This window comes from Patella vulgata, chromosome 1, assembly GCF_932274485.2.
Source record: "Patella vulgata chromosome 1, xgPatVulg1.2, whole genome shotgun sequence".
Taxonomy (NCBI): Eukaryota; Metazoa; Mollusca; class Gastropoda; family Patellidae; genus Patella; species Patella vulgata.
Window position 1 is genome coordinate 14,084,824 of NC_065879.2, and position 255,767 is coordinate 14,340,590.

At 36.9% G+C, this 255,767-nt stretch overlaps 2 protein-coding genes and 1 long non-coding RNA gene across 5 annotated transcripts; 1 reads left to right on the plus strand and 2 right to left on the minus strand.

The window, feature by feature from the left end:
- Window positions 1-100,799: 100,799 nt before the first annotated feature.
- LOC126823570 (uncharacterized) lies at window positions 100,800-110,648 on the minus strand. Its single transcript, XR_007681226.2, has 4 exons — window positions 110,498-110,648; window positions 102,583-102,820; window positions 101,491-101,590; window positions 100,800-100,844 (listed from the first exon to the last, which is right to left on the minus strand). It is a non-coding gene; the product is annotated as an uncharacterized LOC126823570 (long non-coding RNA).
- Window positions 110,649-114,250: 3,602 nt separating this feature from the next.
- LOC126819254 (myosin-VIIa) lies at window positions 114,251-146,493 on the plus strand. Its single transcript, XM_050547233.2, has 28 exons — window positions 114,251-114,598; window positions 115,115-115,297; window positions 128,205-128,417; window positions 128,892-129,125; window positions 129,660-129,746; window positions 129,934-130,029; window positions 130,379-130,497; window positions 131,050-131,167; window positions 131,850-131,978; window positions 132,606-132,779; window positions 133,543-133,770; window positions 134,340-134,749; window positions 135,723-135,874; window positions 136,326-136,504; window positions 137,226-137,493; window positions 137,870-137,964; window positions 138,518-138,579; window positions 138,859-139,011; window positions 139,146-139,251; window positions 140,000-140,114; window positions 140,310-140,396; window positions 140,842-140,942; window positions 141,303-141,421; window positions 141,528-141,594; window positions 142,039-142,155; window positions 142,976-143,059; window positions 143,824-143,943; window positions 144,249-146,493. Exons 2-28 carry the CDS (start codon window positions 115,280-115,282, stop codon window positions 144,354-144,356), a joined length of 3,759 nt encoding a protein of 1,252 aa, XP_050403190.1. The 5' UTR covers window positions 114,251-114,598; window positions 115,115-115,279; the 3' UTR covers window positions 144,357-146,493.
- Window positions 146,494-148,331: 1,838 nt separating this feature from the next.
- LOC126820111 (nuclear receptor subfamily 5 group A member 2) lies at window positions 148,332-235,024 on the minus strand. Of its 3 annotated transcripts, XM_050548091.2 has the most exons (8): window positions 234,889-235,024; window positions 225,331-225,441; window positions 183,954-184,082; window positions 172,782-172,922; window positions 161,535-162,229; window positions 160,039-160,143; window positions 159,690-159,843; window positions 148,332-158,727 (listed from the first exon to the last, which is right to left on the minus strand). In XM_050548091.2, the coding sequence occupies exons 1-8, from the start codon at window positions 234,926-234,928 to the stop codon at window positions 158,480-158,482; spliced, it is 1,623 nt and encodes a 540-aa protein (XP_050404048.1). In that variant the 5' UTR covers window positions 234,929-235,024; the 3' UTR covers window positions 148,332-158,479. The 3 variants fall into 3 exon arrangements, with proteins under 3 accessions (XP_050404048.1, XP_050404022.1, XP_050404104.1); XM_050548065.2 differs by lacking the exons at window positions 225,331-225,441; window positions 234,889-235,024 and adding an exon at window positions 203,931-204,329; XM_050548147.2 differs by lacking the exons at window positions 225,331-225,441; window positions 234,889-235,024 and adding an exon at window positions 187,566-187,801.
- Between the last annotated feature and the right edge of the window lie 20,743 nt (window positions 235,025-255,767).

A 255,767-nucleotide genomic window follows, 5' to 3' on the forward strand; every position in this document is an offset into this window, starting at 1 on the left:
GACATTTTGTAGGGACAAAATAGAAATACTTTCAGCCAGTTACAAAACTAGAAACATTATACAAATCTTATAAGTTTTAATACATTTATGTAACTCAGTCGCCAACGCAAACAGTTATATACCTTTGGTTTTGAATTTAGGATGCCATTCTTGTGTACTGTGCATTAGGTATGCCTTTCTTGTGTATTGTGCATTAAGAATGCCATTCCTGTAGACAGTACATTTGGGATGCCATTCTCGTGTACTGTACATTTAGGATGCAATGGTTGTGTGCATTTAGAATGCCATTCGTGTGTACTGTACATTTAGGATGCCATTCTTGTGTACTGTACATGTACATATATGATGCCCTGGTTGAGCACATTTAGAATGTCATTCTTGTGTACTGTACATTTAGGATGCCATTCTTGTCTACTGTACATCTAGTATACCATCCTTGTGTAATGTACATCTAGTATACCATCCTTGTGTAATGTACATATAGGATGCCCTGGTTCTGCACATTTAAAATGTCATTCTTGTGTACTGTACATTTAGGATGCCATTCTTATGTACTGTACAGTAAGGATGCCATCCTTGTGTACTGTACATATATGATGCTATTCTCGTGCACTGTACATATATGATGCCATTCTTGTGTACTTTACATTTAGGATGCCATTCCTGTGTACTGTACATTAAGGATGCCCTGTTTGTGTACTGTACATATAGGATGCCATTCTTGTATACTGTACATATAGGATGCCATTCTTGTGTACTTTACATTTAGGATGCCATTCCTGTGTACTGTACATTTTGGATGCCCTGTTTGTGTACTATACATAGGATGCCATTCTTGTGTACTTTATATATAGGATGCCATTCTTGTGTACATTTAGAGTGCTCGTTCTGGCCTTGTGTCAGGATGTCCTTACTACTTCCTTTTATTTACAATCAGATTATGAATGGGGAAGAACCGTTGAGATTTATCGAATAGGTTTTTAAGTCCCCCCACCACACACACCCTAAAACCCTTTAAACTTTGTTTAATGATGTTTGTGACACCAAAATCGAAGTATGATGTACATGTATATAGGTTACGAACGACCAATCCTGTGAGACGTTAAATCTCACACATTTTATTCCATCTATAAAACAAACAACCGATGGTACGTGTGTAGAATTTCAAGGTTTTTTGTCCTGAAACCACAACAAAAGGAGATATCTAGTTTACGATGCCACACGGTCATTAATTTATATCAAATCTTAACTTTTATCTTTAAAGTGAAACTAATTAGCTCAACTCGACAAAGTTTATAACAGAATCCCCCGTATTAATTATTCCACTCGATAACACACATATCACATATCTGTCTTTATAAATAAAACTCGTTAAAGAACCAACTGACTTACAAATATCAAACATTCTATTTCGTTTGTGTGTCCTTTCGTTATAGTTATGGGCGAAATTGCGTTTAGCATCCACTTAAACATACATTATGCAAGAGCTAAATCTGCCTATTGCAAGTCTTTATGTAGGCTTCAGATATTATAGAAATTATTAATTAGAGCTTTATTTACACAAGCTCAAAATCAACGCTGTAGACCCACGGATGGCTTGGATACAGTTTTGATTTAAACAGTCGTCCATTTAAAATTAATTCAAGAAATGGCAGATCAAGCTAACGTTTACCGTTAATCACTGATGTCACTACCAGAAACTGGCGATGAAAGGCCTGCCAAGCGAGGTTACCATAGCCATTGAGCATGTTACTTGATAATCGAGAATATTTTGGTGGAGTTATCGTCTGTCAATCAAACGATCGCCAATTCTTATAGACGGTGCAGACACAATTGATGCCCATTTCCAACAGTGACAATTCCGTTCAGAACAAAGTAATTTGACAGAAATTTTCAACATTTTCTTTTTTTATCATCTATTTTTGAATTATTATAGCAAGAATGCCCAACTCTTTATAAAACTCTTAACTAATGTATCTTTAATATAAACTAGGTCACTTCGGGATTAACAATGGAGTAGCGTGAGCAACAACCGACCCCCGGATATGGTAAGTTATTCCATAAAAGAGTAGGCCGTAACGCCACTATCCGGGCAAAATGTCCCTCATAGCACAATGCGTATATATATATGCCAGTCACGATTAGTCCCATTTGGTGCTGAAACGTGCACGTTAAACCCCCACTTTAAGTTATTGATTTCATGTTTAGAAGATAATTTTAACTGCTGAATATTCTGACTATACGCTACAATGGACACATTTACTATATCTAAGATACTTTTTATTACTAGTAATTATAATGATCACTAATTAACCAAAACCATCAAACAATGACTAATTAATAAAGAAAACAGACATTCCAATAGTATCTTGTAATGTATATTTATGGTACATGATGTTTTTTTTCCATTATATTTTAAAAGGGTTATGTATTATTCTAAGTCTTATGATTTGTAGGAGGGTTGGGTGGCCGAATGGTTTAACGGATGCGCTTTAAATCATAAGGTCTGTCATTGAGTCAAATGGCGTGGTTTTGATTACCAGATTGTGCGTGACAAGAAGTAAGGTCGCCTGGATTTTCTTTTGGTCCTCCGGTTTCCCCTCGCTGCTAAAGACCCCTGTGCGCAAGTGAATTATAGAAGTAAGAGTGAACCATGTGTTAGTCCCGAAATGACCTATGACTTAAGGAGTGCCACACCACTAACGAATTTGATCTAGACTGACGATCACAACTAATAAGGTTATGCTATCGTGTACATCAACTGTCCTTGCGAGTTCAAGCTAACTATAATCCCAACCCTCCTTAAGATATCTATAATATTTGGAACGATTAATGACGTATATGTCCGTAATATTTCCTTCTAGTTCAAGCTAACCATTATCCAACCCAGATATTTCCCAACCTTGCTCAGATTCTCAGGATTTTCCCAATCTGATTGAAACCCAGATCCTATTTCGTTTCGTTTTTGTAGTGCAAAGTTTCGTTTTACTTGTTTTTACTACACTAGGATCTGGAAGAGTTGTTATCATTGACGTGTTCTGTCTGATGTGAGGGATTGGCCAATGAAACGGTCTGTTACTGCGAGCTTTTGGCCTTTTGGTGCACGGAACTGTGGGTAAACCACTAGAAACGTCAATGCCGATTGATTAATTAATGTCTGACGTCATAGGGTCAAAAGCAGCTCGTTTGATCCATGGCGTGAACTCCCACTATAACTTGTCAGATCTTCATGTAGTTTAGGCCATCAAAAATCTAACAAAACGAAACGAAATATAGATCTGTATTGTAATCAGATTGGAATTTTCCAGTCTGTGCCGGACGGAGACAAGGGTGTTTATACATTCGGATTGGCCTAAAAACCGAGGACCTGTCACCTTACTCTAAACCTAATCCCAACTTACCTCACTTTCTCGGGATTTACCGACGGAGGACTGAGAAAAAGGTGTTTAGTCATTCGGATTGGACGGAAAAAACGTGGTCATTGGCAATATGTTAATAATACCCCGACAATTGACAAAAAACAGAAATGAGGATTGGCCGTAGGACTGCTGCAAGGTCAACAGTCCCCCAAAGTACAGTACCAGAAAAAGGATGCTAAACCCTATATCAGTTGATTTGTTGTGGTATACTATTCAAAAAAAGTAGGGGATATTTGATTTTTAAGTGTTATTAAAGTCACCTAATGAAACTGACGAAGAAACAAATGACAAAATGAAATGAAGTTCACATTCATCGATTTATTCCAAATGATCGTTAGACTAAGTAAGGCACAGACTGACCATTATAAGGGTAAAATGATACCCGGGGTCAAACAGCAAAGTTACCACAGCATCACAACCAAGTCAGTAACGGGTAAATCCTCCTCTGTTTGCCAAACAAGCATTGATCCGACGTGGCATACTCCTAATGAGACGTCTAAGGTCATTTTGGTCCAGATTGTCCCATTCCTGTTGCAACGCAGCAGCAAGTTCTTGGACATTGGCAGGACGTTGTTGACGTTGACGTAACCTCTGTCCAAGCATGTCCCAGACATGCTCGATGGGGGAGAGGTCGGGACTCAGTGCTGGCCAAGGTAATGTGGTGATGTTCTGTTGTTGGAGGTAACCTGTAACGATCCTGGCCCTGTGACATCTTGCGTTGTCATCCTGGAAGATGAAACGACGGCCATGACGTCGTGCGAACGGCACAACATGGACTGCCAAGATGTTGTCCCGGTAGTACTGGCCTGTAACACGCCCTGCAACAACATGTAAAGCCGTTCTTCCAGCAACAGTGATGCCTCCCCACACCATAACAGAACCACCCCCAAATCGATCATGTCTGATGACGTTAACGTCTTGGAAGCGCTCGTTTCGACGACGCCACACCCTCCTACGTCTGTCCAAAAAATCAACAGTGAACCTTGACTCATCTGAAAACGTCACATTGCTCCAGCGTCGATTATCCCAGTGTTGACGATCCCTACACCAACGACGTCTTGCCTGAATGTGATGATCTCTCAAACAAGGGATCACGCGAGGACGTCGGGCGCGAAGGTGACCCCTATGCAGTCGATTCCGAATCGTCTGGCCACTCACTCTCACACCAGTGTCTGTTTGAAGACGAGCGCTGATCTGATTTGCTGTGATGACACGATTTCTCAAGGCCAAGGTACGGATAAATCGATCCTGGGCTTGAGTTGTCGCCCTTGATCGACCTGAGCGTGGTCTGTCCTGTACAGATTGTGTATCACGGTATCTGGACCATAGCCTGCTTATGACAGACTGAGAAACATTCATCGTCCGCGCCAAAACCGCCTGTGTTGTGCCGATCTGTAGCATGCCAAGGGCACGTAACCTTTCATTTTGGGTAAGCCGACGCATATCAAAATTTGTTTTCTGGTCACTAAAACAATTAAACTGATGTTTCCACCCTGGAATTCAATGCCACAATGACTGTAACATTCAAAGTCAGAGTCGTGCAAATCTTGGGTTGGACCCCCATGATGATCCCAAGCATCACCTGCATTCCATGCGGTAGCTATTGGTGCGTTTGGGCGTCACATGTAACTGGAAATGTTTCGTCTGTTAGGTTCTATAGTGACTTTTTTCGTAGTCATTTGCATATTTTAGTATTATGCCCCCAAAATCAAATATCCCCTACTTTTTTTGAATAGTATATATGCACCTAGAACACTATGTTTATAATGATTGTAAAGAAAGAGAAAGAAATGGGGTTTAACGTCCACTAGACACAAACGATGTCATTTCGGGACTAACACATGGTTCAATTTTATTTCAATAAAACGCTTGCGCTTGGGGGTCTTTAGCAGTGGGAGGAAACCGGAGGACCCGGAGAAAATCCACGAGGTTGGACAGGCGATCCTACTCCTTGTCACGTACAACTGGGGAATGGAAACCACGCCAGTTGATTCAATGACAGACCTTATGATACAGCGCGCACGTGCTAAGGATTTTGCTATCCAACCCCACTATACTGATTGTAAAAGTGTGTCTTTCTTTGTAAGTACATAAGAACCAAGATGTACTCCGACAAGTCGAATTAATGAGCTTGTACGACCTAGATGTAATTATATACTGACAGTCAAATAAATGATCGCATGTGTCTCCCGTGCTAAAACAAATGACCAAGCAGTGATAGGGGTTATCGTATGGTTTAGTTATTAGTGTTCTTGGTTTTGAATACGGAGCCATGGTGACGCAGTGAGTAAACCGCTGGCTTTCCAACCAGGAGCTTTCGGGTTCGAACACTAGTGTTGGCCAAGACAGTTTACCATTTCCCTTTGTCAGCGGTGCAGTACGTTCGGATTGGACGAAAAACCGAGGTCTCGTATGTATGCACCTAAGAGTTCCCATGACTGCTGGCAAATCCCAAGGAATAACTCAGTCAACAATTGGTTGGTATGAGCTAGCACCATAGTCATCCCGGCAACGTACCTGCCAATTTCGCATCCATACTTCTGGTTTTGGGTTTAAGGCGAGAGAGAGAGAGGAAGAGAGAGAGAGGGTGATGGGGTGTTAACGTCCATTCGACACAAACTAGATCATTTCATGTGGTTCAATTTTTGTTTTCAAAAGTTCTCTTGCGCGTAGGGGTCTTTTGCAGTGGGAGAAAACCGGAGAAACCGGAGAAAACCCACGAGGTTGGAGGGACGACCCTAGTCCTTGTCACTTACAACCGGGGAATCGAAACCACGCCAGCTGACTCAATGGTAGACCGTATGATACAGCGTGCACGTGCTAACCATTCGACGACCCCCATCCCCTCCCTAGTTTTAAGCAAATACCACGTATATATTATACGTATATTATACCTCGTGGCATTCAGATACAACCAAGAAGTGGTTATCTGAATACAGTCCAGTCATCGAGTTCAAATTTTGTAGACATATTAAAATACAACAGATAAAAAAACAAAGATTTATAAAGAATGGTAAAAGGGAGATTACTCGGTTAGTAGATCAAAAGTGTATCTCACAGAGATTCTTTGTCCAGCACTTGAAACTATAAAGTTTAATAATCTCAACACCGACTTAAAGGAGCTAAACCTCCAACTCACTTTATATATTTATATTACATTTAAAATATGTGCTTTATGGCCGATTATCAACTATTTAAGGTTCCACAGAATAGAGTCATACGCCCTTTAATATATAGACGCAAAGTGGGGCTTATGTCGACTTCGCAACTCGGAGCCACTGCTTTCGACCAGTTGTCAGTAATGCAGGACGGAGGGCCTGACAAGGACAGCTGTTTAGTCGTTCGGATGGGAAGAAAAACCGAGGTCCCGTGTACACATTGGCGTGCATGTAAAAAATCCCTTGACAGTTAGAATTCGATATAAGAGTAGGCCATAGTGCCCTCATAGCACACTGTATGGCGTATGCCCGTCTTCATTAGCCCAGTTCGGAGCAGAACAGCTGGACGTTAAACCCCATTTTATTTCATTTCATTTTGCTTTCGACCATGCTTATGTCGATCAAAGCATCAATTAAGAGCAACTGAATTCGGAGCGATACCAATTAACACGTGACTGTTGACTTAGTTATCAAGTGATCAACAAAATGGCAAATACATTAGAAGATGCTCCTCAGAGGCATGTTCGATCTTGCCACAAATGTATTACTATTTCATTGTCGACTTCCTCGAGATTTGAAAAGTGGATGCCTTCGTTCGCTTCCATTTTGCCTGTTTATAAAGTCACATGACACGTGATGTTATATCCATGGAAACGAGTTGACGCCATTTGTAAAAGCACTGGCTTCAACTCACTAGAAATAGTTACTTTGAGTTGTAAGAGGCACTCAGGTCGACCCTTTTCAGTTTCATTCAGCTGAAGCCAGTTGCTCCCAGTTGTAAGGTCGACATAGCCCCGCTTAACGTATTCAAGGACCAGAGATTATCGCCCCAAATCAACATATACAATTCAATGAAATGGAAACTTTTATTTCAAACTATTTCTTGAGTATTCGTTAATTCAATTAATAGAATTCGTATGTTTTGTTTTCCTGTAAGAGTCCTGTATTATCCTATACCAGCCCCTGTATTATTCTATACAAGTCCTGTATTATCCTTTACCAGTCCGTTATAATCCTATTGGAGTATTAGTAACTTGGGAATATTAACACACTTTTTATGGAATAAATTTATATAATTTATAACACTACGACGTTTCAACAAGATTTCACAAATCGTTATCAAGCTAATACACAGATATGCTTGATAACGACTTATGAAATCTTTTTGAAAGGTCGCAGTGAAATAACCATCGTAATTATTATTCCATAAAAAGTGTGTTATTTGATTTTATCACCCAATAATACATTCTACAGTAGATATCGCTTGTGTGATAAATTTCATAATCTACTGCGATATCTCCTTATATCTCTTTACATGAATTTGATTGGTCAGTTGAAAGGAACTATTTTTTGTATTCTTAAAGAACATTCATTTTTCATTAAAAGTAACTTCTTTTTTATATTTTATATTAATTGACCTTGGTGGAAACACTGGGTCAATATAAAGAACTTTGCAATGGTTGAATTGCTGTAATGTTATCAGGTTCAGTAAAAGTGAAATCTGTAGCAAAGAATTATATTTATTTATTTGAGCATGTAAGAAAGGATTGGATGATAAATAAAATCTTCTACTCGTCTTTTTTTGATATAAAAAATATCAACACTCGTCGATAAAGTAAAAAAAAAAAACTCGGCAGAGCCTAATGTTTTTTTTTCTTTTATCGACTTGTGTTGATATTTTTTGATAACAAAAGACTCGTAGGAGATTCTCTATATATGCCAATTACTAAACTATTTGTGTGTACCATGGCAGCAGCAATTACGATGAATAAATCGTTTCAGCACCAAGAAAGGGTAGTAAAAAGCGATCGGATACAGCAAGGAAAATAAATGAAATGATATGGGGTTTAGAGTCCTACTTTTATGCACCAACTGGGCTAATCATCCACCAGACAGTAACTTATAACACTGCGCCAAATTGGGCTTAACGTCCACTCAACGCAAACTAGGTCATTACGGAACTAACATAATATTGTTCCATCTGAATTCAATAATTCGGTTACACGTTGGGGTCTTTGTCATTGGGAGGAAGTCGGAGGATAGGCGACCATACTTCTTGTCACGTACAAGCTGGGAATCGAAATCCCGCCACTTGACGCAATAACATGTGACTTAAAGCGCGTGTGTTAGAACATCCGGCCTCTCCCACCACCACCCCTTACTCAGAGAACTATACTGAATCCAGCAAAGATCTTCCAACGGACAACAATAGTTCATTTACAAATCATTTCACCTATTTGACCGAGCGACAATAATGCCAAGAATTAAGCTAGCTTGTTACATTCTTATAAAATGATTTCCCCTGGTTAATCAAACCCTCATTTCTGGCTAGTAAATTAATTCACGATCTACCATAAATCAGGAATACTATCTTTAATCCAGCCTTTTAATGCAGAGATAAGCGTAATATTACACAGAAGCTCCTTTATACATGAATCAAATAGAATTTGACCGGCATGCAACATGGTCATTCATCACGCTTGAGTTGGGAGGTTCATTAAAACTATCAAAGCTGCCTTAATTAGCAGTTTGAAATGTATATAATTCGATCAGGCTCATAATTCATATGCTTTGAGACTAAAGGGGTAGATATCGGCCGATATTCAATAGACGTCGTGCCATATAAATACATATATTTTACGAGAGTACACGCTATTAAAATCGTTAACAAGTTTCATAAACCCAGAGCTGAGAAGGAAAGATCAATTCTCCTGTTAAAAAAAGGACATGAACAATATCTTGAGCGAAAAATATACTGATATCTGTCAGTATGATAGCCGTATTTTAGCTGCTTTAACCAGCGCTCAATTTATCGAAGTTTTTTTTTTGGTTATAAAGAGAAGGTGATCGATGATGGATGGTGTTGAATATGGTGTTATTCTCCAGTGGCGGCTGTTCTCTTACAGATTTCCTACATATTATTTATGGAATAGAAATAAAATGAAATAGGGTTCAACATCCTACTTTTATGCGTCCAACCATGCACACGAAGACGTGCATATATCATGCAGTGCGCTACGGGGGATATTTCTATTTATTTATAACTGTTATGGGTGTTCGTTCAGGATCTCGAACTGCCCTGTCAGATCCCCCGTCCAGCACCACTGACTAGGGGAAAGTACTATTCTAATTAAAATACAGACCTATATTTCGTTTCGTTTTTTATACTTTCGATGTAGTAAAGACAAGTAAAACGAAATTTTGAACTATAAAAACGAAACGAAATAGGATCTGTGTTTTAATCAGAATGGGGAAAGCACGTTTCAAAAATCCTTATGAACTATCTCGACACCTCATTATATACTGGGGGTTGGATGGCCGAATGGTTACCACGTGCGTGCTGTATCATACGGCCTGTCATTGAGTCAACTGGCTAGGTTTCGAATCCCCGGTTGTACGTGACAAGGAGTAGAGTCGCCTGTCCAATATCGTGGGTTATCTCCGGGTCCTCCAGTTTCCTCCCATTGCTAAAGACCCTTACGCGCAAGCGAATTACTGAAATAAAATTAAACCATATGTTAGTCCCGAAATGACCTAGTTTGTGTCGAGTGAACATTAAAACCCATTTCTCTCTCTCTCTCTCTCTCTCTCTCTCTCTCTCTCTCTCTCTCATTATTTACAGTGCCACCGTGACTCCATTGATTGTATATAATGAGCTAGGGCCACCTACACCGCTGTCTTAAAGATAAACATTCTGCACACAGAGATCCATCTACTTCATACTTCGAGAATAGATCTCTGCTCTAAATGGCCGCCATATCCAAAAATTAGTACACTGTTGGTTTTTTTTCAAAATTATTTGTATTCAGTAAAACAGAATTTGGATTGGGGAACAGGCTATGCCTGGGAGTAATCCCTCTCACTGTTTTGTAACGCGGTCCTACCCTTTTTCACATCTGTCATACACACAAAAACTATTTACACTTTTTCAATTTTATAAAATGGAAGCAGAATAACTACTTAACAAAATTCTTAACGTATACTTAGTGTTTTCGACTAAAATCGTTGATTTAGGACTTGAAATGTCAGTCAACTAGCTTAGTGTCTGTTCTCAAACGGAGCTAACTGTAGACAGACAGCCTAAATTTAGTATGACAGATTAACTATATATTATTTATGGAAATGAAACAAAATGAAATAGAGCTTAACGTCCTACTCTTTATATACCCAAATGGGTTCGGGATAATAAAGACGGGATACACCATGCAGTGGGCTATGGGCGATATCTTGTCCATACAGTGGTACCACGGCCCACTCTTAGTAACACACAGAGGAACTATGCCAAGGCAGCGAAAGCAGAAAAGTAAAACTCGGTATTATTGCTACAAGGATTACGCGAAGCTCAGAGAGAGGGAGGGAGCGAGAGAGAGAGAGAGAGAGAGAGAGATGGGGTTTAACGACTACTCGACACAAACAAGGGTTTTCGGTACTAACGTACGGTTCAATTCCTATTTCAATAATTGGTTTGCGCGTAGGGGTCTTTAGCAATGGGAGGACACCGGAGGACCCGGAGAAAACCCACGAGGTTGGACAGGCGACCCTACTCCTTGGTTTGTATATAATCACTATTTGTATAACACTTCAATGTTTCAACAAGATTTCACAAGTCGTTTTCAAGCAAAATCCTAATGTTGCAGTGTAAACAAAATAGAGAGAGACTATTCATATCAAGTATATGGACGAATAGCCTGCTTCAGACACTTTACCCGCCACTACTAGCTAACTAGATCTATATACTCACCATCGGAGTGAAGTGGTATTGGTATAAATACTCTGCTTCACACACGACACCCGTCATAGACAGCTAACTAGATCTATATTATCACGATCGGAGTGTCAACTCGACACAAACTAGGTCATTTCGGGACTAAAATATGGTTTTAATTATAATTCAATAATTTACTTGCGCGTAGGGGTCTTTAGCAGTGAGAGGAAACCGGAGGACCCGGAGAAAACCCATGAAGTTGGACAGGCGACCCTACTAACGAGTAAATAGGGTCGCCTGTCCAACCTCGTGGGTTTTCTCCGGGTCGTCTGGTTTCCTCCCAATGCTAAAGACCCCTACGCGCAAGCTAATTGTTGAAATAAAATTGAACCATGTGTTAGTTTCGAAATGACCTAGTTTGTGTCGAGTGGACATTAAACCCCCAATTTCTTTCTCTCGTTTTACAATCATTACAAAAAAAATAGTGTGCTCGGTGCATATACCACAACCGGGGATTCGAACCCACGCCAGTTGACTCAATGACAGGCCTTATGATACAGCGCGCGCGTGCTAACCATTCGGCCACCCAACCCCCCTCGATCGGAGTGGAGTGGTATCGGTACGAAACTCTGCTTCACGCACGACGCCCGTTACTGCTAGCTAATTAGATCTATATAATCACGATTGGAGTGTAGCGGTATTGGTACGAAAATTCTGCTTGAGACAACACAACACCCGTCGTAGCTAGCTAACTAGATCTATAAAAATCTTTACGAAGTGGTACTAGATTACGTTGTTTTAGGAGTCGTGCATGAAGTGAGGTATACTTAGGACACCCGAAACGATTTCTTATCCTGACAAGGGCAGCATCTAGTTGTTAGGATGGGACGAAAAATTGAGGTACCTTGTACACGTTGACGTACATGTAAAAGAAACTTTGATAGTTGGAATTCAATTGCAGTAGGGGCAAATAATTTCATCCCATAGCACACGTATGTCTAGATTATAACGGGCGGTGCAGAAAAGTAGGACGTTAAACCCCATTACATTCATTCATTCCACGTCTTATGGCTATACTTCTATATTTGGATGAAAACACATTCCTCTCTTTTGTAAAGCTTTAAAGAAAAAAAAAATAATGAAGGAACCGTTTATCTCTAATTGTACTGTGGTTTTATCCCTCATTCACGCTTAATTTACCAATCGCCAGAACTTTGTTTATTCTTCAACAACTAAATGTCAAACGGTGGCAATTTTTCATTTTTCTACGATAAATTCAGTAAAATGTCAATATCTCCATTCATGGAGAAGATAATGGCGGTGTTATATAAAGTAACTTCTTGTAATGCACTCAACAGAAAATAATGGCAAGACTGAGTACATCCACCGTATTTATAAACTAACATCAGGGTCTGTCCCTGTGTCATGGTGGCTCAGTAAGTAGGACACTATCCCACTAATAATGACATCGCGGGTTCGATCCTGGCGTCGCCTGGGAAAATTACTCGGGATATTCCAGCATGGTTCCCCTCGATCAGTTGTGCACGTAAAGGAACCACAGTTGGTTGAAACACCACTACCGGGATCAAAATACCAAAAGTGGGACGGTATATAATTAAACCACATTTCGTTTCATTTCTGTCCCTAAAGACCACCTATATACAACAAACAGGGGGTCGGTGTCGGGGCGGGTGGGGTCCATCAAACAGGCACCAAAACAAACCCAACTTTGCGTAGAATACGATGCCCTGTGGTAATCAGTCCGCCGTTGGGGAGTTTTTGAGATATTCGGGGTCAAAGGTGAAATTAGGTCATTTACACTGAAAGTGAATGCGCCGCCATTCTTGTATCATGAAAACATGCTGAATATGATCGAAAGTAATCATCCTTTCAATAAAAATGTAAACTTGCTAGAGGGAGAGAGAGAGAGATTTAAAAATATTGTCGCTGTAAAAGCCATCTGTTTAAAATCTGGTTTTGTATTCGTTCCGGTTAAGTTTAGTTGGCCTTACTACATAAAGATCTAACAACATCGTTTTCCTTTCTGTGCTGTCTTCTTTAAATATCAATTGATGTCATTTCCGGTTTATAGTTTTTTGTTTTGAAAATGAATGATTGAAATATGTATTCATTGATTTCTATTCATTTTTATAATATGGTCTATGTATGTAATCAAGGTAATGAGAGCGGGGTACTCAACTAAATCAATTCGCTGTGTTATTTTGATTGTATGAACCGTTGTTGCTTTACCTAAATACACACATTAGTAGGGATTTTAATTTCTTAATTCTAAGGCTTAAAAATCTTTAGTAAATATTAATATACCGGAAATAAAATACTATTTTTATTTTAACAATTACCCCAAAAAGAACCTATAGCTGTGGATTCAAATTGCTATGGCTCAATGCTCAATATAGCAAGGGATCTTTGGGGTTTATGCCCGGTGGGTGTGTGTTTGAGGGGAGTACGTGGGTGTGTGTGGGCGGGGCGGTGTAGTACCCATTGGAAGGCGTTTAAAACTTACAACTTTCAATAGTTCCTAAATGCAAGTACTAGCTTACTTTTAAAAGGCCACTGAAAGTTAAGTAATGTTGGGTGTTGCTACTGTGGTCAAGATATATAAGTATCGCGATTCAGGTGCTATTCGTATCACGATTGATAATCAGGTCAATAATTGATATTTTCAGCCAATTGTCAAAGAAATAAAACTGTTTATATCACGATATTGGATCAAAATAAGGATCAAAGCAATTTAAGAGTGTTTGTGTACACGTGGATAAAATATGACGTGGATAATTAAGAGTGAAAGGTTATTTATTGAAGCTACAAAAAGACATAAAAAATAAGAATCGCGATAAATCGATGCAACGTCTCGCGATACATCAATGCAACGTTTCGCGATGCATCAATGCAACGTTTTGCGATTCAATACTCGAATCGTGAGAAGGTAAATCGCGATACATCGATTCAAATATATATATCGTGTTAGCACAAGTCGTCCTGACACAATATTATAAGAAAAGTTACGGTGAAACGGATAGGTGTTATTTTTACGGTTTGGGGGCTCTTAAACAAGTTTATTCAATAACATTATTTAATTATCGAGATTAGGCGCAATAATTAATTTATAATCATTCCGTTACAGATGTAAGCGTTTGGAGGATCATGCGGTAACGTTAACGTAATCAACTTGTTTTTGGTCCAAATCCTAATTTATCATTGATTATGGAAGATAACACCCCTGCTTCCGAATTCCCCACCCATGCCGTAACGAGATTTTCATTTAGGCAAAAGCCTGTCAGAATTTGCAGGGCATTTAAGAACTGGTAGCTCTTCGAACAAGAAACAGATTTTTGTGGTTTTAACAGGGAAAATGGTAATCAATTTAAAAGAATTCCATTTGTTTGTGAATTATTTGGTCGATTGTGTCAAGCCCACCTCGTAGCTCAGTTACACAAAAGACGCAGGGTCGTTAGACAGGAGGTGACGGGTTCGATCCAAATCTTGGCCGAGAAATTTCCACACGATTTTACAGCGTGGTTTGCCCTTTGCTAGTGATTTAGCAAGGAGGGCAAGACATTTAACACCCCAAGAGGGTTTACACGTAATCGAACTTATGACGAGTGGAACTCAACTAAACATTGGCAGAAACGCCGCTGTCCTGGCTAATTACCTTCATATCAGACTTTATGACGCATTTGAAAGAGCTAAAATATATATCTTTCAATCTTGCTCCAAATTTGCTATATTATTTTGATTACTCAAAGGCTCTGTGTGTCATTTGCATTTTTCGGAAAATATCAATTTGTCCACGACTTGATCTATGCTAAATGCACTCAAATTACACCTCAAAGTTGATTATTTAACATTTAATTAAGAAAATAAAAATCAACAATAAATAATCCCCACAGCTTGCATCCAAAGTTTTCAGCAATTTCAGGTGGCACTGGAATGGGGGGAGGGGGTGGTATAGTTAGTGCTTTAACGCGTGTGTGTGTGTGAAACCATAAGGTCTGTCATCGAGTCAAGAGGCATGGTTTCGATTCCCCGCTTGTACGTGACGACATGGAGTAGGGTCGCCTGTCCCACCTCGTGGGTTTTTTCCGGTTTCCTCCCACTGCTAAAGATCCCTACGCGCATACGAATTATTGAAATAAAATTGAACGATGTGTTAGTCCCAAAAAAAATCAAGTTCGTGTCGAGTGGACGTTAAACCCTCTCTCTCTCTCTCTCTCTCTCCTCTCTCTCTCTCATGTGGCACTGACCACATCTTAAACGTGTGTAAATACTGAACGGAATTGGACCATATTGTGACTTACTGTAAGAAATTAACAATCCCCACAATTGACGTTCAAAGACTTTAAATAAACTACGACTTAAGATAAAAAAGAGACGGAGATATATTGCGTATATTGCATTTCGTTTGTCAGCTGGGACCTGTACTACATTTATTGTAACGGCAAAGCGTGCTCTCAAAGGGGGAAAAGCAAAACAGTGTGAAAAGTTTGTTTTTCATTTGCTAAGAGATCTCTTGATACCCTACAATACGTTGACATAGTAGTTAACCAATATGGCCGATCAATTTGTCCGTCTTATAGCCAACAATTCAATTGTCTCTCACTGATATCAGTCAATTTGTGCTAAATTTCTGGTTTACACCAGGGAAAGAAAGCGAATAAATTTCACGCATAGAGGCACTGATATTGGCGCCATTTACAGTAACTGGTTCACGTGTTCATTGTAAGCAGATACTCTAAAATTTAAAGGTGTTAAACGGTGTTTGTGAAACTGGGCCTTTATTCACGAAAACTTAAACTAAGTTACAACCGAAATTTTAAGAAATACTGCAACTTCATTGGATATATGCAAATTGTTTTACTGGTCAGCCAATCGAATTGCAGTATTTCTTAAAATTTCGATTGTATCTTAGTTTAAGTTTTCGTGAATAAGGACCCAGATCTGTAACGACAGAAGACAGATGAGAAATTTTAAGATTTATACTTATCAACAATTTCCTGATGACGACGATAGAAGTTTTAAAATGCAACTTTTAGCTGGTGTCAGTAGTTTAATTGCCTGGTGTTCTCTTACATCCTGTCTTTTACGTCCAGTACCAATAGCTAACGTGTGGACCAATCAGTCGTGTGGCATGATTTGGGTCACAACGTCATGATCAGTATGAACGAATTTACGTGAAATTTATGAAATCATTAGAATGTTTGATATGCATATCTAGAACATATATTTTCTTGTTGGTCACCTTTTGCAATACTTTTGACGATTTCGACAAATTTGCTGAATTGTTACTGGTGAAATGTCCCCTTAATAAAAGAGTTGTACAATGTCACACTGGAGCGCCTCACTGGTGAAATGTTCCTTTAATAAAAGAGTTGTACAATGACTCACAGGAACGTCTCTTTGAAATATTTGCCGAACTGCTACTGGTGAAATGTCCCTTTAATAAAAGAATTGCACAATGACTCACTGGAACGTCTCTTTGTAAAAGTAGCATAATGGTCACTGGTGAAATGTCAATTCAATAAAAGAGTTGTATAATGATTGACTGGAACGTCCCTTTATAAAAGTAACATAATTCAATTGTCATTGGTGAAATGCCCTTTTAATAAAAGAGTTATATAATAACTCACTGGAACGTCTCTTTGTAAAAGGTCGTCGTTATTAGCCTAGTCGGAGCAGAACAGTATGCTATCAAACCCCATTTCATTTCATTTATTTGTAAAAGTAGCGGTCACTGGTGAAATAGCTCTTTAATAAAAGAGTTGTACAATGACTCACTGGAAGAACTCTTTATAAAAGTAGCGGAATTGTTACTGGTGGGTTGTCCCTTTAATAAAAGTTGTAGAACAGTCTGTGTATAGTTGTTATGGTTGTACTATAGTAAGAGAACAGATTGACGGATTGTGTGACACGGTCATGCAAATCAAAGCACGTTATTAAGATGTCTACCCTAATGTCTAGATAACCTTCCCTTTCACAAAATTTTCTAATATACCCGATCATATATCACCTCTAAAACTAATACTGTCCTCACACATGACATAAAGTCGAAGAAAAAGAATTTATTGACACAGAAAATGGCATCAAAAACCAAAACTGAAAGCCGCAAAAATCGATGGCTGTCAGGCGATGACGAAAAGAATTCAACATCTCAATGTTTTTGTTTCAGCCACAGGTTAACACGGAAATGTACAACTGTGATGTCTGACTTCAGATGTTTCTGGAATTATATTCCAGTCAATTTCCTTGTAGGAGACAAGTCTGTCCATAACATAAATATATTTGCCTTTAGCCTATAAACGTCGTGGTATCCTGAAGTAGTGCGAATGCGTTGCTTTGGGTACCAATAAAGTGTTGATTGCGATAATAAGTTTGCTGCATTAGCATAAAGGGTCATCTTCTATACGATTAGATTTTTAGATGTGTGTCTATTCATTATATGAGGTAATAAGTGATATAATTATCGTTGTGTCATAATTCATAGATTAAACGCAATGTAGAAACTATAGTTTAATGAAGTGTAGAAAGTCATAACGCAATGTAAAAGGTCATAGTAGTGAAAAAGTCATAACGCAGTGTCATAAGTAAAAGAATAAACGCTGGGTAGAAAACTATAGTTTAACAACGCACTGTCATAAGTCATAAAATAAACGTCATAACGCAGTGTCATAAGCAACAGAATATCCACAGGGTAGAAACCTATAGTTAAACGCAGTGTCATAAAATAAACGCAGGGTAGAAACATTTAGTTTAACGCAGTAAAAAAGGTCATAATGCAGTGTAAAAGTTACAGCGCAGTGTCATAAGTTACAGAATAAACGCATAGTAGAAACTAATAGTTTAGCTCAGTGTAAAAAGGTCATAGATTAAGCGCAGTATAGAAAAGTGGAAAAGTCATAACGCAGTGTCATAAGTAAAAGAATAAACGCTGGGTAGAAACCTATAGTTAAACGCAGTGGAAAATGTCATAACGCAGTGCGGTAAGTCATAAAATAAACCCAGGGTAGAAACATATAGTTTAACGCAGTCTAAAAGGTCATAACGCAGTGTCATACGTAAAGTAATAAATCCTGGGTAGAAACTAATAGTCATAACGCAGTGTAAAATGTCATAGATCAAACTCAGTGTAGAAACGTATAGTTTAACGCAGCGACAAAAAGTCATAACGCAGTGTCATAAGTAAAATAATAAACGCTAGGTAGAAACCTATAAACGTAGGGTAGAAACTTATGGTTTAACGCAGTCTAAAAGGTCATAACCCAGTGTAAAGGTCACAGCGCAGTGTCATAAGTTATAGTTTAACGCAGTGAAAAGGTCATAACACAGTGTCATAAGTAAAAGAATAAACGCAGGGTAGAAACTAATAGTTATAACACAGTGTTAAAGGTCATAGATTAAACGCAGGGTAGAAACTAATAGTTGAGCTCAGCGTAAAAAGTCACAATGCAGTGCCATTAATACAGTAAACGAAGTGGGAGTAACTTATAAAAGTTATAGAATTAACGCTGTGTAAAAGGTTACAGAAGAAACGCAGTGTCATACGTTATAGAGTAAAACGCAGTGTAATGAATGAGTTAAAGAATAAATGCAGGGAAACTAGTTAAGGAATAAACGCAGGGTAACACGTTCATTACTGTCTGGTGGAAGATGTGAAGAGTCTTTGTAGTCTCCGTCTAACTACATTTATTACCACGCGCTGTTTATTACCGATCATTGATGCCGAAACGATTTATTCATCGCAAATGACGCTGCCATGGTGCAGAAACCTAGCCGTAAACTTGTAAGCCGATACTGGATGAATAAAATATGACCCACAAAAATAGACCAACTAACAATTTAAAACTCACAACCGTTTCAATTTATTTCCTACGTTATCTAACATCATGAATATCTAATTGCTGCCTGCCAGGCAATAGGTTGACTAACGTATTTTCTCACCGACATTGCAAGCCGTTAAAGAAATAATTTGTGTGATAAAGACGTGCTTGCTGTGTCCGTCTCCCAGCTACACTCGAGTTACAAGTCTCCGGGAAATACGCTATACAGACAACCACCGAATAGGGCAAACAGCGGGAATCGATAAACAAATTGATTGCTCCAAATACCCAGGAGGGCAAATTGCTAAGAGAGCATTCCTTTTCTCCCCCTTTTGGCGAACGCTGTTCATCTATTCTTCAAGGAGGATGTCAGCAAATGGTCTACATTTCAATTCAATCGACGAATAATGCGGACACTGCCCCGAGCCTGTATCAACCATGGTATGGACCGGAAAGATTGATGCTTGCCTGACTTGTGTTTGAATCAACAGGGAGTCGGTTAACGAGACTTTTTGTCTTCTAACTTGGACTTTTTATTTCAAGGAAGTAATTAACCATCGCTCCTAAAATACAGGATATACAAGCACTAAAATATATATTTCCGTTTTATAATCAACAAGAACATTTAAGATGAGTGATATTATTAAGGACGAATCAGATTATAATCTATGGCTAAAATCACGCAGGCTAAAAACGTAAAAACAATGAAACAAACCGATATTTATAATTTGATTGTTTTTCTCAATGGGAGTTGGTTAAAAAAGGGTCTGAATTCCATTTCTGTTATTGATTTCTCAAATGTCCAGAATTCCTTTTTATTGTTGATTTTAACATATTCCGCATTTCAGTTTGTTATTTATTTCATAATATTCAGAATTCCAGTTTGTTATATATTTCAAAATATTCAAAATTCTGTTTTTGTTACCGATGCAAAATATTCAGAATTTTCCATTTGTTATTTTCACTTATAGCAATTAACTCTTGTCTGCGATATGGCCCCAGGTGGAAGCGAACGTAAAAACCTCCACGAAAGAAGAAAAGAGGAAGAAGCAATTAACGAGAAATACCGAATATAGACCCACGGGTATAATTAATATCTTCACTAATTGTAAGAGCAGAAGGATCGCACCAAACCCGGAAGAACAACATTTAAACAAGAAACAAGCACAAACATTATACGCCCCAAAAGCTCTATCCAATCAGGTCGTAAGCGTCTACTGCTCTTTCAATTAATTAGTAAGATAAAAAAAAAAACCGAAATGAATGTTCCCCCAATTTTGAGCATTTACAAGTACTTATTAACAAATGCAACGGAAGGAAAAATCTAGGTCCTGTATATGCCATTGGCACCATGTTAAAGATTTCCTTACATTTGGAAGAGAATATTAAAGCAGATTGTAGGACCATTGACATGCTAAATTTCCTCACAACACACGGTATTGCGTATACCCGTCGTCATTAGCCCACTCGGTGCAGAAAACTAAGACGTTAAACCCCATTTCATGTCTAGAACGGATGATAACACTTCTAGTTAGCTTATAAATATTAACCCTTTTAAAATATTAATTTAGAAATTATTGTTTAAATCTTATTTTAGTATTGCACTTAGGTGAAAGAGAGTGCAAGAAACCAAAAATAATCCTAAGAAGCCAACAACAATACCAAGTAACCAATATTAAAATACAGATGTGACGTCACCCTTTGATGTTGGCGTACCATTATTTCAAATAATCGTACGGGCAACTTGCCAATAGTACTTTATTCATACCAGTGAGATATTGGACTAGTGTGACGTAAAAGCTCGTGCGGAGTGTCAGTATTTTAAGATGTTTAATGGTCTCGAGCTTACGACATTGCGTAATATATTGTAAAAACATTCGGGCCTACGGCCCTCATGTTGTTACAATATATTACTTAATGTCTCGCTCTCGACCATTAAACAATACATAATACCCAATAACAAATAATAATACCATAACCAATAATAATAATACCGACAAACCAATAATGATACCATGAAACCAATAATACCAAGAAACAAATAATAATACCAAATAACGAATAATAATAGCAAGAAGCCAATGATAATACCAGGTAGCCGATACCCAGTAACCAATAATAAAAACACGTAACCAATAATAATAGCATGAAGACAATGATAATACCAGGTAGCCGATACCCAGTAACCAATAATAAAAACACGTAACCAATAACAATACCAAGAAGCCAATGATGATACCAGGTAGTCAATAACAATACCAAGAAAACAATTGCTTGTAAATGATAATACCGAGTAACAAATAATAATACCAAGTAAACACGACAAAAAAAATACAAGTTAATTTGAGTTAATAATATTATGGAGAGATGCTTCATTAGCTTCTGTCGTCCATCAAATGGAATGAAAAGATGTGAAACGTGTAGACCAACGACAATTCTTCCCCGGGCTAATCTCGACAAAGTGGTTCAGCAATTAGGGAAATGGACTCGATGACGTCATTAGGACTTGGAATAACAGGCGATAAACATTATTCCTAACCAAGTTCCCAAGACCAATTTGTGTCAAGACTTAAAGGCGATGGCAGAAATTTGACTTGATTACAGACAAACATTCGACAAATGAACAATAGTAATTTGTTGTTTGGACACCTAACAATTGACACGGTGAACCTAAAGGTCTGAGTGGCATCGACAACTTCCTGGTTCTGATTTTAGTTGAATGAATGGAAGACTTTTATTTGATTAGGACCTCAGTGCAAAACTCTTAAAGATTATTTATCTTTTTGTTTCGGCATTTCTGTCTTCTCTGTCTGTTATACATTTGTCAATTGTATTAATTGCTGTTTCCTCGATCGATTATACCATTACGTTTATCCACTGAATATTATATTTCTTGTCTTCTGGGTTTGTCTATTTTACTCTTGTCCATTGAATATCACATTTCTTGTCTGTCTTTTCGATCTGTGTGTTCTATTTTTGTCCATTAAATATCACATTTCTTGTCTTGTCTTCTCGATCTGGGCCCTTATTCACGAAAACTTAAACTAAGATACAATCGAAATTTTAAGAAATACTGCAATTCGATTGGCTGACCAGTAAAATCAATTTGCACCAATGAAGTTGCAGTATTTCTTAAAATTTCGGTTGTAACTTAGTTTAAGTTTTCGTGAATAAGGGCTCAGTGTGTTATATTTTTGTCCATTTAATATCACATTTCTTGTCTTTTCGGCCTGTGTGTTATATTTTCGTCTATTTAATATCACATTCCTGTCTTTTCGGCCTGTGTGTTATATTTTTGTCTATTGAATATCACATTTCCTGTCTTTTTGGACTGTGTGTTATATTTTTGTCTATTGAATATCAATGTCTGATCGGGTTGTTCATTATAGTTTCAGTCTGTTTCTCGATCAATTATAATTTTGTCCACTGGATATTACATTTGCATTTCTGGGGTTTTATTCTGCAGGTCCATTATACTATAGTCCACTGAATATCAAATTGGAGTCTTCTGGGCTTGAATATTATATGTTTGTCCAACAGAAAATCACATTTCTGGGTTGGTTTTTTTTCCAGTCTTCCATTTTATATTTCCTCTTAATATTACATATTTTGTTGTCTCGCTCTGTTTATTATAAAATTATTTCTGTCCACTGAATATTGCATAGTGTGTCTATTATATTTTTGTGCACTGAATATTACAAGTCTTCTCGGATATGGGGATCACGGTGGCTAAGTGGGTAAGGCGCTGGCTCGCTAGCCTGGAGGTCGGGTGTTCGATCCCTGCATTGGCCGAGAAAGTTCATCCAGATTTTCCGGCGTGGTTCCCCCTTGTCAGTGATGCAGGACGGAGGGCCTGACAAGGACAGCTGTCTAGTCATTCGGATGACACGAAAAACCGAGGTCCTGTGTACACATTGGCGTGCACTTTAAAGATCCCTTGACAGTTGGAATTCGATATAAGAGTAGTGCGTATGCCCGTCTTCATTAGCCCAGTTCGGAGCAAAACAGTAGGACGTTAAACCCCATTTCATTTCATTTTCTTCTCGGATATATTTCTGCCCAGTGTTCATTGTGATACTGGTTGATATCAACCAACCATAAAATTTAACCACCAAATGATTCTCGACATCAATCGAGAAATAAAAGAACAGTTGCCACTAACGGGCTCTTGAAAACTGTGTCAATTACATATCACATACTTGATTTGTTCGGATTGACCCTTAAATAGATCGTATAACTGACAATTTAACGCCTTTGTCAACACTCCATATTTACAAAGAAATATTTACTAGAACGATATTGATGAACTACGCGAGACGATTTTAGAATTGGACCATTCTTCGTTTGTCTATTCTGGTTCGCAGACCTTCAGGAATACAAACACACCTTCCAAATACGTCCATCAAACATAATTCACAGAGACGAAAGATCAGATACATTTTATTTTCGTATTTAGACATATTTGTCAAGACGTAAATAGATGTATTATCTAATATAATAGAACAGTTTGAAATGATAGTCATCTTCTACAAGACACCTCGATTAGCAGCCATTCAAGGGAGGAATGGTCTTCAATAGCAAGTTTGTTGACACTTGTGTATTAATCTAAGAAAAATATTTATAAAGAAGAGCAAGTACATTGACGCGATGGGTGTTCGGGCTAGTTATAATATCCATGCATTAAAAAAGATATAAGGTTGATTTTCTTCTAAAAGTGTTAGTTCAATGTCTATAACCAAATAGATAATAATAATAAAACCCCAAACCTTAAAATGTTGTTAGTTCGGTGTAAGCAAACCAATAATAAAAAAAACGCTGTAAAAGTTGTTAATTCAATGTTAATGAACAAATAAATAATTTAATAAACAAAAAATTACAAATCTGTTTAATTTAATTGTTAGTTCAATTTCAATTATTAAAATATTAGAAACTAATAAGGCTAATTATCTAATAACATTGTTAGTTCTATTTCAATTATTAAAATATTAGAAAATAATAAGGCTAATTATCTAACAAAATTGTTAATGCTATGTTAATAATCAATGAATAATAATTTTTAAAAAACACAAACCTTTAAAATTGGTTAATTCGATGTTAATAAACAAATATAATAATATAAATCATTACAAATGAAATGAAATGGGGGTTTAACGTCCTACTGTTCTGCTTAAATCATTGCAAGTTGTCAATTCAATATTGATAACCAAATAAATAAAATTAAAACCCTGCCTTTATTATTTGTTAATTCAATAGTAGTAACCAAATAAATAAAATTTATAATTACAAACCTTTAAAATTAGTCTAAATACTTTCATGTTGTTTCGATATTTTATTTATAGATTTATAGTATCACGAAAATGATGGTGTTAATGATAGGAACTAGTTGACGGGGGGGTGGGGAGATTATGAAATAACAATTAAAACTCTAACCCTTACAAATTGGTCTTGATACTTTCATTTAGTTTAGATATTTTAAAGATTTATAGAGACATACATATGATCATCTTAAAGATACATTATGTAAAATTTAGATAAAGAACTGACGGTCCTCGCTATAATACTTGACAAATAGATAATGAAAAGGGAACATGTTGAAAATATCAGTCAAATTATTGCTGTTAGAAGAACAGTGTTGTCTCGATTGTCATTGATACCGTTGTTACGATAATAAAGTCTCGATTATACACTTTTAAATTAAATCATTAACGAGTAGTCGTGTTTAAATCCATTGAAAATTAAAAGCACACAATGGTCTAGAACGTTGATTATGGGCTTGCCATGTGAATAAATGTCTAATGATTTATATAACATTTGAGGCCAAACGAAAGATCTGCAATAGGCAGATTTAGCTCTTACATAATGAATCTTTAATGACTAGTTTATGGACGTATAATTCATAATATTTAACCATTATAATATTCAATTACATTTTAAATGTGAAAAAATGTTAATTCAAGTTAACCATTAACTAAACAAACAAACAAAACACAAGTCTAAGAAGTTGTTCTAAAGGGGTTTTTTTTAGGGTTTTTGTTTTAGTTCATAGACTTCAAAGATTTATAGATCAAGGCTTGTTTCAAGTAATGTTGGTTATTTTATCAGTAAGTTGTAATTAGTGTACAGTAAATCATTACACGCTATACCCTTCAGTTGTAAAGAAACCTATTGTTTGCAGCTTGACGTCTGTTAACAACACATCAGAATAGGTTATGGGGGAAAATTCGATTGTCGTGAAAAATGATTTCAATGGTTGATCGATGTTTTGAGTCAGAAGAAAGATCCACGACGCGTCAAAGATTGATTTCAAAGAATATTAGCAAAATTTTCAGCCGTACTTATTCTGTATTTTTCAAGCAAGCTTCTTTTGAAGTCATTTATTTGATTACTGACGTCAATAAATGAATTATTATAGCATATGTTTCGATTTCTAGCTGGCTCCCTGTCGTGGAGAACACTTTGAATCCATTCACAGCGAATTATTATCGAATAAAGCGCATTCTCAACATTTATGTATTAACCCTTCCTAGTGTACCAAAATTGGTTTTCACGGATCTTAAGCCCGACTACCAACTATTTACGACATATTAACTACGTTCGATGAACAATCGGCTGGAAGGCATAAGAATATGTAGTCCAATTCGCAGGCTAGTTTGTATGATAATTTCATTTGCACAACCGCTGAATGACTTTTGGTAGAGGTCAAGCTTAGTTAATGAAATCTGTGGAGGTCATACGTTAATTGGTATGCAATGTCAGATTGTTCTTGTCTGTGTATCAGTCGTGTCATAAACAATGCAACTAAGGAAACATACTCAACGGAACATAGATAGGGTAAACAGTACGTGAATACAATAAAGATCGCACACATTAAAATTGAGAACAATATTGCCCCGGAATTGGGTCCCGGGGACAAATTCGAGTAAACATAAAAGAATAGGCCGTATCGCTGCTGTCCGATCAAAATTCCCCTCATAGCACAATTTTAACCAATGCCGGATTAAGGCCCTGCTTGCCCTCAGGCACATTTTGATAGGTGGCCTGAGAATACAGATATATTGGGGTCACCGATAAAAGAAAGAAAGTTTAATTTAACAACAGAAAATTTATTACAAAAAAAAAAATCAGAACCATTTTTTTTAACAGTACTGTAATTACTATAAGATTACAGTAGCTAGATTACAACTTATTTTATTTTTTTTTTTTTTTGTGGCCTGGAATTTTGGCTGGCCCATTACTAAGACGCGTGCCTTATTTGCCTAATGGTTAACCCGCCTTTATAAATGGACATGTTATTATTATTATTATCATTTAAAACATTCTTATTAATTAAACAGGCATTATGCAAGAGCTAAATCTGCTTATTGTAGGTATGTCTTTACGCATTAAATGTTGTATAAATTATTAATTAGTCATTTATTAACTTACCAAGACCATAATCTACTCTCGATTCTATCGGATAATCTAGATTTTCAATAGATTTAAATACGATTTGCGGGTGATGATTTAACGTAAAAATGGATAATCGAGAATTTTATACTTTATAATGAGACGATGTTTGTAAGCTGTTATAACTTTTATCTAATCCTTCTGTATTTTACAATATATTACCGATGCAATAAATAAGTTTAAGCTATCGCATTCACAGTGAACCCAAATCTGTTAGTTATGGTAACAATATTCTTTTAAGTCATGGTAAAGTGCCACCATCTTGTTATAGCGTATAGACACGCACACGGGTAAGCATATTAATGTGTCTCCAGCATAGAGTCAAAGTTAACACTAACTTTCGCCATTTGCTTGTCAGGGGAGTTGAGTGGTTCAGTGGTTTAATGCGTGCTCGTGATATCACAAGGTCTGCCATTGAGTCAAGTGGCGTGGTTTGGATTATTCTTATTTTGCGTGATGTAAGCGTTCGGATTCCTTGATACCAGCCTACTTTTTTTTGTTTTCAAGCTTGAAAACTTTATCTTCTGACTATTCGTAGCTTTAAAGTCAATTTTAAACTGCCAACGTTAACTGGAATACAATAATGATATCCAAGGTTTTCATATACATCTTTGCACCACACATACATATAGTTATACCGTTTCGCATTTAAAGCGGAATTATGTTAGATTTAGATAAAGAGCTGGTCGTGTTCGCTAAAATATTTCAAAAATATATAATACAAAATGAATATATTGAAAATTTCATTCAAATTACTGTATTTGGACTGAAGTTATCAGTGGCTGTAGTATTGACAAGATGTGTGCATTGATCTTAACTACCATACTGGTCATTCGAGTCTCAGCCTCGCTTCTCCATTTTTAAATAAATTCATTAAATGGACGATCCGTTCTAATCTTCTTAAATTCGAAGCCACCCGAAGGCATCGAGGATTGATTATGATCTTGGCATATTAATAAATGTCTAATTAATAATATATATAACATTTAAAGCCCAAAGAAAGAACTGCAATAGGCAGATTTAGCCCTTGGCTCTTACATAATGCCTGTTTAAGCATTTCACCTTTTCTTTATATAAACATAACACATTTCTTTCTTGGAATGCGCTGCTAGACCTTACACCTATATTAAAGGACAATATTGGTGCCAGTCATTATCACATATGTGATAGAGCTGGTTAAACACATTCCAAATATAATTTTATCTCAGAGATCATTGCTACGATAGCTGAGTAATACAGTTTTTCTGAATTGGAAGTGACGAACGCCAAAGGTAAACACGAGTCGCCTCTCTATATAACTGACTGATGTGACGAGTGATAACGGATATACGGGCGAATTTCTGCTCACTAATAATTCCTTTGAAGACCAAAAGTTGTTGTGTGAGACTGTGAGAGGATATCTGACAATTCATAAAAATAATTGACTGTCACTAGATAAGTGAACACGAAAGAAAAACAGAAAAAGTATAGGTATAGAATGAATATAAACAAGGGAATGTACGGACTATTTCTATTTTTCTCGTGTTCTCTTATCTAATGACATTCAATTACTCTATTGAATTGTCAGGTATCCTCTTACAGTCCCATATAACAACTTTTGGTCTCCGAAGGAATTATTAGTGAGCAGAAATTCGCCCGTATATCCGTTATCACTCGTCACATCAGTCAGTTATATAGAGAGGCGACTCGTGTTTTCCTTTGGCGTTCGTCACTTCCGATTCAGAAAAACTGTATTACTCAGCTATCGTAGCAATGATCTCTGAGATAAAATTATATTTGGAATGTGTTTAACCAGCTCTATCACATATGTGGGATCACGTGGCTAAGTGGGTAAGACGCTAGCTCGCTAGCCTGGAGGTCGGATGTTCGATCCCTGCATTGGCCAAGAAAGTTCATCCAGATTTTCCGGCGTGGTTCTCCCTTGTCAGTGATGCAGGATGGAGGGGCTGACAAGGAAAGCTGTCTAGTCGTTCGGATGGGACGAAAAACCGAGGTCCCGTGTACACATTGGCGTGCACGTAAAAGATCCCTTGGCAGTTGGAATTCGATATAAGAGTAGGCCGTAGTGCCGCTGCCCGGGCAAAATTTCCCTCATAGCACACTGTATGACGTATGCCCGTCTTCATTAGCCCAGGTTAGGAGCAGAACAGTAGGACGTTAAACCCCATTTCATTTCATTTCATTTCTATCACATATGTGATAATGACTGGCAGTCCTGGCACCAATATTGTCCTTTAATGAGCAAAGTATTATCTTGAGTGTACGTTTCTCTTAAATTCATCTAAAACAACTGCGGAATTTGATTAATTAATATCACAATCCACATAAAGTGTCTTTTAGATATTTCCGTTATAGTTAAAACTACACTATTCACGAAGTTATTGATATAGGCTCCACTTCCTGTAAATCGGTAAAACGACATAGAAATGCAAATAACGATGCAATATTTACTTTTTACCGGTAGATCAGGTGACATTTTTTAATATTAAAGGCCATTGACCTGCATTTGCAATAGCCGTCGCGTCTTTTAGCAGATAAATTATGCATATGGAGCTTATGAAAAAATCGATGAAAACAGAAATGTGAAAATGGAAAACCACGATGTTTACATTTGTAAATTGTTGCTCAATTTAATCGAAATGCTTGTTTTAAAGATTTTGTAAGGAATTGAAATGATATGGGGTTTTACGTCTGACTTTTGACTAGTATACACCATACAGTGTAAATGAAATGAAATGGGGTCTAACGTCCTATTGTTCTGGTTCGAATTTGTCACACAGTTTGCTATGGGGGAAATTTGGTCGGGTTAGCGGGGCTACGGCCTACTCTTATATCGAATTCCAACAAGGGATCATTTATGTGTACGCCAATGTGTAAAAGGGAACTCGGTTTTTCATCCCATCCGAACGACTATACATCGGTCCTGCACCCCTGACAAGGAGAAACCACACCGGAAAATCTCGATGAACTTTCTCGGCCAACGCAATTATCGAACCCGCGACCTCCAGGCTAGCGAGCCAGCGTCCTACTCACTTAGCCACGGTGGTTCTGTTATTTACGTATATTTCAGGGTACATAGTCCTCTACAGTCCCAATAAATAAAATATAATAACAACTACAAGGTAATTTCGTTCCGGTTATTTGTCATTTGATTTTGTAACCAACGTTTCATGTACAGTACATCCAAAAACTATAGATTTAGTCTGTTGACCTTTTCTATAACTCTGAAATTAAAGAAGGTTTTGAGCGAGTAGGAATGAATAGTATTTACTATCTTAAGAGCGATGGGGCTTAAACGGAAGAAAGGAAAGACCCCAATTGGGAACTGTTTGTACGACTCTGCGATGTCAACTGAAATCAATTTATTCGACTCACGTTATACGGAAATGCAAGTGACCACTGTATAACCATGGTACTGATTTTCTCCGCTTCTTGAATTCGTTGTTTTGACAATCATGTTAGTTGTATATCCAGCCAATTAAATTTTCAGTATGTTTTTGAAATTATAAAATGTGCGGTGTAGTTTCTGTACAATCTCAATCATCATCTCAATATTTACAATTGACATATTTTACTGTTGAAATTTAATCGATATTCGGGAAATATTCAATCTGATTAAAGCACAGGTCCTATTTCGTTTCGTTTTTATAGTTCAAAATTTCGTTTTATTTTTCTGTACTACACTTGGATCTGGAAGCGCTCTGGATAGCGTGAGGTATTAGCCAATGAAACCATTTGTTACAGAGACTTCTTGGCGTCAGATGCACGGAACTGTGGGTAAACCACTAGAAACGTCATTGTTGATTGATTAATCAATGTCTGACGTTATAGGTCAAAAGCCCCTCGTAAGAACCCTGACGTGGCCCCCCAGTACAATTGGTCAGATCTCCATGTAGACCTTCGAAAGTATACTCTTCAAAGAAATTCGAGGATATTCAGAAACAATACAAAACTGCGGAAATGCACTGCTGTTTTTACTAGAGGTAACCAGTGTATGTTAATAACAGGCCAATTGCCTACACATGAACATAAACAGTTCATGTGGGCGACTTATCTGACGGCCCAATTTCACTCGCAAAGAGATACACCGTCAAAAGTGAAAATTGCTCCACCAATCCTCAGGCATTCAGCAAGTCGTCGCGGCATGCTCCTATTCACTGAGTTACCGGCCCTTGCCGTAAGAGCACGTGTCCCAACTGTTACTTTGTCTGAAACACTTGAGTAGTCAAGTCAAGTTCGCGCACAAGTTCACGATCTGTTGAAATGTCGCAAACAGCGTTGAACGGGAAAGTAAACCCTTTGCAAATAAATTTCTGAAGGCGTTAGGAGGAAATGGTTCACCCAGAAGATATTGACCAATATTTTACCTGGTGTAAATATCGAAACTTTCAATGCAATACATATAGATCGAAAAAGGTTTGCGACTGACATAAACTTTGATAATGAACGGGCCAGAGAAAATCTTGGCTATTAAAGTGTTCGACATGAATGAATCTGAATCTAGAAGGTATAGTAATAGCATATTATATGTATATCAGTATTTGAAGAAAAACGTTGATATGGGTCACGCACGTGCATGCGCCACGCGTGACGTATTAGAGAAGGATAGTGTAATTTAAATTGCATAAAGAAATACCAACACGAACAAATCTTCATAAAAATTCGCTTTTAACGTTATCCATCATCCCGGAAGTTCGTTTGACTCTTCATTTCCTTAGACTATTGCTGTCTCTATTAAGGGAAGAGTCGTTTCCTAATTGGACGGTAAACAGATACAGGCCTAATCCTTTAAAATGTGGATAGATTTACTAATTGGCAATTAATGCTTCCCGCAACCGATAGAACAGAAATGACTCCATATCCGACAACACTTAGCACTAAGCCATTTGCATTAGTGGGGACTTAAGATAATGGTGAAGTTCATTTCAATTAAGCCAGTTGACTGTAAGAAAGATTTACTGCGCGTCTGTTTTGTCTTGTGTTTAGGAGAGAGAGGGAGGGTCTTTTCGGGACTTACATATGGTTCAATTTTATTACAATAAGGTTGGACAGGTGACCCTACTCCTTGTCACGTACAAGTGGGGAATCGAAACCACACCACTTGACTCAATGACCGACCTTACGATCTAACATGCACGCGTTAAACCATTTGGTCATCCAACCAACCGAAAGGTCATGTAATAACAATATTTGAATTGGGGAGGGGAGGTTGTGTAGTATAATAGAAAACAGGATTTACTGCGCGTATGTTTTTCTCGTGCCTGAAAAAACAACAGCAACATTTACTATATACACGAGTTGCAAATAGGCAAGGTAATGAAATCAAAATTTGAAAAGAGGGGTTGGACATAAAATCAAAATGTGAATTCGTCTTATGAGGCGGTTGTGGATGCTCGGGGATCTAAATATAAAACCCCAACACGATTCCGTATGCTACTCAAGTAAATTAATTTGTTACAAACATGGAGCATGGGCCAAGGTCTTTGGCCATATGTTACATACAGGTACAGCAAGTAAGCCTTATAACGTCCAAATTCAGTTTGAAGAACGTGGGGCATGGCCCAATGGCTTCCAGCAATCATCCAGTACCACTTAGTATATCACTTATAGCTACTAAATGTGTCCCTTTAAGCCTTATAACGTCAGAATTCAGTTTGATTTCTAAAATATGTACCCCATGCCCTTTATTCGGCGCTTTAGACAGTACAACACACACACACGTTGTGCGCTTATAGTCCCAGTCTACTCTCTTGAATGTCAAATAACTTGACAAGATCACGTATAGCCTATAAGCGTTGCAATAGTTTTCTCCCATACATGTAGGTCATTATCAACCCAGGACGTCTTCCATAATTATAAAGTGTCCATGTTGCTCTTTTACGCATGAATTTTACGTTCAATACTGTTTTGCCAAGAAAAATTACACACAATTTCATGAACCGTATTAAAATGGCGTGTTTAACGTATTGGCAAGCGCCCTATCTGTGGATTACAGATATAATTGCTTATTCAACCCCGTAGAGTCTTTGCGTGTTGGGAAACAACCGCCATATACTTGCCACAGTAAGTGAGCCTATTTACCAGAAAACCACCAATCGGCGCAAAAATGACATCTATTTCGTTACTTTAAAATTGAGGCGGCACGCGATTTGATGAGTCGCACAGTCCGTACTATGACACTCTAAATGATACACATTTAAAGCCAAACAATCTGGGATGTTAGTTATGTATTCATGAACATTCTCCCGCCAAGATAAATTAAGTCGTCTGCGCTCGATAGGGCAGTTAATCCTACTTACTATAAATGGCTGTAGGTCTTGATAATAATCTTGCCATTCATTTTGTATCACTAGACAGAAACGTCACGGATCGCGCATAAAACAACAAGCGGCCATAGTGGCTCAATTACCAGGAGATCCCGGGTTCGATCCCGATGTTGGCCGAAACAGGGATTTTCAGCGTTAATTCCCCTTGTGCACGACGAGGGGTTAGCGTCGTTCTGATGGGAGGAAACCCGAGGACTCATATGCAGGTTTACATGCAAGTAAACGAACCCTTATTAGTTGGAACTTGACAAAGGTACAGAGGCATAGAACATCGCATGTCGTATGCCCGTCTTCATTGGGAGGTTTGGTGGAGATCACGAAGACGTTAAACCCCATATCATTTCCTTCATATAAATTGTGCTCGTACAAAGACATTTATAGCAACTGTATAGAACTCTGTTACGAACATAAAATATATAAGAACTAAGTGGACATGAGTGGACTTCGGTTTCTGTACCATTCTTTTCCATGCTACCACAGACAGATTTATGAAAAGTCCCGATGGTTCTTCTCGGACTACGCTGGGAGGTCGTAGTCCAAAGGCCAATGTCATAACCCCTCGACTTGATCAAGCCGGTAAACACAGCAAAACGTCAGATAACATGATACAAATCACAATACTTCACCATTCATTTGGTGGTTCTGGTGACTAAGCTACCAGCACAGGCTCATACCACCTGTCAATAGAAGAGTTTCGGTAAAAGATAGGGTATCGCATTCCTTCCGTCTCAGACATGAGTCAAATCGGATATGCTTAACTCTCTGGGGTTCGCTATTGGTTACTATGGTCACAAGCTTAATGTAACCATGACCCACAGAAAGGTTATGTGGTGACCCTATCACTGCGACCCCCTTGCACTGATATGGTTAAAGATTCAATGTGTTGTTCAGATTTCAGCAGAAGCAGGGTTACCCACAGTACTGTCTGTCGCCGTCAGTCGAAGCCAACCATGGCGAACCCAACGGCAAAGCAAAAACTCAAAACATTTCTTTCGGTTTACTATATTTATATTGCTAATCGTGTTCTTATGCCTTAAAAATCTTGTTCGGGTAAATACCGGTGAGGTTAGCGTTTAACCAGCGTTTTGTCTCCGTTTATGCCCAACTCCATCTCTTTCGATAAGATAGACACTGGTTTCTCTATTCACGCAGCCCTGTACACAATTCTATGGATACAGTCGCTGCTTATTGTTGAGAGACGTTTCGACTAGGCAACTCTAGTCTTTACCATGATGTAGCCTTACATCCATAGATAAGATTGCTTGAGGAATACATCCATGCTGAACTAACAGTTTATCAGACTTCTGTTTGTTCTTTAATTACATCATCAGCAAACAGACATGGCGACTGTTGTCCATGAAACATTTTCGAGATTAGCTACACATAAATTAATCATTTTAATGTCTTGTTTCTGTTTAGTAACATTTAAAATATTGACAGATCCGCACCAGAAACTAATAAAAATGAAAAATGATTAAGACAGCACAAGGCGATGAAAAACCATATATCGATTAGGAATGTTTTGAGATTTCTTATTGAAACATATGTTTGGTTTGCAGAATAATTGGAAGAAAATAAGATACTAATGACAACCTTGTCTACATAGAAACCAATCTTTCTCCATTAAAGGTAGTCACTATTGACAGCATGTGTCAGCATTATCAATATCAGCAAACAAACGATTGCTGGGTATAATGATTAGAGTTCTAAATTAAACGAGATGTAGTATCAGGTGTTTTTGCTAGAATCAAAGCATGCATTGTGCATGACACCCATCATTTCTTATTAATAATATCCATTATTAATCGTACGTTTACAATAATCATTAAACATACATTATGCAAGAGCTGAATCTACCTATTGCAGGTCTTTCTTTAGGCCTGAAATGTTTTCTAAATTATTAATAAGACATTAATTAACTTATCCAGGCCATAATCAACTCTAGATGGCATCGGATTTCTCTGATATTAAATAGATTAAAACAGTTCAGCCATATTTTGATTTAAGCTAAAGATGGAGGAGCGAGACCTGGCTTCGAACAACCAGTACGATGGTTGAAATTATTGAACACGTCTTGTCAAACCTTCAAAGCTAATATCTTCGATTGCAATAGAGTAATTTGAATGAAATTTTCAAATTATTCATTTTACATTATCTATTTTTGAACTATTATAGTAAGAATGATTAGCTCTCTGTCTAAATCTTACATAATGTATCTTTAAATACGTGAAGTTTTAGAAAGAATAAACTAATTCCATCCTAGCTAGCAGTTAATAATGAGATCAACAATACTTCCATGACGTCATGGCGTTCTCATGAATACATACATGAGCATGACAATAATGATATTAAATATAAATATTTTAGAACATCAAATCATATAAAATTATACAGCATTTAGTTTCGGATGATATTGCCCTTTTTTATTTTCTAGCAAATTAAGGGGAATACCCAAAATTTTCCCGTTCCACTTGTATCCAAATGTTCGCTAAGTGTAATCATTCTATTTGTGTGATTGGAAATGTGGAATCTATATAGGGTCATCCTAATGTGATTCAGTTTTGCCTATATAACTTTCAATGCAACCTAGACATATTATCAAATATATAACATTTTACTTTTACATATTATCAATTGATTTACTTGAAAATTTCAATTGATTTTTATTGTTTTCCATTCAATAATGTTGTCCCAAGTTTTACATCTATTGTCCGCACACTTTTGGACACTCGGTTCTGTGACTTTAGTATGGCGGAGGACATCAAGAAATTTTAACCCGACAATACGACGACATTTTCATACAATACAACACTTTCACCCTACACCACGGCATTAAAAATGTCGTTATCGGCCAAATTCCTCTTAATTCTACTATTATGTACACTGATCGTGGTGTTCATCAAGACAGTTCCCCGGGATTTTGTCGGTAGTGCAGGACAAAGGGCCTTTCAAAGAACGATGTCTAGTTGTGTAGATGGGACAAAGTAAAGGCTTCTGTGTACACAATGGCGTGCATATAAAATAATCCTTCACAGTTGAAATTCGATAAAGAAATGCCACGCTCAATTGAAAATTTCCGTCATAGCACTCTGTATAGCGTATGCCTATCTTACTAGTTCGATTGAATGACATCACGACATGCAAGCAATCAGCGGCCATACTTCAGAATCAAATTTGGAAGGAGTAAGTGACAGCTTTGTGACATCACACCTACTTAATGACAACTGCCTGATTACTAAAACTTTTAGGCGGTTGGATGGTCGAGTGGTTAGCGCGTGCGCGCTGTATCATAAGGTTTGTCATTGAGTCAACTGGCGTGGTTTCGATATCTCCATTGTTTGTGACAAGGGGTAGGGTCGCCTGTCCAATATCGTGGGTTTTCTCCGGGTCCTCCGGTTTCCTCCCACTGCTAAAGACCCCTACGCACAAGCGAATATGTTAGTCCCGAAATGAGCCAGGTTCTGTCGAGTGGACGGTTAACTCTCTCTCTCCCTATCTTTCTGTCTCTCTCTCTCTTGAAATTGTAACTAACAAATAAACAATTGTAACTAACAAATAAACAATTGTAACTAACAAATAAACATCATGTACATAAAATGACGACTTTGATCTGTACTTTCATTTATAAAAGTTATTTGTTGCTTAGTCATCTATATCAACTTTACAATGGTGTGGAATTGGGTTTAACGTCCACTCGACATATAGGCCATTTTGGGATTAGCCCGGTATAGGAGCAGAACAGTAGGACGTTAAACCTCATTGCGCGTAATTGACTTTAGCTGTGAGGGAAATTAGAGAACCCGACGAAAACCCACCAGGTTGGACAGATGACCCTACTCCCTGTAACCTACAAGCGGGGAAACGAAAACACGTCACTTGATTTAATGACAGATCTCGTCATTAGTAGATATTATACTCTACCTCGTGCATATCAGCCGCATCACTCTTTACCGCTAAATATAACCAAAACCGCCATTAGAACAATATTCCACACTTCACATTTCAAATCTCAGAATATTAAATAAAATCATCTTATGTTAGTCTCAAAATAACCATCATGGCCCCGGTAAATTATTCGAATGTTTGTAGCATTACATATGTATATTACACATACCAATGATGTAGCTAAGAAGTATGAATGTGACTGTTAATTGTGTTAAAATTAATCCATCGTGGTTGTATTTTATACAACACATTAAACAGGACCTGTATCGATTCGTGTTGATTAAACAATCTTTGAACAAATTAGACACTTAAATAATTCATGGAAGAAAAATTCAATTCTTAGTAACGATATTGCATGTGATAAAACGGGAACTTGCCATCGTATTCGCGACCTATGGAAACATAAAATGGTCAATATTAAAATAAATCTACTTTTGATCTATGTGACTATCCCAAGAATAGAACAAAAGCTTCATGTTATATGTAAGACATGTATGAGGACCATACTAGAAAAACCTGTGAAAAAGTCAAACTACACAGACATAGCAGGCAATAAACAAAAAATCTATACTAATATTTGTGGCTGTCGTTTGCCTGTTCAAGGTTGGCGGCTACAAGGTGACGTTGGCCTACCGCTTTCGGTTTCAGAGTTACGGGCAAAACCCGATAGTATAAAAAAGTGAATGGATCCGGAAGCCGTACGTTGTATACACCCATCTCACATTACAGTGGTGAGTACTTTAGGTTAGGATAGAGCTTCCATTGCAGTAAAATGTAATGAATGGGGTTTAACTGCGTGTAGATAACCCACATGAAGGATCTATTTCATTAGCTCCAAGACAGCAGGTAGAGACACAAAAACCACGAGTTGGTACAGCAGTGTATTCATATACATGTACTAAACTTAGGTTGTCTGTCTACAGTTAGCTCCGTTTGAGAACAGACACTAAGCTAGTTGACCTTCCTAAATCGACGATTTTAGTCGAAAACACTAAAAAATTTTTAGAGAATTTTGTTAAGTAGTTATTCTGCTTCCATTTAATAAATTTGAAAAAGTTCATTTAGTCTTTGTGTGAAACGGAGTAGAACGGTATTAGAAAACAATTTACTAATTTTGGGATATGGCGCCATTTAAGGCAGATATCTATTGTACTAGAATGAAGCATATGGATCTCCGTGTGCAGAATGCAGTGTACTATGTAGATTGATTAAACGAAAGACTGAATTACGACAATTATATCCTCATTTTTAGGATTACGTACAATTACCGAGCTAGAATAAAATGAAATGAAGACGGTTTTTGAATAAAATCAAGCGTCCACATTTTTTGGCTATATTGAAACATATAAGGCTTGTTGATTTCAATAAGTCCAGGTCGATCGATCCGAATCGAAAGACGATACCTACGAGACCTTACAAACAGTGTCAGACGTAAATGTATATTTTGCTATTTTGACCCCTCCAGCCTTCCATATTTTTGCAGCCATGTTACCTGTTTCAGCTATCGATAAAGGAAGAAGATTGTTTAATTATTCTGTTTACCTATAATGATGATGATAATGTCTTTACAAGATGTTAGAAGTTTATTTGGGGCACTGACCGCGTTTTGGTTCTCACGCTCATAATTACGTCTACTTTACCAACAATGAACTAGAATGGGGTTTAAGTCCTACGTTGTTTCAAAAACCAGGCTAATGAGAGAGAGAGAGAGAGAGAGGGGGGGGGGTAACCTCCACTCGACACAAACTAGGTCATTTCGGGTGTAACATATGGTTCAATTTTATTTTAATAATTCGCTTGTGCATAGAGGTCTTTAGCAGTGGGAGGAAACCAAAGGACCCGGAGAAACCCCACGTAGATGGACAAGCGACGTACAAGTGCCAATCGAAACCACGCCACCTGTATCAATGCCCGACCTAATCATACAACGCGCACGGGTTAACCATCCGGCCATCCAACCCCCCTCAGGCTAATGAAGACAGACATGCAATGCACTGGACAATGAGGGTCAAGCGGTGTTTCCTCCAGTTCATCATCGAATTCATAATGCCAAGGGTTCCTTGTGTGCACATTAACGTGTCTAAGCGTCGACCTCGGTTTTTCGTTCCACCCGAACAACTAGACACGGTTTTACATTGCCAGGCCCGTCACCACCTGCCTCTCCAACAAGTGGGTTGGTTGACCACGTTATCAATTAGGGATATTGTAGACACTAGAAGCAATGGAGTGATTCTAAAATCTATACACAAAATGTAATACTGAACGGCTAAAGCTAACCCTAAATCTAACCCTCGTATGTTGTAGTATATAATACGGGTAATGTCAGCGGCGGGCTGATAATGATATCACAGCATACAGCCCTATTTTCTCAGCAAGATTTACTTCGAAATGATATATGGGTATTTGTAGATAACTCGCACCTCAAGTGTTATTTGGTCTTGTGTATAGACAATTCATTTATCAAATTCAACCTGTAGTGAAGTTCTAATTCATTTAATCCAATTGTTTTTTTCTGTCCCATTTTTGAACAGTAAGCGGTCGGTAATACCGACAAGGATGTTTGTCTAGACGTTTGACGAACTGATTCTTACCCGGTCCTTACAGTATGTCAATAACAATCAGGCGATAATCTGCATGTGGATATTCATTGTGGAATCATTTTTACGGTTAAAAATAAAGTGATTGTTGAGATATAAAGGATTCCAAGTTCTACTGTCGACGAAGTTACTATCAAGTCACCTTTCACGTTGCTTAAGAACAAAGGTACAATAATTAATAGTGGAGAATACAAAACAAATGTATTCGCTATTGTCAAGTCTGCCTTCAAGTTGTTTGAAGGAGCTGTATTATAAACTGATTTACATTTAAACGTTCCTGTTTTACTGGAATTTATATTAATCAGTTATGTTTGGAGAAATACGCGAAGAGTTTTTGGCGTCTGCTTGATCGAGTCTACTCTGGTAGTATTCTCCTGTGGGGTATGATTAGCCTCGTTCATCGAGTCGCTTTATTACAAATGACACCCGAAAGCATTCTGACACGCGATTCGTTTGCCAATTTAAAAAATTTCAATTCGTCTTAAAAAATTTATATCAGAAGCCAATTTTATCACAGTAAGATGGGAGGTTGGAATGGTTAGTACGTGCGCGCTGTGTCATAAAGCCTGTCATTGAGTCAACTGGCGTGGTTTCGAAACCCCGGTTGTGCGTGACAAGGAGTAGGGTCGCCTGACCAATCTCGTGGGTTTTCTCCGGGTCCCCTGGTTTCCTCCCACTGCTAAAGACCCCTACGCGCAAGCGAATTATTGAAATAAAATTAAACCATATGTTAGTCCCGAAATGACCTAGTTTGTGTCGAGTGGACGTTAAACCCCATTTCTCTCTCTCTATCACAGTAAGATAACAACAACGATATTGATTTAAATTGACTAATAAGTCGTGTTTGCAGTGTCGAAGACTGTGAATGATATGGACTTGCCTGCTTTAAGAACAAAGGTATAACCATTATCAGTCGTGTACAAATGGGAAGTGTTATCGGGTGTTCTAGAAAATGCACATATCCTGCCTCGTGTTCGGGATTCGTCACTAAATGAACCAATGGATGGGCTGGGATGACATGGCAAGACATTGCCAATGTGTGGATTAGTGGGACTTTGGATAAACGGCAGCCGGTGGGGTTACATGCAAAAAAGTCAAAATCAAAACAAATTCATTAGGTTTAAAGCTGTAAAGGAAAGGGGCATCCTCGAAACTACATCATAATTTAGTTTAAATCAATTAGGTATCTGCTTCTATCAAATATTGACCTTGTATCGATGATCCGACAACTTAAATTTCTCTCTGTTTCCGTTGTTTATTCTGTGTGCTATTTTACCAGTCCACAGCCTTATGAAGAAGTTCAGCAGGCTTTTGTGATTCACAATCAAACGAAAACACCGTGTGTATTATATGCCCGCAAGCTTTTAGGGGTGATTTCAAATGTCAAATCAATTAATTGTATTACCTTTATGGATTTCCGATACCTTAATATTCTCGTAAGAACAACCACAATTTTCCTCTAGGGGTTTAAATTCCACCTATATGTCTTTAAGGAGAGCAGTATTGAGATATTTGTTAATTTTCTTTGATACGTGTAGCGATAAAACAACGACATTATGCTTCGGCTATAATCATAAATCTACTGAGTTAAAAGTTGGGAGGAGGGTAATGGAGGTTGGCAGGCGTGACCAAATGGTCCAACGCATGTGTTTTAGATCATACTATTTTTGTTATTGTTTCTTAAGTGGCGTGATTTCCACCCTAAACGTGTATATTAGGCTGGTAGGAGAACTTCCAATTCACATGAGCTGGGAAAGAATCCGAAACAAATGATTATTGCTTTTTATGAAAAGTCTATTGGAGCACAACGTCAACAACGAAATCCACCAAAATCGGTATTGGGCAATAAAAGTTGCAGGCGTTCTGGTTTTCTCTAACGTTTCTCGGCATGCTGAGAATATATTTGTGCACCACAAATGCTTTTCTGCTATTAAAACAAAGACAAAATCAGTAAATTCACACGTTGGAAAATTCTAATTGTCAAGACGCCCATAATTGCCCCACCCCCAAGAACTAAGCTAGATCAGCGAGCGCATTTACTAACCTCATGAAATTTGTTGCATAGTGTTCAGCATCTTCACGTGCATCAACAGTGACCACTGCCAGATATTTTCTGTGGTGGGGTAAACTCGTCAGGCGTCCCTAATTGTCCAAACTCACCCACTGGCTCATTTACTAACCGCACGAAACGCGTTGCAAAAGGTTTAGCAAATTCACATGTATCAGGAATAACCATCGCTTGGCATTTTCAGTGGTTGGGTATATCAGCAATATTATCCCAATGAACCATGAATGGTCACTCTGACGCATTTTCAGTGATGGAGCACCCCTGCCACGCGGGACGTACAAACTGTAAATCGAACCATTCCCACCAATAATTATCTTACCTGGCTCACTGTAACTCTATTATATCTTTATCTCCAGAACGCACGTATCTCTTGATGATCTTAATGATTCTGGTCATGAACCCTTGACAGAAGAACCCAATTCTGATCCAGAAGAGGGCGTATACTAGTCTTTTTATCTCCTCACTGACTCTTGAATTATTTATACACAACATTTCAGCCATGTCACATAACACAATCAAGATGTTTATTTCTAGCGAAGTTTCGTTCGATGCGGATTCTCTTGTCCTTATTAAGGAAGGAAAAATAGTTTATGGTTCAAATTATCTGAAGTTCAGCATCACCAGCTCGCCGCCGCATTGTCCCTTGATACATATAACATTCTTTGCAACAGATGGAAGCCAATATCAAACTATACATCCTTGTTAAATGACACCAAACCAATACGATCAACCAAATAAAACTCAACAACCAAGCACCTGCTAAAAACATCTCCGAATGAATATAGATTACCAAAACTTAGCCAACGTACCCTCCTCACAGGTGACCCGACCCAAAACGAAACCTAAGAACCATGATGATTATTTCGCCAGTATTGAGACGATACTACGTTTGACAGCATCAGAAGGTATAGTCGACTATATACAACACCTAATCTGCAATATCATCTCCCAATCCCTAACCCAACAACCATACCAACCGAGAACAAGAAGCCATCTTCACAGTATCTAACGACAAAGAGACGGCAGTTGTAATAATGGACACACCTGACTACGTCAGCACTGTCGACACTTTTCAACCTACGTACGGATACCAAACCAAACACATCTGCCAACATCAATACACACCCAAAGCAAGGCTACATGGTTGCTCCCGGGACTGTGTCAACTACAAAACTGCCCAATATCATGGTGGATCTAATAGTTGCGCTAATAATATTATTATGTATTAAATATATTAAAAATCATGCCCCCCCCCCTCTCTCTCTCTCTCAACATAAATACCAACAAATAATACATACACAACTTGAGACTTGATGGCAAATGAGTTGACCTATCTCTATTAAGGATAAGGACTCTTGATCTTCGGCTTCAATTGTCGGTCACTGTTAACCTGTCTACCATTAAGTGTCGCGTAAACCCCAGTCCATGTTACCTTGACTATCAATGGATGTCATATCACAGTGTCATAAGAACCTCAAGTCAGGATGCAAGCGACTGTTGTATGGCGGGTAGTCATGAGATGATATCCGCCAGAGGAAGTAGTGGTATGCTGATGTGAGGTCATTGGGCAGTGAAGCGTTATTCGCCAGCACGTGTCACAGATGTCAGAGGTCACGTCGGCAGCTGAGGTTGAGTTGACATCATCTAGAGCCATGCGGATTTCAATGTTATGTTGTCAACCAGCAGGCAACTCTACCTTTGGACTTAGTGAGAACATCTGAATTCGAAAAGATATATTAGTAGCTTTGTTCCAGATATATGTTTATAGTTTATTACACAATATCATGTTACTAAAATATTACGCTGGTTTTGTGGAGTGGAGGAGGGGTATTGTTTTAGTCACTGCTTAAGAGATAAATGCAGGAATCTGTCATTGATTACTTTACAAAATATTGCAATATGAAGTAACGAGCGGTTAACCGGAACTAGTAAAACTATGGTAGTGGTAGTGCAACGCCACCAGGCCCTACATTTCAGGCTTGCCAACCCTAACCCAACCCTAATCCTGAACCGGAAGTAGTGTAATACCGAAACAGGAAGTGGCTTATGTCTAGGGTAGACGCCAACCCCGAACAAACATGCAATCAACAGTCACAATTATTTATACGTGTAAATAAGTGAAGCCAACTAGTTAAGCGTCGCTTTCTAGAATATTATTATGGAATTTCCCTTTTGTTTCAACCTTGGATTATATAATTAAGAAGGAAAAATGGCATTAGTTTCAATGCGCAGGTTAACATGATCGACTACATCCGCTGTTTATTAAACAATACACACTACATAATTTTATTCATTTTAAATAATTTCAAACATCATTAAAATCTGTGGCAATTTTATCATGATTATATTATTACTCATTAAGCCGATGGAAGTAAAAAAAAATAGTCCTTAATTAGCTAATTATTAGCTGATGTTTCTTGACTGTCTCTACCCATCTGCTCACGGTGTACTATTGATTGAGTCAACAATGAGACGATGTTGACATACCTATAGACTTGATATGTGGCAATTCATCTTTCCTCTCACAACTAATCAAACAAGGAAATTACACAAATCGACTACATTTGGATGCAAACTAACAATTTAACAAAAGGGGGAAATATTAAAGTAGCTATATAACTCAATGTCATACAAAGTCTTCGAGAATGAAAGCACGAATTATTTTTCAATTTAAATGAACACTGATGTTGTGATCTTACCGAGAAAAGCTGAGCAACTGATGTCCAATATTTAAAGCAAAATAAACATTTTACCATTGGTACACGAATCGTCTACCATAATGCGTTTGGGCACTATTCGTGACAAAGGGGCTCAAAGAACGAGGCTAAACCAATTCCACGGTCTTGTCTGGGGAGCATGCGCAATAAATACAATCGGAGTAAACTGAAATAACCAGGCACTAGAGATTACCATTCGTTTGAGACTTCTGGGGCATTTCGCCGAACATAACTGATTTGAAATTAGAGTAAACACGTAATCGATTGAATGAAAATCAGTTTATATAAATTCATATTACATTATTATATGCGTTGCGACCCATATGTGTCAATTTCTAGGTCCCAAATATTAGCGACCATTTGTGTCAATTACTAGGACCCAGATATTAGCGATTTAGCATCTTAAAGTCGCTGAACACTATTTTTAATCCCCCGGAAGTTGAATCTCTTATCTCTAAAATATGCAACCTAACAAAATGAAATGAAATGGGATTTAACGTCCTACTGTTCTGCTATGAGGAAGATTTTACCCGGACAGCGGCGCTACGACCTACTCTTATATCGAATTCCAACTGCCAAGGGTTATCTCACATGCACGCCAATATGTACGCCTCTACATTGTCTTCTGCCAGGCCTAGCGTCCTGTACCACTGACAAGGGGAATCGCGCCGGAAACGACATTAAACACACTTTTAATACCATATCATGCTAAAAACAACCTCCAAATTTAAAAACCATATCATATTGAAAATAACCTCCTAAAGTGAGGTTTACACTGTACATTTTTCATCAGGAAGTTAGATAACTCATTCAACTCTCGAATTTATCTTTGAAAAAGTTAGTGAAGTGTGATACTTGTTTTTATAATTAAGTGTCGATGGATCCATCTTCAACTATTAGACTATCGATTTTTAGTCACCAAATCAGACAAGCTCAAAATCGTAATAATTTACTGACAATGATTCGTCTTGAAACACAACTACATATTAAACTTAGATCTAGAACAACCAGACGACATCATTTGATTTCAAATGCAATGGGATGTATAACCCACTGCGAGTGGTATAAACAAGGGTTTTGTTGTCATGCACTTGAATCGGAAGTAGTTTAAGCCCGGAACAGGAAGTAGCTTATAGGGTTGACGCCAACCTCGAACAAACTGACAATCAGCAGTCATAAATACATGTATATATACGTGTAAATAATGAAACCGACTGGTTAAGCGCCCCTTTCTAGAATATTATTATGCAATTTTACTCGGGATTATTATAGGATATGTGATGCACTGCCAATGGTATAAACACGGCCAATCTAATCTGGAAAATACAGTGAAAGTTTTCGACCACCCAACTCGGGACTCCGTGGTTAGTGGGAAAGCAACATACCATACTCACCGAAGCATTCCGATGAATTCGACTAATGTAGAATTACAATTATAACGAAATGAGAGTAGTATTTTAAAATTAAACGATTATTAAAGTATTTGAATAAATTTTACACGGGTTTAAGTCAACATTTGGACTCTCGCATAGTAATCACGTGATGACACGTATGATATGGTGACCGTGGTATGATGGCGTTCATCTAAGACCATCAGCTTCTGTGAGCCGTATGGCCGCATCATCCATCTACTCAAAGTTTAATGTGATATTTTTTTGTATTTTGACGCTGTCCATCTGCTACTTTGAGCTGCATGGCCACATCATCCATTTGTATTTTGACCCTGTCCATCTTCCACGATGACCCATGTGACAACATGTGACCATTGTTGTCTTTGATAATAATTTATATTGTAATGGCTGTCCATCTGCCACTGTGGGTATGAACCGTGCGACATCATCAAGCCAATCATTGTTGTGTTTGATAATAATGTGTATTGTGACCCTGTCCATCTGACCATATCACTGAGTCACTCGTAGTTGTCCTTGATAATAATAATTTGTATTTTTACTACTGGATAGGATCGATGGAGTTATATACACCTGAACAGTTTGAAATCGATAGACGCCATTAAATAAAATAGGTGATATCTTCATTATAAACTGCTAAATAATTCAGACAATACACTTTAAAAAGAAAGAAATGATTAACGTCCTACTTGTCTTCACCGACTAAGCTAATGCAATTAAATGAAATGAAATGGGGTTTAACGTCCTACTCTTCTGCACCTAACCTGGGCTAATTGAAGACGGGCATACGCCATACAGTGTGCTATGAGGGAAATTTTGCCCGGGCAGCGGCGCTACGGCCTACTCTTATATCGAATTCCAACTGCCAAGGGATCTTTTACGTGCACGCCAATGTGTACACGGGACCTCGGTTTTTCGTCCCATCCGAACGACTAGGCAGCTGTCCTTGTCAGGCCCTCCGTTCTGCATCACTGACAAGAGGAAACCACGCCGGAAAATCGAGATGAACTTTCTCGGCCAATGCAGGGATCGAACACCCGACCTCCAGGCTAGCGAGCCAGCGCCTTACCCACTTAGCCACGTGATCCCCTCTAAGCTAATGCAAATAGGATATAAAGAAGGGAATCACAATACCTATGTATTTAAGTTCTTTCTGGGCTAATTTATGAGAGAGAGACATAGAGATGGAGAGATGTATGCTGGAGAATTCTCCATGGACAACCGGGTTCACGTAATTATCAGTGGCTATTGGTAAACCCCGCTAACTCCACCCCATAACAAATGAAGGACGGGATTCAAAGCCGCAACATTCCAGTCGAGCGTCCAACTGCGTTCGACTGTCTCAGAGCTAGGGACGTTTGTTGCTGTACCGTTGAAAAAGACACATAAATTCTTCTATGTGCCAGAGATAGAGACCGAGATTTGATTTAAACATTTAAGTTTACAGAGTTTGAAAAGGTCAGACGTGTCAAATTTAGTGAGATTAATTTAGCATGTTGATACGTTACGATGCTCCTTGGGGGCATTGTCCCAATGACATTTAGCTCAATAAGCAGGTTCGTGATTGGATGTCGGCCTCGCTCCACTTCTTCTACGTTAGGTAGCATTTTCAGTTTCCGGTCGTCTTAGCAATATGGTATCTTCGCACGAATATTCCAGCCATGTTTTCGTAGCCATCAGCAAAATCGAAGTTTTTGTTCTGGAATTATCCTCCAAACCAAATAAACTATCAAAACAGTTGTGTTATGATCCACGGCTAGTGTTTTCAGTGGGAAAGAAAGAAGGTAACTTATTGCGTGTTGAAGTATGCTGTCTCAAGATTGCGGAAATCAGACTAAATTGAGTTGGAACTGGAATGACAGTTTGCTCTTGCATATGAAGAAATCTTGCGAGCGATCATTAACTTGCAGATTGCAAAATACTTTCGTTTCTTTTCCCATTAGAAAAACATTTGCTAAAGAGATTGCACCCATTGATATTTGTTTCGTATTCTCAAATTCTTTCTTGTTCGTCGTAGATTACTAGATGGGAATAAATCAAGAGAGAGAAATGGGTTTAACGTCAACACAACACAAACTATGTTATTTCGGGACTAACATTTCAATAATTCGCTTGCGCGTTGGCGTTTTTAGCAGTGGGAAGACCTGGTGAAAACCCACGAGGTTGGACAGGCGATCCTTGTCACGTACAACCGGGAATTCGAAACCACGCCAGTTGACTCAATGAGAGACCTAATCATGCAGCGCGCACGTGCTAACCATTCAGCCATGCATCCCGCGAAATAAATCAAGGGGTATGGGTTATTTGCAGTAATAATAAGTAGTTTTTAATCAATACTAGTTAGCAGTAAATGAAATGAAATGAAATGGGGTTTAACGACCTACTGTTCTACTCCAACTGGGTTAAAGAAGACGGGCATACGCTATAAGGAGAATTTTGCCCGGACAGTGGCGCTACGGGAACTCGGTTTTTTGTCCCATCCAAACGACTAGGCAGCTGTCCTTGCACCACTGACAGTAGGAAACCCGATGATCTTTCTCGGCCATCAGCGGGAGCTAACTCGCGACCTCCAGGCTAGCGAGTCCACGTCTTACCCACTTAACCACCGTAGCTCCAGTTGTTAATAGTAAATTAGTAGTAGTAGTAGTGGTATTGGTAGCAGTGGTAGTGGTAGATAAGCACTTGAGTTGAAGTGAACAAAACACTCAATAAGCGCTGGGTTGAAGTGAGCAATACACTCGATAAGCACTGAGTTGAAGTGAGAAAAACACCCGATAAGCACTGAGTTGAAGTGAGAATAACACCCGATAACCACTTGGTTGAAGTGAACACTTCGTTGAAGCCTAATTTGCATATTTGGCATGGCTTCTTCCTCACTTTAACATCATTTCTGCCTTCTTTATTTCATTGAAAATTTGAAGTGTTGTTACGGAAATGTGGTAGAAATGAACACTTCAGATATCAAATTTTTCACTTCGAGCACGTCTCGGTTTAGTGTCACCTACACTTCATATGGGTGGCGTCATCACTTCATTTGCGTGTAACAATAGTTATGTACCGTAGTAGTAGCCGTAGCCATAGTCGTCTTTGTGGTAGTAGTAGTAACAAGTAGTAACCATAGCAGTACAAATAACAGTAGTAGTATTGGTAGCATTGGTAGTAATTGTAGCAGCAGTAACTGTGTAACAACAGTAGTAGTAGTAGTAGTAGTAGTAGTAGTAGTAGTAGCAGCAGTAACAGTAGTAGTGCTAAGTCGTATTAGATACATCAACACAATATAAAGAACATTGAACCTAGACGTATAAATGGTAATCAGACATCTAATTAGTTGATGAGACGTATGGACAGTATTGATGGAATTGATGATATGTATATAGACATAGATATAGTCTCGACTTCTTACAATCACGTTTATTACCAATGTTTTATGTATCTTTATATCTTTAATATATCTTCCTAATCTTATAAATATAAAATCAACGTACGGTCCTACAAGAAATAAACTGAAATGGTATTTAATATTCTACTCCAACCGAGTAATAATAATGACGGTTTGCAATTGCCCGGTCAAAAATTCACTCATAGCATATGGTCACCTTCAGTGGCACAGTTGGTGCACATAATTAAGACATAAAGCCCATTTCATTTCATTCTATTAGTACCATTAAGAATCGGTAGTTTGTTCTGTTAAGTGTTATATAGATAAATATCGTCAGATATCTTAACATCAGTGGAACCCATGGTGGCTGCTCAGCGAAGTTGGACTCCAAACTTCATTTTACATGCATGCGGTACAATCAGCACCTGCCAGGGACCGCAATATTAAAGAGATCCCAAAATAAGTTCTAATCCTGTTTTTTTTTACCCTAAACAAGTATTTCATATTTACCGTGGAGTTTAACAATGGGGAGGGGGAAATGCCCCAGTTTCACTGTTGATGCAAAGGGCTCCAGTGACATTTTCAGCAAGTTTGACCCGGCCCAGCGTACACTAACCACAACGGATATCCAATGTGACACTTTTCAAAGCCATAGCCATCTCTATAAACGTATCCCTTATAGTGCGACAGACAGGTTTCTACCTTCTATTTTTAAACTCAATTCTAACTTTGACTGAGAAGCTGAAATAATGTCTATATTAAGTGTAATCAGTCGGAAATCGTTTTAGCTTTTTCCCTATGATTGTCATCTGAGCATTAAGCACGCGATATTTGAAAATGACAACATCAGAGACTCTTTTGTGCAATCAAACCGAGATATTTAAAAAGAGGTAGTTCGGCTTACAGGGGAAAAGGCTTCTCGATTTACGGACGATAACCTATTGTATGTCGTCTGCTCGGAAACTACTGGGTTTTGATCAGGATTGCAATATGCAATATGTTAGATCATGTTAAATTTCCGGTCTAACAATCAAAAACTAGCTCGTTGTCACCAGCAGACGTGGCTTGACTGTTCGGCATAAAATGAAAACTATCTCCCTAAAAATGGAAAGGAGTGGTCAACACAATACGTCGGTCATTTTGATACTGACTTATAGTAAATATCATTTCTATGTTTATGTGTGTGCTATGCAAGCACAGACAACGCCTCCCCCCCTCCCAGTCGTCTTCGAGGATTCTTTGACGACGACGCCATCAAGAACACCACCCGCTCCAATATTATTACTATCTAGAAGGGGATAATAATAACGAAATAAATCGGACTTTAAGAAGGTAAACGGCAACCCGTTTTTACCGTTCGGTATATTTATGACATCCATTATATGTACATAAAGTCCTATTGTCCAGAATATGCGTGTCTTATGGTATGATGCTTATGTTTTATGCTTGGTTATCCATAATATCTTGAAATATTTATTTATTTTTGTGGAGTGATCTCGACTGTGCCTGGATTTAAAGCTTCCGCGTGCGTGGTGGACCTATGTTTCGTTAGGGTTAAGGTCTTGTAAACATATTGGCCTTTATGTCCCCGTATTAAATCGGGTGAATACACAGGGAAATTTTGATGTCTCGTCTTTCCTGGACGTCTAGATCCATTTCCTTGCGCAAAACTGCATCTCAAAGTTGAAACTGAACAGACATACTAAAGCACAAAAATAACAAATCAAAACAATAATTTCTTCAGAGCACCCAGCATGACGATTTCCCGTCTGGTGTAGACTAGGAAGTTGAACCACATTTCATTTTTATTTCATTTCTCTCCAAACATCTCATAAATCAACACATTCCATTAGTTACAAGAAATGAAACCAACAAGAATCTTTTTAATCGTATCTTAAAGGTGAAGGCAGGGTACATAAATCTTAAAGCTGGGTTACAATATGGCGTGGAAGCCAAGATGACTCAGTGATTAAGGTGCTGGTCTATTGGCCAAAGTGTCCCGAGTCCAATCCTGGAGTTGACCGAGAAAGTTCTTTGGGTTATTGCAGCGTGGTTTGCCGTTGCCAGTGGTACAGGCCAAAGGTCCTGGGGCAAAAAGTGTCCAGTCAATCAACCCAAATGTTGTGTACGTAAAGGAACCCGATATCAATCAATCAATCTATCAATACAGAATTTGTATAGCGCAAACAATACTTCGATAAAGTTTCTAATGTGCTTTAAGGTTTATGTGGATTTTTTTAGTGTTTATTTTAGTCAAATAGATGTTGTTTGTGGTGTTTGTATATTGTGTCTTGTCCAGCGAGAGAGAGAGAGGTGAGGTTTAACGACCACTCGACACAATCTAGGTCATTTCAGGACTAACACATGGTTCAATTTTATTTCAATAATTCGCTTGCGCGTAGGGGTCTCTAGTATTGGGGGGGACTCTACTCTTTGCCACGTACAACAGGGAAATCGAAACCACGCCAGTTGACAAAATGACAGACGTTATGATACATCGCGCACGCGCTAACCATTCGGCCATCCAACCCCACTGTCCATAGGATTGCCTTGTGTAATTATTTGTGTGTGGAAACGGCACTGTCCCGAGAACATTTCGTCGCGGAAACATGGTTATATATTTAAACAACGACGACAATTAACCAAGAACGTCCGATTCGTGACATCATCGCTACTGTCTCGGAATTGTGACATCAACAAAATTCCACCCATCGATGCGGAATTGTCCAGAGAACACACATGCCAATTAAGAGTTTTACCCCAAAAACTAAAACACAACAAGAATGTCAAGTGTATAACAGTAGGACGTTAAACCCTATTTCATTTCATTACTTCATGGATGTAGATCCTGGTTTATAAAATGACCATGCTGTATTTTAATTCATCCAAGTTTAAAATTAAGTACGTCAAACCAAAACATTAGAAACATCTGAAAGAGAACGATCTTTATATGAGTCTGTCTCTTACCATTATCCCGTAAATCAATGATTCCCCTTGTTATTAAACATCACAGTCCAATAAATATGAACTAATGATAGTGTTTCTAAGATTTCACATTAAAACAGTCGGTTCTGGCACACATAAATGACATTAATCTCTTTATATATCGCCCAGATAAAGCAAATACAGCCTAGGTCAATTTTATTTTAAATTTTCTTTTACGCAGGACACAAAACAATCAGTAAGAGAATATTATTTTAAGCCTAAATTGTTTTCTTTTTTGATCATCTGAACAAATAAAGATGTCCTATTCTAATATAGTCACTGATGTTTAAAATATAACATTTTTTTTAAATGATTAAATCCTAGCTCACATCCCAGCCGCAAGAAACCGGTGACAATTTTGTATCTGCAGGACCCAAAGTCTCTACTGCCAGTCTGCGATCTTCTACGGTGAAGAAAACACGCACTCGTTTACTAAAAATTCAATCCATAGATTGCTCGTAGAAGGACGTACGGCGGATTGTGGGCTAGGCGTTAGGCAGGTTGTGTGGCTCAACGAGTTAATCGCTGACTTACTACCCATGAGTTCCTTGGTTTCAATCCTGGTGTTTGCCGAGAAAGTAAGTTCCTTGGGATAAGGTTCTCTGCAGGACGGAGAACCGGGTAAGTCGTAGCAATCGTGTTGATCGTATCGAAACGTATCCGAACGTATCTGCAGTACGTACCTGATCGTTGACTCAATAGGGCCACTACGATTACTTCACGATTAAAACCACGATTTCAATCATAGCAAGAATCGTGATAGCAGAAACCTAGCATTAGCTTGACGATGTACTTTATTGGATATTTAAATTAATGATGTTTTTTTTGACAGATCGTGCTTTTTTAAATAAATGTTATCTTTCACATTCTACTCATTACTGAACAAGACGACCATAGTTAATGTGTTCTATGATGTGTAATCTGACAGTCTTATAAAATATATTCTAAAAATCAACATTTTTTATGATATAGCCTTGTGAAGTCAAAATAAAATATGGCCGGTATATTCTTAAAGATAATATAATTTATTTCTGAAACTAGTTTTGTGAACAACAAAACACATGTACTTCTCAAAAAAGAAACGCATTGCCCATTTTTCATCATTTGTTTATTTGAACGGGATCAAGAGTGACCACACCTTCCGAGGATCGTCACATCCGGCTACGTCATTTGTGAGAACGGTTCACAACAACGACCTCTACTGCAGCAAAAATTCCTGGACGGCGTAGGATCTCAGATTAGCCAGTCCGTAACCGCCTACGCGAAGCCGGATTACGAGACAGACGTCCCGTAAGAGCTGTTGTTTTGAAATACCCCGACACTGTCAAATCCGACTGTAATGAGTTCAGACACATAGGGTATGGCCACAGCAACACTGGATAACAGTTTGTTTCAGCAACGAGCCACGGTTCCTACTGCAACGAAGCTATGGTTTTGCGACGGTATACAGGCGACAAAAGGTCACTTGTGTTTCATTTTTTTAAAGAGTATTCTTATGGAAAACAGCCACTGGTGTATTTGAGGCAACGTTTCGGAGAGTACACTGTCAACATTAAATACACCAGCAACTGTTTTCCATAAGTATATGTTTCGTTGATACTTTATCCAGTAACTATATAAATGCCATTCAAAGATTAGTTTTGTGAAGTATATCAACCGGTTTCAAATCAAATGAAATAGGGTTTAACATCCTACTTGTCTGCACCAACCGGGCTAATGAAGAAGCCCTGCTCCCCGGATCACCAACCGGTCAAATGTTTACATTGTATAGCTCGTGTGTTCTCAAACAATAATTCGCTTGTGAGTAGATGGGACAGTCGATCCTACTCCTTGTCACGACAATTGTCTCAGTGACAGACCTTATGATCTAAAGCGCACGCGTTCGACCCCGCCCACCGATCATAGACTCGATCGGAACAGTCAGTCAATGTTGCGAAGGTAGTCAGACGTTGGGCGGGATAGTAAACGAAGCGCGAATATGGAAATCATCAGTTGGTACTGCAATTAAATTCCACAAGAGTCGATGGTATATATTTATGTGATTATGACCAATTAATTTCTGTTTTAATGGATGATAGAAAAATTCATTTATTTAATTCTCAGTATGGAATCTGTTTGTATTCCCTCTTCATAAAGCCAATATACACGTATGTTTAACTCTGATCGACGGATGTTGAACACCAACTAAATAAATCATTTCCAGGAACTCCAAGAAATGAAAAATCCTGTCTCGTTTATTTTGTTTAACGATAAGCTTGAACACCGATCTATCAATCTTCTACTAAATTTTAACTACTAACAAGAAAATTTATAAACACGCTTTCATCGTTTAGCAACAGAAATAAATCATCATATGATTATGTGTGAAGATTATGTCTGATCCCGGGGGCTTTTGGTAGTATTTTTACACTAATAAACACGTATTAGCAAAATGCTACGAGTACTAACAAGAAAAATTTATAAACACGCTTTCTTTGTTCAGCAACATTGATAAATCATCATTTTTTTTTTCAATAATAATAATCATTCTATGATTTTGTGTGAAGATAGTTCGTCTAATTCCGGGGGCTTGTAGGGCTATTTTACACTAATAAACATTTATTTGCAAATTATTGAGGGGGTGGGGCAGCTAAAAACAAAACGTAGACTCCGCGGTTCCAACGGCCCTGTGCAGCCACTCGTCTCAATGCAAGTTATTTATGACAGAATAATTGAGTATTACATGTATTAAAAGATTACTAGGATGGGGGACAGGATTGACAAATTTACCTTAATTTAACTGGTATTATTTTGGTCGAGTTATAAGAGGCAGGTCTCTAACTCAATACCATTCACAGTCGTCAAGATTGCAAACACGACTGATTGGTAAGTTTAAATCAACATTGAATGTGTTATCTTACCGTGAAAAGACGGGCTTCTGATATCCAATATTTAGGACACAGTAAACAGTTTAAAATTGGCACACGAATCGCGTGCTAGAATGCTTTCAAGCGTCATTTGTAATGAATCGACCCGATGAACGAGGCTAAATATATCCCACGGGGGAATACTACCAATGTAGACTGGAATAACCAGACGCCAAAGACTGCCATTCAATTTGGACGCTTCGTGTATTTCGCCGAGCATAACTGATTAGAAATTACAGTAAAAACAGAAACAATTGAATGTAAATCAGTTTATAAACATCCATATAACATTATGATATACGTCACGACCCACGTGTGTCCATTTCTATGTGCCAAACAATAGCGATCTGGTATTATGTTGGTCAATTATAAGATGTATCTGGTATCAAAATAAATTTTCAGTTCAACATAAAATCTTTGTACTGAACGGAATTAAAACATTTTTAGACTGATTTTCCATTTAGAGATTCACTTCATAGGGAATACTCAATCCCTTAAATGGAATTGAACGGAACGGAATTGAAACATTCTTAGACTGATTTTCCATTTAGAGATTCACGTCATAGAGAATACTCAATCCCTTAAATGGAAATCAGAGACTTGAACAGTTGGAAAACTAATCGCACACTACTACACTACACTTTACAAGACTTAATTGACCTAAGATGTGTACTCTCTCTACCCCCCCCCCTCTCTCTCTCTCTCTGTGTGTGTTATGGCCAATTAATACAAGTCCAATTAAAACCATGTATCTAATTCATTTTAAATCTAATTGAGATGACTAATATTATCAAGGCTTGAAAAACAGACCAGTTTACTAACTGTATAAAACACACAAAACTGAAATATTAATTAATTTTTCTGAAATTATAAAAAGACTCCGAAGTAAATATTATCGATTTAATTCAAAGTTCTTGTCTAAATCAGAGAAGATTTTAATTGGAAATTGTTTGAACGGGGGACTTTTACAGGGTTAATCAGATGAATAAATACAAATGAATATTGCTAAGAGACACAATGTTGGACTAACAGTAGTATATAGAGTTTAAACAGCAAAATATTGAGCTTAACGTCCTACGGTTCAGAAAGTGGGGTACGTCATGCTGTGTGATTTGAGGGAATTTCCCCGTCCAGCGGCGTTTCCACCAGCCATTAATGGTATTTCTATTGTCAAGGTTTCGTTTTACGTGCACCAGAGTTAAGGGCTTTAACTATAATTTTTTTTATGTTACTCCAAATGTTAGTAGAGATGAAAACAATGTAGTAAGAAGCATATAATTATATTTTATATTCAACTGACCATTTGGCCTCCCGGACAAATACAAGTTCATCGTATTAAACATCATCTGAATTTGTAATTAAACCTAACTCGTTGTTCTGTTCGCGTCAAGCATTCTCGTCCAATAGTCTGTTTTGCCTTTTATGCGAAAAGGCAAAAATGTGACAGATCGTTCTTCCCCTGTACTCTTCAAATGCTCTGAGAAAATATGCCTGCTCATTCAGGTACATACATGTACATGATTAGACAACGTTTCATGCGTTTGTTTGTTCGGCGTTATTTCGAATTTGACTTCTAATGTCCAAAAAGCGTTTAGGAGTATAGCACGACATGCAATTATTGCAAGAATTTCTACGAAAACCGTGTCCGAAATTTCGGTTGCCTATAGTTGCTATAGTGATTCCACGTCACCATCTGTAATTGCAGTCTGAGTTTGCATATATAGTAATAACTCTTAACGTAAAAATTAGATATAGAGTTGACTGTTCTTGCTATAATAGTTCAAAAATAGATAATGAAAAAATGAATGTATAGAAAATTTCAGACAAATTACTTTATTCTGAGCGAAGTTATTTGTGTTGGAAGGTTTGACAAGATTTAGCGTAGATTGTTCATTATCCTAGCAACGGTACTTGATAATCGAGTACTAGTCTCCATTTTATTGTTCAATTTTAAAATCTATTGGCTAATCCATTTGAATCTCGGCCACCCGATGTTCTAGAGAGTTGATTATAGGCTTGGCATGTGAATAAATGTCTACATAATAGGTTATATAACATTTGAAGCCAAAATAAAGACCTTTATTTTATGATCAGTAGTGGAATACCTAAAATGATTGTAAAATCATAAAATAAATAGAACATTTGTCGTTTTGTCGTGAATAACATATTTTATTTCATCTCTAAGCAAGAAAACGTTTATATTTTCACTCATGCTACGCATTCGTGAAAATATAAGTTTTCATGCTTCTCGATGAAATAAAATATGTTATTCACTCTAAAACGACAAATATCCTCTATGTAATAGGAAGATTTAGCTCTTACATAATGCATCGTTAAATACTATAGTCTGCTGGAATACTATTCTTGGAGATTCTTGTTTGAATTTGTAATGTTCAAAAAGTGTTCAGTGGTATAAATAGAACCTATGTAAACGCCTAGCCTGAATTTTCGGTTGCCTGTAGTTTTTATTGATTTCACGTCACCATTTGTAATTGTCTGAGTTTGCATATATAATAATAACTCTTAAAACGGTTTTCATACATATTTCTGTTACATGATCTTGTTAATACAACATATGGCCGTCGTCGTTAGCCCAGTCGGAGGAGAACAGTAGGACGCTAAACCCATTTCATTTTATTTCATTTACGACTTATAGATTTTCAAAATATAATACGTTGTATTTTTCCCGGTAAGTTGAACAAAACAACCCCAATGCGAAACGATAAGGTACAACTTCAAAATATAATGCACTTGCTATGTTTCCCAGTCAGTGGAAAAACGATAAGGTTCAACTTCGAAATACAATGCACTGTATTGTTTTCCTAGTATGTCACAAAAACAAAACAACAGCAATGTGAAACGGTACAACTTCGAAATACAATGCACTGTATTGTTTTCCCAGTATGTCACAAAATCAAAACAACAGCAATGTGGAACGGTACAACTTTAAAATATAATACATTGCTATGTCTTCCAGTACGTGGAAAAAATACCATCAATAATACAATAGCGTATCACCTTAAAATAATACCAATGTTCTCCAAGCCCAAATCAAATATTTACTGAATTAAAATGAACAAACAGCAACGCCGATTTGAAACTTCATGCCAACTCTGTGTCTGAAATTGTTCAAAATATATTGCACTGGTATGCTTTGCAAGCAAGTTGAAATAAAATAAAACCAAGTACGAACAATCCAAACCATTAGACGAAATTCGAAGTCCTAAAACAACGGTATAGGCAAAATAGTGTAATAAGGCAAAATAGTGTAATCAGCATATGGACTGTTCACCTTGTACAAAATACACAACAAACAGTGGTAACAGGTGTCCGGAAGAGTAAGCTTACCCTGCCTGGCGCCACACCCGCCATCGCTGCATCCAAACTATTAGGCGAAATCTCGGTAAAATAGCGTGAAAGCTTTAATGTGAAACGATAAGGGACAACTTCAAAATATAATGAACTGCTGCACAAAAGCACCGCCAATATACCACATCAAAACAATACCAATGCATATCCTGTTGCCCAATCCAAATTGTTTATATAAAAAAACACCAATGTAAAGCGAAAGTATTAAAGTAACAAACCAAATGCAAATAAAACGTGGTGATTGATTTCTAACATTCCAGGTTATAAAATATTAACTCAGAAAATTATGATAAAATCACAAAGATTACTAGGACACAAAAACAATGAAATCTTGTTGAGAATACGTCGGAATACATATACGCTGGAATAGATGATGGTGGGGTGGGGTGAATGCTAAAACCAATATTTGTATTTAATGCGCAAAATAGAATCAACACTTAAAACAGAAAGATACAAAAATTGATAACAAAAAACACCCCAAAACATGACAAATTCCAATTTTGAAATGCCATTAATAAAAAATAAAGAAGAAATTTAAAAGAAAAAGTTCATGAAGTCTTACCTGTTGGTGATTCCTTTCTGATATAAATTCCGTTCTGGAGAATGGTGGGATCAATGTCGATGTTTCCCTGTCCGAGTATTTACATCAGAGAGACGGAGTGATATCCTTCCACTGTGGTCGTGATGAAAGAATACAACAATGCGATACTTTTATCAAGAACTTTTTAAAACGCGGCTTATTAAGACTGTGAGTTTGAATATGGCTCTCATGGGGTCCAAATACCGTAAAAAGTTTCTCACGACGAGCTCGCATTCTTACATCTTGTATTAGGTTACCGTTTTTCGGTGTCCAAAATCCCAAATGGTTCCCTAGTTCTAATTGGTTAGTGCCCAAGGCGCGTGTCTTTCGTGCAGTTTTCCGCGCCAAATGGCACGCGCAGCTCACCTAGTGGAGATTGTGATTAATAGATCTCTTCCGACCGTTTCATTGCTCTACAACTTACCATTTAGTATGTAGTGATGGCTGCCGGCGCGAACGTCACCCGATTGAATTAGGGTTTGGTCACAACGAAGGAATACCGTATTTACTAGAATTGATCCACGTGCGCGCACATCGATTGATACTGGGAAATTTCGGGATCATTAAGACATACGTTTTACTATTAATCATCGATTCAGGAAGACAGCAGCAATAAATAGTCCCGCGGTCACGTTTGATTTTACCGTTGAATCCAAATATTTCTCGTCAAAGTGGCCTCGTTTAGTCGCAGGCAACGAGGACACGGAGCAGTTGATGCCGACACAATACATTAACGGGTTTCTGTTCGACAAACGAATCGAGGTTTTTATTACTGTTTCGCTTCTGCTCATCTTGATTCATCGGCTATTCGATTTCAACTGTTGAACTTATGAAGAGGGTGAAATTCACCTGTTGGTTATATTTAGATAAAAGTATAATTGTCTGGTTGTTGGAAATGAATTGAAATGAAATGGGGTTTAAAGTCCTATTGTTCTGCTCATATACTGGGCTAATGAAGACGGGCATACGTCATACAATGTGCTATGAGGGAAATTTTGTCCGGGCAGCGGCACTATGGCCTGCTTTTACGTGCACGCCAATAAATACACGGGACCTCGGTTTTTCGTCACATCTGAACGACTAGACAGCTCTTCTTGTCACGCCCTCCGTCCTGCACCACTGACAAGTTGAAACCATGTCGGAAAATCCCTATGAACTTTCTCGGCCAATGCAGGGATCAAACACGGCCTGGTTGTTGGAGGTCATAGATTTACTTACAGTTTACTACACTATAATAATTGTAAAGCATCACGTATTGTTAAAGAAATTCTGTTTTTAATATTTTGTTTTTTTTCCCCAGATAAATAAAATGGCGCTTATATTACAAAGTGGGGCCATAGCGGATTTACAGGTTCCGGCCCAGAAAGTCCCTCGGAATTTTCAAGCAAATTTCCCTCATTTCTTCATTTGCCCGGTTGATATCTAAACGTAAAACATAAAATGACTGATTTCCTCCTGTCTGTGATGCATGAGGAGGGTGTGATACATTGAATGTACAGGGTGGCCCCAAAAACAGAACTCATAAAATTTGTATTAAATTTGCTGGACTTAAACTTCCATCTGTGTACGATCATTCCCCAAAGTGTTAGTTTTCTATTTTCGCTTTGCATAAAAGTTATGTTCTTTCCAAAATATGATCCAAATGGTCTCCACGGCGTTGGAGGCAAACTTGTTAATTACTCGAACACATTCCTCTTTGGGGATTTCTCTGATTTTTCCTGTGATTGCTGCCTTTAGTTCACCAATTGTATGTGGGTTACCCTGGTATACACTATCACAACAAAAATCTTTCATTAAACCTGTTATATTTTACATCATTATTACATAATAAATTATATCCTTGAATTAATGAATGGTAGATTAGTTAATCTAATTAATCTATTTCGTTTCGTTTTTTTATAGTTAAAAATTTCGTTTTACTTGTCTTAACTACACAAGGATCTGGAAGAGTTGTTATATTACCAGCGGTTTGGTTGAAGTGAGGGATGAGCCAATGAAACAGACTGTTACGGCGACTTTTTGGCGTGCCATGCACGGAACTTTGGGCAAACGACTAGAAACGTTAACGCTGATTGATTAATCAATGTATGACGTCATAGGGTCCAAAGCCGCTCGTACGACCCCTGACACGACCTTCCAGAACAACATGTCAGACCTTCATGTAGTGTAGGCCATCGAAAGGATAAAAAAAACGAAACGAAATATAGATCTGTATTTTAATCAGATTGTCTAATTTTAGAATTTTAATACGTTATTTGATTAATAAGACGATTTGAAATAAGCTTAAACCATAGAGGTAAGATACACAATTTATCATTTTCGCTTTATAATAAGTAATACCATATGTATATTTATTCGTAAACGGCAACAGAGTTGACATCCATGTCAGCAACAATATCGTTTATAGTTAGTGTCCTTACAGACATCGTGCGGGCGCTGTATCATAAAGTCTGTCATTGAGTCGACTGGTGTGGTTTCGAATCCCCGGTTGTACGTGGCAAGGAGTAGGGTCGCCTGTCCAACCTCGTGGGTTTTCTCCGGGTCCTCCGGTTTCCTCCCACTGCTAAAGACCCCTACGCGCAAGCGAATTATGTAAATAAAATTAAAAACCATATGTTAGTCCCGAAATGACCTAGTTTGTGTCGAGTGGACGTTAAACCCCATTTCTCTCTCTCTCCCTTACAGACATATATATCCGCAAAACTAAATATATAGAGAATCTCAAACAGATCGGGAGTAACGGTTGTTCAATGAGTAGGTCACTCACCGACAGGTTCCTGATTCCAACCCGTCGTCGTGATTTTCTAAGTTAGTTTCCCCTTGACATTTCATTTATTTCAACGCCTTTTCTAAAATTACATCTTCTATATTACTGTCGATATCACCTTTATGAAACTAATTACATACATGTAGGTTTCTTCTGTAGACTTTTCACGTCTTGAACTGTTTAACAGATCACTGAACAAATTAAATCAGTCAGTCATTAATACACAGGTATAATACACAGGAATAAACAACCTCATAGCTTCGTTAACTCGTATATAACTGATCCGCGACCTATACTTTGTTCTTTTACATTCAGAAGCCAAGAGACTGTACAGATAACCTTGGAATTAGTCGCCTGACATAGCAGAATATCCCTCCTAGCACACTGCAATAAGTGTGCATGTCTTTCATATCCAGGAGTTGTGGTGTTGGCCAAGAAAGTTCATCTGGATTGTCACTGGTGCATGAACAGTGTCTGGTCGTTCGGGTCGGACATAAAACCGAGGTTCGATGCACACATTACCGTGCACGTAAAATATCCATTGGCAGTTGGAATTCGATATACGGAGTAGGCCGTATCGCCGCTGTCGGGCAAAATTTCCATCATAGCATACTATATGACGTGCACTTAAAAGAGGAATTGAGAGATGGAATTCGAAATAAGAGTAGGCCGGTCTTCATTAGCCTGAATGGAACAGAGCGGTAGAACGTTAAACTCCATATCATTTCATTTCTTTCATGTATTTGGCATGAGGAAATTCTTGACTTATTTTATTTTATTTTATTTTATTTTGTTTTATTTTTATTAATTTTTATTTGATTTTATTTTTTATTTATTTCTTTTATTTTTTTTATTTTTTTTTTATTTTATTTATCCTTATTAACACCATAAGAAGTACATGTGTAATTTTCACCGGTGACATTATTTATTTTATCGATATTTATCAGAGACGTCTTGAGTGGTTTCTTCTATTATTAAATAATAAAACAATATTTATTCACCGCTTATATATATTATTGAACGACTCGCTTACACTAGAGTCATCGTAATAGAATAAACCTGGATACAATGGAGGCTTCTTGATAAAATCTAAATAAACGGAACGGTTCATTATAACGGACGTTTTGCTACAGGTAAGTTATCAGTTCATTAAGGGTGCGGATTTAAAGGAGACCTAAAGCAGTTGTAGTTTGTTTTTTTTAATTTATTCTTGATTATTTATGTTGCTGTTATCTAGATAACAAATCAGTCCGTTGAGGGAAAGATTTAGAGGAGACATATTCCAGTTGCAATTCTTTCCTTTATATTTGTCTATTGCATTGTAGTTATCAAGATAATAAACCAGAACACCTATACCAGTTTTTGCTTAAAGCGAAAATTTCATATTTTCTAAGAAAGTCAAAACATAATTATTTCTATGTCGTTGGTTCAATAGGTTATCAACTCACTATTATACGACCATGTGCATTATTTCCCACACTTAAAAATCATTGACACGGGAAATAATAACACAATTACCTCCCTTGTTTTCCTATTGCCTCCATGCATTAGCTACCTTCAAACGTTGGAATTTGAAGTTGAAAATGATATTTTTGCCAATTTCTCAGCTGGCAATAGTGAATTATAGGATTAATAGGATTATTCTTTAACAAGGTAGGACGGTTTATGGATGCCATCTATTTTAAGGCTTTATTTTAATAAATTTTAAAAATATAACTTAAAAATATGAAATTGTAGCTTTAATTTTTGATTACTGTGTTGTTATCTAGATAATAAATCAGTTCGTATGAGAGAAGATTTAAAGGAGACCTATACCAATTGTAGTTTTTTGCTTTATTTTTGAAAGACAGCCCGAGGTCCCATGTACACATTGGCGTGCACGTAAAAGATCCCTTTACAGATGGAATTCGATATAAGAGTAGGTCGTAGCGCCGCTATCCGGGCAAAATTTTCCTCATAGCACACTATATGGCGTATACCCAAGTCCATTATCCCAGTGGCTGAAGAACAGTAGGACGTTAAACCCCATTTCATTTCATTTTCATTTCTTATATTTGGAACTGAGAAACGAATTCCTATCCTTCGAAGCTCGCTCATTTGGTGGTGTTGCTGTCAATTTGTGGAACTCGCTACCTGAAAATCTTAGATTCCTTTAAACCCAGTGATTAGGTTTCTAGTGTAAGGAAAGATTTGTAATATAAGAATCTTCAATGAAAAAAATGGAATTAAACAGTTAGAAGGTTTAATGGATCCATGTGATTTAAAGCGTCGAAACATGGATCCAAAATTTTCACAGTCTACAACAGAATACAATACAGAACAGCTGTATTCATCCGCAATAAAAAATAGTACCTAAAATTCATGTACATTATATAGGTTTAAACGTCAAATGAGGTCAAATGAATAGAGACGTCTTTAATATATACTAAATATTCGTATCATCCCAAATCGACAATAAAACAGTGAGAAAAAGGAAAATCTAAGTAATGGCAATCTAATTAACATAAAATTTACGACATAATCGATTCTTAAATGTTTTGATGGTGATCATGAAGAAAATACATCTGTTCTCAGGAATCCGATAAGATTTTCAAAAAAAAGATCACTAGAATTATAGATTGTTATTCCACAAAGTCGAAAGGTATGTTAGATTTTTCATTCAGTCAAGTTAGAGCGAGTTTATTGCCGTCCTTTGAGCTCCAAACCCGATAGAAATGAAGGCGGAAGTGGCCATAATAGTTTTAGAGATCACTACGTGATGGCGCTCCTGCGTCGCGACAAACGGGGCCGATTTGTCCAGATTGAAAACATACTTACATGTATCTGAGAAATATTTGTAAAAGTGATTGTGTTTTTGTAGCGCTACGAGCACGACTGCAGTATGTGGAATATAATTATGGTATGAACCCTTTAAGTTCGAAGTTTTCCTGTATCGCGCTCCTGCGTTCCTATCACCTTATATGCTGTACTCCAATCACAAACCTGGTGTGATTTTCGCATTCTAAAGGAAATGAACGTATATCCCATGATGTAATTATGTACCGTCAGTTAAACTAAATGTTGTTGTTCTTAGTGTTTAACGTCCGCTTCCACCGAGGGTGATATCGCAGACACGTTGTCTTATTTTCCTTTTTTTTTATCTTAGCGCACGCCCGGAAGTCTTTGCTGCGGGATGAATCCGGAGTACCCGGAGTAAACCCACGAGGCTGAGAAGGCGCCTGTCTCCAAGTCACATACGCTCACACCAGGGATCGAGTTGTCTTATTTTCATTTTTTTATTATCTTAGCGCACGCGCAGGGGTCTTTGCTATAGGAGGAAACCGGAGTACCCAGAGTAAACCCACGAGGTTGAGAAGGCGCCTATGTCTTCAAAACCACGACCACAAGCCAGAGGAGACCCCCCTTAAACTAATTATGGCATGGACCCTTTAAGTTCGAAGTTAGCGATTTTCGATCAAGGTGGTGTTTTTAGAAGCAATACGTTTGAAATTGTTAATGCTGGGGTAGAGATAGGCACTGTATCAATCAGATCAATAGGCCTATAGTTGAGTTTACGGTGGTAATTGGAACGATCGAAGCTTGATAACATACATTCTCCATCTCAGCTTCAGTAATGACATGGTTTTCATGAATACTTAACTTTCACATTCATTTTACATTTTTAAGAAAATTGTCTGATTTCTATTTCAATGTTAAACTACATGTATATTACGAGAGGGAGAGAGAGAGAGAGAGAGTATCTGTGGAATTGATTCATAGCTCGTTCTACTCGTACACAATTCGTTTTTCGTATGTTTTCGATTTAAATTATCATTTTGTCGTGTTCTTGCTTGTAAGATAATGAAAATACAGATTATCAAATGACGCCAAGACATCGTCCTGTGCTTTATTTATTAACTGACTGAACTCTCAACGACAGTTGCTCTGAATATATGCCAGAACATAAAACATGTATTATGTAAGAGCTAAATCCGTATATTGCGTGTCATTTTTCTAGCCTAAAATGCATATATATTAATATTTAAACATTTATTCAGATGACAAGCCCATAATCAACCCCTTTTGACCATCGGATAGCTTAGATATTAAATTTATTAGAACATCCGCACCGTATAATCGGTTAACGCTAAAATGGACAAACTTCAAACATTCATAACTTCGCCTAGATTAAAGTAATTTGACTGACATTTTCAATCTAATCACTTGTCATCTAGTTTTAAACTATTATAGCTTGAATGGTTGATTCTTTATCTAAATCTTACACGATGTATCTTTAAAGCACACATGGATAAATGAATAGGTGGATGAATGCATGGAGAACGAATGAATACTTAATTTAATTACCGTTAAATAATAACTGGGACAAGGAATAATGTTGTAGGTTGTACAAATAGTCAGGATGAGACTGTACTCAGCCCCTACCACCCCAACCCATTGGATTTAATTGTTTGAAAATGACCGAATTATGCCGTTCCTTTTAAGTTGACAAGTAGAAGAGTATCATTCAACCCATGTTATAATTCCTACCATAACAACAGCAATACCTAGCGCTGCCAAAACACCCGGGAAATCACTTCCGTCAATAATGCTGACTTAAGGCGTTGAGGCAAACAATTTGATTTGAATTAAACATCGTCAATGTACTGATCAATATAATAGCTGATTTGACACGTCACAGCAACGTGAAAAATAACGAGATAATTTTACGACAACAGGAAGTTGGAATAATAAAATGGGGTCTAACGTGATACATTTCTATACCAACCGGGTCATTCTGAACATCAGAGACACGTGACCTGCGGAGAAGTATAGCTAGAGCTATGTTTAATTTTCGAGCGATAGATATACGTACGCAACCCCGCGGGTGGGAAGTTCGACGAACTGTTTTAAATAGGAGAGTAAATAAATAACAATACGTCTAGTTAAAATAAAAATCAACTATTTTTACATATTCGTTCTGAAATAATTCAAACCGTATTCATATGTTATAATGCGTATAGGACCCCATCGACTCAGAGGGTCAGGCCCTGCCTCACTAACTTCAGGTCCAGTCTTTCAAGGAACAACAAAAACATTTTGCAAAAGGCGAACGCACGAACGACAAGGAGGAACATTTCAGACCAACACCGGGATTGACCCCACATCCCCCTGTCTAGTGCGCCAGTGCAATGCCCACAAAGCTATTCTTTGTTAATTAGTGATTGAAGGGTGAACGGCAACTTTAGCACCATTATCTTCTCATTCAAAACATGATAAACCAAGATTTTTGTTAATTAAAAGATGGATATAATATGTGTTTTCCAAGAAATATCTTGTTCTTCGTATTAAACATTTTAAAATAGTTTCGATAAAAATAACTCCGCAAGTTTGCTCAATAGAATTGATCGTAAACGCGGGAACAAAGTCTTATTTTTTACTCAGCTGCGTCAATAAGTTTTTTTTTATTTTCTTAAAAGATTGGGATTGGAAATTGGAGTAATTCTATAGATTTGTTACATTAAGAAACCAGAAATAGTGCAGTGGTTGAAATAACATCATAAGATATTCCAATTTCCCGGCCATTTCCCAGCGATTCAGACATTTGAACAAGGTTAACACGGTTATATCTACAAACTCAGGGATGGATCTTTACCTCATCCCGTAGTTAATGTATTCCAAGCAGCATCTTGGAGGTAATTTGCCTAACAAACTTTATGCACAAGTTTGTCCACATGATGAAAGTATCAATTTCATTTGATCATTTGATCATTTTGTCTACTCGAAAATTATCGATCACCAAGATTGAAAAATAAATTCCGTTTAATGATTTTTCTTGGTTCGTTATGCAAGTGGGATAAACATAGTTCAATTATATTTTGAGACCAGACGATTTTCTGATATTGCTGCGGTCTTGTACAAAATTGTTTCAAAACAGATGTCCCCGATTTCAAAAGATGTCTGTTAAATAACTGGTTCCACGAATCCAAATCAAATATTTGCTTAACGGGGTTACATAACGCATTTGGAGCTACGATGGCTCAGTGAGTAAGGCTCTAGCTCACAAACTAGGAGGTCCGGGATTCGGGTCCTGTGTTGGCCGAGAATGTCTCAGGGAATTTTTCAGAATGGTTTATAATAGTTATGCGCATTAACGGCAAAGAAACACACCAATTTAACAAAATATTTCTAACACACTTTCAAAGAACACTGTCTAGTTGTTGGGTTGGGACGAAAAACCGAGCTTCGCCCATGTATTCGTAAGCTTGTACGTAACAGAAACCTTGACAGTTGAAATTTGACGAAGAGTAGGTGAAACACCAATTTTCTGGAAAAATGCCTCGCATAACAAACTGCATGGCGTATGTTAGAAATTGTTAAAAATAATATAAAATGTGAATTTACGACCAAAATATAAATGAACTGAAATACAATGAAATGTGGTTTTAAACTTTGCTCTGTCTGCTGTTGAGAGCGTTCAACCCAACGAAAAATTGCAGCCAAGCAAAGAGAGAAGAATTTATATTAAATTCAATTAGAGAATATCAGAAGCGTGGTGCCTTGGTTATGTATCCATCTTTTAAAAGGGAGTCGCGGTGACTCATTCAGTAAGGCTTTCGCTCGCTATGATTTTCCTCATAGCATACTGTATGGCGTACGCCCGTCTTCATTAGCCCAGTTGGACCTGAAAAGTAGGACGTTAAACCCCATTTCATTTCATTTCATAGTCATTGATGATAATATACTTCGATATAACACAAATTCAAGAAGATCTAATGTTCTTTTTTTTTCAATGTGATATCTACAATTCCCAATGAATAATTTCAGTACTATTATACTGAGCCCATCGTCGGTGCCAAGGTCATTGTAAATAATTTGATTATGGATATGACATTATTAACTCTTAGTACACTGAGAGTAAATATTACATCAAAAATTTCCGTCGATCGAGGATGAGTACAATACTCTCCATCAAATAATTAACTAAAATGAACAGTGAAACTGGTTCGAGTCCACTCTCATAGCAAACACTTGATACAAACGTTTGATGAACTGTTGAAGAGTCCAGTTTATTGAGCGGCGTGGTGCTCAGAGCATAATATTCTAGTTGGTTTTCACTTCAACTCTGCTTTACTTAAGCCTTTTGTGTATTTAAATGAAGTAATGATGGTGTATTGAACAGATATATGATGATGTATCGATGTGTCTACGGTAGACGTCCACTTGACGTGTATCATATATACATGTATAAATATAACCATGCTATTAGTGTATGTCAACACGGCTAGGTCAATATCTTCACTTAACTAGTGTGGAGCATCTGTTTCTGAAAAACCTTGGTCAGTTGTTTTTCAGATTTGCTTCTATGTTATGAAGTGTTTAAGAAATATTTTGTAAGTTGGGATAATTTCTGCCGTTAATGCGTATTACTATTATAACTGTCGTAATGAAATGGTTATTTGTTTTTTTACAAAAAAACGAAGTCTCGGATACACGTAAAAGATCCCCTGGCAGTTGGAATTCGATATAAGAGTAGGTCGTAGCGCCGGTGTCCGGGCAAAATTGCACTCCTAGCACACTGAATGGCGTATGCCCGTCTTCCTTAGCTTAGTCGGAGCAGGATTCCCCGGTTGTATTTGACAAGGAGTAGGTCGCCTGTCCAACCTCGTGAGTTTTCTCCAGGTTCTCCGATTTCCTCCCACTGCTAAGGACCCCTATGCGCAGGCGAATTATTGAAAAAAAATTGAACCAATGTTAGTCGAGTGGACGTTAAACCCCTTTCTCCCCCTCTCCCTCTCTCTCTCAGTCGGAGCACAACAGTAGGACGTTAAACTCATTTCATTTTTGAATTTTTACAGTCTATATTTCTGCACGGTATGCAGAGTAATATGAGGGACATTTTGCCATGGCAGCGATATTTCCGCCTATTCTTCATCAAATTCCAAAATGTACTTATATTAATCAATTAAAGATGCACTATGCAAAAGCTAAATCTGCCTATTTGCAGGTCTTTATTTAGGCCTTAAATGTTATAAAAATTATTAATTAGACATTTATTAACTTGACAAGACAATAATCAATTCTCGGTGCCATCGGATGCTTCAGATTTTCAACGGATTTAAGCAGGATTAGCGGTTAATGATTTAATTAACATTTGATTAACCAATCAGCATTGATGTTACTAGTGGATTACCCACAGTTCCGTGCAAAATACGCCCAAAGCTCGCCGTAACAGACCGTTTCATTGGCTAACAGCTCACATCATTGAGAACACGATAATGATAACAACTCTGCCAGATCCTAGTGTAGTAAAGACAAATAGAACGAAATTTTTAACTATAAAAACGAAACGAAATAGGATCTGTGTTTTAATCATATTGAGAAAACAAAAAAACAAAATACCAGCGTGGTACCACTCTCCACCTCCCGCTGCTAGGGTATGCATCTGCACGTGTATTTGAATATTTGGTTTAACATTAGAAACAATTTAATTCAGAAAAAAAAAGCACAGGCTTCAAACATCTGCGAGTGAGCAATATATCAAAGTTTGCACATCATCGGAATAGACTTCCTAATACTATTGTTAAATTTATCAAATTTAATGGCAAAAGGTTGGAAAGTGAGTAAATACCACAAGGGATATCGTCTTGCATTTTATAGATCGTCATTTGGTTGAGCATTAGCGTAATAAAACGTAGCTTGTGATTGGACCTCGTATTCTTGATTGTCCAATCCACAGGGGACTGGCATTGATTTTAGCTAACTAACTGCTGAACCGACAAAAGCCGACAAACTGCGTGGAATTACGGACACCGTTTCAACCCTCCTAACAAATTATCTTCTTTCTCAGGGGTCCAATAAGTCGAGAAAACCGATGAAAGTTAGACGTCAAGAACCACTAGCGGAAATTCCCATCAACACCGTGGAGAATGTCGTTTATTGGGAGATTTGTTACAGGGGAGTTTTTCGCTTCTTCTTCTTAATTGGCCTGTTACGTGTAACTAGCAACTATAATTCTTGTGGAAAAGGACATAGAAATTAATCAACACATACATATGGGATCGTGTGCATTCGGTGCCCGATCGATAAGACGTGTTTCTCTTCACTAATTAAAAACCCGAATTTGATCATAAATATTCTTGTAGCCGACATAGTTAACGCTTCAACCAACACTAAGCATATTTAAATTTCTACAGACTTTATAAAATTGCCTGTTTCATGCGAGGTACCTCGTTTATTTACCATTCCGACGTCCACAGAAGATTGGTTGACGATTCTCGTTTATTTTTGTCATTTATTTAAGTAACTGCACGGCATGTGTGTAACTATTGAAGCACATTCGCAGACTCGTTAAATTTTGTCAGCGATATCACCGTCGGCGGAAACGTGTGTTATGCCCAACGAACCTCATTGCATCGAAATACGAAAAGTACCGAGTACCCCAGACTGGCTTTCAATGAGGTTTCTCTCGTCATTTGGGTTTGAATGAAATTATATTTGGTGTTTCCGGTGTCCATAACATCGTGATGCCTTAACAGAGCAAATTGGAAACTGGATTCATTTGTAGCGGAACTTAATCCGCAGTGTATATAGTTCTCGCACATATTTTGTTTCTAGTATACGACGTAGAAAATTTCTTTCTCATAACATTTTAAAAACAAATTCAGATATATTAGCAGCTCATTATCAGAAAAGACTTAGTGTAGTCGAACGTTGATGGTAACTGAGCTACAATCTTTAGCATATAATTTCTTGTGTATAATGGCGATTGACACCGGAAACAGCCAAAAGCATCAGAGCATGTAGCTGTTGTACAGTTCTACTTCCAATAAAGTAAAAGCTATAAATACCACGATACCCCGACAGGGAAGAACCATTGGTATTTTTATCAAGACCGGACTTCGCGGTAAAGTCTAAATGTTAAGGCTCGCTGCAGATTTCATCATAGGTCGCGCGATGTAAATAGGGTTAGGGCACGTAATTGTTGACGAGATTGTGGGTTATGGTTAGGTCTAGGGTTTGGGTTAGCGCTAGCCCTGTTTACACCGCGTGATCTATGACCAAATCTACAGCGGGCCTTAACTTTTAGACCTTACCGGTCCTCACTTTATCAGGAGTAACGCCCGCGAGGATGGCAAAGAATGTATATGCCAAGTTTCTGTGTGTGATCAATGTATTGTTCTATTCAATAATATGACACACTCATATACACATGATAGGAGAAGTAGAAAGACCCACACACCATATTTTCAAGATTCTTGTAATAGATCAGGTATTCACGTAGCCCGAAGCGACAAGATTCAGCTTCTAATCCAATATTGTCTTAAACCAGATTGTTTTATTGAAATTCACAAACGTCGCCAATATTATGACCGGACACGCCAAACTACATGTATGTAAAAGAACAGTAGCTATATGACTAAGACGTGAACTTTATAGTAGCCATGTTAGATTACTACTGCTCTCTAATATTGAAAACCAAACATAGTCATATTCTCGAAAACTAGAATTAGAATACAAAACTACAGTAGTTAAAACGACCTTATTTCTTTGTTGACGAATCGTTTTATTGGTTTGTATTAATTATTGCTATTAATTAAATTTACTTTGATTAATCTATGAACAATTACATGTTTTTCATTTATTTTTATTGTTGTTAAAATGAGCAATTGTTCATACATTAATCAATGTAAGTTTTTCTTGTAATAATATATTTTTTTGTTTTATTTTTTTTTTCTTGATTTTTCTTTCATGTTTTATTGGGGTTTTTTTTTATTTTTTCTTTTTAAAATTCAACTTTTGAACTTTGCGCAAACACGTGTAAATGACAACAATATATTTGACCTTTGAACCAATTGAACTACCTGATCTATACCGAACCAAAGAGCCCCTAATTATTATGAAATATAGAATAGCAGATTAATTATAAAGTCGACACTGGTAATAGGGATAATTATAGTCACACTCGTCCAGAGAGGAATTAATATATTAGAAATATGCTTAATGGTAGAAAATCAATCTTTTTCTTCTCACTGACTTCACGGAAACAATTCACAATCCTATTTATCCAGGAATTTACAACTATTTAAATTCGAAAATCATTTATACCCAATAGTACACGCGGCTATTACCGTAATCACATAAATGAAGCACAATTCCTGGAAAATTACACGTCGTACTTTTTGCTTCTGTATCATGTGCTATTAGGTCGGTATGGAATTTTTTGTCTGTAAATGAGAAAATTGTAGCATTTTGGTGGATAGCGTATAAAAGATTACAGGTTTGATATTAACCAGTTTCAATAAATAATACTACAGTCAGTATTGCTGGCTTTATTTAAACTGAATTTAATCAAGCGCGGATCCTCGAATATTTGGACGAGGAATAGGGAGTACGGATAACAACTGAAAAAAGTCACATTTGCGTTACAAGAGGATCGATTAAACACTAATTTCTTGGTTATTTACAGTTGATTTTTAAATGGTGTTGGAAAGGCTGCACTTGAGGTTTTCGTAGAAGAGAGGGGGAAACCTGACCCCTAATCCTGGTTAGTCCATGGGTTATTTATTAACAGTGGTCTGGGCCTTGACTTCTTAGGGAAGTCTGTATTCCTCAAATGCTGTTCATGATTCACTGTATTAAGTTAACCGGTAGCTAGCATTTATTTCTACCTGTACCAAGCCTGTATTTTTACCTGTAACTAGCCTGTATTTGTATCTGTACCTAACAAGTATTTTTTACCTGTACCGAGTCTGTATTTTTACCTTTACCAAGCCTGTAGCAAGTCTGTATTTTTACCTGTACCAAGTCTGTATTTTTACCAGTGACGAGCCTGTATTTTTACCTGTATCAAGCCAATATGTTTACCTGTAACTAACCTGTATTTTTACCTGTACCAAGCCTGTAGTTTTACCTGTAGCAAGTCTGTATTTTTACTTGTAACAAGCCTGTAGTAAGCCTGTATTTTTACCTGCAACAGGCCTGTATTGTTACCTGTAGCTAGCCTGTAATTTTACCTGTAAGCAAGCCTGTATTTTTACCTGTAGCTAGTCTGGATTTTTACCATTAGCAGTCCTGGATTTTTACCTGTAGCAAGTCTGTATTTTTACCCGCAGCAGGCATGTATTTTTACCTGTAGCAAACCTGTATTTTTACGAGTAACAAGTCTGTATTTTCACCTGTACCAAGCCAGTATTTTTACCTGTACCAAGTCTGTATTTTTACCTGTAGCAGGCCTCTGTATTTTACCTGTAGCAAGCCTATAATTTGTCTAAAGCTAGCCTGTATTTTCACCGTTACCAAATCTGAATTTTTACCTGTAGCAAGTCTGTATTTTACCTGTATCAGGCCTGTATTTTACCTGTATCACACCTGTATTTTTACTTGTAGCAAGCCTGTATTTTGTTTACAGCTCGCCTGCATTTTTACCGTTACAAAATCGTATTTTTACTTGTAGCAAGCCTGTATTTTTACCTGTGGCAGGCCTGTATTTTTACACGTAGCAACACCTGTATTTTTACCGAGTCTGTATTATTATTGTTACCTGTAGTAAACCTGTATTTTTACTTTTAGCAAGTCTGTATTGTTACCTGTAGCTAGCCTGTATTTTTACCTGCAAGCAAGCCTGTACTTTTACTTGAACCGAGTCTGTATTTTTACCTACCGGTAGCAAGTGTATTTGTACCTGTAGCAAACCTGTATTTTTACCTGTACCGAGTCTATTTTTACATTTATTTAACTGCATTTATTGTGTTTCAAAGTTAATTTCTTTCAGATTCTAATGTTATGGCATCTGAACTGCATTAAGTCAATCCCACCACGAAGTTTTGTGCATGGACAATATGTACAGATTTATCATTTTTATAAACTTAAAGAGATTTACAGATGGTGAAGTAAAACGAATGTCGATTGTACTCGCCAGATGATGTTTATAAATGTAAATAAAAGTCGTCTTCTGACAATCTAGAATGTACCTTCGGACATAACTAACTTTAAGGATTACCGAACATTATTTATTACACTGCCCATTATATTCAGATACACGCAAACGATCCATAGCCCCCCCCCCTCTCTCTCTCTCTCTCTCTCTTTCTTATCAGCAGTTTTTATTTCATGACACACTTTACTTCATGGAACTAAAAAATATAACAGACTGAAACAAAAGTTTTGAAAAGGTTCATATAATTTTCGACATTAAAATTGGGAATTTTTAATCAGTATTATAGTGAAGTCTATTGTACACATGCATATAATAAAAATCACTAAACGTGTACATTTCACTAGTTTTGATTCGCCTTGCACATCTTTGGTGTTAAAATTGAATTATTTATATTTATAGGAAAGGAGTTATGCCATGTTTGTTCTCTATTCCCCATTCATTTATGAATAAAATATTGTTTTATAAATTAAAATATCTACAATAATTGGTAGGACAGGACACAAAAATCGAAGATAAGTTAATCGCAAATTGTATCTTTTCTGGGAATATGGGTTACATTCAGATAAATATCGTCTTAAAAAAAAATAAACAATTCCAATTTGTAAACGGGTTGTCGGAGACAGCGGGATACTAACCGCCATGCTTCAAGATAAGTAGGAAAGTCATATTACTTTGTCTGGAGATGTGAGCAAGGCGAAGGGAGGCATATGAGCGTTAATAAGAAGACAATTCGGTTTAGCTAGTAATTTTTCTGATTCTATCAACGTCTGTAGCAAACAACAGCTAATGAGATAAAACTTAACTGAAATCACTTGGGTTACTGGTCGAACTGTGAGGGATATTAACTGTCTATTTATTTCACTGTTAAAGGTTCGGGATGGCGAATTGCCAAATCTATTAGAGTTAATCCCCTTCTCGCTTTCTACTGCATTAAGTGACGTCTCTGCAAATATCCCAATAACATGGTGGCCAATCTGCTTACTTCGCCAGCAGAGTTACGAGTGTTGGCGATGCTGGCCGCACGTTTTCCCTAATCCTCCTCCCCCGACGAGCCACCAGGCAGTTAACTGTCTAGATTGCTTTGGATAATCCCCTTCGATTTTCCAGAGTCGAGGTTTTTAGCTATTTTCTCAATAGGTGACGTATGGTTTTATTTTAGAGACTAATAAAGAATTGGCAATGAAAACTGAATTTATGACATTTACGGGTGGCGGAGCTTAAGACAGAAACAATATATCAAGTTAAAGGTTCTAGTGTCAATACCAAACTTAGTGTAGTGGACACCCCTCTTTCCAATTAAAAAAAAACATGAAGTCACGCAAAATATGGAAATAATCATCAGTTTTCTACCAATTAAATATCGCTGACCTAGTGTGACATTTTGCTTTGATTCAATCACCTCTGGGGGTCAAATTTGAAGATATCCTAGTGTTTAATGCAGTTATTACAGATGACTCGGGTTCACAAATTCTGACCAATTATTCTTTACTACAAGATATCGTAAGATCCAAAGATATTGATCTCGTTTGAAGATCAGAATTTAAAGGAGAAGTGCCAGAGTTCATATTACACTGTAAAATAAACGTGTGCATCAAGTTCCAAAATGAGGGGATGTTGTTTGTTGACCTGTTCTGAGAGTTTCAAATCAAAGCACTGAGCATTTTAAATTTTCAGCGTAGTTTTCCCTTGTCAGTGAGATGGGTTTGAAGGCCTGGCAAGGGGCAGCGTCTAGTCGTTCGGATTGGAGGATATATAGGCAGGGGGCTCTTGTATACTGGGGGAGGGGGTGGGTATGTCTATGAATCTAGTGGCGTGGTTTCGATTGCCCGCTTGAACGTGACAAGGAGAAGCCTTAGATCGCCTGTCCAACCTTGTGGGTTTTCTCTTGGTCCTCCGGATTCTACCGAATAATAAAGATCCGCGAGCGAACGATTAAAATAAATTGGGCCATTCATATATTAGTCCCGTAATGACATAGTATTTTCGAGTAGACGTTAACCCCCCCTCTCTCTCTCTCCCTCTCTCTTTCTCTCTCTCTCTTTCTCCATAGGAACCACGGATAGTTGGATTTCGATGAATAGTAGACGGTGTCCGGGCAATATTTACCACATAACACTCTGCATGGCGTATATTCACCTCCATTAGCCCGACCGGTACATATTTTAGGGAGGACGTTAATTTCCATTTCATTTTTAAACTGAAAAATCATATACCAGAGATTCAGATATTTTGCACAAGACCAAATTAAAAATTTCTAAATAGATTCTGTCTGTCCATTAAAATATATCTGGAACCGTTCCTTTAACTTGTTTAGAGCTACTTCTTTATCTTTCAGTGAGACAACGATCTGCTATAAAATGTGCGATTTATTTACGGATACTTAATTAAAAAGAGAAAAATTCAGATAAGCAGCAAAAAAGGTATCGTATGCAATTAGGTGTGCAGCTCTTATAAGAATATTCTAATAACCTGATGGCAGACATCTGAATCAAAGATCTTTTACTCTGATTCAAATTTAACATCAAGAAAGGAACCAGCGTTTCTTTGATATCAAAGACTTATCAGTTACCAAAGCATAAATTGATATGTGATAACGTTTTATTTCCGTTAAAACTTGTCTATTGATTTCGGGGGCGGTGGGGGTCAAGAAAAAATCAACTACGGTATCTGTTTAGGTGAGTATATACGGCGGTGCTGTCGTATTAACCTGGCGAACCCGCTTCCACGCCAATGTTGGTCGAGAAAAGTCCTCAGGAATTCCCAGCTTTGTTCCCCTAGCAAGGACGGTGGCCCTCATGCGTATAACACTGGCTGCAGGACAAATGTTGGTGAAGAAAAACAGAACAATCGACGGCGGCGTTGGTAGGAAACGAAAGAAAAACCGAATTCCCGTATATACTCTGGGAGCCGCGGTGGCTCAGTGAGTAAGATGCTGACTAGCTATCCTTAGATAATTCCAGCGTAGTTTCCTCTTGTCAGTGGTGTTGGACGGAGGGTCTTACAAGGACAGTTGTCTAGTCACTGAGTTCCCCTGTACTCATTGGCGTGCACGTAAAGCGTTGAATTTCGATACAAGCGTAGGTCGTAGAGCCGCTGTCCGGGCACAATTTCCCTCATAGCACACTGGATTTCGTATGACCGTCTTCATTAGCCCAGCTGGTGCCGAAGACTTGGACGTTAAACACCATTCATGTTATTTCCTTGGCGTGCACGTAAAATAAAACTTCAACTGATACAATTTGAAGTAGAATATATAAATAAAATGGGGTTTAGCGTCCTGCTGTTCTGCCCCGAATGCCGTACATTGTGCTATGGGGGGAATTTTGCCCGGACAGCGGCGCTAAGATTACTCTTATTACGAATTCCAACTGCTAAGGGATCTTTTATGTGCACGCCAATGTGTACACGTGATCTCAGGTTTCCGTCCCATCCGAACGACTATACGTTGTCCCTTGCAAGGACCTCGGTCCTGCACCACAGAAAAGGAGAAACCAAGTCGGAAAATCCCGATGAACTTTCTCGCCCAACGCAGGGATCGGCCACGGGACCTCCAGATGGAATTTGATGAAGAGTAGGCGGAAGCGTCAGTGACCGGACAAAATATCTCTCATAGTACATTGTATGACGTGCGCAGGCCTGTCTTTATTAAAGGAGAATATTGGTGTCAGTCATTACTACATATCTGATAGAACTGGATAAACACGTTCCAAATATAATTTTAACACGGTGATCATTGCTATGATAGATGCGTTATGAAGATTTCAAGAAACGGAAGTGACGAACGTGGAACGTGTTTAACCAGTTCTATCACCTATGTGGTAATAACTGACACCAATATTGTCCTTTAAGGTAAAATCTTGAATCCCATTTTAATTCGTTTATCAAAATGTGTTGACGAAACATTAAACAACATTAACGTCATTTCCATAGTTGCCTTGGGTTTAATGTTAGTTTATTTGGTTTTATAAAATACTATCCTGCTCGTCATTATCTCTGTCATTCTCGCCATTAAGCCACTTTAATAACAACCCTTAGTGACTGATTTACCGTGTTAAATTGTCATTATCCCTCCGCGTTACTGCATCGTCACACGAACATCATACTCAGATCTGCATACGGCGCCATCCAGTTTTTTTTTTTTGTTTTGACGAAATGTAAATTTCTCGTAGATGGTTTAGTTGCCTCAGTGCTTTGATTACGATGTGTTTCATTGGCCACTAATGGGCGAATTTGAATCCACTCTCGTTTAAATTCTGCGCATCTGCTAATTTTATTTCTGACTTGTAATATAATCCCCAGTTTATACACAAAAATAAACGACCAATACATTATTTATGATAATATGGACAGCTTAATTTCAATATAATATAGATTACATATGAAACATTTATACACAAAAATGGTTAAGAAATAGGAACTAATTTTATACGTACATGTACATATCGAGTGACGTCACACGGAGACAGAACACTATTTATTTCCCCTGTCACCTATATGGACTAAGACTAGTAATTATTGTTATAAATAGACAATTTTTCCCTTAATTTTTTTCTCCCCTCTTCCTTTTGGTCTAGAATTGGAGAAAAGGGATCAAATTTGCAATTTCATAGCAGTTTTGGGTAATACTGATGATATTACAGCGGAGGGATAGGGGGTGTAAAGTGTCTTTCTGCAGAGCAATCATTGTGTCGGAAGTGAGATTTTCACCCCTGTCAACTTCAAATCCGTGTAGCAAAAAATCTAAACGGTCAACCCCCTACAAAATTATGATGAGGAGATTGCCAAATGTGGTCCCCATTTTGCTATAAAGATTGGAACCAACGGAATGTTGAGCAAAACGCTACAGCCTGTGATGTTACAGCCATTTAACATTGAAGTCAATGGGCAAATAATTACTAGTCTGAGTCCTATATTGGTATTTGTACGATACGATACGAGAGAGCAGGGGAGAGAGACAGGAACAGATAGACAGAGAGGGGGGGGGGGGCAGAGAGTGAGATAAAGAACGTTGAAAACTCTCATTCTTAAATTGATAGGCGGCCAAAATAACGTTTTAACTAAGTGACGATAAACAATGGGTATTACTTGAGAATATTACAAATACCGACGCTTAAACTGTCAGAATTTATAAATTATTTTGCGACTGTGGGCGAAAGTGGGCAAAAGTGGGCGAAAATGTTCAACATGTTATAATGGCTGTTACACCGAAAGAGAAAAGAAGGTTAATTCAATAACGTATAACAAGTTAACAATGAATGTTTAAATTCTAAAGGCATTTAAACTCTTATTTTTAAAAATAAACATTCTTAAATTGTTAGAAAGAATATAAAATGTGAAATTCTGAATGAACTGAAATAAAATGAAATGGGGTTTAACGTCCTACTTTTCTGCTCAGACTGGGCTAATGAAGACGTCCTTACGCCATACAGTTTGCGAGGAGGGAAATTGTGCCCGAACAACGGCGCTACGGCATACTAATTCCAACTACCGGGGGATATTTTACGTGTACGCCAATGAGAGAGAGAGAGAGAGAGAGAGAGTATTATCAACTCAACACAAACTAGGTCATTTCGGGACTCAGATGTGGTACAATTTCATTTCAGTAATTCGCTTTTGCTTTAGGGGTCTGTAGCATTGGAAACCCACTTCATGATGTCACGTACGTGCTTGGAATAGAAACCGCGTCACATGACAGACTCGATGACATAATTATCTTATCATCTAAGGCGCACGCGTTAAGCCACCCGAGCACGCAACCCCCATCAATTTATCTAGAGGTTGATAACGGGGATATGTACGGCGGACATGTTTCTATATTTCTAGTAGGCTATTTCAAATTCGTGTATATCAAAATTTCATTGGTCGACGATATACACGTTTTGAAACTTTGCTCTGTCTGCTGTTGAGAGCGTTCGGCCCAACAAAAAATTGTTCCAAAAATTACAGCCGAGCAAAGAAACAGGAATTTATATTAAATTTAATTAGAGGATATCAGAAGAGTGGTGCCTTGGTTAGGTATCCATATCTTTTAAAAGGGTGACTCAGTGAGTAAGTCGTTCGCTAGCTAAGATTTTCCGCATAGCAGACTGTATGGCGTACGCCCGTCTTCATTAGCGCAGTTGGAACTGTTAAGTCGAACGTTAAACCCCATTTCATTCCACATCATATATAACGCTGAAGAGAAGATGAAGCGCAAATTCTTGAATCAAATATAATAGCATCCAAATACCTGAAAAGTAGGACGTTAAACTCCATTTCATTCCACATCTTACATTTATAACGCTGAACTGATCAATCAAACCACACCCTTTCAGCCCGATGCCATTTGGAATCAACTAGACGTATCAATAATGACCTTTTATTAGCCTTTTTTAGTGCAGTTAGTTCATGGAATCCCGGAAGTAAACTTCCTGTCAGTTTTCTGACGTCATCCTTTGTTTTACTTAAATTCGCCGATATCGATCTTGCATTTTTTTTAATGATATCTAATTGATTATTTAAGAAAACAAAACCTAAATATCAAGGGTCAATAATCGTCCGATTTGGATTCCACGTAACACAACGTTACCCTATTCCTAACCCTCTTTCCAGATTAAAGATGCATTATGTAAGATTTAGATAAAGGGCCTGTCGTTCTTGCTATAGTAGTTAAAAATAGATAATTTAAAATGGATATATTCAAAATTGTATTCAAATTACTTTATTCTGAGCCAAGTTGTGGCTCTTTGATAATGTATTGCGGATTGTTTACACGGCACTTGACAATCGAGGCTAACTCTCGAATATCCATGTTATCGTTAAATTTTTAAATCTCGCGTGTATTTGAATCCATTTGAATCTCAGTCACCTGATGGTCTAGCGAGTTGATTATAAGCTTGTAATGTGAATTAACGTCTAAATAAGAATTTCTATAAATTTTGAATACAAAATAAAGATCAGCAATAGATAGACTTAGCCTATACATAAGGCATTTTTAATATTTCTTAGCAATCTTTAGGTGTTGGTTTGTTATGTATACCTTTAATTCCACATTTTGTCAACTGTCTAATTACACATTCGTTTTTTTATTTGCTTACAAATTAAGGTTGTTTTTCCGTCTTCATTAGTCTATAAAGGGACAAGAATAGTAAGGCATCAACCCATATTTTATTTTTCTATCTATACTATAGTTATATTCTGGAAATGTTTTATTTCGAATTTTGAACATCAATTTCACAGCTGTTTTTAGCTTTGCTTACAAATTAAAGTTGTTTTTGTCCGTCTTCATTAGTGCGGTAGGTTTCGAAAAGTAGGGCGTTGAACCACATTTTGTTACCTGCACTATAATTATATTAATTATTTTAATGAATGCAAATATAATTGTGTTTTAATTACATGTATATCGATATCAAACCTAGCCAGATTATACCCTTTGTTTTATTTGAATCAATCCACAAGGATGTCCCGGGTTGAATCAGTACCCGGTTTGGATCTGTTCCTTGTGTATGTTTGTGACTCACGTGAAACCCAATCAGTTATGTTCTTTCTTTTAAACAGGAGCCCAACCACCAATCCAAAAGGGATGCCCGAGTTGAATCAGTACACGGTTTGGATCTGTACCGTGTGTATGTATGTGGCTCATATTAAACCGAATAAGTTATGTATCTATTTCGTTATCTGTTTTATTTTTTGAAAGAATGAGCCTAACCATCTATCCAGAAAGGTTGCCCTGTGTTGAATCAGTACCAGGTTTGAACCTGTTCTTTGTACATGCGGCTCAAGTGAAACCAAATCCGTTATAACGTATTTATTAGGTTCCCTGTTTTCATATATAATCTATTTTATTAGGTCTGTTGGGTATTGGATTGTATGCAATGCTTGTCTAGAATTTTACAGGCCAAGGCTTATGACTCTTTTGTGTCACTATAAATATAATGTGCCAACCAAACCAGGTATCGGGTAAAGTCAGGTATTGGGTTCTCAGCTAAACCAGGTGTCGGGCTGAATCAGGTATCGGTTTACCAGCCAAACCAGGGATCGAGTCAGATATCGGGTTCCCAGCCAAAGTCAGGTATCGTGTAGACTCCGGAATCGGGTTCTCAGGCAAACCAAGTATCTGATAGAATCAGATTTCGGGTTCCCAGCTAAACCAGATATCAGGTAGAATCAGGTATCGGGTTCCCAACCAAATTAGGTACCGGTTCAAATCGCGACAAGATTAAGATGAAATTATTATCAATTATAAAAATCTCCCCAGACTTTGATTAAGTTTGACGAGCATGTAAAACCAACGTTTCATTTGAGACAACGCCCGAATACATACTTCCGAGAATATCTACGCAGTGTCAACAAAGTCTACACTTCAAATTATAATAGTGGGGTTGGGTGGCCGAATGGTAGACTCTGTCATTGAGTCAAATGAACAATACGCGTCCTCTAAACCCTAAACAGGACGTGTTTATCATCTAACTGCATATATTAAGATTATTGGCATGATAAAATTACCAATACTCAGAAGTAATCAACAAGCCCCAAGGGAGAACATGTACGACATTTTCAATATGGCCACTGCTCGGTAAGGGTGATAAAGAAAATGGATTCATTCATTTGGAGCAAATTTATCATAGACAGTAATGGATTGATTACTGTCAATCTACGTCCCATCTCACACTTGCAGACAAAGGCTAGCCATATTTACGAGGCGTTTATCATTTCTTGATAACGGGAGAGGTGCCATACCGTCATTGATCGGAATTTATATCTAGAGTCTGGCCATTTCTCATTTTGTACTAAACGAAGGTCAGGAGGACGAGAAAATACTATCAGTTTTAGTCAAGGCTTAGTACGATACGTCAGGAGGAACAGAAGGTGCTATCAGTTTCGCGGGGGGGGGGGGATTAGTATGATACAAATGAAAAGAAATTAAATGGGATTTTAACGTCAGCACCACCCGGGCTATACAGTGGGATTTAAGGGACATTTTGCCCGGATAGCGGCACTATTGCCCGCTCTGCTCTTATAACGAATTCTAACTGTTAATCTACTCACACGCCAATGTGTACACGGGACTTCGGTTTTTGGTCCCATCGGAACGACTAGATACTGTTCTTGTCAGACCCTCCGTTCTGCAACACTGAAATGGGGAAACCACGATGGAAAATCCTGAGGTACTTTATAGACCAACACTTGGAGCGAAACCGGAACCTCCTGGTTAGCGAACCAACGATTTACACACTGAGCCACCGCGGCTCCATATAGATATAAGGATTATAAAGCTGGGTCGCATGTGTATATTATATTGAGTACAGTTGATTGTTTTAAACCACAGTATAGGTAGAATGATTGATTTTTTTACGTTTTATTAAACAATTCAACTTGTTTTTAATTCAATAAAACGGCGTGTCAACATCTGGGTTAATTACTGACTTTTTTATTATCTGAAGTGACTTAGAAACATAGACATTGAGATCAATATTACACACCAAGAAGATGTTAAAGATACAAGATCACCATTGGCGACCACGGTGGCTCAGTGAGTAAAGGCGATGGTTCATTAATCAGGAGGAGGTTCAAGGGTCAAACCCGGTGTTGGCTGAGAAACGTCTAACGTCTCTTGTAGCGTGATTTCCTCTTTTCATTGATGCGGGACGAGGGTCTGACAAGCAAGTCGTTGGTATGGGACGACGAATACCGTAAACCCATGTACACTTTGGAGTGTACGTAAAAGAACCATTGACGGTTGAAATTGCATGAAGAGTCGGCGGAAACCCGGGTAAAATTTCCCTCATAACACAATGCATGGTGCATGACCGTTTTAATTAGCCGGTTAGGTTACCATTCAACGCGATTTGGTCTATCCCTCGTTCTAATACGGTGTGGTCCAAGAAAGAGCCTGGAGATTTTCTGACGTGACTTGTCCTTGTCAATGGTGCGGGAAGGAGGTTCTGGCCAGGAACAGTGTCTTGTCATTGGGATGGGGTGAATAATCCAGGCCTTGTGTACACGTTGTCGTGCATTTTAAGACAGTCTTGACAGTTGAAGTCCGATGAAGAAGCGGACATTTTTGTTATTTATGCACTAACATATGGTTCAATTTTATTTCAATAAAACCCACGACGTTTGACAGGCGACACTTCTAATCACGTACAAGCGGTGAATCGAAACCTTATGATGCAGCAGGCACCCGTTAACCATTCGCCTCCTCCTTAATTTATCTCTCTCAGAACAGACTTCATGGCGTATGAAATGAAATGGGGTTTAACGCCCTACTGTTCTGCTCCGACTCGGCTAATGAAGACGGGCATACGCCATGCAGTGTGCTATGAGGGAAATGTTGTCCGGGCAGCGGTACTAGGGCCTACTCTTATATCGAATTTCAACTGCCAAGGGGTATTTTACGTGCACGCCAATGTATACACGGGACCTCAGGTGTTTGTCCCATCCGATGGACTAGACAGCTGTTCTTGTCAGACCCTCCGTCCTGCACCACTGACCAGAAGAAACTATGTCGGAAAATCCCGATGAACTTTCTCGGCCAATGCAGGGATCGAACACGGGAACTACAAGCTAGCGAGTTCATGGCCTATACCCGTCCATCTTCATTCGTTCTGTTGGTGCAGAAAATATAAATCATATTAAAATATAAATCATATCAAGCTGTAGTTACAGATATTTCACAACCAACTCATTTTGACAGTCAAATACAATTCAACCTAAACCGATATTAAATGAAATAAAAACGCTTTTCGTTTTAACCGGGTAATATTTTATTAATATACTATAAAATTTATTTTGTTACGCTTACAATGACTATGTACAAACAACCCATTTTTAATGGTCTCTTAATTAACAATCAAGTAAAATAGCTTTATTTATTTATCATTACCAGTTATTGGTGCGTAAAAATTGGATAATGTTATTTTTAGATATTAAACATAGTAACATAGTAAATATATGCATATATAAGGACTGGATTGAGGAATGTGTGAACTGGAATTAAAATCTCCAGCATACTAGTATAAAGGTTTGGTATATAATTCAATAATTCGCTTGCGTGTAGAGGTCTTTAGCAGTGGAAGGAAACCGGAGGACCCGGAGAAAACCCACGAGGTTGGACCGGCTACCCTACTGCTTGTCACGTACAACTGGGGAATCGAAACCCCGCCAGTTGACTCAATGACAAACCGTATGATACAACGCGCACGTGCTAACCATTCGGCCATCCAAACCCCCTCTTTTCTGTGGTAATATATGAAAATAATAATGTATGTATATAAGAATATACTTCATAAGCTATATATTTAGCCTCCATATTAATCATATGTAAAAATATAATATAGTATATCAATGTATTCTCCATATAAATAAATATCAGTTGCGTATTTGGGGGTAGGTTGGTTCCCCTGTCTGTTATATACACAGTGAACACCACGAGGCTAAAACACCTTTTTGGAATTGATGAATTTTATAACAATTATATTGTTTCGGAGACAGGGGTGTAGGCTACATGATAGAGATGAACTTATCACAGTTATTTAACATACAATGCAGTTTAACTGCCAAACAATATCTAAAAATAAATCTTTGGGTCTTCGGGAAAAAACAATTTGGTAAAGGACAACTCACGAGATACTCCTCGTGTATCAATACCTGTTCCCCATATTCATGTACTTTCTTGAGATCATCGACAAGCACATAAATATCACTTAAATACTAGATCGGGCGTTTCCTCGTCGTCGTCGTCCTCTACCAATGATGAATAGTCGGATGTTATGCTATACAGCTGTTTAATAGAAAGTTTAGTTCTCCGGTCTTGAAATTCTGAATTACAATACACTTCGTCATAACAATAGGTATCAGTGGCAGGTTCATCTAGCGCTACTTCCGCAAATGAAACTGACTGGGAAACAGAGACTGGTCCTCCATTAACTTCCGGGTCAAGAGGTCGACCCATGTTGGCTTGGGGTGGACGACTTGACAGAGTTTTGCGCCTCCAGCACCACAACTTTTGAAATTGTCTGAAAATAAAATTTATAAAATGAAATGGGTTTAACGTCCTACTTTTTTGCACCAACCGGGAAAATAAAGACTCGATGCAGTGTGCTATTGGGAAACCTGTGTCCGTACAGTGGCGTTTCCATTGGGTTTTCTGATATGCGCGCACGCATGTACATGACCAGGACATATCGACTTTTTGTCCCATTTGATCAACTAGACGCTATTCCTTACTGGACAGTCCGTCCTGCCTAATTTAAATACCATATGCGGAACCAGCAATGAGCCAATGCATTACTCACCAAGCCACCGTGGCTCCATTTCTACTCAGCAGTTTAAGGAACATTCCAGAATAAATGGTAAATACAGAAATTAAATACAGGCACAATCAAAATTATTCTTGGCATACGCGGCCTCGCAATATTTGTGCACGACTATATCTATGGATGTTGACTAATATTGCTAGTATCCTCAACATTCGCTGTTTTTGTTTCTGTGTTTGCCAAAAATGATTACAATTAACACATCCTAGTTTCCGTTGATTCGATGACGCCATCTTAATGCTACTGTAATGATGTCATCATCATATATAATTGATTTGCATCTGCTGTCAGCGAGACGTGAATAAAGCTTTTAAACACTACATGTAAACAATCTGTGCAATCTTCGGATCCGTTTGTTTTAAGGGGCTAAGGGTGGTGGGGACAGCACACCATCCGGCCACCTAACCATTATTATTTCTACAAGTTCTTTTTTTCTTTAGCCAACTAAATACTATCTCAAATACTTAGAATTTGCACCCCCACAAATACTTATCGCCTCATCCCCTCGCCCCTCCCCGACCAGCGATTACTCTCTTGCCGCCCAACGACCCACTTCTAGTTAATATGCCCCCTTCATGCAAAGGGAAGCAACTCCATTCATCAAGTTATTCATTAAATTAAATTTTCCTAGGTTATGTGCTTTTTTAACCGTGGTTATTGGTTACGTGTTGTCAATGCATGCATCAGCAAGTTTGTGTCACTTCAGGCTACACTGAGAGACAGATAACACGGGTTTTGTTTTATTAGTTAAAGATACATTATGGCGAATTAGATAAAGAGCTGACAGTTCTCACTATAATAGTTAAAAACTAGACAATGTAAAGGCAATTTGCTGAAAATTTCAGTCAAATTGATCCACTATGAACCGAGAATTAAGCGATTGAAATTTCGGCCTAGCCTCGATCATCATTACTAAAGTCGGTACGATAAGAAACATAGTCTCGATTATCCACTTCATGATTAAATTATGAATAAAAGTTGAGCAGCAAATCGGATTCAAATCGAGGAAAGATCGCGGGCTAGCCTTGACATCGAGAGTTGTTTATGGTCTGGATAAGTTAATTAATGTCTAATTAATAATTTAGAAAACATTTCAGAAAGACCTACAATAAGTAGATTTAGCTCTTGCATAATGTATGTTTAACTTATTCAGCTATTTATTTTTTTCGTTTAATAATATTTTAATAACGATTTGTTGTGGCTATAATGGTATTTATTTAATGTAATATTAGTATATATGGCACACGTAATATATTGATTAAAATTTTAGCTGTTTTCAGTAGTGTCGAGGATATCTCAAATTTGTGTGTTGGTTATCTGTAGTCACGCTTGATCGTGAAAAGAAGTAGGGTCGCTTAAACGTGACAAGAGGTTGGGTCGCCTGTCCAATTGCGAGGTTTTTCCCCATGCCCTCCGACTTTCTCCCACTGCTTACGACCCCTACTCGCAAGTGAATTATCGAAATTAAATTGAACCATATGTTAGTTCCGGGTGGCGCTAAACTCTATTGCGTTAGTGGACAGAGGGGGTGGGGGTCATTAGTTGGGTCTTAATACGATAACAGATCAAATTCGAATCAAACTGAACTCTATTTAGTTACGTGTGGGGGAGAGGTTAAAAGTTGAACGAAAAGGAGTTTAACGTCCTACTGTTCTGTCCGGACAGGGCTAATGAAGACGGACATGTACCATACAGTGTGCTATGAGGGAAGTTGTGCCCGGACAGCTACGGCCTACTCTTATATCGAATTCCAACTGTCAAGGGATCTTTTACATGCACTCCAATGTGTACACAGGCCCTTGGTATTTCTTCCCATCCGAAAGACTATACACTATTCCTTGTCAGACCCTCTGTCCTGCATCACTGACAAGGGGGAACCACGCCGGAAAATTCCGATGAATTTTCTCGACCAACACCCGACCCCAAGGTTAGCGACTGAGCCAATACCTTAAAATACGGGTAACTGTGTAATGCATCGCCAGAAAGTATTTGTCTTTCGCTCTTTCAATTAATTAGTTATTCCCATGCACATTCACGATTACACAATTTAAACTAAATAAAGCACTTTTTCGTTTGAGCCAAGAAATGTGTCCTTATCAGAAAATAGCCTAATTATTAAAAATAGACTACTTTCAATTTATTTTCTTTACCGATGGTCTGGATTAGCCATACCGCGCAAACGATTTCAAGATTTGAAGATTTGTATTTGGAAATTGTTTTTTCGAGATTTTTATTTTGTTGTATGTTTCTGAAGAAATGTAAATGTTATTTTTTGATTTTCTAAAATAGATTTTATCTTTATATTAAATTACAATTAAATTAAACAAAAATACAATTTACAAATCTCACATGACGAATGTCTGATTTGTAAAACAAATATTGATTTGTAAAACAAATATTGATTTTAAGATACATATGTTAAGTTTAAGATACATAAGATAAAATGTTAATTTTAAGATAGGATCATATATGCAAGGTCGAATCTATTTAAGTAATATAACACACACTGATGGGAGTTTCTTTGAACTTCGTAGTTGAGCCATCTATAAAAATCGAATATTAGGCATTTTTGAATACGATAAAAATTCAGTTTTATCAGCATTTAAGCATAGAAAACTTACAGACATTTATAATTGAATTTCATTGATACACAGCTCAATATTAGATTTGCTCAAAGCATGCTCATTCTATTTTAAAGGGTTTTAAAAACTTAAATACGGTAAGATATCATCGGCATAATTATGGTAGTCAAGGCCATGTCTTTTAACTGTTTTTCCAACTGGAATATTGTAAAGTGTAAATAAAATGGGTCTAAGGAACGACCCTTGTGGTACTCCATATTATGATAGTTTAACGTCACATTTTAGGCTATATACAGTTAATAAATAGGTTATGTAAAATATTGAACTAATAATAATATTATCTTGGCAATTTCTCCACACCTGTGTATTAAATTATATTGATCTCTGTTAGTAAAGTTGCGTGAGAGAGAGAGGGGGAGAGAGAGAGAAATGAGGTTTAACGTCCACTCGACACAAACTAGGTCAATTCGGGACTAATGGTTTAATTTTATTTCAATAATTCGCTTGCGCGTAGGGGTCTTTAGCAGTGGGAGGAAACCCGGGACCCAAAGAAAACCCACGAGGTTGAACAGGCGACCCTACTCCTTGTCACGTACAACCGGGGATTCGAAACCACGCCAGTTGACTCAATGACAGGCCTTATGATACATTCGGCCATCACCCCCCCCCCCTAGTAAAGTTGTTATAAACGATTAAAATAAGTTTATATATAACTTGTTTATAAATATATATACAACATGTTTATTACATGCTTTGTTAAAAGGTGTAAAACCTTTCTCAAAAATAGATTGTAACTATAACATGCAAATCTAAAGCCTTTAGAAATATCACTAATAATTATCGCTCAGAATTAAAGATACATTATGGGAGATAAGATAACGAGATGGCAGTTCTCGCTATAATAGTTAAAAACTAGATAGTGTAAAGGTAATTTGCTGAAAATTTCAGTCAAATTGATCCACTATGAGCCGAGAAAGAAGCGGGTGAAATTTTGGCATAGTCTCGGTCATCATTACTAAAATCATTATTATAAACAGCTTAGTCTCGATTATCCACTTTTATTGATTTAATTATCAACGGCCGTTAGCGGCATATAGGAATCTAATCCAGCCAACATCGAAGGCTAGCCTTGACATCGAGAGTTTATTATGGGCTGGATAAGTTAATTAATGTCTAATTGATAATTTAGATAACATTTCAGGCCTAAAGAAAGACTTGTAATAAGCAGATTTTGCTCTTGCATAATGCATGTTTAAAGAAGTAAGTTTGGAGGTTGTTTATTCAAACAGTCAGTATTTATAATAAATATTTATAATTTATTCAAACAGTCAGTATTTATAATAAATTTAGCAATCTTGTGTATATAAAGGCGTCACAAGATCATTATAATCTTTAATTGATAAAGGGTATCTCAACCCGAAACGTTTGAATAAACAACCTCCAAACTTAATTCAATTCTGTTCTTACTGCTGTTGAGCTGGGGATTTTTTATAAATATCTAATATCTATTTATAAAGTGTTTTGTGTTTTTTAATGTGCTCAATCGCTAAATGCCACTCAAGGATTATATCTATTTACGTTATTGGTCTCAACCCACTGGTGTAATCGTTCAGATGGAACGGCTAACGTTGACGAGTAGGTGGATAGTAACCGCCTACATTTTCCTGGACATACTGGCTACTGAAGGGGGGCATATGCCATGTTGTATAGTACGAGGGAAATTGTGTCTGGGCAGCGACCTTTACGCCTACTCTTTGTTCAATCAAACTGCCAAAGGTTCGGAACGACAAACAGTACACAGCTGCATGGGATGAAAAACCTGCGTCCACCCGTGTACCTGTTGGTTTGCACGTAAAATATCCCTTGACAGTTGAAATTCGTGGAAGAATAGGCGTAACATGTCCAGTTTCTAAAATATTAGCAGTCTAGATTTCGCACAGTGTCCATTGCGCTACCAAAATTTGTAAATTTCCTATGTGTAAGCGAGACTCGTCAAAATATCGTTGGTTGCTGTTTGTTGTTGTTTTTACCACCCTTCTTTTCTGCATCTAGTGGGCTGTTGAAGGCGCTATGTGGCTTGCAATATGCCTTGAAAGACGTTTGCCTGAACAACGGTGTTTCCGCATTCGTTCAACGTGTAATCTTTACGAAGAGAAACCAGAGAGAGAAACTAGGTTTATTTCGGGACTAACATATGGTTCAAATTTATTTCATTAATTCGCTTGCGCGTAGGAGTCTTTAGCAGTTGGAGGAAACCGTGGGGCCCGGAGAAAGCGATCCTATTCCTTGGTTACGTAGGGCCTACAAGCGGGGAATCGAAACCACGTCACTTGACTTAATGACATCCATTTGCCCCACCGCCCCCCGTCCGTACGAGAAACCAGACCTGTTTCTTCCATCAACGAGATCGAACCCGATACCCGAGGCAAGATTAAAACGGGGGGGGGGCTAGGCATAACTCGTCTGCAGCCAGGGGTCCCAGTAATAAAGGGCCCAACAATTAGTTGGGTTTTTTTTTAAATAAATGTTATTGTTCATGCTGTATCTGTTAGTGCCAAAACAAATCTATCTATCTACCACATTGGCATTGAAATCGCATTTATGTGAGTGTTACGGACAGTGACCAGAATATACCCCTTTTCCCCGTCGATGCAAACCCCCAGTGACATCTATTTTCATCAAGAAGATTCATGCTCCTCTTGGTTATATAATGAGCCATCGACATACTTAATCAGGTCCTAAAATAACGTGCCTTGGAGCACGAACGTGCCTCGAAATGAAAAATCCGTGCTTCGAAAATAAGAAAACCGTGCTCAGAAAAATGGTGTAGTGCTCTAAAAAAGTGTAGTCAGCGATGCCTCCTGACCCCTAATTGGGTGTTTCTTCTTGTGTTCTTGTGGTGTGGTCGGTTGCACAGATCAGATCAGATCACCTGGCTCACTCGTAACGAAAGTGATGTGTTGTCTTCCTAGTGCTTAGTTTTCATGCGAAAAAAGCTGCTCGCGACAAAATAAATTCCTATGTAAACTGCACCAGAATAGTCCACAGATGCCGGTTTCAAGCTCTCAATTTTCAAAATTTTCTGGGGGAAGCCCCCAGACCACCCACCAGCGCGTTCCGCGCCTGCGGCGCTCGCGGGCGGTCGACTCTAAATCCGTTCTCTGAGAATTTAACCTTATTTTAGGCCCTGTACTCAATGTATCATGATTTGTAATAGATTGGCAATTTGGTGTTGATTTGACCGAAGAGCGGATATTTCAGCCTTGAAGAGATTTAGTTTTTGGGTGGGAGTAATTTTAACTGTGCACGTTATGGTACTCGTAGATCAGATCATCCAGTCAGTCGACTTGATTTTCCGTGGATAATGCGCAGCTGTCAATAGCAAACCCACAAGTATATGAGTTATTGATCACTGTATGTTAAATACCAATAAACAACAGTTAAGTTATGGGTCGAACTTTTATTTAGTTCGACATTTTATCCAACAGCAGACATCATGAGTCCCCAGTTCGACAGTATATAATCGTGTTTAAGAAGAAGGGATTGAAGAGTCAGTCATAATCATTGCGAAATGACCTTCAAATGTTTCAACTCAAGTTGTACAACTTGTTGTTAAAAAGGGTGCGTTCACACTAAGAATGTCGAAACTCTATTTTTAAAAAAACATTTAAACCGTACTAACCCTGTCCTGTAGAGGTAAACAATGGCCATCACTGTTGCCAGGATTCCCACAATAACAGCAGCGACTGTTATACCTAATTCCGCTTCTGTCAGCATTAGAGGTATCTATAATAATTGATACAAATACTCCGATCGGTGAATGGATATGTGAGAACAGGTTCACATACTACTTATACACACAATACATCCGGATACAAGTAAAAAAGGGGTCTAAACATATAGTGTATGTCACATGATATAGTGTTATATGGTTCACAATAGGTAAGACAGAATATGAGTGGAGTCATGGACGGATCTCTGATCACCGATTAGACGTGGCTTGAATGCATAGCTTCACTGCAATGTTTATTGTTAGATATAGGACACCTGAATAAATTGACAATATGCTTTTTCCAGAATTAAAGTGACAATAATTTATTAGTTTATGAAATGAAATGACGTTTAACGCCCTACATCTCTACTCTTATCGGGTTAATTCCATCCGCCAAGGGTTATTTTACGTTCATGTCAATGCGTATACAGGACCTCGGTTTTTCATCCCATACCTTGTCCCCCGTAAGGCCATTGGTCCTGCACCACTGACAAGGAGGAACTACGCTCGACAATCCCGATGAAGTTTCTCGACCAATACCAGGATCGAACACGGGACCTAGCCCAGATGTAAACAGATTAAAATACGATTGTCATTTAATGATTTAATTTAAAAATGGAGAAGCGAGGCCGAGTCTCGATTAAAATTAAAATGTAACGTTGCTGTGATAATAAACAATCTAAGTCAAACAGTGAATTGACTGAAATTTTCAATATATTCATTTTGAGTTATTTTTTAACTATTATAGCAACAACAGTCAGTTGTTCTTTATCTAAATCTTACATAATGAATCTTTAAACATACATTATGCAAGAGCTAAATCTGTCTATTGCAGGTCTTTCTTTAGGCCTGAAATGTTATCTAAATTATTAATTAGACATTAATTAACCTATCCAGACCATAATCAACTCTAGATGGCATCGCTAGCCTGCGATCATTAGTGGATTATGAGTCGATCTACTGCATAACTTTCCTTCACGATTTAACGATTAAATGGATAATCGAGACTAAGCTGTTAATCGCACTAACTTTAGTAATGATGATCGAGGCTAGGTGGAAATTTCAATCGCTTAGTTCTCAGTTCATAGTGGATCAATTTGAATGAAATTTTCAGCAAATTGCCTTTACATTATCTAGTTTTTAACTATCATCGTGAGAACTGCCAACTCGTTATCGAATCTCCCATAATGTATCTTTAAGACTTTAGTTTCCAATTTATTTATTTTTTGGGGGGGGGGGGGTATTTCAATTATTAGAATGTAAATCACAGAATTATTTAGAGGCTAAACCATGAAAAGAGGGAAATTTGAAGCCAACTCTTGTCAGGACTATGGAATCCATTTCAACACAGGTGTCATATGACAGCGGGAATCTGTCTTGGTTACCATATAGATAGCGCAGTTTTGAATTTGTCGTCATTAATGAATCTTTAATCGCATTAATTGTTGAATATGTTATTGATTTAGTAATTGTAGCATTTTAAACTCATTGCATAAACACTCTGAACCAATTCAATGATTTCAACAGCACAGGCGTAAGATAACAGCTCAAATCTGTTTTGGTTACAGTTTTGAGTTTGTCGTCATTATTGAAGCTTTAATCGCGTTAATTGTTAAACATGTATAATGATTTATTAATTTTAAACTCATTTACATAAACACTCTGAAATTGTATCCCGTTTTTATCCCTTGATAACGTTGTTAAATGTAAACGAATCCTATTTTAACGAACTACGTGTACTTTAAACCCTCTAGAGTACATTACTCGGAGCTAACGGTAGAAAGGCAGCCTAAATTTGTAAAAAGCCACAATCTATTGTGTTTTAACACTATATAAAGATTTGGCACGGACTACTACTTTAAACAGGTATACAAATAAAATATTTCAGTGACTTTAACCTGAATAGTCATGAGTAATTTTTTACAAAATATTGCCCACTTCTTAACCACTGGTTTCTTTTTTAAAAAACATAAATAATGTATTTATATAAAATGTAATATTGATTTTTTAAAGGGACATTCCTCCTATTTCTAAATTAAGATCCGCCTACATTAACCCGGCTTATTTCATTTCATTGTAATTAAAGATACATTATTTAAGATCTAAATTTGCCCATTGCAGGTCCTTCTTTAGGCCTTAAATGTTATAAAAAGTATTAATTAGTCATTTATTAACATGACAAGACCATAATAAACTCTCGATGTCATCGGATGCTCAAGCTTTTAACTAGATTTAATTTAAAAATGGAGAAGCGAGGTTAAGACTCGAATATACATGTATCGTGGTTACGATAATAAACCAAAGTTATACACACCTTGTCAAAACTAAACAGTGATAACGTGGTTCAGGATAATGTAATTTGCAATATATTCATTTTGCATTATCTATTTTTGAACTATTATAGAAAGAACGGCCAGCCCTTTATCTAAATCTTACATATTGTATCTATAATCAATCTAAGAAAATTAAACCTTTTCATGCATACGCAGTTCCTATACACAGTTTATAAATATGCAATATGACTATAATATATTGGTAGGTATAACCGTATAAATAATATATATCGTGATATATCGTTCTGTTTGAAAAACAGAAATTACAGATACATTATGGGAGATTCGATAACGAGTTGGCAATTCTCCATATAATAGTTAAAAACTAGATAATGTAAAGGCAATTTGCTAAAAATTTCATTCAAATTGATCCACTATGAACCGAGAACTTAAGTGATTGAAATGTCCGCCTAGCCTCGATCATCATAACTAAATTCAGTACGATAAACAGCATAGTCTCGATTATCCATTTAATCGTTAAATCGTGAAGGAAAGTTATGCAGTAAATCGACTCATAATCCACTAAAGATCGCAGGCTAGCGATGCCATCTAGAGATGATTATGGTCTGGAATGGTTAATTATAGTCTAATCAATACTTTAGATAACATTTCAGGCCTAAAGAAAGAGCTCCAACAGACAGATTTAGCGCTTGCATAACGTATGTTTAAAGTTTTTCTAAATCTTACATAATGTATCTTTAAGATGAATGCTCACATGCGAATACCCTAAACAATACATTATGCATCATAATAAAATATCAAAATTCCATAAAAAAATAAAGGCATAACGGCTGTACCCTAAATAATCCTAATATCGAATCTGATTGATTCGACGTCGGGCTTAAAGTCCGCTTCCGCCTAATGTGATATCGCAGACAATCCAATCTGATTAATTACCTTTCATTTTATTTGTTAATTTGTAATCCATGAATAGCGTTTATATTTTCTTTAGAGTAGGCGTTCCGATATTCTTGACTAACCGCATTGTATGTAAAGTAATTTCGGCAAACATGATCGAACACCAGGCTCCGAGTTTACAAAGCATTCGCAAACATAAGTTAAGAATTAATCAAAATTGTTCGCCTTATTTTAACTAAATTATAGCCCTTTACAAAACTTTTGTTGTTTTAATGTATCAAATACATCACTGAGAAACTATGCGCAAAGCTTTGTGTTTCTGGATCTTAGATATTTCTCATAAACAGTGGGGAGCCACGGTGGCTAGGTGGTTAAGACGCTGGCTCGCTAGCCTGGAGGTCGGGTGTTCAATCCCTGCATTGGCCGAGAAAGTTCATCCTGATTTTCCGACGTGGTTACCCCTTGTCAGTGGTGCAGAACGGAGGGCCTGACAAGGACAGCTGTATAGTCCTTTGGATGATACGAAAAACCGAGGTCCCGTGTATACATTGGAATGCACGTAAAAGACCCCCTTGGCAGTTTGAATTCGATATAAAAGTAGGCGATAGTGCCGCTGCCCGGGCAAAATTTACCTCATAGCAGAACAGTAGGACGTTAAACCCCATTTCATTTCATTTCATAAACAGTGATTGAAAGTTGAGTCTGCGAATGCTTTGTAAACTCGGGGCCAGAACTCCTGGTTAGTAGAGCCTTTCCGTCTCGGCCACCATGACCCCTGGCAGAACGTTTCAATTATAGCATATACTGCATGGCGTATCCATGTCTTCATTAACCCAGTTGGAGCAGAAAAGCAGGGGCCTGTTTCACGAAATTTTAACTAAGATAAAATCCAAATTTTAGTAATTTGATTGGATAATATTAGACTGATTGTAGAGCTTAGCCAATCAAAATTGAAGTATCTACTAAAATTTGGATTTTATCTTTAGTTAAAATTTCGTGAAACAGGACCCAGGACGTTAAACCCCATTTCATTTCATTTCAACTTCTACAGTTTCATTTTGTCTCTCAAAATATTGAAATTAATTTAACAAAAATAAGGCAACTGAAAAGACTCGATGAACAGTCTCTTTAAAGCGGATTTATTTACTACTATTTATTACCCATAATAACATGTGATATTTTCTAAATCAAACAAACTTTATATAGGTCAGTGATTTTAATATTCATATAATAGCTCCTGGTTAACCGGGACTGCAAAACTATACGTACATACAATACAGACAACACCTGGACACAGCTAATGGAGTAATAAAAGTTCCTTATCAACAAAGGCCCGGGACTATATCACAAATATTGTAGGAATGTGGAGCGCAGCGAACTAACACCCCCAGCCCCTCTCCCCGTCCAAAGAATCAATTCACGTGGGGGTACAGTAAGTTTGTTGTTTATTACTTACACTATTTGCGATGCGACGACTTGTTCTTCTGGCTTGTTGTTCGGTTAATGTTTTTTTAGCAACCAAAAACAATCACACATGCAAAATTGGTCCATTCCAATGTCACTGTAAATTAAAGTGACTCTTCACAAATATGTTTCTTCTAGTCACTAGCAAGACACCGAAATCGTGAGAACAGGTTCAAGCCTTATCGGAGATAAGGATTGACTCTTGAGGGATCGAGTCTATCGGAGAAAAGGATGGACTGGGTAATCGAGTTAACCGTAAAATTTGTGTCTACAATTTGGTAAATAGCTGAAGCTTGAACAATTGGGACTGCTCGACAATTCAATCCAAAATGATCCTCGACTATTTTCACAGATTCATGAAAATTAGACATAGTCTTTAACGTGTGTTTTGTGTCTACGATCGAGAAGTGTTTGACCTAACGATTTTTATTTTCTTCTTAGTTTCGTAAAAGATAAAATGGAGCTAATGGTACAAGTGATAACACATATTTAATAGGTCATATAATACCTCACACGACAAGAGACGGCACATAATAACATAAATGAAATGAAATTAAAAGGGGTTTAACGTCCTTACTGTTGTGCTCGATTTCTCGTCCTATCCGAACGACTATACGTTGTCCCTCTTTCGCGGCCGATGCAGGGATCGAACTCTGGACCTCCAGGTTAGGTTAGCGAGCAAACGTCTCACTCACCGAGCTACCGTGCCCCCCCCCCTCACTCCTCCACAACATAACAGTCAGGGGGGTTGGATGGCTGAATGGTTAGCGTGCGCGCGCTGTATCATAAAGTCTGTCATTGAGTCGACTGGCGTGGTTTCGAATCCCCGGTTGTACGTGGCAAGGAGTAGGGTCGCCTGTCCAGCCTCGTGGGTTTTCTCCGGGTCCTCCGGTTTCCTCCCACTGCTAAAGACCCCTACGCACAAGCGAATTATGTAAATAAAATTAAACCATATGTTAGTCCCGAAATGACCTAGTTTGTGTCGAGTGGACGTTAAACCCCATTTCTCTCTCTCTCTCTCTCACATAACAGTCATTGACTGGGCTGTCTTACATGTACAGTTTTAATTTTAATTTGACTATACTGTTACATCGTGAATGTTAAAATTACACTGTAATGGAAATCTGAGACAAATGAAATGAAATGAAATGAAATGGAGTTTAACGTCCTACTGTTCTGCTCCTAACCTGGGCTAATGAAGACGGGCACACGCCATACAGTGTGCTATGAGGGAAATTTTGCCCGGACAGCGGCACTACGGCCTACTCTTATATCGAATTCCAACTGCCAAGGGATCTTTTACGTGCACGCCAATGTGTACACGGGACCTCGGTTTTTCGTCCCATCCGAACGACTAGACAGCTTTCCTTGTCAGCCCCTCCGTCCTGCATCACTGACAAGGGAGAACCACGCCGGGAAATCTGAGACGAATTCGTCAAGCCATTGCTTAGGAATACGCATTTAAATTCGCGAATTTCGAGTCATTTTATATCGGTGTTGTTTCTGTTTGTAATGAGTCTAATGTTAACGTAAAATAATCCCTGTATTCTGGTACACTATAGAATGACGAATTAATGGTTGAAATAGATATTGAAATGATATATTTTATTAACAAATAATTTACACGGATGATGCGATACAGATATGTCGAATTTTTTTAAAAAATAATTATATGATAAAATGGATGTATATAATAAAATACGCTTTACTCATTATATCTCATCCCTACATTAAACAATGTAATAGTCCATGTATGAAACATTATTCAAAGACAATCAAACTTTAATCGGCCAAATCTATTTTCAGACGTGATTTTTAGACTGGAAGGAGACATCAAGCCGGCTGGGGTGTAGATCAGGCATGTTTGCGCGGGAAGTAGATCAGTCGTCAAGCCGGTTGTGGATTAGATCAGGCATGTTGGGAGGAGATCATTCTTGTTGGGGGGGGGGGGGCGGTTAGGCATGTTGATAAGGCATAATAGTTAGGGTAGGTGGGATCAGGCATTTTGGGGAGGAGATCATGACAGTTGGGGGCGGGGGAAGATCGGCATGTCGGGAGGAGATATTAACAATTAGGGAGGAGATCTTGGCAGTTGGGGAGGAGATCTTGACAGTTAGGGAGGAGATCAATACATGTTGGGGAAGAGATCTTGACATTTGGGGAGAAGATCTATGAATTGCTTACTCAAACCAGCCTGAAAATATACTCGCGTTATACCCAGTTTTGGTTTAAAAAAAAATGCCCATATGTGAAGATGATTAGCAAGCGTAAAATGTTATTTCGATGTTTTCATCTTAGGTTGCTATAGAACCATTGACTCAATTGAATGAGAGATGAAGATCTTGATGAAAACAAATACAAAACAATGCCACTAAAGGTTCTCGAATCAAGCGTAACGAAAGAAATATCCAGATTTTGTTAGAATCCAAGACCAGTAAAGATAGCTGATCACGAAAATCTGTGCAACCCATATTGCGTTCGGTAAATCGCTATAGCTTTTTACCTTTGGTATTGCACACTTTTTAAACACTAAGTGCGTAGTCTACTCGATCTATGTCTTCGATAAATATGAATTAGATCATGTATGATATATCTTGCACTTTCTTTCAAACGAGTATTTACACCATTGTTTTCTTACTAAAGCCATACTTTGTCTGGGAACATTATTGTTATCTAAAACTCAAGTCAGGAAGATCATCGTCGTCTAACAGTGACGAATCGTCGTCCTCCTTATTAGCCGATATGCTGTACAAGTTTTTAATGGAACTTTTAGTTATTTCGTCCTGAAATTCCGAACTACCGAACACTTCGTCATAATAATAACCGTCGTCCATTGAAGCCTGGGCACCATCTTCTTCTACGTCACCAATTGTAAACAAATCGTCCATTTTTCTATCCGGTACATCTATAGATCCGGTATCATCGGGTTCCAGAGGTCGTCTGCTGCTGGTTGTCGAGGATCGTCTGGTGCGTGATGTTGGTTTTAAGCAAAACAGCAATTTCTGAAGTCGACTGAAACAAAAGATAATTTGACTTCATTTATCTTGAGAACGCTGAATGACCATTTCTGATACACATATTGGTAATTGTGCGTTCCCCCTTTTTTCACAGTTGAAAGTCGGCAAAAGTTTTAGAAATGATGTTGGTCCATGATTTTTAATTTGCAAGGTTTCGTGGACGATATTGAATGAAGAACGCAGTCACATTTTACAAGGGAGACAAGTGCAGTCAGATAACGAATGGAGTCGAACCTGAATTTAAAAATATTTCGTGGCCTACATCCTTTACCATTCTATTCCTTTTACCCATAAAGAGTCAGCCACAAGTGTATATACATCTTCAATGGAGTTAGCCACCATGTGATAATCATGTGATACAAATCTTTAATGGAGATGGCCACCTTGTGTAGACACGGGGTTGACTGGGTCGTGTAGGGACAAATCTTAAATAGGGTTGACTGCCTCGAGTAGGGACAAATCTTAAATGGGGTTGACTGCCTCGTGTAGGGACAAATTTTAAATGGGATTGACTGCCTTGTGTAGGGACAAATTTTAAATGGGGTTGACTGTCTCCCGTAGGGACAAATTTTAAATGGGGTTGACCACATCGTGTATGGACTCCAAATATGTGATAATATTAAAAGGGACCCAATACTCACCCTTTTCTATAATTATAGTAGAGAATAATGAAAGCGAAGACACCAATAATTATAAGACTAACAATGACACCTATAATAACATCGGGTGACATCCTTGTATCTAGAAAACACAAATAATCTCCATAATCATTATACAACACAATTAATTAGGATGGAAATGACTCAATTAAAAAAAACTCAATCTACATTATTAGATATATATATTTGACGGTTTGCATAGTGCGGCCGATTGTTTAACCAGAAGTCCTGGATTCGACCCCGGAGTTGGTCGATAAAACGTCATTGGGATTTTCAAGTGTGGCTGTCCCTTTGTCAGGAGTGCAGGAGCGTGGGTCTGGCAAAGAAAACATCGAGTTCCACCCGCCTGCTAGCTGGCGTGTGCGTAAAAGAACCCATGGCAGTTAGCATGTACGTAAAATAATCCTTGACAGTTGGCGTGTACGTAAAAGACCCCTTGATAATTAGCGTGTGCATAAAATACCCCTTGACAATTGGCATGTACGTTAAAGAACCCTTGAAAGTTGGCGTGTACGTAAAAGAACCCTTGACAGTTAGCGTGCACGTAAAAGACCCATTGACAATTGGCATGTACGTTAAAGAACCGATGACAGTAGGCGTGTACGTTCACGAATCCTTGACAGTTGGCGTGTACGTTAAAGAACCCATGTGAGTTGGCGTGTACGAAAAGGCACCCTTGACAGTTGGCGTGTACGTTAAAGGCATCTTTGTCTATTGGCGTGTACGTTAAAGAACCATTGACAGTGGGAATTCGATGAAGAATAGGTGGAAACGCTGTTATTCGGGTAAAATTAGCCCCACAGCACACTTCACGGTTTATCTCCGTCTTCTTATCCCGGATGGTGCAAGAGTCAAGGCATGGTAATGAGAAAGTCTCTAGTCCGTCGGGTGGGTAAAAGAAATCGATGTCCTTCCGGTGTGCTAGTTGGCGAATACTAAAAGAACCCCAAACGACAACGAAATTCAACGAAGAATAGATGGAAATGCCGTTGTCCGGGCAAAATATCAAGCATAGGATGTTTGTTGCGGTGGTGGGGTGGGGTGAGGATATGCCCTGATGTATGTTTTATTTACCTTCGGGTATATCAGTCACATTTCCATATATGGTAGTATTTATATCCGTTAGTGTTGTATACGTTGATGACGTATCTGCAGTAAAGGTACTACCCGAATTAGAATCATTTGAAGCAGTCACGCTGGAAGTATCTGGGTCTTCATCGCTTGCTGGTGTTGTTGACACGGATGTTTTTGTGTTCACCATTTATATCATCAAAACACACCATAAATTCATCCACGAAATATCAACCTCAAGCTGTACATAAATTAAAAATATATATATATATATATATATATATCTGAGATTCATTTGAGGTATTTTGAATCCCTTGCATATATAATATCGTGGAAGTTCAATATCAGTCCAGAAATTGTTCAATTCAATTTAGTATTTACAAAAATATGAGGCGGGGTGGATGGCTAAATGGTTAGCGTGCGCGCGCTGTATCATAAAGTTTGTCATTGAGTCGACTGGCGTGGTTTCGAATCCCCAGTTGTACGTTACAAGGAGTGGGGTCGCCTGTCCAACCTCGTGGGTTTTCTCCAGGTCCTCCGGTTTCCTCCCACTGCTGAAGACCCCTATATATATATATATATATCTGAGATTCATTTGAGGTATTTTGAATCCCTTGCATATATAATATCGTGGAAGTTCAATATCAGTCCAGAAATTGTTCAATTCAATTTAGTATTTACAAAAATATGAGGCGGGGTGGATGGCTAAATGGTTAGCGTGCGCGCGCTGTATCATAAAGTTTGTCATTGAGTCGACTGGCGTGGTTTCGAATCCCCAGTTGTACGTTACAAGGAGTGGGGTCGCCTGTCCAACCTCGTGGGTTTTCTCCAGGTCCTCCGGTTTCCTCCCACTGCTGAAGACCCCTACGCGCAAGCGAATTATTGAAATAAAATTAAACCATGTGTTAGTCCCGAAATGATCTAGTTTGTGTCGAGTGGACGTTAAACCCCATTTCTCTCTCTCTCTACAAAAATATGATTAATTGGTAATGGTAATCTTAGATACAATCTTTTGACGGACTCTTTATAATCCTTTTGAGGACGCCACGGTGGCTAAGTGAGTAAGACGCTGGCTCGCTAGCCTAAAGGTCCCGGCGTTGGCCGAGAAAGTTCATCGTAAATTTTGACGTGGTCTCCCTAGTCAGTGAATCAGAAAGGAGGGTCTGACAAGGACAGGTGTCTAGTGGTTGGGATGCTACTCCCCCGCCCACGCCCCCCCCCCTCCCAGTAGCATAGAAGTGGAGCTAGAACTGTTATACACTTGAAAACAGGATACACATCGGGTGTAATAGGTTTATTATCGGGTACGTAATCATCCCAAACTTAGACTGCCTGTCTACAGCTAGCTCCGCCTGAGAACAGGCTCTAATTAACCGACATTTTAATTCCTACATCGACGACTTTAGTCGAAAACACCCAGTATGCTTTTATATATTTTTAGAAGTATTTATTTCTCTTCTATTGTCATATTGAATGAAATTAAATAGGTTTACTTTGCCGTTGTGTGTATGAAAGATGTCAAATTAATCAGAGCCGAATCACAAAATAGTCCCGCCCCAAAATGATCACGTGAGCGTTTTAAATGGACGGCATTTAAGGTAAGGTTTCCGTTGAGCGGAGAGTAAAAGGGTTTGTCACGTGACAAAATGGCGTCCTATACGCAAAAAAGCCTGTCTCTCGATTACATACTGACGTCGTGGCTGTTTTGATGTCATGTGACTACTCGGACTACTCGGACCGTTCGGGATGTTTCACCCGGGTAAACTCGGCAATGGAGTCGACTCGAGTGACGCGAGTAAACGACGAAAACCTTACCTAAGGTAGTGATAGTATTCTCGAAGTATGACGTAGATGGATCGCTGCGTGCAGTATGGTACATAATTTATACACATTGCCACGCACGTGTGTAGTTACCAAGACAGACCGAATCTCTGCTTTCATCCCCTTCTGCTACTGCTACTACTATCTTGGTTCATTAACGTCTGCTTCCACTAAAGTGATATCGCAGAGAAGACCTAGAAGAGCGGAAGCTTCTCTCTGTATATTAGAATATGATTTTGCAATCTTTCGATTTACGGCTATGATTGTAATGGTTTTATATACATGTATCATAACGTATGAAAGATTCCATATACCGTTTTACTACAATCTGATTCAAACACGGATCCTATTTCGTTTCGTTTTTTTATAGTTCAAAATTTTGTTTAACTTATCTGTACTACACTTTGATCTGGAAGAGTTGTTATATAAACATCGTTTTGGATAACGTGAAGGATTAGCCAGTGAAACGGAACTGTTGGGTATCCTACTAGCGACATAAACGCCGATCGGTTAATCAAATGTCTGATGTCATACGGTCAAAAAACGCTCGTATGACCCCTGACGCGACCTCCTACCACAACTGGTTAGATCTCCATGTAGTAGAGGCCATCGAAATTTTAAAATAACGAATCGAAATATAAATCTGTAGCTTAATCAGATTGCTTTTACTATAGATACCTGTTCGGTATAGCATATCAAAACATGTGTCTGAGTGGTTTTTAAAGTAGCTAAGTCTCTAACTCAAAATCATCCAAAATCTTCGACATTGAAAACACGATTTATTTGTCGGTTTAAATCAACATTAATGTTGTGATCTTATCGGGAAAAGATGGCCTTCTGATATCCAATATTTAAAGACAAAATAAACATTTTACAATTGGTACACGAATCGTGTACCATAATGCGTTTTAGTGCTATTTGTAATAAGGGACTCGAAAAACGAGGCTAGGCATATTCCACAAGTCATGTGAAACGGTGACGCTATATTCTTATCTGGAGAGCATGCCCAATATATACTTTCGGCGTAGACTGGCATAACCAGACGCTAAAGATTGAAATTCGATTGAGAATACTGGCGTATTTCGCCGAACCTAACTGATTAGACATTACAGTAAAAACAGAAACGATTGAATGTAAATCAATTTATATACATTCATATTACATTATTGTATGCGTTGCGACCCATTTGTGTCAATTAGCGACTTAGCTCCTTTAAACGGTAATCTCTATTATGTAATATTTATATTTGGTCAATAGGGGGTGGGGGACGGTGACTAAGTTGCTAAGACGCTGGCTCCCTAGCCTGGAGGTCGGGTGTTCAATCCCTGCATTGGCCGAGAAAGTTCATTCAGATTTTCCGGCGTGGTTCCCCTTGTCAGTGATGCAGGACGGGGGGCCCCACAAGGACAGCTGTCTAGTCGTTCGATGGGACAAAAAAACGAGGTCCCGTGTACACATTGGCTTGCACATAAAAGATCCCTTGATAGTTGGAATTCGATATAAGAGTAGGCCGTAGTGCCGCTGTCCGGGCAAAATGCCCCTCATAGCACACTGTATGGCGTATGCCCGTCTTCATTAGCGCAGTTCGGAGCAGAACAGTAAGACGTTAGACCGCATTTCATTTGGTCAATAGAGTTTATCATCTCTTAATTAAATACAGACATTCAATAAACTATACTTATAGAAGAACAATTACTGATTTATTTAGGCGACGCTTCGAAACGTATTCTCTCAACGTTTTCAAGCAAATAAACGTCGCCTAAATAAATCAGTAATTATTCTACCATAATTATGTGTTATAGTTTATTGCTCTATCCAGTTACTAAATGCCTATAAAAAGATTACAGATATCAAGCTTCTGCCCGAATGAAATTTAGGGATTGTAATTCAATATATATAAAAAATAATATATCTCCTGCTTTGTTACACCTGTATCACAGATTTGTTTTATCGGTTCAATCTAATGCGTTCTGGGTTTTTTCTTTCATGACATATTTATATTAAACTATAAATGTTGTTATACATGTAATAATATAGGTGGGTGGGGTGGTAACAAGAGCCCTCACATATGTTACCCTTATATGGAAATTACTTAATACATGTATTCAGTCCTTATTTGGAATTGTCAAAACATATATTTAAAGGGACTAGATCTCTATGATTCATGTCAAACTAAGGTCCTGAATCTGGTCCATCCAATGAATTATGGGTTGTTTGGATGGCTGAATGGTTAGCACGTGCGCGCTGTATCATAAAGTCTGTCATTGAGTCAACTGGCGTGGTTTCGATTCGCCTGTCCAACCTTGTGAGTTTTCTCCGGGTCCTCCGGTTTCCTCCCACTGCTAAAGACCCTACGCGCAAGCGAATTATGGAAATAAAATTGAACCATATGTTAGTCCCGAAATGACCTAGTTTATGTCGAGTGGATGAGTTATTTCTATTAATAATGGGAAAAGCTTAAAGAGTATACATTTGGGGTTCAAAATATTAAACCGAAGAGAATTTGTTTAGTAATTTAGGTTCATTCGTGTCACAAAATCAGTCAAATCTGAAAATAGTGGATATCTGCCAGTCTAAATCAGAGAGTTTTCTGTCAACCAAAACTCAATTTAGCACTAAAATAAATTGTTTTAAAATTTTAAAACTAAAATAAATTGTTTTTGAAATTTAAAACTAAAATAAATTGTTTTAAAATTTAAAACTAAAATAAATTGTTTTAAAATTAAGAATTCTTTTTAAACTAAACTCAACGAGTTCTAGTCACTGTAAACTAAAGTTTTAAAACACATATCAAAGAGTTCTCTTTAAACTAAATGTCACGTTGCGTGACGAGTGTACAGTTTATCCGAACTATGGCTGATTCACTGGGAAAATGTTACTGTTTATAATGTGATATTGTTTGGTTGGTTTTATCGACTGCAGTAATCTGATGCCTGTTTTAATAGGTGCAAGTTAATTTAGTTTACCGTGTTGTTATGTAAATTATTTCCAGGTTGAGATCTTTTAATAACAATTTAATGTTCTGTTGTAAGTTGCTCATGAGCTGTTCATATTTTCACAACAATACATGTCCTGTAGCGATGATTTAGTTTTGAATGTAGAAGTATGCATCTCATTATATTATATAACGCCTCACTAAACAGGAAATACTTGAAGGTGAAAAAACGGTTACACTGAAATAATAAACACCTACGTACGAATCGACACAGAAAGAGAGAGAGAGAGAGAGTGGGTCATTTCGGGACTAACATAGGGTTCAACTTTATTTCAATAATTCGCTTGCGCGTAGAGATCTTCAGCAGTGGGAGGAAACCGGAGGACCCGGAGAAAACCCACGAGGTTGGACAGGCGACCCTACCTTATGATACTATACGCACGCGCTAACCATTCGGCCATTCAATACCCCAAAGGTAATAGAAAGATGGAGATGGGGTTTGAGAACATAACGCATTGACATTTACCGCAAATCACTGATAGGGGAAATAACTAAAAACTCTAACCATTAATAGGGATGCAGACTACCAAAGATTTTTCAATTAACTTTATTTACCCCACTTTAACCTTTCCCCAAATTTTCGATTGGTTGGCTACTGTCCACAACAGAAGGGACAACATTTGACAGTCTTGTATCAAATCTTGTATATGGCTCACCATTCACAAATTAGAAGTAGCATGCAACCTTCTGACTCTAATGTAATTCATGGATATTCACCTGAAGGATCCATGGGTCTACCTCCTATATGGTTTACGGTTACGGCTGTTAAATAGTTATACAATAAAGTACCCAGAACGATTACAATGTTTCGGCACAACTAGTTCATTTCGGGACTAATATATGGTTCAATTTTATTTCAATAATTCGCATGTACGTAGAGATATTTAGCAGTGGGCGGAACCGGAGGACCGGAGAAAACCCACGAGGTTGGACAGGCGACCCTACTCCTGTTCATGTACAACCGGGGAATCGAAACCACGCCAGTTGACTCAATGGCAGACCTTATGAAGATCCAACCTCAGGGGCCATACGAGCGTTTTTTTGACCGTATGACTTCAGACATTTGATTAATCAATTGGCGTTGATGTTTCTAGTTGTTACCCACAGTTCCGTGCACTTGATTTAAAAAACTCGCTGTAACAGACCGCTTCATTTGCTAATCCCTAGTGATATTATGATAGTGGTAAGCGGAAGCCCGGACAAAATGCCTTAATTGGATTTCCGGTAATTGGTATGGGTCTATAGTTACTTGAATTCGATATTAAATAAAGTGGTACTGGCTGACTCAAGCCATTCCATTGAAATCAGTCCCTGACCAAATGCAGGTCTATTAATATTATATACTGTACAGAAAGATGTAATGACATATTAATCGTCCATTAGTGTCATTGTCATGGGATTTTATTTCATTCATTGTTGGTCGGGGTTAACGTACGCCTCCACCGAGGATGATATCGCAGTCAAATGTAATATCATGAACAATCATTCAATTTTAGTAACAAACTCATCCACAGACTAATCGTGAATGACGTATTTACTTATTTTTAAACCCAAGACGTGTCCTTCTTATCCGAACAATGATTTTTAATAAAGTCTAATGTATCAATCGACCAGGGTTCGCCATGTTAAACCTCTTATCGTTAACAGTGTTAACTGTTTATCGTTTAAATAAAAATTGACAGTTTTGTTTGGACATGTTCATTGTCACATTTTCATTGAGCGCCTCTTAATGGACAACATATTAAAATATCATATTGGTTGACTTGGCAAATATATTTACAGATTGAACCTCGTGGGTTTTCTGCGGGTTTCCTACCGCTGACCACGCAAATTATTGAAATAAAACTGAACCATACGTGAGTCCTAAAACTGACCTAGTTTGTTTCGAGTGGACGTTTAACCCCACTTCTACCTACCCCCGTTTATATTATAACCTGTATTTGAGATGTACATGTATAAACGAGGTGGTCTATATAGATAAACTACTGGTTATCTCTTCTAAAATATGTTTAAAGATACTCGACTGTTAACACAACAATAATAGACTCAATCTAATTCAAAAGTGTGGCATTATGTGATTTATATCAGAAAAAAATTAGAACAATATAATATATAGAACAACAGTCGCTGGTTTATTATACAGCGTATACGAAACGTCGTGCTTGTGAACAATAAATGAAGGGTTGTTGTCCTATCTCTTTAAATATGCACAATAAACAAATGAAGAGTTAATAATGCACGAACGACTTTATATAAAAGACCGCTCTTTCCTTTTCAATGGGGGGGGGGTCTTGTGGTCTAGCAAGTGCGCTTTAGATCATGTGGTCTGTGTTGTAAATGACAAGGAGTAGCTAGTATCTCTGGGTTTTCTCCCACTGCTAAAGATTCCCACGTCATGGCGAATTATTGAAATAACATAAACACTACATTGTATATTAGTCCCAAGTTAGTCTAGTTTGTTTCGAGTGGACGTTAAACCCCATTTCTGTCTTTCTCTCCATGCTTACCATTACGTTTTTAAGACTAGTAATTCGATCATTCGGGATCTTTAAATGACTACCATCCGCCTTCTATTATATTATGACATATGAGCAAATAACAAATACAAATTAATACATAATTGTATTCCCTTATAACACTATAATGGAAAACAATCGAAAGTAGTAGTCGGTCGCTTTAATTACGTTGTGTTCAGGATAACGTTTATAAAAACATACGTTGTTGGTATATACGACTCCGATAATGACAGTGCTGGTGACCAATGGTCCGAGGTTACCTTCTGGATTCAAAGTGCAATCAATGGCAAGATTCCTACACATTTATACCTGGTATTTGGAACCTGAATATGGTAGTAGTAGTAGTAGTAGTAGTAGTAGTAACAGCGGGTGTTTTAACGTCAGCTTCCACAGTAGTGATTACCTTTAAATAAAAATGTGTCATGGCGTGTGTTTATCGGACTATTCGGAAATGTCCTTGTGACTTAAACTACCAACTAATGGGCGAGGGGCGTCACTTAAACAAATTCATCAATTATACTTCCTATGTAAAACAGACATGAGTATTTGTAGCCCTTAAAGAATTAGTACAGTTTATCCTACTTACCTTTATGGTGGTGATGGGTCAAGATTGTATAATGAAGTTACTCCAAGAACAGAAAGTTAGAACTATAACCTGTATATACAAGATGAAAAGGTTTGCTTATGTGACCCTCCTCCTCCTATATTACTATGGTCAACAATTCTCAAGTTATCAGTTTCACCTATTATGTTTCGTTCGCCTATATCACAATTGACTTTTGATCACAAGCAAAGGGAAGTAACTCAGGTAGATTTGATATTTCTTATCAGCGACTGTAACTTATATTTATTTCTTATGGCCAAGGGTAGGATGAACTGAATATCTAGGGCTGATATTGTACCCATCTTTTGGGTGGTATCCATGTGGGACAAACTTTTAATCAGTTTCGGGTTCTCAATGCAGAGTATATATCAACTCATTGACGTTGAAGTTGTAGAAGTATTAATTACCATTTGGTCGTCGGTATTGGTAAGGCCAATATTTCCATTCATGAAGGATGGAGATGTCTCATCTGTTCTATATTATGATGTGGAGTGTGCCCCAAGGGTCGGTTTTAGGCCCTGTATGTTCATTGTCTGCACCCGACCATTCGCGAAATACACTAAACATTTTGGACCTAATATTCACTTGTATGCTGATGATACACATATATACGCCCCCCCCCTTCAATTAACTATCCACCAATTCAGCTATAAGTAATATTGCAAACTGTTGGTACAAAATCACACTTTCTGTTCCATATTAGGTTTAAGTATATTACATTTAATATAGAGCCCGTTACTGCAGTAGATGCATTCGTTAAATATCACTTTAATAATTAATAAAATTTATCATTTATTATGAACATAAATATACAGTACTATGATTAATCAATTTGAAAGAGAAACGGTTTTAGTGATTTCTTTAAAAAAAAATGTGATTTAGACTCTTTTTTTATATTGTCTTTTAAATCATTCCATAGTCAATACCGATGGACCGGTCTGCATATGTTTTCCGTTTTGTAGATGGAACGAATAATGACTGGATGTTTGAAGATTGTATCGAATATCGGGTAGCTAGGATTAGGTTTAAGTAACACAATCAAATATTTGGAAGCGAGGTCACTCGTTCGGGTGGGACGACAAACCAAGTTCCCGTGTACGTAAAAGAACTCTTAGCAGTTGGGATTTGATGTAAGACTAAGCCATAGCGGCTGTCTGGACAAAATTTCCCTCATAGCTCACTGTATGGCTTATGTCGGTCTTCATTGGCAGAACAGTAGGACGTTAAAACCTGTTTCATTTCAATTGGGGAGCGGGATTTGTATTCTGCATGAGCATGTATAGTTAAAATGTCAAGCTCCTTAGTGGAATAATCAAAAATATGGTATACCCATATTTTACCCACTTTATATTTGTGGGAATACCCATATTTCACCCATTTCATATTTGTGGAAAATACAATATAACACCCATAAGGGACCCATATTACATTTCTGGGAATACGTGTACCGGAAAAATAGTAGGCCTAGCCCCGTGGTATCAATATTGCCTGGGTGGGTCCCGTGTGAAATGTGTTATATGAGATACCAATAAATGTCCCGATATCGCAACAAGGTGGCTTACAGTCAATGGTTCGCTTAGTTAAGGGGACACAACTCGTGATAGATAACGTTAGACCTGGCAACTGGTCTCTCCTAAACGCCATCGACTTCACCCATTAATAAATGAATGCAGCATGTGTTTTGTTAGTATGTGTTGTACAAATATAATATCCTATTGATCAGCACTTCATGTTTACAGACAATATATCAAAGATCGCGGGGAGACACGGTGCATGACAGAGAGTCTGCCAAGGAACAACGCATAGTCGTTCGGATGCCATTAGATTTCTTGACATTACATTACTTGACATTACATTATTTAACAACAGCTATTAATATATTTCGAAACTCGTGTTGACATTTTTACTTTTCCTCTATATCTGCGGATGCTTTCCTTAGCTACGTGAACATAGCCACCACAACCACAACAAAATACATTCATCTGAAAAAAAAACGAACGTGTCGCATCTTTATGATGGACATCACGTGGTGTTGCTTAAAAGGATTCAATGAAAGGGGCAATAGCTCAGTGTAAATAGATTATGCGCGCTGAATTTTAATAGAGTTCCTTCTTATGACTAGCTGATCAATAATTACAAGCTTTAAAACAATTTAAAAACTCTGAGATATAGAAGTTATAGAGTTTACAGACATGACCATAGCATACAACCACTGCCTTTAGAGAAAGCTACGATAGCGGACTTTCTCACTTACTGATCTCAGATTCGGTACGGGAACGCCAGAAATAACACATTATTTCAGGGCTGGGCAGAGAGAGAGAGAGAGAGAGAGAGAGGTGGGGGGAAATGTTCGGATTATGCCCCCACCTCCTCCCAAACTATCTTACCGGCCTTACATGTTTTGCTTTATAATTTGTTATTTTTAGCACAGACAAGGTGGATAAACAAAAAGGAGGCACAGGTGACGGAAATATGTTATGGGTGGTGATCGGAGGGGGCGGTTTGACTGAGGTCCATCTTAAGTTGCTGATCCAGTAGAAGATGTAGACGTGCCCCTTTAAACCTAATTCCTTATTACCTTGCTGTGTGTTTCCTTTTATTACATCAGCTTATTATTTTTCTTGGCTAGCTTCCCTTACGCCTCGCATCCTCTCTCCTGGAAGAAGACCACCAGAAGTCTCCTTTTAAACTTCAAGGACACCAAAACGTTTTTCAGCCTAGCTTGCGAAGCACTACCGTGAGGGGGATCACGGTAACTAAGTGGGTAAGACGCTGGCTCGCTAGCCTGGAGGTCGAGTGTTCGATCCCTGCATTGGCCGAGAAAGTTCACCCGGATTTTCCGGCGTGGTTCCCCCTTGTCGGTGGTGTAGGACGGAAGGCCTGACAAGGACAGTTGTCTAGTCATTCGGATGAGACGAAAACCGATGTCCCGTGTACACATTGGCGTGCACGTAAAAGATCCCTTGACAGTTGGAATTCGATATAAGAGTAGGCCGTAGTGCCGCTGTCCGGGCGAAATTTCCCTCATAGCACACTGTATTGCGCATGCCCGTCTTCATTAGCCCAGTTCGGAGCAAAACAGTAGGACGTTAAACCCCATTTAATTTCATTTCACTACCGTGAGAGATACTAGACGGCGTTTGCCTGTAGCAACATGTCATTTAAAACCTCTTTTATTACTATCTTGTGTGTTTTCTTGTTCATACATCAGCTTATTTATCACGATTACATTTATTAATTATTTTTAATATTTTGCCCCTAGCTAAAAGAATAAAGCGTACTTAAGCAATAGTCACACTTTACCAAGATACCATTTCAGATATCATCAAACCCCTGCAGCATTTGAACTATGGACAAACGACTTCGATATAAGGTGATATCACGAATGCTCTAAGCATAACAACATCGATAGAAGGCATAGATTGGGGACAATGTGGCCCCTTTTAAAATATGTTCTCTTATATAAGTGACAAATAGTGAGCGGAAACTGATATCCTAAAAACCCCAAGCATAATATCCGTAGGGTAATATTTCTATGTGAACATGTTGAGTTATGGCCCCCAGGTGTGTATGTAGTAGAACATTGAGGTCCTTTTAAAATATAGTCTATTATACATAGAGGGGCAATCAGTGAATGGAACGGGTCATACCTGAACCAACCATGCAATAACACATACTGTACGTAAGGTTATACATATATATATATATATATATATATATACCGATATAGGTAGTCACACAGGTAAGATCTATACCGAGAAGTCTACGTCCACCGGTTGATTATATCGTCTGATTGATCGTTTGGGACCGTGTGAACTTTAACCCCTGGCTAATATTTTAGAGGATTCATAACGATCATGTAAGTTTAACGTATGTATATGACTGAACGTTATGGCGATAGATACATGAATACTAGGCGTGATATGATCAAATGCATTGTTCCTCTATTGCGATATAAATTTTTGAAACGTATCGAAGCATAGCTGGCTTTTCACTGTGGTAGCTGAGATGTGTTTGAGGGTCAGAAGACGATTAGAACGTTTTTGTTCGCGTTAGCCTTCAGTGTTCAAATATCTCCAACAGGTTTGTTTGTTTTTAGTATTTATGGTATATATATATTATGGCAGTTGTGTTGAATATACACGAAAAAAGATAGTTGTCCGGATACCAAGATTTAAAACGCAAACTACGTTCGTGTGTTGTCTGGATTTCGTCGTTTTATGTGCCAGACGAATGTACAAACAGCTATATTTTCATACATTTATCCGTAAAACGGTTATATGAATTAATGTGCGGGTTTATACCTCTATAGACATTGCGTGCTCCATAAAATCATACAGTTTCCCAGTGTTTCAGAAGTTAGTTGGTTTTCATTAACACTGTTTAATATCTAAACTTAGTTTTTATACTCATAGTTATCAATAACTTTTACTAGCAGGATAATATTGAATTCCCATCAAATATCGAGTAATGTTTAGGACATGTGCACAATCAAAAGATTAAATAGCACAGTAATATAGTTTATTTGTTCGGTGGATGTATTTTTGTATTACCTTCCTACAGTGGTGTCATCTACATAATATATATATTCTTTGACAGGCTATACAGGTGGTTAGAGACTAGAATTCAAAAGGTGTTACACGATATGTAATTACCTGTAGTGAAGGGATACCTTTGAATACAACGAGACATAGACTAATGTATAATGTAATGGATAACTTTATGTATTACGCATAAATCAGGATTATCGATAAAGCGGTCAAAATGTCATCTCCGAACAAGGTATGTATATTATACGTAAACAAAATTACTTTATATTTTGCCAATGCAAAAAAAAGCATTGTGTAGGATTTAGATAACGGGCTGGTCGTTCTTTCTATAAAAGTTCAAAAATAGATAATGAAAAATGGAACTATTGAAAATTGCATTCAAATTACTTTAGTCTGAGCGAAATTATATTGTTATCCATTGTTAAATTAAATTATCAAATAACGATAATGTTTCGAGTAGATATTCTATAGAGTTTAATAGAGAGTTGGCATATAAATAAATGTCTAAATTATAATTTATATGATATTTGAAGCCAAAATAAGGAGCTGCAATATGCAGATTTAGCTCTTACAGAATGCATCTTTAATCAAGACGAGATAAACTTAGTTTAAATGTCACTCAGCAATAGACAGTAAGAATAATCCATAGAATTTTATCCTGTATATTGTCAGCTCACTTACTAAATGCCATTAAAACAATTTATGTGAACTGTTATAACTTTATAATAGTTAGATGTAAATATATTTAAACTGTGGGGATCACGGTGGCTAAGTGGGTAGGACGCTGGCTCGCTAGCCTGGAGGTCTGGTGTTCGATCCCTGCATTGGCGGAGAAAGTTCATCCAGATTTTCCGGCGTGGTTCTCCCTTGTCAGTGATGCAGAACCGGGGGCCTGACAAGGGCAGCTGTCTAGTCGTTCGGATGGGTCCTGTGTATACATTGGCGTGCACGTAAAAGTTCTCTTGACAGTTGAAATTCGATATTCGTAGTGCCGCTGTCCGGGCAAAATTCCCCCCCCCCCATAGCACACTGTATGGCGTATGTCCGTCTTCATTAGCCCTTTCGGAGCAGAACAGTTGGACATTAAACCCCATTTCATTTCATTTCATTTAAAATGTAATGGGGTTTAACGTTATGCAAATAATTAAAAAAAGATAGGCTTACTCCATGCACATTGTACTATGAGGGAAATATTGCCCTAGTAGCAGCGCTTATTTATATTTCAATTTCGAGCTGCCAGGGGATCTTTAACGTGCTATCAAGAATAATATATAGATGTATCAAGAAGGTGGGGTTTGTTGTTCGGTGGTTGGTGGGGCGGAACGATCGAATTCGTTCTGGCTATAGGGTGTGTCATCTCGTGTAGCAATGCGAAGATGTACTTATATTTATGGAACGTGAAAACATTTTGTTTGTTTGTTGTTGGAGAATGTCAGTAGTGCATTAAGGGGGGGGGGGGATGGGGGCTAACTGGGATGAATCAAGAAGCCCCCAATATATCAATATATAGGGGGTTCCAAAGTTAAAAGACATAACATTATAAAATAGATTCCACAGCTGAATGGACCAGGTGTAGGGGAGGGGGTGGTGGGGCGGGGGCGGATTACAATCGGTTAGCGGTGGGGAAGGGGGGGGGGGGAGGGTGACTAGACCCCTTGTACAACAGTTTTCCTGAATGCCTGAAAATCGACATGTATTGTTGTTTCTTCTTAATACCAATAGATTTATAGAAAATAATTTCTTATTTAATTGTAGATTTTGGGGTTGAACAGATAAAAATATAGTTAATGCTAATTGTTATATTTTCACGAATTGTCGCTAAAATTAAAGAGAATAATCGCTAAAATTAAAGAGAAAAATCGCTAATATTAAAGAAATGCCCAGTTTGAATTTCACAATAAAATGTATTCAATTAAGAAAACAAAAATGAAATGAAATGAAATGGGGTTTAACGTCCTACTCTTCTGCACCTAACCTGGGCTAATTGAAGACGGGCATACGCCATACAGTGTGCTATGAGGGAAATTTTGCCCGGGCAGCGGCGCTACGGCCTACTCTTATATCGAATTCCAACGCCAATGTGTACACGGGACCTCGGTTTTTCGTCCCATCCGAACGACTAGGCAGCTGTTCCTGTCAGGCCCTCCTTTCTGCATCACTGACAAGGGGAAACCACGCCGGAAAATCGAGATGAACTTTCTCGGCCAATGCAGGGATCGAACACCCGACCTCCAGGCTAGCGAGCCAACCCAAAATGGCAACGATACAGGTAGATAATCCCCCAGTTTGGATTCAATCGGATTTACAAAAGAGGTACATTAAAATATGCTATCCAACTTTTGGGCTGATATTCCCTTTAGATACTCATTTTTCGTAATACTCCAGTTTGCCAAGGATACAATATTCTTGAAATGACTGGGGGATGCAATATAATCTTGATATTCTAACACGTAATGTCAATAAAGACCTAGATAATTAAAGTAACTTAGATCTTTAAACATACATTATGCAAGAGCTAAATCTGCCAATTGTAGGTATTTCTGTAGGCCTGAAATGTTATATGAACTATTAATTAGACATTAATTAACTTATCCAAACCATAATCAACTCTCGATGTCATGTTATGTGTCGGATTTTCACTGGATTTGAATCCGATCTGCTACTCAACGCTCATTGATGATTAAATCCAAAAATGGATAATCCAGATTATGTTTTTATATCGTACCGACTTTAGTATTTATGATCGAGGCTAGGCATAAAATGAAATCGTTCATATCTCGGTTGAGAGTTGAGCACTTTGAATGAAATTTTCAGCATATTCCCTTTACATTATCTAGTGTTTAACTTTCTCTAAATCTTACATAATGTCTCTTTAATTAAACAATTATCTTATGATATAACTAATAATCCTAACTAATAATATTGTTTGATCATCAATAAAACAGTGGATTAACCCAATTCTTGGGGATTTATTTAGGCGATCTGAATTTGACTGTCGTGGTTTAGGTTGAATGAAGGGTTGGTGTTTAAGGGGATGAGTAGGAGAGGGTGGTTGATTTAGGGCTTTGGGTTGCGAAGGGTGGTTAATATACATGTTGATACGTGATACATGTATGTAATAGTACACCTGATAAGAATATTATTTTGTAGATATGAATATTTATACAATAAACGCTATAAGTGTCGCCTTCTCTTTGCACCTATCTAGATAGTGATAATGACTTCGTACGTTTTCGGCAGATAGCAAATGAAATGGGGTTTAACGTCCTACTGTTCTGCTACTACTGGGCTAATGAAGACGGGCATACGTCATACAGTGTACGTGCTATTGTGGAAATTTTGCCCGGGCAGCTGCACTATCGCCTACTCTTCTAACGAATTACAACTGCCAGGGGATCTTTTTCGTGAACGCCAATGTATACACGGGACCTCGGTTTTTCGCCAATGCAGGGATCGAACACGCCACCTCCGTGCTAGCGAGCCAGCGTCTTACCCAATTAGCTACCGTGACTCCCTCTGCAGATAACAGAAGAATTGAAAATCACATTCACTATAATCGTGTAATTTAATAATTATCCGTTAAATTTATACGGGACTCCTTCAGAGCCGGATATTGATGAATTGAGGTCCTAGGCTATTACATTGATGAGGCCCCTCCAAATCCCCACGGTCATGACAAGAGCTAGATGGAAGTGTGTTTTAAACACGATTGAGTGAGGATAAAAACGGGTGTTTGATACAACAGTGTTTGTGGGGGGGGGGAGTAAGAAAGATTTATGAGAATTTACGTCTTGGCCGGAGCTCTACACCCTGAGGCCTTATATTTCAGCCCATCAGGCCTATGGGTAAATCAGGCACTGGTTTCCGTTAGCCCAGGTTTTTAAATGAGCTAAACCTATTTGATTGAGGACAATTGAATTGGGTTAAAGCTATGCTTGCGTGTTATTTCTATCAGTTTTAGGAGCAAGTTCTATCTGCTATAAAATTGTTTCGAAAGATTATGCCGAAGTCGGCTTTTTAAGTTTCATTTCGATTCAGGCCTACTGTGTCGAAGAGTGTAACATAAAATCGGTAATATCCCGATATAAATTTTTAACGAAAACAGATTGTCATCCCACAAACAATCAAATCGATCATTTTTTTTCTGAACTAAATAAACTCGGTCGAGCAATTTCAGACAAATCAAGGAAAGAATATATTAAGCATCGCCCCCTTTCCGCACTTTTGTGTATATATTTGAATATATTAGTACTACTTTGTATTACGGTAAAAGGCGAAAAGATAAAATGTATACCGGTATAAATAGTGAATCTCCTACCAGTCTTTTTTGATATCAGAGCCTCGTTGTTTGTTACTTTATCAACTTGTGTTGATATTTTTTATATCAAAAAAAGACGAGTAGGAGATTTTATTTATCACCCAATCCCTACTTACATGCACAAATAGATAAATATAATTCTTTGCTGTAGCTTTCACTTTTACTGAACATTACGGCGTAGTGATACATCATTTTTTGACAGCAATTCAACCATTGCAAAGTCCTTTATATTGACCCAATGTTTCCATCAAGGTCAATTGAATAACAATAGTTCATTTTTAATAAAAAAAAAAGTTACTTTTAATAAGAAATGAACTGTTCTTTGAAAATAAAAAAAGTAGTTCCTTTTCAACTGACCAATCAAATTCATGTAAAGCGATAATGAATATATCACACAAGCGATATCTACTGTAGAATGTATTATTGGGTGATAAACTGATTTCAACATTGCATGGTGTAATAACATTTTAAAGTACTTTTCGCTCATCTGGGGAGCTTGTCAAAAATAATATCATTGAATATAAATGAGCCCCACCCCCTTTCCGTACTATTGTATATAAGGGTGTGTCGGAGTTGGAAATCAAAGGCTATTTCTATATATATATGATATATATATATATATATATATATAGAATAGGTTTTGTCAATAATATTTAACAATATCTGACCTATAAATCTCCTTTCACAAGAAACACCTGAGAAATGTAAATAATATTTAACTATTATCATAATCATATAGGGCTTTGAAAGACGTATATTTAGATTAACCATTTAGATTCATTTGAAAACGATTGAACAACAGGCAATGATCTATATAAAATCTGTCTCAAGGACACAGAAGAAAAGAGTAAAAAATATATCCGAAATATACACCCGTTGTCAAAAAATAATATAAGACATAATTCGTTATAATGGCCATTATATTTATGAATTCGCTAGTTTGTAAGTAAGCTGTGTGATTGATTGGGTTTTTTCTTAATAAACAATATTTTTATTCGGTAAATTTCTGAATTTGAATTGGGGAAGAGGCTATGTAGTTGTGTAACCTTCCTCCCTGATTATATGCATGTATAATGTATTAAATACCGTATATACATACATACATAATTACATAGACCATATAGGATACATAAAATGGATTGTGTTTGGATGAGGCGGCACTTTCATCAAGGAAATAAATACTTTTACTTTATATAATATATTTAAAATGACAAGCTCGTTAAATTCGAAAACCCAAACAATGTACCTTTTGAACACGTCTCAGTGAGTAAGACACTAGCTCACTAACCAGGAAGTTTCGGGTTCGCTCCCGGCGCAGTTTCCCCTTTTCAGTGGCGCAGGACTATGGGCCTAGCCAGGGGCAGTGTGCAATTATTCAACTGTTCAGATAGGACGAAAAATCGAGGTCCAGTGTACACATGGCCGAGTACGTAAAAAAATTGATTTAAGAGTAGGTCGTAGCGCCGCTGTCCGGGCAAAATTTACCTAGCATATTGCATGGCGTACTGCAGTCTTCATTAGCCCAGTCGGGAGAGAATAGTAGGACGTTAAACCTCATACCGTTAACTGATTTGCAGTCTATATATAAACCGATCACACTGGATCACACTGGTTCGACAATTCTTACATATAGTTACTGTATAGGACGGGTTGGATCTATTTGATAAGGCCAACTTCAAGTTTGGTCAAAGGCCACGAGATGTAAACAGGGTTAGCGCTAATCCCAATCATAACCCTTACCCTGGACCTAGCCCTAATGCTTACCCTAACCCTAACCTACAATCTCACCAACAATCACGTGCCCTAATCTTATTTACATCTCAACGGCCTTGACGAAAATTGAGCTGGCCATAACAGTTAGATTTAGCCGTATAGGACGTGCTGTATATAAGGTAGCTATATGTGAGGATGGTATTCTTTTTGTTATTTTGAATACGGTTCAGTGATCCTAAACACTTTAACTATGTCAGTCTGTCAGTCAGTGATATAAACATGTTTTACAATGATATATGGTTGTCTAAAAATTGTCAATCAAATAAAACCGTCACGAAAAGAAATGAATATGTTTAGATTTACAAAAAAACTCAACAGGTCCTAGGTTCGATTCAAGTGTTAGCCAAACAAATTCCTCGGCATATTCTAGCCCGGGTCTAGGGCGGGGGCCTGACAAGGAAAGAAAATCATCTAGCCGTTCGGTTGGGACCCGCTGTCCGGGCAAAACTAGACCATTGGCACGTAGCTTTATGTCCGTTTGCATTTTCCTGGTTAGTGTCATTTCGGGAAAAACATGGTTACAGTTTATGGTTACAGTTTATTTCTATGAGTTTCTATGAAAATTATCTTATACATATTTTCCTTGTGTAATGTTATTTTTTTATTTACATATTTTTTATCCAATGACGAACGTTGCACTTTTAACCACGTTCACATCTAGATTAATATCACCTAGCATTATCTATATCTAGATCTATATCATCCATCATTGTCAATCTCATGTATATCAAGATCTATAGCATCCATCATTGTCAACCTCGTGTATATTTAGACCCATATCACCTGGAATTGTTAAGCACATATATATCTAGATCCACATTACCAGTATTGTCAACCACGTATATATCTAGACCCATTTCACTTATCATTGCCAACCATGTGTATATCTAGATCTATATCATCCATCATTGTCAACCTCGTGTATATCTAGATCTATAGCATCCATCATTGTCAACCTCGTGTATATCTAGATCTATAGCATCCATCATTGTTAACAATGTGTATATCTAGATCTATAGCATCCATCATTGCCAACCACGTGTATATCTAGATCCATTTCATCTATTGTTGTCAACCACTTGTCTATATGGATCCATATTCATTAGTATTGTTAACCACGTGTATATCTAGACCCATATTTATCCAGCATTTTCAAGCAGCATTTTGCGCGTAGGAGTATTTTGCTGTGGGGATCTTATTTTTTGTCAGAGATAAGCGGTGAATCGAAACTAGGCTACTTGAGTGAAAAAGAAACCAAGTTTTAATAGTATACTAAGGACTTTAAATGTAAATAATATACTAAGGACTATATTTACTATGTTTCTCGGGAAGGGTCTTTGATCTCTGAATGGTTGAATGATATATACTTCACATTTATCATCATAAAATGACACGTTTGACATTAATGTAACAAGATATTACACATCATTGTTCTATTTTTCATACTTGACGTGAAATACGAAGATTGTTGATTTTTAACAAAATAAATGAAAGATTATCTTCAACAAAACTCCGCGAAGTTTTAGATGTGCATGGTAATAAAAGACGAAATAAACTTGTTGTTTAAACATACATTATGCAAGAGCTAATTCTGCCTATTGCAGGTGTTTCTTCAGATCCTAAATGTTATCTAAATTATTAATTAGACCATAATCAACTCTCGATGACATCGTTAGCCTGTGATATTTAGTGGATTTGATGTGGATGAAATAATAGTAAAAATGGATAATCGAAACTTTGTTTATTATCGTAACAACGGTAGTAATGACGATCGAGGCTAGCCTAAAATTGAATCGCTAATATCTAGGTTCAGAGTGAAGCCATTTGACATACAGTTTTAGCATACGAGGGGTGATTGATAAGTTGTGAGCCTACTTATAGCGATAGGATGCGGTGACATCTAGAGTTGATTATGGTCTGGATAAGTTAATTAATAACATTTCAGGCCTAAAGAAAGACCTGCAATAGACAGATTTAGCTCTTGCATAATGTATGTTTAAATATTTGAATATTCAATTAAAACGCGCATGATTCTGTGTATAAGATAATTATCTATTGATATACTCGGTATTCAAGAGTAAGCTTAAAATAGTTACTTATATGAAATTCACAATTATTGTCTTTTTTTTTACTTTTGACTCTAATGTTGACGAGAAAAAGTGTATAAAATATCGTGATAGCACGATAACCAATTCATGAAATAATTTTATAAACCTTTTTTTTTTTTTTGAGCTAACGTCTAGTACATCATCTTCACGGTTTACGCATGCTTGAGAAAAGAACAAATTATGTTAATATGTGGTTCAAAAGGCAGTCGGGCATATAAGTAAACAGGTCAGATGAAGACCACTTATCGTTCTAGAAGCACAACACAATATATTCAAAAAGAGGTCAAGTAGCGACAAATTGCAAACTCCACTAAAAAGAAACGAAACAAATATTAAAACACCCGAAACGAAATTATTTAGATCACTCGACATACCTTGAGTATAATCAAACACCTGACTGTCATTGTACATCAATCTAACAAAATGTGGTATTTATTTTAGATCGTATATCTGGTTTCCGTATTTTTAAAGAAGCTAAATCGCTAATATTTGGGACCTAGAAATTGACACAAATGGGTCACTGCGCATGTAATAATGTAATATGAATGTATATCAACTGATTTACATTCAATCGTTACCGTTTTACTCTAATTTCAAATCAGTTATATTCGGTGAAATACACCAGAAGTCTCAACCAAACGGCAGACTATAGCGTCTAGTTATTGCAGTCTACACCGATAATATTTATTGGACATGCCCCCAGATAAGAATATGACGTCACCGTTTGACATGACTTGTGGAATATCTTCTCTAGCCTCGTTCTTCGAGTCCCTTGTTAAAAATGGCGCTGAAACGCATTATGGTACACGATTCGTGTACCAATGGTAAACTGTTTATTTTGTCTTAAATATTGGATATCAGAAGCCCATCATTTCCCGGTAAGATCACAGCATCAGTGTTGATTAAAATTGACAAAAAATTCGTGTTTCCAATGTCGAAGATTTTGGATGATATTGAGTTTGAGACTTAGCTACTTTAAAGATAATAGAAATGAAATGATATGGGGTTTAACGCCTTGCTGTTCTGCACCGACTGGGCTAATGAAAATAGGTATAAGCCATACAGTGTGCTATTAAACAAATACTACAGATGTGATGTGTGAAATACTGGACTTGAGTATATAATGTCCTAGTTTTGTCATGAACAGAAAAAGAAGTACGCTCCTCCTATACCGAACTTTCCCTTTGAACAAACTGCTCATTTGATATAAATCTTGTTGTGCATGGCGAACCGGAAATCAGAAAATAACGACATTCCCTTTTTTTTGAAACGCATTCCAATAGTTACGAATATTTTATTAAATTTCTGAGACGAGGTAGCTCAGTGACTAGGAAGTTGGCTCGCTAACCTGGAGGTCCCGTGTTCAAACCCTGCGTTGCACGAGAAAGCTCATCGGGATTTTCCAGTGTTGTTTCCCCTTGTCAGTGGTGCATCACAGAGGGCCTGGCAAGGGACAACGTATAGTCGTTCGGATGGAACAAAAAACGAGATCCCGTGTACACATTAAAATGCACGTAAAAGATCCCTTGGCAGTTGGAATTCGATAGTAGGCCGTAGCCGCGCGCAAAATTTCCCTCATAGAACATTGTATAGCGTAAGCCCGTCTTCACTAGCCCAGTCGGAGCAGCACAGTTGGACGTTAAACCCCATTTCATTTATTAATTTTCTGTATTAGATGGTATAATTTAGATGTTAAGAAATATGAGTCGTGTGCGAAGGCTAAAGCACGAGACTGGGGTTATGCAGGGGAAAGAAAGGCTGAAGAAAATAACAGAGAAAAAGAAAAACCGAGGCCAACAGGTCGAGGTTTTTCTGTCGAGGGTTTGTCCTGAAGTCTCTCTACTCCAGCATAAAATAAGTCGATGACTTTATCTTGCTTATAAACCTTATATCATGTCTTCTTATGGAACAAAAACCTACCCTGGAAGAATAAACTGTTACAAGTTTAAAGAAAAACTTTCAGAAGAATAACCCCAAATTCGCTGTATATATCCAAAGCCGCCCCGACTTTCAGGCCGCAAGTTATTCCGGGCAAAGATCAAAGATATAGGAATGTGTAGCAATGGTGACAGTCCGTGCTACAAACAAAACACGCATGGGTTATCTCAATTATGAGATAGGACTTTAACACGTCCGTTTGTGTAATGTCATATTTCATATTCACTCTTTATTTGTACTTCTGTGAGAGTATGGCACTAGTCGTAGTCGTTCGGGTGGGACTATCAACCAGTTCCCGTGTATACCATTAACAGCTGTCCGGGCAAAATGTCCCCCGTGGCACACGCATGTCGTATGACGGATTCATAAGATACTTCAATATGTCCCCATGCGATAGGACTTCAGGACACTGACGAAGTCATTTTGTAGAACGAAAATAAATGTATAACTATGTTCATTACGCACAGGGGTCTTTAGAAGTAGGAGGGATACTAGTGCACCTGTAGAAAACCCACGAGGTTAGACAGGCGACCCTTCTAACCCAGGATTGAATACGTGACCATATTCTCTCACCACCATCACCGAGCACACGTGATGTGCATATTTTAAGTATACTTAAGAATTTCTATAATAGCTAATGATGTTCGGATTGAGTTGATCTTCATTCAGGCGTGTAGTATAAGAGATGATAATGGCGAATTCGAGATTTAAAGAATGTATTTAGAGCGTAGATTTCTCCACCCGTTTATTTCATCTATTCAACTCAATTGAAACAAAAATAGAAGCCTGTGTCACGATTTTTATTCAGCATGTAGGCCGCATTTGATAATGACAATAGTGACAGAATACTGTATTATCGTGCATTTGGACAAAGTAAATGTCTTCACTATATAATTATTATTTTGAGATTGGTTTTGTGCAGTAGAAAGTTAAAGCAATTTTGTTATAAGCTTCGGTAAAAAAATTCAATAGGAGTTTATAATTAAATAGGCCTACATATAGATGTATTTAACAAAATTTGAAATACATTCAAGGTTGAAATTATTTGCGATAATCCTCATAACTTAGATATTATATTAATGTCATCATGCCTCGATGTGGTTATGGTTGTCGTAACTTTGCCTCTAAATATGGTCACAGACATTCAGGCAATTATTGAGCTTATATCTATTCCACTTTTTTTAACATTTGTGATTTTATTAATACAGGAATCAAAGACTAATATTCCAATCTATAGTACCAACAATGTGACTGACATTGTCATTATTCCAATCTATAGTGCCGACAATCTGACTGGTATTGTCAATATTCCAATCTATAGTGCCAATAATCTGACTGGTATTGTCAATATTCCAATCTATAGTATCAACAATCTGACTGGTATTGTCAATATTCCGATCTGTATTGTCAATATTCCAATCTATAGTACCAATAATCTCATTGACATTTTCGATATTCTAATCTATTGTGGCACAAATCTCACTGATACATGCATTATCAATATTCATAATAGTCTTCGACAAAACTAGGAATGCAACTTTTTTGGGTGTATTCGGTCAAATCTTGATCTGGTTATATTCGGGCACCAATAAATAAATAGGGGCATCCTAACCTGTTCGCGCCCCCGCCCGTCTCACAATAAAATAGTTCTTTAAGCCTATATGCTCACCTTAATCCGCAAATTATTATAATAACAAAACTATTAGTGAAACAGTGCAGCCCCACAATATTGATATAACGTGTCGGATACCTTTAGATATGGGAAAACTAATTCATTTCCTTTTGTTGGTTAATGTCCTTGAAGACACCCGATACAATGTATTTTGGCGGTGTTTTTAATTCCCAAACATTTAGATTTATGAGTATATATTTAATACTTTTAAAGTTTAATACTTATATTAGTGGGATTTTTTTGTAACACATGTGTATATAAAGAAGTTTTGTTATTTAAATGTTTATTAATTCAAAACACAGAAACAGACACGTTTATTGCTACTGCGTGAAATGTAATGGGGTCTATACGTCCTACTCTTCTGCTCCTACTGGGCTAATGGACTGCGTGAAGTTACGTTTTAAACAACTTTCTTTTTTTAATTTTATTGTTACTTGGCGACAAAACGTTTAATTTTTATGGTAAGTTATTTCTGGGTTGTGTCAGTTAACACCGTGACAACGTTAAACAGTTGTCATCCCATGCTCCCGTATCCTGCCTGGGTCACAGATCATCTTGTTAGATATATTTGTTCGGGTCTGTTCTTACCTTGTTTTGCTGCGCAGATCGCCAGCGTTGTCTATACGCATAATACTCTTAGAGATTGCCAATCAGATTAAAACACAGATCTTATTTCGTTTTATTTGTCGGTACTACACTAGGATCTGGAAGAGTTGTTATATAACCTGCGTTCTGGATGGCGTGATGGATTAGCCAATGAAACCATCTGTTACGGCGAATTCTTGGCGTGTCATGCACGGAACTGTGGGTAAACGACTGGAAACGTCAACGCTGATTGATTAATCAATGTCTGACGCCATAGGGTCAAAAGCCGTTCATACAACCTCTGACGCGACCTTTTACTACAAATGGTCGGATCTTCATGTAGTGTAGGCCATCGAAAGTATAAAAAAAAACGAAACGAAATATAGATCTGTATTTTAATCAGATTGAGAGATTGTCCAATTTTGTTCGTATCCACTCCTCCCGTCCACCGTTCCTCTGTATATATATATTGCGGCCTTCCACTATGTTACCCTTGTACCTAAATACTACGCTTTTCATTAATAAATATCAATAAGATTCATGATAAAGTATGATGCCAATTTTACATACTAGTTAAAGGGGCTTGGGGCGGTGCATGCTACTTTTTTGAGGAGGTCGGTACGTTTGTTTTTCTGCATTTCTGCCAGGAAAGTACCACAAATAGTGTAGTTTGATATCGTCGGATCTGGTTTGTTGACATATGGATACTGTACACAAACTAAAAAAAAACATCTCATCATTTCAGGGTCCCAATGTGCTGAGTAGACAGGAGAGTGTTGCTGTAACCAATACGGATAGTCCTGTTACAGCTTTTGGAAATGACAAAGATGATGACACCTATAGTGTTTCTGAGATTACCTCGGTTGATGAAAAACAAAACGATAAAGGCAAGAAATCACAACCGACGAATTTTGCAAATGCCACGTTTTCCAAAGCACCACCAGAACTTAAGAGGAAGGTATATTGAATATTGATTAGATTGATTATTATGACAAAGGGAGGAGATGGCCAACCCTCTCTTCTCATGACACCGTTTTGCATTTTACCCATTGTTTTATTATTACTTAGTCATATGTGAATTATAATTATTAACTCGGCAGCCTGTCCATAATATCATATGTATGGACGTTAAATTTGTAATAAACAACACCAACACCATTAAATTCAACATATATTCATATTTTAACAAGCTGTAAGTTTAATTGACAAACACATCACTTACAGTAGATACCCCCAAAACATTAAAACCCTTTTCTATTAATTTTAAAACATGACTTCATTATACAGTTCTGAAACAAAAGTTTCATAAATATTATTCGAACTGTTTTTTTAAAAACAACATTAATTAAAATAGATTATTAACAGTCTTATTTTTTTATTTTTTTTTTAAAAACTGATTTTCATAAATTATTTTAATTTTTTAAAAAATCAGTCTTTTCTTGGATCAACTGGAGAATATAATGAAAATGGTAAAGGAGGCGATGGTGACGATATTTCCAATGGAACCGAGAGTACGATATCAGAAGTCAGTGCTGTAAATGATGATATACCGTCAAGTTTTGCCGTATATGCCAAGACCCTATTTTACTGTAAAACGACCCACGTGTATTCCTGTTCACCCTTGCCCCAACCTTTATTAGAAAAGCCGGACAAGGCTGATTATCTGGTAGGTTTTAATGATTAGTGTAAGATTGTGTCAAACCATTTAATATACCGTTTGGATTATGTGTTGCTCCTTCCTAGTTTATAATGATGAATGTTTACAACACTACTACTTTCACTGTACTTAATGTCCGTTTCCAATACAGTTATCAACCCTTACATGTAATATGCTTATTAAACATGCATTATGTAAGAGGTAATTCTGACAGTTGCAGGTCTATCTTTATGTCTGTTATATTATCTAATTTATTAATTAGACATTAATTAACTTATCTAGAACATAAGCAACGCTCGATATTAAGTGGATTTGAATACGCTTTAAGATTGATAATTTAACGTAAAAATGGATAATCGAGACTTTGTTTATTATCGTACCAATGTTAGTAATGTTGACTGAAATATTCAGCATATTCTGTTTTCATTATCTATTTTTCAACTATTTAAGCGAGAACTGTCAGCTCTTTATCTATTCCTACCTCATGCCCATTTAAACAAGACATTTAATTAATTTATGCAACACCATGATTTCTATTTTCAGGCATCTTTGGCAGCATGGGTAACAATTTTACGAATTATGGGCGATCTTCCAGAGAGATTGTCAGAAAGCGATATAACTATACAGGGGGTAAGTCGAGCTATAACTGTAACTGATTTTTGTGTTCTACAGTCGACATAATAAGCAAAAAAAGAAAAGAAAATATAATCGTATAGAACTTGTCCAAACAATAATCAAAATAGTAAAGGAGATCATGAAAATTTAACAGTTTTTTTTAAGTTTTTACCTTCTTTAATATGTCGAGATATCTTTTCAGGAGGAACCATCTGTGGTTTCTAAGGTGAAGGGTTCGTACAAGATTAGATATACCAAGAAGGAGATCGACGATGCCCAGAAAAAATATTCAGAACTCGTAAGTTCAAACATCAATTAATAATGTAGGGTTATCTCCGCATTACTGTCATATAATATCGATAAATTAAACACGGATGGGTCCATGCCCAAAAGAGTGGATTTAACCTAGCACACATCTTTAGTGGTCTGTTTAAAAGAATTATCAAGAAACCCAACTGTGGTAAGCTAATCGGTAATTAGGCGATAAATATTTATTATTATCCCGTTGACCAATTAGATTTGTTGTATTATATTCGTGTGCTGTATGTTTGGGGATATTGGGGGTTTACTTTGTTTGTTTTTTTGGGGTTATTTGGCACCTGTGGTGCTCCATATATTAGGTTATTATGGTCAAATATATTTTTCAGTTTCGAGATCCCATGGGCACTGGTTTGAATGGAATTCCGTTTTTATATGATGGTAAAGAAACCATGTTGGAGAAAGTACAGTTTATCTGTGCTTTAGGTATATACAGAACAGATTTAAGGTACAATATATATTTATTTTATTCTCATCGAGGGGTTTGAAATGAAAGGAAATTTTATGGGGTTTAACGTCCTGTACTGTTCTGCATTGCGGGATTTCGTAGTGAAAGGGTCCTTTAGTATGTTAATGAATTTTTGAACACTGTCATTTGTATAGCCCCGGTCACTTGGTTAATCCACCATGGGTCAGTTAAAGTCATCGAGACTATGTTGGAAACCTGACTCCCATTACTATAAGCATTTTAAAAGATATTGTTCAGTCGTTTGAATATATACAAAAAAAACAAGAAATGAAATGATGTACTATATGATTTCTAGACATGGGTAGGGTAGTTTGCATTATTCGTATAATTTCTAATGTTTTACGGCTAAACTGTACTTTAATTGATTAGTAAACTTTTTTTTAAAAGAAAATACATATCAACAGTAAGCAATCTCACGGTTAGATTGTAATCGGATTTAAAGCCTCTGCGGCTTTAAAAAAACCATACTCACAAGCTAGTTCATCTCCTTTAATATGATATGTATGTAATATATTTTATTTTTATTTACAGGGATGAATTGTATTGTCAGCTATGTAAGCAACTGTCCAATAATCCGTCTAAAAATAGTACAATCCGGGGTTGGGTCCTAATGCAGTTGCTGGCTGGAAGTTTTATGCCCACTGAAAAGGTAAAACATTTAAAATATAATTACATATTAAACCGTACGCATGTATTTATTTTAAAAAGTAAAAAGAAATAAGATATAACAAGCTAATCAACAACATACTTATAGTATACATACTTACACACTGGCTACACATAAACAAAATTCATTTTTGCGCACTTTTATTACACTTTTTAACTGATCTAAAAAAAACTTCTGCTGTTGTGGAAAAACACGAGAACAATTTCAAATATGTTTTAAAATAAGATATCGATGTTACTAACCCCGTATTATATGTATTGGGAGTGCTATCTTTTATTAATTTTTTTGCTGCATCTGAATGTAAGGAACAATGTAAACGAAAATTATGCTAGCTTCCCACTATCGAGATTCGAGTAATCGTCGTGATCCTATCAGGTCTTATCGTATTGTGGTCAGTCGTAGCAATCGTGATGATCGTATCTAAACGTATCCGAACGTATCTGCACGTACAAGATGGTGGACTCAACAGGGACAATCCTATCGTAAAACATCGCACGACCCTGGGAATCTAGCATTATCGAAATGACCACAATCCAACTGTATTCGTAGATCCATTACACACCACTGTTTGTTTCTAGGACAAGGGAAAGATAACTCTGCAAAATTAACTAGGTTAATATAGGTCTGTTTTTGGAATACAAAGATGTAACCTTTTATTTTTAAGTTTGCAGCCTGTTTACGTGGATTTTTAAGAGAAGGACCACGAGAGTTGGCCCATAAAGTTGATCGTGTATTACGTCGAACGTGCTGTGTTGGTACAAGAGGTTTCCCGCCAAGTTGGTTGGAATTCCAGGTAGGTCTATCGTTTTTCCATTTGTAACAGTGACTCCGTGATGGGATACAGTTAATCTCAGTTATAACACTGACTTATAATACTGGTTGAACTACATGGTGGCCTCATGTATAACACGGTGGTCTCTGTTATAACGCGGGTCTAGTCGTGGACAAATCGATCGCCCAAATTATAACATGGGTTTGGTGACAGGCTATAGCTAGTCTCAATTATAACGCGGATTTAGTGATAGACTACAGCTAGTCTGAAACATAACGCGGATTTAGTGATAGACTACAGCTAGTCTGCAATATAACGCAGATTTAGTGATAGTCTCAAGTATAACACGATTTAGTGATGGACTATAGCTAGTCTCAAATATAATGCGGGTTTGAGGAATTACTATTTTATAAGATCGGCTTGATCGCCGCCTTGGCCTCTGGACCAATTATCTTCTACGCCAGTTCGTTTCCCAAGTCTAATACGGTATCGGTCAGTTGACCTGTCCCATATCGCCTGTTCTTACTAATGATTACATTTGACGATAAAGGAGAGTGTGTCTCCTTAACTGTTTGTGATAATATGTGTTATTTGTGAAAATGGTTGATATCCCAGTAAAACAAGTTTTATTATATATTAATTATTCAGGCAGCAAAGAATGGTAAACCTATTCTATTACCAGTAACGTATATGAATGGTCATCGTTCTCTAGTAGAAGTAGATGCTGCTTCAACAACGAAAGAAGTATGCCGTCAATTGGGTCAGGTGCATAATATTCAAAATGACGACGGTTTCTCTGTGTATATATCGCTATATAATAAGGTGAGTGTATGTATCTCTGTGTATATATCACTGTATAATAAGGTGAGTGTATGTCTCTCTGTGTATATATCACTGTATAATAAGGTGAGTGTACATCTCTCTGTGTATATATCACTGTATAATAAGGTGAGTGTATGTATCTCTGTGTATATATCACTCTATAATAAGGTGAGTGTATATCTCTCTGTGTATATATCACTGTATAATAAGGTGAGTGTATATCTCTCTGTGTATATATCACTGTATAATAAGGTGGGTGTATCCGTAAATTCTGAAGACTGCATTATCCGAAGAAGAGGTATAATTACCCCTTGTAGTGTAATTACCCACGTCAAAACACACGTATTTCTGAGGAAATGCATTACCAAAATAGTCTTTCTAATGTATCCTATTAGTGCACAAGCACCAGACCTACCTGCTTCCCGTCTGTGCGTGGGTTCCAAGTGATAAATCTATCTAAGTTTTAATATTATCATTTCCAAATAACCTCAGAATCAATTTATTGTCGGAAATGACCCACACTTAGCGGGAAAAACACTAAATATGGATAGAACGCGTCAATTGAAAGTTAAAACGGCTATATCTCAGCAATGGCTTGGTAGATTTGCCTTACATTTCACACGCAGTCTAATTTGAACATCCATTTGTTTAGTTCCAACCAATAAATGCACACATCAGAATGTCATTGCTTGTTTAAAAACTTACGTCTTATATTTAAGACGGTCCAAGCCAGTGTAATGATTGTTTTATTAATGTATTTCAGATATCCTGTCTTGGTAATGGTCATATAAGAATCATGGATGCTATATCTGAATGTGAACAACACACACGAGGAATTGGCATGAGAGAAAGTAACTCGGGATGGAGATTATTCTATAGAAAAGAGGTGTTTAGTCCGTGGCATGATTCAAAAAACGATACCGAGGAAACAAATCTGATTTATGAACAAATTATGCGAGGAATTACTTTGGGAGAATACCAGTGTGAAAAGGTAAGTATTTAATTTAATGTGGTAGGCATCTGGAAGAATTATTAAAAGCGTATCTTTAAAACAAGACTAGCATAATGAAAGAAATAACAGTAGCTCAGACAAAATGTTCATTCTTCAAACGAAATTGTCTTTGTATCCTATTTAATTTAATCCAATCGTCTTCCTTGGATCATTAACCTATTCATAAATGAAATGAAATGAAATAAGGTTTAAAGTCCTACTTGGTTAATGAAGAAGGGCATACGCCATGCATTGTGCCCAGAAAGCGGCGCTACGGCATACTCTTATTTCGAATTCCAGCTGTCCAAGGAACCTTCACACCGGACCTCGGGTAGGACGTGAACCCCAATTTCATTTCATCATCTGAACATTCGAACGATGGGAGTGGCATTCGATTCGAGTCCTATAGTACATAGACAGCTGCAGATCAAACAAGGTTGTTGACCCCTTTATGGTGACGAGGCATTAAACCCCATTCCATCACTTTATATAAAACTTTAATGTCCTGTGTCTCTGAAGGAATCTGTGGATATGTTCGATTTATTTGTGGTCTTTTAATTATATTTCAGGAAAATGTATTAGTACTGTTAGCAGCTCAAAAATATTATCTGGAATATTCCGTGGAAGTCGATGACCACAAATTAGAGATGATGCTTCGAAATTGGATGCCTCAGGATAAGAAAAATGAAATGAGTATGGACTTGTGGAAGGAGAAAGTCAAGGCTTCTATTAAAAATAACTTTGAGGATAAAAAGCCGGAGTGCGAGTCTCTGAAGATCGACATTGTTACTTTTGCTATGGACAAATGGTTCCTGTTGTATTCCCGTTATTACGACGCTTCTAAGTTCGTAGATGGTAATACAACTTTAACTGATATTGTGGTAGCTGTCAATAGTAAAGGTGTTCATGTGCTGGATACCACCGAGACGATTCGTACCCATATAGCGTATATAGAGATAACCTGTCTTTCAAAATGGAGGTAATGATTTATTAAGTTTTGTCCTACTGGTTTGTTTTTGTTAGAAACGAAATGTTTTGCCGCGATCCGGTTGAAGGAACAACCGGGATCCATTTTGTATGTATTGGTGTGCTTATACCACAGGACTTATGGGTACCAACCGCGCTATGCTATAAGGAGGGGATCAGATCGGCTAAGTGAGTAATTAAGACACTGGCCCGTTAGTCTGGAGGCCGCGGGTATGATCCCGGTGTTGGCCGCGACAGTTCATCGGGATTTTCCGGCGGGGCCTGAAAAGGACAGCTGTCTAGTCGTTCGAATTGGACGAAATCCCGAGGTCTCGTGTTTTCATTGGCGTTCATGACAATGCGTACACGAGACAAGACATGCATTCCAAAGAATGTCTTTCAACGATTGGTTTGTATTGCTCAGTCTTTAAATATGTAATGATGTCCTTGCTTTTCAATTCATTGAGGCTCGAGGTCGATGGTTCCACCCGGGTGTTGCAGGACTGCATGATGGCATGGAAGATATTCTAATCGGTTGCTTGGGACAAAACCAGAGTTCTCTTTGCACAGTGGCCGTCATGTAAAAATAATTTGGCAGATAGAATTCCAAGAAGAGTAGTCTGTCAACTGGCGTGGTTTCGAATTTCCTGTTGTACGTGACAAGGAGTAGGGTCGCCTGCCCAACATCTTCGGTTTTCTCCGGGTCCTCCGACCCCTCCCCCCCACCGCCGCTGCTAAAGCCCCCTACGCGCAAGCGAATTATTGAAATAAAAGTGAACCATAGGTTAGTCCTGAAATGACTTAGTTTGTGTGGAGTGGACGTTAAACTCATTTCTCTTTCAACACCTATAAATATGGGACTAAATTATTTCTGAACTAGTCTGAAACCTGTAACCTTGATGTTTTATTTCAAGAAAATTATTTGGTGGTTTTCTGCTTATGAAATGCAAACATTCCATAAACTATTATAACATTTATTTCTACAGACATGCTGTTACTATATCGACGGTAAAAGGTGACAGCTATGTTATGACATCAATGCACGCAGATGATATGTTTTCTTTATTGAGTGAATTTGTGGATGGTTTGAGAGATAGATCTAAATATGCTCTAGTTCTACAAGATACAGCACAATATGGTAAATATAGTTCTTAATGTCTAAATGATTCCGTCTTGTCAAAACTTTATATTTCTACAATGATTGTTTTACTGAAGATTATTATTTATATTAAATGAGTTTCATTTAGATGACATTTTTTTTGGTGTACATATACATTTGCAATTTATAATGCTGCCTCTTTGATGTAAGATGATCCGTCCACATACGTGTTGTTTCTCAATGTTTTACTGGATATTTTCATTCGGGCTACATCTGGATGTTGACTATTGATTAGATCGTCTTTGATTATGTTTTAATTTGTATACTTGAGTTGTGTTTTTCTTTTTTTATACTTAAGTTGTGCGTTTTCAACTTTTATACTTAAAATGTGTGTTTTTATATCTTATGCTTGAGTTGTGGGAGTGTTGCTTTTTATACTTGAATACTGTATTTTTATTTTTTATACTTGAATACTGTATTTTTATTTAAGGATCACTAGATATGAGTTTAGTAAAGGGTGATCTGGTTGTGTTAGATAAACCGAATAAAGAATATGAAGGATGTGACGTATTTAGTGTGAATTGTCCCAGGACTAGTAAATCTGGTATGTTACCTAGAGATATATTATATATACTACCTACTACAGAAGAACCCAAATCTAATACCCTGGTGAGTAATATTTTTTAGAGGAAACCATGTGTAACCCATACCACGTTAAATTTCCGGTATCACGGTATCCCCTTTGAATGGGTGACTGATCATTGGGTTGAACAAAGCCTACATAGTTGCTAAGTATCCTTTCCGTTGTTGCGGTTTTGCCTGCTTTTCCTGTGAAAATATGTCTCGGAGTGCTTTATGAACAGGACAGTGTAGTTCGGCAGGCTTTAAAACATAGGAATCGACACTTAGATCATGCAAATCGGACAACTACAAATACTTCTAAGCAAAACATCAACTTCGGGTGGCCATTTTGCCGGCCATCTTGAAAAACGGCGGCCATCTTGGATTTTCAATTGGCCAATCGGGCATATTTGATTAGTATCTCTTGGAGAACAATTGTGCCAAATTTGATATTTGTATCATCATTTGCACGATTCTTCCCAAAAATTGCTATTATCTGCTCCACTTTGGTTCCTCCTTGTCAGTATGGCAGGACCGAGGGCCAGGCAAGGGACAACATATAGTCGTTCGGATGAGATATGTTGGCGTGTACACATTGGCGTGCTCGTAAAAGATTGCCGGTGTCAGGGCAAAATTTCCCTCATAGCACACTGTATGTCGTATGCCCGTCTTCATTAGACCAGTAGGACGTTAAATCCCATTACATTACTATATGTTAGTCTCAAAACAACCGAAGTATCGTATAAACCCCCATTCTATTCCATTACAGGCTATGCTGACAACTCAACTCAAGAAAGATGTCAACCAATTTGTAACAACCGAAGATTCCAAACAGCATACACTGGCCTTGTTTGCTCGTTATCATTTTAGACAGGGTACTGAAAGTACTGTCAGTAAACTCTTATCTAAAGCATCTTTTAAGAAAGATAAGAATGGAGCTATCTGGGCATATAGTCGAGATCCTATAAAGAAACCCCTTCTTAAAAAATCTACTGACCGAAACGACATCAGAATATTTGCAATTAGATCCTTCCTAGATATCCTTTTTACATAATTACTTGAATTTCGTTTTATGTGAGCTAGACATTCGGTTAATTCAAACACCCCCACCCCTACCCCATGTTTAGGCCGGAAAAGATCTTTGAGATCTGTCAAGCACTATGTTCCCTGATGTTAGGAATGATTTTCACCGGACTATGGTAGCTGTTGTGGCACAAAAGATTATACATATTTTTATCAAGCTATGAAAAATAAATCGCCTTATTAAAAAAATAAACACTATACGCTTGCTAGGTATATAATTTTTAGAATTGCCGATGCAACTTCTAACTTATAAATAGAATATCTTGAACAGCGGATACCACTTCTAGCTTAGTTAACACATAGTTCACTATAATCCTTGACATATGTTACCTCTTCAACAATTTATGGGAGACTCTGTAATACCAGATAACAGAACAACAGTAGAAGTGGCTAACGAATACATCATGGAACAGGTCGCACGAAATGTAAGCATATTTTATTTGAATTCACGGCGCACGATCGTTAAAATCTAGGCCTACTTCAAGCTAAAGATATGTAACATATAAAATAATGCCTATTATTATTGTGCAAATATGCAGATCGGACTGTTTCAGAAAAATTGGCTGGCTTGTGTAAAAAAGATATGTAATTAGGCACATGCGGGTATAAGAAAAACATCGATGAACAAACCCTGACCTTTATTCGGGTACGATATAGGTGCGTTATTGTTACATCATTTGTCTAAGATATAGATGGCGGCGTTAAATCAGTGTAATGTTTAATTGGCTAATTGGTCGATTTGAATAACCTATAAGTAAAAATGCTTTAGTAAGAAAGTTTGAGTGTGTGTTGGCCTCAAAGTAATCATTGGCATATGTTAACACGACAGAAACAGCATTTATGCGAGTTGTTTTGTTTTGGTTTTTTTAATTAGTAGTGGGTTGACTTTGTCATCTATGGGCTTTCATAGATTTCTTCTAAAAATATTATCAGTAGTGTCTGTTGTTGTTTTCTTAATATTGATTTATTTTGATACAGAGATACCTCCGGGAAGAAATATTCTGTCAGATTATGAAACAGCTAACAAATAACCCTAACAAGTGAGTGTAAACTGTGATTAACATATAACTTTATTCACAGTTTTTAAAAAATAATATTTAGCACTTCTGACCAATCACATTAATACAAAGAGATATTCGAAAATAATTCTACTGATTTGACCCAGACTGGCTTCCATTCTATAGATAATATTAGAATACATCGAAATGAAGTTTTAAACATGTACCTTAGGGTCGTAGTTTCGATAAATTGTGCTTTACTATTCTTGGTTACGTCGAATATTATTACCCCTGTTTTATTTCCGTGTGGTTGTTTTACAGAATAAGCTGTGATAAAGGTTGGCAGTTGTTTTATTTTGTGTGTGGTTCAACTCTACCCAGCTATGAGATGCAACAAGAATGTATCAAGTTTTTACGAACCAGTAAACATTATATGGCAAAACATTGTTTACACAGGCTACGGATGGCTAAACGGTATGTAATGTCATATTTATTCTTGTTCAAATTGACCATATTCGGTAGTAGTTGGTGGATAATCGATGGTTTCAGTAATTCAATTTTTTTTTTAAAGATATGCCATATTGCTTATATTTGTTTTTTTGTTTTAGGAAGGGTTGTCGATTGTTCCCACCACATCCAATAGAATATGAAGCTCTGTCCAAATCTCAGTTTTCAACCCCTGTTGATATTTTTATGCCGGATGGTTCAAAACAGGTATTTATTCCACATTTTTTCTTTATGTTAGTATTTTTATAGGACACGAACGAGCATTTCCCGCTCATTACTCGTTGTTACATCTGGTATTAATTCTGAATTATTGTTTTCATTGAGCCGATTTTCCTTGGAAATTGCATCACCCCACCCATTTGTCAGTAAAAGTCCCGGATTTCGGGCACTTCATGAGCTAATTGTCATATTTTCCCTTTTAAATCCACTAAAAATTTTATGTTTTTATCATTTAACCAGGTCCGAAAAATTTGATTTTCGCCCGAAAAAAAATGTTTTGCCCGGAGCTCCCCGCTCCCTCCCCAACCCCGGCTCCCCCGACTCGTACGCCTATAATTAATTCTAATACTGATATTAAACCTGTAACTGTTCTACATTACTCAAACCACAAAATGAAATGAAATGGGGTTTAACGTCATACTGTTCTGCTATAACTGGACTAATGAAGACGGGCAGATGCCATACAGTGTGCTATGAGGGAAATTCTGCCTAGACAGCGGCACTACGACCTACTCTTATATCGAATTCCAACTGCCAGGGGATCTTTTACGTGTATCCGGGACATTTGTAAGTCGGCGTACTAAAAAGAGAACTAACTAGTGAGACTACTCGACTGCAGGGAAAAGTAATTGGTGGTCTGCATCCAGGTGTATCATTAGTTAATATTCGAAAACACTGTTTCGGGAATATGTGTACACTCGAGCCTATCAGAAATAACCTTTTATTTCTTTTACAGACAATAGCGGTATCTGCTGATACGAAGATAATTGACATCAAAAAACATATTGGTGTTAAATTAAAACTGAAATCAATTGAAGAATTTGCTCTCTTTGTGACGGCATCTCATGGCAGTAAGTGAATTGTATTTTTCTTACATGACATATAAAACACATTTCACATTTGATAAGGGTTAAATATCCACGTGGCTCAGTGGATACGGTGCTGGCTCATAACAAGACGGTCCCGATTTTGGTGGACGTTTAGACCGCGTTATATTGTTATATTTCATTTTGTCTATTAATTATTGTTATGTGTTTGTTTTTCAGTTTATTCGCTATCATCTCGAGATTATTATTACGACTGTTTGTCACATTATGAAACATTTATAGTTAAACCACGACCTGATAAACCGAGTAAGTATTTCTGTCTTCTATGATTGATTATGTGATTAGTCCGATTGATTGAATTCTCATCCCCTTGATGCAAGATGAAGGCCTGGCAAGGAATAGTTTCTAGTCGTTCGGATGGGACGAAAAAGCGAGACCACGTGTACCTCATTGTGCACAGGTAAAACCCCTGACAGCTGGGATTCAATAGCGAGTATCCGGAAACGCAGCCGTCCGACAAAGGTTCACTCATGCGGGACAAACTGAAATGCGTAGTATACCCGTCACTCAATTTCCGACGGGGTTCAGATCCAGCATTTTGATATTTACATAAGAGAGTCTACCTGTATTCCCATATGATCATAAGAACTTGTATCCCCCCCCCTCCCCACCCCCTCACTCCGTGCTCTTTTTTCAATTTTGTGTTTATGATTGTGCATACACAAAATAATCCTGTGTTTTTTTCTTTAAGTTTCCAAGAACGGTTTATGCATTGTGATGTTAAGGAAATTATGGGTTCATTCAGATGCTGGCGTTGATAAAACTGCTGACATTCACTTTCATTACCCACAGGTAAATTTTTCTTACACAAAGTGTCGTGCACGAGGTACGGTATGTTGATGTCACCCAATTGCAGTTACGAGATTAACAGGGCGAATTGTTATCAGGATAACAGTGAATCTGTAGATGACATGATCTCAGGGCGGAAACGATGGTGGCTCAGTGCGTGGGCTCATATCCCTAATAGAAATTACTCGCCAGTTCATTCCAATTCAATGCATTACTTTTACCTCTCCCCTTTAAGAGACATCATCATCGGTGTAATTAAGTGCGCTAACATTTTAATTCCATCCGTTCCGTCGAAAATATTGGGTATTATTTTTTTTTCATTGATTTCGTTAATAATAGTTTGTGTTTATTTATTTGTTTTAGGAAATTCAAAATTACCTGCAAGGCTTTCAAAAATGTACAGACGCAGTAGCCATAGAACTTTCAGCTTTAGCCTATCGTGCAAACTACGGAGATGACGCAGCCGGATTCAACAAATTTGGGTAACAATTGAATTATTTTTCATAAAACTGTTTACATCGTTTTTAACATCTCATTTTTATGTGTGCCCTGAAAAACGCTTGATAATAAAATTTGTATTTATTACAGCCATCTAGCTGGATCAATCCTACCAAGACCTCTGTTAAGTTCGAGTGGTGCCGATCATTGGTCTCAGGTATGTTAGATAATTTTTATATTGTTTGTAAGTATTACGCATCCTAAGTGTGCTTTTTCAAAGAATCCATTTGGTTTTTCAACAGCCCTCGACCCCTTTCGTCAAATAATGGATAACTACATCAAATTGAAGCTGTAACCCTTTTTAACTCACGTTTGAAAATCATTTTATTAATTCTCCAGTAAATGTTATCTTTATTTTTTTTCAACTTCTAAATTTTAATTTATATACCTCTTATATATTATGAATTTTTTGCTCTATACTGTAAAGCGACATCTGGGCACCTTTATGAATGATGCGCTATATATAAAATTAATAAAGAACTGGAATGGTATTAAACCATCTTTTTCCACTGTAAACACCTGTGTGCTTATGTTAAAGGAACTGCCCATTATAATCAAGACAGAAGTTGTTTATGTATAATATTTGTTTTCATCTTTTCAGCACGTGCTGTCGGAATACCGGAAATCTAACGGAATATCGGCAGATGACGCAAAAATTAAATTCCTTAAAATTGTACAGAAATGGCCAACGTATGGTTCTGTTTTCTTTGAGGTTAAGGTAAGCTCCAGTGTTGGTTTACGTCATATAGGATAAGGATAGCCCAGTTTGAGGTTACGCTAGAATCAATGTTTCCTTAATTGTTGATAGTTAGTACTACGGCGATATCTGGGAACCAGATTACTTTATGTAGACTAAATGTTGTGTGCGTATTAATCTCCTTTGGCGAACACAGCTTACAGACATACGTGCCTACATAGACACAACAACAAATTGTATTTTTGACGGCAGACATGTCTTATTTCACCCCATCTTAGCGTCGAAGCCATTAGGGCGGGGCTGGGGAAAGGGGTAGTCGATTAATAAGGACCGTTGTTGCACGAGAATAACCTTGACATTTTTAAAACCTCGCTCGTGTGGGGAAAAAACACGATTAATGCATTAACACATTGAATTGCATATTAAAAAGAAACAGTTGAAATTCTTGAAAAAGTAGGCGGAATCAGCGATAAGAGGGGCAAAACTTATCAAATTACCATTTCACATGCCATTAAAGTATGCATGTTATCGTTATTACTGATGTATTTAACAAATTAGGAATATAAGTTAGTCTCTATACGGTAGAATTTTGAAATTTTGAAATTTTGATTAAAGTTTAAATTGCAGCCTGAATTTTGAAAGTTAAGATACTGGAATAATGAATATTGACACATTGGGTCTTCATAATTTATGGAAAAATGTTACATTGTTGTATGATTGTTTAAACTCTTTGTAATGTTTCGTTAATACCATCAACGAATTGTGCCTTCCATAATTTATGAAGAACTTTTCCATTATTGTATAAATGTTTAAATTCCTTGTCGTGTTCTATTAATACCAGCAACGAAGTTCGAAGACATTACCAAAAGAAATGTTATTTGCTGTCAATGGCAAAGGTGTCCATTTAATTAATAAAAATTCGAGGGTAAATATATTTATTTATTTATAACAAATTCCAGAAAATGTGAAAATTCTTGATAAAGTGCCAAATTCGGTTGACTTCCAATCTTTTGACTGTTAACCAATATTTCTGAGAACCGATTGATAGTGAGCGGATTGTCAACTTCTAAATGCCGCTCAAAGAGGATATGGTATTAGGGGCGGGGACTGCTGTTAAACAAATGATAGGACAATTGGATTGAGGCACAGTTTTGACAATAGACAACAGGTCATGACATCCTATATTTGTTACTGTTTGTTTGGTCGAGTTGCCAGGCTGAAATATCTTGGGTATCTTTTCGCTAAACGTCTGAACGGATTGGGGTCAGTCTAAAAATTATTAATGAAAAATAACGAAACCTTTTCACCATTGGTTGTGGCTTTACATATAATCTGTTTTAAATCTTTGTTAAATATCACAGGAATTTATAGTGACTCGTGATTTTCTGAAAAATCTTTGTTATATATTCGCTCAGCTCCGGCGATTTTTAGTCGAAAACATTATATATACTTCGAGAATTTTCAGAAGTATTTATTCTGCTTCCATTTAATGGAATTGAATAGGTTTATTTATTCCTTTTTTGTGTGTATGCCAGAACTGCGTTACAAAACAATATGCTAAGTTTTAGATATGGTTGCCATTCAGGACAGAGATTTATTCTCAAAGTATGGAGTAGATAGATCTCTGTGTGCAGAATGGCAGAAAAATAGCATGTTAAACCCCATTCCATTTATTGTTATATATTACAGGAACTTATTGTCACTCATGATTTTACTAAAGTTCCAAATTGGGCGTATGATGATAAATCATTTACACTGATACTACTAGATGGAGCAAATACCAAACATGTCTTACTGGAAACACGAAACGTAAGTTCTAAAAGTTGCTTCTTTAACATCCGAGAGTCTTTTTGGATATGGAAACAGCGTAGATTCTGTGCATACCATCCTTTTGTGAAGGGGTGGGGCGTAATTAGCACGATTCCGACCCTTCGCTGGACTGGTTCTTTTTGGAAAATTCTTTTTGCTGAAGGGGGGGGGGGGCATTCCCCCTCCCCTCCCCCTACTTACGGGCCTGACCCCTACTAGACTCCCCATCACCGACTTGCTTGTCCCAGCAATGTAACTAATAGACAAACTACTTGTTATAAACCTGTTCTTTTACTACTTTACAGGGCCACAATATAGACGACATTGTGATGACGTATATCAGTTATATCATGAATATTCAAATGAAGAAAAAATCAGGCTTTATTGCTTCTTCAGGAGAAAGCCTGTGTTAATCAAAGAAGCTACACTACACCGTACTAGTAGTTAGTATCAATGAGATCACGGAACTAAATCCAATAAGGTACCAATGACAATCAAGAAATTAAGTCAAATCCAGTTGATGTTTGTTTACTTTATGATATTTAGTATAGATTATAAAACAGCAGTAACGTCGAAGATATTTCCATTACAGTGATAACACTCCATAACTATTGGTCATGTGACACTTGATTTGTTTAATTCACCGAACTACTGTGCCCGGAGAGGGCATTAAGCCGCACAAACAAACGACGAATTAAACAACTAGTGAAGATGTATGACCAATCATGGCTTGTTAATACTACTTTTTCGGGTGCAGAGCTTAACGTCCATCGCGTGGTACTATTTCAAGTTTTAGCGGAAACAATAAAGGAGAATAACACGGTTAAATTCTGTTAGGAAGAACCTGAAACGAGCAGCCATAAAAATTCGAAATATAAGCGGTTCGAGTTATGGTATCAATCATGAAGAGCGTGGCCACCTTGATTTTCTGTATGAAACATAATTCTAACAAATCAAAATACATTCCTGGTGTTTCATGTAACTCAGTAGAAATAAGAATATATGAAAATTCTTATGAGAGGCCTTGCTTTGACTAAATCACAATTCACCACAGAACTTAAAATTCGTGATGTGAGGTACATGATACGACATACAACATAATTCTAGCTGTGTTAATCGCCTCGTTCCTTACTAAGAAAATGACATTTTTATAGAATTGCTTGCAATCAAATCAAAAAGGATAATGTGTAAACAATGTTCCCTCTTATTGTTTGTACTCAGTGTGCGCAAAATCTTATAGTGTGCAGATTTTATTTCTGTGACAACAGAACAGTGTGTGCACAAGGTATTTGTACATTGCAGTCTCGATCATTGGTAAACTTGAATTTGTTTCAAGATAATTTTGGCACAATCTACTATCTCTCGCGCCTAATAAAACTGTAATGCCAAATAAAAACAGGTGTCATGTTGAACCAGATCATCGAACAACAATTGTGTGCTAAAATTAATTTCCTGTGTGCGGTTGTCGAAAAACGCACATGTTTGGTAATCAGTGTGTGTAAATATTATTAATCAATTCATTAATAAGATGATATAATCAAAAGGCATATTATACCTTACAGTTCACTATTGTAGGTCATCGATGTTGCAATAATATTTATTAACAAATTTATTTAGTATTTTAGAAATATATATGGCTTTTATATAGCGCAACATTTCAAACTAAAGTTTATTCTGTCTGCACTTAATAAAAACTCATACCCTAATAGCAAATCGTTGCTAAGCGCAATAACTGCACAAATAGAGCTAACTCTATGGTATACCATCTTGCAGTGTGGCAATACTCCGTTTCACATTGGTCACACACACACAGACTAATTAATCCTTTTCAATTTCATTAAATGGAAATGAAATAGGTACTTACTGTATACAGGTCGCGTAAATTTAGTTTGCTAAAACAGGTGTCTGCTGCGTTTGGTTGTTTTTGTTCAACAAAATCCGGGAATTTACCCGAAACGATATATGAAATATAACGTCTATATACTGTTATTAACAAATATTTAAACACTATATATTATACATTTCCTTATATATTTATTATTGTATATACCATCCCATACTTCCTTCTTTTGTTTATTTGCATGATCCTAGACCAGTGGTTATCTACCTTCTTTTGCCAACAGCACACCCTGGAACACAATTATGATAAAATAGCGGCACACCTGGTTAAATATATATGAAAAATATTTGAATTTTGTAAAATGAAAACAGGGCAAGTCATCATATTATAGTCGATCTAAGTCATGTTCTTTTTAGACTAGACATTAAAACATGTTCATTTCAACATTAAGTTGTGGCTATGTTTGTCGGATATTCGTCTTTTAATTCATATTTCTGCAAAGGAGTCGAAGATATTAATATCATGGTAAGTTCTTTGGAATATTTTAAAAGAAATGGTTATAAAATGTAGTAATATAGCGGTTTAAAATGTATCTCCCAAAGAAAGCCACCTGCTAAAATGATAAAGTAACGTATACACTGTATACAAGTTCATATAACATAGTAAGCTATGAATCTCATCCATAATTTACAATAAATATTGAACACCCATTAGTTATATTATGTTTTCATTGAATCAGAATTGAATTGATATGGGGTTTAGCGTTTAACCTTTCTGCTCCAAATGTACGAACATTGGCTATGCAGTGTGAAATGGGTGAAATTTTGCTGAGGCGGGCAGCTGGGTTTTCTTCTTCGAATTCCAACGGTTCTTTTACGTCCACGTTAGGATTTCGGTTTTTTGTTGCGTATGAGCAAATATACGCTTTCCCTGTTAAGCCCCCCGCCACTGAATAGGAGCAAACTTGAAATCCCGGAGAACATTCTCGAACCAATGACCTCGAACCAATAAAAGAATCAGTTACGGAAATAGGAGAGAGAGAGAGAGAGAGAGAGAGAGAGAGGGGGGGGGGGGTAACGTCCACTCGAAATAATTTGGGACTAACATGGTTCAATTTTATTTCAACAATTCGAATGCGCGCATGGGTCTTCAGCAGTAGGAGGACACCGGAGAAAACCCTACGTGAAAAACCTTGTCACGTTCAAGCGGGAATCGAAACCATGCCATTTACTCAATGATAGACCCTCTGATCCAAAACGCACGCGTTAACTATTCACCAGCCCCCGCGGACTATATTCATTATTAGTAGTTGTACCCTCTAAATATAAGTATCGGTTTGTCATCTGGAGATCTCAACTCGCAATGCCTCTGCTAATGCCGATAAGATTGAAATAACTATACATTTCCGTAAGCATCATCGGCGGCAGTTTAAAGGAGCTAAATCGCTAACATTTGGGACCTAGAAATTGACAAAAGTGGGTCGCAACGCATATAATACTGTAATATGAATGTATATAAAATGATTTACATTCAATGGTTTCCGTTTTTACTTCAATTTCAAATCAGTTATGTTCGGCGAAATAAGCCAGCAGTCTCAAGCGAGTGCAAATTTCTAGCATCTGGTTATTCCAGTCTACATAGGCCGTTTGCTTTGGTGCAATGTGTCTAGCCTCGTCCCTCGAGTCTCTTGATACAACTGGGGCTGAAGCGCATTATGGTACACGATTCGTGTACCAATGGTAAAATGTTTATTTTGTCTTGAATATTGGATATCAAAAGCCCATCTTTTTCCGGTAAGATCACAACATGAATGTTGATTTAATTTGACAAATAAATCGTGTTTTCAATGTTGAAGATTTTGGATGATATTGAGTTAGAGACTTAGCTACTTTAATGTATAAAAGTAAGAAGCAAACAAGGGAACAAGAAAACATTCGTCCATAATTGCTACCATCTGCGGCAATGACTAATACTGATAATTATCGTTGCTGATCTGGCATAAGTTTCTTTTTGGGGTTAGGGGTGGGTGGAGTCATCCCTCTGACAACGGATCTGCTATTGTTGTCAGTAATGTTAAGGGACCAGGGACCAGTATACACTTGTCTTTCCCAACTTAGAGGTCCATCACATATTTTTGAGCTTCCGCGATATCAAAGGGGTCCGTGAGAATTCAGTAAGAAGTTGCCTGGTATTCAAACAATGAATTTCCGTGGCGTCAAGAGTCATTTAATTGGGATTGCGATCACCTTGCTCTGGGTAGATGTATCAAGTTTGGGATCAGAATTGCTATTAAGATAGCCGATGTTAGGGTTTAGCAAAGATTTGTATAGACAGCCCTAAATTCTCAAATATTGCAAGTATGACCGTAAAAATGCAAATGTGAGTGTTCGCGTACATTCGTCAAATGTCCCATTCCGGCCCGCGAGTGAAATAATATTGGAACAACCGGATTAGACCAAGCGAATTGGCTAGTTTAAAATCTTTAACTTTTTATAACATATATTATAGAACAGGCCAGGGATAAAAAAAAAACTACACTGAAGACAAATTTGATGATTTGATAGGCCATTTTATTCCGCAACATTCACTGATTTATCACAATAACTTGGAATTTCTGCACGCCAATGATTTTAGTTAATAAGTTTCAAAGTACACGTATATAAAACAGGGCAGGTGTTCTGTTGGACCTAATAATAATATACACTAGAATTATTTCAACAGAGAGGGCACATTAAATGATAAAACCTAGGAAAACGTTGAAATTGTAAAAGGGTTCAGGGTACATAAAATTAGAGTAAGCTATTACTACAAAACTGAGTCCAAAATCATAACCTGATTTAAAAACATTCTTTTTTCATTTGGGTCCTCCATACTTCATCCCCTTTGCTTTGTCATCTACTGGGTTATCTACCATGGTTAAGGCTAGAACTATAACTGTTCCATAATCCTGGCCAAATGCAAAATTTCTTTTTAAATTTAAAATATTTTCAGTTCTTCTTAAAACATGTTGTCTTAACTGAAAAAGGAAATCTAAACATAACCAAAATTTATTTGTATAAACGATTTTACAATCAAGTTAAACTTATCTTATTTACTTTAGTAGAAGAATGAACAAATTTTTCCATAACTAAAATCCTAAATTTTAGCCATGATCTAACTAAACCCTACAATTATAGTCCAGTTCTTACCAAGGTTGTTTAAGGTAGTAGTATGGGCAAAGGGGTAGACCTAATTGATTTACATTACCATTTTTGCACATTCAACCCTTTATAAAAACCTTTAAAATAAAATCAAGTGAAGAACTAAAACAGCACTCCGGTTAGTTAATTAATCCTCTTAAAAAAAAAATGTGAGAAGAATGTCTGCTGCCTTAATCCCAATATAAATAGATGACACTCAAATCACTTAAGACAATTAAAGGTGTTAAGGAATGAAATTATACACCAAGTTCCATCCCTATTACTCAATTAGAATCAGTGTTTTGAAGTTTCAAAGCATCCACAAATCAAAATGTGAGAGTAATGGGGTTTAATGTCCACTCACACAAACTAGTTCATTTCGGGACTAACATATGGTTAAATTTTATTTCCATAATTCGTTTGGAGAAAACCCATGAGATTGGACAGGCAACCCTACACCTTGTGACTTTCAAGCAAGGAATTGAAACCACGCCACTTGACTCAATGACAGACCTTCTGATCCAACGCACACACGTTAACCATACGGCCACCCAACCCACCTTTAACCGTACTTAGAGTATAGAGAGCAAGAATAAATCAGTCAAGACATACATCTAATTCTCATGAATATCTACATCAAGTTTGAACATTTGTAATGCAATTAGAACCACAGTAATTGTTTTCTAAAACCTGTGACAGGCAAAGAGTTGGACCGTTGGACAGACAGGCCCATTTTAATAGTCTCCAGCATTCTCCAGAAAGGCAGCGGACAATAAAAATCTTCTTTAAATAACACATTAAAACCCTGTCCATACTAACTGGCCTGATAGAGGAAACAGGCTATAAGACCTGTCATTCCATGTTAATACATTATCAATAACACTAAGGATTGTATTTCACACCTTAACTACATTCTCACGTATACTAAATAGTTGCTTAGCCGGTTTCACAAGAGTGGTTGGAATCAAGAGTAACCAGGTCCAGCTATCTTTTGATTTTTAAAAATTTATTTATGTTTCAAATATGTCCATACAATCCATACAAGAAAAGTTATTTATTTCTCTTGTAAAGTATTTAAAAAAAAAAAATTTCTCCCCTTTTATGAAGTTCATGCATTTAAATTTCTATAATTAAGGAAGCTATTGTCCCATCATCTCCTGTCTAGCTACTTAAATTACTTATATCTAATGCTTTTATATACTCTTAAGTGATAGGTAATAAAACAAATAACAAATAACATATGAAGCACTTTTACAACAAACTCAGCAAACCTTAGAAGACTCCAGTACCCCACATCTAGCCTCTGCTGTATGACAAAATCCGCCACTGGAACTACATTCAAGTTCCCGGGCGACGCCTTCGACGAATGTTTTATCACACAAAGGTTTCAAAGTCTTTCAAGTTTATCCGATTTTATTTAAACAAGGACAACTTTGCACTGAAAATTCTACACACTCTTCGAACGACGCAATTTTGAGAACTTCTTTCTAAAATCGACAAGTTTTCCTAATAAGTAAACCGGTGCCGCATCGCAAATAAATATACATATCATTTACCGTCATACAGCCGAGGCTAGATGTAGGGTACCGGAATCTGCCGGGGTTTGCCAAGTGTTTTACAACACTATTAACAACAATTGAAATATCTATTTATATCTTAAGAGAAGAAAATAATTAATGTCAACATATCAATAACACACATATATATATATATAGGTAACAATTTCTCTAGTTTCATTTACACTGGAAGGAGATAGACCATTAAGATATATCCTCCTGGCAACGTTATAAGTGAATATATGGTCACAATTTCTCTAAATTTCATTTATACGAGAGTTGGGATTGAAAGGACAATACCTCCACAGATCCTCCTTGTTGGAAGTGAGGAATATGGTCACAATTTCTCTAAATTTCATTTATACGAGAGTTGGGATTGAAAGGACAATACCTCCACAGATCCTCCTTGTTGGAAGTGAGGAATATGGTCACAATTTCTGTAGTTTCATTAACACCAATGGGTGACTTTGTGAGGACAATATATCGACACAATTTCTCTAGCTTAAAAGGACAATAGCTCAATAGATCCGCTTGAGGTATCAGTGGGGTTGAGGGGATCAAGATCGGCTTTAAAAAATAACATACAGTCACAATTTCTTTAGTTCATTACCACAGACAGAAGGACCATAGGTTCCTCTATCCTCCAAAAGGTTTTTGTAGGGGATCAGAGTACATCTTTAAAAATACACTATCAACAATCTATATATCTTTCTTCAATATAATATAATATTTAATATCTTTTATAATCTACAAGTTAAATGGAGGCTATAAATTCATAAAATAATAATAATAATATCAATATACAGTTTATTAGCGAATTCCATTTCCTACAAATATGTACACTATCAAGAAATGTGGACTAAGGGATAAACTGACAACAGCAAAGGGATGAAGCTGAAGAGTGTTGGTTAAATGTTTACACCTGCCCCTGAATTAATTTCTAGTTTTTCATAAAATGTTTTTTCCATAAACAATCCATTTTCCTGCATTATTAAATCAAATATTTTACAAATAAAATTACAAATTTTTTACAAAATAAAAATCAACAGAAGTCTTGTAAACAATATATAATCAATTCTCAATATCAATATGTTAATTGAAACAACAACAAAGTAGTTTTGGCGATTCCATGTGATAACTGGCAATTTTAAAATTAGTTTAATCAGAAAATAAATGATTATTTATCTTAATTAGTTCTTCAATCATGATGATCAATACAGGCAAATATCTACCAGATATACAACTGCAATCACTGTAGATAAACAATTGAAAACACAGAAGATAAGCAACTGCAATCGCAGGAGATAAACAACTGCAATCATAGGAGATAAACAACTGCAATCGCAAGAGTCACCAACTGCAATAACAGAAATAAACAACTGCAATTGTAGGAGATAACAACAGAAATCCCAAGAGTCAACGACTGCAATAACAGTAGATAAACAGCTGCAATCAAAGGAGATTAAAAAATAATCCTGCAATAACAGTAGATAAACAACTGCAATCACAACAGCAACAAATCTGATTTTAGAATTGAAATACAGCTGTTGTTATTGTTACAGCATTGCTCTGGCTGGACAGATATTTACAATAATTCAAAATCAATAATGAAGCTAAATAATGTAAAATAAATATAATTATATTTTCCAATTAAATCATAGTTTTAAATCATTCAATTCATAAACAAAAATAAACAAAACAAACAAAACAGACTTTTTTTCTATAAAAAAAGAAGCTTTTTTTTTTAGTGGACCATGAAGAATAAATAAAAAGATAGGCTGCCATGCAACGAAACATACACCCATAGGGGGGCATATAAAAAACACACAATAATGATGCAAATAATACAATGAATGCCAACACAAATGTCTTAATTACTAAAAATGACCTTTAAAAAATATGATACATACAGCACTATATGATTTATTTTTTATCAAATTCAATCTTTCATAGAAACCCATGGTCACTTCACAACATGTCGAATAGGTATACAATATATGATGAAAACATTAATTACAACCCAGTATAAATACTGAATATTTGTCTGATGTTGTTTTTTGATGTAGATTATCAATATGAAACAATATATTTGTTTTTAATTATCAGGCATCCAGAATCGATATGTTTACAAGAAAGGATGGGTTTCCATAATTGATAACATCTAGTTTTGTTTTTTTTTCTTTTTAAAGAGAACAGGCTTGCTTTATTTATTTTTAATGCAAACAATAATGAAAAGCCACAAAAAATTTTAAAAACAAAAAATACTCAGTTGCTTTTTGCAAAAGCTATAAGTTCAAATTCTTAAGTTTTGAAATATTAATCAAGATTCATAATACACGAGTGACTATCTATTTATCAAAATTTAATTGCTTTGGCCTAGGATTGATTTGATATAATATACAGTTTTATTTAGGGATAGTGCTACCATCCTTGTTTTACAAGTAATTTCAATTTGAATTTTGGTACCAGTGGCTTTATTCATGAAAATATTTCAAAGATGCCTCAATTTCACTGCCTAAAAGCTAACATCTGTATTGACATTTAACAATTTAATCAATGAAAAAGCTGTATTCTTCAAATAGTTTCATTTCAAAAGTCTCTGAACATGATTTGACGGATTATTGAATCTCTTGGTGAAACTTAAGTTTCGGAAAAGAAATATCAGTCCAAAAATGGTTCAATTCTATTCAGAATTTACAAAGCCTTGAGGAACTGATTCAGTTGAAATCACTCCAGGATATTATCTACAGTTCATAATGTAAAGTAATAAATAGCACTATTCTGAAAATAACAAATACATTATATCTCACCAAACTATTGTAAATTAAAGCGAAACTAGAAAAAAAAACTCAAACAGTTATCATTAAAATAAATATAACAAAAATCACAAACAATGCTTTCCCCCTATTCTTGTCAATATTTGGTTTGAAGCAGATAAATGTACAATGAATCTGATGTAATTATCAGTTCTATAAGTGAACTATTATTTAATATGGCATTATCAAACATCGTCAAATACATAGAAACCTTTTAATTGGTTGTATTCCAATTAAACAAACCAATCAAATCATTTGTGATACTTATAAAGGAAGATAAAAAGGTAAATTTGATTGGTGGACAAACAACAGGAAATGGCATAAACATATGAATTGTTTAAACCTAATTATGAAGTAAAAACTGTAATGTAAATAAAAACTTGGAATAAAGACTAATTTTAAAGCACATGATGTATCTTATGACCTTCACCTTAACGTTGAGAAGAAAGCAGCGAGAGAAATTTACCCAGTGATCTAAATACATTTCATACATATAATATTCACCTTTGATTTTTTTAACCCTGAATACAAACAATACAGATGATATGTGAAGTGTTTTTGAGGCACATCATTGGCTTACATTGAGGAGATGGATTTGGTTGAAATATTTCATCGATTTGTGCTAGCAAAACATGTCGTCAAATGTCATCACAAAAGAAAAAAAAAAGCCATATACAAATTTTTTACCTTAAAGTCTCTGAACATCATTTGAGGGATTGGGGAATCCCCTGTAAAATACAATATTAAGAAAAATAATCTCTAGAAGAAAGTAGAAGGAATGCCAGTCCAAAAATGGTTAAAGCGAGAATTTCATATTTTCTAAGAGAGTCAAAACATAATTATTTCTATGTCTTTTGCTCAATAGGTTATCAACTCACTATTTTACGATCATAGGCATTATTTCCCACACTTAAAAATCATTGACACAGGAAATAATAACACAATTACCTCCCTTGTTTTCCTATACCCCTCATGGAATAGCTATCTTCAAACGTTTGAAAATGGTATTTTTGCTAATTTCTAAACTGTCAATAGTTAATTATAGGATTCATAGGATTATTCTTTAGCAAGGTAGGACTGTTTATAGATACCATCTATTTTAAGGCTTTATTTTAATAAATTTTAAAAATATAACTTAAAAATATGAAATTGTAACTTTAAATTCTGTCTAGTTGTAAATTTTGAAACATTTGATATTTTGATAAAAATGGAAATAATAATTTTGGGATAACATCGACCCATATTTTAGCTTAGAACTAGAACTCTATAATCATCAATGCCTCCAACTTAATGCCAAATAAAGTGTATGAAAAACTCAAAATGTTGTTTAAAGTATTGTGTCTGCCAAGATGCATCTTACGTGTGTATAGTACAGTTGAAGGATATGAATCAATATACAAAATAAATTAACACTGGCCAGAGGTTGTTAAAACTGAAATGCCATACTTGGAATACTGGTATTGTAGGAAAATGTTATATCAAACAAAACAATTATTAGCAAATGTTCTATATTCCCAGTTGTATACTAATACTCTCAGTTTTTATATTTCGAATGGACTTGAAAGTAACATTATAGCTTAAATACATGGCCCATATATTTCTTAATGTAAATAATTTTGCTTAAACTAGGTGTTTTAAATTGTTTGGGCACTGACTCAGAATAAAACATGATACAATTATATGGAAACTAAATGAAATGTGGTTTAACATTCTACTTTTTTTGCACAAACATGGCTGATGCAGACTTAGTGTGCTATCTGAGGAATTTTGACTGGACAGCAGCATTTCGATCTAGAATTCGTTGATTTCAACTGCCAAGTGTTCATTTATGTACACAGCCACCATCCAAGTTTTTATATTTTCATCCAATCCAAACAACTGTGCCGTGCCACAGACAAGAGGAAACCAGATTGGAAAATGAGTAACTTTCTTAGCTAACACATGGATTGAACTCACTGAGCCATTGTGGCTCCGACAATTATATGAAATTGTATGCCAGAAATAATTATCCAAGTAACTTGTATTCCATATAATTCTATCATATTTTAATCAAATTTTATAGCCTAAGATGAATTAATGACATACAACAAACCCATTGTATATATAACAACCAAGAAAAAAGGAGATCTAAATAATAATGTTCATAATATTTAATTTTGAGATCAAAATTTGGCTTAGTGATATCTGGAGAACTATTCGACATTGTTTCTGTATTTTTATCTCAAAATATGCATAACATTCTCCCGGCAAAATAAAACAGTTTGAAACCAAAATACAATATAGAGTTATTTCCCTTACCATTCGACATTAACAGATAATTTGTACAATAGACGAGAATTGTTAATGACTTTTTAAAAAAAAAGTCAACACTCCTCTCATGAAAGTAATTATGGATGTGTGAAACAACATTGTTATTTTGTACTTTTATCAAAATAGACGAAAATTGTTAATGAGTTTTAAAAAAAAGCCAACACTCCTCTCATGAAAGTAACTCTGGATGTGTGAAACAACATTGTTATGTAATGAGAATTACAAAAGCTGCCATCATTATGATATAAAATAGTAATCATATCTAAAACTTAAAGGACAACCTAACTTAGGACACAAAGTTTGTAATATCCTGCATTCAAATATCAAGTCCCTGTTCTAAAACAGATATTGGGCAATCAGTATTTCGTATAGATGTACAGTCCAATGTAATTTACAATAGTTTCTATATTCAAGCCATAAAATCCTAACTGATTGACCACATCTGAATGACAAGAAAAAGCTGGTCGTATTGTAGGTACTTAAATATTGCTTTCTTAGTTAATCTTCGATATTCCACCCTGTAGTCCCAGCAGTTGTTGTCAGGTTGCTTGTACTACAGACAAACATCATGCAGACAAATCTGGCCACTTGGGTTCAAACGATAAGCCACATTTCACTGTGATGTTTTAAGCTTTCTTGTGTCCAGTTAAATTCTCCTTTAATTTTACTGATGATGTATACAGATGATTTACATATGATTGACAGGTAATGCTACAGAAATATACTTCTTATTGTGATAATCAACTTGACAAATAACTCTTGATCTTGAAATTTGTAGATCTATTAAATCTACTACGGGCTTATTAATTAACAAGGTTAGAAAAAAGACACATGTCAAAGTCATTGTCAGGCACGAATTCAGACAAATGTTTGACTGGCACTTGCCAATCTGTTTGAAACAGATTTGTCTTTTTTAGTGCATTTATTGATATCTATAATATGTGTTGTTGTTGACCCAAAAAAGTTCATCCGTGCCTAACATTTCGTCAGATATATCTAAAAACATCATTACAAGGCCTAGGTCTGTAAGTTTACAAGAGTTAAGATTAATTATAACACAAAACTGAAATGCTTTCATAACAAAATCATGCATTTGTAAAAATTTCAGATAGTTTGAAGAATGTTTTTCAAAAATTTCATTTGTCAATTTACAAACTGAGTCGATTTATCACTATCTATCTAGACATTAATTTTATAAAATTGATTTTTTAAAACGATATCCATTTTCTCACATCTGATCTGTACCATTGTACAACATGTTATTTAAAGTTTTAAGACTTTGAAATTGAGAAATGTTACATTCATGTTTTAATGCTGCATGTGTTCGGGTTTAATTGAGGAATTTATTCTCAGAAGATATCAAGTGGATGCAAGTGAAATATATTTGGCTATGTTTCTGATAATCTACAGTTTCAATATCCTTATAAACTACAAGTTTTTGATCTTGATTCCAAGCATATGTAAGTTAATTCAGTCTATTTATATCTATCTAAAATACTGCACCAAATGTTCATGTACCTGGATAAATCATAATACATTTAAACTAGATCATGGCAAGGCTAAAATAAAGAAATCATATTTTATAGCTAGCCTAAATTGTAACCTTTGTGTGAATTGGATACAGGAAACTTTAAGTAGACATTTACTGTTTGTATTAAATCTAGGCTGTAAACATAGGCAAGGTTTACATCTTATCCCTTCTAGGTAATTTTGGTATGTAGGGGAGGGGTTATGTCTTATCCCTTCCAGGTAATTTTGGTAAATTTCTATCACCATCTTGAAGATTTGTCAATTTTTGTAAACATCCACTAGGTAAATTTTCTTATTAATAATCTTGGAACTTAAAACGCTTTTTGTAAATTCTTAACAATTTTGAAGCCTATTGGGTGAGGATTTCAGTCAGACCTTTTAACGATGTTATTTCCATACATAAAATTTATCTATCTGTATGAATACTTATCAGATGCCCACCCATATTTATCAGAAAATACGAGTCCATTTACTAGTGACGATAAATAGACAATAATGTAGTTATATATTAAATAACATTCTTCAAGTTGTATTTCAGAGTGAACTAACTATTTCACCTAGCTATAAAAATGCACCATAACATTGTTAGTATTTTCTATACTCATAACTAATAATAATAATAATAATAATATTAAACAATAATAGTTAATAATACACACTCTATAATTAATTGCCGTCATATCTAGAAATATCAATTTAACGAAATAACAACTTTGATTATCATAGTAATAGTAGTAATACATGAGGAGTCTGAGAGCATGACACTGTGTTATAAACCTCAGTGCTTTCTGTGTTTCCTCAATGTTTCTGACATGTATATAATATACAATTAGGATATAAACAATATACATTAGTAACTCACAATCTTCTGATGTATTTCTCTATACAATATAATGTGTAATGTATACAATGTATTATATGTATATATATGTATATATGTATAGGTTACAGTATATACAAATTATTGTTTTACCCTACACTACTGTTTAGATATATTTAAAATCATGTTTTGTGTTATTTCTTGGTTTAGTTTGTAGTGCAATGATAGAAATGTTTCTCTTTTTAAATTATCTCCCATACTTATTTCTGGAGTTCATTTTCATATAGCTATTTGTCACGAATCACAAGTCATTATTTATTTTGGTTTTAATACACCTCAAATTCTGTCCTCACACTTTTTTTTAATAGTGTCTGCACGTCAGTTAATACGTAACAATTTTAAAACCATATTAGCGAAAACAATTCAATGTTTTTATATATATTACATATATATAATAGGCCTACTGTTTAAAGTTAAATTCTGTACTATTTCTTCTTGGAGTGCAACATTTCCATTAGAAGTGTTTGATCGGGTACCTCACCAATCATGTGTTTGTAATACATGAACTCCTCCGCTCGTATACTGATCAATCGAATTTCCGGGAGACGCAACAGAATCTGTCCAAACTTGTCTTTCATATCAGGGTAAAAGTTAAGGCAGTACTCCAACAACGAGGCATTCACTCTTTCCTGACTTTGTTCGACAAATTGTCGGTTTTCTAGTCCTGAGACATCTGAAACAGATAAATGTTGAGAACTATTTCATATAAGTTCTTGATGGAAAACAAAAAGGTGAGAAATATCTGAAATAAAGATACCTGTACTCATCACAGCATATACGATATAAAAGAAATGAAATAAAATGGGGTTTAATGTCTAATTATTTTGCACCAACCATTCTACGATATTATGTCTTAACTTTGCTGAGCATGATAAAAAAAAACACCTCTACTGTCGTGACTTTGTTGAGCAATGAGCATGATAAAAAAAACTATAATGTCTCAACTTTGTTGAGCATGATACAAGTATAAGGCCATACCTTTTTGAACACAATTAAAAGTTGAGTATGAAAAAGAAATCTGATGTCTTACCTTTGTTGAGTATGATAAGAATTTGTTCATAACAAGTATCTTAGCATTTTTGAGCATAACAAAAATTGAGCATGATAAAAAAAAATGTCTTAACTTTGCAGTGCAAGATAAAAGTTTAAGGCTTTACATTGTGTTGGATACAAAAGAAATCAAATGTCTCAATGTTGTAGAGTATACTGCCTATTGCAGGCCTTTCTTTAGGCCTTAACTTAAAAATATTATTAATTAAACACTCATAAACACGACAAGACAATAATAAACTCTCGATGCCATCTGATGGGTCCGATTTTCAACAGATTTGAATCCGATCAGCGGTTCAACACCTGTTGATGATTAACCATAAAAATGGATAATCAAGACTTTGTTTATTATCCTAACAAATGGTAACAATGACAATCGAGGCTACAGTGTTATTATTACATAATGCCACTCTAATATAAAGTCTTACCTGGCTTAAAGATGATAATAATCTAAGGCCTTACCATTGAGCATGATTAAAAGTTCAGGCCTTATCTGTGTTGGTCATGATGCAAAAAATAATACCTTACCTGCTAAAATCCTAATGTCTTAACATTGTTGAGCATGATAGGAATTAAAGGCCTTACCTGGGTTGAGCAAGATAAGAAATTTAAGGCACGCATATTCATGGATATCAAGTTTCAATTCTTTCGTCTTCTTGATAAGTTCAAAAAGATGTGTTTTCAAATCTCCTAAACCTAATTTATCTAAGATGTCCAAGTTGATTTTTTGTCCATTAGCCTGAAAGGAAAAAAAAAAGCAATATTAAAAACTGAAATTTCCATTCTCTTTTGTTAATTTCCATTCTCTTTTGTTATTTTTTAAATTATAAATGTGGTTTTTATTTAATTTACTAATATCAAAATAATGCTAGTGAAACCAGTTACGATGATGATGAAGATTATGGAACTGAGATATTAACAATCATTAACATACCAATATAATTTCGTTGCTCCAACAATCATGAACTTGTCGATAAACAAAGTCAAGAAATAAAATTTCACTCCAAGAATTCTGAAGAAGTTTCATCTGATCTTCAACCTATAATAGATATAAATAATCAGAATCAAATATTCATATAGACTTAAAACACTTGAACATTAATCAGTCAAAAACACTTTCAGTATCACTCAGTCAAACTATTTGAAGTAGGCCTAAAACAGTCAAAAGAATTGACATTAATCAGTCAAAAGAATTAGCATTAATCAGTCAAAAACACTTTCAGTATCACTCAGTCAAAACATTTGAAGTAGGTCTACAGTCAAAAGAATTGACATTAATCAGTTAAAAGAATTAGCATTAATCAGTCAAAAACACTTTCAGTATCACTCAGTCAAAACACTTGAAGTAGGTCTACAGTCAAAAGAATTGACATTAATCAGTCAAAAGAATTGACATTAATCAGTCAAAAACAATACATTTGAAAATCAGTCAAAATGATTGAAGTTAATCAGTCAAAAAGATTGAAGTTAATCAGTCAAAATGATTGAAGTTAATCAGTCAAAATGATTGAAGTTAATCAGTCAAATACATTTGAAGATCAGTCAACAGAACGGAAGTTAATCTGTCAAAAAGATCAGTCAAAAGAAGGGAAGTTAATCAGTCAATAACTACTTGCAGTATATCAGTCTACTCTTCATTAAATACATGTACATGAAAGTTTACATGCAACAGGTACAGTTGGACCTCAGATTTTCCTTTCTACCATCTGATAGGGTACCCCATGATAAAAAAATATCTCCAAATATTTTGACAATTATACCACAATATTTATATAACAAGTTATAACAATTTAAACATCAATAAAAAATAGACTTTAAAGGTAAACGACAAGCAGTGCCCTTGGTTTGAAATTAAATCAGTCTACTGACCGTTCTCCAGCTGATTGAAAGGCTGGGATAATCAAGACATTTGAAACATTACAGAAAGCTACATCAATAAATCTAATTAGTAACTCCTAATTAAGGCAACTTAACAATTGTTTTTGAGAACCTTGTAAAAGCAATAATAATATTCTATTCTTGCCTAACCAGGGAGCTTCAGAGATATTAACTGTACTAAACCAAATGATGCTGCTCTTATGGTATAGTTAATAATAAAGCAAATTAAAAAACAAAACAAATGTAATTTTTTGTGTGATGGCTATTTATAGCATAATAGAACATACATGTGCTGCATGTCTACATTGTAATCACTTGGCAACTTGTCATTTGAACATGAACATTCGCTGCTGTGAGTTCAACTTTTAATAGTGCAAATTTTGACTGCATGGGGCACCCTAAATCTGTTCAATAAGGCAATACTGGGCCATTCTAGTGGAGATAGTGTCCTTAATATAAGACTAACAAAGTCCTCTGTTAAAATAAAGTTTAAAGAAAAATGAAAACCCCCCAAACCCCCACCCCAAAGAGATATTTGACCTTATAACTTACCCGCATTTCTTTGAAAAACACAGAACTTCTTGCCCACTCCACCATCAAAAATAGAAGCTGATCCACCATCTTACACAAAACATGTAAAAACTGCACAGGATTATTAACCACATTTAATTGTCCAAATTCAGCTCGCATAAAGTTCAAAAGCTTATTTTTCACCTCAGATTCCTCTGATAAACCAGATTTGAGATCAGCCACCAACGGCGGCACTGCTGGTGTGAAAGGCTGAGGGGGCAGGGCAGTAGGTGGGTAGGCCCGTAAAGCATCAATCATAGATGGGAAGGAGTGTGATATCGCGTACGAATCGTGCGTGGACCTCGCAGAGTGAGGATAAGTTGATACTGGACTGGTAATGGTATGGGTGCTAACACTACTAGTGCTTGTATGACTCGTGCTGCACGTGTGAGAGGTAATCGCTGGTATAGAGGTGGAGTTGGAGGAGGATATGATTGGAGAACTTAGACTGAAGGGGATTCCCGAACTGGACGTTATGTGTGTCGAATCGTGATGTGAGTGACGCGACGAGTCTTCGGGTGATGCCGGTAAACTCGGAATGCCGTTTGGTAAATGCATGGAACAGTGGGAGATAATCTGCTGTTGTTGACGTACTGCTTGCTGTTTGATGGCTCTGTCTCGCTTGTACATGGGACCAAATTTGTTTCTTCCTCCTCTCATTCGGTCTGATCTGACGGCTGAAAAAAAAAACAGATTAGCAATAAAATAATAGTTAGAAGATCACCTGGGTTAAACCATTACATCATTTCAGACCCACGGGACTGCAAGGCGCCGTGGACGCTTATGGCTGGCCTCCAAATTCATTTATTTGATTTGATATTTGTTGTTTATTTCATGCAACGAATGTCTACATGTACAATGTATATAGTTTGTCTTGTCAAAAGGTTGGTCTTGTCAGTTTTGTTTTGTGCACATGTAGTAGGGTCCTCCTGCACCTATTATTAGAAAGAGTAAGTAAACTTCGCCTCATGCAGAAATTTCATTTATTTCTGTTTGAGGAAAAGGGTTTTGTATATATTTTGAAGACAAACTTAAGTTTAGACAGGAACTCTTCTGATTTTTTTTTTTAAATTGTAAATGTCAAATTTATAATTTTATTGTATTTTCTTGTTTGGTGTTTGTTTGAATGAATTTTAATGAATGATTTGTCATTAATTATCTGACAATGTATATAAACATATTTATATATGAGAAAATCACTCGTTCTTCTTATAATGACCATAAAAGGAAAAGATTTGCAAAAATTCTCAGACTAAGGTTTCATAGATATACATCTGTTACATTTCATGTTACCAAATATTTCCATTTTTTCTCTCTCATTCATATTTATTTATGGAACTGTTGAAGAACTCATATTTAAAGTTATCATCACCCATTCTTGTTATTCTGACCATAAAAAGAAAACATTTACTGAAATTCTCTGAATCACTTTCGGTTTCAGAGATGTACGTACGGACAAATTATTTTTTCAAGGAGTGATGTTTTTAGGAAAGTAACTTCTCCATTAATTATTATTATTATCTATCAGATTATTTGAAAGTAATGTAATGGGCTAGCAATTTGCACACGTAATTGTACGTCCGTTACTACATGTGTATGTATGTCCGTCACCACAATAATTTCTAATTTACTGGGTTACAAGAATCCAGATGTGAGTAGTGATCGTAACAGTACACAACATGTATAGTATTAATACCCTTTTTCACAAGGACAATTCACTGAGATTTGCCAATATGTTCATGCAGGAAAATCATAGTGTTCATTTCTGTAGTCTGTTGCCTATACTGTGAGGAGTCAATATTTATTTCCGGTGTTTATGAACAAATAAAATCATATGTAAATTGACACTTAAAGCATCTGTTATTAATGCTATATAAAACCCAACAGTTAATTATTGATGGTTACACTGTGATAATTAGATGTTTAAAACCAAAAGTTCAAAAGCAATTATTTTCACACAATTTGATTAAAAAAACATACTGGATCCTATTTCATTTCATTTTTTATAGTTAAAATTTTTGTTTTACTTGTCTTCACAACACTAGGATCTGGAAGAGTTGTTGTAACCTGCGTTCTAGTTGAAATGATCTATTAGTCAATGAAACAGTCTGTTATGGCACAGGAGTCTGACTTATCCGTATATATATGCATACACCATATGTCCAACCAGACAATATATAATAAGAAAAGAACAGGAATGCAATGCCTGTTGAAGACTCGATTTTACCGGCTCTCGCTTTGGCTCATTTTTTTTTTCAACCATTCGTAATGTCAGGCAATCAAACCTCTGTCGATTCACTCAGATATGTTTTTTCTTCAATCTAGTCGTTTTAATTTGCATAAATACTCCCACAAAACGATATCATAGCCACTTGTTTCCAATATTTACATTACTTTCGTCCATTTCCATTTTGTCACTGCTGCCATGCGCATATAGGGAGATAATTAAAGCAAGAATTGCATTTTATAAGTCATATGTTTAAAATATGAAAATAAAGCCTTAAAATACATGTATACACACAGTCCTACCTTGTTAAAGAATAATCCTAAATCATATATAATTCACTTGTGTCGGTGGAGAAATTGGCAAATGAAATATATCATTTTCAAATCCAACATAGACTTTTAAGGTGCTACATATCACGTGTGCAGCTTTGTAAAGTCTCACTCAACCAGGCATCATTATCCTTATTCCTTATCTGTTTAATCACATATCTTGACAATCAAGACAACCCTCTCTTCCATTGTGTAGACTTAGTTATCCAATGAAAATAAATGATACAATTTCCAAATGTGCTAAAATGATTCTTATGATTGTCTAGTAGTGATTTGACAACTTATGAAGTAATAGATATAGAAATAAATATGTTTTGACTTTCTTAGAAAATATGCAATTCTCGCTTTAACTCATCAAAAGTTTTAATTTTTAATGAACTAAAAAACCCCAAAGAAATACCATCGACAAACTAAAATATCATGATTTATTATACATGTAGTTTGACAGACATCTTAGTAATATAGGTCATATATGTTATTTTATTATTTCAAATTCGTTTTTTAATATCGACCTAAATTTTAATATTCATATTAAAGATGCATTATGACATTATCTAAGAGCTAAATCTGTCTATTGTATGTCTTTATTTTGGCTTCAAATGTTAAGAATTCGGACACTAAATCCCATTTTAATTAGTTTTATTAACACGACAAGCTCATAATCAACTCTCTAGATCATTGAATGGCAGAGATTTAAATGAATTACAACACCCATAAGTTTATTAAGTAGACAATCGAAACCTGAGCTGTCAGCTCTTTATCTAAACCTTATTTACATGTAATGCATCTTTTAAGTAATCTATATGAGATTAATGTCCTACTGTTCTGCTCCGACTGAGCTAATGAAGACAGGCATATGCCATGCAGAGTGCAACGAGGGAAATTTTGCCCCGGCAGCACTATGGTCTACCATAATATTTAAAGATTATATCATAATACTTCAATCCTTCAGCACTCAGTCAGTACATGTAACAAATTTACTAACCCATTTCCTTGAAGAAAATATGAGAAAAGTTACATATACATGTATTAATACTGAAACCGTTCAAAACTGCTGTTCTTACAAAGTCTATATAACTGCCCAACATATGCCAATAGCTTTACATATTATAGGACCACGTTTCGGGCAGTCTAAGGAGCCCTTAATTAGCTTTTGAAGATGAAATGAAATAAGGTTTAACGTCCTACTGTTCTGCTCCTATTACATCCACCATGCAGTGTGTTATGAGAGAAATTTTGACCAGGCAGTGGCGCTATAGCCTACTCTTATTCTGAATTCCAACTCCTAAGGGTTTTATAAATGGGAACCACACTGGAAAATCCTGATGAACTTTCTAGGCCAAGCAGGCATCGAACACAAGGCCTCCAGGTTAGCGAGTCAATCTCCTACTCACTGAGCTACTGTGGCTTAGAATTTTTGAGACAAAAAATAGTTAACCTGTCAGTTCATTGAATTATAACCTAGGACAGGCCAGTCAGCAATTAATCTGTTAATTGGTTTTTTTTTTAACAATCTGATTAAAATACGGTGGACTCTGTCACATCCGACATCTGAATACTATGACATTCTGTGAAATCCGACATCATTTCATCCCGATTTATTTCCTTATTACTTTAGCCAAAAAAGCTTTGATTAATCCGTATTCTGAATATTCCGAATTACTACATCAATCAGCTGTCCTGTCTCACGATTTCCATTGAATCAACATTGTATAATCCAGCCTTCAAGCCTCAAAAGATTAACACGTAATCACCAATCAATTATCGGTGAGATTAAAACTCGCTCGCTTAGGTCTTTTTTGATTACTTTGATAATTTTATAATCTCTTGTAAAACAGTTGTGACAAATACTCAAGAATACTGACAAATTCACGGTCGTAAAAATAGTCCTAGCACCTGTTGGAAACATTCGTTGCGCATGCCGATTGAACTCGAATACCTCAGTTTGTTCGCCCTACGGATCTCTCCGAACCGTGTGACGACGACCTGGACAGATTATCAATGAACATGTAACAGCAAAGACAAGTGTGCAATAAATATGCATTGTTATTGTTAGATATTTTAATGTAATAAAATTTTGAAGGTTTATCATTTTTTAAAGGGCCGTTCTGGGGATTCAAACCTACATTATAATAATACTTCCGGTATTCGAATTTACAATAATACTTCCGGTTTTGAGAAAACTGAGTATTCTGACACTCTGCGTAATCCAACATATTGCAATGATCCCGTACGGATTTGACTGAATCCACTGTACAGATCTATATTTCGCTTCATCTTTTTTTATACTTTCGATGGTATCTACTACATGTACATCTTACCAGTTGTAGTGGGAGGTCACGTTAGGGGTCATGCAAGGGCTTTTGAGCCTATGATGTCAGACATTTGATTAACCAATCAGCATTAATGTGTTTAGTAGGATACCAGAGTTCTGTACATCGCACGTCAAGAACTGGCTGCAACAGACTGTTTCATTGGCTAATCCCTCACATCAACCAGAACGCAGGTTATATAACAACTCTTCCAGTTACTAGTGTAGTACATATAACTAAAACAAAATTTTGAACTATAAAAAACTAAACAAAATGGGATCTGTGTTTTAATCTGATTGGGTTTTTTTAATATTATCTTAATTGTTTCATGACAATAATAATTTGGTTAGTTATGGCAACACTTTCTGAGCTTGTAATTTGGATAGGGATCCTGGGGCGTGTTTCACGAAATTTTAACTAAAAAAAATCCAAATTTTAGTAATTTGATTGGATAATATTAGACTAATTTTAGTGCTTAGCCAATCAAAATTGAAGTATCTACTAAAATTTGGATTTTATGTTTAGTTAGGATTTCGAGAAACAGGGCCCTGGCTGATTTCAGATTGGATTAAAATTTCAAATCGTTTTATTTTTTTTTAAAAATTTATATTCTGTATTACCGTATATAATTTCATGGATTTAATTACATTCAACATTTGACAAGTCTTTTCATGGGGTAGTGTAAGTTACCTTTAGTTCAGTAAGCAACCAATGAAAACAGAGCTATTCCAATAGATTTTAATCAACACACATGTATGACACGTTTTATTTTTGGGTAGTGTACTTCCTCTTATATGGTAAGCAGCCAACGAACACAGAGCTATTCCTGTAGCTTCAAGACATGAACTAGTCTATTCATAAATCACATGTAAAACTCAATGACACCACTGCAATAAGCCCTGTGAACCTCAACATTTATCATAGTATAGAAATTGTTCTAAATACCTTTTTTATTATTATTATCACACATTTATAAGAGTACGTCATTAACAAAAGTGATCAAATGTTGCTTTACCAAAAAAACAGACATTTATAAGATATATACACATAAAAGGTGTATAAATTAAAATTTTAAAAGATACATCTGAATAAATAATATAAAGATAAGTAAAAGCATGGTTAAAAAAAAAGAGATATAGTATATCACATCGGCTAATAAAATTGGGTCATCTTACTCCATAAAAATGTAGTCACAATCTAACTCACAGTATGAACGTTTAACGTTATTTGAGGGAGCTAGTATTCTAGAAAACTACAATATTGTGAAAGTTGGATAAAATATTTTGATGGGCCTCTTCAAAGCCAAGTTAATATTTTGTTTTTTGTTTTCTTTACAAATTGTTATAGTTACAATTTGAGTTCTTATTAGTAAAAATGTATTATGTAAGATTTAGATAAAGAGCTCACAGTTCTTGCTATAATAGTTAACAACCGGTTGCCATGCAAGATACACCTATATTTTGCTAGAGATGGACAGAAAACAAGCTACGGTAATAAAAAACAATATTTTTCCTACAATCAGGGGCAATAATCGAGAAACATGCAAAGTCAATATACTTCATCATCTCATAAACATACATGTAAACAATGTGGTGCAAATTTCCAAAGAATGAGATGACAACTTTAGCCACAAGAAGATTCAAATTTTTCAAAAGTGGTTCATGGTACAAAAAAAACAAAACCGAAAGTAATTTCAATGTGGGTGTTTAATCCTTCCTCACCCCTTTGAACTACAACTCCCCCACATTTACATGTACAAAGTTGAATTGACAATAACGCTACATATAATTCATGTGTAAACTGACATACAATGTACTGTACATGTACAATAGGGTTTCTCCCGACGACTAGACCCACACAGCAGTAATGTGTCGACCAGAGATGGGATTTCGCCCCTATATTCCGGACATTTCTGGCACTATTTTCCAAACTTCCTAACTTATCCGACCAGGAATATGCCAAATCGGACATCAAGACATGATGAATAATATTCAAAATTCCAAAATTAATATAGTGTACTGAGTGTATAACTACCACTCAACCCGATTATCGTTGATAATAGGCTGGATTGATTAGGTAATTAAGTGATCAACGTATTTATCGTGTTATACTGTCTCTACACCTACCTTGATTAACTACTTAATCTGCCTTGATTGACTGACTTAATCCCTTGTCGGACAATTCATCAATCTGATCTTAAACAGAAGTCGTTGCTTCCCCTTTGTCGGACTATTCATCAAATCCAATAAGAGTGATTAAGATTTTAATCTACGTGTTTACCTTGTGGTTTCTCCACTGTCGGATATTTTAATCCCATTGATGTGAGCCGACAATATGTATAAACTAGTATAAACTAATCATAGATGTCACATATTGTAAGAGTATATAACACCTCAAATCAATATATTATCCGTTAACTTGTAAATCAATATATCCGTTAATTTGTCTGCGATATCACTTCGGTGGAAGTGGACGTTAAATAAAGCCATTTAACACACACACATGGTTACAATACAATAATCGAAAACTAAAGGAGAAATCTTGCGAAACGCGTGAAATTACAAGAGATGTAAACGTGACAATTATCCTGTTAACTTATAAATCAATATGTCCGTTAATTTGTCTGCGATATCACTTCAGTGGAAGCGGACATTATATAAAGCTATTTTACACAAACACCCACACGCGGTTATAATACAATAATTGAAAACTAAAGTAGAAATCTCATGAGACGTGTGAAACTACAAGAGATGTAAACGTGACAATTATCACGTTGGAGAAAAGATTCTATTTTGATGGCATATTCTTGGGTATGTAATATTTTGAATGGGGGCTTATGTTTTTAAAAAAAAAGAAATAAATAAGCTGAGAAATGTCGACAAATATTTCGATTGAAACAGTGTACATGTAAGTAGTTAATTGTTTTACACGATAGCACGTGCGAGTGCTATAATTTAGCAAATGATGTCACTGGTTTGGTATCGTGCAGCAACGGTCACTGCCAAAAATTTTCGGGATGCCTTTTTTTTTTACCTCCATCCGTATTAGAAGTCAAAACGTAGTATAAGATGAATGCCGGACTTCTGTTGAAAAAAGTATCGACTTATACCCCAAAAAATATGGTAATTTTGGAGATCATTTTGAAAAAAGGTATGGGTCGACAGTAGTCGGCACGCTTTCATTCTATCATATTACGACGACACGTAATTTTGTAGGAATATTACTGACATAAATTTGAATACCATATGGGAATTAAATATGAAAAATAACGAGGCACACCTATTTTTTTTTATTACAGCTGTACGTACGAATTTGAATATTTTGTTGACACATGATTTTTATATGTGGTCTGAAACCACCTGCTTAAATAACAATAAGAGTTATGCCCCTTTATTTTCGGTAAAAATGGCTGACAAGAAAAATTTTGAAACACCTTCACTGGTGTCGACAGCAGCTTACATGTATCTGTAAAGAAAACTCGGACATTGATAAAATTTGACATGTCGGCAGAGGGCGGATAACTCTGAAATTGAAAGTCACACCCAATCTGAAAAGAATCTGTCAACAAGCGGTTGCCATGCAAGATACGCCCACATTTTGCAAGAGATGGACGGAGCTAAACAAAAAAAAGGAATTTTTTGTACAATCAGGGGCCATAATCCAGGAACTTATGATCCGATATGCACAAATTTTGGGACATAAAACACATGTTTTAAGTTTCATCAAAATCGGATTGTAACCTCTAGAGGGTCCACAACCTTGAAACTACATACTTTAACACTATTTACGTACAAATAGTGGCCATTTTGTCTGGCAGTTTCAGGGCTGTCGGTAATTTTTCACAGTTGATTAGCAGCACTGCTAATCAAAAAGTCCAATTTTGCCAAATTTGATTAGCAAATTTAAAAACTGATTAGCAGTTTTTCAGTTTCAACATAAAACACCTAAATAACAAGATATTACTTTAATGCATAACAAATGATTAGATCTCCTACAAATTTTTCCTCCGGTTTCCTCCCACTGCTAAAGACCCCTACACGAAAACGAATTATTGAAATAAAATTAAACCATATGGTAGTCCCGAAATGACCTAGTTTGTGTCGAGTGGATGTTAAACCCCATTTCTCTCTCTCTCTCTTCAAATTTTTAGCACTGCCACATGTAGTTGTGACAGTTTGTGAATGTGATGTAGACTTTTGGTTAGGTCTTATGTCTGAAGTCAATTCCTGGCAGTGGCTTCTGAACCCCTACTCATTTTAATTGCGTTATTCCTTCGTTACGTTAGAAATATTTGTTAGAAAACAATTTTGTTTGCTTTTTATCGTGTATTATTATTTTTGTTCAATCAGACACACCTCGATTAACTAGAACATGTGATATAAACAATAATATTTTACGGGAATTCTTACTTTCATTTATCATTTTACAAAACGTTAACATGTGTTTATTTTTTTATATTTTATTTACAATATGTGGGGTACACACTGGATTTATTTCTTTCAAAATGAATACTGATATAATTACTTGAAACTGACATGTCTCGCAAAGTGAGTGGTACTACTTGATTCCCTATTTCCGGTTTAATAGTCCCTATTCATAGAGCTATGTCCTTGTATTATATAGTATTGTGTCTGGGTAGTTCTAGAAGAAAATGTCACACGGAGAATTCAGTTTTATTTATAAAATTTTATTTGACATTTTAAACACCTTGAAAGTGTTGAGAAAGCCTTCTAGTCTTCAAAATGTGGATAATCATTGTGTCAATATTCAAAATGACAGGCAGTTAGTTTGAATCAAAAAAGTTAGTTTTTTGATTAGCAACAGACAAAATATGTATCACAAATTGCGCTGTGATACTGGTTTTCGTACAATCAGGGGCCATAATCGAGGAAGTTGAGGTCTGATATGCATGAATATAGAAAAGAACCGGTATCTTTAGGTAATAAACATACATTTAAAATTTCATCTAAATTGTATAAAAATTGTGACCGCTAGTGTCCACAAGTTTAAAACATGATTTTTCGTACAATCTGGGGCCAAAATCCATAAAGTTTCCATCCAATACATGCCAATATTGAAAGGAACCGAGATGTTTTGGAGATAAACCTATATTTCAAGTTTCATCAAAATCGGATAAGAATTGTGCCCTGTAGAGTGTCAACAAACAAACTGTGGAAGGATGGACGGACAGGGGTGACGACAATATATGTCCACATGAAAATGTAGGCGTATAAAAACTGTAGCCAATTTTTTGACAGATGGACAGTACAATGACATAAAAAGTATAAAATGAAACTGAAACTGCAGTCCTTCAAGTTTAAGGCGCGCTTTCGCTCTTACGCCTCCCAACCCACCTCGACTTAACTACGGGGGAGTCATTAAATACGCTCGCAAATTAGCTAAATAGCTCTCCTAAATATTGCGATTCATAAACTACCGTACTTGCAGTTTTCTGACTGACCTCCTCCAAGCAATGAGCGTTTCCATGGTAAAACTTGGGCTGCCATATTTAATACTGAATGCTAATGTAAGGCTCGTTGTAATTGGATAGAAGTCTAAAATCAGCCAATAGAATACAATGTTACTTGACAGCCCAATATGTTGCCGGATGTTGATGAAGAATATCCACGGGAATGACAGAATGAAGTACGTCTTATAATAACATTACGTTGTTTAAAATGTTTTCGTGTACCGCTTGTCCCATTGGCATTGCATTGATTATCACTAGCAATACCTCTGGAGGTGGTCACAACTGTCAAGTATGCGACATTTTTAAAAAAATTTAGAGGGCAATTAATCACGGTGGGGGACAAAAATGGGTTTGCAAAATTGGGTTGGTCTTCAGTGCAATTTGTGCGCTAATCACGCTGACAGACAAAGTGATCAAACTGACGAAAATACGAGGAACATATAAATGACATAATTAAAAAGAATATGAGACAAAACTAACGCATAAATAACAATGTAGAATTATCTTGCAATATAAATAAAAAGAGTTGTTATAAATTGGCGGTAGTTTTTTTTCAGCTCATGCACCATTTCGTAAACGTGAAGGACTGAAACTGGACTGTCAAAATAAGGTTATGGCCTACTCTTATATCGAATTCAAACTGCTAACGGATCTTTCACGTGCACGCCAATGTGTACATGGGACTTCATTTTTTTTTAACCCATCCTACACAACTTGACAAAGAGGAATCAAGTCGGAAAATCCAGATGAACTTTCTCAGACAATGCAGGGATCGAACACGGGGGGTCTCCCGATATAGTGAGCCAACGTCTTACTCACTGAGCCACCATGGCTCCCCTTTTAACAAATGAGTCACAAATATACAAGTATATATAAACACATATCAAATACCTTCTAATTTCATTCCTACAGAGAGGCATTTCTGAAAGCGACAATATGGACATCGTTTTCTCTGACTCTTGTCAATATGGCAGCTTCTATTATCCACACACGAATACACTTTCTTATTTTGTACTGTTCTCTTGAAAAAACCTGGAAGTAAAAATATGAAAATAATATAGTGATATATAAAATAAAATGAAATGGGGTTTAACCTCCTACTGTTCTGTTTCGACTGGTCTAATGAAGACAGGCATATGCCATACTGTGTGCTATGAGTGCAATTTTGCCCGGACAGTGGCGCTATGGTCTAACCTTATATCGAATTCCAAGGGATCTTTTATGTGCAGTCCAATGTGTACACAGGACCTCGTTTTTTCGGCACCAACCAAACAAATAGATAACTGTCCTTCTTAGGCCCTCTGTCCTGCACCACTGAAAAGGGGAAACCAAGTTGGAAAATCTTAATGAACTTTCTTGGCCAACACCAGGAGCGCATCCGGCGACCTTCAGGCTAGCGAGCCAGCGTCTTACTCACTTAGCCACCATGGCTCCTAATACATTTCATTTATAATATAAAAGTACAAGCAAATAATCTATGTTGGACTAGAGCATGCCCCAAGTGTTGAATTGATTCCTTGTTTCTCCTCGCCCGCATGCTTAAGTCGAGGACCCGAAAATCGTGCGCTTACCATTTTAACACACAAAAGAAAAAAATATTCAAAAAATTACGTTAATAACATCTAAATAAAACTCTACCAAACATCAGAAGTCAATTCTCGTTGTTTATTCCCTGTTACGAACTAAAGATGTTAATAATACATATGTAGGGGCCCGCATACCCTGGAATAAGTTACACTGTATTTGATTCGATGATTTCCGCAAAATGACGCGTGTAGCGGTCAATTCGGCTAATGACAGTCGCTAATATTCAACCGCGAACCAGAATAATCAATTTGTTCATTGGCTAAAATCATAACACACGTCATTATTATTCATGTACATGTATAGTCCAATCATATCTTGTGTACTAAATTACGCACGTCTACAAAATGGTTAGCGATGCTGGGACATAGGTAAATTCGCGTACCAGTAATTTATTAATCTTCAAGGAAATAATAGTGGTCCCGTTTGTTTGTTCGTTCGTTAAACTCCATAAACGAACGAACGGAACCAATATTTCCTTAAAGATCAATAAATTACCGGTATGCGAATTTACCTATCTCAACTAGACTCGGTGAGTATTCCCAGCACTTTCACGTTCGATGATATTGTCGAAACTGTGTATAACTCAGCAAGCTAATCAAATTTCTTCTAACTGAAATGTTTCCATTGTATTGTAACACAAGAATACAAAAAGTTTATATCAAAATATGGTTATTTCGTATTTTAAAAAGTTAAACAAAAAGCCACTTGTTACAAAATTTTAGTCTGTTATTAAATTTATTCAATTACATATTATCTGTGTTTTTATTCTTCTAACCAATAATATAAGTAGATTATTTATAATATTAAAAATGGTACTCAATCTTTAGACTATAGATATTATGCAAGACCACTTTGTGTTTTGAAACCAATTTTGTGTTGTGTTTACCACACTACCGCATATGATTGCCAGAGTGGTGGCAGGAGAAACAAGGAATCAATTCAACATGGCCTTAATTAGAATGGCCTTCAGGGTTTGTGTAATACAGGTTAATACAATGTAATAATCTAATTTAAGTTTTGTCTTTTTCCAAAAGACTTGACTTTAGCTAAAGGATCAGAAGTCTCACATACATGTATGCTGTGCTATTTTTCATTTTACATAATGATTGTATGCTCATCATCTAATATCTAAACCTTTCATTTCAAACCAGCGACAAGAGGCTATGCATTATGTAAGAGACTATGCATTATGTAAAAGCTACATATATATATATATATATACAACTGGCGGTAGTTTTTACTTTTAGCAGTTATATCTCATAACAACCTGTCATGACAACATCATAGGTTGATATATTCGTTCATATCAACCGCTGATGACGTCATGACAGGTTGATATGAAATATCAACCGCTAATGACGTCATCTCAGGTCAATATATTCGGCTCATATCAACCGCTGATGACGTAGATGATCGAAATAATCCAAAAAAAACACAGAAATAAATTTTTATTCTTTTGACAATTAAAATTTATGGTACAGTCTCGAACATTCAGGACCGAAATAGACGGCGTACTTATCGACATACATGTATTTAGATCGGTTATCCATGTCTAAGACATCTTTCAGAATTTCCTTTTCGTACCCATTGCGATTATTTCTCCACACACTACAAGACTTGAAAGTATTTATCGCTCAAGAGTTCCTTTGTAAAGTATTTTTGGGTACAGTCCACTTAAAACAGTCGGTCAAATCCTTCTCTGAACATACCGAAAACCTTCAATCATGGTTCATTGTCAGAATTCTTGGAAAAGAATGCCTTTTGGTCCAAATTTTCTGCAGGCTTTGGATAGATCCTCGTCGATATTTGCTTTCACATCTATTCCATCGTCAATATGTTGGCTAAAAAGAATTGATTATTCGTCTGACTTCGTATTACTATCCATTTTGTTTTTGCTTTCAATTCAATAGTCCAAAATGGCGACGTATAAACAAAAACATGCACGTAATTGCACGTGATTACTTGGTAATTTTCGCTATTTGGCGGAAACTATCGAGCAATTATCCAATCATTGTTGCCTTTTAATGGAAGAGCACATTAAATTTAAGGGTGAAATGGCGTTGTATATGTCGGATATAAACCTACTCTCCCTCGGATTGATATGGTAGAGAACGCTTGGGCTTCGCCCGCGCGTTCTCTACCATATCAACCTCGGGTAGGTTAATATCCTATACATAATCTGCCTATTGCAATTCTCTCTTTTGGCTTGAAATGATTAATTATCATTTAGATATTTATTCAGATGACAAGCCTATAATTGACTCTCTAGAACATTGGATGGCAGAGATTTAGATGGATTTTAACACCTGAGAGATTTAAAAATTTAATGATAAAATGACAAAATCTCAGCTTCCTACAATAATAAAGAGAGAGAGAGAGAGAGAGAGAGAGAGAGAGAGAGAGAGAGAGAAATGGGGTTTAACGTCCACTCAACACAAACTAGGTCATTTCGGGACTAACATATGGTTTAATTTTATTTCAATAATTCGCTTGCGCGTAGGGGTCTTTAACAGTGGGAGAAAACCGGAGGACCCGGAAAAAACACACGAGGTAGCAAGCGACCCTACTCCTTGTCACGTACAACCAGGGAATCAAAACCATGCCTGTTGACTCAATGACAGACCTTATGATACAGTACGTACACGCTAACCATTCGGTCATCCAATCTTACATAATGCATCTTTATCAGAATATTGAATTATGTGTAGCAACCAGGGTAAGCCTTCTTGTCAGTCATAGATACATACATAATAGTATATAATTTCCATACTGATATTTATCATAAACACATCCTTCCAAAAGTGGTTGTGTTTTTCCCACAAGGGATACCTCTACCGGTCTGAATGCAAAACAAAAGTAAAACATATGGCAGTATTCCAATGATTCAAGTGAGGATGAGTAAGACAGTTAACTCATAGAAACATTTGCTTTCAATTATCTATGGTTCGATGGTGGATTGTGTTTCGCTGTGGGTGACATAAAGTAAAATATTGTATCATGTGACATGCGTCGTCTTTTTTCATCCTCAGCCATACTGAAGGGCAGATAACTTACGAACGGGTATGTCAGAAGTGTACCAAGTAACCATTAGCCTCGCTTTCCATTTACACATTTTTGCCAGTTGCATGGAATCGGTCCCATTACATTTGAATTAGACAGGCTTGTTCGCAGTGCAAGGAAACACTGTGAAAACACATACATGGGAAACAGGCCTTATTTTGACATTTGCAATTCATTATCATTTTTATTGCTGATGCAATTTTGTATTTTATACCTTGAATGAAAAAAGGTTTTCAAATTAAGAACTAATGATTCCTGCGCAGGCAAAAGAAAATACATGTACTATCCACATGTACATGTATTTTTAATCTACTGGACAGACCAAGGTAAAATAGTTCATTTTGACCAGTACTTTTTTAAAAATATACTTTAACAATATGTTATTGTTTCAATCACTACATGTATAAGTTTAGTGTTAAATCTAGCACAATTTTATATTAACATTTAGTTTTCATATAGTTTTAAATCAATAAATCAATATGAGCATACATGTACATGTACACACAGGCAGATTGTAAATTGAGTTTTCGAACAGTGTTTGACCAGGTTGACCATAATATAGTATATTAACTGAACGACTGGATGGGTTTGTTTTTATATAAATAACATTGGTATGACCAAACAAGTGAATTAAGTATTTTGATATCATGATGGCAAATTAAAAAGTTACCATTGACGGAATCCACCAATTCAATATTTTGATGGCAAATTAAAAAGTTACAAACAATGTGCAAAATATTATTGACAGATCACCACAAATACCAACCATTTGTGTAATGATTGTTGTTTTATGATGATCACACTGCCAAGCAAATATTGAACGCTCAGTGAAACAAATAAAGAGAGGCAAATGTCATGCGGAAATCATGATCCCTGAAGCCATTAAACTATATCTGATAATAAGTGATTAAACATAATGATTAGAAGATGACATTCAGCTTACAGACAAGCTTGTTAGCAAAATAATAATAAATTGCTTAGCTTCGGCACTCTTATTAGAGTCTTAATTGTTTTTGCCTGTCAGGCTACAGTAATTAAGAACTGTTTTTGTTTGCTAACCAAGTCCAATGCATCATACATGTGTCAAAATTACATGTTGACATGTCATGCTATTAGATGTAAAAGAGTAAATAGGATTGTAAAATATTATTTTTCAGAAAGAATAAATATGTATGATTGTTTTAAAGCGCAATAGGCAAAGTTTTTTTTATGCTAACCAAGTCCAATGCATCATACATGTGTCAAAATTACATGTTGACATGTCAGATGCTATTAGATGTAAAAGAGTAAATAGGATTATAAAATATTATTTTCAGAAAGAATAAATATGTATGATTGTTTTAAAGCGTAATAGGCAAATTGTTTTGTATGCTAACCAAGTACACTGCCTATATGTGTTAAAATTACATGTTGACATGTCAGAGGCCCTTACATGTACATGTAAAAGAGTAAATAGGATTATAAAATATTACTTTCAGAGAGAAACATCTATGATTGTTTTAAACCCCAACAGGCAAATTGTTTTGTTTGTTAACAAAGTCCACTGTATACATGTACAGGATTTAAAATTAAAAGTTGATATGTTAGAGGCCCTTACATGTAAAAATGTACCGTAAGTAGGATTATAAAATATTATTTTCAGAAAGAAAATACATTTTTTAAAAAATTATTATTACACTATGTTTACAGATGTTTAAAGTTTCCTTCAACATGCATTATGCAAGAGGTAAATCTGCCTATTGCAGTAATTTCTTTAGGCCTGAAATGTTAAATATTAAGACATTTATTAACATGAAAAGACCATAATTAACTCTCGATGACATTTTATGTGTCCGAGTTTCATTGGATTTGAATCCGATCTGCAGTTCATCAGTTGATGATTAAACGTAACCAGCGGCTACCAGGCAAGATACGCCCACATTTTGCAAGAGATGGATAGAGAACAAGCTAAAAACAAAAGTGATTTATTGTACAATCAGGGTCTATAATCCAGAAAGTTATGGTCTGAAATGTGCAAATATCAAAAGGGATATAAAGATATGTTTTAAGTTTTATAGAGAGGGTCCACAACCTCTAGAGGGTCCACAACCTTCATACTACATACTTTTACACGATTTGCTTACAAAGAGCGCCCATTTTGTTTCTTTTTGATTTCCCCAAAATTTGAATTCAACCTTCATTATGGTGGAATGGTGATATTTAAACGGTTTTTAAAATCGGAAAAAAAATTGTGATCTCTAGAGAATCCACAAGCTAAAAATGCGATTTTTCGAACAATCGGGGGCCATAATCCAGGAAGTTACTTTCAATTATGCGCAATTATCAAATGGAACCAAGATCTTGGTGTGTAACGGTGATATACATGTATTCACACATTTTTTTTTAAATCAGATAAGAATTGTGACGTCTACAGGGACCACGAGCTAAAAACACAATTTTTCGTACAATCAAGGGTCATATAATTCAGTAAGTTATAATCCGATATGTGCAAATATCGAAAGTAACCAAGATCTTTGGGTTATAAACATGCATTTCAAGTATCACCAAAATCGTGTGAAAAGTGTGACCGCTAGAGTGTCCCCAAACTAAAAACGTGATTTTTCGTACATCAGGGGGCCATAATCCATGAAGTTATGGTCTGATACATGCCAATATCAAAAGGAACCAAGATCTTTAGGAGATAGACCTATATTTCAAGTTTCGTCAAAATCGGATAAAAATTGTGACCTGTAGAGTGTCCACAAATTGTGGACGACGGACAGGGGCGATAGCATAATACATGTTCGTCCACATGAAAATGTGGGCATATAAAAATGGATAATTGAGACTTTGTCAACTATTCTGACAGTGGTAATAATGACAATCGAGGATACAGTGATTTTAAAAAAAGGTTTTCTTGGCTTAGAGTGATGCAATTTGACTGAAATTTTCAGTCCGATTATGTGTCCGATTTTCATTGCATTGGAATCCATTCTGCTGTTCATGTGTTGATGATTAAACGCAAAAATGGATAAAATCAGGACTATGTCAACTATTGCAACTATTAACATCATCTAGTTTAACATAGTGTTGTCACGATTACAAAATTCTTGAATCAGTTAATCGGGTAGCCAAAAATTGTATCGGTGCAGATTAATCGGATGCCGTATAAATTCTATAATAATGTAAAAAAAATGTTTCTTTCGTTGGCTAATAATGTAAAATAAATGTTTCTTTCGTTGGCTAATAATGTCATTGTCCGTATTGCGTTACAGGGGTTTTCCCTTGTGATTGTTGATATGCGTGAGCAATGATTAGCCGACCGTATATTATTTTAATACATTTCTTTGGCTTTGAGCTAAAGAGATGTTGGAATACATTTTTTAAATTGGCAATAAACAACATGTACCAAGTCACTAGTTTTGATATTTAGTTACGCATTGGACGGAGTAAGAGTAGACATCCCCGCGTTCTGACTTACCTCCACAGAACTGCTATTTAAAAATCCAATACTGGCAATAGATTACAATTCACTAGTACAACAATTCCCATACATAATGTTTTAACATATATAGCGATAATCATATTGACGGAAAACAACAAGAGAACCTGACCAAGACGGTACAAATAAAACAAAAACATGTGTCTTTAAGAAAGGCAGCAACATATGCCGAGGGAGGAGAAATGAAGAGCCTCCTGACTGGTAATGTCCGGTTTGTTTATTCGCGTCTCGGACACAGTAACGTCACATTCTGATTGTGAATTAAATAACAAAATACAACTGGATTTAAAATTATTTTATACATGAGGAATTTGTGAGGGAATCTTTCGATTATATTGTTGGAGAATTGTCTTCTTTCAAAACTATTACTTTATCAAAATTACATTGGTAGTTTATCGCTTGTAACATCGCCAAATTCCCTGTCTCGTGCGGCATGCATTCAGTCCATGTATTATAAAGTTCTGTGATATTATCATGTCTGTTATTGGCGTACGTGGCTGTTGACAGCTATTTCGCGCCAAAATCAACCATTTTACACATTTCGTAGTAAGCCATTCCTAATATGGAAGGCGAAGAATTCCATGTGACATCGAGTTCGTGTCACTGTAAATGGGAATTTCTGTATTGAGCCTTAAAAGACGTAGTTTCAATACGGTTTTAATATGCAGCAATTCAGTACAGTAGTGTGTTAAGCAGACAGTAAAAGTCAAACATTATGTGTAATTGTATCAATATAAATTGGATGAAACGACTACCGATTTTTCAAAATGTGAATCGGTTTGAGCTAGAAACCGAATCGACTACGACTAAACCGATTAATCGTGACAACCCTAGTTTAACAAAATCCACACAAACTAGGTAATTTCGGGACTAACATATGGTTCTGTTTTGTGTCAATAATTCGAGACTATGTCAACTATTGCAACTATTAACATCATCTAGTTCAACATCCACACAAACTAGGTAATTTCGGGACTAACAAATGGTTCTGTTTTTTGTCAATAATTTGCTTACGCGTAGGGGTCTTTAGCAGTGGGAGGAAACGGGAGGACTCGGAGAAAACCCACGAGGTTGGACAAGTGACCCTTCTCCTTATCATGTACAACCGGCAAAAAATCCGATTTTTTTTTCTCCAAATTTTTTTGGGCGAAAAAAATTTTCTGTCACAAAAATAAAAATCAAATTTTTCCAAAAATTGGTTTTACAAAAAAACATTCCGTAGAAAATAATTTTACAGAGAAAAATACTGGAAAAAAATTTAGAATTTTTTTTTAGAGAAATTTTGGAGAAGATATTGTTAAAAAAAAATCTGAAAAGAAATTTTTCTTTGACCGTAGGCGATCGCTCGCTTGTATGTTAATGAACTTATTTCATCAGCGCTCACCTGGTCCAAAACCACACATGAGGACCAAACTCTGGGTTACTAAATAGCGACCGGAAAACTTAGAAGAGTAAACTGTGCCCGAGATTTTTTTATAGAGAGCGCGCCGCGCCGATCCGGGAGGGATCATCGTCAGAGTGGGACAGGGGTGGAATTGTCCAATCACGTGACGAACATAGATCTCTCGTTCCTCAAGCCATATTATTTCTACAGTCATTGTCATTAATCACAAATTACGGGATGATATACGAAAATGCAGGTTTACTTTGAAATAGTGCAAATGATACTTTTCCATCTACAATCTTCAGATCAAAGGATGCAAGTTCTTACATAGTGCAGTATAATTTGTGCAACAGAAGACATCTCGAATATCGATTGTCGGAAAAAACATTTTCTCGGGGACATTTTTTTCCGAATACGCATTCAGTGTAAGTCTTCAGCCACCAGGAAGTGGTTAACATAGTAATGTTTTATTACGATAGTAGTACATAAAACAAATTGGTTGCCTGAGGTTCTCTGGGAGAAAGTAGCCTTATCGGCTAGAGTCCTCTATTTCACAAACAAAGACAACAATTGCTTCCTTGAAAATTTATCGATCAACCCTTTTTACAGACGTCCAGCTTACCACTTCCTGTCAATGTAGTAAGATAGAATATGTACTTTTCTCATGGACAATTGGGCGAAAGTTGGGGTTTTCTCAAGGGAAACTGGTCAACAAGTTGGGGAAAAAAGCTCGAAAAGTAATCCAGAAAAAAATCATGTGTGCGGCCCTCGGAATATGATGGAATATGTTGAATATTATTTTGATTCAAGTGATTATATTTGATCCTGGAATGAAAGTAAGCTCAGAAACAAGTAGATTTTTAGGCCTTCCAACGAGATGGATAGCTCTTGGAAAGGATAGACACTTTTCAGATTATAGCCTGTCCAAGAATTGCGTGGCATCCATATCGTTTGATTATGACACATAACGGTTAAACCTGGAACTTCAACTCGAATTATTCAGTGATTTATTAACTCGCTTTTGATGATACTTGCTGTTTTATGATGCAATTTTTTTGTTACCTAGGGAGGAGTTGGCCTAGTTGCGCCTTCCACACAGAGGACCAGGCTCCGGGTTACCTATTTAGGTTGTTTTCCGGTATTTAGGATGTTTTCCGGTATTTAGTATTTTTCCGGTGTTTTCCGGCATTCAGTAAAAAATGGTGTTTTCCGGTATATAGTATGGCCACCATTTTGAATATCATTTGATATGTATGTAATAGCGGATTGGTGCTGCATGGAAAAAAATGTTCCTGGAATGTTCGGCTTTAACTCAGACAGTGGACAGACAAATGTTTGACTGAGGTATAATTTCCAAATATCTAACAAGTTTGATTTCACAAACATTTTTTCAGAACATATTTGTTCGTGGTTTTTTAACCTGCAGACAGCGAACAAATTGATTGGAACAATCATTTTCATGAATGTTTGGCTAAAATGTTCAATCGCCTGCGTTAAGACTTTAGCATAATCTTACATTATAAACCATATCCAAAATAAATTGAATCTATTCTAAACTCAAACCTGTTCATTCATAGGACGAACATGTTATGTCATGGTTCCACCAGGGGCTGACAGTGATAGCGCAAAAAATCTAAACTCGGATGACGGATGTTGTTACATGCAAGCCTAGACATAAGGCACCTGCTACAGACTTTGTCAGACACAAATTAACACAGTATGTTTTTATTACATCATACATTGTGTAATAATTTGTGTCTGACAATGTTTGTGACAAGTGCCTTACTCCAGACATGTATATACCTTATGGGATAATTTGTACATGACAAAGTCTGTGACAGGTGCCTTATGTCCGTCATCTCCAGGATTGCATACCGGTATGTACATATAGAAACTTGAAATTTAGATTTATTTAAGACATGATATAAGTTCTATTATATTTTCGTACATTGTACATGTATGCATTATTCTGATCGAAATAAATCACAGGGGAAAAATTGGGAATGTGACGAATGATTGACACTAATGACAGCTTTTTATCAACATTAAAATTACTTCGTTTTTAATGAGAATTAGTTAGAAGTTCGCCACTGATGTCGGTTTCAACTGTCACATTGTAAATTACTTGAGGTGATCAAAAATAACATTTCTGAAAGTGCATTTATATTTTTAATAGAAAATGTAGTCATTGGGAGTGATTTATCACTTTTGGGTGGATGTGTTTGTTTGTAATAAATATCTGGATGAGCTTTCTCGGCCAATGCAGGGAATCGAAAACTCGACCTCCAGTCTAGCAAGGCTGCGTCTTACCCACTTTGCCACTGTGATCCCCCTTAAGATCAAAACCACAGCACGCAAGTTCGACCATTCACCACCCACCCACCCCCACACAAACCCCACTGTCACAGGTTAGAGTAGGTACTTACCCATGCGTTTTGTACAAATTTGACAACACATGACCTCATTTTGAAATGAAATGAAATGGAGTTCAACGTCCTACTGTTGACATCATTTTGAACATACAACATACATTAATTATCATCCATCTTACCTTTACAACTCTCGCATGTTAGAAGTCCATAATGATACCCCGAGACTTTATCACCGCAAACTGGACATAATTCTTCAAATCCGGATTTTACATCAGGAGGGTAACAGGCATCGTTTCCTGATGTAGACGCTAAAAGAACAGGCAACAGAAGAAAGGTTACACAATGTTCGGATGGTGGATAAAAAAAAAAAAATTATTCATTCTGTGTCAAATCAATCAAGATTCAGAGCTGATTGAAATGAAATGGAGGTTACCCTATTTTTCTGCACCAATCCCTCTAATGAAGACAGATCATAGCTGATTGGACTTATAATATGAAATTTCGTATGATCATGTAATTGGCTCATATAAGAAACCAACAAATAAATTCATTTTATTTTGGACACTTGAAAGGTACAAATTCAGTTTTTGTCAGACACAATCCCTCTGGTGCCTCTCATATTTTTTGGCACAAATTTGGTGGGGTATGGATAAAGTTCAAAATATCAGAGTATGCCCTACATGTACTAGTCCAGTAGGTACTGACATTTTGTCTGGTGCATGTAAAACTAAAATGGATATTTCCTGACCGGCATATACAGATCAATTACAAATTTCCACAAGAAGGTTTTGGATGTGACTATGGTCTCCGCTTGGTTGACTTGACACAGAATTCAGTAAATTGAGATAAAAATCTGTATTGGTTAGGGACAAGTTCAAGTACATTATTGTTCAACTTTCTTTTACCTATAGATATTACTTGTCAACATATCAAGGAAATAAACCCGATTTTGATACAAGTAAGATTACATGTTGAAACAAAAATTTTGGACCAGGGACTGGAATCCAAGTGATACTGTTCCTAAGGGCTATGCAAATTGAAGCACAATCGACATGAAACTTGGCATCCTTTTTCCTTGGACATTTGCACATTGACTGACTGACTTAAATTTTTGATATGACGTCACAATTCCAAGATGGCGTCATATTCGGTTCCTGGTCCATAGTTAGTTCATAGTTTGCTTTTATCCTATGGGCACTAGCAGCAATTAAAGCAAGCAACTACAAATGGTTCTAGCCCTTTGGGTAGGTATGTTTAAAAACATTATTGTTGACAAATATATTAGTTCACAGCCTACATGTATTCAGAGGTTGCAGTCATGCAAAAATCTGCGTTTTTCACACATTTTTTTCAAAATAAACGCAAATATTGACAGACGCTGCATAATTTACACACAGAAAATTTCCCCGACGTGAGATTAATTAGATTATTCTATTTCGTAGTTTGTACACTACGTCATCAATTTCTGTGCTTCACGTGGCATTTACACACCGCTACTGCATGTAGTCTCCGTAGGCTTTTATATTTCCTCTTATTCTGTTCATAATCTTTAAGTTCATGGCAGTAAGGCTTCTATACGTAGCTATTCTGAGACCCCTTATTTTGCCACACTGGAAGCAATCAAGCGCATTTCATACAAGACTTTGGATTTTCTATGACACGATAAACAGTTTACATTCAGCCAATCAAATATGGGCTTTCATAGCGATAGTTTGCTCTTTACTTCCTGTCGAAGTGAAAGATTAAAATGACTGTGCCGTCAACCATAGATATGCTGTCAACCTTACATGTCGTCATTAGACTAAATACAATATCAGTGAAGTAAGAACACTTTAAATAGGGTTGTTCACGTAACAATTTTACTTGCTTCTATTGATTATTTTGAGATACTCTAAATCACACAGATGTAGAGAGCAAAAACGCAAAATTTTGAATGTCTGTGTATTTTTACGCAACTCGAAATTGATCCACTGCGACCTCTGCATGTATTAGGCCTGAACCTTTATGGACTAAATACTGTAGTATATGACAATTTTAAACAAAGTGATGGCTTATATTTGATATACATTTCTGTAAACAAGATCCATTGTAATAAATTCAATTCAATGTACCTGGTACAATTATCAAATACTAGTCATGAAGGGCAGGATTGTAGAAAAGCTTCAGCAATCTGATCCTTTACCCTTCCCAAATAAAGTTATTATTATTATTAGGCCTACTATCATGATTAACAAGACTGGAAATAACTTGCACCTCTCACTGAAAAAATCAGGCACAAATTCGGGTTTTGTCCGTCACTTTGTCAGATGCCTTTCATTTTATTTTGGTAGCACATTTTTTTTTCTGTCACTTTCTTGATATTTCTACATGCCTGGCACAAAGTTATAAATGTCAGGTGCCAAACCTTCTCCCGTGCAGACTATTGTTACTCTATATTGGCCACAGTGAACCGTATGGCCTCAGGTCTGGAAATATCTATTTTAGTTTAACATGACAAAATGTTAGATATACATGTACCTTTACCACTACTCTAAAGTTATAGCTTAATTTTTTTTTTTACTTTTTTATTATGTAATATGTACCAAAAATATTCCAAAAATGCAGCAAATAGACAAATATGCCAGAAAGGTTGGGAGAATCAGTTCATTAAGTGGATTGTGTATGACAGGTTGTTTATTTCCAGCTTCATTATTGAATAAAAAAGATGAATTATGTGCAATACAAAGTTTATAATTTATTTAAGCATATAGGGTTAAAGAAAGTTGTCATAATGTAGGAAAAATAAAACAAAGATAAAATTGTTTATTTCCAAATAGCCTTAAATTTAATTTATATTACACTTATTTGACTTATAAATGCTGCAGCATTCCATCTAGCTACGAGAACTTAGCTAAAAACGGTGAGATATACTGATGTGTTTGTTTTTAGCTACGATTGGATGCCTTTAGTTCCAAGTGGCAAACTCAATTTCTTTATTAATGCATGTAACATCTTTAAAATAGATAAGTTTATGATATTATGATTAATTAAACTTAGAGGCCAATGTAGTGGCACAACTGTCGCCTAACTCCAAATATTCGCGTTTAAATTAATGAAGCGTTGTTTTTGTCTGACATTTCACCGCCATCGAAATCCATTCATAGTTACTGTGCTTTCGATTGTCCTTTTGATTGGCTGTTATAAAAGCCTTATATTTAGCCCCGCCTTCATGATGACAGCGTATCGTTTAAAAAGATGGCGGTCTTAGTAACGGCTTAACGCCTCGATTTTAAAAACGACGATTTGTACCCGTTTCAGGTAGGATTATATGCTTAGAAATATTGTAGAAATATTATAAATAACAATAATCAATCGTTGTTTTGATTAAAACTATTGTCAATTTTGTTTAAAAATGCCGGGTGTGAATCGCTCCCGGAGCTGCAACGTTATAGGTAATGGGCTCATGTCTTATCTCGAAACACAGAGGGTTGAGAGATTAAGGTTTGTTATCTACATTCCATCCATCATACACTCAACGAAATGAAACTGTTTTGCTTTAAATTAACACGGTTGTAAGAGAAAGTAGTACCACGTTCGCGATTCATTAATTTAACAAGAATATAAAAATTGTGCGGTATAAATGCCAATATATAGGTCTATCAACATATGTTTAGAAAAATAGAAATATAAGCCACCCAAATTTTATTTTCATCGAAACGAATTCGACGAGATAAATGTTTTGACAACACTAAACAAAATTGGGACAATTACGGCCTCACGAATAAAACAAAATGTCCATGAAACAAACTTACAATCCATATTCAATCATTCTTCGACATAAAACTGCCGTTATCCATTTATTTATTTCTCAAATAACAACAGTGTTTATCAATTTGTAAGAGTATTTCCACAAAAATATTGATTAAGTGCGACAGCCATTACAGGCGAAGACTACTTTTACTCTTTACGAATTAGAGAGTTCTCGTGCGTATACTCTGTTTCTTTATTGTGTACGAGATACTTTGTCGATTCTGCATGGATGTTTGTAATTAACCCAAACTAATTCACACACTACACTTTAGAGAAATAATAGAGTATTATTTATAAAGTTAACCAAACAGAAAAGTTTATAATACGAGACTTCTATGACTGTAAAAATAACAAAAAAGAATCTAGGTGGCTTATAAAAAGGGAAACAACTCCATTATTTGACCTAATTAATTGTCAAAAGGACTTTCAAAGCAGTCTTACAAATAATCTAGTAAACATTATTATGGAAGACCAAACTTATGGAAAATAGCTACTGATTTATTCAGGCCACGTTTCAAAGAGTATTCTCTCAATGTTATCAAGCTAATACAACATAACAAAATGTGAAGCAACTATAATATTATGATAGACAAAACTATAACAGAACCGAAACCATACAAGACTGCAAAAGGCAACAACAAGATCGCAACAATAAATGTATATTAGCAGTAGCAGCGACAGTTTTATTTTTTGGTAGAGCCGTTTGACAGTCCACCAATAGGCGTCCTCTGTCGTCAAAATATTCAGGTTAAATGAATTTGGAGAAATGTTTTTTGATAATTCTTTTGAAAGATTGGAGATTTGTATATGGAAATTTTATGGTTCGAGATTGCAATGGTTTTTCGTTGTATGTTTCTGATGAAATGTAAATATAATTTTTTGATTTTCTAAAAGATATTTTATCATTATATACAACAAATCTTAATTTTAGTATAAAAATGTCAAAATACGACACCAAATGAAGAAATAAGAATTAAGAACTATGAATTAGGAACTAAGAATAACGAATAAAGAGCTGTTTGGTCTTCCATATGTTATACTGTGACGAAAAAAAAAAAAAAAAAAATTGTGAGTAAATATAAAAATAAAATCTCAACAAGAGCCCTGATGGGCTACCATCCATCCAGGGTTAAGTGAAGGAGAAAACACCACAAAACACCAAACAGATACACACGAAACAATCATGCAGATATGACACACCACACACGTGTACACACACACACACATATGTTTAAGGTGTAAATCGAGATCATGATTTACAGAAGAAATGCGGACACACAGGAGATCGCAAATAATTAGGGAAATAGACCGGCTGACAGTTATGCCTAATTGAGGTCATCTGCTCTATACTATTATACAGTGGACTTGACACTAATATTGTGGTCTTTAACCAGTAAATAACTACGTTTGTGTCCCCCCTTCGACCACACATGAAAAAAAAGACAATATAACCATATAAAATTGATGCATGGTACAATATCATGATAGAACAGTCATTTATTATTGAGATCAACTGAGGATGCACATTATGTTTTAATAAGAACAAATGGGGACTTTGTGTATGGTGAACACCAACAACTGAGTAAATACACATTCACATCCAAGGACGAACTCTGTAATGCTCATTTGTTGTAATATTACTTGTAATCATGATAAACCCAATACAGATCCTCAATGAATGATTGTTGTTAATTGTTTACAAGTTGTTACTAACTTGAATTTTAAAGACACTAACTTGAATCTTTAAGATACTGCCATTAATTTGAAAGGCACTAACTTGATTTCTAAGAAACAGTTTACATACAATTTAGTATATATGGAAAGTAATAGGGGTAGTTATCTTGAAGTATCAGATTAGTGTCTTGAAATATGGTGTCCTGATGTCTTGTTAATTCAAGTTGGTATCTTGAAAATTTAAGTTAGTACCTTGAAAATTAAAATTGGCATCTTGTAAATTCATGTCAGTATCTTGAAGTTAAAGTTGACATCTTGAAAAGTCAAGTTGACATCTTGAAAAGTCAAGCTGACATCTTGAAAAGTCAAGTTGACATCTTGAAAAGTCAAATTGACATATTTAAAAGTCAAGTTGACATCTTGAAAAGTCAAGTTCATATCTTGATATAAGATATTAGCTTAACCATTCAAGATATTAACTTGAACTTTTAAACTACTGACATTTTCAAATACCAACTTGAACTTACATACATTCTCACAAAAGTACTTTAGGGGTAGTTATTTTCAATAATCAAACCGTAACGGCGCAAAAAGAAGGCTTCAATATGCACAGTAAATGGACAGTAAGTAACGACACATATAATTTGAAAATGGGTTCTCCCTCAATCAAGTTACGTGACAAACATGGCTTCTTAAAATACATTTTCTACATCTTTGGGTATTTCCTCTTGAATACAATGTTTTGAGAGGGATTTGCAGTAAATATTTGATAGATTAATTAGTTTAGTTTAGTCGTAATATACATGTATTATCAAATCACTCAGTTTGTATGTGGGAAGGCATATTTAACTTAAAACTTTTAAGATACTAACTTGTATTTTCAAGACACTAACTTGAATTTTGACGATACTAACTTGAATTTTCAAGATACTAACCTGAATTTTCAAGATACTAACTTGAATTTTCTAACTTGAATTTTCAAGATACTAACTTGAATTTTCAAGATATTTACTAAGCGCAGACTTGATACACAAAATCACAGTTTTCATTTTTAAGACCGCACACACGAAAGATACACCTAACTGCAGAATACCGCCTAATGTGGAACACCTCAGATTGACCAGAAATTGTGCTCGGTTGAACCGTTACTTTCTCGGTTGACACAGGTCTGCAATTAGAAGATTTGTGTCCTCGATATACACCATATACAAACACACCCACACACAACACAACACACAAACATTGTACAAATGCACCACACACAACACAACACACAAACATTGTACATTTTAAATAATAAAAGTACTATATTAAATCACATGATTTGAAAGCTAAAAAATAGGCATCTACCTACTGCTGGATGGATTTTGAAACCCACCAAGTCGTTTCTATCTAGAGCTTTAATTGAAGTGCCCATCCAGTTTTATTTGAATAAATCTTAATATCCATCACCCAAGCAATTAACATTCATATCAATTAAGCTAGGTTTAGATTCATTGGACAGATTCAAGGTGTCCCCATCCCAAGAAAAGCATGATGATATTGGTAATGAAGACATTGATGCAGAAAATACAGTGTGAAAACTGTGTGGCCGATGTCGATACTGCCACACTGCTCATCTTTCTATTAATTTTTTGCTTTTGTTTTACCATGTATTTATTTGTATTGGTATATATATATATATATATTTATATACAAATATATATATCCTGGGGCAAAAAATATCAGTTAGGCCTCTGAAGCTAATAATTGTCCACCAAATAAAAGACTATATTGTGGCCGATGACAATTACTATAATTTAGTACTGCAACATTTCAACAAGTTCTTATCAAGCATATAAACACAAATAAATGACTTTTGAAATCGTGTTGAAACATTGAAGTGTAATAAACTATCCATAGTGTTTTATTTGATTTTCCCACTTACTAAATGTCACTCAAAGACTAATTACCCTGGCTACATCAGATAAATTATGGTTAAGCCCAAAGTGTCAGACAAAACAACAAATGGGTTTGGATAACTTGGAGTTGGAGAGTATTTAAGCGCTGGTTCGACTAATGACCGCATCATTGAAAATTATCGGACATCTCGAAAAGGCAATATTGTAGGCTTGACGTCTGAAAGGAGATCACAATTCAGACCATAAGGTCAGGAATAGAGTGACATTACTATACAGGTAAGTACAAAGAATATTATGCACAGGTACTGGGTACCATATTCAAAATCTTGGTGAAATGACTTGACTCCTCCATGGTAACTCTTGTGATCTTCAATGTACCGGAACACTTGTGTGTCAGCAGTAAGATGGAGACCTGCCAAGTCTAGAAATCAAACTTTAGAGAAAAGGACTTTAGATTAGCAATAATAAATATTATTGGAAATGCTGTGAATTATTAGCATTCAAGAAGAACACAATACCTTAGTGCTTGTAAACCTTAAGATATAATCTCCTTTAGTGTAAAACAAAAATGGACAGAGTTGTCTACCTTTGATAAGATTTTGGTTTAATACTAGTGTTTACAAATACCAAGCCAGAGAATCTAGAGAGTTTCAACCAAATGCTGTGGGTTATAAATGACAGCGAGCTATCCCATGTAGACCATCTGGAACTGACAAGCCTGGATATAATCCACCTGTCACAAAGTCAGGATTCGTCCACCACTTATCCTTCGGTGTTTGTCAAATTGTAAGTTCTATATTTGTTTATTTTTGGTATTTTTGCTGATATTTTTAACATCCACTTGACACAAAGTAAGTCATTTTTGAGACCAACATGGTTCAATGCTACTTCAATAAATCGCTTGCGCTTAGGGGTTTTTAGCAGTCGGAGGAAACAGGGGGACCCGGAGAAAACCCACGATGTTACAAAGGCCACCCTATTCCTTGTTACATACAAGCAGGGAATCAAACCATGCCACTGGACTCAATGACAGACCTTCTGCATCCCACCCCGCCCCCTCTTTTAATATTAATATGTCAAGCAAAAATCTCAGGTACAAACAAAACAATTACTTCCAGGCCTTAACTAAGTAAGGGTGACATCAAAGATGTGAGTGTAAAAATCCCTTTGTACAGAAACTCTAATCTTTCATATCAAAATCACTGTTGGTTTCTTTAAATAGTTCTTTAATTAGCATCATAAATTGATTTTCAAATAACAGTTTCATGTACAGAGGGTCCATTACATCTTTGACATCACCCTAATTGCTCAGTGCTCACCTCCAGATGCGTCCTGCAGGGATTTCAATTCAAAATTGGTCAGCCGGTCAATTTTAAAAATATTTTGTTTTCTTCAAATTTTTAGCATTGTTCCAATTTATTTAAATTTTACAAATTTAATGTATCTATTGTGTTTTAAGGTAGAATTTAATTTTATGGTTGACAGGTATCAACAGGTAAGTTCTCCAACCAGTCTTGACTGAGTTCACAAAGCATTCTCAACTTTCAGTCACTGTTTATGGGAAGTACCTTTGCCCCAGTAACAGAAAACTTTGCATAGTTTCTTATTGAGGTATTTGATACATTAAAAAAAAAGTTTTATAAATTGCTCCATTAGGTTGAGACTTTGTAGATTCCCAGGTGTAATAGCCCTATCTTTGAATGCTTTAATTTTTCTGACTTTCACAACAATAAATATTTAGTCCAATTTTGATACTTACTTTCGAATTTGAGATAGGTTGCCAGCCAATGAAGCATACACCCCCTAGCAACTATGTTTTTGGGAATGTTTAGGCCTACATTAAGGGAATAGGTTCCCCAGTATTTTGCCTTACCTGGGGGACCTCAAATATTCTTCAGGCTGCCCTGTGTATGACCCAAAGAACGGAAGACCATTGGGGTCACTCAAATGAAAAGATAGGTTGCCAGGCAACAAAACATACGCCCATAGCAGCTAAGTCATCCAGGCAGTCAACAAGTATTGTCGCATATTTTTTCTTTTGTCACTAACGAGAACATTTACAACACATGAAAAATCTGATTAGGAGTAATAACCCATGAAGTAATTATCAGAAAACATTAGAATTTTTTGCGATTGTTTGTCTCATGATTTATATTAACTTTAGCCTCTAGAGCATCCACAAGATTTTTCAAAGTGATCAAGGGCCATAACTAGTAGTAATTATCAGAAATCGCTAAAAATCAACAGGATTCTTTGTTTCATGACCTTAAACACTGTGTATTGATCTAATTACAAACTTTTAAGTCTCATAATTACAATTTTTTAAGTCTCATAATTACAACCTAATTCTCTCATAATTACGACCTAACTATCTCATAATTACAACCTAATTCTCTCATAATTACGACCTAACTAACTCATAATTACGACCTAACTAACTCCTAATTACGACCTAACTAACTCATAATTACGACCTAACTAACTCCTAATTACGACCTAACTAACTCATAATTTTGACCTATCTCATATTTACGACCTAATTATCTCATAATTATGACCTAATTTTTATTAAGACTTGTGATTGTCGGTTTATCTGTCGGTTTCTCTGTTCAGGGTTCACAGGTACACTAGGGCTGTCCCGAGGCTGAAATTTGTTGTATAGGTTTAGCTTGAACCGGAGAGTAACATAGGTTAGGTGGTTGGCCAACCGCTAGTTATCTCATAATTACGACATAATTATCTCACAATTATCTAATAATTTGAATTACAACATAATTGTAATTACTACAACTACATAATTATCTCAAGCACCCACAAATAGGTACGTTCAATCACGCACGAACACAAACTAAGGTATGTACACGCGCGCTCACACACTTTCACAAACACAAACTAAGGTATGTACAAGTGCACCCACACACTTTCACAAATACACAGGCACTCACATCACTAACACTTGAAACAGGCACTCACATCACAAACATGCACAGCCACACATGGTCATGGTCATAAATGTTACAAGACCAACGCACAGGCACGCATGCACATGAAACTCCTTAATGTAAAACCTAAGCCAGTGACCTCGCACATTGGACTACATTTACAAGATAATTATGTTGTAATGTTGAGATACTAACTCGAAAAATATACAAAATAATCATAATTTCTATTCGTTTGATTTTGACCCTAATGGTCTTCCATACAGGGGAGTATTTAAGTCTAACTAACACATAGGATAGGTACAATTATAATCCTGAACATTTAATTGAAATCTGTCCACATTATAACAAGTGCAGTGAAGATTATTATTTATGATGCACATAGTCTGAAAATTGCACCGATTGGTGTAGTCCAAGATCCAACACATTTCAATTATGGTTGGAGAACCAGAAAGTCCTGTATGCAAGTTCTGAACCAGATTAAAGATATTACGTAGGTCAGGTGGTATTTTTACTTTCATTTCTACGAGTCAGTGATTTTAACCAAACCCAATAGCTTAAAGGAACAGTCCCAGATGTAATTTAGTAAATAAAATGGTTTAATTCAGGGAGAAAGACTCATGTACAACTTAGTGCTGGCACGAAATATCGTTGAATCCATGTATCGAGATTCACCTTCTCAAGATGCAGGTATTAAATCGCGAGAAGGGACTGGATAAGCATTCTATATACTTCCAAAAAGTGTAGTGGTAATTGATTTATTATCTGGTCACTTAGCCAATCCAGTTAAACAAATCTAGTGATCGTTTCAAAATTGTTCAATATTGTGATTCAATTTTTCAGACAAGGTAAATAAGATCTATCTTCATATTTTGGCGTTCAATAAATTACAGACTTCAAACAATTTTTATTTACGATGTCCTGTAAAATGTGGGACTGTTCCTTTATGTACTGTCCATGGTTAGATCTTGTGGAATGTTCGTAGAACACCCCCAAAAATATCAAGATTCAGTTGTTAGTTTAAAGTTTATATGTAATGAGATTAAGCCATGAGGTTATGTTATGGTTAGAACTTACGTTACTTTATTCAGGTTATCATAGTTATAGCACCTTACATCTTACCTGAAAAATAACACAAGATGCATTAGAAAGTGTCATTAAATAAAATGACTTAAAGATACATTATGGGAGATTAGATAAAGAGCTGGCAGTTCTCACTATAATAGTTTTAAAAATTAGATAATGTAAAGGGAATTTGCTGAAAATTTCAGTCAAATTGATCCACTATGAATCAAGATTTTAGCAATTGAATTTTCGGCCTTGCCTCGATCATCATTACTAAAGTCGGTATGATAAAAAACATAGTTTCGATTATCCATTTCATGATTAAATCATGAATGAAAGTTGAGCAGCAAATCGTTTCCTAATCCAGAAAATATCACAGGCTAGTGATGCCATCAATAGTTGATTATGGTCTGGATAAGTTAATTAATGTCTAATTAATAATAATTTAGGTAATATTTCAGGCCCAAAGAAAGACCTGAAATAGGCAGATTAATAGCTCTTGTATAATGTATGTTTAATAGGCCATCAGAAATGACTTCTTCTAAACATCACATACATGTATATATCATTATTGTTAGGATTCATTCAATTTTTTTAATAGGTACTTCTGGAATCAGGGTAGACATAGATTTTAATGCTGAATCAACACAAACTAAGTCATTTCAGGACTAAAATGTGGTATACCTTTATTTCACTAATTTGCTTCCATGCAGGGTTTTTAGCAGTGGGGATGAAGCTCTGAAAACCCACTATAACAGCGGCAGGCAACTCCACAAAAATAAAATGAAATGGGGTTCAACGTCCAACTCCGACAGGGTTAATCAAGATGGGCATCCATACAGTGTGCTATGATGGAAATTTTGCCCGGACACTTATATCAAATTCCAAATGCCATTTTTTTTTTCCACATTCATGCCAATGTGTACACAAGAGTAAGGACCTCATTTTTCCGTCCCATCCGAACTGCTATACATTGTCCCTCTGTCCTGATGAGGAGGAACTATGCTGATCTTTCTCGTCCAACTCTGGGATCGAACACAGGGTTCCCCTCTAAAGTATAAACATGGGATTGAACCATGTTTGATCTTCTACTTACTAACTCACAACAAGACGAGTAAAAGTGTTTGCAGATAGTTCGCATGTATTGTTTTCTGTAACAGTGACCCATTCCTGTTCGTGATCTTAACACAAATATTTTACTTTAGGTCAACTTAAGACACACAGTGAGTCCACACATGTTTTCGTCAATAGGATATCCAACTGATCAATGTTTAGTTAGTATTGCGGTACATGTCAATATTTGGGTGCACGTGGCCAAAATAAGTAACAATTATGAAGTAAAATGCTTGTTCAGCAACATATATATGGAGCTGCATAAATTACAGCCGTTCTACTCTATTCAGATTTTATTAAAGCCAAATTTAATTATGATGCTTAGGATTAGATTGAAAAAAAAATACCTTATGGATATTATACATGTATAATAACTGAAATTAAATGAAATGGGGTTTAACATTCTACTTTTCAACTGGGATAACAAAGACATGCATACAAGAAATCAGCATTTCTGTCTAACATGTACACGGGACCTTGTTGTTTTTTTTGTCCAATCTCAATAGAAACTGAAGTGCATTGATTCCAAGCCTTTTGTTCCCTAAAATGAGCATATGACATGTGAGGTGCAATGGGTGAATTTTTGCCCAGACAATGGCATACTCTTCATCGAATTAATGCCAAGGATTCTTTTCTGTGCATGCCAATGTCTATGTGGGACCTTGTTTTTTTTTTTATCTTTCTCAACTATTTCTTGCAAACTCTCCGTCATGGACCGCCTGACAAGGGGATAACAGGAAATAATTCATTCAAATAAAACGTTTGGTCAGGACATCTTAAAAGTAGTAGCAATAATATATTGTTAAAATTTTAAAAAATCGCTATAATTTAGTGCCTTTGATATTAAAATATAATTTTCGCAATGAAAAAATAGACAAAAGTGCCATTAATGTAGTCTTAAGTAAATTAGTCATCAAGAAGTTCTTAATCCACATAATTGTACCTATGACCACGTAGCTGTGAGTATCTTGGTGATATCACCACAACTCTATGTTTCTAAGATGTTGTATTTAAACACACATATATTCATGTTCATCCACTTAAGACTTCTTTCACTTAAGTAAATTGTTGGACAATTATCAAGAAATTAACTAGTAGTTGTTACATCTGCTTGTCACATGTATAACCACTAATAAATGGTTTTACAGCTTGCAACTTCAGATACAAACATTGCTGCTGTAATATCTTTATTTTCAACTGTAAAAAAAAAACCATTTACAAATAGCTGATTTAAGTATCGCTTAAAGGGGAATTATGGGAGATTAGATAAAAAGTTGACAATTCTCGCTATCATAGTTAATAAATAGATAATGTAAATAGAATATGCTGAAAATTTCAGTCAAATTGCTCCACTCTGAACCAAGATATTAGCTTTTAAATTTTCGGCTAGCTCTGATCATTATTACTAAAGTCGGTACGATAAAAACCAAAGTCTTGATTATTTCAGTCAAATTGCTCCACTCTGAACCAGGATATTAGCTTTTAAATTTTAGACTAGCCCCGATTATTATTACTAAAGTCGGTACGATAAAAAACAAAGTCTTGATTATAAATTTATTTTATTAAACTTTCACAATATGATAGTTTGCAAGGGATTCCTAGAGCGCTAAATCACTGGTCGAGCCTTTATAAAGGATAAAGGATGTAAACTTATTTATTTTTATCTTTACAAAATATTTATAGATAACAATATCAAAATATCAACGGTAAATATCTCTTGGCTTTGATTGAATCTGATTACAAAAAGGCCCATCAAACGATTTCAGCAAAGATAATAATTATGTTGCGCGGACTTCTTCTGATCATATTCATGTGTTACTGTATATATCATCTGCAGTGGATATTAAATGTTGACAAATTTATCATATCATTGTACATACTGAATGTAATTAAACCATTTTTGAACTGTTATTTCTTTTAGAGATCCACCTTTCACCTTCAGATATCTCTGATAATTATTATAAACTTTAAAAATATTCTACCTCTAATAACTATTATAAACTACCTTCTACCTTATGGAATAAACCCAAGGAAATGTCATGAAACAATAATAATGACTATTATAAATTTAAAATATTCTACCGTATGAAATACCCAAGGAATAGTCATGAAACAACAATAATGACTATTATAGACTCAACATATTCTACCTTATGAAAAAACCCAAGGAAATGTCATGAAACAATAATGGGAAATTGACCCATGACCATGAGTGGCACGTACATGGGGGTTTTGGCACCCATGGGCAAAATTTCCCTCATAGTGTATTGCATAGTGTATCTCTCCCACTATATACAAGAGAAAAGTCACAATGCCAGCATTACTCAACTGCATTAGAAAACCTTGGTAGCTCAGTAACTGTAGTGCTCGGTAAACCTGGTCGATTTGTGTTCGGTCCCAGGGCTTTATGAGAATGTTCTTCAGAGTTTTCCTGGTTTTCTATGTTGGGTACTGCAAACCAGAGTAAACACTACTGACGGGGCAATATTTACCTCATTGCACACTGCATGACATATGCGGCTAAATCTATTTGTTAAGGCCAGCTCAATTTTTGTCATGGTCGTTGAGATGTAAATAAGGTTACAGCATGTGATTGTTGGCAAGATGGTAGGTTAGGGTTAGGGTAAGCATTGGGGCTAGGTTCAGGTTTAGGATTAGGGTTGGAATTAGTGTTAGCCCTGTTAACATCTCGTGACCTATGACGAAAAATTGAGCTGGCCTTATCATTTAGGACTAACCTGACATATGCCCATCTTTATTAGCCCAGGGCAGTTAGTGCATTTTTTTTTATATTTCTGTTTATAATGATCTTATAAACTAGATCGATTAATTATATATAGCTGTGGTGTGTTTATACAGTAGGATGGGACTGGCTATGTCCCAGCCTGTCACAAACAGAAAGAGCGAGAGAAACGGGGTTTAACATTCACTCGACACAAACTACGTCAATTTGGGACTAACATATGGTTCAATTTTAATAATTTGCATGCGGATAGGAGTCTATATGTGGGAGGAAACTGGAGGCCCAAGAGAAAACCCACTAGAGCGGACAGCGACCCTACTCCTTCTCACATACAAGCAGGAAATCGAAACCATGGCACTTGATTCCATGACAGACCTCTAAAGGGTATCCATTACCCCCCCCCCCCCACCGCACTTACAAAGGGATCTATTGCTTTGTTTGTGTTTATTGGCCATGTAATTATTCCCTGTTTTCATTGTGGAGGTCTTTACATATATATGACCAGATCATCCACCACAAACAATATCTCTTTAAAAAGTTTCTTCCACCACTTTCAAATGGAGATCTAAGATAACTTTATATAGTAGATCCTCCCCACGGTTTCCTTTAATTTGGAAGTTCTAGATACATCTACTGACTGTACAAGGAAATGTCTTCATATAGAAAAATCTTTTATGCTATCAAATATCACTCCAGAGAAGTTAATATCAAAGAGTTGTCTTGTCAAATAATTAAAATTATATGTTTCTTTCGTTTCATCTTCATGGTTCTTATTTTCTACACTGTATAATAAGATATTTTTGGCCAGCTGATGTCAGCTGTATTATGAATTAACTTTAGAACAATGGACATTTGTGTGTGTAGCAGGGATGTAAATATGGTGGTGTGCTTGTATATTTCTGCATGCCTAGATTGTTCTGTTCTGTCATGTCTCGAGTTTAAGTAAACTTCCTACTGATTTGGTCGTGGGTAATTCCCTTTTGCTCACTTGGTAGTAGTCTCGGCCATCCAGAACCTCCTAGTTTTTAACGTACGGAGGCTGTGGGTTGGTTGTCAACATTTGCAGAGGTGTATGCATTCCAAACCTGTCCCATTTGGCACTTAAATTGGGGCCCACCCACTTTTCAGGCCTAAGGTATAGCTGCGTATCGATAACAAGCCGTCTGAAAAGGTGGAGAATTTTAGCTTTGAGACAGCACAAGACAGAACCATTTAGGTGTCCCCAACTATACAAAATGAAATAAATGTAATGAAATGGGTTTTATTGTTCTACTGTTCTGCTCCGACTGAGCTAATGAAGATGGGCTTACGCCATGCAGTGAGCTATGGGGGAAATTTTGCCCGGACAATGGTGCTACAGCCTACTCTTATATCAAGTTCCAACCTTCAAGGTATCTTTTATGTGCACGCCAAAGTGTACACGGGACCTGGGGTTTTGTCCCATCTGAATGACTAGACAGCTGTCCTAGTCAGGTCCTCTGTCCTGCACCACTGACATGGGGAAACCAACCGGAAAATCCCGATGAACTTTCTCAACCAACCTGCAACCTCCAGACTAGCGAGCCAGCGTCTTACTCGCTTAGCCATCTTGGCTTCTTTGTTAGTTTTGACTGATAATACTTTTTATATTATACTACCAAATGGTATGTGTATGTAACATGTAAATATATTTCACCCAGAAATCTCTACTGCTGTCAACACTGTTGTCCACACAGTCTTGCTACTGTAGTATATGGTTACATACAGACCATTAAAGGTTACAAACTTTAAAGGGCCAATCTCGATAATATTTTGGAGAATAAAACTGCTTAATTTTGTGTTAAAATCCCTTAAAATCCTCTAAATTAGGGCCGAGCAACTAATTCAACATATGTGATACGTTTTCAAACAACTTTAACCCGTCAGACTATATCTGGATATGGAGACCGGTGTCCCAAAGTGTATTATGCGGTGTCTGGATAAAACCAGACTTTTATTTTATAAAAATAATGTGTAGGTGAAATTTACCTTTCGTTATCAAGTACAACACATGGGTCATTCATTGTAGAGACCTCTAAAGGAACGGAGGTCGATTATCAGGTCACCCAACGAAAAAATTGACCCGAAATCTTAAAAGGGTTACGTGTCCGATAAGCAATTTTGACGTTCACGTCCAAAGAAATCAATATTTTGAGCTGAAATTTGGAGACTAGGTAAATACACCATTCCTCTATATTTTGGCGCTTAAATTTCATATGTAATCAGACTTTTATTTTTGTTCAAATCGGGATAGTCCCTTTAAATTCTTGTAAATGAAACAAGTGGATATATACATTTGTACATGTACAATCCTTGATTTCGTTTTAAAGCAAAAAACCTATTAAAGGATTGTTTCCAATAATTATTAATGGCAGTTAGCCTTATTAGGTTAGATTTGGCCCAAATCTGGTTTGTGTGTAGGACTGATCATGGGTTGCTTAAAAAACGATGGTCGTCATTTGCCTTTTTTGGAAAATATCCAAATATCAGTATCAATCAATGGTTGATGCATGTAATCTCCTGTCTGGAATTTAATCGAATTAAAAAGATGCCCAAGAGAAAAACTGAGCTAGGATATAGGTGGCTCTGGCTTGTTTTGACCATATATACATGTACCATATTAGTCTGCATAGGATGCAGAATGCTGACCAATTTTCAATTTCAATCTTTTTAGAGGCATTTAGTAACTGGATAGAGCAATAAACTATGACACATACTTATAAAAGAATAATTACTGCTTTATTTAGGCGACGTTTCAAAGAGTATTCGCTCAACATTTTTAAGCAAGTACAGTAACAAATGTGTAGGGCCATTATATATAGAAAAGCAATAACAACAAATCCAAACCATTCAATTCATTATATATTTGTAAATGAAATTGGACTAATTTTTCAACCAATGTTCTATTTAAAGATTCAATGTAAGGGATTAAAAATCCTTCAAATGACAATCAGAGACACCGATGTAACCTGTCTCGCCTCTGTGTTGACAGATATATATACCAACAAGTGCAGTTAATAAAAGGGGAAAAAAAAACACAGGCAGTATGTTTGTAATAAAATCCTTCTGTTTTCTTACAATATAAAAATACAAGAGAAGTTTGGATAGCCAGGAGAGCTGTATTTGTAAACCTTGTGTTGACTTAACACAAATACAGGTTGCTCTATAGTCCTATACTCCTGGCCAACTTTAAACTAGTACAGTACAGCCGTGTGAATTCTGAAGTGGCTTTTAATAAAACTTAAAATACAAATACATACAGTATGAAATGAATAACCCACTATGCAATCGTAAGGAGATGACAGCACCTATTGAGTTACAATGTAAACCAGTAAACCTATTTCCAAATAGTTGAGATATTCTTAAAGCAATGGTAACCAGCATCTATAAAGTGGCTTCACAATAAAACTTACAATACTGCTGCCTATATAACCCACACATCATAAGGATGTCACAGCACCTATTGGGTTACAATGTACCAGTTATTCAGTACAGTTTCCGAATAGCCTAGATATTTTTAAAGCAATGGTAACCAGCATCTATATAGGCCTACAGAGTTGCTTTGCAATAAAACTTGGAAATATCCCACTATGCAACCATAAGGAGATCATGTAAACCAGGTACTCTATTTCCGAAAAGTGGAGATATTCTTAAAGCAGTGGTAACCAGCATCTAATAGGTGGCTTCACAATAAAACTTATAATACTGCTACAACCCACTATGCAATCGTAAGGATGTCACAGCACCTACATGTATTACAATGTAAACCAGTATTTAATTTCTGAATAGAGATATTCTTTACATAATGGTAAGCAGCGTCTATAAAGTGGCTTTAAAGAGAAAGAGAGAGAGAGTTTAGCATCCACTTGACACAAACTAGGTCATTGCGAGAGTAACACATGGTACAATTTTATTTCAATAATTCGCTTGCACGTAGGGTCTTTAGCAGTGGGAGGAAACCAGAAGACCTGGAAAAAACCAACGAGGTTGGATAGGCGACCCTACTTCTTTTCAGTACATTCGGTGAGTCAAAACCACGCCAGTTGACTCAATGACAGACGCGTACGCGCCAACTATATATTTGCTCCCGCCCCCCCCCCCCCCACACTTTAAAATAAATAAAATGAAATGAAATGGGGTTTAACATCCTACTGTTCTGCTCCTAAACTGGGCTAATGAAGACGGGCATACGCCATACAATGTGCTATGAGGAAAATTTTGCCCGGGCAGCCGCACTACAGCTTACTCTTATATCGAATTTCAACTGCCAAGGGATCTTTTACGTGCACGCCAATGTGTACACGGGACCTCGGTTTTTCATCCCATCCAACCGACTAGATAGCTGCCCTATCCAGGCCTTCCGTCCTGCAACACTGACAAGGGGAAACCACGCTGAAAAATCTGAATGAACTTTCTCGGCCAATGCAGGGATCGAACACCCAACCTCCAGACTAGCGAGCCAGCGTCTTACCCACTTAGCCACGTGATCCTCCCACTTAAAAATAAAACTTATTCTACATGTATAACCCACAATTCATTCATAAGGACATCACCACACCTATTGGGTTAAGTAAATCAATTACCTACAAATCGGGCCTAACGGAACAATATATATATTATACATATTGTGGATGGGGGGGGGGGGGTAGATGCAGTACGTGTGTCAAAAAGGGGTTCTATGGATTTCTCCGAAGGTAGCTAAAAAATGTTTTTAATTTTAATCCTTTAGATTAAATGTCGAGGACGAGAGTCTGTCTAACGGTAGCCAATGGTGTTTTATAGTAATAGATGCATAGCTCGCATGTAGTAACAACCATACGTTCATATTTAGCTGATGAATTACTGACACACTTAGTCGTTTGACACTTCATTTATCTCAAATAAATTATGATTTGCGCCACAGTGTTGAATTACCTTCAATTTGATTTCCTAGTGCAATGCGGACAGCCTCAAATTCATCGTCTGCACTTATCTCGCCACACAGGGTAGTGTTACCCAAGTCGGATGTTTCATCCATATCGCCACACCAGCTAAACTTAGCATCCACGTTTGCAGTAGTAACAATCATCACAGAATATCCACAATGGTGTTGTTACGAAGCCGACAATTTCAGTTTTCCCACTTTGCAGTTGTTTAAGGTTGACATGCAATATTTCAGCAGCAATGCCCTAAATAAAATACCTATTTCTACGCTCAATTCTCTCCGTAACACAAACTAGGGTCAGAAGTCTAGCTGAAGGCGCATGCGTGAACCGGTAAAAACTGGGTCACGATGTACCTTATGGTAAACATTGCAGTCGAATGGATTTACGGAAATTAAAAACTATGTTTCGGGTATTTTTTACCAACCAGACGACGTTTTCCACATACCTATGATATATGCGAAGATTGTAAGTCACCCATTTAGTCGATGATTTAAACAATCAATAGATTTATTGATACCCGAAGATGTTACTCTGGGAACAAGAGTGTCAGTTGGGTCACCTAAACTAAAGCCACACGCCTCCAAATTCACCACACATGGAACTGAGTCGCAGAGCTCATAACATAAATACAAAAAGACTAGCCTACCGTACATAAGTATGTTTAGGTACGAAATATGGCTGAATTCAATGACACCATATGTAAAGTGCCCTCAGAAATGGTTTTGGATAGGCGCTATATTTTGCATTCAAAAACATTATATCTCATAAACCGTAGAAGATAATGCGACCGGGCTGGCAATGTTTTTGAACGGCTGATTTCAATGACACTATAAAGTGCCATCAGCAATGGTTTTATATAATATTTTGCATTCAGAAATATTAAATCTGATAAAACTATGGATCGTACCACGGTAGTCATTATGCGATCGGGCCGCGGCATGACTTGTAGTAGCTTGTACGAATCAAAATGTTTCTAACTTTAGATGTTAAAGTACATTATTATAGTGTTCCAGTAGGCTACTTTAAATGAAACAAACAAAAAAGAAACGAAAACCAGAAAGGAAAAAAATGACTAAAGGCCCGTGCATACAACCGCTAATGGAAAGGATAAACAATCATTCTCGTTTTCAAATTTCACTTTACATAGACCTACTGTAGCCTACACTATAAAGGTTACCCGAGCTCGAGTTTCAGTAACATAACTACCCTGGCATGTGCGCCCAGACAGCGGCGCTATAAGGTCTACTGTCAAGGAATCTTTTACGTACACGCCAATGTGTACATAGGACCTCGGTGTTTCGTCCCATCCTAACAACTAGACAGCTGTTCTTGGCAGGCCCTCCGTCCTGCACAAATGACAAGGCGAACCCACGCCGGAAAAAACCCGATGACTATCTCGGCCAACACCGGGATCGAACCCGCGATCACAGAGCCACCATGACTCCCTTCTTTTATGAAGGCCATATTAGAGTTTTATTTATTAAGAAGTGGGGGGGGGGGGCGGGGTATGGTATCGATGAAATGGGGTTTAAGGTCTGTTCTACACCAACCGGACTTGAAGACGCCGGGCATTGGCTATAAGTGGAACCTTGGTTTTCCCGTCCGATCGACTGGCCCCGACCCTTAACCCAGCCCAGCACCAGTCGCAAAGGGAAACAACAAAGATTACTGAGCATACCGCGGCTACAGGTATGGTAGCCTCAATTAAATGGTTGCTGAACAAATTACCACCAGTAGCCCACCCGTGATTTGTTAAAATGGATTATACTAATCGCTGTTGTTTCATTAGTATTTTGTTAGTTATTTTGTTGGATTTTTTAGGGGGGGGGGGGAATCTGATAGTTCAGATTTTGAAAGGAATTTTAAAAATATCAACGCTAAATATTTCCATACACTTTTTTTCACGATGTGGTAGTTTCACCCATTACACGTTTAATAACAGGTTCAGCAAATTTCATCTTCATTAGCCCAGTCGGAGCAAAACAGTAGGACGTTAAACCCCATTTCATTTCATTAGCTCAGCCGATGCAGAAAAGTACGACAGTAAACCCCATTTCATTACATTTCAGTTAAGAATTTTGTTACGAATGGCTCACAATTTTGAGCGTAAACTTAGAACGGACATTTCATTTCTTTACACTTTGGAGTTAAATTTGCATAATTATTAAGAAAAACCTTTAGATGATCTATAAAATAAGGGTCGATCCTTTATAAAGATGCCAAGCTTTTAATTCACAATCTGGGTTTGTAAACTGATTTACTATTTGATTAGGATATTTGGCGTCTGTACTTCGGCACATCTCGACTTGAGGAAACCCCATCATGACATTTTTGTCATATTAAACAAGCATTGTAAAATAACCGTGGTCGCCTTAACTATCAAGGGAGCCGCGGTGGCTACATGAGTAAGGAATTAAGTCTCTAGTTTATTTCCGGGTGGTGGCCAAGAAAGTTCATCAGGATTTTCAAGCGTGGTGTTCCCTTGTCAGTGGTGTAGACCAAGCTCTGATAAGCAACAGTGTCTAGTCGTTAGTATGGTACGATAAACCGAGGCCCGGTGTACACATTGGCGTGCACGTAAAGGATCCCTGGATAGTTGGAATTCAATAAGAGTAGGCCATGGCACCGCTGTCCGGGCAAGTTTTTCCTCATGGCACACTGTATGGCGCTTGCCTGTCTTCATTAGCCCAGTCGGTGCAGAACAGCAGGACGTTAAACCCCAATTTAATTAATTTCTTAACTAGGCTATATAATTTCGTTACTGATATCCGAATGACTGATGACTTCGCGGGAATAGGTCACCATTTGGTCCACCCATAGAATAAATAGAACAAAAATTATGAATTCGCAAGTAATTAGAAACGGCAGTATTTTCAATATAATTAATTAGTTGTCCATTTTCATACAACAGGAAACCAGTCTTATAGTTATCCCTACATTAACCAATAACGAATTACCTTCACAGTAAATCGCAAGTTAAAAATCGGATTTATATTCTGATTTGTCAGCTCGATACATTACGGTGTCGCACCGGCAAATAACGGTACTGTGCGAACGGGCCTTTAGGTTTACCGCTAAACGTAGATGATTATCTGTGTTTGGCTGATAGCTTACAGATGTGATAGACGTGTAAACACATGTTTGGCAGTTCATACTGACCTCAGATAATCTAATATAAATGTGTTTTGTCGTCTCATGTATAGACTATTACCAGTGAACTTAAGGGATATGTCGCCGAGGCATCGAAATGAAACGAAATGGAATTTAACATAGCTTTATTCTGCACCAGCATGGTTAAGGAAGACGTCAATACGCCATGCAGCGCAATATGTTATGGGGGAAAATTTTCCAGGACAGCTGCGCTTGATAACGATAAGAGGATACTTGTTGAAACGTCGTGCTTTTAAAATAATCCAAGAGGAGCTAAACCAGTAGCTCAATATTATCCACAATATTCGAAATTAAAAACACGAATAAAAATAGAATATTGGTCCATTTTTCAATCAATATTTATGTTATTAAATTGCCGTGAAATTATGGGATCTTGATATCCGACATTTAAGACAGAGAGCATTTCGAAATCAGAACACGAGTCGTGTACTCTATGTTTTTGGCGCCATTTGTAATGAACAAAGCAAAACATGTCCTACAAAAGAACGAAAAAATAATTCACAAACGTGCATAATACTTTATTTTTCTTCTTTGCTATGTTCGCAGAATTGATTTTTTAAAAGACATACACTTTCAAAAGTGATGATAAATGTCACGTGAAGCGAGGCGCGAAAAGTAATGAATTAAAATTGACTATTTGATTACTATAAAATAAAGATGGCAAATAGGTTTTATCCCCATTTTCTATTAACTGAAACATCACCACCATAAACTTGCAAATATGCCTATCCAATTGTACATGTTTGCTATTGATTCAAATGGCGTGGTTTCGATTCCCCACTTGTACGTGGCAAGGAGTAGGGTCGCCTGTACAACCTCGTTGTATTTTAGTAGAAGTTCAGGAAACAATGACGTCCATGGTCAGTCGGGCTGTTCCCGATCGTGAAAGATATTGCGACAGCAATGGTATCTTAACGCAAAAGAGCGCATCGGTTCCTGATGACCGTATCGAAACGTACCCGAACGTATCTGTGCGTATCAGGTCGCTGACCCAATAGGGACAATTCTATCGGGACGTGTCTGATCGTATCTGAACCGTGACAGATTGTGTCACCTGAAATTGACTAATCGTGAACATATCGCACCCAAGCGCACCAGAACGTATCGACTCGCATCACCTCGTATCCAAACGGGAATTTTCAGAGAATTACACAAAAATTCCACGCGCAGCTAAGAATGGTCAATCGTCGCGTTCGTAACGCATCGCACGACAGTGCAGGGAACCTAGCATAATGCCACCCTGACGCTTACACGATTCTCGTTCGGCGTGTCAATCATTAAAGTCTTCGGGACGGAGCGTGAGGAGTGTGTGAAGGGTAAGCATGGACACTTCGGGACGATGCTTGAAGACAGCGGGAACTATACGTGTTGTGCGTGACACTGCAGGACGTTGCGGGACAATGCATTACGGCAGACATGAACAATGCGCGAACAATACTTAACCTATGGTAAACAAGTAGTGCCACTGCATCTCAGTGCTTACCAATGCGGTCAATTTTTGTCACGCATTGCGTAGACAGTGTGTAACTTATTATTATTATTATTATTATTATTATTATCATCATTTATATAGCGCACGCTTTCACAAAATGTATTCAGATATAATTATTTCTGGTAATGAGTCGAGCTGCCGCGTTCTGAACCTTTTGCAATTTATCAGTGAGACGAGATGGTAAACCAATAAGCAACGCATTACATTGATCTAATCGTGATGCAACAAGCGCCTGAACAGCAGTTTTGATGGACTCAACTGGCAAATTTTTACTGATTTTACTTATATTCCTCAGTTGAAAATAACAAGATCTGCAAATATTGCTAATTTGTTTCTCCATGGATAGTTCACTGTCAAAGATAACACCAATGTTACAGGCTGAAGATGTTGGGATTATTTCGTGCTCACCAACTAAGAGTGAAACACCTTTATCAAACTTAGACACTAAACTGTTTGATCCAAAAAGAATATATTCAGTCTTTTCGTCGTTCAGTTTAAGGAAATTGATTCCCATCCATACACGAATTTCACTAATACACTCTTCAATTTGATACTTTGATGTATTGAAATCTCCAGGCAGAGAGGGTTTCAACGACAGGTACAACTGAGTATCATCTGCGTAAAGTTGGAACTGTAGACCATGTTTCTCAATAATTTTGGACAATGGGGTGGTGTATATGCTGAACAAAATTGGGCCTAAAACTGAGCCCTGGGGTACACCGAAGCTCAGATCTTTTTTGTCAGATTGTTTGTTGTGTATAATGACAGATTGGGAACGATTTGTTAAATAAGATTTAAGTAGTTCGAGAGCTAAACCATTTACACCAAATTCACCAGCAAGTCGTGAGAACAGCACCTTGTGGTCAACTGTGTCAAATGCTGCAGAAAGATGTAAAAGCAGCAATAACACACAGCTTTGATTATCAATGGACAAGAGAATGTCATTTTGTATTTTTAACAGTGCAGTTTCTGTGCTATGATATTGACGGTAGGCGCTTTGATAGGTGCTGAGAAGACTAAATTCAGATATATAACCAATCAATTGTTTTGCGATGCATTTCTCTAGAACTTTCGACAGAAAACTTAGGTTGGATACCGGCCTATAGTTCTTGACTTGGTTTGGATCAAGCGAGGGTGTACAATGCGCAAACAGGGCGCAAACGCGGCTTCGCGCGATGCTGTGTACCACCGAAATGACACGCCTGGCAACGACGCATTGCGCGGCATTGCGGTGACAAAATTCGTGCAAGTGTCAGGGTGGCATAAGTCTGTGGCTGTACTAACATCAAGTTCGATTATCTAATACCAAGCTAAATATAAATGTTCTATACTATTGGCAGGTCTGGGCACAATCTGTCAATTTGACCATAACAAAATTTGGAAGAAATTTAGATCATTATTTCACTGTAACTAACGTACATTATATAGCCAGTTGTTCCATGTACCTCAAATGTAAACGTTCAGGCTTGACTATTGGTCTCTTGAAAAATGTGCGTGCGATACAAGAGGGAAAGAATCACTGACTCTGAGAATATAAAAAAAACCTCTATATCTACAAGATGACATAACTTCAAGGTAGTCAGTACTTTTAGCTGCCAATACGCACTGAATGAATATGTCAGATTTTAAGTACAATGGAGCCACGGCGACTCAGTGATTATCGCTGGCTCACTTACATGTAGGTTCCGAGTTTGTTCCCGGTGTTGGCCTAGACAGTTCCTTTGGATTGCCCAGCCTTGCTTAAACTTGCGAGTGGTGTACGATGGACGGCTCGACAGGGTAAAACGCACTGCGCAGTAGGGGCAGCTCCCCTCTAAAATAATTATTTTCGGGTAACGTTAAAATAACTGGGCAAGCCCAATAACAAAATAAAAAACAAAAAACCCCACAAAGATAGTCACGCCAAAGTTAGTGAGTTTGTAACTCGAATGTTTGGGAAGTTGACCCCTAGTTCGCCTCTTCTGTTTCTAACGGGGAAAATAAATCATTCTCGGGTCCAGTTTTCGGATGCAGGATGACTGCCCGAGACGTGAATCAAATGTCCCGTTGGTCGATGAATCAAGTGTCTTGTCGACGTGAGACTGGAATCCAGCCTTTTTTTGACTTGGGCTTTCGCTTTCAGTTTAAAAAAGTGCGAAATTTTTCAGACCTACATGATTATAACGTCGATCTAGCCATCCTGAATATTGAGAGACCTCTCTGCAATAAACTGTTTCTGGATATCTTAGATGAAGTGATAGACATATTTGGCCAACGTAATAACAGGAATGAAATGAAATGGGGTTTAACGTCCTACTGTTATGTACTGACTGCGCTAATTGTTATGTATTGATTGGTTCAATTGCATGACATATACGCGCATGCCCAGAAAAGTTATTTCTGGTAGCTCATTCTTAAATATATCACTTGTACATCAGCTGTTATGTAATAAAGGTGTTCTCTACTACACTGTCTGGTTTCATTTCCCCAGCCAGTCCAACTGATGTATACCCCGACTCCTGGTACATAATACTAATGGCGACAGGCATAAGCTATACTGTGTTCTATGGGGGAAATTTTGCCAGGACAGAAGCACTACGACCTACTCTTCTATCGAATTCCAACTGTCAAGGGTTCTTTTACGTACCCGTCCTGCATTGACAAGGGGGAACCACCCCGGAAAATTCCCGATGAACCTTCATGGCCAACATATGGATCGAACATAGGAGGTTAGCGAGCCAACATCTTACTGACTGAGCCACCGTGGCTCCATGTAATAACATACAACAGTATTTCTATTGAATTAAAGTGAAGGTGTTTGACTATACCTATAATAGTGGAGAATGAATAGTTTGGTTATACACAATTTTAATTTTTTTTAAGTCATTTTTCTTATTAGACGCTGTCAACAGTCAAACTGCCAACATTTCTTGTGAGTGCTCCCATTGTAAATGTCAGAACTATCTATAGTACAGAGAAGTCTACTTGATATAATGTTTTAAAACTTTATGGGATTTATTCATTATGGGACCATACCGAATTATGTAAATTTCGAATGCACTTTGCCGAGTTAGAAATTGTAAACGCAGTAGCCTACATTACGCCCCCCACCCACCAAGCCCTACTCACATTGTTGTTCTTCTTAGGGGAGAGGCTTTTCGACAAAAGTCCAAAGCTCCTCCAATTCTTGAACGATTGACATGCAAGCTTGCTTATTTTAGCATAAGGGGCGGGGCAGGAGAGGGAGGGACTGTAACACAATTCAGATTTTATCGTGAATCACATAATTCGTAAGTTTAAAACAGGGTTTTCCAGAGTAATCGTATTATTTTGTGAAATGTCCTTTCAATAATGATATATACATAACGTATGATATAGACATTAATTCAGTACTTTTTTTTGTCACAGTAGATAAGTCATTGATAAACTATATTCATTGTTAAAATCTAATCTACACAAATATATTTACCGATATAAAAACTTATATTTATCTTCTAAGTATTTGCATATGGGCTTTTAGGTCAACACTTGCGTCAATTAATTAATAAATGTCTGCTCTCACGAGTCATTAAAATATATACATAAGTTTATAAGTGATAGGATTTAACATCCTACTTTACTTCATTGGCTAATGGAGACGGACATACTCCATGCAGTGTGCTATAAGGGAAATCTACTCTTATTTCGAATTCCAACTGTTAAGGTTTTTTTGTGTATGTCTATGTGTGCACCTAACCTCGGTTTTTCTTCCCACCCGAACGACCAGACACCGTTCCTTGCCAGGCTCTCCGTCCTGCACCACAGACAAGAGGGAAGCACACCGGAAAGATTTACTGAGAAAGACCTGGAAAGTGGGTGGATTAAGGTATATGCTAGCGGTCTGGGTGGCTCCAGAGGTTAAGTGAAAGGTTATTTCAATTTTGAATGCTGAATCGAAATGAAATGAAATGAAATTAAATGGGATTTAACGTCCTACTGTTCTGCTCCGAACTGGGCAAATGAAGACGGGCATACGCCATACAGTGTGCTATGAGGGAAATTTGCCCGGACAGCGGCACTACAGCCTACTCTTATAAGGAAATCCAACTGTCAAGAGGTCTTTTACGTGCACGCCAATGTGAACAGGAGACCTCGGTTTTTCGTCCCATCCGAACGACTTGAATGTTGAATCAAGTTGCTCATAATTATCTATTTAATACAGATTACAATTGGTAGACGGAGAGACTGGCAAAGGGAGTGTCTAGTAGTTCCCATGAGACGATAAACCAAGGTCCGTACATTGCCGTGCACGTAAAAGAACCCTTGACGGTTGGAATTCGAAACAAAAATATGCAGTAGCGTCGCTGTCTAGGCAAAATGTCCCCATGCATGGCGTGTGCCGATCTTCATTAGCCCAATTGATGCAGACATATTTCGTATATAGATTTGTAGTAAAGATAATCACTACGTATGCCAGAAATGACTCTCGCCCAATTTCTCAAAACACATTTTATATGATAGAAATAACTAAATATTTATTATTTCCCAATATTTCACTTTTAATAGTTGGACATGAAAAAAATCTCGCGCTTGTTTTATTGTTAATGTTCTGGTATCATTGACGGGAAAATATTATTGTAGCGATAGTACCCATTCCCCAAAACGAGGTGATTAAATTTATTCAATTATTCAGACATTTGCTTTTCTTTATATAATACTGCACCTATTCACCACGAGCTATAATTAGATATCTAACCATAGACGTAAACCTACAGAGGTTGCATATATTTGTGCAGTGGTTACAATATACAATATACACTATATGCATTAAAAAATTCCCAGAAAATCAAATGACATTTAAAATCAAAGACAGGGTTTGAAATAAATAAAATTAAAAAACCATCTGAACTACTTTAACCAATCATATATCCTATACACAGACGTGATGAATAGAACTTTGGAAATTATGCATGAATTTAAAGTCACCGAATTCGACTACGTGTTTAAATTTTCACGACTTAATTGAGTATTTAATCAAGAAAGCATAACCGAAATATCAACGGTATAATCTCCCGACAATTGATAAAATTACTAAAGTCCCATCAATTTCCTTTATTTACCTAACACTTACAGGTGATACAGATTTATATAATTTGAAATGAAATGAAATGGGGTTTAGCGTCCTACTGTTCTGCTTGACGAGAGAGAGAGAGAGAAATGAGGTTTAACGTCCACTCGACACAAACTAGGTCATTTCGGGACTAACATATGATTCAATTTTATTTCCATAATTCGCTTGCGCGTAGGGGTCTTTAGCAGTGGGGGGAAACCGGAGGACCGGGAGAAAACCCACGAGGTTGGACAGGCGACCCTACTCCTTGTCACGTACAACCGGGGATTCGAAACCACGCTAGTTGACTCAATGACAGACTTAATGATACAGCGCGCACGTGCCTACCACTAAGCCATCCAACCCCCCTAATTAAGACGAGCATACGCCATACAGTGTGCTATGAAGGTACTACGACCTGCTCCTATATCGAATTCCAACTGTCAATGGAATTTTACGTGCACGCCAATGTGTACACCGGACCTCGGTTTTTCGTCCCAACCGCCCCCTTCTCGCACCACTGACAAGGGAAAACCACGCCGGAAAATCACAATGAACTTTCTCGGCCAACATCGGGAGCGAACCCACGACCTCCAGGCTAGCGAGCCAGCGCCTTACTCACTTAGCCACTGTGGTTCGCTTATATATTTTGTCTGCAGGGGATGGTCTACGCTGCGAATTTTCATTTCTTCATATCTTTGTAAATACTAAGTGGAATTTAACCCTTTTGTACTTGGCAAGAGATTAACGATGTGTCAAATAACAACCAGTGAACTTTAAGGTTTGGTATTTTGATTACCTGACTTAGGAGTTGGATGAAATTAATTTCATAATTTGGACTTTTGAAACGCGCATTAGGAATTAGCATTCACAATACTCAAATTATCACATTCGTGCTTCATTTGTATGCATTGTGTTCTTCGTGTAATTTATAAAATGTATTATTGGATGAGAAAATAGACGACAATTTCTATATTAAGCTAAATGGGGAAATATTAAATAAACAAAAGGAAGGAGACGGAATTATATAAATTCATTGACCGGCTCTTAAGTAATCAACAAGCCTCGAGTACGCTGACTAATCTTGATGAGAAAAATATCTTGACAAATATTAACTTTCTCTTTAAAAAGATGAGGATGCTTGAAGCTAAATTATTAGAAAAGATGAATCGATGTGAAAATACAATACGTGAAACAATGCACACCTGATGGCACTGTAAAAACACGTGTTTATAATTCAAACAATACACCTTCTTGTGCTTTTAAAGAAATGGAATGGGATATAACGGCCAACTTTTCTGCACCAAACGGGGAGTGTGCTATGAAGGACATTTTGCATTTCAAACTGTCAAGGGTTATTGTAAGTGCACGGGGTTCGGTTTTTCGTCCCATCCAAACGACTAGATTAAACACATTTCATTCCGAGGCACTCCGACCTTTACCACTGATAAGGAGAGATGAAGCTATAGTATCTTGAGGAAAATGTCTTGGCCAACACCGAGATCGAATCCCAGTCCCCGTGGTTAATTAGCCAGCGCCTTACTCACTGAACCACCATGCCTTCCTTAAAAATGCGCATCAAGTAAAGCTGCCATTTTGTTACAGGCGTTTAATTCGTGCCTTATCCTCAAAACGTGCAGTGAACGTCGCAAATAACTGCGACGGAACTTCGTAAAACAAATAAAGTAATAACGAGCGAATAGTGGTGATTTATTTTACCATGCGATCTCTTTTTAAACGTTTGATTCTGTATTGATCAAAGTTAGTCATGTGACTGACAAACTTTGGAACAATTAAAATTTGTTTGACAAATTGTTGACTTCTCAATCGGTGACTCGGTGCCACTGGATCACTACCCAGCAAGTGTCGGGGTCGGCCATGGTGTTGGCCGAGGCAGCTCGTCGGATTTACCAGGTTGCTTTCTCCTTTGTCAACTAAGTAGGACCTGGAACTAAAAGCCGAGGCCAATACATATTGCCGTGTCCGTAAAACATTTGACAGTTGAAATTCAATGAAAAATATGCGGAAACACAAATGTCCGTGAAAAATTATCCTCCCTAGAATTGCACACGTCGCAATATAACCAGGGTATTGTCTTGACAAACCAATAAAAGCCATTCCATTCAGTTATTTACAGGCAAGGGATAACGCATAATCGTTCGGATGGGGCGAAAAACCAATGTCCAGTGTACACATTGGTGTGTACGTAAAAGAATCCTTGATATTTGGAATTCGAAATAAGAGTAGCCCGTAGCGCCGCTGTCTGGGCACAATTTCTCTCACAGCACTCCGCATGACGTATACACGTCTTCATTAACCCAGTCGGAGCAAAACAGTAACACGTTACACCCCATTTCATTTCATTTTTTTTACAGTTACAACTTCATAGTGTAAGATAAAACTATATTGAAGATAATAATATCCAATCAATTGATGGCGCAAGACGCCGCATTGTAGATTGAACTAAGGAAGAAAGGGAGAAAATTAGTCCCGAATTTTTTCTTTTGTTTGTTTAGTAGCTAGTGGGTAATAATTAGATGGCTTAAATCCCGGACAGGTAATTAATTAATCAATGATTATTGATGTTTCATTGGAAAAGGCAGGTGGAGATTTTTTTTTCTGAGAGTATTTCAATAACCTACTTTAGGTAATCGTTACACAAGTACTAGACGTATTAACCAGTATATATCTATATTCGATGTCGTCATAAAATAACTAGAACTTGATTCACGAAAACTTTATCTCTTCAAATCGATTCCAATTTACTGTCTTCATTTTCAGGTAGCCTGGGGCACGTTGCACGTCGAGTGGAGGTTAAACCCTATCTCTCTCTCTCTCTCTCTCTCTCTCCCTCTCTCTGAAATGAAGTCTAATGTAATGTCTTACTTTTATGCACCAGACTGGACAATAAAGACGAACATACGTTACGGGTTAGATCTATTTGATAAGGCCAACTTCACGTTTGGTCAAAGATCACGAGATGTAAACAGGGTTAGCGCTAATCCCAACCCTAACCCTAACCTAGACCCAATGCTTACTCTAACCATAACCTACAATCTCGCCAAAAGTCACGTACCCTAACCTTATTTGTATCTTAGCGATCTTAACGAAAATTGAGCTGGTCTTAACAAATAGATATACAGAGTGCTTTGAGAGCGATTTTTCAAGACACAGACAGTGGCACTGTGAGCTACATGTGTTTCGATTTCCAACTGTCAGAGGATCTTTATCTTGCTGCTAATGGTATATACGGGTCATCAGTTTTTTGTACCACCCGAACGACTAGATGCCTTTCATTGCCAGACCCACACCCCAGCACCAGTGGCAAGGGGAAACCAAGGATCGAATCAGGCTAAGCATAAACGAGAAACATGACACCACAGTATTTTCAGCTTCACGGAATTTAAATACATCAAAACTGTAAGTCAGTTTTGGGGCATGTCGGGCTAAATATTGCCGTCCTGCCCAATCTCGTTGATTTTCTGCGGGTCTTCTGATTTCCTTCTACTGCTAAAGACCCTAAACGCAAGAGAATTATTGAAATTAAATAGTACTATATTATGTTGAGTGGGCGTTAAACCGAGGGTATCAGTTTTCCCGGTTTGTACTTTCATCATAAACTCGTTGTTTGCAAACCAAAATGGTGCGACAAATCAACATTACGTATTGGCCACTTTGCACCTGTTCGCCATGTGTTTGTTTTGGTTTTGTAAGTACAACCAAATAAACTATCTCCGGAGATGGTTTCGTCAGTTTCATTAACGGTTTGATACTGGTTTGATCCGATAAATAAACAGTTTTTCCAAAATAGTTTCCTGCCGACAAATCTGACCGTCCCAAAATATCTGTTGAATAAACAATAACAATTGAAAGTTAGAGGAACCCTTACAGTGTGGGAAGAAAAAGTAACATGTATAGTCTATATCCCCCTAGCGTGGTAAGGCGACTTCAAGTACGATCGACATGATAATAGGGGGACTTTTACCCTGGACAATTGCGCATCGATTCACATACATCGACTTTTGAAGTGACGTCACAAATCCAAGATGGTTCCGATGACGTTATGCTCGGTTCCTGGTCCATATAGTGATGGTTGTGACGTTGGGAGAGCCTCGGTGGCGCGATCGGTGTTGGTCGACAAAGTTCTTCGGGATTTTCCAGTCTTCTAGTAGTGCAGGGCAGAAGGCTTAGCAAAGAAAACCGTCTAGTCGTTCGGATGATACAAAAAATGAGATTTCATGTACAGATTGACAGCACGTTTAAGATACTCTGACATAGAAATATAAGAAACTACAGGATAACCCGGCGCTGCCCGGGTTGTACCTGTAACTCCGAAACCGGAAGCCAACACTACGAGATCTATGTTACTCCCCCGGCACGAGCTGTACACCAAATTCACAAAACAGACAGACAAAGGACAGTCACAAAAGAGTAGGCACCGCTGTCCGGGCAAATTGTCGTCAAGGCACACTGCATGAGGTAAGTCCAACTTTATTAGCGCTGTATGTTGTTGGGAGAAAAGTAAGATATTCAACTCAATTTTATTTTATTTCATTTTAGTGACGTTGGCGTAATTTCAAAAAGACATGTCGCCAATTGTAATTTATATCCGTGTTTTAGATTATTATTATTTTCTTTTAACACATGCTAACTAAATTAAATATCTGTTATATTATTCTATGGAAAGAAAATAATAAACGATTATCCATAGCCCATATCCAACTGAAGAAAGACATTTTTCCAGTGAGTTACCTTACCCTGTTAAAGATACATTATCGGGCTCTTTGTAGAGTATGAGCCTGCTGTGTACAGACCCCTATGTTCCCAAAGTCAAACTGTTTTTCAATGCTAGTCATTCGATTTTGTTACATTAAAGAACACAAAGTAAAATTTACTTATATAAGTAAACATCCACATAAGAAACAAAACAAGTACTAGCGTACTATATGAACCAACCATCTTGGAGAACACTAGATCAAAGACAGTCTAGCACAAATGACATCATTCGATTGTGTGTTAGGGTTAGGGTAAGTTTTAGGGCTAGGGCTAGGGTTAGGGTTAGCTCTATCCCTGTTTACATCTCGTGACGAAATCTGCAGCCCCTACCCTTACCATAACCCACAGTCCACATGACGTCATATGTGCTAGATCTAGCCGTTCTCCTGTGACGGCATATCAACAATCGATGCACATTCGTACAAAGAACAGGTATGTTAAGTTTCCTGTCGATCGTCCTCAAATTGGCGGAGCCTTATGCTTTATTTTAAAGAGGTCGCGCAAGAACAATAACCTTACAGTCGGTATCGCCCACATTTATCTACGGATAGGCTACCCTGTGAAATTAGAAATCTCATCTTTAAATGCAAAAACATGTTTATATCTCCTGGGAGTTTTACCAGACAGACGCAGATCTTGTTATCGGGCCATGTCTCTTTTAATATACGTAATGAGCCAAACTCAGGTGTTTTAAAATTTAAAATCATTTATTAGGTATTTAGAAACGAAACGAATACTGTTTATACATGGCACAAGAGAACCGGACGAGCGGTACGAAAACATTTCCTTTATTTTTTCATATATTCAAGCACACGCCATACAGTGTGCTTTGGGGGAAATTTTGCCGGGATAGCGGCACAATAGCCTACTCTTATATCGAATTCCAACTGCCAAGGGACCTTTTACGTGCACGCCAACGTATACACTGAACCTCGGTCATTCTCATCCGAATGTCTAGACAGCTGTCCTTGTCAGATCCTCCGTCCTGCACCACTGACAAGGGAAACCACCTCGGAAAATCCCGATGAATCTTCTCGGCCAATGCACGTATCGAACACGCGACCTCCAGGCTAGCGAGTCAGCAGCGTCTATTCGTTCGGATTGGACGGAATAGTAGGAACTCGCTGGTGTGCGTGTATAAGAACCCATGGCAGCCAGATAGGGAGAGAGAGAGAAATGGGGTTTAAAGTCCACTCGACACAAACTAGGTCATTTCGGGACTAACATACGGTTTAATTTTATTTACATGGCTTAGCACATGGCTTATGCCTGTCTTCATTAGTCCAGTTGGACCTGCGCAGTAAGCAGGTTAAACCCATTCTAATTCATACGGTATACGGACTTCGTTATGAATTTAAGTTTTGTGGTTGCCTAAAATACGTTTGTATTCTGTTTACCCAAAGTAAATAAATATCAAAAAGTTGTAACTGTTAAAAAAGAGGCCAAACATACGCTAATCTGTATTAAATTTTTTAAACATTCTAACTGTTCTAAGATGCATTTGCTACACGATTTCATTGACTAGTGTACAAACTTTAAACAAATAATGATACTTTACTGAGAAGAACCTAACAACAAGTAACAAGCTCTTCTTAAAACTTATAATTCCCTTATTTGTTTTAAACCCTTCTAAATACTAGGCCTAGGAACCAACGAGACAAGTCTCCGTTTATTTCTTGAAAGCTCGTTGATCCTCAATAGTTGGTAGCTTGCAGACCGTGTGTGACGAACAGACCGACAAGCAGCTGAGCTCATTAAAAGACTTAAGTTGCAGCTGAGCCATTTAGTCGCTTGTTATAGTCTTATGTCACTGGTTTATAATAAGCAGAAACGTTTAATTGTTGCCCTTATGAAATGAAATGAAATTGATATTAATTTTATTTTATTCTTTCAAATATTATTTTTCTGAGGAATAATGTTTTCGTTTCGTTTGGAAACTTAGACATAGAATACGATATAAAGTTGTAATCCATATCCCAATACCCGTTTTCTTTTTAACATGGCTATAATCCATTTTAAATATGCATTATGCAAGATTTAGATACAGAGCTGACCTTTTCTCGGTATAATATTTTAAATATGGATAATGAAACAGGAATATATTTAAAATTTCAGTCAAATTATTTTATTCTGAGCGAAGATGGCAGTTTTGATAATAATAGCGTATTCTCGATTTTCATTGCTACTATTGTTACGATAATAAACAAAGTCACGATTATCCAATTCTAAATTGAATTATTAAATGGGGACCGTGTTTTAATCCATTTAAATCTCAGCCAGCTGATGACCTAGCTTATCATAAGCTTGTCATGCGAATAAATGTTTAACTAATAATTTGTATAACATTTTAGGCCAAAAGAAAGACCTACAAAAGGCAGATTTAGCTCTTACATAATGCATCTTTTAAAATTGCAGAAATATAAAGATTAGCGATAAAATACGCCAATGACAGTGACGTCCGATTTGAGGTATTGGTTGATGCCATTACTGGGAGCCTTTTTTATCCAGTATTAAACGAAAAGCAATTATGTAAGCCCAAAATCAAAAGTGTTGTAGTTTATTTTGACACAAACATAATACGGTTCTTCAAAGTACTATGGTTAACGTTACAGTTAAAGATTTCAGGTAATGGTTGATGGCATTACTGGTAGTCTCTTTTATCCAATATTAAACCAACAACGATAATGAAAGCACAGAATAAAAAGTGTAATTTTAAGATGATATATTTGGACTAAAAACATATCACAAATTTGCTTTAAATCCCTCTTAATAATTTGTATTTACGAGGAGATACCCGAAGCTTTTAAAAAATTTATTTTTTAGAAGCCACGTTTGTCACCTAACTTGATTGAGAGAGGGCCCGTTTTTCAGAATATATTTGTCATTCCGTAGTGTTCATTTACCATACATATTGAGGCATAAGTAAATTCTTAAATTATTTTCTGTGAACTTCTTTTTTCTGCCGTTTAATTGCAGAGTCTGTTATATGTTTACACACCTCAAGAAATAACAACCGCTCCCTAAATCAAGCCGGCAGACAATTAGCCATCGGGTTGCCAATTAGTGTTACTCTGACATTTTTGCCCAGTGCTTGTCCCATTGGTGTTTTTCGGGTAATCCAGTATTGGGCGTCTAGACTTTCCATATATACATTTGCCATACTTTTTATTTGGAAATAACCACCCGATAAATACGCTCCGTGAGTATGTATCTTTAATATAGCATGGTTAACGTTACTGTTAAAGATTTCCGGGCCATTGGATGTTGGTAATACTAAATATTAAATGAACAGCTACAATGTAAGCACCATATCAAAAATATCGTATGTTATTTTAAGATTAACATATGGTTATCTTGTGTACTGTGATTAACGTTACAGTTAAAGATTCGGGGTATTTCATGTTGGTATATACGCCATTTTGGGGGGCTGGATGGCCGAATGGTTAGCGCGTGCGCGTTGTATCAAAAGATCTGTCATCAAGTCAACTGGCGTGGTTTCGATTCCCCGGTTGTAAATGACAAGGAGTAGGATCGCCTGTCCAACTTCGTGGGTTTTCTCCGGTTTCCTCCCACTGCTAAAGACCTCTACGCGCAAGCGAATTATTGAAATAAAATTGAACCATATGTTAGTTTGTGTCGAATGCACCTTAAACTCTCTCTCCTGTCTCACTACGCCATTTTAGTCCAATATTAAACTAAATCAAAAATGTTCGTATAGGTTATTTTGAGAATTACATACGGGTTTCTAATGTGCTATGATTAACGTTACTGTTAAAGACTTCGGGATATTGGATGTTGGTATACTGTTTTAAAAAACACGATGTAAAATGTGTACTTAAACTAGAAAACATGATTATAACGATTAACAATCTCTTTACTAAACCTGCCAAAATCCACACACCAACTTACTGTGTTTAAGTCATGTCCCTAAGTTCCTACAAACCTTCTCGATCATTGTCTGAAATGTATGTCTTGTTGAATCGGTTACACCACGCTCAAGACATGGCAAACACTGTGAAATATTGACAAACAGAACAATATTGACATCCGAGGAGTCTTTCGGTGCTTCGTCTCTCTTCTCAACGTTTAACTGATACATACTAATGGAATGAAATGAAATAGGGTTTAACATCCGACTTTTCTGCACTGACAGGGATAATGGAGACGGGCATACGTCATCCAGTGTGCTATGAGGGAAACATCCGATGCACTAGGCACATTTTTCCAGTCGAGTGACAAGTGAAGGTTGGGCTTGAAAACAATATGCCATATATTCTTCTCTACACGAGCCAGGATTCGAACTAGGGATTTCGTCCCATCCGTTCGACTAGGGACATTTGTAAGCCCATCAAGTGACAAGAGAAGGCAAATACCGGAAGTTCGGTACCCCAACCACTCACTACAGTGATTCATTATTATCAAGGTCCGGGATTTTAATCTAATACCTAATGTTGAGAACTATATTTTGAGAACTTGTCAGGCCCTACTATCAGGGGGAAACTACGCCGGAAAATTACAGGACATGTCACGGCAAAGAGCGGGACCGATCCCGAGACCTCCTGGTTAGCCAGCCAGCACCTTACCCACAGAGATGCAGTTTGATCAAAGATGGACATGCCCTAGCATAACGTGAAAAGTCCAAGAGATTATGGGAATTCTTTTTGCTAGAGTTAGCGCTACCGACAAATAAAAAACAATTTCAACACTTTAAAAGCTGACAATTAAAACACATCTAAAGTTTGTGTCGCAAATCTATTTTCCAATCACTGATATTGCTATGTTTAACAAACTCACGTGTTAATACAAAAGTGACGTTATACTTTTTCAAAACCGGGTTTGAAAAATCTCGAAGAATCTTTGTGCTCCACACCGGGATTCGAACTCAAGCTATTCTGGTTGTGAGCCCACTATTAAGAATGTAACTGCCGCGAGCCTCTTTTTAGAGCGGTACTAAATATAAGTCGGGGTGATTGATAATAATCAAATTAAACGCAGAATTCCTAAATCAAAGTTGCATAGTTATATTAGAAAAAAGGCAAGCATATAATGCGTTGTTTATTACACAAACCACTAACAAATGCTATGATCTACACAACGTGATTTACAAATCATCATCATGCTACTGCTCTTAAAATAGAAACAAGACGATCAACATTTATCGACATTTATATTTATATTTACTTCCCCCAGCCAACATTCGAAATGTTCTTTTAAATTGTATATACTCACAAAAAAAATATCTCTTGTGATTTCGCTGTCCATTTCAAGCCAGATTTGTATGGAATCATATCGGGGCCAATAGCGCGAACAATATCACGATATTAATATGGTAATACGTCTACATATTATGATTTTATCACCTAATGTCTTGCTTTCGACTATTACCATATTAATATCGCGTAATCTGTCGTGACGTTGACACCTATACGCTTCCATAGATTTGCTCATGGTTTTTGGCCTTATATTCGAAAAGGTGACTTTTCTGTTGGTTGATTATTTAAAAGGCGTTTTCTTACGGTGGGCTGAGAAATAAATATAATTATCGTAGTTTCAGCACGCGGGGGAAATTGTGACTTGGATTATTATATATCACGGTGTTTAGTTTTTACTTTCGAACACAAAATCGGCTGTATCGTAACAAGCGATCTATCTAGCCACAGCTCAAAAACTCGGTGAATTTCGGTAGAGTTCCTTCATTTGAAATTTTCTGAAAACCGAAAGGGTTATTCCGAAATCCATAATGGACAATTCCATCGAGATTTTATAAAATGTATCGCGTACGCATATCTACGGAGCCCTTTAAGTGCACGATTCCACTCTTATATATAATTGTTTCGTGCACGATTGTATTCTTATATAATTATTTCGTTTAAACGAAATATTAATTCGTTTAAAGAAATACTAATACGCTATAACGAATTAATTAAATCGTTATAACGAATTAATTAAATCGTTATAACGAAATTTTGTTATTCGTTATAACGATATAATAATATTAATTCGTTATTACGAATCAATATTTCGTTTAAACGAATTATATAATTATTTCGTGCACGATTGCACTCTTATGTAATTATTTCGTTTAAACGAAATATTAATTCGTTTAAACAAATACTAATTCCTTATCATGAAATATTAATTCGTTTAAATAAATACTTATTCCTTATCATGAAATATTAATTCGTTTAAACGAAATACTAATTCGTTTAAACGAAATACTAATTCGTTTAAACGAAATACTAATTCGTTATAACGATCACACCAGGGATCGAAACCACAACCGCCACACTCTAGACCTCTAGGCCATTCCAAGCCCCCTAAGTAAACCTTGCTTGATGCTTGCTATTATATTAAGGTGTAGAGTTGTTCAGATTATACACTATTATAGTAATGTGTGCAGTTGTTTTTATCATAAAAAATGTTATCGATTTATTTATTGATTTGAATACAGTAGCTGAAGCGGAAAAGTACAATCTCAAATCGCTGAATGCTAAATTGTTAGCAATGTTTTTTGTCAAATATCAAGTTGGTGTTAAGTAAACTTCAAGCAAATTTAATGTTTACGTGTCTTTACTGCACTGAAATGGAATCGATGATATCCAAAATGTCCAATTCATGAGTAAGACACCTTCAATGTCTAACAATGCCAATTTGTTCAGTGACTCCTACGTCATAGTGCAACGCATAATTGATAATAACCACGCTATTCAAATTAAAATTTGTCCACGTTCGCCATGGGTATTCCACCACTGGTTATATACTGATTTTGTAAGGGAAATACGCAGTTATGGTGATGGTCCATTAAATCTAAGGCATGGTGACAGTACATTGTATCTAAGATATGCTGCTCTGCAGAGCTATTCAAAATACGAAGCGACTTACCTGGTAGAATATAATCCACAACAACCGCATCTTCTTCTTTACACGTGATAGCATCTAAAGTTAGTCCTGATAGATGTAATCCAGGCATTAACTCCGGCATTCTAAATCGTCCTGTAAATAAATAAATAAATAAATTGTCCTAACCTGAAGTCTAACACCATATTAAAGAAGTCTTTGTCCAACTGACCTGACATTCAGCCGATACGAATATACCTTTCGTTCTGCAATGGTGGCTTTAGTCAATTACATTGGCTCATTTAAGCCATTAAAAGTAACATGATATAATCGGCAAAGAAGTTTTGGAGTCTTACGTTGAGCAGACCTACAATATTTTATTATATCAAAGTCGGAACAAGGCAGTGTCTTATTTTCATTATATTGAAAGTGGGGATATTCGGGCTTCTAATGGTGTGATTAACAATGTACCAGCTTTTAATAGTGGGATTCCAAATTCCAACTTTCAACATTGGGGTTAAACAAGTGCCAACATTCAACAGTGGGGTTAACCAAGTCCCAACCTTCAACAGTGGGGTTAACCAAGTCCCAGCTTTCAACAGTGGAGTTAACCAAGTTCCAGCTTTCAACAGTGGGTTGACCCAGTTCCAGCTTTCAACAGTGGGTTGACCCAGTTCCAGCTTTCAACAGTGGGTTGACCCAGTTCCAACTTTCAACAGTGGGGTTAACAGGGTCCTAGCTTTCAACTGACAATAATTGTTTTGTTATAATTGTAATTATTTGGCGTAATTGCCATTTTTTGATACCCAATTCAACTGTTTCATTTGAGAAAAAAAGGGAATGAAATAATGTTTAACGACAATTCAACACAGCGCTTCGGACATTTTGAGAGCTACACACGTACATCATTTCTTTTTATTGTGGCGCGCGCAGTACTAGAGAGGAGAATTCAACGGATTCTACCCATTATGGGGTATTTTCCGTTCACGGATTTTTGGTTCCATCCGATGACTACGCATCACTTTGCTTGTCGAAATATTTTTGTTTCTTGTTATAATCTCACTGAAATACTAATTTTATCTTTTATCCAAATTATTTCTCCTGTACGTGTAACCCCAATCCATCATTAGTTTTGCTAAATGACTTCTGGATTAAATTTGTCCCTGACAAATCCTATAATACACACCCAAATTGATTCTTAATTAACTTCATAAACATAAAACCAATAGATTTAGAGAAGAATGTAATTTTCAGAAAATCACTAAAGGAATGTCGAAAAGAGATCATCATTCCCTGTGTACCAAAAAACTTAATGATTAGATCCGCGAAATGCCCTATTAGCTTAACTACTATAATAGGTTAATGTTTGTATACAATTTGATATAGGCGCAACTACTATAATAGGGTCGGGTATTTACACAAATTCATAAATATTTCTTGAACAGTTTATAAGATATGCTCCAAAAATAAAACTTGGACGAATAGACGGATGGGCGGACAAAGCCCACTTCAATAGCTCCTTTTATTTCGTTATGGAAGCACAGAAAGGAGGAAGCTTTTAGTTAGATGGAAACACAATATCATTTCTGGAAAAAAATATATGTCAATTGTACCCTGTACCTTACTGTACCTTAATCAATACATCAAAATATTATAAGTAGACTAAATCTTCCAATGACGTTTTTAGTGCAAGCATTATAGTGCTAGAGAATTGTTGCTTTAGAGGTAATACAAAATGTATAGCACTATCTATAGTGATGGAAATCACAGCCACTTCTTCAGAAGAGTATTTCAAAACCACATTTGCGATGTGGGAAACTAATCCAAAAATTCAGTTTTTAACATGGTCGCTTTAAATCCGCTGACTTGTTTTTTTTAAGTTGAATCAAGCGACGTTTTTGACTTGTGTATGGGACTCGGCATCCCGAAGACCACTTTAAATCGCATATATTGATGCGCTGTTAGAGTACGTAACCTCTCTCGTATCATGAAATGAAATGAACTGGGGTTTAACGCCCTACTGTTCTCCTTCGACTCGGCTAATGAAGACGGACATCGGCGCCACGGCCTACTCTTAAATCGAATTCCAACTGCCAAGGAATCTTTTACGTGTACACTGGACCTCGGGTTTTTTTCCCATCCGAACGACCCGTCACCTGAAATTTCTAGGCCAACACTGGGAGCGAACCTTTGCTCCTCTTTCGTTTCAAGTCGACATGATTTTCCACTCCATTCGGGCTAATGAAGACGGAAGCCGGAACACACCCTACTAGATGACGGATGTATTTCATTCCATAATAACGGTTATTAAAAATCTGTTAATTTCATCAAACAGTTTTTCAACCCAGCTAAGGCAGCAAGTGTCCTACGCGTGACGTCGTTTTTATTGTCTGATTAACTTTCGGATCAAGATTTCTTTCAAATTTGCGCATTACTGATTAAAATACGGATCTATATATATATTTTTTTTTATACTTTCGATGGCCTCTACTAGTGTAGCACAAGTGAAACGAAATTTGGAACTATAAAAAATGAAACGAAATAGGATCCGTGTTTTAATCAGATTGGCATTACGTGAACGTAACAGAACCGTTTACAGTGGAATTCGAAATAAGAGTAGGCCGTAGCGCCAATGTCCGGGCCAAATTGCCCGCGCAGAAAAATGCATGGGGTATGCCAGTCTTCATATTAGCCCGGGTGCAGCAGAAAAGTATTACGTTAAACGCTATTTCATTTCATTTTATTGAAATGTATGAGAAAGGGAAAGACAGGGTACGTAAAACTTAAAGATACATTATGTGAGATTTAGATAAAGGGCTAGCCGTCTTCGCTATAATAGTTCGAAAAGGGATAATGCAAAAAAAAGTATATTGAAAACTTCATTCAAATTACTTTATCAGTGGTTGTAGGTTTTACAAGATGGGTGCATTGAACGTAACTATCGTATTGTTCATTCGAGTCTTCGCCTCGCTTCTCAGTTTTAAATTAAATCATCAAATAGCCGAACCGTTCTAACCTACCTAACAATGGAGGCTCCGATGGCATCGAGAGCTGATAATGTTCCTGCCATGCTTATAAATATCTGATTAATAATTTATATATAACATTTAAGGCCCAAAGAAAGACTTGCAATAGGCAAATGTAGCTCTTACATAATGCCTGTTTAACAGTCGACTAAACAAATGTGTGTAAAAATATTAAACTCTAATATGAATCTTAGTACACTGATACAAGTTTTACTCTTGTGGATAATAGCGTGACACGAAATAACGTCTCACTGTTCTACACAGAATGGGCTAATGAAGACGGCATATGCCCGGACAGGGGCACTTCATTCAACTCTTATTTGGAATTCCATCTGCCAATGGTTCTTTCATATGCAAGCCAATGTCCCATCTTAACATTAAAGTAGCTAAGTCCATAACTCAATATCATCCAAAATCTTCGACATTGAAAACACGATTTATTTGTCGCTTTAAATCAACATTGATGTTGTGATCTTACCGGGAAAAGATGGGCTTCTGATATCCAATATTTAAGACAAAATAAACATTTTACAATTGGTACGCGAATCGTGTACCATAATGCATATTCCACGAGTCATGTCAAAAGGTGACGCTATATTCTTATCTGGAGAGCATGCCCAATAACAAATATCGGCGTAGACTGGAAAAACCAGACGCTAGAGATTGAAATTAGATTGAGAATACTGGCGCATTTCGCCGAACCTAACTGATTAGAAATTACAGTAAAAACAGAAACGATTGAATGTAAATCAATTTATATACATTCATATTACATTATTATATGCGTTGCGACCCATTTGTGTCAATTTCAAGGTCCCAAATATTAGCGACTTAGCTCCTTTAAGTAAAACTCATATTTAGTGTAACACCTATAAACCCAACAGACCGTGAACGAAACTTTAGCCATGTGAAAAACTAAAATAATGTTTACTTTTCTGCACTAAAAGGGATAATGAAGATCTGTGTAGTAGCATCTGGTACTACAGTCTCATTCCAGTCTTTTTTTTTACCTGTAAGTAATTCCATCATACTAAACTCAGATTGTCTGTCTACAGTTAGCTCCACCTGACAACAGACATTAAGCTAGTTGACCGACATTTCAAGTCCTAAATCGACGATAAGTATATTTCGAGAATTTTGAGAAGTATATATTGTTCTTTCATTTAATAAAATTGAAAAGCTTTAATTAGTCTATTCGTGTATAACAAATGTTAAGCGGAGTAAAAACGCATTACATAATAGTATATAAATTGTTGGATATGGCGGCCATTCAGGGCAGACAACAGACATTAAGCTAGTTGACCGACATTTCAAGTCCTAAATCGACGATAAGTATATTTCGAGAATTTTGAGAAGTATATATTCCTCTTTCATTTAATAAAATTGAAAAGCTTTAATTAGTCTATTTGTGTATAACAAATGTTAAGCGGAGTAAAAACGTATTACATAACAGTATACAAATTGTTGGATATGGCGGCCATTCAGGGCAGATATCTATTCTTCGAAGTATAAAGTAGATGGATCTCTGTATGCAGAATGTAATTTCATGTGTTGTACACCAAGCAGGTTATACTTGCTAGTTCTCTCATTTGATTCAATGCATTTAATAGTTTGCCCTGCGTCTCTGCACCAACCGCGTTATAGATAATGAGGACGGGCATACGCCATGCAGTGTGCTATGAGGGAATTCTTGCCCAAACCACCGCCACGACATAAAAAGAGGAGCACAATGGGATCTGTATTTAAATCATCTTTGAAGGAAACAGTACAAGTCGATCAGCATATCCTTGTTGGTCCTCTTTAACATGTTGAATTTGCGTTATGCTATATTCAGTTCAAACACTTACCACACACCCTCGATCAATGAACATAACAATAATACATCAAATTGTGTTTAAAACATTTGCATTAATAAGACAATTTCTTTTTTTTTATTTAAAAGAAACCCCAAACCCCCATATGAGCTTTTCCCAGAATAACTGAAATGAAATGGGGTTTAACGTCCTACAGTTTCTTTTTTTATTTAAAAGAAACTCAAAACCGCCAGTTGAGCTTCGCTTTTCCCAGAATAACTGAAATGAAATGAAATGAAATGAAATGAAATGGGGTTTAGCGTCCTACTGTTCTGCTCCGACTGGACTAATGAAGACGGGCATATGCCATACTTTGTGCTATGAGGGAAACTTTGCCTGGACAGAAGCACTACGGCCTACTCTAAATGGAATTCCAACTGCCAAGGGATCTTTTACGTGCACGCCAATGTGTACGCGGGACCTCAAGTTTTCGTCCCATCCGAACGACTAGGCAGCTGTCCTTGTCAGGCACCACTGACAAGCAGAAACCACGCCGGAAAATTCCAAATAACTTTTTGGGATCGAACCCGCGACCACTAGGCTAGATAGTCAGCGTCTTACTCACAGAGCCACCGTGGCTACCTCTAGAATAAAAAAAAATAAATAACATTTTTTGCGGTAAATATCCGGTTGAAATAACAAAAAGAGCTTTTTTTTTGTGAATATCCGGTTGAAATAATTGCAGCTTTAGCTGTTCCCAGAATAACAAAAAGAGCATTTCTTGTTGCCACAATAATTCAAAATATGTAAATAGGATATGAAACACTTCCTGCTCCGAATTTAGAGGTCGTTTATTGTGCATGTATCCATGCTTGAATAATCAGAACACGAGACACGGTAGCGGTTGCTATGTATACCGTTCTGACGAGTTGTCAATCAATGTCAATTTTGGCATAATTCCACTTTATTTGGCCTATTTCAACTGCTATTTTCGCCTCCCTTTTTATATTTTCAGAATTTGATCAAACCGTGATTTAAAAAAATCCACTTTATTAAGTGAACATAGCTGAGTAACGTTAGCCTGAGAAAAAATAAAACAAAATTTTCCACACTGCCTAGTAACAAATAATTTGGATACCTGAAAACGGTTTTAATTAATTTATGACTGATATTTTACTGTTTTATGTATTTTAGGGATGTGTTTGGATGAACGATGAATTTAAAAAAATAGTTTGATGGTCATTTGTGCAGAATTTCTTGAAGATATCTGTCAATAAAAAATTTGAGTTGAGTAAGATCGTTGAGCACAAAAGTGAAAAAAAGTATACTGTAATATTTATACGCAGTTATTCACCTTGCTAAAATAGAAGGATTTATTGTCTATTCGACCAAAGCTGAATCGAGAAAATTTCTGATTTGCGTTAAAATAAATGTTGGAGAACACTAGTTCGAAGACGGTCTAGCACATTGACGTTATATATCATCCACTTCACCCAGACCTCGTTGGTAGTTGAAATGGGCCCCAAAATCAGCCAAAAAACCCCTAACTTTTCAGGGGCTTCGCATGACCACAATCAGCCTCTCTCGCAACCAGCAGTAATCAGTGCTATATCCCATACAGAAATTAGTGACACCCACACCCCACCCTCCACCCAATCTAGTTCGGTTTTATTCACGAAACCTTAAACTAAAATATTTATATGGATGAGGCCCTTTCATTGCCTGTGGGTTCAGATCCTAGAACAAATATTAGCTTTTAGCCAATTGAAATGTCGGATTCTTAAAATATTTTAGTTTAAATTTTCGTGAATAAGGCCCGTGATAAAATAAAATAAAATAAAATAAAACAATACAAAACAAAATAAAATAAAATGATTGTGTTTTCTTAATTAGTTACATTAGTTAAGATCTTCAAATATTATAGAAACAAGCCAACAGTGAGGCTCCCCCGCGGAAATCCTAAAATAAATAGATGACACATATAAATTAATCGCAGATCAAGCAATCAAACTCATTATCAACTATACACAGAGTTTCACCACTCTCTATCAGATAGAATCAAAGTTATCTTGTCCCAAAGCATCGACCAATGAAATTGCTTAGCTCTGCTTACAGTAAGCAGACATTGTTTATCATCGAATTCCATCAAGGCATTCACCTATAAACGCCTACACCAAGTCTGAACATTCTACCTCAATTAAAGGAGAGATATTGTGTTCCAAAGTCTCGACCAATGTAATTGCTTATCGCTCTGCTTACCCAGAGCAGAAAATGCTTATTATCGAACTTAGTCAAGCTATTGATGTGATAAAAGTATAAATCAAGTGTCCTCACTCTCAATTAATTAGAACTAAAGTTCTTCGAAAGGCGGTGGACAATTTATTATTTAGACCTTTATTTACATGACAAGCTCAATATCAACTCTGTAGACCCTCGGGGGGCTTGGGTACAACTTGGATTTAAACAGTCGTTCATTTAATAATTAAATCATTAAATGACTGACCAAGCTAACATTTACCGTTAAGTGAAAGGACTGACAATCGAAAGTACCGTAGGCATTGAGAGTGTTTCTTGATAACCGAGAATATATGGGCGGAGTTATCGTCTGTCAACAAAACTTTCAACATCGATAATTTCGTTCAGAATAAGGTAATTTGACTGAAATTTTCAATATTTTCTTTTTTTATCATATTATTAGAGTACACAATACTATTCCAGAATTGTTACCGAGGGGTTTGTTCGCGGAATGGTCTAAAGTGTGCTCTTTAGATCATCAGGTCTGCCATTGAGTCATCAAGTGACATCGTTGCTATCTCACACTTGTACGGGTCAATGAAAAGTGCTAAGGGTTTTCTCTGTGTCCTTCGGTTTCCGCCCACTGCTAAAGACACCTACGCGCCAGAGTATTATTGAAACAAAATTCTACCATATGTATGTCCCAAAATGGCATAGTTTGGTTTGAATGGGCGTTAAATCAATCTCCCTCTCTCTCTGTCCCTCCCTCCCCCTCTCTCTCTCTCTCGACAATGTATTGTCGTTCGGATGGGACGAACAACCAAGTTTCCGTGTACACATTGGCATGCGCGTAAAAGTGTAGGCCGTAGTGCCGCTGTCCGGCTACAATTTCCCTCATAGGGCACTGTAAGGCGTATGCCCGTCTTCATTCATTAGCCAAGTATAAGAGCAGAACAGTAGGGCGTTAAATTTCATTGCATTTCATTTTTAAAGAGAATTAAATACTGTAAAGCCAGCAACTAAGTCTACTAGAACTAAAAAAAGATTAATAACCAGAATTAAAAAAAAAACCCAAACAAACAAAAAACAACAAAGATTTCGGTAATCGAATTCTAAAATGAACTCCAACAAAGTATACAAAAAAGAGTAGTCTACAAAAATTAAAATTGGTAAATATAAGACGTACACAAAATTATAAAAATAATTGCCCGCTAAATTTTGGAACCCCCAACCAACAATCCCACCCCCCACCCAAAATCAAAACAACTAAAACCAAAACAAAAAAGAAACCCTATAACTGACTTTCAGATCGTACACCGGATCCAGCCATGAAAAGCCCGATACAAAATTTAAAATGGATAAATGGGATAAATAAGACGTACCAAAAATTGTAAAAATATGAACCCGCGAAATTACAAATAAAAACCCAGCAGATCCACGACTGACTTTTACAACATACACTAGACTTACACAAATTTTTAAAATCACATTCCGTAATTAAAAATTAACAAAAATATTATATTCCCAAATCAGACTAATAACGCAAGTTTAAAAAAATCATATTTTTAAAAAAAAAATATAAAAGCATAAAGGCACCAAACAAACACCATATTCTTAGCTAACTGCAATCCACAGTTCATAATTAATAGTGGAAGTTTAATGTGTTTGTATTTTGGTGTATTTTGGTTGTTTTTGTGTATTTGTGTATTTTTGCGAACAATTAATTCAATAACATGCTTGTTAACTTTTGAAATCTTGCTAAAATGTCGCAGTGTAATAAACAATAGTAATTGTTATCCATAATTAGTGTTCTGTTTGATTATGTTCGTTTCGCTAAATGACATTTAAGAATAGAACACATTAATACTGTAAGTTCGGTTTATAAAAAGTTTTTCATCTAAAACAGAATTGTTACTCATAACCCAGTAGAATTGTTACTCATAATAACCCAATAGAATTGTTACTAATAACCCAGTGTTTTAGTATAAAAAAGAAGAGACACCAAGGTTAAAAAACAAAACAAAATAACCACGAAGAATCCAAAAACGAAATAAACTTAAGAAACATTACTGTTAACTTTAAACATACAAATACGGTCCATGCAAAACATTGATATGTTAAATACGAATAATCCCATTTAAATATTACTTTTATATTGATGAGGGTGCGATGGGTCCGGAATCCGCAGCAAGTTATGTATATTTGAATATAGAAAATATACCACGATTGATACATTTATTATACAATTAATCAAATATGGAAAAGTGACATTTTATTCGAAAAATAACGGTAAAATCTAAATAATATTATAGGCAACGGTCTACATTTGATCTTTATATAGTAATGAAAATAAAAAATAATTGGAAAATATATTTATCTCAGAAATTAAGATAAAACGCCGCCACGTTTAAACTAAAGAAGGAAAAGGGACAATTTACTCGAAAAATAACGGTAACAATCCAATATAGACAACGGATCACATTTTACCTTACATAATAATAAAAGAAAAGAATTATTAATATTTCTCTTAGAAATTAAGATAAACCCACCACAGTTAACTTTGAAAGATGTCTTCAGTTCCGACGTCATACACTGTTAAAATCACACTAATTACAGGTAAGTCCGTTGTAACGTTGAAAATACAGGTAAAACTTACACCACGTCTATTCACCACGTACAAGACAATCAATACTCGACTAATAACACGATACAATCTTATACCAGCGACAAAAAGAAAACATTAGCACTTGTCTGTCGTTTTTCTTTACGTTTATTTTGGCCAATCGGCTCGTCTGCCTTGTGACATTCTTCACGACGTCATTCTGTTTGAGCTTCAATAAGACACAGAGAAGTTTATTTACTACTATTCTAAGCTTGTTAGTTTTACCCCGTGCTCATATCGACCACAACAAACAAACATTTTTTTCTGCCAATGTAAAACATTATAATTTTTTCAAATGTATTTTGAACATTATGTTGAAATGGAAATTGAAAAGAACACAGGCTAAAACAATATCAAAATGCATCTACTAATCATTCAAATTAAATTACTTTTTAATCCTAAACAAATCGAATGAAAAATCAAGTATCAAAATGCATCTACTAATCTTTCAAAATAAGTTACTTTTTAATCCTAAACAAATCGAATGAAAAATCAAGTCTGTCTTATACCCCCTCCCCTCCCCCCCCAAAAAAAAAGCAATCAAACAATTTTCTTCAATTAGGTACATCAGGGACATTTAAAAAAACATGAAATATGATATGGAGTTACTGTTAAGTAAGCACCAGACAGCTATGCAGTGTGCTATGAGAGAAATATTGGCCCGACAGTGGTGTTACGGCCTACTCGTATTTCGATTTGCAACTTTTACGTGTACACGTGATTTTTTTTGTTTGTCCCATTCGAACGACTAGACGCCGTTCCTTAGCAGACTCCCACCACCGCCCTCTACCACTGAAAAGGGGAAAAGGCACCGAAACATATCATTCATGGTTATACGAAGAATTATCTAAATAACAAGGGGCCACCACTCGAAGAACATCTTACTGTTCACATGTTTACACTTTACAAAAAATGACAAACTTATCATTATTTACGTATTTGACAAGATATTGTCTTATAACTTTGACCACAAAATGGTTGATTTTTATTCAAATGGTTGCGCCTGTTTCTCAGTGTTGGGAACACAGGGTTTAGACGAAAAAAAATTGCTTGGTTATTTTTTTTTCGAATTTAATATTAAAACTATAGACTAATAATGAACTGTATGAAAAACTATGGTGGCTCATTGGTATCACGTTGTGATGTCTTATGAAGGTCGACATACAAATGTAGAAGCGACCATGATCATCTCAATATTAGGATTATGTACACTTGTCCTGTTGTTGGACAAAGAAGTTCCCCGGGATTCTTTCACATACATGCTACGTACAGGGTTCTTTTACGTACATGCTAGGCACAGGGTTCTTTTCTTTTGTGAACAATATTAATTACAAATATTTACACAAGATACCGGTACATAAAAAAAAACGTCTTTATTCATTTTTAACAATTACAGATACTAACAAATAACAATCCGATACACAAAGACAACTTCTTTATGTGATGGATAATAGGCCGAAGGCTGTCCATTATGTAAGTTTTTCATAGTATTTACATAATGGACAGTCGGAGGCTATTATCAAGCTTAAAATATAGCACCATGGGGATAATAATGGATAGTTTTCTAAAAGAACAAGCCAAAAAAATAATAGATTCTTAAAATAACATGCATGTGACAAAACACTCCAGTCATATAATGCAAGCATACACAGACAGTCCAAAATATTCATTTAGCAAGATGTCTTCAAGTGGAGACATGTTTATAACACAGTTGAAAATAAATATTAATGATGAGAATATTTGCGATAAGCATTTGGATACGGATACTGATTACATTTGGAGATGTACTCTATATGGAGTCGTAAAAATTGTGAAGTTCTTGATATGGGCGATAATAGCCGTCAAAGGTGTGATGGAAAGGTTGCTCACGAAATTGATTTAGATATTGATAATACTTAGTACTGTGGTTAATATAAAGGGTACTAGCTATATAACCGTCCAAATTGTTATTTGATATTTAATATACATGTATACTCCGATATAAGTGACAGGGTCAAAGGCACAAACCAATTCACGAAATTCGAACTCAATTGTCATTTTGGTGTAATGGTGATATATTTCAACGGTTTTTAAAATCGGATAAATATTATGACCTGTATAGGTTCCATAAGCCAAAAACGCGTTTTTTTTTGTTCAACCAGGGGCCATAATCCAGGATGTTACGGTCCAATATGCGCCAATATCGCAAAGAATCGACATCTTTGGGTTATAAACTATACATCTTCAGTTTCATGAAAATGGGATAAAAATTGTGCCTCTAAGAGTGTACAATCAGGGGCCATAATCCATGAAGTTACGATCCAATACAATATTGAAAGGAACCGAGAACTTTGGGGAACCTAGATTTCAAGTTATGACTGTCGAGTGTTCACAAATAAAATGTGAACGGACGGACGGACATAGGCGACGTCAATATACGTCCGCATGCAAATGGGGGCGTATAAAAACGTGTCATCAATCAAGTGCCGAACGTAGTTATAGTGACATACAACAAGCGGATTTAAGTGGAATTCTTCATGTAGGAAAGAAACCAAAATTCGCGAACAAAATCGACAATATGGAAACAAAAAATTCTACACATGGACAAACATGTCATTTGACACTTCGATAACTATGAGGTTTTAAAGTAATTTCATATACTGTAATTTAATTTGTTCAGAGGATAAATTATCCCAAAATACATGTTCATTTTTTCAGATAAGTGTCTATTATTGGCAAAACTCTTCATTATTGTTAATAAATAATGAACAGTTTTATAAATAATAGACGACTGTTTAAGAAAAGCGTACATTCTCCTATATACTGGTTAAAAACATCAAAAGGTGAAGTCATATCTATGTTTTAATCATGCTTAAGCAAATTGTATTCCCCCACATTCTTATGTGCACGTATTATGCGTCTGTTCACGTTTGCTTGTGGACAGTCTACAGGTCACAATTTTTATCCAATTTTGATGAAGCTTAAAATGTATGTTTATTTGCCAAATATCTCTGACACACGTCGGACCGTAACTTCTTGGATAATTGCCCCTGAATGTACGAAAATTGAACTAACTCCATCGATATTCAGTGCTCCACAACCATCCGTTTCGGAGTTACCCTCTTTGAGGAAAATCTTTTAAAAGCAATAGAGGCTACAGTTTTTAATAGAGTTATTATAAATTTGGTGTTCCAGAGTCCCCCCCCTCCTTTTCCGAAAACGTTATGAACACGATGGAGGTTACAGCCTTTAACGTATTATAGTTCAAATGAAATGAAATGGGAGTTTATGTCCCATTTATCTGTGCTGGTTGGGCTAATGAAGACGGGTGTGCTACGAAATAAAGCGAAATTGTCTACTCTTGTCAAGAATTCTTTTACATGAACGACTACGAATAGAAAGTGTCCTGAACTGCTGACCAGGGGAAACCATGCGGGTAATTTCTGGGGAGCTTTCACGACCACCACCGGGATTGAACCCTAGACCTCCTGGTTATTTAGCCAGTGACTTACTGACTGAGTCACCGCGGCTCCCGACATTTGGTGTGAAGCATTTGGAATATGTGAGGATGAGCTCTATCGATTTTCCCTCGACAGTGACATTTCTTCATCGAATGCCAACTGCGAAGGGTTCTTTTATGTGCAAGCCAAGGTGTACGTAGCAGCTTGTATTTTATTTGTCTCATCTACACAGCTAGAAACTGTTCTTTGCCATGCCCTCAGCCCTGCACTACCGACAGGGAGAAACCACGCTGTCGCTGAAAAATCCCGGGGAACTTTCTTGACCAACACCAGGATCGGTGTACACAATCCTAATATTGAGATGAGCAGCATGGTCGCTTCTAGAATTTTGTTCTGGAAAGGCGACAGCCTGACATTACGGAGACCCGACATCACGCTGATTGGTATCATGTCGTGATGTCTTGATGTCAACCATCATAAGGCGACAACCTGACAACTCGACATCACAACATTTTAAACCGACCATTCGATAACTTGAAATTTTTACGCGACATTACAACAATTTTAATTTCGTATTGTCCGGTAAAAATGCCGTATTGTCGGGTTAAAATTTTGTGATGTCGGGTTGTCGGGTTAACATGTCGTGATGTCGGATTGTCGCCTAATGAAGGTCGACATCACCCAATGATAATAATTAATCACAACAGAATATCCTGTTCTGCCTGATTTATATAACAACCAGTTATACTATAATTCCCCGATAAATTTATATTTTAAAATGAATATTCATGCGATTCGACCACATTTGACAATATACAACGTGACACGATTTAGACTTCAAAAGGCTTTCAATTCATATATATTACGGCGAACTAGACTGTAATTCACGTGCTTTGTATTTATCATTCATCTTTTTTTAAAACAAAAATATCATTCAGATATATATACTTTAAAGCGTATCAAAGCGCATTGGTGGGGGATAAAGCGAGGAAAATGAAATGGGGTTTAACATCCTACTGTTCTGCACCAACCGGCCTATCGAAGACAAACAAACGCCATTCAGTGTGCTATGAATGGAATTTTGCCCGGTAAAAGGTGTTTCCTTAAATTCATCCCCAGACAAAATCATAGCATGGGTTAATTCATCTTGGTGGAATTGTGCCCCAATTCAATTGACGTTGTCTTTCGAAATCTCTGTAATAAAGTAACACTTACCCAGTTGGTAGACCTTTAATATAGTGCACGTACAGCAAGTGACAGGCTTGCCGAAGACAATTCGATGCTTATTATGCGCCTAGCCATGCGGGGGGCTTTATACTTGTATGCTTTAATGGATCACGTGTCTGTCATTTTTTGTTATTTTATGCATAGTATTTCTAGCAGCATTTAGACTGATTATCTAACGTCTACCATGAGTGAGCGAGAGAGAGAGTGAGTGAGAGAGAAAAACTAACGTATGGTTCAGTTTTATTTCAATAGTTCACTTGCGCGTAGGGATCTTTAGTGTCGTGAGTGGACCCGGAGAAAACCAACGATAAATCCACCTTATAAGAATAAAATGAATTTCGGTAACATAATAAATTGATAACTTATTTCCTTCAAATGAATTCTATTCACAATGATTTGAAAACATAACCGTAATTACAAACGTTCTCTAATCTAGAAACATGGCGATAATGAAATTAAATCAAAGTGGATTTAACATCCTACTTTTGTGCACCAATCCGGACACATAACATGCAGGAAATGTTGTCAGGGAAAGTTACTCGCGATTTGTCAGGGAAAGTTCATAGGGATCTTCCGGCGCGGTTTCCCCTTGATAGTGGTGCAGGGCAGAGGGTCTGACAAGGAAAGCTGTCTAGTTGTTCGGATGGCACAAAAACCGAGGTCCTGTGTAGACATTGGCGTGCACGTAAAAGCTCCCTTGTCAGTTTCGATTCGATATAAGAGTAGTTGAAATTTCCCTCATTGTATGGCGTATGCCCGTCTTCGTTAGCCGAGTTTCAAATCCCCGGTTGTACGTGACAAGGATTAGGGTCGCCTATCCAGCCTCGTGGGTTTTCTCCGGTTTCCTCCCACTGCTAAAGACCCCTACGCGCAAGCGAATTATTGAAATAAAATTTAAAAAAAACCATGTTAGTCCCGAAATGACCTAGTTTGAGTCAAGTGGACATTAAACCCCATTTTTCTCTCTCTCTTTCTCTCTCGGGGGGGGGGGGGGGATGGCCGAATGGTTAGCACGTGCGTGCTGTATCATAAGGCCTGTCACTGAGTCTACTGGCGTGGTTTCGAATCCCCGGTTGTACGTGACAAGGAGTAGGGTCGCTCGTCCAACCTCTTGGGTTTTCTCCGGGTCCTCCCACTGCATAAGACCCCTACGCGCAAGCGAATTATTGAAATAAAATTAAAAACCACATGTTAGTCCCGAAATGACCTAGTTTGGGTCGAGTGGACGTTAAACCCCATCTCTCTCTCTCGTTAGCCGAGTCGTAGCAGAACAGTAGGGCGTTAAGCCCCATTTCATTTCATTTTTTCTTGCTGTCCCTGGTCAGTGGTGGCAATTAAACCAGGTGTTTAAATTGTTTTAATTAACACATGGTACAATTTTATAGATACACAATTACTAAGTTTAATACCAAGCGACGTTTGGACGAGGATACTCTCATCGTTATCAAGCAATGTTTTAATTATTTGGGATAGTCAATATCACTCCTCGTCTGTCTCATTGATTTACCAATTACAGCACTCATTCTAGTTTAGTTCTGATACCGCCTCTTGATTCGCCTTTAGTTTTGATACCCCCACATGATGAGACTTTATTTTTGATACCGCCTCTTGATTCGCCTTTAGTTTTGATACCCCCACTTGATGAGACCTTAGTGTTGATACCTCTACTTGATGAGACTTTAGTTTTGATACCCCCACTTGACGAGACTTTAGTTTTGATACCCCCACTTGATGAGACTTAAGTTTTGATACCTCCACTTGATGAGACTTGCTCCTCATGCAAAAACATGGGTCACCACGCCTCTGCCCACTGCCCTCTCGCTAATTGAACATTACCCTATGGTTATATCAAAATAACCCGATTACTATGTTTTTGGTACGTTCAACTCAATTCCTTTACTTCGCCGTCATTATGATTTGGAATAGGAATTCTTCTTGAAACAGAAAAAAACGCCTGAGATAATTCACTATCTTGAGGAATTGAGTGGATCCAGACTACAGATATTTATTCACAGTTGGAATTGTTTGGTCTAGAATCACAGAACCAAGTTTTGGTGAGTACTCATGCTTAGGATAGTAACATAGTCTATCATCTATGCAAGTGTTGTGGTTTCAATCACACGATGGGATTCTCATCGCTCAAATGACTTTCTTGTGTTTCAATTTAATATCACATAATTAGAGATCGGATGTTTTGTAAAACATCGCTTTAAAGTTCTGCTCTTAAATTACTGCTTCATGTGAATTGAATTCTACACTTCGAGTATTATGTCACTTCACCGACATTTTGCTTCAGATCCTGTAATTAGATATCTGATGTTTACGGTTTAATTATCGCATTTTACCATATTACCGGGTTGAGTATACTTACTCACTCACGCGACATTTCTCAGAAAAATGGGAGGTGGTGTCGGGTGTTCTTGAAATGATAAGCGTAATACATCCGTTACTGCAACGATCGAGAAATATAAAAAAGCACTTTCCATTTGAGTGGTTTTCTAGATGCTCATGGTTTAACTGAAGAGGTTACGCTCCAGTATTTCATCATTAAGAGAGAGAGAGAGAAATGGGGTTTAACGTCCGCTCGACACAAACTAGGTCATTTCGGGACTAACCAATAATTCGCTTGCTCGTAGGGGTCTTTAGCAGTGGGAGGAAACCGTATTTCATCATTAAAGGGCAAATGATTTGAAATGGGGCTGAACGTCCGACCTTTCGGCGCATGATATGAATAGATTTTTGATTCCATAGATTAGACTAATTTTGGGAAAAAAATATTCAAGTTAAGGTCCTCCATGTGATACAGTAGCACACTGTAGAAAAGTAGGACATTAAACCTTATTTCATTTGATACACGAATAGCTGTCCTGGCTAGTTTATAAAACTTTCGATTATTTTTTACATTTGCCCTTGAAACTAATTCGTGTGGCAAACGTCATTCTGGTATGTCAGAAATTTATTTTGTCCAAGATGTGATACGGGGGTTTGGTATTATGCGATAAAAAAGGATGCTTTCAATATGCAAATTCATGTAACCGTATTTGGGGATAGGGAAAATTGTGGTGGTTCCCCCTTTCGGTGGTCATGCATTTCTGCACATCCCTTTCTTTAAAAGTTTTGTCAACTCATCATTAAAGCTCGTACACAGGATATACATAAAACAAGTTATGGTTAAAGTCACTTGGGTCATTTTGAATCCTTTCTCTCAAGGGAAATGAATAGGAAATGAAACCGGTTAAAGGTCCAACTCTTCTGCTAATGAAGATGGACATCACGCCATACAGCTATGAGGTAAATTTTGCCCGATCAGCGGCGCTACGGCCTACTCTTATATCGTATACCAACTTCCAAGGGATCTTTTACGAGCACGCCAATGTGTACACGGGACCTCGATTTCTCGTCCCATCCGAACGACTAGACAGCTATCCTTGTCCTGCAAGACTGACATGTGAAAAAATTCGATGAACTTTCTCGGCCAACACGCGACCTCCAGTCTAGCGAGCCAGCGTAGCATCTAAATTGCAATAAGTATCTATCGCGACTGCAGTGGCATACCCAGAAATTGTTCGAATCAAGGCACAGGCCCAGAAGTACGTTAGGGTAGCTTGGTTGTCCAGGCAAAACGAGGTACAGTTGATAGCATTAGCAGGCGTGTACGTCAGAGCCCGTTGATGAATAAGGGGAAAGGCCGCTGCCCCCCAACACCGCCACATTGCATGAATAATCGTATGTTAGACCCAAAATTACTAAAGTATGGTATTAACTAAATATCAAAAACTGAAAGGATAAGATAACTCTGCAAAAATGACTTTGAACGTTATCGACTTGAATATTAAATCCATAACATTTTTTTGAATATTCCGAAGACTATAACCCTGTGGTGTTATTTTCATGGGTGGTTTCTCTAATTCATGTCTGGAGAAAGGAATGAATTGCTGTAAATAGATCGGACCAAAAGGGGAAGCACATACTAGTCTTAGTCCCATATTTTGACAGTGTTCGTTAGTAGTCAAAATGACGAAATGTTAAACCCTATATTGATCAGCCTTCGCAATGTATATGTTATTCAAAGATAAAATAGCCCTTCGAGCAGAGAACAGATAAGGGAAACAACTCTTATCAATTCGCTACATGTTACAGATTACCATATGTCTCCCCTTGTTAATCAATTGAGGGGAGCTGGAAGGCCGAACGGTTACCACATGCTAAGGTCTGTCATTTGAGTCAAATGGCGTGGTTACGATTCCCCGGTTGTACGTGACATGGAGTAGGGTCGCCTGTCTAACCTCGTGCGTTTTCTCTGGGTCGTCCCACTGCTAAAGACCCCTATTGAACTAAAATTGGACCATATGTTATTCCCGAACCCATCTCTCTCTCCCTTAACAAACTGAGATATTTATTTGGCCTGGAGCCATCAATAATCCGGGAAACCCATGTATTTATTAACAGCACAAAACATATTAATTTTGTTTCTCGCACATATAATATTGCTAATTGGAATTCTTAATTACTGGATATTGTGGTACCGGACATTGCGATTTAGGACCCATCCCTATGTTTTTGTATGTCATCGCGATCATTTGCTCGAAGACGATGTTCACATCTTTTTGTTGAATTTATGTATTTTGGCTTATAAAATGATTTCTACTAAAGATAGAGACTTGACATATACAGGACATGCCTGGACCGTTATTCTGAACTAGTCCTAAATGTTTCAAGATTTAGTCTCTGGGGTTTCCAGGAATGAAGATATCTATCGACCAAAATCCATGCACATTCCATTGATTTTGGGGCGTTGCCTGTCATTTAATGAATGAAACGTGCTATTGTACATGCTCCAATTTTGCCTGTAATCAGGGCTGGGGTAATGGTAATGGAATGTAATCATTACATTTTTGAAGTAATGGTCATGTAATGAGTAATGGAAGATTTGAAAAGTAATGAGTACAAAGGATGTCACATATTTATTCTTTCGTAGGTAATGGGAGCATTCACAAGACATCAAAAACTGATTATGAGTAACAATCCATCAAGTAATTATCAGAAATAATTAAAAATTGATTGGCTTCTCGTTCTTCCTGTGTATATATTTCAAGTCAATCGAATGATAACTTTAGCCTCTAGAGCATCCAAAAGATTTTTCAAAAAATCAATTAAGCCGATTCATTCATAAAACTTTGAATTGTAATTAGTTACTATGAAAGAAAATCTTAAATATCCTCAACGAAAACACACAATAATAAATTGTAATCTCTAAAATGTATTGCAAATATAAGCAACTTGATTAATTTATGAAGATTAACAGATGTAACATATTATAATTAATATTTTAAAAACTTACAATCAATTCAATATTGATAATATCCAATATTAACTATGAAAGTTTGACCTCTCTCTTACTCATTTGAACACTTGAGGTTATTATCATGAGAGCAACACACATAACAGCATAAACAAACAGAACATGTTTATAAATGTTTCAGAGTTTTCGTTTTAGATTGAATGACATCACAGTTCTCCTAAAACGGAGAAAACCCACAAGGTTAGACAGGCGACCCTACACCTTGTCATGCACAAGTACGTAATGACAAAAATTTAAACAAACATAACAGTATAAACAAGCGAAGAGTGGAGCTGATGTCAACCAACGCAATGTCCAATTAATTAATTGCACATTATTTATCTTTTTGATAATCATCGAGCAATCAATCTGCTTCTCTATACTTAGCCTAAGCAGAACCTGGTCAAGGTTTTGATGTAGTGAAACTATACACGAAGTTCCATCACGCTCCCTCAATTAGAATAAAAGTTATCGCTTCCGGAAGCATCGACAAATCAAATTGCTTATCTCTGCTTTGCCTTAACGGACAATGTTAGTCATCGAACTTAGTCAAGACATTTGAAAGCAAAGTTATTGTTTTGACCAATCAAATCGCTTATCGCTACATAGCCCAACAGAAAATTCTGATCATCAAACTTAGTCAAGGTATTAGTGTAATGAAATTATACACCATGTTTCACCACTCAGTTAATTAGAATACAAGTTATTGCGTCCCAAATCAATGACCCATCAAATTATCTGTCAGCCTTAGTGGAAAATGCTCATCATCGAACAGTCAAGACATTCACCTAATAAAGTCTTAGCGAGAGACAAATGGGGTTTAACATCCACTCGACACAAACTAGGTCATTTCGGGACTAACATGATTCACCACTAACAGTTAACTAGAATAAAAGTTATTTTGTCTCAAAGCATCGACTAATAAAATTGCGTATCTTTGCTTAGCCAAAGCAGAAATTGTTCAATGTCGAACTCAGTCAAGGTATTCACCTAATAAACACCTACACCATTCTAGCTCAATTAGAAGCGTTATTGTGTCCCAAAAATTGCGACGGACGGACACACGAACGAAAGGCGGAGGACAACAACAGAACATGTTTAAAAATGCTTCATGTTTTTTTTAGACTGGATGACATTATGAATATAATTTTTGATGTCTCTCCATGATCGTCTTGACAGTTCCATTCTCTTTCTTAAACATCTGTCACAATCCAGCTCACCGGGAACTTTCATTTGTCGAATGTTGTTACCCAACTCTTCAGAAACAGCTCTCTTCTCATCGGCTGTCCAATATCTTCTGACTTGCTTACATGTACCTTTCTTACTTCCATCATTCAAATTAACCCCTGAAAACATCTCAGAATGAATGTTAAATTGTTTGAACGAATGATTATTCGTATACATGTCGAGTGCTTTCACAAATCTGGGCATTATAGTTTTGAATTTGTTTGTAAGGGGTTATATACAATCCTGTGTATATGATTGCTAATACTGAGGGGGGGGGGGGCACGTGGCTAAGTGGGTAAGGCGCTGGCTCGCTAGCCTGGAGGTCGGGTGTTCGATCCCTGCATTGGCCGAGAAAGTTCATCCAGATTTTCCGGCGTGGTTCCCCCTGGTCAGTGATGCAGGACGGAGGGCCCGACAAGGACAGCTGTCTAGTCCTTCGGATGAAACGAAAAACTGAGGTCCCGTGTATACATTGGAATGCACGTAAAAGATCCCTTGGCAGTTGGAATTCAATATAAGAGTAGGCGATAGTGCCGCTGCCCGGGCAAAATTTCCCTCATAGCACACTGTATGGCGTATGCCCGTCTTCATTAGCCCAGGTTAGGAGCAGAACAGTAGGACGTTAAACCCCATTTCATTTGTTAATAATGGAGTTGATATGTAACGAAATGTAATGAAAAGAGAGTTTATCATCAGACTTTTCTGCTATATCCGGGTTAATGAAGACGGACATACTCTTATTTAGATTGCAACTGTCAAGGGTTCATTCACATGCTACGTGTGAATGGGGACTCGGTTTTTGTCCCATCCGAACGACTACACCTGCACCACTGCAAAGGGGATGCCATGAGAGAAATTTTGCCCGGACAGAGGTGCTACAGTTATTTCGAATTCCAATTGTCAAGGGTTCTCTTACGTGCACACCTACATGTAAACGGGGCCTCAGTTGTTCGTCCCATCCGAAAGACAAGACACTGTCGTAGCCAGGCCCTCTGTCTTGCACCACTGACAACAGTAGAATACTCACAAGAAGTTTGTTCATCATTTGTACTGTCTTTTTCTAGCATTTCCTCGTCTACCATAGCTTTTTCAGGAAGAACATCAGTGTTTTCACATTCCATAGTACTACCTTCATTATCATTTTTGTCATCAACTGAAATATACAAAATTTTAATATCTATGAGGTGTGCTTTCAAACAACATTTGGGCAAATGAAAAATTTCAATAAGAAACATTCCAGTGTCACCAATAACAAATATTCCGACCTTTTAGCTTAATAAAATCCCAAAATAACAATACCATTACTCAATGCACTTGGTAAATCAGGTGAAAACTTGGAAAAGACTAGGACGCTTAATCCATTTTAAAACGAATAACATTTTTGTGTAGAAAACCATTTGGTTGGTGTGATATTTGTATTACATGGAAGCTTGATATGTGTTCGTGGTACTACTACACGTACGGCACAACTTTGCCGTAGCATCCCGTGTTTGCTACGTACCGTAAAATGCGTTAATTACTTGGGTGCATTCATTATCACAAAGGCAACTTACTGGACCAGTTATGTATTTTACGGGAATTTCAAAATTACTGTTAAATGTGCTAATTACTCGGATCATATGAACGACGTGGCCGATGCTCACTAAGGTATGACTGTTATTGTACATGTAGCTGACAAGTTGATTGACGTGTTAATGGTAATCAACAAGTATTAATTAACTATTTATACTGATCCGAAAGAAGATTGATTTATGATACCACTAGCAGGATACACGGCTTCGCTCGGGGGTCATAACTCAGAAACCGGAGGAGGTAGACTAACGCCACCTGGCCTATGTTTCTCCCCGGTCCGAGCTACCCCTATACCCCAAATTTCAGACTCGGGGCAGACCTAGTGTAGCCGCCAACCCCGAACAGACCTTGTGTAGCCGCCAATCCCGAACAGACAGACTTCGCTCGGGGGTCATAACTCCGAAACCGGAAGTGGTAGACAAACGCCACCTGGCCTATGTTACTCCCCGGTTCGAGCTACCCCTATACCCTAAATTTCAGACTAGGGGCAGACCTAGTGTAGCCGCCAACCCCGAACAGACCGGCTTCGCTCGGGGGTCATAACTCCGAAACCGGAAGTGGTAGACTAACGCCACCTGGCCTATGTTACTCCCCGGTCCGAGCTACCCCTATACCCCAAATTTCAGACTCGGGGCAGATGTAGCCCCCGAACAGACCGGCTTCGCTCGGGGGTCATAACTCCGAAACCGGAAGTGGTAGACTAATGCCACCTGGCCTATGTTACTCCCCGGTCCGAACTACCCCTATACCCCAAATTTCAGACTCGGGGCAGACCTAGTGTAGCCGCCAACCCCCAACATACAGACAAACGACAGTCACAAATATATATACTATTCAAAAATAGTAGGGGATATTTGATTTTGGGGGCATAATACTAAAATATGCAAATGACTACGAAAAAAGTCACTATAGAACCTAACAGAAGAAACATTTCCAGTTACATGTGACGCCCAAACGCACCAATAGCTACCGCATGGAATGCAGGTGATGCTTGGGATCATCATGGGGTCCAACCCAAGATTTGCACGACTCTGACTTTGAATGTTACAGTCATTATGGCATTGAATTCCAGGGTGGAAACATCAGTTTAATTGTTTTAATGACCAGAAAACAAATTTTGATATGCGTCGGCTTACCCAAAATGAAAGGTTACGTGCCCTTGGCATGCTACAGATCGGCACAACACAGGCGGTTGTGGCGCGGACGATGAATGTTTCTCAGTCTGTCATAAGCAGGCTATGGTCCAGATACCGTGATACACAATCTGTACAGGACAGACCACGCTCAGGTCGACCTTGGCCTTGAGAAATCGTGTCATCACAGCAAATCAGATCAGCGCTCGTCTTCAAACAGACACTGGTGTGAGAGTGAGTGGCCAGACGATTCGGAATCGACTGCATAGGGGTCACCTTCGCGCCCGACGTCCTCGCGTGATCCCTTGTTTGAGAGATCATCACATTCAGGCAAGACGTCGTTGGTGTAGGGATCGTCAACACTGGGATAATCGACGCTGGAGCAATGTGATGTTTTCAGATGAGTCAAGGTTCACTGTTGATTTTTTGGACAGACGTAGGAGGGTGTGGTGGCGTCGTCGAAACGAGCGCTTCCAAGACGTTAACGTCATCAGACATGATCGATTTGGGGGTGGTTCTGTTATGGTGTGGGGAGGCATCACTGTTGCTGGAAGAACGGCTTTACATGTTGTTGCAGGGCGTGTTACAGGCCAGTACTACCGGGACAACATCTTGGCAGTCCATGTTGTGCCGTTCGCACGACGTCATGGCCGCCGTTTCATCTTCCAGGATGACAACGCAAGATGTCACAGGGCCAGGATCGTTACAGGTTACCTCCAACAACAGAACATCACCACATTACCTTGGCCAGCACTGAGTCCCGACCTCTCCCCCATCGAGCATGTCTGGGACATGCTTGGACAGAGGTTACGTCAACGTCCTGCCAATGTCCAAGAACTTGCTGCTGCGTTGCAACAGGAATGGGACAATCTGGACCAAAATGACCTTAGACGTCTCATTAGGAGTATGCCACGTCGGATCAATGCTTGTTTGGCAAACAGAGGAGGATTTACCCGTTACTGACTTGGTTGTGATGCTGTGGTAACTTTGCTGTTTGACCCCGGGTATGATTTTACCCTTATAATGGTCAGTCTGTGCCTTACTTAGTCTAACGATCATTTGGAATAAATCGATGAATGTGAACTTCATTTCATTTTGTCAGTTTCATTAGGTGACTTTAATAACACTTAAAAATCAAATATCCCCTACTTTTTTTGAATAGTATATATAGATTTAAGACTTAGGACATTTTTTCATAAACAAACATTAAAATATTGTGGTAAAGCTTAATATATTTTTATTAAGAAATGGGATTTAATGCCCATAAACTAGGTCATTTCGGGACTAACATAATTATATGGTCCAATTTTAGCAGTGGGGGGAAACCAGAGGTCCTGGAGAAACACCACAAGGTTGAAAGGGCGACCCTAAATATATACTGTAGAGGTCATTGAAGTTCTCAAAATGATGTACTGTTTAGCACATTGAAGTGGTTAAACAAGTGGGGTGTTAAATGATATCCTCCTACGTAAATGCTGTTTCTGCGACCATTTATCTTGGGTGTTAAATGATGTTTTATTAGTACGTTATGATAAGACATCAGGCCGGATGTCTCTGGAGTACAGATTAGTTATCACTTATCCAAATATGGAATCCCACCCTTTAGAAAGGTGGAAACATTGTGTTTTTATCCTGGGCCCTGTTTCACAAAAACTTAATATCCTTAAAATTATCATAAAATAAAAGTTCATCCTAACTTAAGATAGATGCGTTTCACAAAACGATTTTAAGCATTTTAGATAAAGTCCACTAAAATAATATTTTAAGTTAAAACTTTATCATAACTTAAAATAGTGGCGTTTCACAAGACTATTTTAGGGACAGACTTCATCATCTCCTTACTTAAAATCACGACATTAACAAACATTGATAACAGCTACGTAGTTAGATCTATTGCGACATAAAGATACTTTTTGGAATAATGATAATATTGCCAATGGGCCGGGACACATAATTTTAACATACTATCATTCAGAAGAACAATTCTCATTCGATTTCTTTTCATAATATCAAGTGAAATATAGCTGCAATTTAAGCAATTAGATGACTCCCCACCCCAAATTAAAACCCAAAGAACAAAAAAAAACCCAACCCAACCCCAAATGGTTTGGGTGGCGTGTACGTAAAATCCCCGGACAGTTGGAATTCGATGAAGTGTAGGCAACACCTTAAATGTGTAACCGGGGGTTTGGCCTCTTATGTGGTTGTTTATCCAGTAATATTTCGTCAATCGTGAACAGCTGACGCAGATCCTCCGTACATTGAAGACTATGAGGTTCTGGGTGTCCGAGTCTATCCCAAATCCAACTCTCAGTGATTCTTTTAGACGCGCACAGATCCTCCTTGTTTTCGGTATCAAACCCTGGACGATAAATGTACTTATATGGTTTTCTGTGCAATAACAACAAGCATGTTGAGCAGGTGTTAATGTTACAAGTCATTTATAGCACGCTTTATTCTTTAACATCTCGACTTGCGGTCTCGATGTTTAAACCTGTTAACCCATGAAAGCCTTGCTATAAATATAACTTAATATAGAATCCCTGCCATTATAATTGTGTCGTCATTGTGTTCATTTTGAAGGACAAACAGTGTTTGAAATGTGGAACACCAATGCCGTCCTGGATGACAACCAGGTGTAATTGTCCGGTTGGTGTATTTGGTTGGAACTGTAAAACATTTCCTACAGGTATATATTTATAGTTACACCCGGCATGTGTTCTATTCTACGCATGCCTGGCCTGGGTTATAGGGACACGAGCTACGATCTGCATTTCAATCAGTAATTTGTTAACATTGGAGGGTTTTGAATAAATTGGTTTTCCAGATATTTACATCTGAAACCTGTGTCGAAATAAGGCTCGTTGGGTAGAATGTTTTCTACCACAGATGGAGCAACATGTGGCAACCTCTTGCCCAAAAGCACGCATGAGGTTCTTCATGAAAACTTAAGATACACAAGCTGGAAGTAGAGACAAGTAAACATGCAATTTTCGGCCCTACATTTCAACCTAACGAACCTCTCAACTCTTGTATCCTTCCGCCTCAAAATCATGAATATTCACCAAAACCTGGCAGAAAATGTATTTTCAAACCGTTTTCTTCGACTCTACACCAAAACGTCAACAAAAATCGCCATGCAAAAGTAAAGGGAATGACTAAAAAGAGCTTTGGCCCTTGTTGAGTGGGAATATTTGGTGAGCTGTGTCCAATTATCCATGAATCATCGGCCACAGATAATATATTTTCCCATTGATTTGCTCAAGCAGATATCCTATGACGTTTTTCATTGACATCTTGAGCTGTGCCGACTGGAAGTAGCATACTAGTAAACATAGAACAACCTGAAATGCATATATAACCTTCACGTTATGTCCAACAGAGGATTTTGTGGAGTATTTCATTGAAATTGAAGTGAAGTGCATCGTAACCAGCACCTTATGCCTAGTACCCTTCCGCCTCAAAATCATGAATGGCCAAAATATGTATTCAAACCCCTTTCTTTTGTGCAAAAGTTGGTAGTCGATGAGTTAACGCCTGCCATAGAGATCATAAGATCTGTAACCTAGTCAGGTGGCCGGGTTTATATTCCGTACGTGGTAAGGGGTTCTTTCAAAAATGCATTTTTACCATCTAATTTTAACGACCTGCAACAAGTAATCCTGATCGAAGTCAATGACGCCATATTGCGTTGTTGGTAAATATTTGGATGTGACTTCAATGGTAGAAGAAAGCTTATACATACGGTAGAAAAAAAGGGCTTTCACATTTTCTGTGTAACAGTTTGGAACTTAGCATGCTCTCAGTAGACGACAAGGATACCCAGTTAAGTATCAATACTAAGTTGTGAACTTCATTTCGTGTTACGCGTCAGTATTATTTGTTAAAACATGGCCGATTGTTGTGACGTGATTTTCATATAATACCGTTAACACACTGTTTATGATATTTTTTTTTTTGACCGGCAAAATGAAATGAAATGAAATGGGGTTTGACGACCTACTGTTCTGCTCCGAACTGGGCTAATGAAGACGGGCATCCGCCATACAGTGTGCTATGAGGGAAATTTTGCCCGGACAGCGGCACTACGGCCTATTCTGATATCGAATTCCAACTGTCAAGGGATCTTTTATGTGCACGCCAATGTGTACACGGGACCTCGGTTTTTCGTCCCATCCGAACGACTAGACAGCTGTCCTTGTCAGGCCCTCCGTCCTGCATCACTGACAAGGGGGGACCACGCCGGAAAATCTGAATGAACTTTCTCGGCCAATGCAGGGATCGAACACCCGACCTCCATCTAGCGAGCAAGCGTCTTACCCACTTAGCTACGTGATCCCCAAGACCGGCAAAATGTTTACATCCCCGGAGTATTGTGTTGACGAGAAGATCTATTTTTATTTGTAAGGATTGGTCGGCAAAGTGGTCTAACGCGCGGGCATTCAAGTGACCAGAATTCGACCGCATGCGTGTACTCAACAGAAAGTGAAGAAGCATGGCCATCATCGAGGACTTTAGCATTAAACTTAAGATATTTCATATTTTACATACGAAATGGCTTTACTTGTGGGCGTTTAGACTCGTTGTGCTCTCCATTCTTTTGTTATTTGAGGCATTATTCAACAGCTATATCTGCCTATTGCAGGTCTTTCAGTGCCATCGGATGGCTCCGATTTTAAGTAGATTCAAGGCCGGTTCGGCCATTTAATGACTTAATTTAAAAATAGAGAAGCGAGACTTAAGACTCGAATAACCAGCACCGAGGTTACCATAGTAAACAATTAATGCACACATCTTGACAAATCTACAAACATTGATAGGTTTGCTCATAATAAAATATTTTGCTTTAAATTTTCAATATATTTTCATTTTGCATATCTATTTTGGAATACTGTTGCAAGAACGGCCAGTTCTTTATCCAAATATTACATAATGCATTTTCAAGTTATTTAATTTAAATGAAAATGAAATGGGGGTTAACGTCGCACTCTTCATATCCCATCCAGTGTGCTATGAAGGACATTTGCCCCGGACAACGGCGCACTCTTATATCGAATTCCAACTGCCTTTTTATTTGTTTTGAACTTCAGAATGTCAAGACTTGTATGGTCGTGGAGTCAAGGGCACAGCTCAGCGTCTTGTCCAATTTTCACTCGACCAATCCCCTGTACAAGTACTCTGCGAAGATGATAAAACCTTCATGTCGCAACATAACAGTCAGTACCCGTTTAACTTAAACAGAAAATGGGATGAGTATGTGAACGGATTCGGTGTGAAAAATAAACAGGTGTGGATTGGTCTTGAACCCTTACACCAACTCACTGAGTATTCTCCTGACCAGAGTTTGGAAATAACAGTAACCTCAAGAAACGATTATAGGTATCGGGGCCAAAGGGCTTACTATGAAGGTTGATGGAGAATCTACGAATTATACGATGACGTTCTCCAGCTATGGGATGCCAACAGAGAATAGTCTTGGTGACGTGTTGAGGGAATTAAATGACTTGTCATTCAGCGCCCCGGACCAGGAGAATCATCATGACGGTAATGATAAAATTAACTGTGCCTTGGACTACGCTGCTGATTGGTGGTTGTGGTTTGATGGTCATCACCCTATCAGTGTACTGGCGAGACATGTGGTCCAAAGTCTGTTAAACAATTTGTGGTAAGCCCACCCCTACCTTACACCCTCTAGCACGTATGTTTGAAGCTGAATACTTTGTAGGATATAGGCGTAGATAAATGTGATTATAATGGTAGCGATATAAACGTTACACAGTTCAGATGCCGTATGCATTATAACATTTGTCCGGGGCAGAAGTATCGACCGTTTTAGCTGGTTATCACAAGAAACATTTCACAGAGACAGTAGTATCGGGTGTTTTTGCTGGTTATCATTTTAAAGAATACCATGTTTTCACACCACATATGTAATCAAGATAGAAGTAGAAAGGGTAGATATATCCTCTATATCTCACGACAAACGTGTGTTAATACTAAGATACTATTTATTATTCTACAGTGTGCACATATTTCGCGAATGTCTGAAAATCGACAAGTATTGTTTGTTTCGTATATTCCTGATAATAGTAATAATATTATTGATGGCGATTATTTACAATGCAGTATAGTGTTAGATATATTAATACACATTAACTTTTCACGTTTATTTAAGGGAAATGTATCGTCATAATGAACAGAGACGACACGTAAAAATAAGGAACATTTTCACCCCAATTTTAGATGTTACTTTTCGCTCCACTTTAATAAAAGATTATTTTTGCGTTCAGTACATACTATTCTACCCCACCATGTTACTCTATTATACAATACTATACTCTATTAGACTACCCTACTATATTATACAATAAATAGTTATATCAAAATACGCTACCCTACTATATTATACTACAATACTATATTATTAAATTACTCTCTGTTGCTGATAGATTAGTAACGTCTAGTGATATCTTATCTTAGAATATTTGTCCCGTCCACTCAATTCCCGCTGCCGGGGAATAAGAAAGAAAAAAAAGATACAGGGAACTAGACAGAAAACAAACCATGATTCTGTCAATAAGGTTGGAATTTTATTTAACATTTAGCACCAAGAACAATATGATACAAACAAAAAAGAACAAGAGCATCGCTAACGCAGCAATATACGTCCACATTCCTGTTTTGTTTGATATGGTCCAGTTTGCATTGAGGGTCTGTGAAATAAAACTGGGTTGTAGGACTGCTATCAGTATAACATTTCGTTCACATTAACAGAACACAATTTTTATTTTAAAACAATCGATGTCTTTATTCTAAAAGCATGACG

Coding starts and splice junctions, on each gene's coding strand:
- LOC126819254 (XM_050547233.2), top strand. Junction 135,875..136,325: donor ACAAGATACAGCACAATATG/GTAAATATAGTT, acceptor TTTTTATTTAAG/GATCACTAGATATGAGTTTA. Junction 137,494..137,869: donor TGCAATTAGATCCTTCCTAG/ATATCCTTTTTA, acceptor GACATATGTTAC/CTCTTCAACAATTTATGGGA.
- LOC126820111 (XM_050548065.2), bottom strand. CDS start 204,084: ATGATTGTTACTACTGCAAACGTGGATGCTAAGTTTAGCTGGTGTGGC. Junction 184,083..203,930: donor ACTAGGAAATCAAATTGAAG/GTAATTCAACAC, acceptor CTGTTCTTTTAG/CGTCTACATCAGGAAACGAT. Junction 158,728..159,689: donor TCTTATCTTGCTCAACCCAG/GTAAGGCCTTTA, acceptor TATCTGTTTCAG/ATGTCTCAGGACTAGAAAAC.